Genomic DNA, 288,358 nt, shown 5'->3' with positions numbered 1-288,358 from the left:
CTGGCTAATTATTCTCCAGAGATTCATGTGGTTGGTCCTAGGAAATCACCTGGCTATGCAGAGGTTTAAATCATATTCTTTCTCCCTCCTCAAGAAGCCAGCCTCAACATCTTTTATCTTTGTATATCTCTATTAGTAAATTTTTAGCTTTACTGGTAAAACTTACTTTCCTTAACACCCAAGAACAAACGTGGGCAAGGTTGACAGCATGGTTAGCTCCATAGTCAGCTTACACAATGATGTTCCTCCTGTGGGAAGGCTGAGATGCAGCCAGCCCATGCTGGAGGCAGCATTGGCGCAAGCATCTCTGTACCCTTGGCCAACACAGACGGCTCCCTGGAGCAGCTCAGAAAGGTAGGGTAGGTATAGCCTTCCTAGCCTACCTGAAAGTATGTCCTTCACAAACATAAGAAGGTCTTACGTTTTTCTTTGCCCTTCATAAGAGAACAAATATAGGTTTATAACAAACATAGGTCTATAATGGGTCTTGAAAAACTGCTATTTGACTGTTAAAATAGACTGAAATGAAGTATTGTTTTGTGGTCAATTTCATCTTTTGCAGATTGAATGGCAGGAGTTTGTACTAGGATTTCCCCACTATCTGACATTTTCCCATGTCTGGAGGTTTGATGATGTGATAGACTTACATTAGATTTGAAGTTGCTGACCTGTTCATTACTCAGGTAGTAATTTACATAGCTTGCTAATTTATAGAGGCCAAGCTTTCTACCATTTGAATTTCTGAACAATATGGAAGCAAGCCAAAGCTAACTTTGTGCTCTGATTCCACATCCCACTAGGCTGAGAAAGTGTTATTCGTGAAACTATTATCTAGTTATTTTGGGTGCTAATGTCCCATCTTCCTTTAACAATTTTTCTGTTGAAAAGTCTATTTACACTTCTGGACACTGTGCATTCAAACTTCAGGTTATGGATGAATCTATATTAGATATTGGGTGATAATGTTATTTTCTTCTGCTTTTGAATGGGCTTTTCATGTGCAGGCAAAGCAGACATTTTGACATGCCCCAAAAATGCTATAAATATTTCATAGTAAATATCTTAAGGACCTTATGCACATCACTGCTACTAAGGAGAGTCTTCCACTGATTCTGGCAGAGTTGGATAAGACTTCAAGTAACTCTTTTGGGCTAGCAAGTCAATTCTTTCATATCCAGATATTCTCAAATCTTGTGAAAAATAAAATGTATAATTAAAGATTTCTAATGTGATGATTTAAAAAGTTTCATTCAAGTTAAATCTCACTGGAGTGAACATGCTTACCTCTTGTGTTAGCATCTTCTCACATCTCTTGTCAGAATAATAATTTGGCTAATGAATTTGTGTATGCCCTATACAGTCTCAATAAATTCAATTCATATGTCTCTGTTGTTCCCACAGAAATGATGTAGTGTCGTTAGTCTGTGACATAAACCCATAATTATTTAATTATTTTAATATTTACACATAGAAATAAATCTCTATAAGAAATCTCTCAAAATGCTGAAGCAATAGTGAGAGCAAAACTCTAGTCAGTGGCAAACAAATAGATCAGATCTTGAGAGCTTGAGTAAGTGCCGCTGTTACCTATTTTCAATCTAAAGGGACAGAAATTACTCAGCTGACACACAGGAGGAGTTGAAATGAAAATGAAATAGCTAGTAGTTACCAACTGGAATCTCCAGTGAGTTGCTGTAAAATGAGCTTGAAGTTTTGTTTTGTTTGTTTGTTTGTTTTTTTAATTCTACTACCTATAAATTAGGTATATGAAATGAGGTACATGAAATGAGGAAATGAGGTACATAAGGTACCTGTTCTTCCAGCATATTCAAACATTAATTATCCTTTGACTATACTTCATCCAAAGCAGAAGAGTCAAACGTCTCTTTCATCATATAACCTCAGACTGCAGGTATCAAGAGTCAGAAGAAAAAACAGTAAATGTTATAATCCTGTAACACCCTTAGTTACTAAATCTAGTCAATATTATTACTCCACACAAAGCACAAAATAGTCAATATAAAAAGGAGATTTAAAAGGCATTCCTTAAAATTTTAGAATGTTAAAGCAGCCTTGAAGACTTTCAGGTAAATTTCATTATTAATATGGCACTCCATGAATTATCAGCAGCCCTAGTAGTTGGAGTATTTGTATAATTCTCTGAGAATTAAATATCTCTTTTCTAATTTTCCTTCAAAATTAAAGGAAGAAATAATCAAAGATCATTAGAAAATTCAAACCAAGCAGTGATATCAATTTTAAAATTTCTGACCCCAGTGAAAGATGTCCTGCTTTTATTTCATAAAGCTTAGAAGCAAAATGCAACGGTTATACATTTCTAAATACATATTTTAAAAGTGAAATACTAAAAATATCCCACTTTACATATTTACATGTCCAATTCAACCATAGATAACCACTAAAACATAAATTCCGATTGCAATCCAGTTACAATGCACACCAAGCACAAAAGCCTTCTAATGATCTTTGATTAGTTCTTTATTAAATTCATCAAGGGAGCAAAGAAAATTTAATAGTCTCCACCATTTGTCATGTTTCTGATTACAGTTTTGATTAGAACTTTCAGCTTTTATTTTATCCTTTCCTAGCCATTACTATTACTGTAATACTAACCCTTTCCTCTAGTTTAAGAAGCACAAGACAAGGCAAATGAAACAAATTTGTAATTCCTGATATGTTTTCGACTAGGGATACTCATGTCCTGAAAAAAGTTAGCTAAGATATGAGCTCTTAAAAACACAAAATAGCCCTAAAATGAATGTCCCCAAATTTATATACTAAAAATTTTCAGAGACCAAGGTAAATAATGCCTTGCTCAACTAATAAGCTACCTTGAAAAACCCTAAATACAGACTTCAGCAGAAGAAAATAACCTCAAATATTTGAAGGGGAATATACATTTTTAAAAAATATTAGTAAAATAATTTTATTATTCTAAGTCATATTATTACTATTACTATTAAGTCATTAATAATAGTTATTACTTTATATTATTTGACTATCCAGTGTTATAATTCACTTACTGAAAACAGATATTTAACAAAATGCTTTTCAGAGTATTATTGATGTCCTTATTGAAAAAAAAAAAAGAAACAGAAAGAAACAAAATAATCTAAATAGATCAATTTAGTTTTATTTACAGAGCAACGCATGTGCTGTCACCCTGCCACTTTCTGCATGCTCCGACTCACTGGGAAGAACTGAGCAAGGGGCACATGTCCTACTTGCAAGGATGTCTGCAAAAAAAATGGCTTCAGCGTTCAGACGACACATGAGATAGTCACTGAATATATGAAAAAAATACTGAAATGGCTGAAATCAGAAACCCTGGCTTTGACGAGGGAATAGCCAAGCTCTGAGGCTCAAGAGCTGCCCCTGCTTCCTTTAGCCCTACCTGCCCAGTGAACATCCAGATGGCTGTACAAGACAACGTGTTAGGTTGGGCACATCTGGGCCTTGGTCAGGGAGATTATCCTGCGCATCAGATTCATGTTGGAAATCCCCTTGGCAGTGGACAGGGCTGAATCCAGGCTGTGGATTCAAGTGCATTCCAAGATTTTTCTTTCTCCACTTGTCCTACACACACACTCCACAGGTAGCAGCACTATTCTCACGATAACTGCTCTCCAATGTATTACTGCCGCTTTGGAAGGCAAAGTAAAAACATCTTCTGTGCTTGTGGAAAATGCTTGTGGAAAGACTGAAACAGTACCTAACCCACTAAAGGATAAAAAAGGGGTCAAAAGGAAAAAAGGGAAGCGATTTGCCAATCTAGCTAAGAAGTCTTCACACGTACAGAGCCTTCTACTTCCCACACACACGTTAATCAACAGGCAGACTTTTATTGCACAGGAAATTGAACACAGCAATGATCAGTCACTGTAAAGGGATGCTGAAGCTTCTCCTCCTCCAGTGGCCTTTCCTTTGATGGGTATGATGGCATCTAGAGGGACATGATGGGGCTCCACAACCTGTCAACAGTAAGACACTGGTAAGGGTGAGCAGTGTCACGGTACAAGGATACGAGTCCTTCATGACTTTCTGCTGCTGTCAGGGAAGAGGCTAATAGTCTCCATCAGACATATCGCTGTGATCTGTCTGTCAGTCACAGAGAAACTGTCTGTCCTCCAGACTGGCTGGGCATTCCCTTGTTCACTAACTAATGTTCCTCTTGCTATACCTGCAGACACAGAGCTTGTAAGTGGCAAAAGCTGGGTAATTACAATATCCATGGAGGTTTTAGGGGTTCACAACTGCTGTCAGCTGAAGGAGCTTTCTTCTAGCATTGGCAAAACGAAGTCCATCTGAAAGCTAAGGACTAAAATCCCCACTTCCCAATTCCCAAGGACATATTTGATTTTTATAGTTTTTTTTCAGTTATGTGGAACATAGGAATTTTAACCTTACTGATTGTTATTAATGCACCCTTTTCTCTCCTGGTTGCTCTTTCCTAGTTTTATTTATTTTTATGTTATCTAAGCTACTGAGCTTTGGATTCTCAGTACAAAATAGTCTTGTCCTAAAAAGTAATTTTTATTTAAATGCATGTGAAATCCTTGGCTTGTATTATAAGATTTTTTCCCCTGTTTTTAGAAGAGCTTTTAATGTTATGTCATTACAGGAAATGCTCCACTAAAACAGAATGTTTATTGTGATGTTTATAATATGCTTATTGCAGTTCCACTGAATGCTAAGCTCTGTATTTTTCAAATCTTAGCATTTCCAAGTACATAAACGAGTACTTTGCCTAGCTAATTGGAGCCCTTTTTCTTTCTCACAGGCTGTCTGCAAATGTCTCTTAAATGCTTCAAACAATTATGTTATGTCTCAAAAATAAGACATTATAGTGGAGCCTTCCCTTGGGCATAGTGATGTATTTGTCATGTGGCCCCAGGGACAAACAATCTTTTGTTTATATTATCCTTGGCTTAACAGTAGAAATAACAGAAAAAAAAATGAGGAGAAGTAATTGAATTAATGGAAACGTTTATCTTTGGTGTTTACAGTGAAATCTGTGGATTTCTTTATTGCAAAGGATTCATGATGTGACACTCACTAAGTTATTAAAGGACGCATGTTTAAAATGAAAATTTTCAGCCAGCATGGAAAAAAAAATCATCTTCAGTACAGAGAACTTGCAGAGAAAGAGAAATGGCAAAATCTGTAGTGGAGCCGATAACACCATTGAGAAGAAGTCAAAGTTTTACACCTCCTAACTGCTCTTTATTAGAAAATGATTTATTCAATATAAAATAGGTTTTCAAGCGATGATGGGATTAATCAACTTGTTAGGTGAGAAAGTACTGAAATAACTTCATGGTGGGCATAGCTAGTTGTCAGATCAGCTCTCCCTTTCATAGGCACTTGTTATAACAGGCAGGGGGCTAACCCTCTCAGACATGGAGCTAATCAGTCCTTGAAAGTCACTTCATCCAGTGGAGTGGAATAATGTACTCCATCATCGTTTGTCCACCTCGCCCATTCGAAGCAATGGTATTTAGATTGTCCATTTTTGCCTCATCAGGTTCCATTTTAAAGAATTATATTTTTTTCTCTATGATATCTTTTATCAGAATGTCAGGTTAAATGTATTATGCCATAGCATCGAATTTATAGCTGGTATTGTTAAGACCAGTCCATGAATATATAGTAAAATAAAACAGCTGCAGCTATAACAGCTTTTATTTGAGCTTGATTGAGTCCCCCCATGCTCCCCCTTCCCCCAAAAAGCTGGGCAAGAACTAAGCTCATAATTAATGACAAAGAAGAGTATTTCCAGAAAACAATCAACATAATCAAACTTATAAACTGCAGGTTCCATTTATAATCGTCTTGGAGATGCCAGTAGCTTTCTGCTCACACGTGCCTGCACACACTGAGCAAGCAGATGTTCTTTGTCTCATTTTGTCTCCTCTCACAACCGCAACCAGCTATTTTCCATGTCTGCATGGATTTGCTCCCTTCCCAAGCCTGGGAAGTTTAGGCTAACTGAACTTCAGGAAATTCTCTGGCCCCAGACCGGCTCATTCACTTTGCAGAAGGCTAAAGCTGACAGACAAGTACAACAGAATAAACCTTTCTACCACGTTGTCTTTTTCCCCCTTTCACTTAGCAACAACTTTACAAATAAATTATATGAAATCTCTCCCTATCCATGCTTCACCCTTGAACAAGTTGTGCAAACCCTACTCATCATCATATTATGCATATAGATAAAATAAATATAAGCAAAGTCATTTTATAAAAAATCTACCTCCTCTTTCTTAGACCTGGGATATTCTCCCTTAGGACATTCCCTAAATTTCTATTTCTTGTATAACATATAAAAACAATTTTACTGACACTGGGGTTTTGGTATTAGGTATTACCAAGCCCTTTAATGTTATTCTACAGACTTTCAGAATTTAAGTGCCCCTGAGTCAAAAATAAAAGATTTTTTTTCTCTAATAATCTTTCAGACACTTTACTAATGGATTGAATATAGTGAAATGTAACAAGAACAAGTGGAAATCGTGTCTAGTAAATTGTTCTTATAACTGAACTTTCTTGAATGTTTCATTACTCAATTAACCATGATTTAAATTAATCAGAAAATCTAGGAAATGAATAAAAGTAGGACTAGACTAAACAATGTTGACAATTTGATTATGTAATACACAGAATTCATCTATTCACAGAAATCATCTTAGTGTGATAACTCCTCTCTTATGATTACAATTATTTCATCTATGTAGTGAATGTGTTTTACTCTTGTTCTAGTACTGACTGTTTTTTAAGCAAATTTCTTCTCCTCTCTGGAGGAGGCTGGTATCAACAAGGGATAGCCATCTTATGAAAAGTGTTCACTCAAATGCAAAAGTAGAACAAGCACCCACATCTGTTCTTTTTAATGTGTAAGACCATGCAAGTGATTGCTTTTAAAAATTGTTTCCCAGCAAGGTGCACTTTCTTTGCGTCCATGCAGCTATATTTTTTTCTGCTAGATGACTGAAATTTGCTGTAGGGTTTTCAGTGTCCCTATTTTTCTCCCTGCCTCTTCCAGGAATCCTAGTTATTTACAGCAGATCACAAAAATCAATTTTATTTTACATACATGATTGCCATTTAAATATTGATAACACAAACCCACACACAAAAAACCTCAATCCAATAGTGTATGGGTTTAAGAGAGAACACTTTCCATCATGAACTGTGAAGACTATGAGCCTTGCGTCTGAGGAATATTCACATCATCAGGAAGTATTAAAGCTGGGGGTTACTGTTAGTACTACTCAGGCCTACCCTGGTGAAGAGTAACTTGGTCACTTAGCTCTGCCTTTTGTTAATGTCATTGCTCTTGTTCGTAATCACAGCACATAATAACTTAATTTCATGACCAAACATATGAAGCAAAAGGGACGTTAATCTGAAAGGATCAGCAGGTTATTATGCACATTATTCTCTTTTGACTTAAAAAAAGGGGAGGGGATTATCTTTACCTAGAAAATTTTGGTCTTGAAAAATCAGAATCTTTGTCTTAAGAAAAAAATTCTAAAAAATCAACATTTCCTGTAAAAGCAGAAGCTTTCCGCATACACCTTTGTAACTTAGAACTAATTGTTGCATTGAAAATCATTTCGGATAAACACTTCAGGACAATCCTGTTCATAACACTGATGTTCCTTGCTTCTGCCAAGTGGTCATAGAAATTGCGACATTTGTAACAAATTTCACTTCACATGCAATTTATGGGAGGACAGCGCGAAATTTCCTTTATTCCCCACCCTGTCTTCCATAGGGACCCTTATTTTGCTCATCTCCAACCTACAGTCTGCAAAAAACAAGCATGAAAAGTAAGCTTACTGCCTGCAGACTTTTGCTCTTCAGGGACCTGCACTTCCAGAAGAAAATTTCTAGGGGTCTCCAGCCGAAAAGCTAATTGAAAGAAAAGCTAATTGGGGAACTGAAAAGCTAATTGGGCAAATTGCCTTAGGAATCAGGAGACCAGTTCCCCTCAATTGGAAGGCTTCTCTAGTTCTGCCCCAGAATCTGCTATATTGCAGCAAGATAAGACTGCATTTTTTTTCAGTGTCTCAGAAAAGGCTTTACTGAAATAGTCTAGTAAATCTCAAATATTCAGTTATCTTGCTCCTAACATTTCAAGCTGTTTCCTCATCTTTCATTGAGAACGAAAGGCCCAGTAACTTGATTTCACCCTCCAGCTGTGCTGTACTTACGTGCAGACTGGTAGAACAGAAACAAAACAATATGTGACAAGATTTGCTCAGAGAAAGCTAAGAGATCAAAATCCACTGGCTGAAATAACCTTGGAACTTACTTCAAATCACTCAAAGTAATCAAAAAATGCATGAACAGAAGGTGCAAAGGAATCAGGCACATTGCTTGCTAAGAATTATTTATCCGTTTTTGCTCAGTGTTATTCTAATCTCCCATTCCTGTTTATCTATTTCACTCACACCCACCTTTCTGATACCACATCCTGTGAATGGAGATCATCCCCCACCTTGTCCAATCTTGTCAACTTATTTGACAAGCATTTTAGATAAATTGGATAGTTCCTAGATAAACCTTTTGATAGTTCCTATCTTCCATGAAGCACACTGCAAGCAAGACAAAAGAACACATAAATGAAATATAGTTATGGACTAGACCTGGAGTGAATATTTAGCCTTTTGCACTGCACTGTTAAACCATTTCTCCTTGACATTCTGCAGCCGCACTCCAATCAGATAGGTAGGTCCAAAATATCAGTCACCAATATTTTCATTTTCATGGCACCTTTGACAGGTGGGAGAAGCAGAGGAGAAGGAAGAATTAAGAGAAATTAGGACTGTTGAGCATGAACTGACAATTAGACATTCATAGCACACATAGCATGCAGACAACACCACAGAGATCTGATAGAGCTTCCTGCTATACCCTGTCTTTCACTCTCCCAGGCAGGTCAGTGTAATAAAAAGTCATTAGACTACATCAAAGAAGAAACAAGGGAGATACATGGACAGAAAAAGACGGATAACCATTACCCATGCTACCATGTCACATTTGGTGCTTTCCTCCAGGAATGGTTTATGCTACTGTTAGTTTGAATAGAGAAATGAGTTGCATTTCTCCCTAACCTTTTCCATCTAGTTACAAATCGTCTTACTTGAAAGGCCAACTCAAGTCTTTTGGACTATAATGAGAGTAATAATGAATAATGGTACTTATGTGTAGTAAATTAACCCATCACTGATAAACATCCTTTTTATCCAGATGCTTACTTCCTTGAATTTCATAATAGATTAGAAACAACCTATGTGGAACACGATGTGAAATTAACTTAAGCATAAAGAGTAGCTGCAGTGTTCAATAGAAGTTACTGTATAATAATTGGCTTACTTATACCTTAATAAAGTAGAATTAAGAAAATTAAGAAAACAGAGATTAATTTAGATAGTCACCTCAGTGTTCACTCCTCAGATCACATTGGTGAACAGGACAGATCACTGGAAGTAATAAAACCTGTTGATCTCTCATATGCCAAATGATCACATGCAATGATTTATCTAGGTATAGTTTGTCTTATTTGTTTACATTTATGTTATGATTTTCTAGATTTTCATATTGTATTAGAATTATGGTTTATATTGTTCTTTATAATTGTATGTATTCCTCTCACAATAGTAATCATGCTAAAATCAAGTTAGTACTTCTACATATGAGCTTGTAAACAAGTATATTCCACTGAGTTGCCTATTTTACATCTACATGGAAGAATAAAATAATGTTCAATCACTTTATGAGAATAATTGATTGCAGGGTATCTTTCTGTAGCTACCCTCTAAAACCTATTTAAAATCATTTACATTTCAGCCTCTCAAAACTTTTTGACTATTTCTGTGTCAGGTGAGATAATACTCTACAAAAGCCAGTGGAAGTAGCTGTTAAGTGAAGTAAATCCTGACACTAGCTGAAAATAAAGCTGAATGCATTGTGTATAATACACATTAACTGCCAGAACAAATGTAATTGTTTACAAGAAAGCATAGATATCTTTTTTAAATTTATATGGGCATCATGAAACTTTATTCCTGAAATAGGAACATGTGTCAGGGCCAACCAACCGCACTTTGCTGCAGTGCTCTTCCATAATGCTGTCAGCATCTCAAGTGAACAGATATCATTACCTTGACTTCTTTGCTTACAGCTGTGAAATAAATCTCTACAGTCTTCTTCCCTCTAACTCTTCATGCTAACTTTAAGCATAATGTACTTCAAATGCTACTAGAAATATGGGTGGATACATGTCACACTGTCTACTAAGATAAGCGCTTAGTGCTGAAGTTGGCAAAATCTGGCTATCAATATTGCTCTGCCATATAACATTACACTGCAACGTTTCCGAAAGACCAGTTTGGTACATTAGCTCTCAAATATGAAAAAATACACTTTCATCATTGAAATTATTCACTTAAAGTAGCACTTCAGCAAAACATTGTCCACACTGACCTTGCAATTATTTCACATCTAGTGTGTACTGATTTACATACCACATGCTTTCCACCTGTAATTGAGGCTATTAAACAGAATCCAGAGGCTTTGGTCCACCCTCTGTATCTAACAGATTACACAGAATGTAAACTCAACAGGACACATGTGGGTGAAGCGAGAATATAAGTGCTCAGTCCCATTTGGAGTAACAGTCCTGTACCAAAGGTGCAACTCAGCCTCTTTCTTTCAGTAGAGGCTTTGCAATTCCAAATGTAGCTCATAAGCATTGACTAGCAAAAATAATTCTAGGTTCAACTCATCTGGAAAAAATGGGGTTATTGTGATGAGAGAATTCTGTTTTTTTAAAATCTCTGTCCCACCAATTTTAATACGGATGCCTGAACTAGTCCTTAGGAAAGATGGTATTTCTCCTCTTTGCCTGAATGAGGCATTTATAAAATGCTGAATTGTGAATAATCACTAACAATAACTTCTGCTTTCAGATTTAAATAATCATGTGCCTCCAGATTCAAAAACTTTTCAGGATTAAGGAATTAATACATCAGGTTTCTCTGACTATGCAAAATACTAGGAAATCAAAATCATCACTTTCATGTGTATGAAAATATCTATCAACTATAATCTTATAATACTTTAAGTTTTTGCACTCTTTACATCTGGTTACTAACATCCTATGGGCTTAAATGCTGATGATCTAATTCACTTCTGCAAGTGTGGAAGATATGTGAATTGGAGAGGTTCCTAGAAGACCAGGAGAAACAGTAATAAAAATAGAGCTATCTTGAGAATGTAATCTGGGACAGTATTCTATATTGTTCTTGCAATATAAAGTAATTATGGGATCAACTATTAGAAAATTCTCTATAAGAGCCTGGGTGGCAGCAAAAATCACAGCCGTGAAGGATAAAATAGCACATTTGCATGTGAAAGGATTGTGAACAGTATATATAAAGAATTGTGAAATTACTACCATATTTATTATTATAATTTTGTATCATCAGAGTCTCATCTCACTGTGACCTGTAAGAATAGATTCAATTAATGTCATTTTCTCTTTTTGTTAACATCTTTATCACAAGAGCAAGCTGTCACAATTTTAGGGTCTAAAATAGTCTGTGAATTACAGAGGGCTGGACGACAGGCATTGGACTCCTTCCACGCTCTGTACTTTGGTTGGCTTACCGACTCCAGTTCCCACTTCCTTCCCAGCCACACAGGGTGACAATCAGCATAAAAATCTCTTTATATTCCACTCTCTGGTATCAAAGAAGGCAGAAGACTGGATTTAACCTCGGGGTAAGTTAAAAAGGTGGAAAAACAAGAGTTGGATGAATGAAAGAGAGCAGAGGATTAAAAAAAAAAGTTTGAACAGCAGCAAGGAGTAAAACAAATCATAGAGGGAAATTAAAACAAGTATGTATATGTGTATTATGTGTATATGTATATACTCGTTTTAATATAGATACGGGGATATATATATTTTTCCAAATCATACCTTAACCACAGCTTTCCTATTAGAGCTGGCCATTTTGACAATTCGGATACCACCCTGATGGGTAACGTCCTCCCCTCGGCCTGAACCGGCTGCCCTCTGCTCCCTGGTGCTCCAGGACACTTCTCATGGGCTCAGCAAGAGGGCTATGTGCTCAGCTGAGTCCCAGGCAAGCGAAGACATGTAGCAGCATTTCCAGTAAAAACTGTACTTCCAGCAACAGCTATCATTCCAACATTGACTGAAAAAGGCACAAAAAGTAATATATTCCATGCAAAATATTGTCAAAGGAGAAAAATACCCCTGGAAAAGGCACTTGGCAACATAGAACAGCTATGAATGAACATAATTATGTTCAAAGCTTTAGTCAAGCTGATATCGGGATGCCTCTGTAAAAGAAAAAAGTTGGACATATGCTAAAATGCGTGTGGAACTGGGGGATCCATGACAAATGTGTGTGAGCTATGCCACTCTATTTAAAACCACACAATCTGCAAGGCTTTTGAGAGACCGCACTTCTATTGCCTTGAGTTTTACCCATACCATCTGCTTGATAACTCTCAGTGAGACTAAGCCAATGACTTAAGGAAATGGAAAAAATATTCTAACTGCTAATGAATTGATGTCAGAGGTGAAGCCTTCTTTACCTATGATTTTTGCTGTTCACAATCCAGAGGCTCTGCTGGTTTGACTGTTTGCCCAGTCGCTCTCTAACCTCTGCCAAATTATCTGGACTAAAAGAAAACCACCACAGGGCAATACAAAGGCAGCAGCTGAGCAAGTAAATGGGCAGAACTAAGAGGGCAATGAAGAGCTGCTATGGGGGAAGCTGCTATTCCAGCCCAGCAGCGAATGAAATAGTTTGCGGCTTTGGACGCACAGATGTTTTGTTTTGCATGCACAGTTTACTAGGGTGTTTCTTAAAGAAAAGTAAACCCATACGGCAAACCCATACTACTGTCAAATGATGGCCATTCAGTATGGTATCTGTTATACACTATTAATTCCAATTTCCATTGTATATAAAGGATATTACTTATTTAATGAAGAGACTTCACTGGAACAGTTTTATCACAAGATAATGGTCTCATGCTGTTAACTCAACGGGAAGGCATTTACAGTAAAACATATACACTCTTTAATTTATGAGATTAGCTTGTCCCAAAGGACATGCAAGGGAATATGAGTAGGCACAAGAAAACACACTATTAGAAAAAGACGATTTACTTGTGTTATTACTAAAACTGGAACACAGAATGACGACAGCTTTATTGCATCTTATTCTTGCATCACATACGTCAATAACCGATTACATCAGTGCAAGTTATATGTGTTTGTGGAGAAGAAGAATCTTGCCTAATGGTGACTCCTATAGAACTTCAGGATTCAACCAATCTGTTGTTGGACACTGGATCACTAAAGCAATGAACCATTTTCCAAGATTCATAGCTCTTAGTTCGGGCACCTTCCACGCTTAAGTACGTGTTATTTTGTGCAGTTCAGCATGTGTGCATTTCAGAGTGTGATCCTAGTCTTCTTTAGGTTCTTCTCTTTCTATTACCAACATAAATCAATTTGCATATAGGAGCTTCCTAATGTTACTGAATGTGACGTTAATACACAGCTATAAAACCAAATTGTTAATCAGGACTAGTGAGACAAAAGATTTCCCTAGGGGAAAATTGTCAGTTACATAATCAGAATACATTAAAATCTAGTAGACTGCATGTTTTTAATATAAAAGAGCAAAATGAAGGGTTGAATTTATAGACAGCAGACAAAGCTCCCTTAAAAATAAGCCTATTAATGCCTCCTGCAAGGTCAGATCAAGGTTGATGAAATGAGAATTGACCAAACACGAGAGCAATTCCCAGCTAAATAAAAAGCCAGATATTCTTTTCTTCACTGACAACAGAAAATGAACATAGAGACAAGAAGGGTTGATCACTGATGCCAAAAATGTACTTTCCATTCTCTGAGCTTTCTAAAGTCTCATCTTTTATCCATTTTCTATTTTTCATCATATTGCCATTCTCTCTTTTTTGTCAATGACCTTTCTTCAGTCCAGCTCAGCGTCTGTCTAATGACCTGAAGAGGCCTTCTTCACACGCTGGAAAGCTTTAGATTTAAGATCCCCCTCCTTCATTAGAGTGAAAAGTGAACAGCCTCTATGTGCTGGGTGTTAATGAATGTGAAGAAAGATTTTTTTGTATGTGTTTTACACATTATGTTCTTGACTCCTTGAGGTACTACAATAAATTGCTGCGCTTCATTTACAAGGAGTGATAACAGAAGCAAAATGAGGATCTGGCAGCAAATTACTTCTCAGTTCACCCTGGGTCAGGCTGCTGGGGCTAATGAGAAGAGGTGCTCTAATTTTAAACTCCTCCTCGACCAAGCTATTCTTGCATTAATGTTCACTGCTATAAATTGTAAAGTCAAATGAAGGAGCACTGTTGAAAATTAACCAGTATTTTTATCCTTCGAGTACCCAATAGAACATATTTTGCCTTCTAAGCCTGGTGGTTATCAAAGGCAGCACGACTGTACCAGATGCTCCTGCCTCCCACAAAACACCAGTATTTCTGATTTTTTTTTAATAAGAGAAGGAAATGGTACAAGTTTCCAACAAAATTATAATTCAACTGAAAGAAGAAAGTGTTTAAAGTCAGCCTTTTTTGTGTCCTTTAACAGGACACTGCACACAGAAATTAAAAGTCATCCAGAATTACTCTACCCATTTAATGCTGCTGCATATTTAATGAACTGTAATTGTGTATAGGGAAGGAGACTCTGTAAATCACTGACCCATTTAGGTCTATAAGCACTTTGTTGCTATAAGCCCAAAGCAGGATTTGAGTAGTTAATGAGAAACTAATGCAGCACCTGCTTCTCTCATGAAACATCTTCCTAAGCCTATATTTTGCCAATCTAGCCAAATACAATACAGTACAAATACAAGAGAGAAAAAGAGGAGGAAAAGAAGGGGAAAAAAGAGAGAAAAAAAAAAAGAGAAAAGAATAGAGAAAATAGAAAGAAGAGAGAAAAGAGAGAAAGAAAGAAAGAAAGAAAGAAAGAAAGTCCAGGATTCAAAGTAGGGGAGTTATGCGCCTTTGAAGAGTCCAGTTCCAGATATTCATCAGTGGATTTTTTATTGATAACTTGGCACTTACTGAAATGATATTTATATATTTTAAACATATATCAATGACATGGCATTCATTTGTTGTGTGATATGTTGTCCTGGTACATTCTTGCATGAAATTGCTACATAACATACAAATTAACCACACTACCCTACTCTAATCATTGTAATCAGTTATGTTTTCATGTGTACATTACTAATATATAAGGTTGTTGTAGTTCTTGTGTGTGGTTTAATTGCTTGTTTTTGCATATCTTGTGTGATTGATGATGTTCTAGAAATCTTTTCCCCGAAAGGAGACTTTCTAAATTACTTTGTTTAGATGCTAATGATTGTATTTCATTAGTGGCCCTCTCATCCAGAATCATCTTTAAATGAATGAATATGCCATAATTAAAAATCTGAATTATGAATTACTTTGAAAGGAGACAACATTGTCCCGATTTCCCACTGCGACTCAGTGTTATTTCAATTATGTAAATATGTTTAATCATTCCTCTTTTGTTTTTCTAATTATTTAATATTAATGTTGCTTTACCCCTTTATTGCTACAAGAAGGGATATGGCATCTTAAATGAGAGTACTTAGACAAGTGATACACAGATGACTAGATTCAAGCAGACATTTACCAGAATGCATAACCCATTTCAAAAACAAACATGCTATTAACATTCATACTAATATAGCAACACTAGCAGTAATTGCACTTCATGCATGTTTTGTCTTTACAAACCTAATGTATTCACAATGTACAATCTCCAATCAATTTTCTTATCAAACTTAAAATCCATTTGTACAACTTTAAATTCTCTTAACAGCGCAGATTTTATGTAATGACATTTCTCTACTGATGGACTGCACTTTTTCAATACTTTAAAAAACAAACAAAAACTATAGAGCATCTGAACTTAAGATTTTTTTTTCTGGCCGTTACACATTACAGCCAGTCCCATTTTAGAGAGCCAGCAAACAAAGCCTTTCCCATGAGCCTGAGAAATAGGAAAGAATTGATACTCCTGAAGATTCAAGCAGAGTACAACACTTGTATCGCAAATCACAAAATCAAAGGACTGCGGAACTGATATCTCTAAAGCTATAAACACCATAAATCCAATAAGGAGCTACTCACAATATACAACTGACAATGGGAGTTAAGTAGAAAATGCTTATACTTCATGGAGGTTTTCTTTGAGTTTCTAACTAAATGTAATTCTATGATAAAATTTAATAATTTGTCAATTATTGTTATTATTGGTCAATTTTACTAGAATGTCCTGAAATTGAATTCTTAAAACTACAGTTTTCCATTCTTGATTAACAGTAGCAGCATAAGCTTGAAACATTATTTAAAATATTTTTCTTTGATAATAATGTGAAACCTAACTGCAGAAGAGAAAAAAAGTGAGTTGCAGCACTGTAAAAAGGCAGAATCTGGTATAATGCATCAGTTTTAGTTATCAACAACAACCACAGAACTTCATTTATACTCAAGAATCCTTTTTTTATAATTACATTTTAGCAACCTCTAGGAATTTTATCAGCAAAAAGATCTCAGCAAAAACATCCTGTCACTTTCGGTTTGGGTTTAGTACTCTCTGCTTTGCAGTTTAACAAAGCAGATTCAATACTTTCAATTACCTTTCAGCATTTGAATTGCACTTTTATGTTTAAATATAAATCATCTTTTAAAATACTAACACCAGTGTTGTAGTTTTAACAATTTTTGCAAATAAAGAACACCACAGACAAAAGAGAGGGTGGTCAATTCCAGGAGCTGCAGTACCTGCCTGGCTGTATCGGCAGGGGTGGGCTTCACTGGGCATCCTGCTCTTGCCACAGGACTGGAGGTCCAGCGTGCAAGTTGGAGCCACACACATCCACACCTCTAATCAGTTCAGCAAGTTCTGACATGACACTGCTTTTGGGTAGACTTTTTGTTTTTCTGACAGTAATTTCCTGCATAGGCATCTTCAGTACTAGAATATTCTTCAATCAAAAAATGACAAAGTATCAGCTATAATCGTCATTCTATTACACCTTGCTATTGTTGTTGATATACTTGCTAGTTTAGAAAAAAACAACAAAAATAACCTCTGAGTATTTCTGCACATGGTTAGTTTAGAAAAAAACAACAAAAATAACCTCTGAGTATTTCTGCATATGGTTCCAGTAAACTGGCATTTCTATCAAGACGAGTTTCTTTTGAGAGAAGAAACAAGTTTGAACAAAAGGCAGAGGATGAGGAAAGAGACAAAAACATATCCAAGATTTGTGGGGTAGTATGTTAAAAATGAATAAAGCAAACAGCAAGAAAGATTAGCTTGAAGAATAGCCTCTATTTTACACATGAAAATTCTCAAAAGGCAGTTTGATTTTAAAAATTAGCCATGGTAATTGATACGTATAAATTCAAAGTATCTCTTGGCCTAACACAGGGGAAAAGCCCAACCAAATCCCAAGCTATAATGCCACTCTCTGTTCTCAGGAGTCTTAAATATGCAAATAGTTTTTCCACTTAAGATCTCACAGACACAGACCCGGTCAGAGCAAATTACCCAAACAGTTTGCATTCATCAGAGAGGAAGAGAGGAATGATGAAGTAGATAAAATCCATCAATATAGACATTTTGAACAAGAGTCGGCCATTTTACAGAAGAGATTATTTTGTTCTTGGGCCTTTTAGTTGGAAGATGGGTAGTGGAAACTTACTTTCTTCTTAACAGATAAGGTGAGGTGAAATGTCAGATAAAGCCTGGCTTAACTGAGCTGAACGATTTTTTTTTTGTTGACTTGAGTGGAATCATTTTTGGGGGCGGTGGATTTATGATATATGTCATATATTCAGTGTTTCTTGTTGAAATACTAACTAGTCTTTTAAATAAGGTTATTATTCAACATTCAATGTTTAAACAAGTTTATTTTTTCCATAGTCTGTCTTCAGCTTGGTTGCACAGAATTAATAATTTCAAATAAATCAGTCAGCTAGCATATCAGTTATAAATTCAATTTCCATATATTCATTTATTGCCAAAGTGTTCACTTTCTCACATTTTAATCAAGACTGGCATAGTACACAAAATCACCATGTAAAATAATATGAAATCTTACTCTTGGGTTAAATACTTGCAATTTCACCCATTAGATGTCCCTAAAAGCACCATCTGTGGCTATATTACAGCCTATTTCTCCATCAAAGCTCTCATTACCCAACATTTAGGGGCAGACTTCAGACAGAACACAGACCATAAAACAAAACTCAGGCAGTCTTCAGGCGCCAAACTTCAAGACTGCACTTAAAAATAATCCCAGTCCAGCAGCTGATTCCAGGAGCACCTAATGGAGCCAAGGACTCTCTCTTGCAGAATATCACAGTTCTTCACTACATCTTGAACATCCTTGGTGGCCAGAGCACCAAAGCCTCTAAGGTTAGGAAGTGCAAACACATTGCATCCACCCAAGAAAACTGTAGGCTGAACACATGGGGAGAAAAAGAAAGGCAAGACATTCTCCTCCTGCTGAAGGTACCTCAAGAGGTAATTTAGCCCCCTTTCCCATCAACACAATTTCATGTTATGTTTATCTTGCCAAATCTTTCCTGGCAATCTTGTCTTTGTAGACATGAATTTACCTCCAGAACAGCTCTGACCTTTCCTGGGTGTCAATCTTCTCCCAAAAGAGATTACAGGTATCCTGCCATCTACATTCGCAGCACACTGCCATCATTTTTGGCCCCCTGATAAGTGCTACTTTTAATAGTTTCTTGAGTGCTGAATTGAAAACCATGGTAGAGTGGTCAGTTGCCTAAGGGGGTTAAAACAACCTTTCTGTTATGTCTTGGGCAAGGATTGATATTTTCAATTGTGGATAATAATACAAATAATTATCTCATAAATAATACTGGTTCTTGTAAAATTAAGAAAGGATAAATGGCAGGATCATGGACTCACAACATTAGCGTAATATACAGAAGCTGAAAATACAGATAAATCAATAGAAAGTAGTGCTTTTGTTATGCTTCAGCATACTGGATTTTTGCAGAGAATATCCTTGACTCAGCTGAAGAAAATCTTGTTCTGCCCTCAGTGGACATAAAGAACTGATCATCATTCTCTTCATAGCAATCTCTGACATATGTGTCCTTTTTTCTTTTGTGTTCCATTTTTTTAGTGTGAGTTGATCCTGATACATTTTCCACAACTTAAAAACATGACCTATTTACTATTCCTGTGTCTTTCCTTTCCAGGTACCTGCTTTGTTCTTGAACCACTATGTCCAAAACAGAACACAGTGCAACAGCTGAATACACCAGAAAATTCACCTCTCAAGTCCACAGGCTCTTATTAATGTCTTTCAGAATGAAATATGCTTCTTTCGCTGCAGAGATTCCTCCAAATCATTTCCAGTTCTTGATCAATGTTGTTTTAAGCACTTGCAAAATGATTATACATTTCTTCCAGTAATTTGTTTGTCAGTAATTTGTTTTTAAATACTAAAGTTAGGCTTCTCCCCTTGCATGTTCTGCTTTTCTCTCCATAAATATGGATGTTATGTTTGCCTCTCTATGATCTCTGAAAGCTAGGCATAGATTAATGAATTAACACAAAGATTTCTTCAAAAAGGGGATAAAAATAGTCATTATAGAACAGTCGCTGTCACAGTTCAATCACACCTAAGCTTTATACTTACCTGGACAAACAGCTTTCCTTCCATGTCCCTTCCCATGCCCACCTCCATCAAAGCTGTTATTTTTCTTGCTTTATGTAAAAAAAGAAAAAATAAGAAAAAGAATGGCCAAACGATCTATTAAAAAAGTATCAAGTGAAATATGCCCCATTAAAGACCATTTTAAAGAACACCTAGCTCATTAGACTCCCTTCTGACTTGTTTCCTGAAGATCCCCAGTTTTTCATTGCTCATAGCTTTTTCTTCAGCTGCTAAGAATATTTAAACAACCAAAGTAACAAAATCTTTAACCTGAAAACCACAAAAGATCTAATTTATCTCTATCTGCCTCAGCAAAACATTTGAGAGTGTTTTGAACAGACAGGATTCTGTGGGAATAGGAATTCCTTAAAATTCTTTTGGATCTGAAGAAACCTCAAATGATTTGTAAAGTACCTGACAAATAGTAAATAAATTATAAAGGAGATACTTCATGTAAAATATGAAGTAGCCTTATTTTAATGTTTTGGGCTATTTGATACCTTTTAATGAATTACTAGAATTTATCAATTTCAAAGTCTGAAAGTCATTTCCAAGTGATAAGTGAAATTCTTTTTTGGAAAATACTGGGAGTATTCCAGTTTCACTCATTTTAGTCCCAAGTCTTCACCAGGTTCAAACTGCCTTTTTTTGTGTATGTATGTGTGCGTGTGTGTGTGTATATGTGCAAACTGCTCTTCCTCCTGCTCTATATAATGCCTTTCTCCTCAATTTTAATTATCTGGTAAGTGCTAATACTAAAGAACAACCACAGCCATAGAAGTACTTTACCAACTAGTTTTACTTGGTAGAAATAGAGAGGGATTCCCAGAACTGTGATTTTCCTTATACCTTTGCAGCATTACTTTGGATTCAGTGAACAGCCCCGCTTAACAGACAGTTTGGCTATAAGTCAAAAATCTAGCATGGATGTTTGCATTGCAGTGATTTACACAAAACTGATACCAGTGAGAGCTGGCCAATTCCCTGCCTCCCTCAGCGCTTGCCAGTCAATCTTCGAACCTCTGCTTTCCCTGATGCCATGAATTTTGCATTTATTTCTGCACAAGCTTCCATGGGAAGGAAAAAGAGAGCACCATTTATCTCGGGGGTTAAGTCGCTGCCTTGTGAGATGGGAGCTCACCATTTGCATCCTCAGTCTGAGGAGAAGTTAAGCTTTGTCATCTAAATTAATTCTCTGAACCCTGCACACATTTAAGACAACATAGCTATTAATTCATTCTTAGACGTTTCCATCAGGAGTTGAAACTCTGTTGTTAATAAGTACAGCAGGTAACTTTCCCTGCTGTTGGAAAAGAGTGTCAGTGTCTATGTGTCAAGAAGAAAAGTCTCCAGCTTCTCTAGTATTTAGCAAGGTGATGCAAGAGAGAGCTAGTGAGGACCTGAACATCAATTCCTTAAAGGCAATTCGTATTTTCATAGGTTCATATATTATTGAAACAACTGAAACAGAGCAAACATTCTACCTAAGGTCAAACCAACGTAAGGTCTAGTTAAAATATTTAGTTAAATTAAAAATATTCAACAACAACAAAAGGTTTTCCAATGAAAAAAACTCCATGTTGTAGAAAGAGTGTTTCCAATAGTAGATCATTCCAAAGGAAAACCCACACCCCGATCCATTTATTTTATTGTTTCCCCCCAGTCATATATAATAAGAAAATGTTTGGGATTTGCTGAATTGTTTCCATTAGGTGGAGAAGCCTGTGATTTGAGGCATATTTCTCTCTCTCTTTTTTTTTTTTCTTTTTATATACACAGAATGTACGTAGCATTGCATTCTGCTTCCCTGAGCACAACAGGGACAGACAAGAAGGAGTTCATCCGGGCACAATTCCAAACTCGCCTTTTCAGCCAGCAATCTGCTCTAAAGCAGCTCAGCTTTTCTCAGGGCCACAGCACCGCGCGGCTCTGAAGGCTCCTGCCTTTCCCTCTGCCGCTCGCGGCTTTCGCCCCCAGCGCACGCAGCTGCATTACACCTAGTGCCCTCTCCCTGCCTTCGCGAACAACTCCCCCTGTCTTCTCAAAAACTCCCCCATTCTTCACAGAATTCGGCAGCATATCTAGCTGCTCACTGCTTGTTTCATTGTGCAATTTCATGAAAGAGCTTGACTGCATTTTCCAGTCTGCCAAAATTAAGTGAAGCTGCATGCCAAGTAGTTAATAGCTTGGCTCTGATGGTTCAGTAATCAAAGATAAACTTTCTAGAAAGCATCCCCTTTGGTGCCCCAGGCCTACTCACTGTCCCCGTGGCCTATGAATTAGAGGTTGCTTGTAGAACACACTGCCGAGATAGCCCCAAGGAATTAAGCATGTGCATGTTCCTTAGCCTAAGCATCCTCTTCCCCCCACACTGTTTCTTCAGTTACCTTAGGCATCTAATGATGCCCACAGCATAATGATTAAGCCATGCTACTGAAAGCATCAACGACAATGAGGTTGTAACAGAAGTCCTTGTTGCAGGACTATAAGACACCGCTGATTACCCTGTTGCATTGGCAGCTACCTGCAGACCATGCACTTCAGGGACAGCAGAAAAGGCAGACCAGGTCTTTGCCTTTCGTGCTACCTAGCAGGGTGGGTGTCCCCTCATGCCAAGCTGCTCTTATAGCTGGACACGTAGGCAGCGCCTAAGCTCAGGCTGAAGTTTCAGTCACTGCACCTGCCGCTTTCCTGCCCCAGGACTGACTTCCACTCTATTTCTTCGGGACTGAGCCAGCAGCAAGAGAATCTAGTTTGATATCTAGAGATAATGTAAAATTCGGGCCAAGGCACAGTGAGGTAATGGTATAATGAGTGTTAAATCATATAATCAAGATTGCTTTTGCTCTGGCAGTGTGCCATATCACTGCCATTTGATGGCAATCTATCATTTACAATATTGGAATTATTTATTCCCATCTTGTTAACCTTTTTTCTTTCAAATGCTACAGAGTGATGTCATACAAATGAATAATTTTCAAGTTCGACATCAGCCTGGGATCTGGTACATTTGTGTACTCTTCCCACTACTGTTAGCAATAATATGTGCTGCACTAAACTAAACTTTTGACATAACACATACTCAGCTTGTTATAATTAAGTCCATTTTATACAAAACCAGCTGGCTAAATTATACCAAAAGCAACTAAATTTGTGCATTCGAGCATATGCAAAATATTATTTGGGGGAATTTTTCAGTGTAGAATACTTAAAGGGTTTTCAAAATGATAGTGACTACAGTGAAGGGTAGGCTAGTTAGAGTCTAGTGTACAGCGGCCTTCAAGGACAGATAGCCTTACTATGAGTTTGGGGACATGCTTACTAGCCGCCAAGAGAGAATGTTACATTCTATTAAGAGAGAGAGAGAGACACAGAGAGAGAGAGACACAGAGAGAGAGACGGAGGGAGAGAGATGGAGAGAGATGGAGAGAGAGGGATGGAGAGAGAGACAAAAGGATTCAAAAATATTAGAACTTAAAGATTGTTTCTTCCTTACGAAAATGTAAAGCATCATTATTATAAGAATAAATAAGGAAATTCCCATATAGTATTTGGGTAAAACATGTTCCTGAAATGCTGGCAATGTTATGCAAATACTGATGATGATTAAACACCTAATTATTATTATTTGTGTTACATCCCTATTTGAAAACTTTAATTAAGAACACAGCTCCACTGAGTTCAGTGCTGTACAAACATGTCAGGGGAGAAATTCCCTTCTGCAATCTGCAATTGAAATAGCAAATGAGAAGTAGGAAGGCAAATAAATCAGAAAATAAGGTGACTTACACCAGGAAACACAGTAAGTCTGCAGTGGAACTGGGAAAACAAACAAACCGACACACAGTGTTCCAGCTGCCAAACTCTGCTATCTCTACTCAGATCATGAAATACATAAGCCCAAACAGCTCTGTTCACTCATGAACATTTTGTCAACATCTGGATAGAGAATTCAGCATCTCCTGAAAGATGTTCTCCAAAAACAAGGTTCCTAGTGCCAAGGAGGCACTGATTCTGCCATAAAATTGGGCTAGAGCAGGATCATCTCCGCCAGCCTCAAAAGCTGAGCAGCAGGGAAGAGGCAGGAAGAGGCAGGAGGAGCATCACTCCCTATGGCTCTGCATCACTTCAGGCCGTGTTAGCCCATGGCTCCTGCCACATCCTGAGCACTGGCCTGCGGTCACGTCGCTCCGTGCAACGGCATCGCACACACAGCCCTCCCCGGGCCAGCGTCGCTCAGGAAAACGGCGCACATCCTCATCCCTTCCATCACCAGCACCACCTGGCAGCACCTCCGCCTGCTTCCTTGCTCCTTAACAGCTAAACACAATCAGGAATAAAGCAGGAAGGGCATGCAGACCTCTGTGAGCACAGCGTGATATCCCTGTGCAAGAGAACTTGCAAGAGATACGTAACTCATAGACAGAGCCCATGGGGCCAGCGGGTGCATCTGCTGCAATATTGGGATGAAAATAAGCAACAGGTAATCATATATTCTGTCTTCAACAGAAGAGAAAAAAAAAAAAAAAAAGATAGTGCAGGTGCATGCTTCTGGCCAAACAGGCAAAATTCAGATGTGAAAATGTTGCCACTGTGACTTCATGTCAGCATTCACCTCTGAGGACCAGGCTTCTTGGCCTCTGTAGAAGGTAGTTTCCTGCTGGCTGAAGCATCCATTATTCCAGGCCTTGATAAGGTGCTTCCTACAAAAGGGAGTCCAGCTCGGGGGGAAAAGTAGGCACTAAAACTCAAAATTTCCAGGTGGGAATTCTTTAGCATTTGAGATACACAATTCTGATAGTCAGCTAAGGTCTTACTTCAACCACAACTGCAATTTTTTAATTAATATTGAAGTTTTGTTCAACTTAATCCTCAGGAACTTCAGTCACAGTTGAACCAAAAAGGTATCACTTCAGATCATAGGTTCAGCTTTGACATAAAAATTTGAAGATTTTTGAGGAAAGAACATACTATAGAAGGAAAAAAAGATATTATTGAATATCCTATTTGAGACTGACAAATTTTTTCAAATCATGCAAAGAACAATTATTTCCTCTCACTATGTTACAACAGTTTATGTTTGTACTTGGTTGTAATATTCATAGACAGTTCAACCTCTGCAACTGTGTTTAAAGAAACTTTGAAACTTAAGAATCTCTGAAAAACATCACCGCTTTCTTTCATTCCCTGCCTTCTTGGTGAAATACACCTGGCAGGTCCTCCAATCTAGCATGTTCACCTCAGAAATCTTTTACTGAAAGATCATGTGATAACTTGCAATCAATCCCAACTGCGGTTTTATTGCACAGTTACAGCTAAGCTGTACTCAGGACCAGATCAAGAGATAAGAAAAAGGTAATTTTCCTGTCACCTTTGTTATCCACCCACATCTCTCATGTAAAAAAAAAAAAAAAAAGTTAATTCTGTCCTCAGAACAATTTAGAGAAAATTTTCTGAATTACTGATTTGCAACAAGCTTCAGAAGACTAATACATCAGAGAGACAAAGTGAAGCAGGTGTCTGAGCTCCCCTCTCCTCCCTGCAACAGAAGGAAGGAGCAAATAATGGCAGATCTGTGAAAAGTAAGCATGGTAGGGATGAGAATCTGTTATATATAAGTCTGCAGAAAAGATCAGAGGAGTGCCTAAAACATTGAAGATCAAGCAGTTGTTTCCCTCTGTGATGGGCTCTTTATTCTAACTACTGATCCTCAGATCACTACAATGGATAAACAGCAAGACTTAACTTTCTGCAGAGGATGCAAGTATTTGCAGTTCCAGCTACTATTGAAATTTTGTGTGCAAGAACAGATGTCCTCCAAACCTTTTCATGGCATTACTGTGACTGCTGCATGATCCCCAGGTACAGTGCAGAGATCTTTGAGTTTCCTCCTTGCTGTCCCAGGGTAAAGGCACACTCTCTGCTCATCTGTGACTCCAGCTAAGGCTGGGACTTTCCTAAGAGATCCCAGGAAGCATGAAAGGACAGTCCCAGTAAAAGGAGGCAACCACCAGCACTTGCCCAAGAGCTCCAAGGAACCCAGCAGTGCTGCAGTTTGGAGATTGAGTTGATTGCCTGCATAGTCAGGAGGGTTCAAAGCTGAAGAAAGCCATAATTCAAACAGTTTGAAGAAATTTTAGTGGTCCCCCATACTGGCATACTAATGACACTAGAAGCAGGGAAATGGTCCACTGAAACTATGGAGTCAGTTAGACTTCTGACATAAATACATTAGCTGTGGTCAAAGTGACAAATCCAGGCAGGAGCAGTTGGGCAACTAAGGCAAAGACAGTCTGCCCCTGACAGGCAAGCTTCGCTGGATACAGACACAACTCTGCAAAAATAAATACATTAGCAGCTTTTCTGGCAAAGCTGGCAAGCACCATTTCAGCAGCATCTAATCAGAACCTGAATTAGCAAATCCGACAAGAGCTGTGCTCACCAACACGGCCTGGATAATGCCAGCTGCTAAAAGACAAAAGGGCACATATGCTCTTCAGGAAGGTGTGCATGACCCACTTAGCATTGTTGCCCCTTCCCACCCCCTCAAACACCATCAACCCCCTGGAGAAGTTTTACCTATAATAGATGGCATTGCTTCTAACATACAATTTAAACCATCTAAATTCCAAGAAAATACATCATTTAGTTCATTATCTAAATCTCAGCACTAACCAAGCCTTAATTCATCAAAAATGTTCCACAAGAGAACCAAATAGCAGAGTGAGGCATTTTAGGTATGGTATTAGATAATCAGCCTCCTTTATCACAACCTGAGATTCTGCAAGCATTATTTCATCTTATTGTGCCTGGAGATTTCATTCTCCAAGATGGTTCGATCCCTTTTGCCGAGCCTCTTCAGCTGCAGAAAGCTTTGGTTTGCTTTCCAGTTCAGGTTCCCGTCTGCCACTTCTAATCCTCATTTTCATTCTTGCCAGTTAGTCATCTGATCTCTTTGATCCTTTGTAGGAAGCCTTGAACTCTGTTTTTATTCAGATTAGAATCCAGTGTCAAGAAGTGGTGTTTTCTTTTCCCTGTGGCTTTGCAGCCTTTAGCTTGTTGAAGCTTGTTTTCTCCTTCCCAAGTTTTCAATTGCTTCAACTATATCTTCCGTGGTTTCAGGCCATATTTCTGAGAGCCGTGCAGCATTGGTTACTATAGTTATCGGTCTCTCTGTTGACACGATTGTAATTAACAGCTTTCATTTCTTCTTCCCCTTTTTCAATTCCTGAACGTTGCTTAAGCACTGCAAAGGCAGCTGTGCACAGGTAGGGAGCTCAGAGAACAGCTGTAACCAGATGCGTTGGCTGTACAGCTGCTGTACTGGCTGCATCTGTCACAGACAATATGCATGTGCTCCTTGCACTGCAACCCAATGTCCTGAGCATCTTCAAATGACTGGCAAGCTCAGTTCACCTGGCTCTCAGGAGGGAGGGCAGTGCTTGTTTTGGGGACAGGTCATCTGCCTGACAATGCCAGGGCACAGCTGGATCTGTTCCTTAGGGCGTAGCAGTAATTACTGGTGTCTGCTAGACAAAGCAGTCATCTGCTTCATCATTCCCCCCAGGATTCAGCAGAATATTTCTTAGAGGAAGAGGATTTTCTAATTGAAATCAGTGAAAACAAGTAGTTGAAAACAATGTATGGGTTTATGAAGTTACATGAGTGTCATAAGAATCAGAATTAACTAACTGCTGGATCCCTGGGAGGATGTCAGTGGATAAATGGTCTATCCAGACATAGCTCTGTTCCTTAGTTTTCGGCATAAACAGCGATACTGGACTTAGTACCAAGGTTTGCTTCTCATCCAGTGTGAGCCAGTGCCACATTGCAGTGTGTTCTGTAGCTACATGCAAGGGAGGACATGAGGTGTTTAGTTGTGCAGCAGTATAATATTCTTCGTCCTCCTTTGGAAGGATTTTTTTTCTTCCTTTGGAGCTACATTTATTTTCCATTAGTCTCCCTCATAACACTATGCTTCAATCATGACCGCGAGCATTGGTCTGCTGTTACCACAACAATAGTTATTAGTATCAAACTAAAAAAAAAATAAGATTACTAGTTTTGAAGACCTTAAGCCTAGCATACCTGATTCTTTTTGCAACCTCTGACAGAAAGACCAGCACACTGAACATTTCCATGGTACCTAAATTTCTGTAAGTAGAATAGACCATGCCTATACATGAAATCCAATCTTGTTTGTTCGTTTTTTGCCTTCAGAGGAGGTGTCGTGGGTGGAAAACATCACATCCTATTGTATGGGGCTGCCAGACACAAAATGCAGAAAAAAAAAATCGTTCTTTAAAAAAATAACCATTTCAGATAAGAGAAGAAGAAAAGCTTTATGGCATCTTTCTACAAGAACACTAGTCTTAAGATTCTCCAAAGGGATGTGTTGAACACTCACTGAACTGCATCTTCAAAGAGGAATAGGGAAGAGTAGGAATAGGGACTGCAATAGGGAAGAGTTACTCTCTGTAGCCCCATAGGCAAGGGAATACATTAGTTGTCAAAACACCCTGCTATTCAGAAGTGTGATTTTTCTTGTTATCAGTTATGCACGTGCCAATGGATCCATGCTAACATGGCCTCAAGGAAGACAACACATTCTTCAAAACACAAAAATTCACAATATGATTAACAGCATACAACCTGGAATTTTGTGCCATGAAGCCTTGAATGTTCTGATTTTAAGTCAACAAAGTTAAGGACTGCTGAGCTACAGTGTTCCCTTAAGCACAGCTGACGAATAAGTCTCAGATCAAAGAATCATTGTTGGAGCCCTTCAGAACAGTCATTTTCTCCAGGACAAGGAAGCAGATGTTGTCCATCCAATAAATTCTAGCAAAACTTCTCCAGACTCGTCCTGTTCCATAGATTTGGGAATGTCTGGGACAGTGGTACTGACTTAAAAGTCTTTTTGCTCTGATGCTCTGGGCAACCACATAAGCGTTGTTGATTCTTCATAAAACACATCCAGGACACCTCAGGTAAACGCTGTGGTTGGGGAAGAGTGCAGAACACTCAATAGTTGTAGCTTTGAAGTTTTCTTTGAAAATACCCTAAGAAGAAGGTGGTCTTCTTTTCTCTTGGTCTGATCTTTTAGGCATTAACTGCTTTCCCGGTTCCCTGTTGTTGCAGAGTTTTCCTTTTCCTAAGCCTCTTTCTCTAATGAATATGTTTCATGCATTTCTTACCTGTATAGATCTAACTCAGCCATTTGTTGCCATGGTTTCCTTAAATATTTCCATGTCTGTCCTCTCCTGGGTTCCACAGGCTACAATCATACAAATTGAAAGTTTTGTAAGCCAGAGTTTTATGTGAACTTATGCTAGTAAATAAGTTAACCAGACTTGCTTCTCTGAAACTGAAATACTCATATTTTACATTTTGATTTAAACATTTTATATGGTTTAGCAGAGAAAAATCTGCCTCCTACTGCATTACTTCATTGCAACTTATAAACATTATGCAATAAGACATATACAGAGCAAAGGTTACATACCTAAAAAAAGCTTCACCTAATTCCTGAAAATTATTATTATTATTATTTACAAAATTTAAGAGTAATCTTCTAGATGGCTATGACATTGTCACCTCCACTAAGGAGCTTAACAAGAAGTGGTAAAATGCTACACCCAGGTGACAACTTGGGCCTAAAATATACAGGAGTTGAATTAAATTCTGAAAGGTGAGATTATACAGGAAAAAAGTGAAGCACAGTGTACCTACCAGGTCCATGCTCCTGTTCTTCCATATGCTCATTCAATTTTAATGCTGACAGCTACAGGGTCAGCAGGAATGTTCACGTTTTCTGGAGTTTCTCTATAATTTGATTGACAAAGATACTAATTTGTGCATGCTTACCTTTCTGAAAGCTTATGCTTTCACACTAGTGAACCATCATTAGTTTAACAAAAAAAAAACACACACACACTTTTTTGTAGTAAAAGCAGACGTTACTTATGAAAATTCCAAAAAATAGAGAAAGAATATAAAGCAGCAGCATTTCAAGAGTAAGATTTGGGGCAGGAAATGGCACTAACAGCGTGTTCTTATATAATGCTAATAAGAAATATACGATTTTTTTCACTTAAACCAAGTAAAACAAGCATCTCTGCGTGCCCAGTGTGGAGGTGCTACCTCCACTATCTAATTATTTAGGGGGCCCCGCACGGCTCCGCGCCCCTGCTCCGCTCCGCGCCGCACCGCGCAGCCCGGCGCGCGTGGCCGGTGCAAGGGCGCCACCTGCTGGCGGCGGCGCGGGCGCGGAGCCCTGCGGGCGCGGAGCGCGGCGGCCCCGTCGCCATCCCCGCCGCGCGGCCGCGCTGCCTCGGGCCGGCGCTGCCCCCGCGCATCTTACAGGCAGCCACAGACCTATCTCCTTTTCACCTCCTTTTCCTCTACTCCCTACTTTTCCCTTAAAAAAATAAAAAATAAAAAATAAAATAAAATAAAATAAAATAAAATAAAATAAAATAAAATAAAATAAAATAAAATAAAATAAAATAAATTAAAATAAAATAAAATAAAATAAAATAAAATAAAATAACTCAAACCACACACACAAAAAAAAAAAAAAAAACTGCACATTTCTGGCAGTCAGAGATGGTGGCAACTTGCAGTGCTCTGCTTCCAAACTGGTGCCCTTGAACTTTAAAACTGGTCATCTCAACAGAAATGGGTTTGCAGATAGAAGAATAAATCTCAATAGAACAGAATTTCTAAGAAATAAGAAGGTACAAGAGGAATTTATATTCTGTCAACCTCACGTTGAGGACTTTGTTTTGTGAAGCAGTATCTCATGTGCCAGGTTTTGCATTTTGGATCTTTGTTATTTAAACCAAAGAGCAATAACTACCTTTTCTTTTGAATCTACATCACTAGAAACAAGTTAACAATTTCCTACAACACGAAATGAAGCACAATAAAGAGTAAAAACTCCAAGTGAAAAATACTTCAAAAATCTTGAAAAATCATACCTACTCTTGTTTGTAATGTGTGAAATTATTACAAGTATGTTCACTATGAGAACTATTGATAGATGACTCACAGTTTAGCTAAATTCAATAAACCACATACTGTGCCTATCCCAGTAGGTGACTCATGCATTTTGTATTTCAAGTATCGAATGTTTGCCAAAAACAGTATTTAAAAAAAAGTAGGAAAATTGTTCAAAAGGGCTTGTGAATAGGTTGGGACTACCCACAGGCAGCTCTTACTTGTGTTCTGGCCACTTACGTAGGATTTCATGGCATTTCTGTAGTATTTTGTAAGAAAGAGCGCTTAGCCACAGCAACCCCACCTTATACACTTCATGCGCTTTTCTCACATATATTGTGCCTTCTTTAAATATACACACATAAGCATTTAATGTAACATTTTAAAACAGTTGTGCTTTAAAGAGAAAAGCTTGCAGAGTAAACATTTTCCCCCATAGAGCCACTGCTTAGTAATTTTATACATTTCCTAATTTTCTTAACATCGTGCTTTACACTTCTGAAATCGACTGCAAAAAAAAAAAAATCCCAAAAGGGGTATTCCATTGCTCTCTGGATACTGTATAATAAATAGTATGTTAAGTGGAACAACTCGAACTGAAAGATCAGTGCACAGGAAGGAGGAAGTTTCAGTCCTGTTATTGTCACATACTGACTGCTGTTTCTCCAGCCTGCTGAGCAGCAAGTGAGGCTACTCCTTGACTATTAATAGTTTAGCTCAGACTTCAGGCATTTTTCCAAACTCAGATAGACTGCAGAAGAAGGCCAGATATTATATTTAATTTTTGAGCAGGAGCTGTCTGGTCTCTGCACACCTTGTACTGCATGCTCAACATCCACCCATCACAAACTCTTTTTTGGGCCAGGCATATGGCCACAATTGTTTACTGGAAAGAATAATCTTTCCTCCAAGGCCTGTCAATCTTATACATTTACAGCTAGTGCGACTTAAGGTATCTATTGCCTAGATGACTCAGTCCTCTATATCATAGATATTACGTCTGTATCAGAGATATTTTTAAATGTCCAGTCATTCTTAACAGGTATCAAACAGTGTAGGGTCCTGCCCTTATTTGTCTCAAGCAGGTAATGCAGACCTCAAGAGCAGGGCTAGGAGGGCTGCTAAAGCTCCTGTTATCGTCCAGTGAGAAACACCGTCTTCCCAGAATAATTCCACGTGCACTGAGGATAAATATCACTACCTAAATTTAAGCAGAGCAGTCTTTTTTTTTTGTTTCTCTCCATTATGTTCTGCAAAAAAATCTTAGAAATGCAATCCGTAGTCACTTAGAAAAAAAAAGTCTTTACTGATTTTCTCTGTATCTTTTCTCAATACGCCTTGACATTTTTCTTGCTGAGCTAGTTCTCACTCTGACTTAAGTGAGTGCCTTCTGATCCCTAGAAAGAGTCACTACTACACCATCTGAAAATAAATTAACTCCAAGTTCACGTTGACTAGGGATATGTTAAGTCAATGGAGTCAAACGTACAACTTTCATATATGTAGAAGTGGTAAAACTAAGAATAAATTGAGCTCAGAACACTAATTTTATTCATTAAAAAACCTGGCATGGAGCATATTTTATCCTCTGTTTTGTGAACCACTTCACATTTACACCTTGTTTTTCTTGAAAAAACTACCAAAAGAACTTAAGGCAAAAAATGTCGCAGGAAAATATTTGATCTATTTTGTTGTCATTTAAGGAAATTTAGTATGCAGAAAACAAGTAGGGGAGAGAGTATTGTTGTGTTCAGACAAGTCTCCATAGTCCTTTAAACAACTCATTTGTAAGAGCATCGTTAGTTTGGTGCCTATGAAATTATAAAAATCGGTCCCTTTCTATTGACATGGGTCCAAATTATGCTACCTGAAGGAAATATTAAGTTGTAAACAGAAAAAGAATACACACTTAGCTAGTAATAAAATCTTAGGTTAAGTGCTCCACGTACGGAGGAATACATACACATTTTTGATTTTTTTAAACAGCACACAGAGTATTTTTAAAGGCTAAGGTATATGTGCACATGGGAGATCATATTAGTTGTCAAATGATGACAGCTGAAATATTAGCATTATTAATAAGTGGGCAGAGTATTGTTATACTATCCATGCATCATGCAAGAATGCTATTTAACATCAGAGACTCAATATTTATCAAGAGCATTTGATTTAATAATATCCAGTATAACAGTACAACAGTACTCCACAGTTTCCATTAGTTTGATTGAATGTTCTATCTGTCTAAGCAAACCAAGCATTAGGCGCTTCAGTGAAAGTCACTTGTAATAGAGAAAAATATAATGCATGAATATTTCATTAGTAGATGAATACCCATCAAAACTTTACTTGAAATGCTTGAAAGTACCTACTGAATATTTTCCAGCTATTTCGTAATACAGAGATGGTTGTAATGCTGCTTTTGAAACAGGAAAAGTCTATTAGATCATTTAACATAGTAAAACAATTATGGTATAATTATAAGGAACATAATTATATGTTCTTGATGTCTTTAATTGTGCAAGCCTTACTAATTAACATTAGAAATTCAATCAAAACAAATTATGCTTTAAAATTTAAGGATGAACTTAAAGGGAAAGATCACATTTCCCAAGCCAAACAATTATAACTTTGAATTGATGTTTGACAAACTGTTCACAAGCATGTCTGCTGCTTCTGGCTTTCCATTTCATGTATGCATGTATTTAGTGTACTTGGAGATATATCCCAAATGGCTTGTCCTTAAAGTTACAATATCATTTTTACTTGAGCCAAAATCTAGTATAGACTCTCGTGCTTTTGGACTAAACTTGAAAGGAAAACATTTTTACTGTGCCCACTGTGGTTTTTGCAAGGCACTGCATTAAGCATGAACAGACTGTATGATTCAGGTCTCTAAATCCATTTCTGCATTTTTTTTTTCCCAAACTGAGAAACTCCCTTACTTCTCAGCTGTCGAGCCCATGGAGTATTTATAGGACAAAAAAAATCTGGGGCAGGGGGCAAAAAGTTTTTACTCTTTTGGACAGTTTATACATGTGTCATGTTAGAAAGAGAATCAAACAAGAGACAGACAGACAGCTGTCAATATCTATTATTCTTTTTGACTATTATATCATCAGAATTTCTCAGGGAAAAAAAAAATCCCCATTTCCAGCTAGTCTTAGTCCAGCCCAGTCTGATGAGTTTCTATATTTGCTTCTGCATTCCACTGAGACCATGAAAATAGTCTTAGCAAATCATTCTCCGGAGGATAAAAAGAAAAATAAGTTAATTTAGTTAAAGCATTGCATTAAATAGACCAGTATAAGAAACATTTGGAAAGCAGATTATCACTTAAAATATGTTCCAGTTAAGTACTATTTAAGATTTTCGTGTTATATTTTATTTGTACAAGGACTGGATCCTAAAGTATTTACATGTATTTCTTTCAGTCATTAAAAAAAGAAAGGGAAAAAAAAAAAAAAGAATGTCATCGTCCTTCATAATAGATAGGAAAAATGGCAACCTGTCAGAAATTGGCCCCTCTTTTTTGAAAATGAGCAGCAAAGACTGCAGCAGAACTTCCTACCTCACAGTTTTCTTCATTTCAGTAGAAAAATAAAAACTTGTCAGAATCCAGTATCTACATAGACAGCACCTAACCAGCACAGTTAGCAATTTTAGCTATAAAAATCCTAATTCTGTTACTGCCATGCAACTTGCTGAACACTGCAGGTATGGGTCAGTGGCCTAAGCATAAGTACCTATTGCTATTTGGAAAAGTGTAAATTATTCAGCATTTCCCAGGACTGGCAGATATGACTCAAGATGTGGAGGACACATTTTTTAGATCCAAGTATATGCCTAGAAAGGCTTGGCCTTACCAGAGGAATCACAGCAACGACGAGGGCTAGTGAAAACAAGAATAAATGCATCAGCATATTTGAATTGTCGAAAGAAAATTCAGACAACTCTTAGCATAATTTGATTCATCATCATCATCTTAGTGAATAGTCTCTCATGATATCAGAAGCTGAATGGGTACAAGAGAGGTGCTGGGAAATGACAGAAAATTGATTGACTATCGCAGAAACAAATCTATCCGGTCCCACACATACATGACTGCTTTTCATCTCAGCTGCTGTTCCATTGCTTCATGAAAGCAGGAAATGATGGGATGTATTGATCTTCCATATACGCTCCTAAAGCACAGCTAATGCCTTCAGTGCTATATTGATAGAATATAACTGGTGTGCTAGGGCTGCTTGGTCTCCCTTCAACTCACAATGTTTTCTGGTGTGACTTAAGTATGGAAAACAGTTTGTTTTCCCTAATAATTCTCTCAGTACTCTTCACTCCTTTCTGTAACTGGTTAGGATTTTTTTTTATGTATATATTTATACATATTTCATTTTCATATGGTCATCCACGCAGCAAAATAGGCTTCTGTTACTTCATATTAATTGTGAATGCATTAGTAGAAAAATATCGAAATCAAACCTTTTTTAAAAAAAAAAAATAAGGTAATGCTTTAAGCAAATTTTCTAAAACCTAATGCTGTCTTTCCTCCCTTAAAGTAGAGCCAAAGTATTTCTGTGGCACTGGCATGCAATTTGCTGGAACCTGAAATGGTCACACACACATAGATAAATAAATACAGTAATAAGAATAAAAAAAAAGTAATGCTACATCTATTTCACTTTGAAAAAAAATGATTGCAGAGCAGCTGATTTCAATTTGAGAGAAGACAAAGGCAAAATGCTAGTTGTAGCAATTGGATTGAATTAACTGGAATGCTCAGGCATGCTCTCAAGAAATGGATTGACTCACAGAAGGAGTTTTAGTGGTGTGAAAACTTGCATTGCGTTTCTTCTGCACACAGAAAAGCAATCTCCCTGATTTCCCCCTAAGTAGCAAAGCAATCAGGTATTCTAGCAGTCTATTGTCTGTTAAAAGATATAGGATGTGTAGAAAGCGCAGAAGCAAGAGAAAAAAAATCAAAAGCGTCTTTAAAATGCACCAATACATTATCAAGAAATTTTAGAAGTAGCAATAATTCTTACTTAGTTTGCTTGACAAAGGAAGGGGAAATCAGGCCATTTCGAGTGTGTGCTGCATGTGACAGTCTGAGTTTCTCTTAAAAGTTTATCTAATCTTTAAGCAACTATTTCAGCCATTTAAAAGCCTTTTCTAGACAGAAACTCAGATGCTAATTCAGGAAATCTCAGCACACATGCTAACACTTTTTAAAGTTGTTTTTTTCTCTTTTACTCATGACCTGTTGCTTTATTATTTACAGTTGCTTATATACTTACTGCAACATCTTCAGCCCACATGTCATCAAGATAACGCTGAATTCCTGCAGGCATTTAGCCCAGCAATCTGAAAGAGTCAGGCTTTAATTTTTAGCTTTGAAAATATTCATCTAAATTTTTTTTCGCTATTATTATTAATAAGCTAAATCTCACTTTGGATGCGTGGGGCCTGATCTATGTGGTTTCACTTGGGTTCTTGCATTACCACAAGGCTTGACTGCACATTTCTCCCACTGCATTTGCTCCTCTGGTGGTAGCAGCCTCTGAGGCACAGAGCGAACAAATGTGGGGTGTGAGAAGGCACCGTTATTTCCTCATGCTTTTACAGGTCTTCTATTTCCCTCCACAAGAAGAAAGGGAATCACCTAGGCCTTACTCTTACCCCTTCCCAGTACATTTCATGGAGCATGAACTGCTGAGCTCTGAGTGGCCACTGTCTGAGAAAGACATGGTGGTTTCAGACGGGGCACCGTCAGATGATGTGAAAGGTAGTGACTAGTAAACTCCTGGTCCCATCTTCTCTCCTTTCAATTCTGCGGTCTTTAGCAAGGATGTCAGTGCTTCTGTGGGGCTTTTTATCTTCTGTATGTTCTCCTACTCAGCAGAAACTGAAGGTCTTCCTGGTGGTGCTTTATGTGAGATGTCTCTCTAGGTCGACATCAGCATTCACCTCCAGATACATCTCAGAAAACTTTCTGTTCTTGTGGAAGCTCTCATTTCCTCAGCCTACCTATCCACACAGTTTCAGTCTTAGGAGAAGCTGTATCAACTATTTACACAAGCTTCTTTGCTTTTTTAATGTATAGTGGCCGTCCAGTATTTACATCATTCTTTGAAATGGAAAGGCAAGCAGAGAAAGGCCTAGTCAGCAGAGGTCTGGAGAGAAGCACAGCACCTCTAGATCATCTGTTTTACCCACTTGGCGCCAAACCTAAATAAAACAGATAAGAAGCATGTTTTTTGCTCAACATCAATTTGATCCATGTTTTAAGAATGTATTTAAGTATGCCCACTAAACGAAATCTGAATTTGGAGGGTGAAATACATATAGTGGCCTCAAGACCTACTGTATTAACCATATGTTCTTTCTTCTGCACTTAGTGCTAGCTATACCTTCACATTTAGATGTATTTCAATATTTTGCCAAAGTATTGCACCACAATAGAAAAAAGTAATCTTCCTTAATATATTGTATCCAGTAATCAGACAGAAAAGAAAATTCACTCAAGAAGAAGCTTGTTTGTCCCACAAATTAGGTCTTATTTGTTGAACAGCTTTACATCAATGCTAATGTTCATAAAAATCAACACTATGACAGATAACAAGAACATAATATGGTGTATTGGGACAGTGAGAAGCCAATGTACTAATCCTACAATCCTCATTTAGATCAGATATTTAAAGAGAAGAGACTCTAAATTATTTTAGGAACCGGAGCAGCTTGATCAAGATCACCAACATGGAGAATGAGTTGTTAAATATTCCAAGCAGTTAATTCTCACAGTTTGAGTGTAAGATAGGGACATATTCAAACGCCACTCTCAAAAAATTGAAAGGTAAAAACAGTAGTTATGGTTAAATAAACATGGAGCTGTTTATGTATTTGCTTATCAATGGTAACTGATAATGCACTTTAAATCACTGCAAAACACTAGAATAATTATAGAACCTAAAGCTCTAGGCTCAGCCTGACAGCTGAAAGCATAAACAATACAAACTCTCAGATCTACATTACCTCTCTCAACATCCCTTACATTTGATTACTAAAACCAACAGCAATAGTGGAATTGCAGCATGAAAGCCTTCGCAGCTCATATATATCATCTCAGATACAACTGCACAAAACTGCAGTAGAGGCTCTGTATGATCAGCTCCAGATGCAAGCAAACTGGAGGAAACAGTGGCTGTCTCCAAAGCTTATTTTTCTGAGATACAAGTGGGACAACGGAGGGACTGCTTCCTCGAGAGGGATTTTGCTCTTCAAAAGATGGGGGCAGGAGGGAGAGGGGAGGGAGGGAAAAAAAAAAAAAAAGAGCTATAGATAATACAAGACGTCTCTCTTCTTTCAAAGGATGTTCAGTGAGGCCAGGCCTTAGCAACAGTAGGAAAAGAACAGTCAAAAGTAGAAAAGTAAAAGCTTCCAGGGAGGGTAAGTCCCTCTTCTCAGCATTAATGCTTTTCCTTGGCCATTGCTAAGGCTAGAAGGTGCACTTAGTGCTAGGGCTAGTTCAGAGCAGGAATAGCTTTCCAACATTATTCGTTTATCGTATTTTGTGAAATGCTGTGATTTGGTCCTCTCTTGAAGACCTGGTTCTTACAGGAAAAATAACAGCATGAAACTTGTGGCTGAAATGCTCCTAATGGGAATTCTGTCAGTATTTTTTTCAGTTCTCCCCCAGAAAACCAATATCTCCACTACACTGGATGTTTATGGTTTGTTTTCCAGCAAAAACCAAAGAAACTACAGCACTAGTGCTCTATTTGCTTTACTTATCTTTTTTTTTTTCATCTACTCACTATATCTTCTGCGGTTTTTGTTTTGTTATATGCAACATAAGCGATATGGCTTGTTATCAGAAACATTGGCCTGGAAAGATATCCGTGGGTCTCTTGACTTCACGGACTCTGAGTCAAAGTCTCAAGATTCCCACCAGAAGGGACTGTTGAAGGCTGTTAGATGCTTTTTTTCTGACCCAAGGAGTATGGACCCAAAGCAGTATGTCCTTCCTATACTCCCCTGCCCTTTGTATCTATGCAGAGGTTAATATTTTTTAGTTCTTTCTTTTGATAAAGAGCAAATTCATAAACATTTGCAAGAGACTGGAAGGAAATAATTATTATCAGCTCTGTAGCATCCATCTGGGGACAGATTCCAGGAAATGCTGATGTACTCAGTTCACCAACTCCTGAAAGCTGACGGTACTCAGCCCATCACATGAGTAAGTCATCCCAGTATTTTTATTCTGAGTCTTTTGATATAAATGTAGTACCTACTTACTCCAGGAATGTAAAGCTGCTTCAGCGAGTGCTTTGTCTCTGTTTTCTTTCTACTTGTAAATGAAATCACATATGTTTAGCAAATCCTCTCTTGCATAGAGTTATTATAGGGACCGAACAACACTGAAAAAAATCTATGAGCATTTGCTCACACCTTTAAAATATATTGACTTTGATGTTATATATTAGCATTTTTGAAAATATTTGAGCAAATTAATTAGTTATAAACTACATTCACACTAAAATGAAAAAATAAGGAGGCTACTGATAAGTCTGATGAATAGTACTCTGAGAGATTGTTCTTATTTTTTCTGTATTCCTCATTATTACAAACAAAAGAGACCAAATGTAAAGAGAAATTCTAAATGAAAATGAGCACATAGTACTTCAGGCCTAGTGTTATTAGAGTATTAGTGTTAGAAAATACATGATAATTTTTTTTTTACATAAAAATGTTTTCAATTCCTAGGTCAAAAGGCCTCCACAAAGGTGTGGAGAGCTGCGTAATCCGTATGTATAAAATATAGATATTATCCATAAAACAGTGCATATTCCAACTATTTGCACTTTCTTTTTTCCCTTGTTTTTGTTTTACAAGTTAAGTGAATTTTGGACAAGTTTTAAACTTGAAGAAACTTCTTTAACAGGTAGTATCCACATTAGCATTCAAAACTGATCTGCTCTACTGAGTAGAGCCTCAAAACTTCATTTTCCATAGGGTGACTTTTAAATCCCAAATACTGCCTCATGTCTGAACATGTATACGCATGTTTATCTGTATCTATTATTTCCCTGAGTTTCCTCTTTGCTATTTAAAACCCCGTGCAGCTCTGAAAAGTGCCTCTCTTCACCAACACTCATTCCTGCAGATCAGCTTTGACCCCAGAGAGGAAACCCTCAGACAAAATCCAAATGCCAGAATGATGGACATTGCAAAAGGAGAAGCACTCAGTTTTGTCCTCTGCTTTTCTGCAAACCTAAGTCTTTTCTCCTAGGACAAAATTCTGCTGATAGATATGAGGGTTCATCTTCCATCAAGGTAAAACATAACATTTTACTAGAAGCAGAAGACAGTAATATTGCTGAGGTGCTTAGCATAAGTAATGTTTGCAATAGCATTAGCCTCTTTTATTAAAAGACCACTTAGTGAGCATGCCCTAAACTGAGATCTTCTGAGAGCTGTGCATCAGTCCTCTGCAAATGCCAAGCAAAAGGATCCACTTACACCATTGCTGAAAGTGGTTTAAGCTGATTCATTTTATTGTGCATTGCAGCATCAGTCTAATCAGTTACAATTTCCCGCAAAATAACCAGCAGGCTGACATAATTGAACACACTAACATAATTGTCTGAATGTGCCCGGAGAATGCCAATGCACCAGTTTAATCAGCTGATGTCAGCATACTGATAAGAATTGCATTTATTCATTCATTATGTCTCAAACAGCAAGTAAAGCAATTAAAATTCCATTACGGAATCTACAGAACAAGTAGACTTAAAAAATGTTCATTGTGATGATTAGGAATTTAACTGAGAATATGTATTGTTGATTCCAGAAGTCTTTTTTTTTTTCTCCTCAGAGAACAACATTAAGGTACTGTAGGTCACATTTTAGACCTAAAACACAGAGATAATGAGACTCGTCTCTTTTGTACAGCATTTTAAAATCTCCTGATGAAAAGTGCTATATAAGAACTTGATATTATTATGATTAACGCTCATAATCACCACCTCGTCAGTACTTTTTCCCCTTCTGACCTTGTAGTTTCCATGTAGTAAAAGGCACTTACCTCACTTCTTGATCAAGCTCTTAAAACCACACAGGCAGCAGGTTTATGCCTCTTTTTCAGGAGGTAGATTCTTGAATGCCTAGGTGGCTTGATAAAAGAAATGAGATGGTCTGAGGGGAAAAAAAAGAGAAAAAAAAAAAGAAAAAAAAAAGAACCGGTTGATTCTTGCTCATCCCAGAAGCTTTAAACTTTTTCATCCATCCCTACTATCTCTTTTCTCTTTGGGTCACTGTCCATTCAGGTGGGACACCCACAGAGCTCATCCTAAAATGATTTAAGATCATGGTTCAGCAACAGAGAGGCACTTGTTCTGCTACAGCAATTCCAGGTTTGGAGGGAAAGACCATGGATAAGTCTCCTCAGAATTTTGGCTAGATGGCCTTTGAGTTATTCTATACAAACATGCCAAATGCAGCTATATTAGATATAGAATTTGGAAAGTATTATAGAACAGAGTTCAGAATTTAAGGAGTTACATATATTCTACTTTAATGCTTTTCTTTACACTGAGGTTTCTAACAGGCTGTATAACAGCAGCCTGGCAGGGAGTAAGTGACTTTCACAGGACCTTACACAAGGCCTAAACTCTGTTCCACCAGACTACAGTGAAATAAAAACTCTCCGAATGATAACTTAATCTCATTGAAGCTAATGACCAAAACTTCCATTAGCAATAGATACATTTCACCTGTTCTCTGACTATGCAAACAAATATTGGAAAGCTTCATTAATGGGAAGAATGGGACTCAAATTGCATTGAAAAGTTAAGGTTGCAGAGCAGTTTAAGGGATTTTACTCCATGTCTTTGCAAACTTCAGTCACTGCACAAGCTTTCACCCCTGGATAACATCCCATATACCCTTCTTTAACTTAAGTCCCTTCATAGTGTGCTTCACTAAAATATTTCTCTGTAAAATAGAGACATTTTTCTGTAAAAATGGACATGTTTCCCCATGAGAGAAGAGTGGATAAAAAGCTTCTAGTTATTTACGCATGTACCTATAATTAGCTTTTTCTAAACAAGAAAATTAAAATGTGCTTTTGAGCAAAATCTGATAAAATTCCCTCCTATTCAATACTATTTCAGGATGGGCACTGCATTAGAATATGAAACTCACCAATTTTTAGTAGCTTCTTAAGATTTATTTTATGTCAGAACCCCCCAAACATGCTGAAGATGTTCAAGCAGCCCAGATTTGCAGTTATTTGTACTTGCACAAAAAATATTAGTATAGCTGTAAAGAAGTAGAGACTCCATTCTTACAGTACACTTTAAAAAGGATATCCTGGAAAAAGAGACAAAGTAAGGACTGATCTATAATTGCAGATAACCAAATATTTTTTGATCCACTTGCCTCACCTCTGCTGCAATGTTTGTTTCTATGTTTCTAGGTACCATTTCTCCTTACAAAATAGATCAGAATGGATTAAACAAACACTTAATCACTTTCTAAATAGAAGAGTTGAGCAAGAGCAATTTGATAAAAGTAATTAAGGTAAATTTATTTTAACTTTCTGTTAGCTCATGCCTTACTGCAACAAGTAGAATATATTTGCATTATAGGTAATGTGACTGACTTGTGAGTGCCAGTTTCCTAAGTTTGAGCAGAAAAAAAAATTCTAGAAAAAAATTTCTAGAAGATGTGTGTGGAAACAGAAGGAACAAGTTTAGTAGTAAAAATTTTGTTTCTGAAATAAAAATAGCAAATTATAAAAGAAGAAAAAGTCCTCTATCCAGCATAAGCTGCTAAGAGCTGCTACTTCTCAGCAGAGAGGCAAGGCGTTTATGAAAAATCATAACTGAGGAAATTATTTTTCATTCTTCAAAATGAATCTCTCACAGTAAATATTTAAACATATGTATATGACATTGTAGAGACATTCAGTAATGTTATCTAACTTTGGACTTTGGAAAATTTCAGCTTAAGCCCGAAATTCACATTCTTTCTGGCAGCCACAGGCAGGTAACCAACCCTTTTCCATACAAAAATCAGCCCTTCTCTGCACAAACTCAGATGTCTCTCCAAAATAACCTTGGATTATATTATTTTTAAAGTTCCTTTTACATTTTTTTCCTCATTGCTTTCCTGAATTAGTTGTGTTTATTTTTACTTCACTCTGCCAGCTGCACAGATACCACTAGCTGTGAAACAAAACCCTTCACAGCTGGAAAAAAACTAAAATAGTCGCTGGGATGATGCCACAGATTCACAGTATCAATTAGCCAAGGGAGCAGCTGTTGCCGCAAGCAAAGGCCTTCCTGAGCTTGGTTTGCTCCCTTGTCATTTCACATCAGATGACACCACTCCTCATTAGGAGACAGTCATTACCCAGGCTGCGCGAAACGCCTTCCAGCACAGAGGGCCAAAATGAGTCTTTGGAATCACTTACGGGCTAGGTAAGCTCTATTTTGAGGGCAGTAGGTAGTTCACAGGACTTTTGCTGGCCCTAACGTGCAGCAGCAACTTCCCTCGTGGGGAGTATAACAGAATGACAACTTAGTCACTGAGTAGTTGCCCTATTTTCAGATGGCCCAGATTTATGGAAGTTCATCATTTCAGAAGCAGTGTCCTAAGAATGATGTATGCTAGAAGGGCCCTAAAGGCCACAAAAAGCTACTAGTGTTATTACACAGCTCCGAAGTACATTATCTAAATACATGCATCTTTCAAACTGGTGGCAACTCTGTCTTCTGCTGCTCCATATGCATCACATAGGGGATAAGGATGAAGACACAAAGAGAGAGAGAGAAAGAGAAAAGGTCTCATTAAACTCAGGTTGTAAATTATGGGCTAGATAATAAGGCTTTTTCATTAAATTAGTGTTGTTAAACCAAATGCAATTAGCTTCCCTGTGTTGTGCCTGTAGGCAGGTTCATATGCTAAGTACATGCATTCTATCAAGGATCCAAGATACCGTCACGCCTCAATCCGCAATAATCCTGCTGTGCATTGCGAACAGCATTACTTGAAACATCTTAACTTCTCTGTCAATTCTATCCAAATGAGAAAACATAGAGGAATACTGTGTACAAGGTATTCAGAGGGAACCATGAAATGAAATGCGATGAAATAAGCTTATCTGCGACAAGCTACCTGGAAAAATACAGACATTTCAATACCATAGAGTAAGAATGCTTTAGAGGTGGGATTTTTGGTGGACAGGTGAATGAAGCACATCATGCATATTCAAATTCTTCATTTTCCCAATTATCACTATGTGTAAAACTATGCATAAAAAATAGCACAAGACTCCAACAGTCCTTTAAGGAGTACAAAGTACAGAGAAATCAAGAAAATATTCAGTCATACTTTTGTGAATATATTTAAATAGCAGCATCACAAATACAGCATTGTGGTAGAGTGATTTAGTTACCTTTGAATTGTTGCATTTACTTCTAAACACAGTCACCTGTGTACTAAATTCAGCACTGGATTAATTGATCTGTAGTTTTAAGTGATCCTTTAAGGAAAGTTAGGTATGAAGACATAAACCCACTGGAGATGAATCTCCAAGAAAATACCAAATGAGACATTTAATCAGGTCAGATTATTAGGAGATACTTCTCCAAGAGGACCACTTAATTCTTGATACTGCAACACTCTTCGAGAGATCCTAAATTCCACAGTCTGTTTTTTCATATTAACTTTTTTTTTTTTCCCCTCCTCTCTAAGAAAATTGTTCCTACAAGCTCTTGCAAATGCCCCTGCTGGTCTAGGAAAAGGCTCGTTTTCCACTGCTAGGTGTTTAGCCCTTCACCATAATTCACTGCAGAGCCCAGTTTGCTAGGCTGGCTCAACCAGAGTCACATTAAAAAATGCTACTCCTTCCCTTGCACCTTGTGAAAAGGAAAGTAACGTAAAAGTGACCATGTCGCAAAACCTCTGCACAACCAAAATCGGATTGGTAGTAGTCTCAGATGAAAACAAAATGACTGAGGAGACCAAACCAACCTTTTATCCATCCTGGCAATCACACGTATGCTGTGATGAGCACACATTAATGTGGGAGGGTGGGAGCACCACTGCCAGTCCTGCTTGCACTGCATGTGTTCAGGGGTGAACTTAGGGTCTCCCCTTTCGTGGCTGTCAGCTGTGCTCCTTTCACCAACACCAAATACACATAAAAGTGCTGTAAAATTTTATTAGGGAAAAAACACCCTTTAAACAGTTGGCTTAGTTCTCTGCTGAGGGGAACCTTTCTGCTTGAACAGTCAGAAATACTCTGGCCAAGACAAAAGCACATTGGAAGAGTTTAACAGAAACTGGCAATGAACTAAACACTAATTTGCATATGCCAAATACCACTAGCTCCCAAGTTTTATTCTAACTCCGGTGTGTTCATGTATTTTCAAACCTGAAAAGAATGGCCACTGTTACATCTGAGATGATACTTAACTCTCATACAATCAAAACTTAGCCAAGATAGCAAGATCGCTTTCCAGAACCATTTTTTTTTTCCCCCACAGATAAATAACATTGGATTTTAACCATCACAGTGCAAGGCTAAATGAAAAGGAAGAACATCACTCACTCTGTTCTTTTACCATCAAACAGTTACAATACCAGTGAAATGAAATAAGAAAGATTTCCAGAGGCACATAAGTGCCATAGGAGCCTTGGCCCTGTCTCAAAAGGATACTTAGGGCCGACTTCACAAACACATTCGCTGTCTAGACATATACATAGGTAGACAGATACAAATACACATCTATAAAAGATATATAAGAGCCTAATTGCCCAATTCTAACCTACTTCTAGTGAAAACCTCTTTGTGTTCCAGACAAACCTTATAAGAAATAAAGTGTCCACTCAATTGTCCTTGTACTAATCAAAATATAGCACTTATGTGTACCTCATGCTGTAAACATCTTTTAAAAATTTGACTCCATGGGGTAGATTTAAGAGAAGAATGTAGGAATCTTACTACTACTTTAGGCATCCAAATTAAAAATGCAGATCCTCAGAACTTCCTCTGAAGTGAGATCTTCAGTGACTAAGTTTCTGCACTCTTGACACGAGTCAAGATCCTCAGATCAGGCTTCCTGCCACCTGCCTACAGGAGCTATGTTAGATGTGTCCAGAGCATGCCTACCTCAAACAAAGCAGATCCAGGAGAAGTGATCCCTTCCTAATTCCAGCCCTCCTTATTCTAGTCATTACAGTATTCTCATGGGACGTAGGACCAAATCTCCCTCCCTTAAACTTCAGTTCTCCATACAAGTGCCCTAACCATGAAACTGCAGGATATTAAAACTGTTGTATTTTGTATAAAATATTTAAATATTAATTGGACTAGAGATACATTATGCATTTCATGCACAGTTTTGGATTTATAGCAGTTATGGAGAACAAAACTATCCTCCTTCTGGCTACACTGACTTTTGAAAGGTAAGAGAGAGGTTATTCCATAACTGACAAACCAAGACACTCACTCATGTAGCAGTGTGAGATATGAACACTCCCCAGCATTTCTTCCCGTGGCTAATTTGGATGGCTGTCCACTGTGCTCTCTACCTCTCTGTGCTAAGTTTCTTACAGAGTGTGGGATTGTAGATATGAATTCATCATGTATCAACATGACTACAAGTTGGATGCCGCCTTGCAAGGTCTGTTTTGTCAACTTCAGACCAACTGCCTAAGAAGCTAGTGCTCTACAGGTTTTGAGCACCTAATAGTCATTAATTTAATTTTCAGTTAATGCAGTTAATTAATCAGTTAGAGGTCCCTTTCAACCTCAACCATCTGTGATTCTGTAATTGTGTGTGATTCTGTAATTTGTGTTATCACTGACAATAAATGGGACTTAGGTATCCAAATATTTTTGCAGCATGAGGCCTGCACTACTTTGAAAAACTGCTTTTGGCTAAAATGTGTTTTTTAAATCTGTGGTATATCCTATATCAATAAGATACAATATGACACTTTGTCAAATACGGCATTACTCTATAGCTATTTGCAAAAGACAAAAAATGTGTACAGGTGAAAAAAAATAGTACTCATTAAAATATTATAAGATATCACTCCATTCCTATACCAAACTGACCAAACTGTAAAATAGATTATGTAACATAAGAACAAATTATAATTGGATGAAGTGAGACTAAAAAAACTGCAGGTTTGTATTCCTTCTAATACTAATCCTTTGCCAAATCACTTCATTAAATCTCAGTTACAGGTCAGAGTTGCATCATGAAATAGTAGGATATGTTAAATAATTATGTATTAAGCATGGGCCTATGTTGCCTCACTTCACTTGGTGAAAAAAGTAAATGTGATTTTTGAGGCAAAAATTTCACATCCATTAGGCATTTATAGATCTGGAGAAGGAAATACATTTGGTTGCAGAATCCCCCAGTGTTCTTCCTCTGTAAAGTATTTTCTCAGGTTGCTTATGAAATCAGTGAAGCAATGGCACAGCTGTTACTCAAACATGCAGATAAAGATTATAAAGATTATAACTGCATAAAGATTATAACATGCAGTTAAAAGAATGAAAATACACAATTTTCTTATTCAGAACTTATACTGAAACAATTGTAATTCTTTTATGTTTTCGGTAATTCAATCAGGAAAAAGTCAGCTGAACAATGTAAGGTAATATGGAAACAGTATATTTAAGCCTGTATGGCCAAGTACTATATTTAACTTTTCTCTAATGCAGGGGAATGCAGTCATACCATGCAATATATTCTTTGAAAGTCCAAAATACTGGGCTGGAATCTATGTTTTTAATAAAAGCAACGCTTCGCAGATCAGTGGCATATGGGCTCTGGGACATCATAAATCCTTTCCATTCTGGCCTGTCGGAGTCTGTTTTGCATTCCTCCTACCTTTGCTATGACATGGCATGTTCCTCCACAGCAGTTAGAACAAGAACACATCTTTTTTTTTTTTTTTTCCCAAAGTAAAAGATTTTTTCATTAAACAGTTTTGAAGTTCAAAACACACTATCATATACAATTTTTATATTTTTTCTAGTTTGATTTAGTAAATTAAAATTGGATGCATTACTTAGAGATGGTTTTATTCAGCCACTCTGCTATTGAACACTCAGACTGGATAATTGGCTACCTTATACATGCATAGTCGTAAATGAAGCTTAAAATGTGGTCCTTTACACTAAGCATAATTTGGAGCAAAAAGCATCCTAGACAGATGTCTACTCCATGGTTTATATGAGTATGTGATACCATCCGCACTTTTCACAGCTAAACCCTTGAAAACTGGGAGATTGACAAAGGGACCCAAACGTGAAGAGCATTCATTAAAAGATGTAAATAGCCAAGATCCGTGCTGTTTTGTTTCAATCTTCTTTATCCTGTTGAAAACAGGAAAGCCTCCTGTCATGCAGGCTCAGGGATTTTCAGGGCCCAATAAAGGTTAGCGACATTTTCAATTCATGTTTGTTTTCATTCTTCTAATCATGAACCCTGTGTCAGCCTGAGAAACCAGCTGAGCTTAATCCATAACCTTTTACAAGTGAAACATTAACTCACAGCGTGTTCTGTTGTCTTTTTAAAGCAATACAAAAGCAAAGGGAGAAAAAAAGAGCCACAATATACATGATAAAATATAGCAGCAGCCAAATGTGAAGGTTACTTGAAAGCAGTTACACTTGTGGAAAACAGCATATTTTTAGGCCATTACATTAATCATATTCAGATGTCATAACTGTAGTCCACTTCACAAAACTACTCAGGATTGACAGTGGCAGAGGACTAAAGGCAAAAATGTAGAAATACCCAGAGAATGGTTATCTAAAAGTTTTTATCCTACATTTTCCTATGTTACACCAGTATTTTAAGATGTTTTCTTTAGTAATATTCTATGGAGAAAATAGCCAATTAATTTCTCCTCTTTCCTTCCACAGATTAACTATTCCCACTGGTTTTCCCTCAAAGTTTCATGCAGATATGTAGACAATGCCCGAGGTTTTTACAGAAATACGTTGCAATAATTTGGATCTCGTACAGGAGAGACTACTAGCCACATATGGCAGCCCTCCTGCCCCAGTGAGTGTGTGGAATGACACATACTGAGCAAACCTAGAGGGAAGAACAGCTCTGACTACAAAGCACGCAGAGCCAAGTCAGGATAATTATTTCTCAAGCCTGTAAAAACCATTATGGAGAAATCCTGACCTCCCATATCTCTGTTGGATAACAAATACAATCACACACGTATTAAGAAGGTTCTCAAGTTACAAACTTTTATTACCCAGAACAAGAAACCATACTAATTCTTGTAGGAAAATAAAAAAGTAGCATTTAGAAGCTATCTGGAAACAGAACAGCAAAGATGACATAAATTAAAGGGTACCTGATTTAATGAAAATAAGCTTGTAATACAAGATGGCTAGAAAAAACAAGGAGAGTATTAAGTTTGATTAAATGTACATAACACAAATAGTTCCTGTGAAAAAATAAAAAGTGCAGCCTAAATCTTGACTTTGCAAAGTATTGCTAGATTAGAAAGAGATGTAGAAGTGGAAAAGAATGCAGTTATTCAGCACTCAGTGGAGCTAATGAAGCCAGTGAACTTTTTCTTATGGATGACCCTATTTTCAAACGAACTTTACTATAATATGGCAGTAGCTTACTAGATATCAAAGAGGCCACGTGTGCATGGCCATTAATGGGCCAACCATGGGATACATTTCAGTTGGATGCTTTGCCTTGTTAGACACTGGAGAACCCATATGCAAGTGAAAACTTCACCAAGTAAAGCATTCTCTCCCGCCTAACAAAGACTCAACATTATTGCATTATTTTGCCTCAGAGACATCCGTAGAATTTCTTTTACTTTACTTGACTACCTATTTCCCTAACATCTTCAAGACCTCTATTCCTTTGTAAATGGATTTGGCAAATAAGTCAAAACTTACAAGGGAGAGGGGGGGAGGGAAAGAGAAGTGAAATATTTAAAAAGGCAGACAGACAGAAGTATGTGACCCTGCGTGTGTAGGAGGGTTAGACTAGATGATCCTCAAAGGTCCCTTCCAACCTTAATGATTCTATGATTCTACATACGCATACATCCCTGCAGTTAAAACATAAAAGGGCAATTTCCATAGAAAAGCATCTTATGAAGTATTCAGAGCTAATTAAAAAAAGCTGAATGAAGGGCTAAAAATCAGAAAGCTGATTTCCCAAGCATTATTCCATCACATGATGGACCAAACCGGTGTAAGGTTGTTTCCCTAGCCAGTCTGCCTGTCTGGGATATTTTGACAGCACTTCCATACCTCCTGGCCGAGACAGCATTAAGACCAAGCATAGCTCAAGGCCATAAAACATTTTAAAGATGAAGCTGAAGCGAGCAGAGAGATAAGTAAAACACTAACTTCCATGCATTGCTCTCCTAGTACTGCTTGCCCAACAAAAGCTTTGCCAAGAACTGGACTCACTGTCTGCCAGTAGGTAAGCAGAGAAAGAAGCCACTGTAGCTGCTCAGTGATTTTCTGGCCAGGGTTACTGGTTAGACTGGAAACTGCGTAGTCCTATCTGAGTTGTATGTTGAGGAGCAGAGAGCACAGGCAGAGGGTGACTGTGAGTCTCACTTAATCCTGGCCTGCTCCTGGGGCATCACAGCTGCTTACCGAGGACACAACGAAGCATTACAGTCAAGTCCAGAAAGAATAAAAGAGGTTCAGAAGGATTAAAGGGCTTTCCCGGACAGGGAAGGAAGTGCTAAAAAGAAAGTCCATTAATAGATGAGGGGATGATATTAATGGCAACATACAAAAAATAGTCTTGTTAAATAAAAAGTAATAGGAACAGTAAGAAACTGGAAAGTCCACTAAAGTGACTGCTGGCAAACACATGTAAGAATCTATATTAAATATTTCAATGACCCTCACTTTAAGAGAATTGTGAATGCATTTATTCAGTCACTGATTAATATACCTTCAGTATTTTTGCATCTACGCATGACTTGTGCTAATGTCACAGTAGAGTTTTCAGACTTTCTTAGTCTGAGCAGTAGCTTTGTGACCTCACCAAATCATCCACCATCTACCTGATTTTTCTGTCTAGATCCCCATATGTCTTCCACCACCAAAGCTTCTGGATTTGCTTTCCTGATTTTTCCCCATTTATCTATACACAAATTTGACATCTTCAGCTTAGTTTTGACAGGATCCCTTTTTCACTAAAAATATTAATAACCATTAAAAAGCATTTTATCCTTCTTACTTGTGTCAGTATATGTGCTTACTGTTTTCAGTGTAATCTGGATAGTCCCTCCTCCTTGTTATCTGCCTTCTCCCAACTCCAAAATTCACTGTTTCACAGTTGCTCAGTAAAGGGCATCATGTTGTTCAGGTATCAGAGATCAATTAAGACATTCCCAACAATGAAAGCTTTGGCTCCTTCTATTTGTCAAAATCTTTTCAGAGCTATCTCAATACATTCATTTATCAACGCCCTGAACAAAATAAACTATTCGCTTTTACCTACGGTTCTTCACACCATGATTTAATATTGACAGTAGAGACTGGTGACAAGTTCAGTTGAATCCCTACGTGTGCCAGCATCCCTCAAAGCCTGTAACGTAAAAAGGTATCAAATGCCTTTTAAAAGATCAATAAAATATGCAACTAGTGGGTGATCACGTTTTTTTCAGTGATGTGGTTTCAGCAGTGTCGTGCATTATATATGCCTCACCTTTGATAGCAGTTTTTTGTAGCATGATGATACTTCTAGCATTTGTTTCTTGTGATCTTGGATTACAAGCATATGAATTTCACTTGAAAGGGGTATCAGTGAGATGGGCTCAATTGTTGTAACATTTACGTCTATTTTCTTTGATAAGTATAGAAAAATTCCCTTCATCCTGTTGTACAGCCCATTTCTAAATATTCATCCACAATTGCAAATTTTCTACAAGATCAGTCTGGGAGTCACCAGCCAAGTTCAGCAATTTTGCCAATTCATGTTCTCTGTATAGTGCTTTCTCAAGCTGGTCTTTCAGATTAGCATACATTAGATCCCTGACAGAACCAATGGCCCTGGCTTTTTTTCATTATTTCTGCCAGCCTATGCTACAAGCAGTTCAGAGAGGTATGCAGATTGACAAAGTGAATACTGCATCAGTGCTGGATGTTCAGCTTTTATTATATTTAACCAGAGAAAAGGCTCTGTTGAGTCTGACTGCTTTTTATTATTGTTTGTTCTTTTTTTTTGCTTCATAAATTGCATGCTTTTCTCACTCTCATTTCACCAGCCTTTATCTGCCCAGATGCTTCTATGGCCACAGATCTACGTCTGATTTCTACGCCTAAATAACTTTTCACCATTTCTTGCCAACTCAAATACCGTGCATAATGGCATGGTCCAATGCTCAGTAGCAGAAGGTGAGCTTTACAGAGAGTTTTTCATTGTATCACAAAGTTCATTTGGGTTTTCAGGTTTTCACTCTTCATAGTGCTTACACCCATTCTGGACATCACCTTGTTTAAGTTTTTTCTGAGAAAATCCAAATGCTGGGAATCTTCTTAACAATTTGAAATAATTTAATGCGAGTCAAACCACTGATGGTTTGAGCCATATCTTAAATGCAAAAAAGACATTGCCCATTAAACATTTAGTTTCTAGCTTTAGTTATTCGTTACACCACCAGGTCACTGCTGGGTATATACACATACACATTTATATACATTTTTTGAATGTTGATTGAGGATCGAATAGCAGTGATTAGGTGATTAAGACTGCCTACCGCAGGAGAAGGAGTAAAATCACCTGCTTTCACCATTAGGTGCTGAAGCTGCAGTGGTCTTCAGCAGCACACATGTATTATTTTGCCTCACCCTGTCAGCAGGCCTCCAACAAAGCAAAAAGGACTTTTTGGAACCACAAAGCCTCCAAAATTTCTCTGTACCTGTCTCCTGAGTATAGAAACATACACTTCATGTTATGCTTCAGACAGAACTTCAAGCAGACTGAGCCCAAAGTCAGGAGGATCTCTCACTGGTTAGCACAACATGGGGGTCGAAGCCAATGGGTATCCTTGATCTTTAGCATACCATTTATTTCATTACATCTAATTTGGTTGATATTATCAACATTATTACACTGATAGTTGTTTCAACTCAGACTAATTTAATTGATAGAATTCTGTGTCCTTACTATTATATGAGACAATTAGCTCTCATTAGTTCACATTTCACTCATTTTCCACTGACTGATTGCACTACATACTGATACTTGCTAATATCAATATGTAATGCAATCAGTCAGAGGAAATGTTGGTACAGTACCTCTAAAAAACTATCACACTTATCATTCTGATTGTCTTCAAAGTACCAATATTTTCCTATAACTTAATAGTTTCATAATGTAATGTTTTGTATTAATAACAATCTTTTAAGGTCACACAGCTAATCACAAATAGATTAAACACCATTTAACTAATGAGGATGGCAACTTATTAATAAATTGCAGATGATACATTTCCGTTATTCAGTGTAACCTTTAAAGAGTAGAAATAAGACTGAGGGTTGACTTAAAGACTTTTTGCCTCCTTTTTTTCCCCTACTCCTCCATTTTTTTTCCTGAATTTTAAGCTTTTTTTGTATGCTATTGTCACAGTCCTTCTGTAACCATATGGAGAGCTTTAGCAAAGCAAGAACATGCAGCTGATGCTTTGATAGAAAAAGTGAAGAGGTTACTTGAATTGTACTACTGTTAATTTGTCCTTTAAGCACCTACAGCAGGGAGTCCATAATGGTAAGAACTGAAGCACACAGATTTGTCTATCAGATTATTACGTCAGAAATGCTAAAGATTCAAAGGAAAGAAAAGGGCAAAAGGCTTTTTGTAAGCAATTTAATATAATCCACTGAGCTTTCAACTGAGGCCCATCTGTAAATGCACTAGCAGTTTACTCAGAAAATTGCACACCTAAATTTGTCCTCTTAAACATTTGTATATTGCTACTTGCTGGATTTGTGGCTATGTTTATAAACAATATATTTATAATCCTTACATTTTTATGAAGTATGAAATCCCTTGACATGTCAATACAGTACAGATCATTCTGTAAAAATAATAGTCCAGCATGCTCCAATGTGTCATTCCTTAAATTTCAGTTATTCAATGGCAAACATATTTAGTCACCTTTACAGTCACTCTCAAACAGGCTTGTGATATTTAAAAGAAAACATGCAGTGTAGGAAATATAAAAAGGCATAAAATAAATGGTTTGCAGTCTGGGATTTTAAAAATTCCCAATGATCATATTTTAAAGAGTAGATCCAAATTAGTCTTACTATGCTAAATTTGATGCTGAATAATGACAGAGGACATTTAAATGCCATAGTTACTATAATAATCCCTATTTGAATCATGGCTTCCATGAACTGGGCTAAGCCTTTAGACAGAAACTAATTGCTACAAACACTAATTTTCAAGTCTCTTTTGTTTCCTATTGCAGGCACCTCTGGATGCAGAAGGTACCCAATTAGCAGAATTCATGTTCCTGATTGTGCATTGTGGGGCTAGTATAAACACTGCTGATTACTATTCCACTGTAATGGTTGATTTTTATTTATTTTTTTTTCTGATTGCTTAATAAGGCCATCTATTCTGCATCAGCCACTGGCAAGGCTGCTGGTGAAATCAGTTAGGTCACTTTTTCTGGTCATAGTAGCAGGAGGAGTCTTGTGATGGTAACAGATGACTAAAGGCATAATTATAGGCTATTTAAACACATCTGTTTCCCCACTTAACATTGTTTTCTCAAGTTAGATGTAGTTAAATAAATCAAAAGGAAAATAATGGTGAAGACACTAAAAAATTACTGTTACATGGGTAAAACTCTAGGGTTTGTTATAATTACAGAAAACAGAGTTTACAGTGATTTTTAAAAGGCACTAATTTATATTAGAGAGTTTCTATACACATACACTCTGGCTGGTTGCTGCTGATTTTATAGCCTATGTTATTTAAATACTTATTGGTACAGAAGAATTAGTTAAAATTAAAAAATAAAGCTGATTTATTTGTTGAACATAGATTTATGTACTTATCCAGTATAATAATTATATGTGAATTCCTACGGCTTCATGATTAACACAAATCCCATTAAATTTCACTATATTCAATTTGAATGTGCTCACTGTCTGTCAATGACAATAGGAAGAGCAGAGATCTCTGAGTGTCTCTATATGCTTCTCCAGCAATTCTGGAATACAGTTTACATCCTTTCACTTCCACATGTGTATGCATTATCATTTTGTAATATATTAATACTTTATAATGAAATACAGCATATCAACACATAAGTGCCATCACAGCCCACATTGCATAAAGGCATATAATCCAACTGTCTACATCAGCAGGTACAGACATAACTGCATATTTACTCAGTGTTAGCACATGTTCTAAAATTACTTCACAATATTTTTTTCTGGGCAGGAAAAATGACAAAAATTAATTAAAATGTGCATTAAAATTACAGATTAAGAGAGATAGTACTTTTCTTCTTTTGCTGTCTGTTTTCTTTCAAATTTGAGACCTGAAGAACCAGAACTGCTTTAATATCGATGGCTCCCAACAGGCTTCTGCTTGTTGGAAAAGTCTGTTAGAGATATTCCTGACCAACCTACAATATAGGTCTGTGTGAACCCTCCCCCAGTGCAAAAAAAAAATCAAAAAATCTTTTTTTTTTTTTCTGATATCTTTACAAGCTGATCTTGCAAGTTGCCAGCACGAAATTGAAATTATCAGATGCTTAAAAAGAAAAAATCACGGCTTGACTTAAGCTAGTAGAGATAAACAGTCTGATATCAGATCCATCCCTGGACCTATTTGTTTTTTACAATTCATTTAAATGAACATTTAAATCCAGCACCACACTTGCAACCATATAGAGAAAGAAAATAATATGGGGAGAGGGAAAAAAAAAAGATTTAAGCAAAATAGATTCATAGGAAAGATGGGTAAGTGATACAATCCTGATTTCAGAAGTAAACACAAAAGTATTTCAAAACCAAACATTCCAGGAACAAGTATGACAGAGGGTGGATGAATCAATGAGATTCAGGTGCTCTGCTGACACGTGCTTTGATCATAAGTGTTAGTCTCAGCACAGCTAATGCTACGGACTAAATCAAACGCTTAGGAGCTATTTTGACACAAGAGGTTCCTATTGTGTGAAATGATCAGGCAACATTTTTTGTTGGTAACAAATAGTTTTGACGGTGCTCACCCTTACTGTGCACATGCATTTGTACACATATGCTCACCTATGCATATACATCACTTAAGGTCAGAAGCATGATTACAAAATTGAGAGATTCACCATTCTTTAGGTTGTAAAAGCATCCGTACTTCAAGCACAATGAAACACTATTCATTCCTGGGATTAGACGCCTCATTTTCATGAGAAGTTCCCTCAAGGCAACACATTCAAGACTGTCCTTATTCATACTTCATTTTAACACTCAGTATCAAGGTAAGAAAACCTCTCTTCATATGATCAATACAACCCCATTGCATGATTTTGTTTTCCTCTAAACTAATACATCATCATCTTTTATAACAGATCTCACTCTTGGCTCTCCCTTCTATGTGCTGCCCAACTTCAAAACATCTAAAGCTCCTCTGCCATTTGCTCCCTCCATATGACCCTTCATTAAAATTCCAACTCCTGCTCTCAATTTGACGGCCAGGTAACTGCTTTTCTTCAACTTTTTCTGTACTATTTTGTCATGTCTATTTTAATACAGTTCTTGCAAAAGAGCTGATTCACTCTGTGACTGTTTGTAATTAGGTGTGACTAAATAGTATTCCACAGCACCATTTCCCCCTGATAATTGTGGCCAGTAAAGTCAAGTTCCCAAGGATCACATCTTCCTTTTCCAACAGGAATAAAGTATTTAGAGAAAAAAAAATTAATAAAATCTATAATTAAAATCATCTACAAATAACTAAACAACCTAAACTGAATTTCTTAACAACTTTCATTTAAGTGAGAAGGGGAGTTGGACTAGATGATCTCTAGAGGTCCCTTCCAACCTCAAACATTCTGTGATTCTGTGAAGTCTTAGAGATGACTTGTATGAACATCTGATGCTCCAGCTTCCCCCTTAATATGTCAGCGCTATTAAGAGATGGTCAGATGGTTTGCTCCAGCTCCTATATTTCAGTCACTTGTTATCACTTGCACAAGGCCTCCTCTGGCAGAAAAGCAGGTTCTAGCCTATTCCTCATGTCATTAGTAGTGGATTTAGGAACAGGGCTGCTTGCCCCTCTGGAGTATGGCAGCTCAAAAGCAGCTTTCAAGCTATGGGCTCGGCCCAAGACAGAGTTTTGCAGCATCGTATTTATGCGCTGCTGGTGGCTCAGAGAACTTCCAAAGGTGCATATGTGTTTGCTGGGAAAAGGGAAAAGAGAGATAGAGGCATAAGCATGAACTGGCACAATTTATGTTCGTACAAATTCTGTGAAAGAGACAAAGTCAAATGGTTCTGCAGCTCCTCTCTCCCTCTCCCTCCTGCTTTAGGCCAAATCTACTTTTGCTATACGGGTAACATGCCGTGATTTAATCAGAGATAAACAGAGACTCCTGCTTTCATTCAAAAACGAGCGTGTTTTAATGAGGAGAGGAATCAGTTTTTCTATAAATATATCAGGGAGGTTTGCAATTGCTTATAGGTAAGAATTTTTTCTCTCTTACTAGAGAGAGTAAATGTACATGTTCATACACCAGCTAGAGCAGTTGAGTTTTAAAGCACGATTATTCTCAGTTGCAAGCATAGCAAGATCTGAGAGAGCAGAAAGACAACATGGTAAACTAATGCCAGAGCCATTAATTACGAAGGAGAAAATCTTTTACTTACTTAGGGAATGAAAAACAGGCTATCAGATTTATTGCCAGGGTGATGTGCCAAGGTGGGACTTATACAAAATACTGTCAATCAGACATGCTGGCAACGTCACATAGCCACTTAAATGGCCTTTTTCAATTTGCATAATTGTTCCATTCATTTCCCTTTAACATTACGGATAAGTACACTGTGAAGCAGATATATTTTCTTTGGGAAAATGTTAAGTATAGTGTTCCCAGAAGACACTTCTGTTCCTCAACTACATCTCATCAATTTTGTAGTAGTTAGATGATAGTCACAGTACCTCATCACTCTTGAGTATAGCTTTGTTTTGTGAATGTGTTTGTTAGACAAAGTCATTTGACTAAAATGAGGAATTCTCTTGAGTTCTGATACTTACCTGATTATCTCAGCCTGAAAAATCTCTGATATTCTGAATATAAGGTATATTTCTCTTGGTAATATTTGATCACTCCATTATACAGTTTCAATACAATTGTTTTTGCTTGCTTCTCTTCCAAAGAGCTGATGTCATCATTGCAGTCTCGATATTTATGGATGTGTAACTTATATCTTGGCCTTCACATTTTTGTGTTCTGCACACTGCAAGAATTTGATTTTGTAGTTTTACACAGCACTAATATGTGAGAAATAATTTCTAAGTCCCTACAATGTTTCTCAATACAGTGTTTCCTGCCCCCTCCCACCTCTTTGTAATGCTTTACCTTATCTTGTCATGAAAATACATTTTTCCATAGTATCCAAAAACCTCTTGCATTATTTGGGGTTGGGGGGCAAAGCGAATACCTTCTAAGAAATTGCTTGATTTTCCCTGTATTAGTATGCTTTGTTTATACTACTGTTGATTTGTTTTCTGCTTTTGTGCTATGATTATAATAGCAAGGCACATATCTAAAGGACTCAGTAAAGTTTGCATTTGATCTTGGAGCATTCTCATTACCTGTATCTTTTGTTCTCATTACAGAAGCCCACCTTTTAAAATTTGCTAATCATGAGTCAACTATTTCTGCAAGCTGTCAATATATCCATTTTTTTTTCTCCAAATTATTGATTGAGCATAAATCCCATTACTGAACCCAGCATCCTGCAGCTGTTCCCAAATCACATTGCAGCCTTAACTTGCAACTATTGATAGAATAGTTCTTACAGAAAAACACAAATATTGCCATACAGTATCAGTTCAGAGGTTGATCTAATGCAGGTTTTTGTAGCCAAAAGCAAATGCCTATGAAAAACCATAAGGATGGGAAAAATATACGATAGATTTCCTTAACACTCACCTGGTCTGGCTGCAGTCTCCTTCCTTCCAGCTCTGTGGGAAGTTTGCCATTTCCTATGAAGATTAAAGGACCGTGCATTTGTTAAACAAGTTCCCTTTCACATCCATCTGCTCAGCAGCAGGAACACTGGATGCAGCCATTGCTGCTATTTGATATTTTGTTTAATTCATTTTCTGCTGAGTTCAGATATCTTTAGGAGGTGAGTCACTTTGGCATCATGCTCCGTGTTCAAGCTCCAGGCTCCATTCCTCTCCTATAAGTATTTTCTGGAAGTACTGCTCCTATAAATATAGAATAAAACAGCCTCCTTATTTAGAGGTGCACAAATACCAAGTAAATTCAATCATAATGTACAAGCAATAAAGTTATGTACAAAATTAATAAAATCACAAAACTACCTCATGTGCCTCCTACTGATAATAAAACCTTTTTTTTTAATTGCACATTTTAGATCTGAATACTCATAAACAGTTATTTAAAAAAATAAGCAAATTATACCAAGTAATATATAATATATATATAAAATTCAGACCTTCATACCTTGGTTAAATTAGTTTTAGGAAATATTATTATTAGATACTCTAAAAATTACTAGGTATTAGACAGAGACGGGGTAAATATTATTTTTAAAATCAAAGGATGTAGGATTCATCCAGGCTGTAATATCAAACCTCAGATTTTTGAGAAAGAACAGTCTAGATGCTGTTCTTCTTTATTTAATAACTTATTTTAATCCATTGAAATAGATACCTCACTATGCCAAGTAGTGCTACCAAACAATCAAAATCTGGAAGCACACAAGTGTCACTGAGGACAAAACATATAGATCATGTATTCTGAAAAGTATGTTACCCTTTTGTGTCAAAAATATTATCCAGCAACTTGTTCCAACTGGATGCCTACCAAAAAAACAAGACAAGTTGAAAATCAGTAGAGTTAAACCCCTTGGAGAGATGTAATACTGTGAGTATAATTGAAATGTTAATAATTATGCTCATACTGATAATTACCAAGAATAGTTTGGTACAGTAGTTACAGAGCTCACCTTTCACCTCCGGGTCCTGGATTTGATTTCTACCTGGGACTGTATGAAAAGAGTTCAATTATCTCCATCTCCCTTTTAGTGGATGGATTTTCCACCCCATTCACACTTTAGAAATAAACAAGAATAAAAATGGAGAGAGACAGAAAGACCATTTTACTGTCCCTAATTAACTAATTAATGTGAAGTTGGTTTTTTAAAAAAATTTAACTTGTCAGGAAATGTAATACAGCTTAGCCCATTTGGAAAAGACACAAAATAGCTGAAAAAAAAATCAAGCTGAGAACAAAGCTCTGCTGAAGACCTTGCACTACAGTTTAATTCCATATTTTGAGTATAACATACAAAAATTACGGTGGTCTCATAATGTAAAGATAATACATTTTGTTGCTGTGCAACAGCCTCATAGCTGTGTATCCAACCTTATCAATATGACACACACACACTTTAGCACAACACTTATTTCTATTCAGCCTAATGCATAATAAGAAAAGGAAATAAATTACAGCTTACGGGCACAACATCAGTTCAAACACACACATCAAACCTACTCAGTATTTTGATGTTGGATTCTGACCAGCCCAATTCCACCCATCTATGTGCAGCAGAAAAAAAAAGTAACATCTGCTAGACTGTCTAGGCATCTATACTTGATGCATATGTGGTTCTCTGACCTGAAGACCTTAAAAATGTTATAAAGTTCTGCTTGCTTTGCAGTATTTCGCTCAGACAGAATTGAGAGCCCCATGATAATAAACATACCAACATCTGTAAACCACTGCAGGGCGACAACGCAGTATACTGCCAAAAATGCTGGTTTTATTTGTGGAAAAAAAACCTTTAAAATATATATATATTTCCATTGTGGGCATAAGCTGAATTCCTTTACTGCATTAAAAAGATTGAATAAAATGAGATAACAGTTCATTCCTATGTGCAAGTAGTACCATCCTTATCTATATTCCTAAGTGCTCCAGATACTTAAATAAAATGGGAAATGAAACAAGATCCAAGTATCATGAGGGAAAAAAAAAACATATTTTAGAAAGTTTTCGCTCTTGAGTACTTTATTGCCACAGCAAAGGAAACAGCACAACCAAAGTCTGGAAACGAACATGAATCTTACCATTTATTTCAGCAAGATGCTCCAAGATGCCCCGAGTGACTTGAAGGAGTCAAAAGACTAATTGTAGAAAATAACATTCAAGAGGAATTTAAAATTCCTATTACTCAAGTAGTAGGAAAAATGAAGCAGGGGTGTTTCTCAGCCCCCAAGTGCTTCAACCACAGATAGAGACAGGGTAGGACCACCATGGCTCTATTTCTGCTCTGCTTTCCCTGGCAAAAAAAAACAAATATATTTCTTACAGTTCTAAAGAAAACCCTTTCATTTCATTCAGAGCACATTAAATACTTCATTCCTCATATATGGCAGGACTAATTTAAAGAAGAGATTCTTTATTCCTCTCTGCCCATGTCCCATGACTACATCACCCTGAACTGCTGAGACAGCCACAAGAAGATAATAAGACAAAAGAGGATATTAAGCAATACAAAAGTTTGCTCTCTCAGTGCTAGCAGCACACCTCCTGGATGAACTATACTTCCATTTGGTAAATATATAAATTGCTCCACATCTGCCACATACACACTTTTAGAAGCTAGATGTGCAGCAAGTGAAAACAGAGTGTTTTATTGAAAATGGGAGAGTATTGGATTATCCTACCTTTATTTCTTAAAGTAACACGGGTATTCATTCACTGAGCAACTCATAAAGGACTTTTGTGAAGAGAAAACTGTCAAAAGAGACAATTTTATATCCATCTGCAAGGTAAGCACAGCATTGCTACATAAGCAATTTAATAGTACGGAGGGTAAAAGTGCTGATCTCATGAACACAACTCATTTGGTGTTAAACACATCTAAAAATAAGAAGGGGAGGATAATACCATGGTTGGAGGGTGGGAGGGGAGAACTGTAGGATGCAAGGAGTGAAGGGATCTGAACATCAAACTGAGTGTACTCTGGCTGCAGAATCACAGAAAAAACACACTGTGGATCTTTCAGTAACTCTGCTACTCATGTGAAAATGAGGTTTCTTAGGGAAATTGCAGTTACCTACAGGGCCTTGCAACACAATCTGGGCATCACATGAGTCCCAGTAGGGATTTCAGAGCTGACCCATGCAGCACTGTCCAGCATACACCTCATGTTAGTATGGATGGCTCGACACCCAGGCACATCCTCACTTGTACAGCTTCAAGCCATAAATATGACCTGAACAAAACCACACAGAGCCTGATGTGCTCGGAATCACAGGATGTTTGAGGTTGGAAGGGACCTCTAGAGATCATCTAGTCCAACCCCCCTGCTCCAGCAGGGACACCTAGAGCACGTGGCACAGGGTGGCATCCAGGCGGGTTTTGAAGATCTCCAGAGGAGACTCCACAACCTCTCCGGGCAGCCTGTTCCAGGGCTCTGTCACTCTCACAGTAGAGACAGAAATGGTGCTCATCTTCACAGACTGCCGGAGCAGTGGGCTTAGTCACTTGGTCACAGAGATGCCCAGACTGTCATATCAGCAGGGATGGACGGAGCTCCAGGAGGAATCCCATACCAAGTCCGCTAGGAAAGGACTACACACACAAGCAGAGCAGAGCAATGGATACAATTGCCTGAGACACGCGTCACATTGAGAGCACAAGGTTTCTGCATCACGCAGTACCTGATAATTTGCCTAGGCTATGGTTTACTCTCTGCTTGCATATCTACTGGTGGCATTGCCAGTCACAATAAAAAAATCTGCAGCAACCAGAGTCTTAAGAGGTTAACAAGCAATTAAAACACATTTTGAAATTGAGGTGGCAAAAAGGCATAAATCTACATGAAATGCAGGAGTGACTGGAAGGAATAGGGCAGGGAAGAAGAAAACCTCGCCAGTTGAACATAATCAAAGGCTGTGACATTAAATGTGCAGGTGCTATATTGCACCCACAGCGTTTCAAACGCTGAATATAAGGGTCTCCTTCCCTGGGTTTTAAAATGGGAAAAATACTATGCCCCAAGTGAAATGGGGAAAATAGAGAATCCATTAAAGATATTCTCACAGCAGGTCTTCTCTTTAGCAGCCCACTGCTAAAGGGTTTGCTAACTGTATAGTTATCAAGTAAATGATAGATGAAGGAACTTAAAATAGTAATGGAAAATATATATTTCTTTGAGGAGAAGTTTACCTACCAAATAGTTAGACATCAAAGCATTCTGGCCTTGAATCACCTCTCACACCTGCTTTATATTCATGTATCTTTGTGTGTGTAATTTCCTTCAAAATGTCAATGGTTTCACTTCTTTGTGTATAACTTTACATATCCACGTCCCCAAGCCCTCTGATTTCTAAAGAACACGGATATGGTGCCTTCAGTCATTCCACCTGTACTCAATTTTACTTCCCCACCACACACACACACCATGTTCTTCTTTTCGTCTCCATTAGCATGTCAGTACTTTGCAAATGTGAGGACCTAACATAAACAGTATTTCAAGTGTAGACGCATTAAAGTTGTTCCTTTAGGAAATAGAGTTGCTTTTACTTTGTGCGCTTGCTCACAGTATATTGCACCAAAATCACCCTGGTCATTTCACATTTATTTCTGTTGTCACTAAAACTCTACTACTTTATCAAACTTTCCAATTCCTAAAGAGCCTAGCCTCAAAACGCATCATCCTAATTACTTCTCAGTATCACATCTATGATCTGGTCATAGCTGGTATTAAAAATTATGTCAGATGCAATTTCTCACAATCGCATATCTTCTAAGCCTGTTTTTTTCTTTACATAGTGAATGTGTTAACCTCTTGCTCAGATCTCTATTTGCTTTGCACATAATTCTCCGATTTTAAACTACATACATGCTCACGTGTGCTGCTAGCTGTGCTCAGAAATCTGTTGGCTTTGCACACATGTCCAGGGCTGCAAAGGTCTCAGATAGGTCACTTGCTGTGGGACCTGAGCCACTGGAGTGGCAAACCAGGGCATAGCTATCCTGCATGCCTCCCCTCCACTTCTCCCAGCCTGTTCTGACACTTGCCAGGCTCCACCAGCTCATTTTCTTATTGGTAAAGCAAAAACAAGGTGAAGAGGCAACAACGGGGCAAATACTTTGTCTGGCAGGAGCAAAAAAGCTCTATAGTGCTTCATATATGAATTTCATTTATCAATATTACATGCCTACAAAAATATTTGCACATCTTCCCTCTCTTTTTTCCCTTAAACTGCGAGTTACAGACTGTAATTTCTACAGGCAAGCATTGGTAATTAAATACCAACCAAGCGGCTGCTCATCACTGCAGCTGCCAGGGCCCCTTGGCACCTCCAGGCAGCATCCCAGCGCTGCAGCTGGACGCCCAGAGGATGCCCTCCCTCCAGGATGTGGATTCCCCAGCACTACTTGGGCTTCAGCTCCTCCACACTGCGCCAGTGTATGACAGACGTGAGCTTAGCACAAAACCAGCTACATCAGTACCAGTTACTGATGTAGCAGATGTTGCAGATAGAGTCTTCTTTAAAGCACAGATTCCCTCAGTTTTTATGGCAACTTCACTTTTTTCTTACCACTGTTAGTATTTACACTCTCTACGAAATGACACAAACTTTCTCCAAAAAACACGATCTTCAATCAAATACAGATTTCTTCCACCTTAATCAACATTTTCCTTCTGTATTTTCATATTAAGTACCAGTATCTCACAACATTCACAGCACTATGCCAAAACAGGAAGAGACTTTTACCTTAAGTCTCCCCTTACAATTCTTTGCAGGCACACATGCTAGTCCAGTAGTGTTTTGGATTCTCTGACTGTTTTCCTATGGAAATCATTAACAGAGTTCCAATTTTTTTTTTCACCATTTCCTTGCCTTTTTTTTTTTTTTTTTTAATGAAAACATGCCAAAGAGCTTTTGTTTTTTTTCTTCCCCTCGCCCTGCCCTGTTTTTCCACGAATACAGTTCTGGGGAAAATGGAGTCCTGGTTCTCTGCTTGTCTGTGCAAATTGACTATGCTTTTTGTTGTCGGTGTTGTTGCACGCCTTCCCTCTTCCCTCTGTCTTCTTCATATTTCTATGGCTAGAAGACAAAACTGAGCTGGTTATTGAGACAGTATCATTTATTTGTGTTCTTTAAGCAGGCTGCAGCAGAGCCAGAAGATAATGGGCACCTCATTTATTCAGGCTTTGAATGATCATATTTAATTCCCAGTGACAGCTGTCTTCACCACATTAGCATTGCAAATCAGCTCTGTTTTGTAATGGCCTTCTATTGAACATGATTCAATTATGTGTGGTCCGTAGCGAGGCAGGATACGGTCTTAGTATCTATAGCAATATTTCTGCAAGCTGCTGCTCTTTACACTGCTCACATTTAAGCTGTCTGTTTACCACAATGCTTTCCTTGAACTACACTGAACTCTCTTCATTTTGCAGCTAAATAAGGAAGAATGAATATAATCTGCAAAAGCAGTTATCTGGTCAGACATATTACATACCCCATCTTCTTTACACATGCCTGGAATCAGGAAACACTTGCCAAAGTAATTGCTATTATACTTAAAACATTTATATTACAGAAGTCATTAAAGCGGATTTAAATGATTATACAGTGTTAAATGGTACTAAGTACTAAAGCTCAGTGCTGGTTTGAAGATGGATTGTAATAACATACCAAACAAGTAAATTTTCTTTTAATGTCATAGTTTTCCCAGAAAAGGGCAACAAGAGGCTTAACATTTATAAAGCAAGCTAGAAATCACAAAATTTGGAAAATGCAGTTTCAAAAGGTTTCAGACGTCCTATTTAATTTACTGTGAAATGCCTATATCCTGTGCACAGTATATTCTAGGCTTTCGGAAACTTCGACTGATGTGCAAATTAGATTTCAGGCTCTGCTGGCAAAGGCCTGGGACACATCACTGTAGCTTAATAAGTACATATATATATATATTGTGTTATAAAAACCTTCCCAAATTCTGATTCCACACATAAGGCAAGACCTGTTGCGTCATGTATGCTGCAAAAGTAAAGCTTTCTCCATGGAGTTAGCAAAAATACGGGTTTTGCTCTATGCAAGGCAAAACACAGTTTTTCTCCACACTTTCCATCCATGCAATCTCTTCAACATCCAGCATCACAACTCTCCCATTTTAGCACCTTTAGCCTGATAATGATGTCTAGCAGAAATATGATGTTGTTTCTTCTATAAGCTAGAGCGACCAACCATCGTTCTAAATACTTTATCAATTAGAGGAAAGGCTTTTTAATCATATTCTAAGTTTGAGTTGTTTGAAGACCCTGTTTAGGAAACGATGAACATTTACAGTGTCTCTTCTTCGGATTCCTGTATTCAAGTCTTGTTCTGAGCTGAAGCCAAAAGCTGCCACAAACTAACCCAGGTGGGATGGAAAATCACAGACATCAAGTGGTAACACTAATCACATCATGCCCCTCAAATGCTGCTGCATCAGGTATCGCCTTTACCGCATTAGTGGGAATGTTTATGTTTATGAGCTTTTATTGCATTTTTCATCCACAGCGGTTACATGAAAATAATTATATTGTATCATTAAATAGGCAACTCATTTTATTTTTCAGGTAAGCCCCATTTACTCATTTTCAATAGCTGCTTGTTTTACATGCATCAAGTTATACATTCACCTCTCTGGGAAGCAAACTGAAATTTGAAGCAATTTGATTTGTTCTTAGCATGTCCACTGCATGAAAATGTATAAATTGTGCAGGCTAATGCCTGTACCTGCTGTTTTTGTACCTGGTTCTGAAGCTGTTTCATGAAATTGAATCTCAGCCCAACAGAGAGCTGTAGACTTGGTTGTTTGAGTAGGAGGCTCAGGCCCGAGGAGGCTCAGGCCCGAGGAGGCTCAGGCTTGATTTGGGGAACGTCCTGTAGGTGTAGCATCACCTACAGGGTAGGTAACTATTGTTATACAAGACTAGTCATGTTTGCAGTCAATTACCACAGAAAAGCAGGAAAATTCTTTCACCATTGCATTATGTAATGATACCATCACCTGTCATGTGATTTGGTGTAATTAGAGTCATTTGTTCCAGTAATTGTGAAAAGGTCAAGGCCAGAGTACATGCAATACGAATCACTTCCACATTCCATTTCAATATTTATCACGCCATGTTATTCCTAGATACCATTAATATTCAAGTCTATTAATTGAGAAACAATTAAGGTTTCTACAAGTAAAATAAACCTGCATAAATAAAATGAACATGTCACAAAAGTAAGGAAATGGTAGGTAAATCTCATAACACCTTTTCATTCTTCCAACCAGAGGCATACGTTCTGTACCACTCACACATCATATGCCACCACTAAATAAAGCAAAGAGTATTGCTCAGCATCATCTCAGATGACTGCGCTGATGTTTGCCTCACATGTTACTCATATTTAAGAACATCAGTAAGAATTTTGGAGGCTAATGAAATACTTTGGAACTGCTGGTAAGGACATTCTGCTTTCCTAGTTTAAGGGAAAATTACAGGAATACTACAGGAAAAATAAAAAGTGTCTGCCTTGAACTCTAAAAGGAGGAAGGCTGGGCTTATGGTCTAACTGGAGATAGAGGTTAGCCTTCAGTTTTGAAAATAAGGTGATACGCAGCATTCAATATGTTGCAGAAGACCTTGAGAGTGAATCAACAGCTTATATTTGGTGAGGTAGGAAAAAAAGGAGTGGATTTTGCAAAGCAAGAGAACATGGAGAGAAAAGGATCTTTACAGCAATATTATGAATTGTTAGAGGAACCAAATCACAACATTGCAAATTACACTAGAAGGCAAGAAGTATATCATAGTAATTAAGGCACAAGATAATGCCAACTTTTGCTACACGGTGAGAAAGGCAGATGAGCGCAGATATGCAAGAAGAGGAAGTGAAAATGCTACATTACCTTTTGTCAGCTCTGCACACATGAAATAGCTGAAATCCTTTCCAAACCAGATGGGGAAGTAGCAGGTGGGAAGAATTGGTGGTGTCAGTCCACTGTGCTGAAATAGTTGGCTAAACAACCAGTCAATCCACAGTTGCTGATATAAGAACAAGCAAATCTGTTATTTTATTGTTTCTGAAGTTCTCCATTTAACTAAATTATTGAAATGCCAATATATGAAGTGTTGGCTAATAAACCTGAAGCTTACTCCAGTAGTCTATCAATAACTGTATTATGTTAAATTATCACAGTTTTTAATATGTCCTCTAAAAATCAGTATAATCTATGAATATGTATTTAATTGGAATTTGATTTTTTCTTCATCTAAACTTTAAATATTCATTCCTTGAATAATAATTGAGGACAAAAGCATGTGAAAGACCTAAAAATTCTGTTTTAGAAAATGAAAAATATTTTTTTTGGTGGGGAGAGAAGGTTCTATTTCAATATTTTTTTATGGAATGCAGTTTTATTTTCTCTTACATTCCTTTCCTCCATATAGATTATCTGTACTTGATATATGGTAATTCACAATCACCAGTTTTAAAGGGTCTTTAAGAGTACTATAGATAGAACAAAGAGAAGCTATTCTAAGAGCCAATTCCCTGAGTTCTCTGTGGACAAAGAAGTCAGATTAGCAAAGCTTCCATTACAAAAGCAGCTCTCCAGCATTTTCAAATGTTTTCTCAGTTTGGTTCAAATTAGCAGTTACCAACTAAAGCAAGAAGATAGAACCTGAGGAGTAAAACAATATAAAACACATGAGAAATCCTTTGTGAAAATCAAAAGCCAATCAAATAGACATTTTAGCAAATTCCAATACAGTTAAATAAACAGAGTATGGTACTTTTAATATATTGAAACAATCCTCTAGCTTTCTAAAACATCCTGGGTTGTCAGTCTAATGAATACCACAGCCGTTCAGAGCCTAGCAGCCATGCTGGAGATACAGCTCTGGAGGTTAATGCTCCAGCAGCAAAGCCTGTACTCGTCAGGGAAGGGAAAAATCTATTAATTCTGAGTCCTATAGAACATATGACACAAAAAGAGTCAATTATTTTGTACCTCCTCTTTAGATTTCAAAATGTCAAGCAATATAGATCCCCACACAATATTCGCTGTTAAAAACGGTAACTTTAATTTTGCTAGCATTGATTCAAAGCCTTTCTCTACAAAATTCAGTAACCCTCTATCAGGTATCACAACTTCAAGCGAACACTATAATGTAATCTCTTTATTCGCTGTTTACAGTGGGGACAAAAAACTTTGCCAAAAGGTTGCCCACAACCTGCGCACAGCTGCATTTGCAATTGGCAACTGCATAGGTCACACACCCGTACACGCACACAAGTAGATGTACCTTAACTATCAGAGTTTGTTTTAAATTTTTAATTGAAAAAGAAAGATATTTTGATAATGACATACACCAAACTGCTCCGAAGTAATCAAGTTATCTTTTTATTTTTAAAGTCTGCAATTGTAATTGGGTGGAGTACAATAAAGTTATTTTTAAGTTAATGACAATTTGCAAGTGTAACGTCTGGCGCCCTTCTGTGCACCATAACTGTGCATTGCCACCTGAAATCAACAGGTGACTCTCATGATTTTAATTTCAGGAAAAATGCCTCCTTCTTATATAACTGTACCTTAATATTGGGCATGGATGGAAAGGATCGCAAAAATTTGGGAAATATATTGCTATTACTGCATCCAGGAAATTCATACCTCATACAAGGTTTGGTTAATAAACAGCACCATAACTGATACAACATATGCCACGGTACCTTGGAATTATTAGAATCATCATCACCATCATCCTTAAGCTTCCATCCACATACCTACCCTATTGATTCTGTTTATGAACAACAACATTATCTTTGAGCTTAAAGCACAAAGAAATTAAAAATGAGCGATGCCTTCATCGTGAATATTTGTCCTTATCAGAATGGAGGCTCCTGGAACAATAACTATGTATCCAGGCAGCGGCACTAAAAGTGAATGTGAATTAGCATCACTACAGATTATTCTAATAGTTCCTATTCATCAAAAACACAACAACAGCTTCAGGAAAAGATAAAACTACCGCATGTGACCAGACAGGAGATATATCTGAAAACACATTTTCAAATCAAGAGTCCACTGTAAAACTAAAATCTCAAATACTAATGTAGATGGAAACCCACCAGACCCGACTTCCAAATTAGAATGTTTAACTGAATTCTTAAATAATTTCTGAGAACCATATCAGAAAAACTTTTATTTGTGCAGCATAAATGATTATAAGCAGACGATCCATTCGGATACTGACCTTGTCAGTACTAGGAGGGATAACAGCGATAAATAAATAAATAAAACATTCTCCAACATTCCCATAGAAGAGTCATGCAATAATAGAGGAAAAACTGTGCTAAAATGATGTTCATACATGAAAAAGTTTGGAAGAAGGAAATGAGGATTAACTTGAAGAACATTTTGCACCTTATCAATCACCACATATTTATTAAAGTAAAAGAGAGGAAATATGCTTACTTTCCCCATCCTCCCTCCAGTTACTAGTTATCTCCAGTATAATTGCATACAAGTAGTGCTACAGAATTACATCCTCTATTTATACTAAGTAATCCAAATAAGTTTTATGAGTAAACACATGTAAAACCTGTGCTGCTCAAAATAGATTTATATGAACACTAAAATAAATGAAGTTAATTTTTTGAAAACCTTAATTCTTACAGCAGAATCTATATACGTAAAAGAAAGGAAACAAATATTTTCAGATTACAATTTGTATCCTGGTAGAATTTTTAACAACCATCAGTATAATATATCTGGGTGAGAGGAGGAAGCATTTCAAACCTGACTTAATATCAGACTCTCCTCACTAGGTCAACATTTGTGAGACTATGTACAATCCAACAGATCAGATTCGTTTCTGGAGTCCAAAATAAATTTAGAGAGATAGGAGTCACCACAAAAATTGGTGAAAAAATTTCTAATTTCTGTTCTGACTTTAAAATCATTCCAAAGGTTCAAGAAATTAGTTCAGAATATTTCCACAAATAATCATTTCGTTCAACCAGGTACATATGTATATTAAAGATAAGCAGAAAGCATTTGGCAGCCCATGATGCATCAAAGGGATCAAAGTGATTGAAAATGCCCAAATGCTTAATTAAATGCCTCAGTTTGAGAAGGCAACTGAAGAACACATTCTGCAGCAATGCTTGCAGCATCCACTTTGCATCTCAGTTTTAGACACACATTACTCAAAGCACCTGGACATGGACACCAAAGCATTTGCACCAACACCTGAAGCCTACTGGGAAGGCAAAGTGCAAAGTTTCTTAGCATCTGTTTGTGTCCCAGGACGAGAGTGTTGATATGGTGCTCAAAACAGTGCTCTCAATCCATGGGTTTACTATTTGGAAGGACCATTCAAGCCAGTTGTCACTGGGCAATATATCCAACACGGGGTACATTCTCAGGCAGTCTGACCAGAGGAACCAGATATGCTACTCAGACCATGGGAGCCCCCGGGACCCTTCCCAGGACACATGTGTGTCATGCAGGGCCAGCGCTGCGTTTAGCACAGACCAACCTACTGTGCCAGACCACAGAGCTCAACACCAGCCCCAGCTCTGGCAGGAAACAGCACCAGTAACAGGGCGGCGATTTAAACAGGCACTTGTGTTCTTCAGCTTTCAGGTGTGAATAGTCCATGCAATGCAATACCTGTCTACAGATTTAAAATATATAGTGGAAAACTTGATTTTTGACCATCCATCTAAACATTTCAGTTGCGAATGACAGTATTAAATTAATTTTCTAGCATTACTGCTATCTCACAAGGGTTTTCTAAGTGTTTGATTGTGCCTCACCTATTTCAGGGATCTCTTTGCACAATATTCTTAACTATCAGAAAAAAATACTGATATAGCTCATCTGGCTTTACAGTCAGAAGAATCTAATTTTCTGTCTTCAGAAAAGGGAGAGAGAAACCCCTCAAACATTTTGTAGACCTTCCACATGCTAATTCCAAAGTTAGGTTTCTGTTCATTTGGGGCCTTGACAGAACAATGATTATTGTCACATTAGCTTTACAGACCCAGAAAGATGACACCCGGGTCCTCTAACCATGCTGTTTTCTGTTCAAAAGAAAACAGAAACCACATATTTAGTGGGGGCAACCCTTGAAGTGAATGGAAGTCTTAGCATTCATACAGTAATAAAAGGCTACAACCACCTGGACTACTGTTCCTCCAATAGTATTTTACAAACACAAAGATGCCAAAAATACTGAAGCATTCCTTCCGTTCCCTTCTTTCGCTTTACTGAAGCAAGAGTGTGAGAAATTGAATTGACATCCTTTGCCAGATGTGGAAATATCTCTTTCATTTATCCTTAACCCACACTAAACTTATTATTTTGAGTCTCAAGCTGTATGTTCTACTTTATTCCTTATTCTTAGCAACACTGAAAATACTTCTATACTATCAGATATATAATAAAGATTAAGCAGAAAGATTTGATATAAGGTTTTGATAAACAAGCTTTTGGGATTATTATAGAAAGATTCATAATTATTCTTAAGCACTCAATTACACCAAATACAATCATGCAACACCAATAAAAACTTACTTAGCTTTTACAGTAAGAATAGGAAAGCAGGAAGGATAGATAGCAGAATCAGAGCTTTCATATTTAGTGTTGAATAATCCCTATTTTCATAATCCGTAAAAACAGACATGCTAGATCAAACCAAAAGATTTGTCTCATCCAGTAGCCAGTAGTCGATGCTTAGAAAAAAAAAAAGGAGAAAAAAAGAAGAAAGTGAAAGTATAGTGGTACTTGCTAGCTATTCCCATTTAAAATAGTTAATTTCATATTTAATAGCTCATCATGATCTTTCCTTTACAATATTTAATCACTTTGAACTTCTTTTTTTTATGTTTTTGGCATCCCATAGGAATGAATTTCAAATGTAATATTGTTATGCAGGAAAGGCCTTTCCTTTGTTTGTTTTAAACCTGCTGCCTAATAGTTTCCTTGGGTACCCTGTGGTGAGTAATCATTCCCTATTCAGCTCCTTCATGTCATTCATAATCTTATATTCCTGTAATCATACCCACCTTGTGTTGTCTCTTTGCCAAGCCAAGAGTACGAGGAGAGTTGTATCCCTTACACAGAGGCTGCTGCTTACCTTGACCTTCCCCACTGCTATTCCCTCTGCCCTTCCCAGTTCCGCATCATTCCGAGGTTCCATAAGTTTTTTATCATGTGGTCGTCTCATCAGTACGCGCAGTGACATTAGTGGCATGTTCCATATTTTCCATTCTTCCCCTAATGCTTCCTGATGTTCTGTTTGCCTTTTCATGGCTGCTGATAAATGAATTGATGATTTTACGGAATTAAACACACTAGCTCCGAGCTCATCTCTGCTGATTTAGAGTCCACGCTGTCAGCTTCGTAAAAACAATCGCTTTTTCCTCATGAGTATTTTTTGCCTTAACTTGCACTTTTATCAGCCATTCACTCAGCATAGGAATATCCTTCCATGATTATCTGACTACTTAATTTTATACTAGTTTAGAAGAAAAACTCTCCTTATTTAGTCTTTCCAAATTTATTAAAAACACTGAATGGTTAATCTTCATGCAAATACTAAACATTATGAAAAATACTATATTTTTCCTAAAAAAAAAATATTAATCCATGAAAGAAACTTATTTCTTAGCCTCCAGCAGTTAACTTTGTCTTTGAGATGTCTTTTAAATATTAGATCTTAAGATCCAAGGATATCTTCCTTGAATGTTTCTTGAACATTTTGTCTGTTGGAACTACAGAATCAGGATGTCTGCATTTGTATTTTAAATGCTGTTATTAGTTGGTTTAATGTTTCTAGCAAGTCATTGCTAAAAATCTCTTTGGCCTGCTTCTTAATATTTTTACATTGAACTTAACATGTTCACCAGAAGTTACTTACGAGAAGTTCCACTATGGAAGATGTCTCTGGTACTTTTAATCAGCCTCTTGCAAGCATTTTGCCCTTTCAACTGCCTCTTTTAACATCTTTTTTAAATAAACTTCTGATTTTCCAGGTTGTAATGATATTATGGGAGAGGCAGGGTCAGGCATGGGAAGAGCTTTTTTGGACTTTCAGTGACACTAAAATTGAGAAGAGTAGCCAGTGTTACAGGGTAGGTCGTTGTCATTACGATTTCATAAATGAATTTCAATAATAAAATGAATTTTCTTTACATTACAATTTTCTAATGATTTCCATTGGTGGATTAAAACAGCTGCTTTAGGGGTTTATCTGTTCATGGACATCACAGTACAGCACGTACGTAACATCAAAATCAATTCTACACTACTGCCATTAATTAAGTAGAATAAGGTAAACGGTCTCTTGGACTATTTGTGAAATAGAGTATTATTATGAACAGTTTAATCAACTACTGCAGGGATTTCAATTTTTTTTCTTAAGGTAATGCAGTTCACGTGCCTAGTTAAGCATGCATCTACAGTTAAATGAAACTGTAGAAAGTTTCACTTGGGATAAACATTAGACAATATATTTTGTATTTCAGTATGAATACACAAAATGAATCTACACTATAAGGAAAACATATCTTTGTCCTCTGTCATACTCTGCCAATTCTTTCCGCAAGAGATTCTTGCAAAATTTACCCTCAGTTTGTGAGAAATCATATATCCCAAAAGTAGCTAAGCTTTGAGATACTCTGAATTATTTATATTTATTAAAAAATAAACAAAAATACTTCCCTTTACCAAGAAGGGTAAAGAAATCCTTGGACAAAGAAATTCATTAATACATACCATAATTTTTTATTAATATGAATATAATACAGTTGGGGGCTTATATAATGTAAAAAAAAAATAAAAGAATGAAATTCCTTTAAGCAAGAGATTTCCTCCTCAGAAATATTTTATTGAATAATAACAACCAATTCTGCTAGGAATCACTTCATTACGAACTTTTCATTTATCATTAAATCAATTCATTCAAATACACCTAGGAAAAACAGACTAAATGGTTCATTCATTTGCTAATAGAATTGCAACCTTCATAAATTTCGAAGTCCTAACTGGCCTTAGACAGTAAATGCCATAACAACGTGGGCTGTTAGATACTTGGGAGGTAAGCATGGCTATCCTTCTTGAACAGATTTCCTCCTCTTTTAGGCCTTTTTTCTTGATTAAAATATGAGATTGTCACCAACTCCGTTCTCTAGGGCTCATGGGTTTTTGTGACTGTGCAAGTTCTAGCCTCGTCATTCCTCTCTGCACATTTGTGCAGTCTGTTTAGATGGCAAAAACCATCAGTAGGATTTACAGCACTGCAAAACCCAAGACACTTCTAGGATTCAAACAGAACATTTTACTAATTGGTATATAAGCAAAGTATGTTTCATTTTGCTTACTCTTGTTATATTGTTGAAACAAATTTTACTTTTAACATGTTGATATAATAGCTTATTGGCAGTAATACTGCAGTGGTTTTGCTAAAGAACCATTTTCCTGACACAGCAGAAAATAACTCAGTCACATTTACCTTCATTGTATATATTCATACAGTTGTGCCACGTTGTGCCTCACTGTTCAGTGTAGTTATGCTAAATATGGACTATTTGCAAGTTTGGGTTGCGGTGTTTTTGGCTACTCTGCTGCTTGTTACAGTTTTCGGTGAAGGAAGGCAAGTGAAGTTATGTACAGTAACAATGAAGCATGTTGGGGTTAGATGCAAACCAGTACAAAGAGAAGCTACATTATGCTTCCTAAGAAACCTTAGGTGTGGATCTTTGTGCTTTGCAAGTATAAATCTAAAGTTATTATGATTAGAAATCACAGCTCTGTTTGGAAGATAGTAACACCATTTCCCATACACTGATAAAATGTTTACAAAAAACAAGAGGGACGCATTGCTTCTGGAGAGAGTCTAGCGAAAAGCCATAAAGATGATTAAGGGACTGGAGCATATATCTTATGAGGAAAGACTAAGCGAGCTGGGCCTGTTTAGCCTAGAGAAGACTGAGAGGAGATCTGATCAATAGGTATAAGTATCTGAGGGGAGAATGTAGGGAGGAATGGGGCCAAACTCTTCTCAGTGGTGCCCAGTGACAGGACAAGGGGTAATGGGTACAAGTTGAGACACAGGAAGTTCCATCTCCACATCTCCATCCATCTCTTGCCTGTGAGGGTGACAGAGCCCTGGAACAGGCTGCCCAGAGAGGCTGTGGAGTCTCCTTCTCTGCAGATCTTTGAAACCTTGAATACCTGGATACCACCCTGTGCCATGTGCTCTAGGTGCCCCTGCTTGAGCAGGGGGGTTGGACTAGATAGATATCTCTAGAGGTCCCTTCCAATCTTAACCATTTGGTAATTCTGTGAAAATGTATCCTTAGTTTCTTTAATGCATTACCTATATGCAGGTTTTCATGGCTAAGTACTTAATGTACCAAACTGAACAACAAAGCTGTGGCATGCCTGGGAAGCCCGTCTGCTCAGAGGTGGGAGAAAAATTGCCTTGGTCATGAGCGCTATGGCACAGATCCTATTAAGTAGCAGGTTGCACATGCTGCATGAGGAGCAGATTCAGGACCAGAACTGCTCAATAAGCGAATATGAGGAAGAAAGCAGAGATGAACTCTTGAACATCCTACAAGGTCCTTCAAAAAACAGGACAGCAATCCACAGACTAAAAAGCATGACTGGAATGTGTTAAAATGTTCACACAGCAGCAGCGAGGAATGATCTGTGGAACTTTACCAATTCCTCCCACAGAGTTGCAAAGCAAAATTACTAACGCAACAGCAAATAAGTTAAACCACTTCAATGCTTACCAGCAGTTTCTTTCATCTTTTTCTAGTGTTTAGGCGCACGCAGAGCTGAAGAGGTGATCAGGGAGCATTCCCTGGGGGGTGAAGAGGACTGGGACTGACAGCCTAGAGAAAAAAAATATATATATATATATCGAAACTCCATAAACTCCATAAACTCCATAGCAAATCAACGTAGGTGGCAGTTACAGCCAATAGAAGACCAACAAAAATCATTCTCATTATCTCTAAAGAAAAAAAGCAGAAAATGAATGGACCATTTTCATTTTTAATGTGTATTAGGCAGATATATGCCTGAAACAGAATTCCATCTCAAAGACAAAGTAAAAAGATTTTCACATAGATAGCAGGGAAATATCACTGGGGAGGAACAGGGTGGAAAGGGAGGCTTTAAGGGGCTCTCAGTAAATGGCAGTTGGCTCAAAGTGGCAAAGAGAACCCAAAATGGCCGTCATTGGTCTGAGCCAACTAGTCACCTGAGAGAGTTAAGGAAAGGAATCCAGAAGTTGTATCAGGACAGGTATGTAATGTTCCTAACTATTCATGGCAGGCATATGGTACATTTTTTTTTTTAAATCATAATAACATTATGAGAACAACAACAGATTTTAATTCCTCACCCACCCTCTGTCAGTGACATTTGCCTTTCTCCTCACCCCAGCCTTGCAGGGTAATATTGTCATTATTGTCAATATTGCTGAATTAAGCACTAACCGAGAGGCACCTCTGATCTTTCAGAAAATTATCAGAGCACAGGCAAAGAGTGTCTACCACAGAAATGTGCTACTGTGGAAAAATACATCGTCCCATCAAAACAGGAAACACTCTGAGATCTCCAAACTGGAACAAATTTATGTTTTGGATTCTTCCATTCTGATTAAATAAGGATATACCCTTCTCTATTCCCATTTGCCTCACAGCAGACCTCTTGCACCAAGCCAGAATCCTGTCAGAAAACAGTGTGGAGAAGTGAATTTTGCATTGGAAAATGAAGCACATGAATCTAATCAGTGATCAGAGTCCCTAAATGTCAAAGCTTTAGGACACAGAAGTCTACCAAATTTCAGAAAAGATGCCTCTGCAAGAAAAGAGAGCTATTTAAAGAGTGCTGAGTAATGCATTTACCACTCATCACTCCAATGACAGTATCGCTATTAACTGTTTGAGTCAGTAAGCAGAATGCTGCTTTTCAAAACCTCATCCAAATGCTTCAAGAAGTTTCTTATTGCCATGAAGCTATGTGTTTTAAACAGCAGGTTGAGTGCTCCACTGTCCAGGTAAGAGGCTGTCTTTCCCAGAGAAAGTGTTTTTGTTTTGACGTGCTATTGCAAAACTAATACACAGCATAAAGAACACAGAGATCTTCAAGCATTGACATCAATCAGCAGTTACTCAACGGATCAGCTGGAAAACTGGGCTTATCCGGCCAAAGTAATGAGTGCTACAAAACAGACTTTATTTTGACAAGTCCAAGGACAATTCACAATGTATTTAAAGGCTAAAGCAGGAAAACTATTAATTAAACTGATCAAAGTTAAACTGATCTCTAAGACAAACAAAATTTATAAACTGAAGTAAAGTTTTCTTTTCTGAATGCTGAAATTATAGGATTGATGGATAAACTTCTTATTTCACCATTGTTGAAGTACATTGTTTCCTGCCTGACATTTGCTGTCAGAGGGACAATTTGTCCACACACACACACCAAAAGGAGGAGAAAGGGAAAGCAAGAGATATATGTGGTTTATGATTTGAAATAAAATAAATCTACATGGAGATACAAAGCCTAAATTATTCCAAAGAGCAAGTGAAAGAAGATTGTAATATGTTTCTCTGTTTTTCATATATAGTGCTTTAAGGGGAATACACATTCTGTAAAGCAACAGGATTTTTTTAAAATACCTATTTAAGTAAACAGGACCACAGATGGTCTTGTAGCTTTCTTTGCCTTTTAATCCGAATTCAAATGCAATAGCAAAAACACATTTACTTTTAAAAGCAACTTTTCAAACTATACTGCTATTCTGATGCCTCACAGTTAATTCATTAATTAAAATACTTTTAATAGAAGTACCAAGGGCCAGAAAGGGCAGCAGGGTGCAGGAAGAGTAATTGATTTAGTTTCATTACAAACTCTATAAAGCTCAGTACACATTTATTGAAAGCGAGAATCTTTCTTTGATGGAAAATTTAAATATAAACCAGAAAATAGGTGCTGTTTTTTTATATCATATTTTCATTATGTAAATGCAGATAGTATTCCACCCCTAGTTTTCAAACCAGACATATTTAAGCTGATCATTTCTTTCTTATAAATATACACACATTTTAAGAAACTGCACGCTATCTACTTTTGCTATTGATTTCTATTCCCCTTTTCTAAGCTGATAAATGCAAAAAGTGTATATTTGCTTAGCGACATTCCCGGTATATAAATGCATACTTTCTGTAAAGGCATGCCCTTTCCCAACATTTTTTTTTAGTTTGCATTTAACAAAATAACAGCAAATGTCAGGTATTAGAAGGGTTGAAACAACCTTTTCTATTTTGTTGTCTTTAGAACTCCATCTTTTATTCATGACTTCTCTCTTGGAGCTGGAAGGGAGGCTGTGTTGCTATAGCAATGCCCTGCATATCCTTGTGGATAGCTTACAGTTTCACTTTTTTTAAGCAACAAAGAGCCATTGATACTACATGTTGCCAAAGGTTACAAAAGTTGAATTCTAAAATGGAAATATTTCTTCTATAAGGCTGCATAGTACATATGCCCATGCAAATTCAAATATTCAAGTAAACATATAGCCGCTTTGTGAATACTGATGAACTTAATATAATACTGCTTGGCTTCAAGACATTATTCAGAAGAAAAGTATTTAAAATATACTAATTATCTACTACTTTCAAGATATAAACGTTCAAATATATACAACATACTCTTACACCTCTCTGACCTCCAGTAGAAATGAAACCTTTTCTACATTTTAACAGTTCTGGATAATAAAATGCAATCTTGTATTCCAATTATGATTTAATGGTAAATACACTTCCAGTGTCAGGGAGCAGTCACCTTATAGAAGCTTCCCTGCCCACAAAGGGTATTAAATATAGTTGAGTGTCCTTCAAGACTTCAAGTATGGTTTTTGTTCCCACCCTAATTGATTTCTCTTCTGTCAGATTTGAGTCCCACAGATGGATGTTTACATAGTACAGACTCAATAATGGTTCAATGAGTTAAATCAAATAGAGTTAGATGTAAAAAATCAGGGTTACAGTTATTAAAAAAAAATAAAGAAATTTGTACTAGTGATTCAGCAGGCAGCACCAAGTGACTTGGAATGGATCAAAAAGGTAACACGGCAAAACATCTCCTGTCACCCTTATACATCAGTAAATTAGAGAGGAGAGCCAGACCTTTACACCCTTAAAGTGCAGGCTGGTGGAAGAAATACCTCCCTTAGTGGGTCTGCTGAAGATGCTCCCTCTCTCCTTTTCTGCTTTACTCACAGGAGAACCAAAACCATTCCAGAAGCTGTTTCAAATTATTTGGCTCCTCTGTAATCCTTTGGTCACTGCCAACTGGCTGCAACAAGGTTTAACACCTAACCCACCATGACACTTGGGCAAGCCCATCTCACACCCCTGCATCTGGCCAAGAGGGGCTATTTGCTGGACAGGCAGCACCAGCGCCATGTCGAGCTCCACAGCTCCCGCTAAAGGCATCTTCCCTCTGAAAAAGAAGTCTTCTTTAGTCCAGCTAAGTTTTACATTTATTTTTTACAAACACCCAAACAGTGTTTGCACCCCATGGCCATGCCATCTCTCGCAGCAGTCATTCCTGGCAAGAGGCAGTGACGTGCTGAACCCACCCAGGGTCCCCGTCCCTGGGGGAAGGCCTCAGGAATAGACCCTTGGCCTGGCAAAAAAGCTCTTGGTAGCTCTGACACCTATTTTTATTTTTAAAGTCTTGGTTAACAGTCTTGGTTAATAACCATACACCAGATTTGTAAAAACTACTCCTGGATCAAGAGTTTTATATCCAACAAGATCTGTGCAGAACAGCTGATAGATATCACATTCTAAATTTGTAAATTTCTACTGCATTAGTGCCACTTGTTTGTTACATTTAAATGTGGGCCTCAGCATTGCAAATTCTCCTACAAGTAAATCTACGAACATTATATCTTCCACCAAAAACAATAAAGTCCAGCACTTATCGCCAGATAAATACAATGTGAAGATAGAGCTGAAGGTAACAGTATGCAGCAGTGACTTGTGGTAAGAACATTACAGCGCTGAGGCAGTCATTTAAAACATAAAACAGACTTTTTAAATCCCTAGATAGAGAATATAAGTCACATGTCAAATAAATCCAAATATATGAAGATATCTGAGATATCTTTAAAGGATTTCGGTCCTCCCCTCTCATGCCCTCCCACATTCAAGGGCCTTGCACACTGGCCTGGAGGCAAACCAGCCCATAAGAATCATGTAGACAAATATGGCTGCCAAGGCCAAATCAAGAGACCTGCCGCTGTTCCACGGAGCTGTATGGAAACTTGTATTTTTAGTGTAGCTTTCAAAGAGTTTAATCTTAAAGGTCTGATAGTAGATATTAGAGCAGATTATGAGAACCTGCGAACTGACACAACTAAAAAGTTTTAACAGATCTTAGGTTCTAAATGCTAGTGCTTATGCCCCTGTATAAAAATACAGTTTTAAAAGCACATTTCATTTTTCTGTGCTTTCTTGCCCTCATAACATGAGGGCTATTCCTACAGTCATTCAAAGCAAAGAAATGCTGAAAAACTTTTTAGATGACCTGGTTTTTATTTTTAGAAAATAATACTTTTCTGAATCCATCCAATTTTATGAAGAAAAGCTCTGTAGGTTCCATACATAAAAGAGGGACTTTCTTCTTGTATAAAAAGAAAGTCAGCGTTCAGTGAAGGGCACAGTATTAAATGGTTGTGCTGCAGACATTATTTTAGACAATTTATTTCATATTTCATGCACAAGTGGCAGGATATGCATAATTCTTGTCACTAATATTCAACCATGCAGCTGTATTTTCATATAAATTATTTCATTAGTGCATCGGGCACTTTACAGGGTCCAAAATATGATAAACCCTTCAAAGAATTTAGGGGGCACAGTGACATATTAAACTGATGTGAAAGATGACTTAAGAGAACTTTGTATAGACTATAGGGACACAGTTATGTACTCGGGAAGCCAGGGAGAAAGATGTTGCAACTGCTTAAAGAGAAGGAGGTCTCTGTTGAAAATTACAGATTTGAAAATCCTCAAGGATAATTATCAGGATTTGGACATCTGTGAGACATCTACTAATTTAGTACTAAGGCTGAGTACTATACAGACAAATATATTTTATCAAGTGGCTAAGAGTCATCTTAGCTATTAGACAGGAAGATCCATTGTCTATTTTTCTGGATCATGTATTATAAATCAACCCTTTTACTGGGTCTGAAACACAAATCTCCCAGAACTTGATTTAACGGCCAATATTTCCTTTATGCCCAATCAGAATTTTAAATACTACGTAACATGAACACACACACAAACAAAACAAAAACCCGCAAACTTAAGCAAGATAGGGATTTCCACTCTAAAAAGGACCTTTTGTGTTGCTTGTGTTTTACTGTGAGGTAGAAGATCAACCTCCTTCTGAATCAAACAGCAAGGAGGTGCAGGTTCATACATTCTTGGCAGCAGTCTTGGTTATCAATTATAAATAGATTAGGATGTTCCTCCTTGCTGTTTTTGTAAACAGTACCTATCATCTAGAAGTTTGTATTCAACTAAAACCAATTGCATGGGAATTTTTAAACTGTGCAACTAGGTATACAAACTACTGATCAATTTAAAGAAAACACATACATACTAATTCGCTGTTTTGAAATCCAAAATTAACAACCCAGAAATGCACAAACACTTGCTAGGAAGAGAGTTCTGTTGACTATTTTAAGCAGGATTTTTACCTTAAAACTCACTGAAGCTTAAAAACAAATTCCGTTCTTTATTCTCCTTTTCCCATTTTCAGCTATAAAATATCATTTTAAAGCAGGTTGACAATATAAGAATATTATGACTTAATTTAACCCCTGGATTATCTCTTATTCATTGCTCAATAGTTGATTATTGATAACACTGTTGAATCAAAAATGCTAGGAACTCCATAAATCCATTTGATCCTAATAGATTTTATAGGTGATTATCACCTTGGGATGTCAAGCAGATAAGCTGCCTCTCAGATTCCCATAACATTCCCATAAAATTCCCTTAACATTCAGAACAGAAACCATGAAGAGGAAAAAAAAATCCTTTCTAAAGGACTCTGTTTTTCCACATGCTAGGACCCTTTATATTAATGGAAAATATCTGGAAGGAAGCAGAGGAAAAATGACCAGAACCATTTTTGATCAAGGTAATTTGATGAAATTTTATACTAGAGAGTAACCACAGGAGGCGAGAGTATTTGAACGAGCATAAAAGAAAAATTAGGCTGATATTGTTGAACATGCATAAAACTAGTAATGGTTGCAGAGTCACATCATTTTAAGTAACACAGTCACATATCAGTGTATAAAAATAAATGCCAGGTATTTATTGAAGGAAAAGGGTGAAATCAAAAGCAAGTTATCTAGGACTTAGTAGCAGAAGCAATTGCTCTTGTAAGGGGGTGTGCAAAGCTGAAGTGGCTGCTGCATTGGGACGCAGGAGGTGGTAGCATGCTGCCCTCCAGAGCCTGCACCGATTGCTTCAGAGAAGGCAAAACTGCACAACTTGGCTTTGCCCAAGCCCACATAGCCCCAGTCTGGTTAGTGCTGATCTGTCTGAGACTTCAGTAGCCAGGTTGGGCTATTGCTCCAGCTAAAATTTAATTCTGTACATCTGAAGTTTCCAATATATCCACAGCCACAAAAACAAATTTGCATGTACTATATGCCCATATAGAGCTAATTTTAAAGTAAATAGCAAAAGAGATTTGATTGCATCTGGTAGGTTCATGCCTATCAAAAACATACTCAAAACATAAAGTCAACAACATAAGGTAAATAATTCTTTCAAACCCTTCTAATCCTCTTAGAATAAGCAAACTGATCTCAAGCATTCCCTCCTTTCTGGAGCACTGTCTTTCCCATTTCTTTACTTGGGTCCCCTTTTCTCCTTCTCAACTTTTTAATGCAACTGTCCACTCCCCTGGACTTTTTTCTGCTCTTTTCATCATGTCCTTTCTTTGTGCAATTCATTCCACATAAATCCTTCAACTGGATACCTACAGTTCCAAAGCCTCAGTCTGCATTTAATTTAATAAAAGTGGTGAGTTAAAATGCAAACATTTTTCAAGTAATTGACACTGCTTTGTTTAGTCTCTCCCCTTCTACATCCATATGTTACCTGGTCCATTCCAAGAAACAGGATGGGTAGAGGCTGGATCTACTTTGTTTTGATTTGGTAAAAAACATAAGCAAACAAAAAGTGATACAGAGTATTTCTTGTGCATTATCATAATATCAAGGAAAAAATAATTAATTTCTATTTGATTCTTCATTTCAGTCCCAGTAGAAATTTGTTATTTTCAACAAGCTCAAAATTTGTGAGATTTCAGCAACAGAAAAAAATACAACATGCAGTTTAAAGAAGGGAAAAGGGAATTAGAAGAAACAGAGTTAGAGCTGTGGGAGATTGATTGCAGAGCAAGCGTAGATCTGTTAGGTACCAGATAATTCAGTCCTCAGGAGTCTTCCTGAAGCAAGTGAAGAATGCAATGTAGGGAATATAAGGTGACTTGCACAGACTCGCTTTCTCCTAACTCCAGGGACATTTAGTACCACTACAATTTTTGGAATTATATTTTCACAAGTTTGAAACAAGGATCCATAGATAAAAAGCAAAGGCATAACTCTATCAGTTCATCAAAAGAACAAATTTGATAACTGATCTCACAACAGGTACTTGGTGTTAAGAATGTTTCTCACAGCTCTCCTGTTAATCTTCATGGAAAAATCTAATCTCTTGGCTAAAGTACTCCAAGGAGAACACACAAAGATGCAAGGATGGGCATAGTCTTGCATAGTATCCTATTCAAAGTCAACCAAGAGCTTTCAAGCCACTGATCCAAACCAGCCTGCCTTTAGCAAAGAGCTCGTGGAAAGCCAGCAGACTTTCTTCTCCCCATCCTGTCTCCCTTTCTCCTTAACTTGGGGAACAAATGTTCTTGCTATCTGGTGGCTGCCTCTGACTTAACAGAGTAGTTTTAATGATTACAAACAAGAATTGATAGTTCCAGCAGGTACAAATTTAAAGCAAAAATAAACAGGAGACATATTTTGCAGACATGGGTAAAATCAATCAAAATCTTCTTTCAACCAAATGCAGTTTTACACTACTGAATATGTTTTTTTCTCCAGAGTGGTGCGAGATTATCTGCTCCTTTCACCTCATATTCACCATTATTTCTTCAATTCTTGAAAAAGATTGTTACTCTTATCAAAAAATGGACATAACAGTGCAATGACAGATTAATTCTGCACTTAATTCAAAATTGTCACTTATTTTTCATGTACATACCTATACACATACCTATATCCATTCACATATATATACACACTATTGAACAATATGTAACAGGGTTATACAGACGTTTTCAAGTAGATTTGCAGTGATTGTTTTATCAGTTGGAGACTTAAACAGGCATGATGAGAATACAAGTTTGGCTTACTCCTCAGTGCTATAAGGCAGGCACTTCTGAGCACACAGGTAAAGGCCACGGGGCACAAACTGCAGTACAGAGCTGGGCAGTGACAGCGCTGCCGTTGTAATAGGTATCCCCTTTTCGGCTTCATAATCAAATAGGTTTGACTGGTCAATGTCTGCCTTTGTCCGGGCCTGACCTACATGTTCCGAGGAGGGACATCTTTGTCTCACTTTTCTTTGGTCACTGAGTTCATGGACCTCAATAGGCTGCGACTTGCAGTCCATTAACAAGAGTTCTCAGCTCAGCCCTAGGCCACCCAGGAGCCCCGGTGCATGTTCTCACTGAATGGCTTCACTGGTGGCCCATTCAAATGCGCTAATGTCAGAAAAAAGAGTTGAATGGAAGAGCCAATGTACACCATTGCTCAGGCAAAGTGACTGCAGCCTCCAACAAAGCCTCCCCTGTGGTGATGTTAAGCAGAGTTATCAATAGTGCTAAGGCAGAGCAAGAACTAATGCTCCAATCATGTCATCAACAGGTGGCACAGATGCAGCCACTTCAATACAGAAATCACAGGGCAACATTTCCTGGTAATTCTATCCTCTTCCCAGTGCTAACGTACAGAAAAATGTGCAGATGTCATGCAGCTCTCATAGAGCGTGTCAGACCCCCTTGAACCGAGCTCCGAAGGACTTTTTTGTTTTCTGTTTCTTTTACTATTCACACCGACTGTAGGCAATGTTAAAGTTATAAGGTTTTTTTGTTGTTGTTTGTTTGTTTATTTGTTTGGTTTTTTTTTTAAGCAGAAATCGTAGTTTTTAAGATACTCATAAATGCTTTTCCTTACTTTCTTCCCTTAACTGCGTGAAGGGACATTTCAACCAAGAAAGGGAACAATTTCGGTATTAAGAACAATGTTGGACAAATTATCATACCCTTTCTTTAATTCTTAGAGTATACATAAAGTTATCTTGATTTAAAATAAATAAAAATATACTTGATCTCACTATGCAACATCTTTTCTTCTCATTTGACTACAATATTCACCAATACTTTGGAAGAAAATAGGGCATTGTAAACCGGAGCTAATTTAAAAAAAAATAAATGAAAAAGGCTTATAATTTCAAATGCAATGCCTGTCAAATTAAATTTACTCAAAAAGCACATCCAGAAAAGAACTGTCACAGTTTCTTGCTCTGATAATTTTTGCAATGGATTTTCATTGCTGTTCTCACAGTTGGTGGCAAATGTGGGGCACCAGGGAAGTCACCTCCACAAAACATTACTTCTAAGTAATAAGATGGAGACCTTTCTGTTCAGCCTGTTCGGAATACTTGAATTTCTTTTCACATGAACTATGTGAGACAGGACAGTGCTTTCCTTCACTCTCTAACCAACCTGAAACCGAAAACCACAGCTATAGCCACAGAAAGAGGCAAGGACACCAACATTCTCGGCCTTTATGCTGCTAGGAATTAGCTAAATACAACTGCTAGCTGGTTTTAGGATGGTAATTGAACTATAGGCTATAAAGGCAAGAGGAAAACATCACAATAATTCCTGACAGTCCAACCAGATTAAAAAAAAAATAAAATAAAATAAAAAATAAAAACCCTTATACTGACTTAGTCAATTGGCCGAATCCCTTGCTTACACCTTTACTTTGAATTTGTATGGGAGCAAAATCATTGGTCAGAAACATGAACTAGCTAACTGTCAGTCCTGCGCAAACAACAGACTTAACATTCCCCCTCTTCAGTGAAAAGAAAACCCACTGCAATGACAAATATAATTGACGCAGAGAGCTAAGACTTAGGAGATACATTTTTTCCACTTGTACCATGGGACCTGACATGTAGATTTACTGTCAGAGGATTCCTTCCCTTCAAGCTGCTCTAGATTCTTTCTTAACCATTACCATACATACACAATGACAAAGCATTGACTTAACCATATGGATATGATTTGCATTAGTTACTGTTTCTGTAATCTACTCCTGCATAATTCAGATACTATCAGGCTGAGCTTGTAGTATTCAAAAGGCAAAAAAAACCCAAACAAAACTCCATACTTTTAACATACAGTGATAATATATCTTTAAGTCAACAGGATCTGGGTAGCAGATTATGGAGTAGCAATTTTTTTATACATATTCACTTGCTCTTTTTGAGCTTTAGAAAAAGAAAGAATAAAAAGATAGTCTGGTAAAATAAATGTATTCACAGCTATCTAACTGTGTACTAATTGTTATTAACTCTGTCTCACTAACTATACGTCATCAAGTCCAGCATACAAAATTTTGTCTAAGCAAAGGTCTAATGTACAGACCTCAGGAAGCTTTGAAAGTCTGTTTATCTCCACTATGGATTTGATAAAAAGAAAAAATTTATTACACTTTGAATGGCTTAGAGATTTGCATTTCAAGAGACATCTTTTTTCCCCATGTTTTCATTGTAAACATTGCTACACAATTTCAAAAGGATATCCTAAACATTCTACTGGAATAATGCAGGAAGAAAATTAATTTCATCATTAAAATTGCTTCTTCAAACTAATTTGCTTCAAGCGAAAGCTGTTCTTATTTTGCAGAGAATGATCTGCTTTTCATTATTTTCCTCTTCTTTTATTCAGTATGCATATGACCTTAAAAGCTCAGCAGATCTCTGTGGAACTTTGGCAAACCTTCCACCTAATTCTCAGGCAAAGACAGCGAACCTTTCACCTCTGCTATAATCCGCCAGGTGGTCACAGGGAGCGGACAACGCTACAGGGCTCATCATTCAGAAGAGCATCTGACAACAGAGATCCTTGCTGAAAGCTGTAGAGAAGGCCAGCCCACCTAATTCTCCCACCTCCATGTAGGTGACTATAAAAACACTGTTCACCAGGCAGGTTGAGAGAGAACCAGTAAAGGAAGAAAACACAGCAGCTACCAAATGCTGCTCACCGTTCCTTTTTCACTATTCCCTACTCCACCTACCTCATAATAACACCCAAACCTACTCCCAACTTTTTCCCTCTTTAAGAGGTGCAGTAGTAGCCTGAGCTTTTCAGAACAAGGAACCTGAATCAAACCATTCTCTCAGCCTAGCTACTTAAGAAAACAAGGTAGAGAAAGAAGGGAGAACAGGACCTTGAATATTAGCCAAAATACTAACTACTGCCATGAAATCATAGAAATGCAGAGCCTGAAACACATTTCAAGAGATCATCTGGTTCAGCAGGGTGCATTAAGTACGAAATCTCTCTGCTCACAGTACTAATGGCTATAAATACTACTCAGCAACTTCCCAGAATATTTGGCAGAAAAATCATTCAGATATCAATTCACATGCCAGTATGTGGCACTAACTTTATATAACATTTTTTGTAATGTAGTCTGAGATATTTCTGCTCAAGGAACTCAGGAATTTCTTCTTGTAAACCATTTTCAGAAAAGAAGGGTTAAATAAAAAGCAGTTACTCTTAAACCCATTGAAATTGTATTTGTGACAACAAAATGGTTTTTTGAGAGTAGTGCACTGAATTGACAGGAAAGCAGCTGTTCTGCAACAAATAAGAGTGAAAATTAATAAGAGACCAAGGCAAAAGAAATACTGTTGGTTTTACTCACTGACATCAAATTGCCTGGATTTAGGAGAACACACTTTGATCTTTCCCAGACTAATTACTGCTCAATGTTTGACTATTTTGTACATTACTTCCTTCAAAGAAAATCGTAACTATTGTAACACACAGCTGTAACAAAAATGTAGATGAAAATACTTCATCCAAAAAATGAATCTTGGCAAAAGTCATAGAACAGAATCCCTGTATAACACATTTTTTATTTGTTTATTTTTAAGTGTTTTGCAGCTGAGCAACAACACAACAGCACTGGATGTTAACATGAAACAGATAAAAAGAGCAGGCATATGCTAAAGAAAGATCAACATGTACAGTGCTTTATGAAGTATATTTCTTAAAAAAAAATCTTTCTAGAGTCCTAGCAGTAGACAACTTAAGTATTATAAATTTTACCATCCTACATTAACAATAGTATATTACAAGAGCTCCTTTTGTGTAAGAATTGTATTATTTTTAATTTCACCAGTTCATAAGAGATTAAGTTGAAATAAATGTTAATTGTGAGCAGGGGGGTCGTATAACTATCAAAGATCATTTTCTGTAGATAATCCTCCTCAATGCTTTGAAGCAGATAAAGAGAAAAACAAAATATCTTTTCATAAAGGGAAGCAAACCGAAAACTTTCCCCAAAAGCAACTAGCCACACCATACTTCCATGAAAAACATCTCATTTCCAGCCCTGGCAGTTTTTATGATTTCCTACGTTTCCTCTGAGAGCCCAAGTAGGCACTCAGTCTCCAAAACCACCTTGTTCGCCCACCCTGAGCACACAGGCTGAAACCAGAGTTCATGCCTTGATACTGGAAAACAAGCAGATTTTCCAGACACTGTCACCTTCGGAGTCAATCTTTCTGTAAATGCAACAGACAGTTTCCAAGTAGGATGCTACAGAGGATCACACAGAGAGAACATTTTATTGCTAAGTCAATACATTTTTAAAGGAGAAATACATATGTACATCTACAACATTTGACTCCTTTTAGTTTTTTGCTATAATTCTGATTTAACAAAAGTGAAACATTGCTGCCACTTATTAGCTCATTACATCTGTCATTATTCCAACTGTTTACAGGTCTCATGCTGAAAGCATATGCTTTTTTCTAAAAGAATACAACAATATCTGGTAATATTAGCACAGAGTCTACAAATCTAACGGGTTTCTAAGAATGTGTACTGCAAGTACTATAACATAAGGATAATGTGGTATTCTCTTTCCAATGAATATTTAAAATTGCCACCGACTGCTATTCTAAGCCATAAACAAAGAAGATAAGTCTTACTTATGTGGATTTATTCCATTGTAAGTTCATCCATCCTACCGTGCCCAGGATTCAGATAGAAAGTTCACAGAACACATGGCAAATCTGTGATGAACAAATTTTAGATATAGCATAATCAGTTAAAACAGCACAGAGAAAGAAATGGGATGAGAATAGGAGCAATAAGGGATAAAGCTATGAATTCAGGTAATTAAATTAACCCAGAAGGATGATCTAGTGCTGAAAGACTGTATGAGCTCCATTTCTAATTCACTGAGACTCTCTTTTTAGACTCAGCAATTAAAACACTTGCACGGAACTCTGCAGCTGCTTCTATGTACAGCTGGGGATCTGAGTGAAGAGGGACACAAGACTTTCTTCCCCTGGAATCTTAGGGAGACCTGCTCTAGAATTGCGCCCTTGGTACTTCTGTGCTTCATTTCCCCCCATGATATAGGGATAATAATACATTTTCACTATCCTTCCTTCCTTCCTTTTGTCTGAGGAAGGATTTGCAGCTTCCAGAAGAAGTAATGTACATGCATTGCACAGTGCTTACACATGCAATTCTTACTGCTTCACACTCTGGCACTCCACAGAATAGCAGCATTGGTTTAGAAAAGGTGGCCTGCAATCCAGGCTCTCCTGGAACGGTCTGATATTCCTCCTGGAATGTGACAGAGGGCTGAAGACAGGCAATAGGGTGAAATAAAATATTGACCAGCTCTTCTTACCATTCCACTCTCTCATTTCTTTCTGAAGTCAAACAGTACCACTCAGCACAGACAAACAGATTGCTGCATCAAAGAATGTAACAGACTGCTAATAGACTATGTCAAGTTGTACTCTTTACCATCAAGACAGTAAGAGCCTCAGGATGGATGAGAAGAAAATTGTTAAGAAACCTTTCCTGTACCTTTTGCTTGGGTACACAGTGAAACATTGTTTGTGCAATAGCCTGGAACAGTAAAGGACTGCATTATAAATAAGGCTGCAATGGCAAAAGGGCATCTGGGTATCCTCAGCCTCCGTGCAAAACTCACTGTATTTGTAACGCTGTATGAGAGCATACATGTGTGCCCTCACACGCAGAAGGGCTGCCTTTAGCACAGAGCCACCGTTGCTGCCAGCCAGTAGCTGAGCAGTTTGGTAGTTATAAATCAGCTCTTGGGCTGTTAGAATAGACCCCTGCTCTTATTGAGAAATTCCTGTCTTGCTTGTGCCACAGGGCTGACAATGTGCAGCAAATCATTCATTTCTAATGTTTGGCCCTTCAGCTGTACAAGAGTCAACATCTGCCTATTCTCTGCTCCACTTTTCAGACTCCGGAGTGCACTGGTATAACAACAAATTCAAGTTACTGTTCTAAACAATAAAAGTACACAAAGACAAATCAAAATAACAATTAAAAGACTCATTGTTCAATCTTAAATACTGCATTTCCCAAAGGGATTTCTCTTATCTCTTTCTCCATTCAGTTGATGCACAAAAAACCCCCTCTAGATTATTATTTGCAGAAGAAAATTGGTTTTCTTCAGTACAAGCTCTCAACTTCTTTTTTGCCATTAAGCTAGATTCATGTTATTTTGCAGGGAAAGGCCTATGAGAAAGTAAGTGAAGCAAACAGGGTAGAATATTTTACAGATGACATTCTTGCATTTTTATAGCCCTGTAAAAAAAAAATTTTACAGCACAGCCAATACCGTGAACTTGTACAGACAAGGCAAAAGAACACTAAGGGCTATGTGAGGACAGTCCTGTGATAGAAAACAAGGAAGATCAACATGACATCTGCTCATTAAGTTGAATTGCAAGGTATTGTTTGATATGCATTGAAAATATCACCTGAGCTTTTTCCTGTAATTCCACAGCTAGTTCAGGACCACTATAACTCTATTTGGCCTAGCATTACTTCATTCACCCAGACCAGTGGCTTGCAATCAGTGTATCTACTATATCACAAGCAACCTGGTACAACAGTGGGACATTTAGCAGAAATCTGAGGACTGTATCTGAGAAAGGATCCTTTGCTTTGCTGCCGCTCACACTTACCGGGGCAAAACTCTACTGTAGTCTCATAGAAATTGGGTATCATCTTATTCCACATCTGCCATGACAAGGATACCTGTGCCAAACTCAGGTGATAAAACAAAGCCTACTTTTCCATAGGGGTAGTATTTCAATGCAGAGTCATGATCTATGGCAAAGGCCTGTCCAGAAAATGACAGAGCAGCATATATGTGAGAAGGACCTGCAGTGGGGAACAGAAACAGCCAGCTGCCAGGATGAGATATGCTCAGGGGACACCCAGATACGCAGCCATGGATCAAGGCAGCGTGAGATACCAGCAAGCAGAAGCGTCAGCTTTTGCTGTGCGGTCCCTAAGAAGCATCTAGGATTCCTGTGCTGCAGATGAACACATCCTATGCCAAGGACCTTTGTTTTAAAGCTGTTTGGATAATAATATATTAAAGTAGCAGGCCACTGGTGACAAAATACTTATTTTCTTGATATCGGGCACTATACGTGAACAGACACCAGATCCGTGATGAATCTCAGCAGTTAGCAAATAGTTAAGGGGACTGCCCATCCATTATACGCCTATCCAGGCATAGGACTGATCACAGTAGGTTTTCAGTCTCCCTTTGGAGAGACTTGTATATTTATCTATACATATACCTTTACATATATGCTTTATACATATGTGTATACAAATATGTGTGTGTATGTTCTAATCTTAAGGTAAATTACGCTAGAATGCTAGACTGATGTTTCCCTTATAATAGCAAAGCTATCCAATTTTTGGCAAGTATTCGACAAGGAAACGAGGACCCGAGTTTATGAAGTATTTTGAAGCAGAAAAGGCTTTTATTTCTGTAGCAGCCATATGAACCTACCCACAGACCATACATGGTCAACATTAGGTTGACAGATTTCCTAACAAACACAAAGCATTCCTCTGTCCTGCAAAGATCAGTATTTCAGTATTTTTTCTTTTCATCGGCAGGGATCAAAACTCAAGTTTTCTGCACTGAAGTCTTAGAATGGGGGTGTGCATGTAAGTTGTTAGAAACAAAGACTGGATTTTCATTTAGTGATTGAAACTGTTTCCCACAAAGCTTCCTTAACCCCATAAAATAATGAAAAAATCTTTCATGTGGTATAGAATCAGTGAAGTAGGCTAGAAGATTTTGGCACAGCCTAAATATTTAATATCTGTGTTTTGTTAGTCTTTACTGTATCAGTGAGACCTTTTTTAATGTTATATATCTAGAGAGAAATTATTTGTAGTAAATAATGTCTATAAACCAGAATGAGATAAAAAGAATGCTCAGCATTTGTGCACATTTATTCCTATATGACATCTGAAACTCTCTTCTCTCAAAATGACATAAATTCTTCCATTTAATAGTTAACTTGTGTAATTAGCATATAATCATTTTCTGTGCAAAGTAGATGAGAAAACCAGAAGTCAACATGGCCCTGAAAACTAATGGACTTAAGCAGTAATGATATTTTATTTTATTTTACCTGTAAGCAGCTTTACTACTAATTAAAAATTATCCAAGTTTGTTTTTCACTTTCTGGCTAGACACTACATGAGAAAAAGAAGGAAATCTGTTGTAGGGTGAAGTTTCATGCCTTTCAGAAAAAATCTCAGAAATGAACAACATGTAATACAGTCATAATGCTTTAAAATAATACATTTTTACCCTGTGAAGGCTCGACTTTGAAGTCTTTTCGTTGGTTCAATATTACAGGTCTATTGCACAGCTATTAAAGGTAAACACACAAAAAAAATCATTGTATGAGATATTTGCACACATAGGTAATTAATCCCACGCAGAATCTATCACCACAAACCTGTAGATAACCCCATTGCTTCCATAAGAGATGTCATATATTAAATGTACAAAGTTTCACAGATAAAAATAATAGAATCAGATGTGTTTTAAATGGAAGCACAGGATTCTCCCCAAGAAGTTAATGAATTACAGAACAAGCACTTTAGCATTAATAAGCACTAGTCTTTTAATAAAAACAAACAAATCTCTTTCCTGCTGTCCTGGGAGGTAAACAGTGCATTAAGCGATTTAGTTATTTACTGGCCAATCTTTACTGTTTGGCTTACAAGGAAAGATGCAGAAAGTACAGCAGTAATTAGAAAACCAAACCAGGCCAAATCCCACTATCGCACTGCAAACAGTCCAGTCATTCTCCCGTTAGGATATCTGCCTCCACCATGCTGAAAAAGGCAGAGCTGTTAACTGTTAGTGGCAACCACAGGAGACTCAAGTTCTGATCTCCTGATGAAGAGCTACAGGAATAACTGAATTCAGCATGCACAATTTTGAAAAATATGCAATATATTGGATAGAAAACACTTTCAGATTACAGACAAGGTATTTTGTATTTCTATCGAAGTACAATTAAAACAGACTTAAATTTATATTCCAGAGACACATTCACTTTTGTATGCAAAGTAAGAATTTTGTTGCATTGAACTGTATGTTCGATTCAGTTAATAAAGGTTTCATCTCCCAATATCTCTGTGTTTACATTTGTATTCTTTGAATGTTTAAGACCTACTCTCATGAATGGTGCAAACTCATAGACTCTTATCACTTTCTTTTCTTCAAATGTGTCTGTGCTTTGCTTATGACTACTAAAATGCTCAGACTATTCTTCTAAGAAACTGCAGCATTTTCTGCACTGAACTGCAACAAAAAGGTAATCTGTCACTTACAAAGAAATGAAAAAATCTATATTCTATTTCTTCATGCATGTCATTAAAAACTTAAAATATCAACCATTTTTTGGACAGTTTAACATAAGTAATTTTCATTTTTAATATCTATTTTCTAGTAATATAAGATTTTACTAGATAGCAAATTTAGTTGGAAAAGTTTGAACTTTTTTAGAACAAGACTGAGTAGTCATTTGCAATATTATCTGCAGGTACTTTGAGGAACAATAGCTAGGAACAACTGTCTCTTCAGCTTTAATATGCATAATATTTGGATTTTTGGGGCAGCAGAAGGAAAATTGCAAAGGCAATAATGTTACTGTATTTTTTTAAAAAATGTGTTCTTTTATATTAATATTTCTTTAAAATATTCTTTAGGCTAATTATTACCAATCTACCTGGGAATGCCATTTCTGTTTTTCAATTCTGAACCTGCATCCTTGAATACTCATCTAAAATAATATATTTATTTACAATATTAAATGTGCGTGTGTGTATATATATATATATAAATAAAAATAAATCATTTATACACAATACGCACATAAACATATTTACATAGACATACTACTATTAGTTTTATTAATAATTGATAAAATATATGACCCAACTGGTCAAGAGAAAAAACAGAGATAAACAATTATATATAGGATAATGCAAGCTGGTATACAGCTACAAATATTTTTAGTTTCTTGATTTTTTTTTTCTCATAAGCCTCCACTAAGTATGATTTCCAATAAGAACTTGGTGCCTGTCCTGCCTGTGCTTTTCCAAACCCAAAGCAATTAGGGCTAAACCCTAAGGAAAAAAAAAAATTGAAATTTCAGCTACAAGAAATGAAGCAGCATCCCATGCAATAAGTGCAAAGAAGGCAACCAAATGAAAAGGCTCTCAGAGATCAGCTTTGCAGAGGAGCTAAAATGCAACAAAAAAAGACCAAAATAAAACAAAGAAACAGCAACATGCCAAATTCGTTGCACATAACCAGCTATATTTATCCCTGGTAGTTCAGATGCCTTTCAGCACCTCCAGCTGTGGACCCACTCTGGATTGAGTCACCCAGCTACGTCACTGGCTTGAGTAGCCTAGTGCTGGTTTCCCACCTGAAAAGAAAGGGGCTCCAGAGGATTTTATTCCAGCTGGCAAGGTGGAAACTGGCTCATTCAGCCTGAAACTGGCAACTGGCTGTTGTAGGGGTCAAGGTCAAAGAAAGAAGCTTGAATATCATTGCCAAAAAGGGTGGCTCTTTATTTCTTACTCGTAAATACTTGTGGAGAATAGACAAGTTCATTTATCTGCTGTTAGAAAAAAAAAAAATGCTATAACAAAAAAATCTGCATAGACAAGAACTGTTATAAAGCAAAAGTATCTCTCTTCAGGAATTACTAAACCAAAGATGATTTTTTTTTCTTTATCCTGGAAATACACTGTGCTTTTTATAGTGGAGAGAAAAGTACAGAGAATTAACTTGCATTTTCCTTCAACAAGACCTCAAGAAAACCTGATAGTACTATAGCAAAGTGAATCTTCTTGTATAGTGATGAATTTATTAGGGTTTTCTCTCACATACAAATGCACTGTACCTGAAATTGATTTAAAAAAAAAAAAAAAAAAAAAAAAAAAAAACAGAGCAAGTCTTCAGATGCTCAATATAACAGCCTAACAAATACTAGTAAACATTTACCATTTATGTGTAGCAACATAACAGAAAAGACATTCCACACTCTTTGATCAAAGATTTCACACATGTTTTGCAGATGCAGAGAAATTGCAGAATACTACATTTCCTTACATTAATGAAAGGACCTGCACACACTCAACATATCGAGTCCACGTACATATTTATTCCAATAATCATAAATTCATGCTCTTGTATAAAATGAACATTAATGTCATCCTTAAGGGCAGATAAAAGCTGCTATTGGTGAGTACCCAATGCACAAAAAAAAATAAAATAAAATAAATTCATTTAAAAAAAAATGTAGATGCCAGTATAATAATGCATTAGTATTTTCATTTTCAAATTAACAAAGTTACTGAATTAAGATGTTGTGAAATTTTCAAAATTCCACAAAAACAAGAACCTTGCAGTGAAATCAACTCAATTTTCTAGGTGATTGAGAAGTGCACACTCATTACTACCTCTTAAATCTTTTTCTAACATCTGCAAAACTCAGATTTTGTGGTTTAAATAGCCTTTGAGATCCATTTAAGCACTGAAGAATACTTCCCCATTCCTCCCAGCACTACCGTATCAGCTCAAGTGTTCACAGGACCCAGTGGCAAAATGCAGACAAGATTTGATTTAACTGAAAGAATCATAAAGGAGATATGGTACTTCAGCCACTGCATTGTCAGAAAGACTCCACTTTCCTCTAGGTCTTCAATACGTAACTATGAATTCATATCATAAATAAGCTAAGCCTAAACACACTTAACCACTAGTCACTTGATTCCACATTTTCTGTGTACAGGTTACCATACGAAGAAGTGGTAAATGTTTTTGCTTTAAACCATAGGCCACAGAAAGAAAAAAAAAAAATGTATCTTCTTTAATAGCCTTCTAGATATTCCAAAACTTTTTAAAAAAATAATAGTGACCTCATGCAATTTTTTAAACGACAAAATATACATATTATGCAGTGTCAACAGCAATTTGAATGGATGCTATTGTTCATGCCTGTACCTACCAGCTTGGAGGGAATAATATAAATGGCAGAAATAGTCAGAGTAGCTTTAACACTAAAGCACTACACAAGTTTCCAGTGTGAAGTCAGACGGATAGTGATTCCTTAATCTCTTCTCTAAAAGACAAAGCCTGATCTTCTCATCTATCACAATTTCAGTAAGACCTTCCACAAAGGCAAAAATTCACCTCCAGGTTTCTCAGCTATAGTACTGGGCTTCCCCTTTTGAGAGCATCTGAAATGTATAGAGCTAAGACCTTCTATGAAAACCTTCCAGAGCAATTCCAACAACACAGATCAGCATCATCTGGTTTTGCCTTTTCCCTTGAAACTAGTGTGCCACAGAGAATGCCTACTAGCATTCCTGATGCATTTGACAATTCACTGTTCATTGGCCAAGTTGCAAATCCCTAAATCCTGTTTAGTATTCTGCCTTCAGGAAGAAATGACAGTGTCTCAAAAGTATTAAAAAAAAAAAAAAAAAAAGACTCCAGAAGAAAATGAACAGCTACTAAAAATATTTAAATTTCTTGTACTAACTGTAAAAAGTTCCTAAGCTACTGCTACACAGACATGATTCTGAAATATATCCATAACACTCTGTACAATTACATTAAATTACTTCCATACAACTTAGAAAATAAATCATTTGTTCTCTTATAACTTTCAGGCAACAGAATATCAAGAAAATGAATAAGGATTCCAAGTAGCAGTTCTAGTATTTGGGATTAAGTTTACCATAAACATATGAATCATTATATCATAGGATATGAATGTAATATTAGATTAATAGATATGAACATAGATTCATATCTATGCATAATAGATATGAACAAAGATTCAAAAGAAACAAAACAATAAAATTAACATTTTGGCAAGTTTTCTAAAGACAACTATGAAAGTGAAACCTATATATAGCCAGTTAATGACTTAAGTTTGCTCACTCACTATTTTCCATATTGAATATACATACCAAGCTTACTTTCCTTTGGGAAGTACAAGCTTACTTTCCTTTGGGAAGTACATTATGTGTCCCTTTGTCTGTCTGTCCATTTTTTTCAGTATAACAGCTCTGAACTTGGATCATTACAAATGCAGTTGAAAAAGCAGAAATAGGTAAGCAACTCTTTTCAGAGAAAGCACATTGCTGCACAGCATGGGAAATCTTGTGGTTAGAAGAGAATGACTTAAATTACTGTTTTCTTGCTTCCTCTTTTAGCTCACTTCTAGGACACATTCAGGTCCTAGGTCGTAACTTCTGCCCCTTGTCTTTAAATCCCTGAGAGTTCCTTGGAGGGGAATGAGAATAATTTGAAAAAAAAAAAAAAAAACAGACAGAAAACGGCTGCCCTGGTGACTAGGTTTCTGCTGCTTCCGCTAGCAATGATAGCAGGCTTAGACCTGCTTCTGGGGATATGTTTTAATTTTAAGATTCATAATAATTCATGCAACTGTGGACAAAATTCAGCAGAGAAACATAGAACAGTATTTTTTTGCACAACTACCCAGCAACCCGGCCAAGTGAGAAGCATGACACATACACTGAAATGAAAACAAAACCAGTTGCTGGTAACTATGGCTATCACCTATCACACAGACTGATCACCAATGATAAAAATTCCTTTTTCCCCTTTCATTTCAAAATATGACATTTAATGAGAAGTTCTGAGACATTATACTTGCAGAGCAGTCTTCATATCTTAGGCACTAGAGCCAAGTTAGAGCTAAAGTGTCTGTCAACATGATTTAATGTCTTCAGGTTCCTGTAGGCCATTCATATGAGGTTTACATACAGCTCTACAAATACACATCAGGTACTCATGTAAATTTATACAAAAACTATTCATTCCCATAAAAGGAGGCCAAATTCACAAACGTTGGCAATGCTGAAAAGTTGTCCAAATGATTAGCATTAGTCTGCCTAGCAACTGTGCTTCCCAAGTTAAAATTGGAGATAATGAAATTAACCTGATACCCGATATCAAGCATCACCCCTGCTGTGATGCTGTTCTTCACAGAATAAAATACAAGTGAAATCCGGTTAGTTTTTTTCAAGAAAAATCTTTCTTGCATTATAAAACACAATAACAAAGCAACCTTATCCATAATCCAACATGATTAGGGAAACATTTTTATTCTATGCTATTCCAAACAATGCTTGGTTATTTATATCCTGTAGAGGCAAAAACACAAACAAATACAAGGAGAATTACTTGAAATGAGAAACAGCTTTCTGAGTTGCATGCAGAATTTTTATGATACAGCCCAATTCTGATGAAGCTTGATTAAAAAGGGTTCATTAGTAGGCATGTTGGATTTGGCTGACTACTGCCTAATCATTAGGAATATTTATATGTGTCTTAAATTATTTAAAAGAAACATGCTAAACATGCTATTTCGGTTCAGGAAGCTTTTCCTTACTTTCTATTTAGAGCTTTGATAAACAAAAATGTTCCTTGCTAATCATACAAGCAGCATGACCATGCAATAAGAGAATGAAAGAATCCAGGTAAGTATGAAAATTCAGTAGATGTTTTGCAGTTAATATCTTTTTATCGCAGCATCTCACGACTCTCTTTCATAATTTAACAGACTATATTTATCCCAACTACTTATAGGTTTCCCACATCTAAATCATCCAAGCAAATCACACATTAAACATATAAAACCGCAGCTTCCTACTGAGTAAGTTATAAACGGGGATAAGAATGAGGAAAAAAAGAAGTTATAAAAAGCCAGAGACTAAGAGCCAAATTCCCAGTAATCTTTAGGAACAGACAGAAAATTTTCTAGCTAGAGCAAGTATACATGTTCAAACACAAATCCGCCTCCTATCAGATACTGACAAAATAAAATTACATATTCCAAATCTCGAGGACTGTTTAAGTAGCAAATTTCAAGTAACGTGGACTGGGGCATTCACAACTTGCTGGAATTGCTGCATAATAAACAGAGCAATCTTGTGGATATGTGTTAGGATACACGTTAGTATGCAATTATTACTGCCAAAGAGGTCTTTTACATGCTAACCAATTGCTCTCACTAGACAGCACCCCATGTTTTCAGCAGGCTGTCTCCAGTTTACAAACCTGAACCCTGCTAGCAGTGTAGCTAAAATAGCAAGGAGAGACTGGGGGCAGGGAGGAAGAGTGGGGAAACTGTTTCAGAACTGGGATTCTTAACTAAATTTGCAATTTCTCTGGCAGTATTAACATCCCAGCAATTCTGAGAGGCAACGGTTGAGCTGCTGCTCTAAAATTATGGGGAGTTTTTGAGATTTGGCCTGCCTGCTTTGCTGGATCTTGCCCACAATACGCTCACAGTAATCAAAGATGGAACAGAACACTGAACTCAGAGCCCCAGAAGTTGTGGGCATAAGTCATAGACATTCTGCTGTTTTATCTACCATAAACTCACTTCAACTTCAATATATATAATATTTCATGATATAAAGCTCTTTGTCTCATGATTGAGTCAGTGTGAGCTTCCCATTTCATTTCAGTTACAGAAATATATTCTATAATAATGGTATTTAATATTACATATTTAATTTTAATAATGGTATTTAATAAGGGTATTTCATATTCTTAAATATCAAGGAAAAGTGTATTTCCTTTTAAAAGATTAAAATGATTTGATACTCCCTTAATTTTGACCACATCTACTCTTTGACAAAATCCAAGCTACATACTGTTGGAAGTCCCTGTACCTCCTAACAAAAAGACCTGTCTTTTACTCTTTCCCCAAACGGTGCTTATGAAAAGATTTTATTCTTGTTTTTAAGATGGTAGCTTGAAAGTTAAATAAACTTTAGGGATTATTTATAATGTAGAGCATGTTTATATCTTTAAGCTGTATCTACAGGTTGCTCTGTTTTCTTGTTAGACAGAGCTGTGCAATTAAAAAAAAAGAGTTCGTGTTCTATTTTCATGAACAAAAGTGATTTAAAGTATGAGATTTACTTTAAAATAAAAACAACAAAAGTCTTCTAAAGAAATACTGCTTGCTTTATAATGTCTTTTCTATCTTGGAAGCTTTTAAAACAAGCCCATTCATAGACATGAAAAATGCAACAAAGCACTCACGCTTTAGGATGAAACAGCTGGTTGCTGGAGGGATACCTTGTAGACTGACAAGTCTGAAACTTTACTTCCTATCCCAGAGTGTTCCAAGAATTCAAGATTTCCCTTTCCTTTTTTCCTTTATTTCTCTTTGGACCTTGAATGGGCAGGAGGGAACAGGTAACACTTGGCCTCTGCCGCGGAGTTTGCTCTCTGTGTCCCTCTGAAGCTTCCTCCTGTTTGTTTTGAACTGGAGGCGCAGAGCACTGGGAATACTCGCTCTACTAGATGATAAATTGAGATAAAAAACACATTCATTTCACACAGAAACCTGGGAAATAAGTGAAGTTACTTGCCTTTTCATTCCAAGGAGAACACTTGGTGGGGTAGATTTCAGCCACTTTCTGAAATCAAAATCACGTGAACATGAAACCAACTTGTCGTTTGATGTTCATATGATCATGAAAACATACTTTTTCTTTCCTTTCCCCTCACTCTGACCAATGAAGAAGGAGGATCACATGCCATCATTTTATTTTCCCCTGGAAAATAGAAAGCCAACCCATTTCTGCCTGCCCCCCACAGCCACATGTTGAGATACAGGGTCAATAAAAGATCCTTCTGTTGAAAGGTTCCCCCCCGGATTTATAGATTGCAGATGTGTTCACCTTCAGAATTAAGCCAATAAAGTACCACCAATCATTATTATTCTCCTAAATTGTTACAATAGACATCTATGATATAAGAAAGAAAAATTCTGAGAACACAAACACCAAAAATAAGCATCATTAGAAACATTAAAGTGCCCTCTTCTGGCAGCTGATACTAACTGCTAGAGTTCATTTAAAATGCAGCCTGTACCTACAATATTTTATGATTTTATCCAGAAATTTAGATATTCTTCTGACATTTTCTGTTATGAAAATCTCATACTAGTTTGATTGCAGATGCAATCAGAAAGAAAAAAATTTACAGCTCAAAAGTGTTACTATGAGCTTGTAACACATCTCCATTTTATTACTTCTAAGAATCACCTTTTGAATGAGACATAAAGAAAGTGCTTTAAATAACAAGTGCAGGCCCTATAGCAATGATATGAATCTGTAAATATGCTTTTAAAGAATAAGTAACATTGACATATCTAAAGCACAATTAAACAGTTCATGCTCAGAGTGACATGTTCATGTTTTCCCTCCAAAACTTTTGCTTGAGATTTCTATTCATCTCATGACAAGGGTGCCATATTAGCTATGTCACTAGTTTGCAACGGTATTGACTTGAGTCCCCACTGCATTACGTATTCCTTACTACTATTGATGCTCTTTTTTTTTTTTTTAATAGATCCACATTAGGAAACAAATCAATTAAGTTTCAGTCAACTAAGCACAAGAAACTTCTGTAGGTAGACACTGCATTAGAAAAAAATAATAATTCTGTTTCTTGGTTTAAATATAAAACATTCATAATGTTCATTCATTACTCATCCTTTTTTAAGTACTTTCGTCAGTCTAACACTAATATTTCCTTTTAATTATGTATTTTGTTTCTATAGCAACTAGAAAGCACATAATCCATCGCTGTACCTTCCTAAGCCTTCACATAGAATTTTTCTTTCAGTAGCTGTAAAAGATAATCCTCTTTAGAACACTAAGCACTCTTGATTCTTTCCAAATATCCATTAATTAGAATGAAATAGGTTTAAAACTAGTTGCTACACTACTACAATTACAAGAAACTGAGTAATAAAACTAATCATATCTTGAAATAGAAAAATCTAAAACTATTGCTGAGTAACTTTGGTATAAATTTACTGCCACCTGCAGGCCTCCATCAAAATACCTCTCTAGAGTAAAGGAAGAGCAAGGGTTCAGTTGGGAGCCCTGCCATCTATTTGGGAAGGCAGTTTTAATATTCCTATTTCTTTCAACTGCTTTAGCTTCAGTTTGTTCATGAAAATCAAGAGATCCACTGATTTTCTCCTAGTCAAGGAAATAAAGCAGCTTATTTTTGTTTACAGAGCAGGGAGGGGAAAAAAAAAAATCCTTTTTCAGCTTGCCACTGGACACAGAGGCAATGGTGATGTCTGATGATGTTCTTCTTGTTTGAACATGCCAAAGAAGGTTACAAGTTCTAGCGAAGCTATCCAGCTGTTAAATAAGGGATGTTGCCTCTAGCTTCTACTGCTCAAAGAAAGTACTACTTTCAAAAATACAGCCCAGGAAGTCAGAACGGACATGAAAAATATGAAAATGTTAAGTCACAGTTTCATCAGTACATGATTTTCTATACAGAGAAAAAAAGAGCATACATAATGAAGTGCGAGTACAGTTATGTTGGCATTCCCAGGAAATATCTGGCTTACTGAATACATGCTGTGCTTTTGATGAAATCATAAGCACCAAATGCCATGCTGATTTACTGCAGACATATCATGCAGCTGACCTGCAGACTTGCTGCAGAAACACCACAGTATTTCCAGACATCAGACCATCGCTCTGAAAGGACTAGGTCAATGTGCATGTGCCCTTGAGCATCCTTCCGGACAGTATGGCCCCTAAGGCACCTTAGGGGCATGAAGTACAATATGGCTACCTGGTCTTAATTCCAGTGGTAACTGTGCCCCTAACCTAGAAGGGTCTTGTAAAAAGCTTCCTTTGCAACTAACCAAGTGCTTTTAAAAAAGCAGAGCTTACTTGGCCATTGAGTGTTTGCATTCAGCTTTCATATGCAACATGCTTTCTGCACAGCCTACTGTGCCTAGTTAACACAAGGAACAGTGAATGGCTGAGGCAAGCTTGATGAGGAAAAAAGCACTGATGAATTTAGCCTTAAGCACAAAGCCTACTGAGCATGCATCTTCTCCCCACTACTTCCTGTCCTCAGGATAGCTCTTCTTCAAAAATTCCTCCAGAAGATCGGGAGCAGTATTCATACATCTCTCTGTTGTTTACCAAAACAAAAATCTATTTTTATTGCCTTTTTATAAAAAGAGAAACATCATCCTCGCTCCCATCTTGCAAACTGAACACTGACACAAAGTTGATGTACTGGTTTTGACTTACATAAAACAGCAACCCAAACCATGTGACTGTTGTGAAAACCGACAGTCCAAATAATGTTTCCCATAGTAAAGAAAAATGGGAAAGGGAACTATGAATGGTGCTAACATTCAAAACAAACATTTTTCTATTATATACCTTGTCACTTAGAAAAACAGTTGAATACAGATTTAGGAAATCAGATAAGGATATTGCCAATCAAAACCAGACTTCTTCAATAAATGAATGACAAGATACAAACAGCAAGAGGAGGTTCTGTTGGACACATTTCACAGGACAACACTGTCATCACCTATCATATCTCATGCTTTTTATGTTGATATGATTGAAAACAGGATTTTTTTTCAATTTAACTTTTTAATTTAAGTTTAATTTTATGGCAAGTTGTAACACTATCAACAGTGGAATTCACAACTTACCAACTACAATCCTTTCGCTTCCCAAAGACAAAAAAAATCCTAACACACATTCCTGTTTAGATTTGAACATACCTCCATGCAGACTCATCCTCAGTTTGCCCTGTGACACCCAAGCCTCCATGAAAATTTCTTAAGTCTTGTCAAAATGGTCTTCAGTATTAAATGCTACTTTTTAATAGCAATAAAAAGTTAAATGTGAGATAATTTGTCCTATTATCATGAAAACTATAGTTATTTCTGAATCAGTGTTTGGTGTTTTTTGAAGTATATACTATACTTAAATAATTCAATGGAAACATTCTATAAAATTACTTTTCTTCAAAGCATAATGATTCCTTTCTTTGCAAAATTGATACCCCGAACTGAATCAAAGACTAAAATATTGAGATGAAAAATGTCAGAATAGAAATACATTTTTAAAAAGTAAGACTATTTAAAAATAGTTTCTGAACAGATCTGTTCTGTGACTAACATCAACTTCTGTGCAAAGTTTTCACATTTCAGCTGTTCTTCAAAATACCTTTTACCTACACAGAGAGAAGTCAACCAGCTGGCAGAATACAGCATTCATTTTCAAACTGAATGAACATTTTAGTTTTTAATCATCACCTGCCACTTGATGGGAGCAACACCCTAGTTAGCCTTAGTTCACACATTCACAACCCATAGACTACAAAAGAGATGATTTCTGTAGTTTTAAAACCAAATCAATGAGACAAAGTTCCAGCATCCAAATGTTTTAAAAGTTTAAGGGCTTTGTTTTTACAAACCACTTAATGAGTAAGCATCATGTGAAAATTAGCTGAACTGTTTTCAGGTTAAATTAATTGTAGTTCAACTACACACACTGTGTATTTCCATCATGCAAAAAGACGAATAGAGCCATTTGCTCTGTGCTGCTGGTAAGAACAAATTGCAACTCCGCTGGAACATAAACATATAAGCCTTTTCCATTTCAGTCTAGAAAGTACTTTTTCCCCTCTTCTTACTCAAGGCACGTTATTCTTTACTTCTTTCATACATCTAAATCTCAAGGTATAAACAGTATATGTCTGACATTTTCATTGCTTTATATATCTTAACCCTATCATCTTAAAAATTTGTCTGTGATCAGGTCGTTCAGAATCTGACAATTTCTACTACTGATGTATTCGTCCTCCTGTCAACAAAATCAAAGCTATGTCACCAAAAAAAGAGAGGGGGGGGAAAAAAAAAAAAAACACACACACACACACACAAAAAAGAGTACTAGCTTTTGGGATAAAACAAGACTAGTTTTACATAAGAAGAATTGAAGACAAATGATCAACTGAACCAAATACAAATAGTTTTTTGGGATACTAAGTTCAATGTTTGCCTACACTAACCCTTCAGCATCATGTAACTGCACACTGAGTGTGGGAAGCGATATGCTCTCATTATACCAGCAGAGAGAGAAGAAAAGAAACACTCAGGCCTTGTATACCAAGAGTAATGAAGAGACTACGCATTATTTTCTTTAACATAAACTTTTTTTTTGCACCTTCTAGAGCACAGGCATTCTTGACAGCATTAAGCTTGTTTTATCAACATCAGTGCAGATTAGTGCTTCCATAAAGTTTCTGAAAGAAAAAAAAATGAAAGGTAAAAAATATACAAAAATAGTCAAAAGAAAGAAAAATAGGTATCCAAGTCATTTAAAAGATTTAAGGTTCCTGAAAACCTAAATATTCTCCTCCTTAGGGCAAGGTACTACAACTCCAAGAAGACTAGGAAATCAAAGAGCAAAGCAATATACAAGAGGTCCACTACCACAGATCATTTATTTATATACTAAGTTAAAAAATACAAATTTTTTTTACAAAAAAGTTTATCAAACAACTGTATACATACAGTTAATATTTTTAAAAGCCAACATGTCAATTGATACTATATGTACATTTGATTACTAACATCATACAGTTGTAGAAAAGCATCACTCGGCAGAAACCGAAGTCTTATTTCGGACATTTGGCATTTGGAAAGTAGTTACCACCCTGCACTAGAAGAGACAAATAATATAGGAATAAAACATTTATACACATTACAATAAAAATACTTATTTGCTGCGATCATTTAAAGTAAATGGATGCTTTCGTTCTCCAAGAAGAGCCATCATAAGTGGAGATTAAAGTGCATATAACCAACAGGTAATTAATTCTTCAGCAATCCCACCTATCCTTCTAGACGCTCCAAGCACATTATTGTAACGTTAAGAATTTAGGACTTTTCTCTGTGGTATAAACTGGAAGCTCAGCTTTCTAAGATTCATTAAACAATTCTGGTGTACAGTAAGATGAAGCTACAGAAATTTGGAAAATAATGTTTGGTGAACAAGTCAGCATAAACTTGTCCAGACACACAATTTCTGGGGATATATTTTAATTCTGAGAACATTCATAATATTTCATAGAACTGGGGACAAAACAAGGAGAGCATGCAACAATATTTATTTACATAACCATCCCGGGAATCAACCTTTGTGGGCCACATAGGATACAGGTTGGAGCAACACCATCTACGTTACGCATGAGGTTTGCTGACAATCTGGTTAAAGGGGAAAAAAATAAAATCACCAATGCTTTGCTTACCATAGGCTACGGTCCTGAACTATAAAAGTGCTCCTCAAAAACATAGATTAAAATATTGGCTTTGCCTCATTACAAGCAAAATAGTAAAACTTACAAAATATGATAGTCAGTACTAGCAGAACTGTCCAGGACAATCATTTTAATAAATCAGTCCACTTGGATGAAATAATGCCTATGCATTTTACAAACTACCCAAAAGCAACAGCTGAACAGGCTAAATTTACATCCACGGGAAAAGCATGACACATTCACTGAAATGAAAACAAAACCAGTTGCTGGTAACTGTGGTTACTTCCATCACACAAACTGATCACCAGTGATAAAAATTCCTTTTCCCGCTACCATTTCAACAAGAAGTTCTAAGCCATTATACTTGCAGAGCAGACTTCATATCTTAGGCACTGGACCCAATTTAGAGGTAAAGTGTCTGTCAACATGATTTAATGTGTTCAGGTTTCTGTAGGCCTTCCATATGAAGTTTACATACAGCACTACAAATACACATCAGATACTGCTGTAAATTTATGGGGAATACAAAACACTATTAGGTATAACTTTCACCCCATGGCACATCAAGCATGGCAAGACCATTTATTTCATAACTGGTTAGAAAGGGTCAGTTGTGATTATGCTTTATTGAATATTTTCCTTTCTGTAGCTGAGAAATATATAGCTTGGACTTGCTTCCATCCGGTCTTTTAAACCAAACTTCATCATGGTTAATTGTTGTTATTATGGCACTAAAGGAAGTGAATGAGAAAGAGGAAGGGAAGAGAAGGAAAAAAGAAAGAAAGAGCAATTTAGAAACAAAATTATGGACTTTATAAACTCAAACGACTTCAAAATTGCAGCTGCATTTCTCAACAGTAAATGAAAACATGCATTAGTTGGAGACGTCATGCTCAAGATATTAAAACTATACTTAGAGCTTATAACAGAGATCTTTCATATTCAAGTATCTTCATTTATCTTTAATGAAAGTAGTTAACGGTAACTGTTAACAGGAGTTAACAGTTGACAAATTCATTCAAACATTTTCTCTCCTCCTTCTCCAAGAGGGCATCTGCATCACAACTTCTACAAATATTTTTAACTGGTTAAAACAAAAACAGCCATTCTTATCATTCTTATCAATATTATTGATGTGGTAGTATTTTCAAAGTCTTATTCTTCAGGCTCTATCAGGTTATTTTCTGCCTAATAGTACTGTACAGAGAGGCATGAACTGAATAATCTTTACCTTGTAGGACATTCATCTTTCTTATCAATGCATATCGTCTGTCCACGTCCATACCACTCCCCATCATAATAAAGTCTTCCTTCTTCAGATCTAGCACTGTGTAGATGCTTTTCTAACTTGACAGGTGCTAAAACAGTCAACAAAAGCTACTTAATATTGATTTAGTCAATTATGTTTATAAATACACTTTCAATAACTTATCTACATAGAGCACAAACAGCCTTTCATTGTCAAAAGTAGCCTTAATTAACTCGACAGATCGGAAAATTAAAAGCAAGATAAATCTAACTGGGGAGTAAGAATGTAAGTTATATTTCTACTCTCAGATAGTAAATATCTTTCGTACTACCTTCTAATATCTGCATTGTGAATTTTCACAAGCAGCAATATAGACAAACCTTCCAATAGTAGATCCTGAAAACTTTTTACCATTGCACCAAGTCATTTATCATAGCATGCCAGTAGCCATACATCACTAAAAGAAATGCACGATCTCTTTACCTTCTCTCCCTTTTCCTTGCCATTCATGGCCTCCTGGTAATTACCTCACTGCCAAATATCACTTACTCTTTCTCATAACTCTGCTTTTTTAGGGTTGCAGCTTGCCCTGAATGTAGATAGTTTTTAAAAAGTTCCTCTAGGATCCAGATGTTCTCCGTTTTCTGCTCACATTGTGTAAAATTATTTTCATATGTAATAAAAACAGCTTACTAAATTGATAAGTGTAACTCATTTAAAGTCTGTATTTTCGTTAATAATTTTCCACAATTCAGGTGGAATACCTAACCTGCCATCTACTGCCAAATAAACAAAATCATAAGCAACCCAGCTACAAGTTTGAGCACCTGACAAAGAGGGAAGAAGAAAGGTAGATCATCTGGTTACCTCGCCCCATCCTCCTAATGTACCTCAGACTAAAATTAATGTTATCTGCCTAGGTGCGGTTCACACTGTTGCACAGGCAGGTTCTGTGCAAGCTTTGTGAAATCAATGCTCACTTACGTTCTGGCTTTACTCTGTGTGGCCCCAGCGTAGCCATTGCCTTGAAACACAAAAGAAGAAAAAGTTAAGTCTTTTAACTGACAACTTCATTTATGAGATGCTCTTTCAGTTTTTGTTGCAGTGTAGCTCAATATACCTGCTTTTGCATTCCAAAACATCAACTAAAGTTTGGCTTAGTTCTCATTCTGAAACACAAGATGAGCTATCAACAATCTACTCTCCGGAATCAGAAGTTCAGAATTCACATTTTTTTTTTTTTTTTTTTAATCTCCTCATGAGGACAGTGGATCACACTTATCAGTAAGTAGAAAAAAGTTTAAGATTGGATATCTTTACTTATTTAAAATAAGTTCACAAGACCACCATTTCACAACAGATTTTGCATTTCTTACCATTGTTTTAAATTATGTGGCACAATAGCTAAGAAATCTAAGGAAAAGATACTTTGCGTCTGCTCCTCTTGACACCATCAGCAGAGAACAGTCAGACAAGATTTCATATACACATCACATTTACTTTCTGCTTAGGAAATATTTGCAAACATAAAGCTCAACACAGGACACTCAAAGCATTCCCCAGCAAGTTTCATAATTCACATGACGAGGTCTGCTGTTCCATAGGTTGAGAGGAGTACAAGAGGAAACTTTCCAGTCAAGCAAGGAAAGAAAAGCATTTGCTGACAACTAATAATTTACGTTATTAGTAATCTTCATCAAGATTTGACAAAGAGATTCTGCGCTCAAAAGCTAGTTTATTTTTTCAAATATATCATCTGGTCAAGCAAAGTGCTCCTTCTGAAAACCCCGATTCTCTTATAACCTGGGAAAGTCAAGGCTACAACTTTAGCATAGCACAGAATGAAAATGGTGTTAGAGGTCAAAGCATATAAAGCTTACTAAAATAAACAATTTCCTATGAGAACACACCATATTATATTCAAATATTTTAATTTAAAAGAAAAATGCTATGAAACTGCTTAAGAGTTTTTATCCAATTACTTCAGACTATACAAAATCATGACAGTCTTAAAGCAGGTTTTTGTTCCACAATCAGCTTATCGCAGAAAATTGTGTTCTACCCATTCGAGGCATCATCTCTCCCACTTCCTAATTCATTTCTTCTGTACGATTTAGGTTGAATCAGAAAAGGCAACAATAAAATAGCTTGTGCTTGAATCATTAGATGACCAGTGCTGAAATAAGAACCTATTTATTGCATTGATAAGAGAGAAAACGATTAGACAAAACCCAAAACCACCAGAACAAATAATAGCAAAGGTTTGCATTCATCCTTTCACCTTACCTTCCTTATTGTTGTCCAGTCTTCAAGTATATCAAGATCTTGTAACATATAAACTATATAGGGGCGTGAAAAGTTAAGGCACTCTTTTAAACAGAAACTGTAAGTAAACAGAGATGATAAAGCACCCCAAAGACTGTAGAGCAGCTATTCTGCCAATAGTTCACACGAGGAATACCTACAGGAAGCAAAAGCTCAGGAGGAAAGAAAGATTTCCAGCTATTTGCTTTACACAGACCTGCATAAACCAACTAGTTCAAAAATATTTTTAACTCATAAAAGTTAGTTTTTCTTGACTAGTAGTTAAAAAGCAGAATCTAAACTTCAAGTTTCAGAAAGAGGATGTGTCATCTAGGTTTCCTTCATCATTCATTATCACCTCGTATTGTTTTTAATGATAGAAAGAAACTAGAAAGAACAATGACTGTAGCAAAAGGATATCTGACACAACAACAGGTTTCTTTTTATCTGGACTAAAAGGATCCTTTCTTTTCTTCCTGGATTGCAGTTCATCATTCCACAATTCTAAAAACAAAAACAACAATGTGCTATGAATCAGGAATATTTGTACACTGAGTTCCTTTTTATGGCAAATACTTTATCCAAAAACTGAAAATACCAGATTTTCTGGTGAGAGGGTGTTAGTTCACAGGAGAATATATTGCATGATTCCGCAGTCATAGATTAATGTTCTCAAGATGCACAAGGGATGCTGCCAATTACTGGACCAAAGTTTAAGCTTAAATTCAGGCCCATGAAGTCTATGGGTTAGTTCTGAAGAGCATTCAACTACATAATCTGAAACTCCCTTGACATACTAACTGCACATTCAAGTAAACTGTAGCTACCAGAAGATTAAACAAAATATCAGTTTCCATCCACCTGAGGTAATGTCAATGCTATGCCGGTCTTCTTCAAGTCGCCTAATCTTCTCCTCCAGTTCACTTTGTACAGTATCATACAAGAGAAGCTTTTCACTCTTAAGAAAAAAAAGGCAAGAAGTTTTGCATTTATTTGTGATCGAGCTCCATCATTCCAGTATATATAGCATGACACAGCAGAAGGAAGAGGACATTTTGGTGGAAGTTTTCATAAGCAATAAAATCTATAGCACATCCTTCTACCCAATTGCTTAGTACTAAACTCTAGATCCTTAAAGACAGCACATTCACTTGGCTTAAACATATTTACACTTATCAGCTATCAATAGCAATAATAAGTAACTTTACAAGGAATGGAGTTAGATCTCCGGAATAACTGCCCGTATTATAACACAAAGTATTTTCCTGATGGGTAGCAAACATTTATTCACAAAGAACTGTAAGGAAGTATGTTTCACTCTATGTTCTCATTTAATTACTACAGTATTTATCAACATATTTCTGTAGACCTCAAAAATACCTTACTTAGAAATAATTTGCGTGCATAAAATAACCTAGGCAGCTGTGAAAGCAAAAATGTCTACCTTAAAGCTACAATAAATACCCTTACTACAGTGCTTTAGAAAAGTTAGTTAGTTAACAAAAGAGTTAACTAACTAACATAATGCCTTTGATGTCAGGAGTATCATTAGCATCTTTTCTCTACAAAGACAAATGAAAATGCACTCACATACGAACTTTCTACATCATTTAACATATTCTCTCTTCCATGCCTAGCTGTTTTAAAATGATAAAACAAGCTTTGTGTCACAACTGCTCGCACTTATGGTCCTCCACATAGAATGGATAACAGTTGCACACCACCTGCACAGACCAAGTTATATAAAACCTCCAAACTCCATAAGCAAATAATTTGGAGTTGAACCCAGTTGTGAGTCTCAAGGAAATAGAATTACTCTTTCATAAGCTTGCACATCTACTAAAACATAAATAGGAAATGCATCTGACATTACGATGTAAAATTCCAAAGACTTCTTTTTGCATATTTCTCAACCTTTTTATATAAGAAGGAAGTTACAGGTGGCCCTTCATTAGACCTCATATTTTCCCAAAGAATCAAGATTTATTTATTTTTAAAGAAGGTGTGTATGTTCTTGCTTCATTAGGGTGTTAGGAGCCCTGGACTTCAGTCATAGAATCAACCACTCAGAAGAAAACAAATTTAAGCAACTGTAAAGGGCGGCTGAGGAAGACTATGGTTCAAATTTCAGGATCACAGTAGCTATGTAAGAGATGCAGCTATTTGTACTAAGCATCCCACATCCAGATACCACTCTATATGAAAGGATTTTAATTCCAGTAACTGTTTTTGAAATGACAAGCATATCACCAGGTAAAAACATATAAAGAGACTTAGTAAGTCTTCTGTGTTTTCCCTCCAAAAATGCCAGGTGCATTTTACTAAAATTATGGTAGGCATTTTAGTTATTGTTCTACATAATTATTGCAAAACAATAAATTGCCAGATGGTATTTTTAACCTTTAATAAGATGCTGTTAATCAAATGCAATATCAAACCAATATAAAGCTAATTTTGACATGTTTTGAAGAGTTTCTTTAATGGAGTGAAATATCAGAAGACAATTGCATTAAATAGCAAATAACTACAATACTAAAAGGCATATTACTGAACTTCGAAAGTTTGACACAGTAAAAGATAGACAAGATCAGCTCTCAATTTAAAGCAGCTGGCACTACCTCACAGTGCTGTCGAGAGGCTTGAATTTCACATTCGTACTTGTTCTTCACAGATTCCAGACAAAGCTCTCTATAGATACCTGTAATCAGACATATTACAGCAATATTATTCCCTATAGTTAATAGCTGACTTCAGAATTCTCTTAAGATTGCCTACAAGTCTCACAATATAGATACACTTGAAAATGCAAATATAGGCATTTACAATAGGCATATTAAGCATTTATAGTGGCAGGCTACTCAAAATACACCCAAAGACTATCTCTTAAGTCTGAAGATCTGAAAAGTAAATGCTATTTATATTCCCCTTCACTCATCAGTCTACATATTGTAGACTGTCATGTTAACACCAGCTGTCATGTTAACCTTGCAAAATAGGTCTATTTCAAGTTTCTGCCCTTGTGAAACAAAGGCTATTTATTCTGAATATTAGGACTATTTCTTACGCATTTCTGAAAATGCATCTACAAAGCTGACAGCTGAGAAAAGCCTGAAAGATACCTAGGAAAGTAATGTGGCAAGTGAAAATATAATGGGATACAGTACTTTTAAGTTATTAAACACAAAACATGTAAATCGTCATGGAATAACAACTTCAGGAGCAAATTTGCACACAGTGGTGCAGCCTAGGAACAGAAAAACACACAGCAAAAATTCTTGCCTTACAGTTCATTTGATTATAAAGAACACAGGAGTAGAGGGACAATATTTTTATAGGCAGTTCATCTGGAAAAAAAAAAAGCCACAAAGTACCAAGTCAAGCATCTCTGTTGTATGAAGTCACTTTTGATGGAGAAGTGCTGTTTTCTATTATCAGTGCATTACGTTTGCCCACCACCGCTCCTTTAGCGCCCTAGGCTGACTGGCATTTTTCAGTCTATCAATTTAAAACCCCTGCTTAATTCCCTGAAATCAAATAGAGTGGGCATGAACACTTCCAGAAGTCCCTAACTTCCTGAAACAGCCATGATTAACATTTTGTGCTTCGAGCTTGCTGGCCTGAAGGATAAAAAGCAAGCCAGGCATTCTTCTGTCACAGAAGCAATTACACTCATAATTCAGCTAAGTTTACTTTTCCCCTCTCTAAAGCAGAAGAGGGTCCTCAGTGATTACTTGCTGGAGGTCAAGCCCTGCCACTACCAACATCTGTCAAGCCACTGGCTCACATGGTAAGAGCAAACAAGCCTGTGCTGCATTTTCTTGATTTTATGACTTGAGTCTCTCCAGAAGATTGTTCTGAATCTCATTAAGTGGATGAGGAAAAAATATATATACATATATCAATGACTTCTAACTACAGTGAGAAGAAAACTTGTAGCAGTTTACCCTGTGCACTTCATACATTGTAACACAGACCTTCTGTGCACTCTAAGTTTTGAATGAGGAGAGTCAAACACTCTTCCTCTCTGTACCCACCTACATGAAGTACTGACAGACAGTCAAATTTAAAACTGGATTAGGATACCCTTCATAGCAAACCTTCTGGGAATCCTCTGTTAAGACAGACAAGACTAGTGAGGTTTGAAGAAGTGTTGGGTGCATTTGGGGTAAAAATCTTAAAAACTCAGCCAAAGTAGGGAAAGCTCTACGGGGATGCGATAGACCAAAAAACTTCTAATTCCCTTCACAGTCTGAAGGCAACAGCACTAAGGAAGACATATGGAGTAGCACTGAAGTAGCATCAGTATTATGAAAGCATAAACAGGTTTGTTATTTTCTAGTGTGGTGACACTGTGCTTCTGACAGATGTCTTGGGAAAGACATTGGCAGACCTTCTCTGGCTGCCTGACAGGAAACTGCCACTCCATGGCTGCCTGTGTTAGGTAACCCTGAGACAGATGAATTGCTGCAAAAACAAACAAACAAAATCTATGGCATGTAAAGACTATACAACCAAAAAGTACAAAACTTGATGTACCTAGAACACGGACTCCAAAGGACTCTATGGTGTGCTGAAGAGCAAATAAATTCTTGTCTGTTTCTTCTGTCAGCATAAAAGCTTAAATACTAAAAAACACAGCTAAGAAAACCTGCTACCAACAAGAGCTTTCCTCCTTCCCCAGACTGGGACAGGGAGATGGGAATAGAGGAGTAGAAAAGAAACAGACCAGAAGAGCAGGAAAAACACGAGCATCTAAGATGACAAGAATGTACTAGCCAGTACTTCAAGAGATGACATCCAGATATTGTTTCACTTGATCTGTGATGGAGAGATGCAGACCTAATCCCAAATTTTCTAATTACAATGATGACTGCTTTTAATTCAGCAACTTTCTGCTAACTAGACAAAGACAGACAGACATTAAATGAAAAACAAGTATGTCATGTTTTTGGTGTGATGTTATGAGGTAATTCACGCAACAACATAAGCAACCAAGCATTTTGACTTGGAAAAGATTTATGTTAAAAAAAAAATAAAGCAAAATCAAAAAACTTACAAATGCATATCAAGCTCAGATCATGAAAACAGAAACACTCATTCTATATGCCCACCTGCCACCTTTGTTCGGATTTGCATATTTTCTTGTAAAGCTGCCAATGGTTCTAAATACTCAGGAGCTTTTCCAGCTATGACCTCTTGTAGTTTTGCATCCACTTGGCTTAATCTTTCTTTGTAGAGTCTTAAAACAACAACAAAAAACAACTTTATTTGAAAGGAAGCACGAACTAAAAGCAGCACTGCCATGGAATAACTTGTAACTGACATCAGCTATTCTTACCAAACAGAAATGGTTTTAATATTACTAAAATTTATTAATGTTTTAATATTAAGTACTTACATTCTACCCAATAATTATTCTTTCTTTGAAAGCTAATACTTACTGCTAGACAATGTGAAGAAATTTCCTTGAATTTTGAAGTTGATTCAATATCTACTACAAACATTTCAATCACAGTAAAGTGCCACTCTTTACAACTGATAATTCAAACAAAATATTATTGGCAGAATCCTCTATATAATCAGGTCTTCTTATATTCGCTTTTACCATGCCCTCTGCTATCAAAAGGTGCAGCATTAAGGCAACACATAAAACATAGCTGGTACATGCTCAAGAACTCATCAGACCTTACCCATCCACATGGTTCACACTTGTCTGGGACAGGGACACAGCTTTTTTTAAATTAAGATGCCTAAGCTAAGTTTTCCTATATAGGAAAAGGTTCACGTATTATAACGACACACGCAAACCCACTTGAAAAACAGTGCCTGCTCATCTGTCTCCAGCCTGCTCATTGTTTTATTTTGAGCACAACTCCACAGTTGAAGCACAAGACAGCAACAGTCACACAGCAACCTGCAGGCTGTTCAAGTGGGATACACTCTTTGCAGGGCTTGCATCCAACTGACATAACTTGCAATTTAAAACACAATTTGCTGGCTTCACAGTCCTCACGTCCTCACGCAAGCCGTTCATAGCAGTCCATCAGAAGGATTCTTACAGCAAAACAACAGGAGTTATATTAATTCCTGCCACAGCTTCACAGCAAAAAGAAGCATTCTGGAGCAACAACCAGTAAATCACTTCAGGTCTCCGGTGCTTATTCTTCAGCAATATTAGCATCAACAAATATGAAGAAACTCTTAGCCCTTGCACACGCTATTCTGACAAAAAGGGATCCCCAAAGGGGGCACTCCGATTTTTAAAAATACTCACTGGTCTTTAAGATCCGTAAATTGCTTTTCAAGATTGGACATTTCATCTAAACACTCCATTCTTCTTCTTTCACAGTCCTCATCATCCATTTCTAAGAAAAAATAAATAAATAAAAGAGTTAAATTTTAGTCACTTGCTACACAGATATTTGATGTTACTAAACAAAACTATTTTTCCCACAACTTTTTCTCAGGTTAGGAAACAGAAAAATCTCAGCTGTAGTAAAAAGTAGCAGTACCCATTTGCTGTCAGGCAAATGCTTCAGAAAGTTGAATTGGAACTTTTAGCTTTAGTTTTCTTTTTTTCTTTTTTTTTTTTTTTTTGACAAAGAAAGTATTATTTGCTTTTTATCTTCCTTCAGCAATGAATTAGGTAATTTAAAAGTTAGCAAGGAGTTCCCCAAAACAAAGAATTTCTCACTTCATTAGTCCTCATGGTGAATCTCATTGCTGCTCTTTCCTAGATTTACGGAAGTACTTCTTGAAAGGATAAAAGGAAAAATATCTTAAGAGATGACTATAACAAACACAAGGGAAAACTGCTGAATGTAAGAGCAAAGGCAGCAGTGAAACACTCCATTTCTACAACACTAGCTCCTTCCTCAGTCTCTCCACAGCCCGAAGGCCATTCTAATGGCTGCACTGGTGCTGACAGCAACAGGCCACATGCTCAAGCCAGAGCTCCTTACTAGGCAGCCTCCCCAGGAAGCGTCAAGTATTTCCAGCAAACATTAATGAGCTCGTGGTGAGTTATACTGCAAGGCCCCTCGGCAGGAAGAAACTGGGGTTGACCTGGGGCCAAGAGGCCATTTGGGAGAGGAGGAGGTGTCCGCAGGTGGCTGAGTCCGACTAAGAGGTTACTCCGCCAAGAAAAACTGCTGATCCCGACAGAAAGGGAAAGAGGGTTCTGGAATCTAGTAGAGATGGTCTGGATTCACTCTTTCAGACCATAAATAATTCTGAGCTCCTTCAGAGTTCCTCTGCTGCTCCCTGCATCTAACAGCTTTACACTCATTCAAGTCTTCATCCAGCCTTAATTGTTTTGCAAAAGAGTACAGCAATTTGCAAAGGTGATTTGCTTCAGGGGCTGCATATCAACTCCCTGCCTGTGAGGAGCTGATTAACTCAGATCTTCCACTCTCCTCAATGCCTGATATTTTCTACAAATACCTTTTTTATTGAAATTATCACAAACTTTCAGGAGGAGAAAAAACATATCAGACCTCTCTGCATGGATATTAAACCTAACTGACAGCAGAGTAGTATTCAGATGTATTACTGTAGCATCTAGGAGGCCAAGTCAAAGACCTCTTGCAGCTCATCACAGCAGAAGGAACAAAAGATAAAACAGCTTTCACAGAGCTTTAAAACATGGTATAGCCCAAAACACTGGGCAGGAAAGAAAGTAAATTTAAAGGCATTCAAAACAATAAGTTTAATGCTTAGTGCACTGGGAGGGATAAGGGAAGAAAAATATCAGGCTCTTAAGATAGTATTTTATATATAGCTTTCAAAAATACAGCAGATTGAAACCCCAAAGTAAGACTGAACATCCTGTTAAATGGCAAAATTTTATTTGGCTGTCCAAAGTAATACTGAAGCCAAAATTGACTGGGCAGCTTTCAACTTGGCCAAATATAAGCAATGTGGCAGTCATACAACTTTGTAAGTTGTATAAAGCATTTACTTGCTATAAAAATAAAGCTTCTCTAAAATTTGAAGGAATCTTCTCAATGAGCACTGGGATCTACATAGTTCTCCCACTTTATTCTCAAGCTTTAATTCATTCCATATGTTTGCAGCTACACTTAAGGCTCTAAATATGTTTCAGAAATGACTCATTCAGAAGTTTCATCTGAAATGAATGTGGATTTTATTGTTTGGGCATGTCTAGGGACTAAAAATAAAAGAAAGCAAACTAGAACTTTAACCCTTTCTGACGATCAATGCAACACCCCTGCAGGGGTATGAGACAGCACTGCAGCTTTTCTTTTTCTGTAGTGAGAAAATGATAATGTAATTGTATATGAGAGTTCAGCCTGCCAGCATCTTGCAGACACTAAAATAAAACAGGAGCTCTCGCCTCCTCTCAGCCCTGAACACACTCAAAAAACTTTCAACTTTCTACCTGGAAGGCTACGCTCCAGCTGTCATGGATGCTGAATAGCGATTCACAAGCTAAAAATCAAGTTTTAACTGTCTCACCTTTATTCTGCCCTCTCCCACCTCCAAAAGGATTCATAAAATTATATTTAAAAAAAAAAAAAAAAAAAAAAAAAGATTTAACAGACAATGCCCCATTGCATCTTCCCTAAAGCATTAAACACACAACTTGGAAAATACTCAGTCCTGAAAAGTGAGAGGTTTTAAGATCAAATCTCTGAGTTTTTTTGTTGAATATTTGTATCGCTAGAGATGAAGTATTCCTCGTTTTATATTAAAAAAAATAGCTAATAGACCCAGATTGTCTCAAGATTTCACTATTCCCATAAAGTTTCACACTGCACAAAGTATTTGGGACATTTTTTATTTAAAAAAAAAAAAAAAGTAATTATTTTCCTACTACATCCAAGTAGTCCAGCTCAGAGTAACTACAGCAGCCTGGTTTAGAGGCAAAAACTAAGGAAATGGTACTTAAAAGGTAACAGCACCTAAAATAACTTTTCTATATCTGTGGCCTACATAGAAATGTTCCACAAAGTGTCCAAATCCTCATCCAGTGCATTTTATTCATACTTACATGTTATTCCATACCCTCATCTATAAAATCCATATATTAAATGCATATTATCAAAAGGAAGAGGATAGAAATAGCACAAGCTCTCAAGGGCAAGCGATAGTAATTTTCTAGCTACATCTTTTATTCTCAGGCATCCAAGGGAAAAAAAAAAAAGTTGAAAGTAAATAAAGTGACAGATTTAACAACAACAAAAGGACTCTTTTTCTTCCATAAGGAAAGGAAGGAAAGATTTGGATTTTAGTTTTAGTTATTTAAGCTAAATAACTTAGTTTAAAGTTAATTAAAAGACATTTCTTACTGTGGCTTATCTTCTTATATCGTAGAAGCAATATGCTTCCATGAGGTATGTCCACATTTGTCAAAACATTGAGATAAGCAATGTAATTTCTTGTAGTCATTGCTATTTAAGTTTTTCCTTGAAAGCATTTTTTTCTGTGTAATACAGAATATATTATATGGAATTTAAGTTTTTGAAAAGGAACCAACCTCAGATCAGTGGCTGGAATCATCGGAAACTAATTCTCCTTTCATTAGATCCAGGCAATTGGAAAAGAGAGAGAGTTAAGTTCACTTCTCTCACACCAAGCTTCCTTTCTCACATACAAAAGACACTATTCCTATCTTATTCTGAACAAACTGAAAATGAGCACTCCCAGACAACCTAACTGCAACACAAACTGAACACTAAAGAGAGGCTGACTAGTGAGCTTTGTAGCTAGAATATGGTACTGCCTATTTATCTACATAAATTAAATCTGCCCATCTGAAATTAAACCATACAAACTTTGGAGACGTAGGGGACTCTTCACAACCTCCTTGGAACTATTTATCCATTGTTAGTTTGTCAAATTATTTGTTTATATAGACACCAATAAAGTTGTGTTTATAATAGTATTGCCTATTTTGCAAGCCCATATGTGTATGTGGTCAACAGTTCCCTGCTGAACAAAAGATGCAAGATATTCCCTGAAAAAAAGGAACAGCCCAGAATTTAAGGTAACCTCTTGCCTAAACTCATGCAAGTCATTACTTCCAAATTCACAAAAGGACATAGGTCAACTAATTTATTTAAGTCAGAGGCACTTACATATCCTTACAGCAGAATCCAACCTAATTTATACAGTCCCTGGTGCCTCCCTGAGTAACAGACTGGCTCACCAAGCTTTTTTCACATAATAAGTCGGAAGAAAACTACTCCTTGTCTTACGGGTTACAGTGGCACCCATACAACTGGTCAGTGGGCAGGTACAGGTGGGGGCTAGGGTCATAGAAAACTAAACTCCAAAAACACACCTTAGGTCCAGAGTTTCTCAGTGCTTTCCAAGCATTTCTAGCAGTCCCACATAGACCAGTCATTTTCTAAGTAACCCTCAGAATTTGAGGCTAGCAATACGTGTGTTTGATAATCAGCATTTCCTCAGGCCATCTTACAATTTGATCTTTAGAATTATAAGGTGCACCAGAAAAGATAACAATTTTCTTACAACACAGAGGAAAGTGGAAAAGATGTAGCCCTTTTAAAGCCTGGATTTCACATACTAGCCTGTGCCCAAAGTCCAGAAGAAGTTACACAAAGGAGAAAAAGGGAGTTTCAACAGAGCAGAGGCACAAACACTGCAGCAGCAGCAGACGGTACTGGCATCACCTCCAACCTCCTCTCCTCCAAAAGCAGCACTCAAGCAATGAACAGAAGAAAAATTAAGCCCCACTGAAGCTCACAATGTTGTGCAAAGACGAGACATGCAAGTATTTTATATAAAAACAGAGAATCAAACTGCGTGAGTGCATGCTATACTTAAAGCGAGGGGCCAGGGCAAGCAGCTCCCACCGTAGGCCCTGCACTCAAGCCCGGCAGAGCCCTGCCTGGTTCATCCTGGCCCAGTCCGGTTCGGTTCGGTTCAGCCCAGCCCGCCAGGCTCGGCGCGAGAGGCCAGAGGGCGCGACGCCGTGGCAGGGGCAGGCCTGGTGCCACCAGAGCGCGGGGCAGGGAACGGCCGCTCTCCCCTCCGGGCAAGCGGCGGTGGGAACGGCCGCCGGGCCCGGGGGAGCCGCCGCGGGGGCCGCGGTACCTGAGCTGTCTCCCTCCTCGGACACGGACGAGCTCTCGGTCTCCTCCTCCTCCGAGCTGCTGCCCTCGTTCTCGCCGTAGTCCACCTCCATCTCATCGTGGTTGTTCTCCTTCTTCTCCCGGGAATGCACCGGCATCGTCCTCTCCGCCGCCGGGCCTGGGACCCCCTTCCCGCCGCCGCAGGCGCGCAGCCGCCGCCAGGCCCTCCCCCCACAGCCACCGGGCCCAACCTACCCCGCGCGGCCCCTTTCTCTGCCTCCCATTGGGCGAGCCGCGGCCGGGGGGCGGGCCCTGCCGCGGCGCAGTTAGGCTGGGTTAGCCCTTGCGCGAGGCACCCTGGGAGTTGTAGTCGCTCCGGCGGCGCGGGAGGAGCGGAAAGGGGCCGCGGGGCGAGCGAGGGGCCGATGGAGCCGCGGCTTTTCCGTTCATTCCTTCCCGTTCCCGTGTTCTCTCGGCTCTGCCTTTTCATTGAAGGGCTCCCCAGGCGGTTGGTGGAGGAGGGTCACCTCACACCTGCGCACATCTCCACTGGCAGCTTGGGCCTGCAGGCCAGGAAGAGGTTGCTGCCTCCCCCAAGCTTTCACATTGGGTGATGTTTCTTCCATCAAATTAGAATTAATTTAGTCCCTTCAAGCAGGCAGCACTGGCAAGAGGGAATGTGAGAAGGGGCTCTAAGGATATGCAGCATTTCTGGCAGGGTTGGGATGGTTTCATGCATTTGAGCATCTCTATTTTCCTGTCTCTGTGCTCATGGCCACTAGTGGTGTCACGCATGGTGCAACAAGCAAGACAGTGGCCTCGCTCCCTGAGCTGCCACCTTGCTACAAGCAGCTGCTTCGCCACAGTACCTAACACCTGTGTCTTAAAAGTGCCCAGCGTACACAGAAATCAGTATTTTCTTCAGTCTGTGACACAAGGCACCTTAACTGCTGAGGATTCGCCTTCCCATTCCACAAGCAGCCCCAAGGAGGAATCCCCGCCCTCACACCTCCCCTCGCGCTCCTGACATGGCGGCGGCCCGGGGCGTTGCGCCACTGCGCATGCGCCGCCCGGCCAGGCCCTGCGCACCGCGCATGCGCCCCCCGCGCAGGCTCCGCGCCGCCGCCAGGGGGCGCCTCGGACCGTAGCGAACCGAGCTGGCTGGCCGGGCTGTTGGACCCGGGATAGCGCGGGGGTTGGCGAGGCCAGTTTAAGGAGTTGCTAGTTTGTTTTTATTATTTTTGTTCCCTACAGTTACCAAGGAGTTGTACGGAAAGCTGCTGCTGTTGCTGCTTGAAGTACCCTGGGAAAGGTGTTAGCTGCAATGTCAGAAATAAGAACAGCCAAAATCCATGGAAAGCAGGCCTGCAGAGCGCCCTGGAGGAAATGGGGGTGGTTCGCAAGCCGGGTGGGAAGTTTCGCTTCAGCGATCTATGGGGAATTGACGGCAGACAAATAAAAGATGTCTGAAAGGCCCAAATCCAAAAGTCACACAGTTAAATTTCCAATTCTGGACTTGGCAAGGTAAAAATCCAACCAAAGACTGGACCAGAAGAAATGCCTGAAACTGCATCAGGGAAAGGAATGGTGGAGATCAGGAAACCTTTGGTCTTTCTGTAACTTCCTGACTGGGGAGCTGGAACTAGGTCTGAGGGAGCTAAAAATAAGCCCCTGAAGGAAACTGAAGTTCTCATGCCTCAGTGGAAATCAGCAAGCAGAATGGGGAAAGGAGCCAGAAAAAAAAAAAAAAAGTCTTTTAATAAGAAAAGATTTTTATGTGTGTGTTTTATTCTGTTCTGGTCTGTTGCAGCAGGAAAGAAATTGCCAAGCTATAACAATACAAATAGTTACTGTCTTGAGGGGAGAAGGGGATGAAAGGAAAAACTCTACTGATTGATGTTAACTCGCTGTCTAACTGGATTACTGGGGAAAAAAAAAAAAAAAAAAGATGTCTCCAGCAGCTACATACAGTGGCCCAGTGCTGATAACACACAACAACTTGTTCTCATAAATAAAGCGAGTTAACCTGATTACCTCCAAGCTTAATATACAGAGTGGCAGCAGCTATCTGACGAAGCAGTGAAGGGCCCAGCTCTGTGCCAGAAGGAAAGGGGAAAAGAAGCTTGTTAAAAGACTTGCGAGACTTGTATTCCTGCTGTGAGAAGTTACGAGCAAGGATATCACAGTCAAGTGCTGGAGGACCAATTTATAGATTTAAAAGTGTGCCCAGATCAGTGAAAGGAAGCATTGAAGGTCTGCAAAGCAATGACATTTCTATGAACCCTGACTTTTCCCCTTCACCAGAGTAATATAGCCATTAAGAAGAAAATGTTTGCGATCCTTGCCAGCTCTGTGTTTAAAGGGTGTGATTAAATGGGATAAGCATGTGGTATTTTTGAAAAACTAGAAAGAGATAGAGTCCATCAGCAGGGACAGTCTTGGCAAGAAGGCAAAATTTGAGAGTAGCAATTTTGTTAGAAGCTGGTATTGGAAAGAATTTGGACACAGAAAGAATGGTTATAAATAACCTGTTGGCCAGCACAGACCAAGACAGATGGTGAAATTGCCTATCGCAGTTCGGGGGAAATGGGGATGATTGAACATGGGAGCTCACCCACATGAAGAAGAAGAGCTTGGAAACGCATCATCTTCACAACACTTAATCTGGGCATTTAAACCAATAATAATAGGAATCTGGCTATGGAACAGCATCTGGGAAACACACAGAAAAGTGGAACGTGGCACAACATGGTAGCTATTAGACCAAATATGTTTAATAATAATTAAAAAAAATAAGGAAGCAGAGCCTCTGTAGTTTTACACCTAATTTGTTGAATGGAGATGGTGACTGGAAATACATATCACTCTGGAATCTGGAAAGCCATTATTACCTTTGTGATTATCAGACTGATTAACAACTTTCATTATAGCGAGTAACTGCATAATGAGTAATGGTGTACATTTCGAAGTGCTCATTAGAGAAATGGCCTGGTGAAGAAAAGAGAAATAAAACGTATACCTGCCAGTTTTGAAAATTTTCTGCCCCTCAGGGATCAAAACCATGATAGCTGTACTTAGAAAGCTGAGAATGGTTGAAGCCTCTTTTTAGACCAGGTTTCAGGAAGGACCTAGCTTTTCTGCAAGGAGGACCTGAGACACAAGAATCTCTGTTGGATTTGGTCCAATATAGTGCAATACATTTTAATGGATTTGAAATACTTTCTGGGTAGGAGTTGTTCTACCGGTTCAAACTTTTATTTTGCACTGGGCATCTCAAGGAGAGGAGAGACAACGCAAAGGGGGCAGGACACAGTAGATCTCATTAATTATTAAAGGCAAAAAAAAAAAAAAGCTTTGTAAGTTATTCATGAAGTTTTAGGCAGTTCTTGGGCCTCACCTATAGTTTGGGTTAAGAAAGAAGTGGTAGAACAGGCCTGTTTGTGAACTCTTGAAAACTGCATTGGGCCACTTTGAATAATTTTTATCGATTTTTATACATTATCCATTTTTATCCTGTATCAAGAAAAAAAAAAGTTACGCTGGATGTTCTAACAAGTAAAAACTTAAAGTGCAGTGTCAGGAAAGAGGTTGCAGGAAAAATGAAAAGACTATTTTTCCCAGGGCAAGATCAGCACACTGTGCAAGCAGCAAACTGTGCTGTTCTTCCCTCATCTCATGTATTAGCTAGGCAAGATACTCTGGTATATGTTGCAAATGGTCTAAAATAAGCCTAGAACTACCAAATAAACCTCAAATAAACCCCCAAATATACTAGTTGTTTCTAAAAGTTCCCTTTTACTTCTGCCAGTGAGTTAGTGGGAGAGAGGGAGGCAAAATACTCCGACTGATGGAATGGAAATAATATGTACATAACTGGTCCTCTCCCGGGGCTGGCAGACATGCGGAGTTTCTGCAGGGCTTTTCTAGAGCCCCAGTTGCAAGTTGGTCAGTATTGCAAAACTATTTCATAGGTTGGGAAACGAAAATAATACATCACAGTATGTGGTTGAGAGAGCACGATGGAGCATTTTCAGTCGGAAAAAAACAAAGTGCTTGTAACTGCCACTGTATCAGTGTATTTATGTTTCAGAATCTCATTCATATCAGATATGGGTGCTAGCGTTCAGATAAGAGAACAAACATAATTAGGTGAAGGTGACTTAGTGTAGTCAAAGTCTATACATTGTCTGGCCTGGCTTGGAGTTAGCAGTGGTTATATTTGTTCATAGCCTTCACATGTGTGACAGTTTCTGGTCAAAACACACTAAAATCCCCTGTGTCATTGACATAGTGTTAGCAACTAAGAAAGCAAATCTTAGGTAATAACTTTTCTTTCAGTCGGTCTCTCCCCCTGCTACTCGTGAAGCTATTAGCTCAGGCCAGAGCTACGTGGGAGCAGAAGTTTCTTGGGGGCACCAAGTTTCTGAATGTTCTTTGAAACAGTATTTGGGTGAGAGCCCCTATTAGTGTCCTACAGAGGGAAATGGAGATAGAACTTGGCTTTCACCTTTCCAGGAGGCAGCCCTCAGCCTGTTGCTGACTCTTAGCCCTTACCTGTAGCTAAGACTCAGCTGCAGTTTTGCCCATCTCAAATAGCTACAGGAACGCTTTGCAAAATAACGCTTGTGGATGTGGAAAGTAGCAACTCGTAACATTCAGCGACTGGAACACAAACTCAGAGGAAATCTGGCTTCATTAACACTGCAGCTCTGGGAAAAAATTCATTCAAGCTTGGAATTTTTGGTGGCTGAATGACTGCGACTTCATAGCATAAAAAGAAATGAGGAAGTGATGGAATGCTCTGCTTTTTCTTCAAGTTTATTGATTTTTTCTTTCTCTTGAATACAAAAGTGTTTGTGAAGTCCTTTCTTTAAAATGGAAATGCTAAGATTTGAATATAGTATTACACCTGGAACGCAGCAGAACTAACCCTTCCCTAACTAAGGCTGGTGTTTTCTAACCTTGTCCTCCATGCCTAATCAAAGTCAAAGAAGTCACATGCCTCAAAGTGAAGCCTTGGCAAGATTATGGTCTTTTAACTGTGTGCAGAACTTGCCGTTCCTGCCAGGTGTGCTTTGAACCGGGAGACTCTCACTGGAAGTCGCTACTAGGCTGGTTAACACTACGGCCTCCTTTCATTTAATATTTTTGTGACATCTTACTCTATTTATCATTTTAAAGCTCTACAATGAGTTAAAAACCTAAAAATCATTTAAAAAGCAACCTAAGTCCCCAAAGACATTTTAAAAACATTGTCAGAATACAAAAAAAAGCTCTAACAAATAATGAAATTTAGAAAATAAAGCACTTAAAAATCAATGCAAGACGGTTAAAATTGTCAAATCTTACAAAATGTGTTGTGCTACGGCAGAATGAATTATTGCAATGCTTGCTATAACATAAGGTGCTTGTCTATAGATTCTGCAATGCTAGAACTGTGGAGCGGTTTGTGGCAGACCAGGTCGCAGCCGGGTGGCCTTGGCTCCTTGCTGATGCTCGGTGACTAAACCCACTTGCCCTCGTGCTTTTGATAATTGCCCACTGCATGTGATAGCTGTAAGTGCTCGGGTTTTTCTGTTTACATAGCTGATACGTCATTCAAGATGTTAACAAGTGTTACGATTTTATAACCAGTCCCAAATAGCTAAATATGTATTAAAAGGTAAATTAATAATATCCTGTGGAATCAGACAGAAGGAACTTGATTGCTTTGATAAAAGAAAAAAGAAAAAAAGAAAAATAAAAAAGGAAGAAATGTAGTATAGCCTGACTATGTATATATCTATATATATATATAACTTAAATGAAACAGGAGATTTCAAAGATTTAAAACCCCGCGGGGCGGGTCCGGGGCCCACCCTGCTCGCTCCGCTCCGCCCCTCCCTCTCCGCTCGCGCCTGCGAGTTGCGCCGGCCGCGCGGGCCGTGACGTCGCCGCGCGGTTGCCATAGGGACGCGCGGGGTCGCACCTGACGGCTGTCGTGAAGCGGCGGGGAAGGAGGAAGGGGCAGCGAGGCCCGGCCCCGCGGCGCTCCCGCCGCGCCCGCCTCGGAGGCAGGAGGAGGCGGCGCCGCTGCCGCGGGCGATGTAGGGGCCCCGGTGCGGGCCGATCTTGGAGGCCGCTGCTCGCTCCTGGAACGCGGCGGCGGGGCCGGGCCCGGCGCGATGTTCTCCAAGAAGCCGCACGGGGACGTGCGGAAATCCACGCAGAAGGTGCTGGACACGCGCAAGGACCCGCTCACGCGCCTCAAGCACCTGCGCGTCCTCATCGGTGAGGAGGGGACTGCGCCGGGGGCCGCGGGCCCGGCCGCGGCCGGGGGGAGGCGGGCGGGGGAAAGGGGGCGCTCCCGCCCGGGAGGCGCCTTCGCTGGAAGGGGCGCTCGGGGGGCGGCGACGGCCCCGGGCCCGGTTTCTGTGAGTCCTTGCGGTAGCAGCTCCAGTCGTTTGTGTCCTCAGGGGGAGAGCTGCTCGGGTGAACGCTGCTCTGGTGAACGCCCACCGGTGAAGGTGGCTGGAAAGCACTTTCGTGTGGGGAATGGGTCAAAGACGGCCCCTTGGAGCACAGACATACTGTTTTGAGGGCATCTGTTCAGCCCGACCTAAGAATTACAAGTGACTATGTGCAAGACCTGTGTAATGAGAAAACAGAGTTAACTAATTGCAATTACTTGTTACCTGGGTGTCTCTATGAAAATCAACATCCTTGTCCAGTTGCCCTTGAGGAAAGGGGTTTGCTCCAGGCTGTGCTTGGGCCCTTGTGTCCTGCGAGTGCCTGTGTTGCTGCTGACACTTTGTCAGCGTGAGTGGAGCTGGGCCAAGAGCAGCATGTTCTGCATTTAGAGCGGGGAGTTGACTCCTGCCCAAAATCTGGGGTGTTTAAGTAGCGGGTCCATAGGTTAATGCAAGATCTTTCGCTTTTAAAGAAGATGGCTCTTGCTCCTTTCTTTCCTCCTACACTAGTATTTGAAGGAACAGCGGTTCACATGTGGCAGCATCTACTGCTGCATGATGTTCTTTCATAATTTTCGTAGGCATAAATAATTGCTATGTTGCAGAAAATAAAAGTACTGTTTTATAGTTAAAATTCCAAACACTGCAATGATCAAATGAATCTTCTTGCCTCCCTCAGAATTACTCTTCCTAATTACATGTACTTTCCTGTTTGTTCTTGTGTTGATTTTTAGTTAGTTTTAGCTACTTCATCAGTTGAAGATACTTAGTTTCTTTTATATAACTCTTTCTTATTCTAATTGCAATTCTGAATGTAGGTTTCCTGGCTAAAGTAGATTGTATATTTCTAGTTTTATTTGAGTTTACAAAACACTGTGTGTCTGGTTCTGGTTTGGCATTTTGATTTGGCATTACGGTCTTTTATTAGCAGGATTTTTACTTCAGCTTTCCTCTTACTTAGATGCAAGGGATCGCAGCTTTATTGAGCCTCGAGCTCTGTATCAGCCAAGGTTCTTATCTAATCTAAGGTTGTTGCTTACTGACTGTAGGACAAACTAACTCTGCCGGGGCAAGTTCTCATGTGCCATCCATTCCTTTCCCCCGCACGTGTTTGTGTCTCAGCTGCAGGAGCACAGCTCCCACACCTCCTTTCTGCAGGTTAGGGAGAATGCCAGTTCTCCCAAGGTGTGTCATGTGTATATAGTGTGTTTTTGTTGGTTTTTTTTTTGTTTGTTTGTTTTATTTTTGATACCTCTGCAGTTAAGTCCTGTTTTAATTCAAGATAAATATGTTGTGGATTTGAAGCCCATCTTCTGCTATGCTCACCTCTCTGCCTTACCCCTTGAATCTTTCTGTTTCATAAGCCGAATTTCAGAGCATCAGCCGTACACCCTTGCTTCTCCAGCTCTTTATTTGACCAGTCTGCAGGACCAAACTAAAAAAATAATGTGCCTGTATTGCCTAGACTACTTGAGGTGACTCCTCATGCAGATGCTGTCCTGTAGCTTGAGCAATGAAGTACACTTTCCTGCTTTTCTTTTTTCTTTCCTCCCCGCTCCGGTAACTCCCCCACAGCACAATAATTGGTGGCTTTCCATTTGCTCTGGGGGAGCCTGGCTAGCTGTTGCCAACAGCTTATCCAGGGGGAAAAGCACTTTCGGCTCTGTTCAGCCGAGCTCTGCATCTCTGAATGAAGCCTGGCTTGTCTTGCTGTGCTGTGCATCTGCACATGGAAGACCAGAAGACCACCAAGGAAAAAATTCTCTGCTTCATATTCAAGAAGTAAAAAGAAGTTTCTTCTATTCATAAGCTTAAGAACCTTTCAGTAAGCCTACAGGGTATATTGAGCATGAGTCAATATTTTTTTTTTCCAGCTTTTCTTAGTCTTTGGTATAATGATGATAAACCAAGGCATACCTACAGATTCATGGTTATTACTTTTAACTAAAAGATTTGAGGAATGGAGAGGCAGTACTGGTTCATCTTCCCGTTGCTGAGACGTTCAAGACACACTTTCTTCAGGAAGACATTGCTAAAATAATGAAATAGTCTTGAAAAGAGGTAGAGTGCTCGTGAATTATAAGACTACGTGTTGCCAAATAGCCAGAGGAGTATGGGTTGTTTGTTTTAATTGCTGTCATGAAAGATTGACATTTTTGAATCTTACAAGGCATTTTAAAGACAAACATAATTTAAAAGTATGAAGAATGAGAGCATAATATTGTTGCTAAAAAGTCACTGAACAAATTTGAAGAACTTGGTGAAGCGCAGTGAATGGATGATGAAGAGACAAATGGCTTTTATGTCTGATAAATGAAAAGTAGCGCACATTAGATAGATTTACTCAAATCTCTCTTACAAGATCATATAGAATGCAGTAAGCTGTATCATTTTAAGGGAAAAATATTTGTTATTGGTGACAGCTCAATTTACATTTATACTTAATAAGCAGCATCAGTCAAAATGCAAATTTTTCTGGATGCAAAAGGAGTATAGAAAATACTGTGTCCCCATAAATCAATGGGGCACCATTATCAGAAAATGTCATCGCAGCTTAAGTTGTTCTGCAGTCAGCACTGGATTTGGAGACACTTTTGCAGCCTCCTTCTTCCCCTCGCCCCCCTTAGGTATGGCAGCTGCTTCAAGCTTCCTACAGTTTCCTAATGCTCTCTGATTTCTGTCAAATTGTTCCTCCTTCTGGCTTAAATATGCTACTGGAAGCTGTAACAGTTTTGTTTGCTCTCAGTTCCCTTGGCTGTTAAGAGCATGTCCTCCCTGAGCAGGAATGTGGGACAGGCTTCTGCGCTCTGCGTGGAAGTGGATCCCTGCTCCTGAGGGAGGCTCACAGCTGCAGTTAATGCAGGTGTGAGCCCCACTAGCTCCTAGGGAACAGAAGAGGAGGAGCTCAGTGCACCTTATGGAATTGGGTGTTCCTTTCAGAATGAAGTCTACAGTTTTCCAGAAAACCTACTTGCTGGAAATCGCTAGGGTATTAATAGTGACCTGGGATTTTTAGGATTGTTCAGGAGAAAGAGTGTGGAAAAACACTGTGTTTTTGTAATCAGTGTTGTACTGTTTCATCAGGCTTCTGGATCAAAAAGGTACTTTGGTTATTTACATTTTTGCTTTTTCATGTGCATATACACATAAAGTTAGGATTCTAAAATTATATTGTTTTTAAAGTTCCTTCTAGTAGTCCTCAATGTTTGATTTGTCCTTTTATTAAAATACTAATTTCTGAACCTTTTAGATAAGTTAAGGCAGCTGGATGTAGGAACATTCTCTTAAGGTCATACCTTAACAATACTGACTTGTTGTTTTAGGTCTGACACTAGGTATGTCATAGCTGCCAGTTCAGTTTGTATTTTCGGTCAGAATTCATAAGTGTATGTATCAAGCAGATTTAAAAAAAAGGGTAAAAATCCTAAATCTTTAAGAGCTTGCGCATAGTCTCATTATGCACAAGCAAAGTTGGATATATTTAGTTCTAGGGCTGAACTTTTAATAGAATGTTCTTGTTTGTTTGTGGGTGGTGTGTGTGTTTTTTTTGGTTTTTTTTTTTGTTTTGTGTTTTAGGATTCATAGGCCTCTCTTAACCCACAGTAAAGAGAAAATATATTTTGTTTCTAAGCATTTATTTTCCTTTGTACCTGATAGCTCAAAGCCATTCTACTTGTATTCCTGAAATCGTGGCAAATGCTTGTAAGATGTAGTGCTGGGAGAACAATGTCTGAAGTACACTCTCGCTTGTTCTTTTGTTGTTGTTGTTTCTCTGTTTTGTTTTCTTCTCTTCTCAGCAGTTCGTTGCTACTTGGGATCACATGCGAGTAATTTCTGGAAAGGAAACATCAGGCTATTTCCTACAGGATGAAACATCCTGCTTTGGAGACCCACTCTGATATGTTGTTTAATATTAATCAAATGCTTCAACACAGACTGCATTTGTCTAAAAAAGGATTTTAATTTAAGAAATCTGTTTGACAGGCGTTCAGCCCTAATGCTTCAGCTGGATGACATTCACTGTGTTGCCCTTGAACACAGTTCATAGTAACACCACTGGCACTGGAATAAATTAAAATAGTATTGTAGTAGTGGAGGTGAGAGGGGATGACAGCTGCCTGGAGTTCTCCCTAAAGATACTTCTCCCAGAAGTTTCTGTAGATGTGCAAAGCTGTATTTTTTTGGCAAGAGTCATATGGTTGTTTTTGTTTTGTGTCTTTCCTCCACCTTTCCTGGTAATGCTGACTGCTCTGGGCCTATTGCTGGTGTGATTCTTGTGTTTGGCCACAGGTTGAGCCCAGTTTAAGAAACTGAGCTTGGTGTAACAGGCTTGGCTTAACTCTTTGACTAAGTTAGGTTTTTATGACACATGAGGGTTTCATGAAAGTCTTTTAAAATTGTTTATGAGCGTTGTAACTCTTGTGGTGTCTGTGGAACGATTAGCTGGGAGAGCTGTCAGCTGCTTTTGCTTGTTTATGAGGAGCTTTGGTAACTATTTGTATGGAGATGATAATAACTGCTGTTAAAACACTCATGCAGGTTGTTTCTCAGAGGTTTGTCTCTACAAGGTGCTGGTCATCAGGAGTTCAGACTTGTCTGATGCAGGATTTAAGTCTAGTAAAATATTTCTTGAAGTATGTTTGGTACCCAAAATCTCGAGATACATTATTTTATCAAAAATATATTTTTTTTTCTCTCTTTCTCTTTCCCTTCCCTCTCTTTTCACCGTGTCTCTTCCCACCTCATTTTGAATTCTCTGAGTTAAATAGCTGTTAGTGATGTGGAACAAAAGGAAAAGCAAGGCTTGCTTAATAGGTTTGCATATGCAGCACTGTGTTTTTAAGCAGTGTGACTTGTTACCAGACCCCTTCCACTGGGACAGTCAAAACGTGCCAGAGCCTCCAGTAGATTATGAACATATTTTACCTAGCTTTTCCAAATATTTTATGTATAATATTTGAGAGACTGTTCATATTTTCTGAACTGCTCTTTCTAGACTGTTTTACTGAAAGGCTACAGTTACATTTTCATACCTTCCAGAGCTAAGACTAAGTTGCCACTTTTGCTTGTGTGTTAACTGAAACTTACATGACTTAGGTGCTATTAGTAATCAAGAAGCTTGTATTACTGTGAGAATTGATGCTGAAAAATTCAGTCTCTGGTGCCTTTTCTGTAAAGCAGAGTCCCCCTAGAAATACAACCTTCTTCCAGGTCAGTATTAGCTGCAGTAGTCAATAGCTTTTTACTTTTGGGTGAGGATGAGGCCTACATACTCACTAAATATCTTGGATTCAGACATGCTTTTATTGTACTGTTTCTGTTCTGGGTATAAACAGATTCTTAGACCTTGAAACAGTAAAATGAACTGTCAAGTTAAGCACAGTTTGTTCTGTAATGGTGCAGTGTCCTAGACTCTGCTGCCAAATGCTCTAGTGCATTTCCGTGATGCTGTGTGTGAACAGGGCTTAGGTGTGTATTAATTTTCTCCCTGAAATGTTTATAACTTTCTAAGATCCATGGGATTTTTAACTAGTATTTTCTAGGGTAGTCTTAAAAACAGTCCTAGAACTAATGTTTTAGGACAGTCCTAAATCAAAATATTATGAACTAATCTAACTTATAAAATTTTGACTTTATACAGCAGATAATCATCTAAATAATATAGATATATTTTCCTACTAAATGAGCCTCTTAATATATATGAATTGATACTGTGGAAATAGCCTATCATTTATAGTATAATGGGTGGAAAGTGGAGTAAATGGGGAAGGAAGATAATGTATGTTGCAAGTCAGAGCTCAGTGAGCTCTTCCTCCTACAGAGGATCAGGGTGTTGTAAGCGTGAGCTTGTAAGTGTTGCAGAGTCTTGCACAGATGATCACTTGCAAGCTTTAATATAAAGTAATAGTCTATGTTGCCTTTATTCCGTGTTTTACTTGCACCTTAAGGTTACTATTTCAAGCTCTCTGAGGTGGTACTCTTGTAATGTATAGTATTAAAGGATATTCATATTAAAATAGTGAATGATGCAAGTCATTCGCTATGACCATGTTCTTTGGAAAGAGACTTAGACCTGGAATCCCCTTTTGCTAAAATGATCAGGGCTTGTGGGCACTCAAATTTTGAGCAACTAACCTATAAAATAATTGGAAACTTAAAAATATTAGAGGGTAAGTTCTTAAAGATATTACCACCTGAAACTTAGCACTTAGGAAATATTGCTTTTTGAATCCTTCAGTGCTGTATCTCAGTCTGTAAGATGGGGAATAACAAAACTTCAAGTCTCAGTGGAATCAGAAGAAAACGATCTCCGGTTTATCTGTTACTTGAATCCTGTTGTCATGGATTTATACAGTAAAATTTTGAAGTATTCAAAACATACAAGTAATTTCCTGCAAAATTCCATTTCGAGGCTATGTGAAAAAGGACATATATGTGTAATTCTAGGAGGGGAAATCCTTAGGTTTTTTTTTGACTTTGTAAAGAGCCTTTATGATTCTTAAGGGGTCTGAATTTTAAGAAAGGATTTTGAAAACTCGGAGAGCGTAAGAAGAGACAAAGAAATTACTTAGGTTTGAAGAAAATGCTTTAAGACAACTTGAGAGCTATATGCTTTTAGTTATTCAAAATAAAATGAGGTGAGCTGACATGTACTAGAAATCCTTTCACAGGGAAAAGTAAGATCCCTAGTTAATGAAGAAAGACATAACAGCATTTTGCTGGAAGCTGTGAAAATTCAAATGGTGGGTAGGTGATACACATTAACAGTCAAGTGCTTTGATCAAGGAGAACAACAGTCCCTTCACCGATGCCTTCCACCATACATCTGGAATGAGAGTAGCTGTGAGACTGGATGGGGAAGTGCATTTGCTAGGAAAGTTTAAAAACTTACATTACTGCCTTTTTTTTTTTCTCTCTTGTAGCCTATTCTCATAAAGTATAGCTGTATTCTAAGTCATGCTTCTAATATTGATCCAAAGTTAATGGTAGTCTGAAGCATATTGCCTTTTCTGAGCTGGTTGTCACTACCTTGTACTTAAAAAAGAGGCAAGCTATAGACCTCGGGAATGATTTGCTTCTTGAAAGTCCTCTGAAATTCCTTCCAGAACAGGATTCCAGAAGGGCAGAGGGCCATGAGGCTGCATAATCTAGTGCCAGTCACACGTGTGCACGTGGCAAATGGCACTGCAAACTGCTCGGGCATTTAGATTGTTTCCTGGAGAATCCAGGAACAGTATCTGCAAAAATTAAAAAGTGTTCTGTTAAGATTATGAGCCTTTTAAAGGAAAAGGATTTTTTTGCTTTTTTGTTTGTTTGTTTTCTCTCCTCTTCTTGCCTCAGGGTTTACTTTCTCCATCTCTGATGAAAGAAGAAATGCTTATTTTGGGATTGAAAGGAAGCATTTAGCAGGCACACAAAACATAGTGTTCCTGTAAGTTGTTTGTTTAGCTGCTTCTGATTCCCTTGGTGTTTGGAAGTAGACTTTTTCTACTTATTTACTTTAAGAAATATTCAACAATTCTACTGCCTTTTTCTCTCTTCTTTTATGCAATTCCCATATAGCAGTTACATATATGGAGTAAAAGACTGCCTTCTGCCACCTTCCTTTGTTCCTGAAGCTGTCAGTCATTGTTTGTTCCTTTAATCTTCCTATCCCGAAATCTTGTCTGTTTGCTTCCTGCTGTATTCTCTTGTCCCCAGTGTAGGACTCCTGTAGAGCTCTGGCACACGAGTGGACATGGCTGCAGAGGCTGGGCCTACAGTGCAGTGGCCATTCTTTAGCAACACAAGAAAGCGTGTCCTTTCCACATCCGTAGCGCTGTCTTTACCTCGGGCTATCCCTGAGCTCCCAGCCTCTGATCTCCTGAGATGGCCCTGTGAAAGAAGTACAGGGAACTGGTCTGGGATGGCAAGGAAAGTGCATGTTTGGAGCTGGAAAGGAAGAGGGATGAATCCTTGTTTCCCCGCAACCTTTTCCCCTAAGTTAGAGGTCCTTTCTTTCCATCCTTCTCTCTGCCTTTGGTGTAAGTTAAACTGTGGCTAGGAATTACAGCTTACAGGGCAAAGAGATAATCCCTTGTCATAGGATTTGGGGGTGGTTTAGTGCTGGTTTTATTTCTATTGAATTGTCAACTAAAATAACTTTGATTTGTATGCTGGCAGTCCTGGTCAACTCCGCTTTGTGACCAAGGTTTGTAGACATTGCTATCATGCAATGAACGTGCAAGAAAAAAGATGCTCTGTCCTATCTTAAATGCTCACTTGGCCTACTATATTCGATTTAATTAGCTTTAGATTAAAAAATAATCGTGAATTTCTTTACCAATAAAAGCTACCTTTTTATTCTAGTGGTCTCTATTTTTACTGTTCGATAATGTTATACAAACTGAATGTGGCTAAATACTTGTAAGAAGAATAATATTCTCTTCTGTTTTTTCAGAGAATGCTGAGTCAATCGATCTCAAACAGTTTTTTGACCTACACTTCTCCCATATATACTACGTGTTCTTTGAAAATTTTGTGACTATCGAAGTAGGCCTTAAACAAAAAGGTAAGTGTTTTAAATATAACACTTTTTTCCCTTCCAGTGGTCCTTGTACTTATGTGTTAATGTAAGGCCCCTGTGATCAGCAATGACATCGTTAGCTGTGCAGGGATATGTGTAAGTGCCAGCAGTGCAAATAAAGACAAAGAAATTAGAAATATGCGTTGAGGGGATGGTTATTTTTGCCCTTTTGCAAAATGGGATTCATAAGTTATTAGGCTCTTGTTCAGTATTTTGCAGAATTATTGCAAGGTTTGCCTTGAGAGATACTGTGTAACTTAATCTTTGTCCGCTATTGAATTCTATGGTAAAAACAGTTAGTTTGCAACTTTTCCAGTTTTTATAACTAGAGAGTATATCCTTTTCTTTGCAAAATGAATATAAATCACATTTATGATTGCAGAGTATAGGTATTACATATCCAAGGATCTTCGTCAGTGGTCTTTAAATTGTTTTAATAATGAAAGTGTATCTTCAATTTATTTTTACTTTACATCTAGGTCACAAGTCTCAGAGGGAAGAGTTAGATTCTATTCTTTTCATTTTTGAGGTAAGATGATTTGAATATTCCAGTATGAGTTTTTAACTTTGAATTTAAGCCTTATTTATTAATAGTTGCCTAGAAATATGCTTTACATATAAATGCATTAATTTCTTTTGCTTAGAATTGAATATATGTAGTTTATATGAGAAGAAGAAAAGGAACTTAGTCTTTTGCCAGGAGGTGCATTAATTGGAAAAATACATGATCTATCTGCAGGGACAGAAAATTTTGGATTTTGTTCTTGTTATTTTTCCCCCTGAATTGTGCACCCTGAAATTCCTATAAAAGTGTTCTCCAATTATTCTCTTTGATATTATGTTATCCTTGGTTTTCTCACAATAGTCATTATCCTGTTGCAGAATTATTTTTTTTCTTTAAATAATAACAAGATACAGAAAATATTATTTGAAAATAAAACTGCTCTTGTACCTTGACTCAACCAAGGTGATCTGGAAACTAACTGGATTAGATCAGGTCATTTCTGAGCAGAGGCAACAGTTTAGTAATAGCTTAGAATGGCAAATGGTGCCTTCCCAAGGTGATGGAGGTTCCTAGTAGAACCAGGATTGTGTTTCAGGAGCTCTCCCAGCCCTGACTGCAATGGCTTCAGAGTTCTGTATCTGTGCAAGAGTTCTTTTTAAACCTGTACAGTTGTTGAATTTGACTATTAAAACATCCAGATTCCTACCTTTGCACTTAAAGAATACTTAAAATTGGAAGCTGGTGAATGTTTATCCCATGGTTGGATACGAGTTGGGAGCCTTTTGAGTAAGGTATATTTGGTGCAGTGAACTTTAGTGCTGGCTGTTACGAGGGGAGTGAATCTGAAGAGAGTTACTTGATTTGTTCACTGTTATTTATATAATGTGTTACTAGGTGCCCTGTGCTTTGGCAGCAATTGCACAGGCTTCTAGAACGACAGGGTAATTCATTTGGCAAATTAGGCTGTTTACAATTATTTAATGACTCTAGCGTGTAAAATGACTGGAATATCTAAAAATCCATTATGCAGCGCTTCAACATTCAGGTATATAACTGCTCTCGCCATTAACTGTGCTCTGTTCCTTAAGATCCAAAAGATTTTTGACAAATCTGACTAGAGGCCGTTATTGCCTTAGCTCTTTTCTTTATTGCTTTGCTGTAGCTCATTACTCCTCCTTTCAGAAGGCTGAAGTAAAGGTTTGCCTGTTGTGCTGCAGAGGCAAACACTTGTTGTGAACCAGAGCAACTGAGAGATGGATGTTCGTCTGTTCATCATGCAGTAATAACCAGCAGAGAGCCAATGGAGCTGATAAAATGCAGTGCTGCAGTGACATCTTAACTCTCTCTGATGCAGGACTCTCCAGACACTCTGTAGAGCCTTTAGGCATCTTAGCTTTGAGTGGGATTATCTTGAAAAGACTATAATGTTTCCAAGGAAACCAGTGCAGAAGTTATCCTTGAATTAACTCTTCAATTTCCAGTCTGTGGGTTTTGTGAGAGTGTCCTTGACTTTTCTGAATGTGATATCTACAGCACAGTTTCCTGGGTTCTGTGTTTTTTTTTTTTTTTTTTTTTTTTTTTTTTTTTTTTTGTAGAAAATTTTGCAACTTCTTCCAGAACGGATTCATCAGAGATGGCAATTTCATAGTATTGGTAAGTTGATTTTATTTTTTTTTTTCTTAGGAGCACTAGGTTTGAGCAGCTTATTTCCTTAAACTTTAAGCAGTTGCTTTCATTAAACTTTATTCCTTCAACAGGAATAAAGGACTTTCAAGTTAATAAAATAACTGGTTGTATAGTATGGGATGTTTTTTCCTAGGTCGTTTTAAAGCTGGGAATCCAGGCATGGAAGACTGGGAGGTCTCTTTTTACAAAAGAGTAATTAAAGGCATGTTACCTTATACATACCCACATGCACACCCATGCACCTCCTCTAAAACATCCCTGGGAAAAGATATTACAGGTTACAAGGAAGCTGTAAAAGGTGACTTTTATTTCTTTTTCTTCTGGCATTGAGAGTTGCCTGAGGATATCAAGTTCACCAAGAGTAAACTGGAGATTGCCAAGGACTTGTTTAAAAGTTATTATCAAGTCTGACCGAGAACTCTGACATTTTACCCTAATAAAGGAAAAACAAAAATCAGTTACTTTTGTTTTCTTTTCAGGATTGATTTTAAAGAAGCTTCTTCACACTGGAAATTCATTAAAGGTATAGGGAAAAGTTGCATGCTACTTATTTTTTTTTCTAAAACATGTGAAAGTATTTACAAAGAAAGGAAAAGGACCATCAAGATGTATTTTTATAAGAGTACAGGGGTTAGAACCTGATCATGACTTTCAGTTTTAACTCAGTAAAACTTCTCATAGTAGTAATATGATTATTCAGAGTACTGAAGTTGAGTGTACACAAGGATGAAGGATCTTGTTTTAAAGCAGAAATAAGCCTTAAATGCTCCCTGTTGGAGCAAGGAAACTGTGTGTTTTGGGAGGTTGGACGACTTGAAAGCAGAAAACTAGGGCAGAGAGACCACTGTATGAGAAGGGTTGACCTAGGGGCAGAAGGCACTAAACAAGGGTTGTGCTGTAACTAGGTATTCCCCTCCTTCATGCAACACCTGCAGGCTTTGCTAGTGCTGAAGCAGTCCAGTGTGAAAGTCTGGAGAGGACTGCACAAGAGCTCTTCCCCTTTCCTCAGGAGGGAGGTGAAGAAAGAAAAGTGAAGGAGGAGTCCTGCTGCAGAAATCTGTTTGTTTTTATAATTGGCAGGGTCATTTAGTAATTTTTTCTTTATTTTGGATTTTATGAAAGATGCAAGTTGCATCTTGCACCACTATAGCTTAAGTTACTAGGCACACACTTTTTCTTTTTTTCTATTACGGAAGGACCTGTTTAGAACAAAAAGCTCTGTGAGGCTAACATCATAGTGCTAAGATATCAGGGTTGTCCTTGCATTTCAGCAGAAGTAGCAGATGTAGTAGCTTGGCTATTCTGAATCATATTGTCCATCTCTTCTCATCTTTTTACCTCTTACCTGTTTCCCCTTCTCCTTCTATGGCGAAAGTAAATATCTTTGTATATTCTGGGTCAAGTTAATTTGTTCTTATTTCTCTTTTTCTCTCTTTTAAGATACGTCGAGAAGGTGTGCGTCTCTTTCTCTTGTGGCTGCAAGCACTTCAAAATAACTGCAGTAAAGAACAACTATGGATGTTTTCTTGCTTGATTCCTGGGTTTTCATCACCACAGTCTGAATATGGTCCCCGAACGCTAGATAATCTCATTAACCCACCACTTAATGTTCAAGAAAGTAAGCAATTTGATACTACTGTGCCTCTATATATGGCAGTTCTCAGGATAGGCAAGACACACTGAAATAAAGATGATATAAGTTTCAGAGTCCATAATCTAATCTGTGAAGCTCTCTTTAAATTTCTTGGCGTTTCAGCTAGTTCTTTCTGTAAAATGTGACAATAAGTATAAGTACTGTTTGGAGCTCCTATAAATCTTTACAGCAGGAAAGGAGTAACAAATCTAGACTGCATTTAGGCAGCACAGAATTACAAAGTGCATAGTGTGAAATGTACATTTTCAACTGCAAAAATGAAGGGGAGTGGGAGTAAAAAACATTAATTACCTTCAGTGTGCATGAGAAGAATAGAGCTAACAAGTGTAAGTGGTCAGCTCCTAAATGAAGAAAATGGTGATAGATGTAAACAAGTTTCTGTGGCTTTTTTTAAAACATAACTGTGACACTGTATAAATTTCAGATGAAATGGATAACACCCTTTGGGAATCTTAAGTTTCATAGAAAGATAGAAAGACCTTACTACTCTTTGTATTCTTTCTTATGCACAAAAAAGTTCTGTTTTATCTCATTAGCTAAATTTCATTGCTATGATTAGCTAATCTTCATTAATCTGTGGGTGGCTTATTTTGCCTGTAGTCATCTCTGCTTGCCCAAGTAAATATCTAGTGTTATAACTTGGTAGATATTTATTTACTGTATAAGTATAATTGCTATTTTGTTTTTATTGTTTTGTTTTTTAATAGCCCAAGTGACTATAGAGGAAATCACTCCACTGGTTCCTCCACAATCAGGAGACAAAGGACAAGAAGATTTAACTAGCTACTTTTTAGAAGCACTTTTGAAATACATAGTAATTCAGGTATGTTCTATTGGTTACAAACAAATGTAAAACAACTCTAATTTGTTTGTCAAATGTCTAGAACAGGCAATATTGGGAAGTGTGCCATGGGGAAAACGTGGCTAAACTATTACATTTTATATAATTCTTTTGCTGTCCAGTGAGCTCATAGAATCATTATGATTGGAAGAGATCTGAGTCCAACTGTAAACCCTTCACCACCAGGCTGGTTAAACCATTTCCCTGAGCGTCTCATCGACATGTTTCTTGAACACTGCCAAGGACAGCGGCTCCATCACTTCCCTGGACAACCTGTTCCAATGCTTCACCACTCTTTCTCTGTAGAAATTCTTCCTAATATTCAACCTGAACCTCCCCCGGTACAACTTGAGGCCGCTTCCTCTTGTTTTGCCTGTAGTTATTCGGGAGAAGAGAATGATCTTATGTTAGAGACATGATATCTGTAGAAGAGGATGCCCTTACATGCTTCCTGTAAGCCTGCTCTGCTGTCATGTGCCCAGCAAAATGCTTAGCTGTGTGACGTGCTGTAGGTGTTCCCTGGCACTGCCTTCTGGGTCAAGCTTGCCCAGCAGAACTCAGTTGGACCTCCGTTCATAAGATTTTCTGCACGCTTTTGCAAGTGGCCTGAAACTATGTATGTAGATAAAAAATGAATCCTCTGAGGTTAAGGTTGACACTACTTTTTGTTTTAAGGGCCCATTGCTCTGAAAATGTTATGATAAAACTATGGACTTGGTGATAAAGAGCAGAAAAAATTTGTTCTTTTGAAAATTCCTGTTGAGTGATAGACTTCACAGCCTGGCCAACTCTGCAGACGGAATGAATTCTGCTGACAAGAGTGGAACCTGGATATTTGGTTTATTATTAAGGAGCACTTACCATCCTTTTCAGTAGGAAAACATCTATAATAAAGAAGGATTAGCAGCACTTGTGACCTATAGAGGTAGATTTGTGTAACGCAACTTTAAAGTTTCATCTTCTGCTGCTTGTGGTGGATGATGGATTATGTGTTGCCTACCATGCAAATGAATTGCCTGGTGTACGTTACCTGAAACAAACTTTCAGAGATGCAAGGGTAATTGTTTTTATAAAGCATTTTGGAAACAATTTTATTAAATGCAATCAACCATTTCAGGTTTACTTCTGACTTGGCAAGATGACCCTCAATGCATACTTAGTTCTGTTGGTTTCAGTATTTCGCATGGTCCAAGCTAACTTTAAAGGAAGGCTTTGAGTGTAGAAAAGTCTTTACATTTCATTGAATGTTTCCCAACCGGTTCATCTGTTTTAACTAGTTTATTTATGGCAAAAGTGTTTTATAAGTGGTATATGAACTAATTCCAAAGTAGTTCTATAGTGAAGCAAATTTATCAATTGTCTTTCTCTTCCACTTCTAGTTGTCACAGAAAAACTACTTTACACAAGTTGTTTGTTTGTTTTTTTCAGGTTAAGAGTTTAGAATGGAAGAACAAGGAAAACCAGGAAAAGGGATTTTCATTTTTGTTCTCAAACTTCAAGAAATATTATTTGCCTTCTATTTTCCCAAACATCTGTAAGGAGACCAGCTTGTACAACCCTGTACTCGGTAAGTGTTAACCTAGCTGATTACCTTTACTGTAATACTGGATATAGCAAAGTAGTAATTTTAGTCTCATGAGTGATACTGCCCATGAAGAAGCTTCTTCAAAGTAGTAGTTCTGGTTCCTATTCATGATTTTCAGTTCTATATTCATGGAGGTACCTGACCTCCTCATTAGTTGGAGTTGAGCTGCTGTATTTACCTGATTCAATTACATTAAGTTTTCTTGTAAAACATTTTTCAGTGTAACTTAATGCTGTTGAAAATTGTGCTCAGAAATAAACAAATTTAAGGATAAAATAGGTTTGTATGCCATTCTTTGGGGGTTTTATGCAGCATTATCTGCATAAAAATAATATTTTTGGTCTCATATGATACGCACATTAGATTTTAGGCAGGACCAAGCTGATTATTTTTCTCTTTGCTGTATTTCCTCTTGAGATGCAAAGAGGAACTAGATTTTAGCACAGTCGACCATAGAGACTGTGTTAAAACCTCATCTTTCCAGTATAGAGCATAGAATTTTAGGTGTTGATGAGCAAACATAAGTAAAACTTTATCTAGAGATTTTTAGCCCATTCTAAACAAAGAAGCTGTTTGTCTTGATTTCTGCTAACTAAGATTAGCATAAATGCATAACAGGGCTATGTATCACAGAAACTTTTCTCTGCAAATTACCCTCTATCCAGACTTTAAGCTGCTATTTTGTTATTTGCATAACGTGGATGCTTCGTGGTTCCTCCCGCCTGTTGATACAGCACACCGCAAGGATTAGCAGTAATTTCTTCAGTCTCAGTTTCTAAAATCAAGCTGACAGGGAAGTATGTTGAAAAGATCTTGTTTTCTGCCAGTTCAGTGTTTGTGGTTAGTTTGCTTATGCCTTCCTTCAGAGGAGGGTCTTTCAAAACCATGTTCTTCTGGGAAAGACAGTGGACATTATCATGTGGGGAAGAAGAAGAAACAATATAAGCCCATCATCCATAAGCAACAGTACAGTGAGAGTTGCACGAAGAGATTTAGTGGGGAAAAAAAAATAGCTGCAAATGAGATGGTAGCAGCTTTGCTTTTCCCAACATCGTTTTGCATTTGAGGTTCTGCAACAAGAAGTATGGAAGTGGAGCGAGTTCCCTTTCTATGAAGATCTTGATTCAGTCTTTCTTAGAAGTGGTTCCACAGTCCTTTCTGGGACTTCTTTTGTGAACCATAAGCAGTTAACTTTCAAAGCCTCCATAAGGAAGAGAATAAGGGGGAAGAAGAAATGGCCGCAGATCTCCAAGGCTTCTGTGATCAGCCTGTCAGTGTCTTAAACTTGGCAAAGTTAAAACCAATCCTGAGCAATTTGGGAAAAGCACAGTAATGAAGCAACAGAAATACTGGTAAGTAGAACACTTTTCTCCTCAAAAGTCCTTCTGGCATGCTTTTCCCCACCCTATTTTAAAACAACCCTATTCCTGCCTGTTGTGAACAAAAGAATTGACTGGGACAGTTTAGGTAGAAAACATTGGAATAGTGAAAACTGGTTTGCTGAGTGTGGTTGCTTAAAGATGCCGCTGGTTTAATGTATAATTTTGGAAGTGTTGTGAGGTACAAAGTAGTTTACTTAAACATTCATGGGTGTCTGGGTTTTGCTGGAGGTCAATATATTGAATTGAGATTTTTTTTTTTTCTGCCAAGGCAACCTGTAAACCAGTTATGGTAGTTAGCATTCCAGTTACAAGTAGGTATTGTTGTGGACTTCTCCAAATTCTGTCATGAGCCAAACAAGCTGAGAAGGGCACTACAGTCAGTCCATGTGTGTGGGGGTGAGGATTTTTTTAGGTAGCCCTTTTCATTTGCAGGCAAATCAAAACAAGATGAGCTGTCCTTCAATTCTCTGTAGCTCCTCATTCCTTCTGAGTCTTATTGCTCTCAAAAGTAAGAGCTGTCAATACTTCCACAATGATACCTGCTTGGATTACCTAGCCTTTTGATTTTATCTTCTGTGTGTCTTCCGTCACCTTCCTTGCCATTTTTGGATTTATCACATCTTAGAAAAACAGACACCTTTTTGGTTTTCACTGGTATGCTATAGAACAACCTAAGTATGTATGAATTTAAACAACAATAATAATTTAAAAAAAAATCTAACAAGCTTCTGTTTTGCTTTGGTTTTAGGTCAGTATCCTTGTGTGGAGCCTTGACACCTACTTCTAAGACTGACAGAAGTGTGGAAACGCAAGTGAAGTTAGAGGGGAAATATACTTGAGTGGCTGCAGGATTTTGTGCTGTTGAGAGGGGATAGACAGGATGTTCCGGGAGGGAATTGTGAAACTACAGGAAGAGGCAGCTAAAGCAGGTTTTCTGCATACCTCCTGGATGTTTCATCCTTCTGAAAATACTGTATGAGTCCTGTTGGTGTAGTATCAATATTACAGCTGATAGATACCACAGAGAACTATGATTTTTGAGTCTAAATACTGTGCTACGGGGTACTTTTTTTTAATGCTTTCCAATGTTAGTTTGAAAGAAACGGCTCTTTTTAGATGTATTAATATTCTTCCTAAGCTGCTGATTTACACTGAATGAAAGCAATGCACAGTTTTTTGTTGTTTATAACAAATAAAATCTTCATAAGCTTTAAAAGAGTATTCTGTTCCTTCATAACTAAGCCTGTAGTAGAGGCGTAGTTATGGTGTAAACCTCTACTTATGTGTAAGTTATGTGTGTGTGTGTGAGTTGCGTTGTTTTCAGTTTGTTCGTTTGTTTTTCCCCTTTAAAAATAATGGTTTCATTTAAGAAGTCCACAGTGCATAAAAGTCCACGATGTTTTCTGGTAATGTTCCTCAGATGAACAGTATCATGAGGAGTTTGTTACTGCTTTTATGTCTGGCTGCTGAGAGGGCACCGGGATGTACTGCACGGGATATCCTCAGTGCTAGTGCTGCATGTTCTGCTATGTATCTGTAGTGTTATGGGAAAGTCATAGCAGCAGGTTGTGTGTTGACTTCAAATGCCAGAAAAAATGTGACTGTCAAGTAAATTCTCTAGATAGCTGATTAATTCTTCGATGCTGTCCAGATTTGTTCCTCTAGATTATGGCACCATAGTCTGGCAGAAATTTTGCTGGATCCTTTAAAATACCTGTCAATCTAACATCAGGGGATTATAGTTGGGGAAGTAATTTGTTATTTCAAAAAGCTATGACTTTTTGGAACAGCTTTATATTATTCAATAAGACTATTTTCCATCCTTTTTGACAACCAGAATTAACATATTTGGATTGAATTCGGACCTACCAAAGCCTGTAAAACTATGGAAAATACCTCTTTGCTAATCTGTTGCAAAACAGAAAAGTTGGGACGGTGCTGAAATACTGTCACCCCCTATCGCTCTCCATCATTTTCTATGCCTTGAGGGATTTTTCTTCTTCTGCAGGCTGTTATGAGATCAAGGCATAGTACTAAAACTCCAAGGGTGTGGTATACTCTTGATCAGCAAGACATCATCAGCCTTCAGGTAAACTTTCATCCACGTCTGTCAGGTTACCCTTCTGCGCTGAAGGACAGGGAATGAAGTTGACAGTGCTCCTAGGGAAATACTGTTTGCAGTGATGTTGTGTACCAACTTCAGAGTTTTGATAATTTGTATCACAGCACTAGTCTACAACCAGCTTTGGGTTGTGAAACTCAGATTTTTTTTTTTTCCTCCATTACTGAGGTACCACATGTGGAGTTCAACTGGCTGATATATGTGCTTGCAGAATTGTGCATTAATCTCCACGTGTTTTATTTCTGCATGTTTTAACAGTTTCATTGCACACATGGTTACCGTTCTAAAGTTGCATTACTAAAACAGGCCAAGTCTTGCTGAAGCAGATTCAGGATTATCTATGCATCCCTGTCACTGGCAGTCTGGAGAATCAGAAGAGCTGTGACATTCTGAACAACTGAATAGAGAAAACATTCATTGTAAACTATGAACTGCTAAAACAATCATGGTTCTTTCTTAACAAGATTGGTTTCCTTGTGAGCATCATTGATCACCTTCCCCTGGATGCTGGTGAGGGAGCTGGGGCCGTGGAACCATCTTTCAGCTGAGTCATACAAAGATGCAAGTGCACTTGCTCTGACAGTACATTACTGTGAAGATTGTTATGTCAGAATTTTCTAGTGCAGATGGCATGGGCTGAAGTTGTGAGATCGGAGAGCTTTGGATCACTCCTCTTTACCTATCTTAGAGCCAGAAAAGGCTGTATTAATTGCAACTGCTTTTAGTACAAAGTTTGAATTAAAAAAACATGTTTAGGTGAATGGAAAGATATTTTCACTTGCACAGGAACAAAAATGAAATCAAGGCCGTAAGTTCATGCAAACTGCTCTCAGATAAAAAGAGCTTTTCATAGCAAAAAGAACCAGCCCCTGGTTTTTGAGCAGGTAAGACTAAGTATGAACTAAAGTTTGTTTTTCTATTTTTGTCATAATTGTATCATCAGTAGTATGTGCTCTTCTAGTAATTATAACTATTGAAGAAGAAAAAGGTTTTCTAAATAAACTTTCTGCTTATCAATTCAGTTTGTTTTGCTCCTTTTTTCAGTTTTGGGATTGCTTATATCTATTTCATTGCACTTGGCAATGAATTGTGCAACAGGGAACCTTAAAAAATAAAAATAAAAAAAAAACCTCTGAAGATTCACTTGTACTGGTTATAGTTTTAAGCTTTCTTATATATTTGGAGCTTATTCTTTACATATATGCTTAAATGCTGTGTTTCCCTACAGAGATACCCCAGATGAGACCAAAGCCTCACTATGTAATGGTTAAAAAAGATGCTGAAACCAATGAAGCAATATATTGCACAAAGGAACCTTTCATTAAGGCTCGTGTCATTGTCATTCGATGGCTGGTGTCTTTCTGGCTTGAGCCAAAGCCTCATACAGGACCTCATATTCCTGGGATAGAAGGTGAAAATGTGCCAAAGAATATTCAGGTAAGACTAAGTACAAACCAAAGTCTGTTTATTTTTCTATTTTTATCATAATTATATCGTCTGTAGTATACACTATTCTGGTACTTACAACTAATGAAGAAGAAAAAAGTTTTCTATATAAGCTTTCTGCTTATTAATTCAATTTAGAAGGGCTTACTAGACTTTTTTTTTTTTTTGAAAATATTTTGTTTTTCATAAGTAGATATGAAATGCAGAGTTTTGAAATGCAATAAGTCCCTTTGTTTTTTCCCTGAATTCTTTGTATATTTTAAGGAGTGTTCAATTTATACAATTTATATTACCAAAAATGAACTATGAAATACTCTCTAATTCTTATTTCAGAGAGCAGCTGCTAGTATGGCTTCAAGGGAAGACAGCAAAAATGACAATACAGATAAACAGGATAGAAATGCAGAGCCAGAACAATCTCATTCTAATACAAGCACTCTAACAGAGAGAGAACCAAGTTCTTCCAGCCTCTGCAGCATTGATGAAGAGCACTTAACTGACATTGAAATAGTTCGCAAAGTTTTTTCTTCCAAAAGAAGTAATGTTAACTTTCTAACTGAAATTTTTCGACAGGTAAAGAACATTCTATAAAATGCAGAAATATTGATTGTTATACCATACGCTCTCATTATGTTGTAGTCTTGTTTCAAGTATGTTTGTTAAATGGAACTTTTATGTCAACAAGCATTTTTTTCAGTCTTCTTGCCTTAAATATTTAAGAATCGAAAAAGAAGAAAAAAAACAGTAGTGTCTCCCATGTAGAATGCTATAGGCGTGGCTGCCTGATTTTTATTTTTAAAGAATTATTCTTTAATAACCAATTTTACAGCGTTTACCTTGAACTTAACAGTTTCCCATAGACAGAAGTGTCTGAGTCTTATACATCAGCCCCTGGACTGTTACTTTATAGACAAACATAATTAAATAAGTTGGAGCATTTGGATGAATACATACCAGAATGTAAAAAATGTATTTATGACATGAAGAACTGTAGCATTCAGTTTCAAAGCAGGAGAATGGAGCAAGATAGACCTCCTCTGAGCACCTCAAAAGCTGAAAAGATTTTTCTGAAAGTTTTTAAAGAGGAAATGAGCTAATGTTCTGTTGAAATGCAAAATACTAAAATTAGTTTAAACAACAGAAATCTGATTGTTTAAAAGCCCCAGTATTTCTGGATGAATTAGATAGTATTGGATGAAGCCGATGTCAAAACTTTACCATATATAGAGAAAGTCTGTGAGCTGGGACACGCTGGTGAGGGAGGTAATGGAGTTATCCACATTTGAACTGGTGCCCAAGGACTGGAGCAGCCTGATGCCTTGAATCTGAACTCTAATTTTAAAGTATTGATACATCTGTTTAGAAACTTTTATTAAAAAGATGGGGAAAGGGAAAAAAACTGTGAAGGCACATCACAGGTAATATTGTTTATTTTTTGTTGTTGTTTTTTTCAATCTCTTTTTACAAAGCTGTTCCATCTTGATTTGTGTAGATTATTTTCGTTTTGTGTGTGATTGAGATCTTGTTTAAGCGCTGGTTTATCAAGAAGTTGTCAATGAAAAATTTGTTTCTAGTATGCCACATGTTTTTAATGTTTCTAAAACATGCAAACTAACTTATTCCAGTCGGGATGAAATTTCAGTTGTGCTAAGTAGTGAGATTTCCTTTAGAGACAGTGCTTTATGAGTTTTGGGGACAAAAAAATTATTGGGGTTTTTATAAAACTGTTAGACTGATTATTAATGTGTAATTTATGAACTTGTCAGTTGAATTCTGTAAACCGCAGCATTCTTCTCAGAGGATTCATGGGCATTGAGCTTTCAGTATTAACACCCTGGATTCCATCAAGTTGCGTGCTAGTGTTATTACTCATTTATTTAAAACAATTGGACGTTGTGGTCTGTAGGTGTGTTAATATCTGAGTGAAGTTAAAAGCAACTGATCTCTACTTTTTGCTAACAAATCAGATGCATAAAGCACCCTGAAGAGGGCAGCAATTAGCCATCTGGCTTCTCAAATGTGTGTGTTTTTTGAAACAGATGGTCTATGTGGGTTTTTTGTTTGTTTTTTTTGTTTTTTTTTTTTTTCAGTCATTGGTTTATGCTGCTGTTTTGAAAAACTCTCATTATGTAAAAGTAAGATATGGCTACTAGTAATCTGTGTCACTTGTATTTGTGTTACACGCTTTCTTTTATTACTTTATGTGAGTACTAAGGCCTTAATTCCAGGAGCCTAAGTATCATTACAGAATCTGACTATTATAGAGTCTTTCTTAAGGAAGTTTGAGGTTTAGGCTGATGCTTCTCAACTTTATACATATCTGAGGCAAAATAGTTTACTTCCAACTTGATTTCAAGTATTTTAACTGGGGTTATGTTCTGGCCTTGTTTTTGTTTGCTGGTTTTGTTCTCCCAGGCATTTTTGTTGCCGATTTGTGAAGCAGCTGCCATGCGGAAGGTGGTGAAAGTGTATCAGGAATGGATTCAGCAAGAAGATAAGCCTCTCTTCATGAAAGAACCTGAAGAAATAATGCAGTGCACAACTATAGATTGTGATGAAAATGCTGTAGATCATAACTCTTCAGAGAAAGCAAAAGAAAGAGAAGAGGTAAAAGTGAGGAAAAAATCATAACATCTTACTGTTAAAAATAGCATTGTAATAAAGTTGTTTTAATTCTGGAGTCCTGTAACATATGACCTGAAATTCTTTTTAGCGTTTTGATGTTAGTATAAAGCTTGAAGGAGAGATTTGATGTAAACATTCAGATAAAAATGCAGACTAAGTAGGAGAATAGGATAATGAAAGTACCTTCTAGCCAGTGCCAGCTTCTTGTTGTAGCACAAACTAGCATAGACTCCTCTCTTTTGTTTGTTTTTTTCTGGAGAGAATATAATGAAGGTTGAGATACACATCTCGTTGGCTGTCACTGGCATTTGGACCCCCAGCTGTTCTTTTTGTTCTTTGAAAATCTCTCTATGCACCTCCACTTCTAATGCTAATATCTGTCGTGTTAATTGACTTTTGTTGCTCATCTGTGTTCATATTAGCAATGAAGTCTCTTATCTGTGGCTAAACACAAAGCTCCTAAGTTTTCCAGATAATCATGCACAACAAGGAAGGGTACTGACATTCAAAGTATATTTTAAAATTTCATTCCATATGACTACACTGTGTAGTTTCATTTTTATTGTAAATATTGGTACATCTTTTGGAATTGCTAGTAGATGCTGACTTATCCTAAGTGGCCTTTTTAAAAGATTATATGTAGTTTAGTTTGTTGTCAAGTCATCTGTTGGGGAAAAATCAAACAATATTGACTAAATGGATCCCAAATGGGCTATCAGTTCTGATAAAACTCCATCATGTACAGAGTTTTTTATATGCTTGGTTCAACTTAAAAATTCATGTCGTTTTATGAACTAGTATCAAATCATGGTTTATTCAGTATGCCAGATTCCAACTCTGTAAAAATTATGTACAGAAATGGTAAGAAAGATCATAACTATTTTGTCCGCATATTGTAAGCTTTCTGCTCTTGCTTTTTCATTTATGTGCAACATAAAACCAAAATAGCTGTCCAAATCTATGTCCAACCTATGGAATTTTAAGAAAAAAAATATCTTTCAGGAAAAAGGGGTGAACTCCAGTCATGTTCGAAATTCCACCTGGGCAAGAAATGGCTGTTACCAAGATATTTCACATAAAATGTTTGAAATTGATACGGAAGAGCAAAATGTACGAGCTGGAGTGCAGTCAGTATTGCAGGTATGAGATGGATTTCATATCTAATTTTTGTTCTCACAGCATAGCTTTTGGTATCAATACATCATCAGTGGAATAAAATATAGTACTGTTGAAAGGGAATTCCATGCTCCTGCTCCAAAGCATCACTAGATATTACGCATTTTTTTAGATTTGGTAAGTATGATGATAGATAACATTAGAATAACGGCAGTGGTTTCCTATATATTTATGAATATAGCATATATAGTATGTAGAAATGCTGAACTGCCATAAGCATGATAAGATTTGTTTTTCCTTTTTTATAATTGAAGTAATAGCACTCCTTTTACATTTTGTTAAGATTGTGTCAGAGAGTTTTGACTGGATTCAGAACACAACGGTTCAGTCAACATTAGTCTATTGTGGAGGTTACAATGGTGTAATAAAGGTTAAGCAGAATTCTGACCTTTTAGTTATCGTTTAATTCGGTGACAATTCTATTACTGGTAGATACAGATCCAGCTTATTTTAACATTTTCTGGAGGAAAAACTTTTTAAAATAATACATATTATATTCTCCAGTAAAATTGTTTGAGAGCATATTCACTGTGGTTGCCAACTGTCCTTGAGCCTACCTGAAATGATATGCTCCAGAGTGAATATCTTGTACATTAAAATAAGAGTGTGGTCATAGTAGTTCTTACTGAGTTTTCTAAAGCAGTATGAATAAGTGACATTGATTGGAAGATTTACTGCAGCTTACAGTAACTCTAAGTAACCATAAGAAAATTCACTTGCTTGTCTTCTCTGTAGAAGAACCACTTGTATGCATTACATAAAAGTACCTGTGGGAGAGTGAATTGAGTCCACTGTATTGATAGCTTACAAGAACTCAGGTTCAGCTTCTGTGTTGGGAGTGTGTCTTGTATTCTAAATCTCTGGCTTTGAAAGGAATCCAAAAGGCAAGAGTTTCTGGGGCCAATACTGTTATGTTTCACATCATGCTTTTTTTTTTTTTTTTTTTTTTTTTTTTTTTTTTTTGGGTCCCTCCCTTTGTATCATACTGGGTTGCCTCAGCAGCTTGCTGAGGTATTTCAGATATATTTCAGTTATATGAAGATTTTGGTATATGGTTCATACCACCAGGAAGACAGGAAGATGGGCCGTGCCTGGTTTCAAGCATTCCATGCAACTATCAAAAATACATGCTTGTTTGAAGCACAGGTAAAAGGGCATTACCTAGCATTACTGCTAGGTAAAGGCAACTGCTTTGGAAAAAATACCCACTATTCCCTACTTCTAATAAACCTTGCCGTTCGTGATGGCATGAGTGCTTTAGACTCCCAAGCTCAATACAGTCACTGTCATGACCAGACATACTGTGTACCACGATTCTTTTAAGCAGCACAACCACACGCTCTTCTGGATTAGTTACTGGCTTCCCAGCAGAATTTTCACGCGGTGGTCGTCATCTTTGGAACCTCGTCAACCTTCATATTTGATAACTATCTTGAGTAATTTGCTGTACCATCTGTTTTAAAATGTATACAAATTTGCAGACTTGAAGAAACTAATCAGTTTATTGTTGTCTTATCATCAAAGCAAGCTAACGTACAATACATATTAAGGACTATATATGCAACCTTACTATTAATAATAAATTTTCTCTTTCCTGTTGCTATCAACCAAATTGCTGAAAAGATTGAAGAGCTTCAAGCTCACAACATTCATTCTTTTTTTGCCTACAGGTTTTTATAATAAACTCTTCAAATATATTCTTCCTTGAGCCTGCAAATGAAATTAAAACTCTTCTGGATGAGCACACTGATATGTGTAAACGCATTCTTAATATCTACCGTCACATGGTAGTGCAAGTGACTATGGACAAGAAGACGTGGTAAGAATGCTAATACTTTTATCTTAGATTATTAGTTCATGGAGACAAATTAGAAAATGTATTTTGTTGTAAACCCAATAGGATGTCATTAACAATGCAAGTTACTTTCTCCAAGAAAGAAATTGTTAAATGTCTGGATTTTAACATCACAAACAATGCAGTGAAAGAGACTCTCTGCTCACTCTCTTAAAATTAGTAGCAAAAACTAGCTAGTTTGAGGTAGATGAGCCCATAGTGGAAAAAGAAGCTAGAGTATACAGACTACAGAAGCTGGGGCATGTAGACTAGTATCAAGGAGTAATTGATAACTTTCCAGGCCATTCTGGTCATGCATCAAAGCATGAAGTATATGAAACATATACAAAAATGAAGCTTCTTGATTTTACTAAAAAAAAAAAAACAAAAACAACAACAAAAAAAAACAAAAAAAACAGATTTTTTTTTTTAAAAAAAAAAAAAAAGGAGGGAGAGACAAAAAATCATTTATATAAGCCTGGATAGCTATTATAGTAAGATGTGGGTTTTTCTTGATCTGAATAACTCTGGCTTTGGGTGTCTGTCTGGTTGGGTTTTTTGTTTGGTTGGTTGGTTGTTGTGGGTTTTTTTTGTTTCGTTTTGTTTTTTACAAGAGTCAGTGTGCTATTTAACTGCTTCATTCCTTTACAGTACTTAAGATGTATTGCCAGACCAAGCCACCCTCATTAAAAGATATCTGTATATTTTTTCACTCTCATTTAAATAGTTGCATCTCTAGTGAGTGAGATGGCACCAAATAGAATTGTGAGTAAAGGTTTGCCTGAAATTTCAGGCCACTGAGTGACCTGGTGTGGGAGTAACAGGGACTCTTATTTCAAGTGTGAAAAAGAGTGAAAGTAATTCTTTTTACAACCACTGAGTTAGGCTGTTGGTAATCACTGTGTCTTGTTTGAAATGTGCTTGGGTGAATCAAACGTTTTTATTATTTTTAAAAGTATCTTGGAATAGACAGATGTATAAAAAATGTGTAACTCAAAATCTAATGTTATTTTGCAGGGAACAGATGCTGCTCGTGTTGCTCAGAGTTACAGAATCTGTGCTGAAAATACCACCCCAAACTTTCTTGCAGTATCAAGGAAGGAAAAACTCTACTTTAGCAGGAAGACTTGCAGGACCTCTTTTCCAGGCAATTAAACATAAATTCACTTTAATTCATTTAAATTTTGACCAGGAGACTAGATGCAGCAAAAGCTGTTGACTGGTTTGTCATCTCAAATTATTTGTCATGTAACCCAGATAATGTTAATACTGTAGGTTAAAGATGTGGTTACATCTAGTAACTTCTGAACATTTTTTAATGACATGCAGGCAACTGTTTTCAGGTACTATGACATTTTAAAACTGCTGCCTATTAACTGAGCTGGGATAACGGGCAGTGTGCAGTTTTAGCTGCCATTTCTTGCAGAATAAAATGTTAGCTTTAGTTAGTACCAAATCTTGTGTGTCATCCAGTATTAACGGCCTTATGCATTCATTATTCCTTGCAGTGAGCAAGAGCAGACTCCTACAAAGTTCATAGCTGCAGAGCTGTGTTGTGATAAATTCTCTATAAATGGGACTCCACGTTCTCCACGTTCTTTAGTGGGGTAAAAAAGATAGGAAATGTATGAATGCAGCGAGTAATAATTTTTGTTACAAAACCGTTCGGCAATACTTTTAAGATATGGCAAGATTTCTTAGGAATCAAACCTATCTGTTCTTTTAGCTAAGTCAGGTACCCATGTGGCATTAAACTTGATAATTCTTGAAAGGTCAGCGTGTACCAGTGAGAAAAGGATTACTAGGATTATACCAAAATTTCCATGATGGTTAGAAACTTCTTGTCAAGCAGTAACATTTGAATGTTGTCATCTTAAGACGGGAAACTAAGTTCTGTCACTTTGTTCTTTTAGACTCTTATCGTAGCATGGATCAAGGCGAATCTGAATGTGTACATCTCTCGAGAGCTTTGGGATGACCTTCTGTCTGTAATGTCATCACTGACTTGCTGGGAAGAACTGGCTACTGAGTGGTCACTGACCATGGAGACGCTAACTAAGGTGTTAGCTAGAAACTTGTACAGCTTGGACTTGAGTGACCTGCCGTTGGATAAATTAAGTGAGCAAAAGCAGAAAAAGCACAAAGGCAAAGGTAAGACAAGACTGTGTGTGCATCACGTGAATCTGAGATGGGGAAATGAGATGCTGGACACAGCAGAAGCAGATCCAGCCTTTTTAGTGCACCTAATTAGGCATCTCTGTCACCTGAAATTACCCAGCTTCTTTAGGGTGAGGCTGCCTTTTAGAACCTCCAAAAACTCCTAGCTTAGAGATTTAGTCCTGCAGATAGTTAGGCATATGTGAAATGTAATCCTTAGGGTTAGGTCTGCAAATCTTTATATTCTTTGTTATCATGTTATCTCCTTTAAGGCAATTAAATAATTGAGTCCCAATCTTACTTTCAGGAAGTTAACAAAGATTACATACCTGGTAAAAATTAACTAGATAGTAAGTGGGTATTGTAAACATAATTGAAATATTGATTCTGAAATCTTATGAATGTTGATAAAAGGGCAAACATGCATAGTCTTTTTTGAGGAGTAATTCATTTTTAAGACTTGCTGAAGAATGATTTTGTCTAAGTGAATTGTCTAAGATATGATAGTTTTAATAATGCATATGAATAGCACCAATTTTTAAACAGGCTCCTGTACATTATTAAATATGAGTTAATAGTTAAGTAGTATGGGTTTTGGAAGTAATAAATCACATACAGACTGTGCCAAACTTCCTTAGCCCCCTTCATTTGCTAATAATAATGAACATTGTTTTAGGGCTCACTTTCCAAGAGGATGCACTTTTAATCACTGTGATTCTATATCATTATCTTTCATTATCTCTTTATCATATTATTTATCAGTATTAATTTGGATTATATAAGTCAGTACAAAAGTAGGTAAGGAAATATATTGTAAATATCCTTTAGGTCACTGGGATTTTTATTTTATGAATTTCCGAAAAGACTTGTTCTCTGAGGCCATCATCCCTTCTTTTTTCATTTTACATTTCATGTTAAAATGTTTCAGCACCTTCTTTAACAACATTTAAAAAAAAAAAAAAAACCTGCCAGTATTGATGGTTTTTACCATGTGATTGTGTGCCTTGTCTAATAAGGACTCAAAAGATTGAGATAGAAGAAAATTTTAAATAGTAATCTATTTTTTATCAGTCTACACCAATTGTTCTTTTGTACTTTCACAGAAAAAAAATCACAATTGGTTAAGCACTAATGTTCAGAAACACTAGTGCTTCTGAACAAGTTGGAGTATTGATTTAAAATCACAATTGTTTTGATAACCTAATAAATTTAGAACTGGATAGAACATATTTGAAAGAGTGTAAGTATAAGTATTTGGTAATGTGTATTCACTTAATCATTTGAAATAACTTTCAATTCTATTTTTGCAGGGGTTGGGCATGAATTCCAAAAATCCTCTGTTGATAAGTCCTTTTCTAGAGGTTGGAGTCGTGATCAGCCTGGACAGGCACCAATGAGACAACGCAGTGCTACGACCACCGGTTCTCCAGGAACAGAAAAGGCAAGAAGCATAGTACGGCAGAAGACAGTTGGTATGTATCCATAAAAGATTATACGAGTGATCTTTGAAAAAGGGAAGGAATTAACAAGGGTTTTGGAGCTGCATGGATAACTGTTTTCCACAAATGTTTGCTTTCTATGATAATTACTTAGGTTGGCATATGTTGTAGAGTCTTACATGTTTTGAGGATAGCTGAGTATGGTTACTAAATTGCAAATTAGTGTGAGTAAAAACCAATAGATAGCCAATAGAAGCCTTTTAAAATGCATATTTTCATACTTTGCAAAAAAGAAATTATAGCATATTTTTCAATTATGCAAAAAAGGGAGAAATATTTATACATACAGTCTTTGATTATGTCCTGAAACTTGCTTAAATGAAAGATGGACACTGATGTGTGTAGTTCTCCATTTCTGAAGTGACGTATTTCTCAACTTCATTATTTTTAGATACTCTTTATACTGTTAGAAATGAGTGATGCAAGACTGTTCTAGGTGGATTGCTCAAAAGAAGGTTCATTAACAGTCATGTAATTTGCTCAGAATATCTAAACATGAACTGGACCACAATTTCCCATACCCTGTTGTCTCTTCAGATGATCTCAGTGCTATCCAATAAGCAAAGGAAAATTGCATTGATTTTTGCTTTCCTATGTTAAAAAAGGAAAAAATATATATATATCTGGGTTGTTCACTAGCACTGTAATAGTATTGGCTTCAGTCATTGTGTGTTGCTACTTCACTGATACTTCCTGGAAACAAGGACATTCTGACACAACTTTAACCAGGAAGGCATATTTGCTCTTCTGTTTGTTGTTAGCTTTTCAGATATCAATATTTTCTTTCCCTTTCCAAAAATCTTTGCAATTAATTTTATTTTTTTTTAGTAACAGAAGTTATTTACCCAATATATATCCTTGATTATACCTTCAAATGCTGCTGTTCCATTTTTAAATTTGTTTACTAGTAACATCTAAAAGCTTTTTGGGCTAAAGCAATACAGACACAAGAGCAAAGGAAGCCATTACTCCAGAAATGTCTGACATTTTCACAAGCTCAAATGCTGCACTGCTTTTCCTGTATCTCATGCTGACGGCCTCTAGTTTGAACAGATTTTCTTACAGGTCACAAGGTATCTTAAATGTAGTTTCTGCTTCTCTGTAGATAGTATGGCTAACTTGCAGTGTTTTTGTTTTGAATCTTCATTGTGTTAAGCAGGTTAAAATTTCTTCTTCTCAAAGTGTATTCAGATATTCTGTGAGAAGGTACTACTGTTTAGTCAATTTATGAATGGATTTGTTTTGCTGCTATTGCTATTTGTATGACTTTAGCCCTAAATCACTGGAATTTCTCCTCATCAAGCTGTATGTTGACCTGGTTAGCAGCAAACCAATCTGATTTTAGTTTCATTGTGTTTTTGCTTATTTTTGTTTCATTCGATCATATTACATATTTGATATTTGTAAAGTTTGTACTACTGTAACCAGTAAAAATTTTGATTGTATTCGTGATGTAGAACACCATCTGTGGACAAGCATCTCAGCATTTTTAGAGTGATTTTAAAGGGGGAAAGGCCCTGAAGAAGTTGCCAGAGGCAGCAAACCCTTCAGTTTTTAAGATGTTAATGAAGCATAGGTACACAGGTGTGTTAAATGTCTACAAACAGTTGCTTGCTGTCTGTCAGGTCTGCTAAGAGTTGTTCAGGTGCTTCCTATTCTGTGCCAGTTAAAACATGGTCATATAACAAAAAATAAAATAAAATAAAATAAAAAGTGATTGCAAATCTTTAAATAAAGAAGTTCTATATAATGTTTTCCTGGTCAGATTCTCCCCTCCAGTTCAACACTAATGCCACAAGCTAAGTTTGGGTTGAGTCAGACCTCAGATGCATTGCATGGCATTTGATATGCAGTATGTTTCCTTTAATTGTTAGTGGTATACTCCTTAAGTCTGGCTTTGGAGTCTACGCATGTTGAGAATATTATTGTAAGACAAAAATGGGGTTTCTTTTTCATCTGGTTTTTTGTACACATTTTGCGTACATCTGTGCACCTCTACTTCTGAGCCATCCTCATGCCAGCACACGTGTATGATGCACCAAGTTTGTGTGTATGTTTTACTCAACTAAAAATCACAGCTTTTCTGATATGCAATGTGTACATTTTTAGCCTGAACTTATGTAAAGTAATTTTTGGAAAAGGGCGTTTAAATATGGTGTGCATATGGGTTGAAAAATCTTATATTGGGCTAGAAACGGAATGTGCAGCATAGGCAGTAGATTCTCCCCCATAAAGATATTGCATCAGGCAGAATTTACTAATCCATAGCTCTCCCTTTGTCTGTACACAAGGACAGTGAAAGGTAATTTTCGGCCCCAAAAGTTCATCAGGGTTAAACAGGCCAAACTGAAAAACAGCATCAGTATGGCAGTATGTTTTCTTGCTTTGTTCCCTCTACTTCTTTCCAGCTTCCCAGATTCAATATGGAAGGCAAATAATGGTTTTTATTTTAACTTTTCTATATGGAATGTGCTGGCAGAGCAGAGGGAAGCCACACAGCTTTTGAACTGTCAAAATATCTATTCCACATTCTGGCAGTTAGTCTGCCTCTGCTTGACTTCTTAATTCAATGTGACATCACACTTTCATAGCATTCAAAATTAATTTTCCTTTTGATAGTAATAATCTACAATTCTTCCTTTAAAAATTGCTTTAAAATTTCTACTTCATAATTGCAAATGGGTTGTTCTACCTCCCTTGCTAGGATTAAAGTAATAGGGTAGGAAGAATTCCAAATTATAAGGGACCCTTCATTTTAAGACTTGCTATCAACCTAGTATCCAGTCTCAAAACCTTGGCTTATTTAGTATGTAGTTTGTTTTTTTTTTTCTTTTCTTTTCTTTTCTTTTCTTTTTTCCTCCCTCTTGCATTATTAAGATGCACAATGATGTCTGTAATGCGTCTATCTATCACTGTGTCCTATTTTTCAATATTGTCCTTATTGAATAGAAATTAAAACCTTCCACATACTCGCATCTTTGGCAGCAAAATTAAGTTGATTTCTTTTTTATGAACTAAGTCTAGTAACAGATGACTTCAATCTTAGATTTTTTTTTTTCTTTTTCTTGACTGTTTTTTCTTTCTGACCATAAGGCACTGCTTAAATTGTGCTGCATTTGTCAAATGTGTTTTCTGCTCTGCATACATTGGCTCCCCCAATTCTCTGCATGTTGCTGTGTTAGTGGCAATTCTTGGACTGAATTTACAGGTGTGACTTGCTCAGCTTTTACTTTTTCATTCATATACTTCTGATTCCTATCAGATCAGGTACACTAAGATTCTAAGTATATATTCCATGGTTTTTCTGAAAATATCTATACAGCAGAATTCAAAAGATGATTAAATGTAGTGCTGACAATGTTATGTGATGTGCTGAAATTTCCAGAGAAGAAATTGATCAATGACCATTTTAAAATAATTATCAAATTCACAGCGAATTGCAAAGGAAACTGCTTGAAAACTTTTTTGTTTGTTTGTTTTTTACTTTTTGAAGAGCTTAGCTGTTCTTTGAAATTGAGTGTTATGTCTATTTTTGTTGCAACTCTGACAAAGGAAAACTAATGATAGGCAGGAATTCATTTTAGACCTTTTGGAAAAGTTGCAAACATAACCTTGATGCATAAGAATTTTGGTAAGGTTTTCCTCCTGCAGGAAGGAACTATTGGCAAGAGGTATGAAAGGGTGAACCTGCTTAGAAAGGTATCTATTAAAATCCAGAACCTAACGCTAGTACAGGTTTGTTGACAAACCATTTCACCATTTCCCTTCAGTCACTTCATTTTTATGTAAAACTATACCATATTGTATTGCAAATTATTGGAAAATTTTGTATTAAAGGTAATGGGCACATGTAAAATCAGAAATACTTGTTCAGGAGTATCCAAAAAAGCTAGAAAAATACAAACAGTGTAAGTTTATTTTCAGCTGCAAAATTTCAAGTTCTGAGTGCTTGTGCAGTGTTTCTTAACTTCGATTTTTCAACCCCTGATGCAATGGAAAAAAGAATGTTAATTATTTTCTTGATTTTTTTTTTTAATGCAAAATCTTTATAATAGTCATAATAAGGGCATTGTTGCTGCTTTACATAAAAGTTAAAAACTCAATATGTCTTATGTGTACACTGATTTTTTTTCTTACAGCTCTGCCAAAATCTGCCGTGCTGAAATGTTTTAATTTTAAAATTTTCTTCTTTTTTATCTTTTTCTCTGTTGCTGCTTTTTTCTGTGACACAAGCCTTTCATTATAGTCACTCTTCTTTTTTCCTTCCCCACTTCTTTCTTTTCCTTTTTAAAGCCATGAGAAGCCGATCCATTGGTGAATGTGCTCTGCCATCGGCCTATATACGCAGTGCTAAAAGTGCTCCTGTTCTGATCCATACTTCCAAACCCTTCTTGCCTGATATTGTTCTCACTCCCCTTTCTGATGAGCTTTCAGGTAGTGCCACCTCTGCTAATTTCTGCACCCCCTTTATCACTTTTTTAAATCTTCTGCTTTCAAATTCTGCTAAATCAGTAATTTCCTCAAAGTAAAAATATTTGGGGGAGGGAGGGAAAGGGGAAGAGATTAAGAATGAATATTTTGAATTACATAAAATACCATGCTGTATTTGCAATTCATTCTGGAACTGTTAGAAGTTAGCGCTGTGCCAATGTTTGCTGTCATAAAAGCAAAAGTCAGAGACATCTCTTCCTTTTTCAATTTATTAGCAAATATTCATGTAGCATCTGTCTACCATATAATACAACTAATCTAAAGCTTTTATTTGTGATGAGCAAGCGAAAAGGGAAAAGATGAAGTCATTTTCATTTGACTTACAATAAAAATACCTTTCTGCATAAAGTTTTGAAGTCATTGTCGTAGATGTTATGTGGAGTCATGATAATGATACAATTAAAAAAGAATGTTCAAAGGAGCAATGTATTATTGTATGGTATGTTTTACGGTATGCTTGTTTTGCATTAATATGAAAATATATAAATGTAAAAAATTACTTATAGGTTTGAATTTTGAACCACTATAGTTTGGTTTGGTTTCCCAAATAATACATTTTGCACAGGGTTGTAGTTTATCCTTAAGTGGCGTTTGGCCTGCAGGATGGTTGGCTAGAAGTTTGGCAGTAGCTTTCTTTGGACACACACAGAGTCCATTAGCAAATAAATGTTACTTTGGCTTGCCATTACTTCAAAAACTCAATTCTTAAAGAAGGTCTTGGAGCACCTGCACAAGGGAATAAGCTTTCACAGTCATCTGTTTTCATTCCATATAGTTGCAAATAGTTGATTTATCCTGTCTTAGATAAGGCTGGGTGTGGTTATACACAAGTTGTGTTTTTGCAGTCAAATTTATTATCCATGTTTCTGAAAAGTCCAGGCTTACTTCCTTCTTCTGATATGTCCCAGATCCCATGGGGTTTTGTTTGTTTTGCTATTATCCTTTTCATAGATATAAATCTGATATAAAAATAGTACCACGAATGATATTTGAAAAGTGAAGGAAGTTTACAAATATTTGCAATTCTAGCATAGAAAGAGTCCTAGACCTCTGCCTGTTCTGGGTAGGCTCAAACAGGCACTTTTCGAAACAGCTCCATCATCTGTCCGAGAATCTTGAACATTAGCAGAAAACTAAATAGCTTAGTGAAGAAGAGCAAGGTATAATGTTTACCAGAGACAGTTGGGTGACAGTTGGAAGGAAATAACTACCCCTGGATCAGAGGGTGCTTTGCCCTTTTGTTTATCTGCATATTTGCGCTCTCACACGCTCTTTTGTTTGTTTTTTTTGTTTTGTTTTGGGTTTTTTTTTTTGGTCTTTAAACATGGAGCTTTGTCATTTTCCTTCCCTTTTGTCCATACAGTGATTATGTTCCTTTTTGAAAGCCCTCTGAGCCCAGATGTACAGCCTTATAATTTGAGAATTAATTAAACTGTCATCAGCATGCTTTAGGTAATGGATGATAATTAACAACCTGTGATAGTTCTTCCTCTTATATCATGATTATATGAATGCTACTTATGCAAGATGAGTTTCAGGACCAACACAACTGGAAGAATAGGATATTTCAAATGATCCTAAGGAAACAGGCTGCCCAAATCTTGTTTCAATTCTTTGAAGTAATAGTGAGCTCCTTTTTAGCTTTTTACAAATTTAGGTGTTGGAACAGTGACTCACTGAATGTCAGCTAGGCTTGCCAGGTTGCCCAAAGGGAAGCATTTGTACCAAGACTTCCTATCACATTTACAGTACAGTATATTAGCTTTCATAAGGAAGGCAGAAAACCCGACAAAGTTATTTATGGACTAAAATCTTCTGTTTGAAGGTCGGTCAGTAGATCAACCTGGAGATTTTGCACATTAGTTAAAATTTGTTTGGGTTTCAGAAAGTGAAAATGGAAATTTGTGATTTAAGAATTTTCTTTTTAAGCTATTAGAATCCTGTAAATGTATGTAAAATACGCTTAATTTCTGGTAGTGTTGGGGGCAAGGTTGGCAGGAGCAATGCACACCACACTTGCAGGTGGAGGAGAATGAAGAGAAAGGGTGGACAGAGACAGAGCACATTGCAGACTAATGAATTGCAAGTGAGAGATGTTTCCTTTGCATTGGGACTAAAAGAATTGGAGGAAGAACTAATGAACTAATGTGCGGGGGAGATAAATATTATGCCTTAACAACTTTACTCCCTAATTAAGTGTTAAATTTCAGTGAACTTATTGAGCTGAAATACAGTTAAATCAGAACTGTAGTATCAGTGTGGCTAATAATTATTTGCCAATCCTGGAAACTTTCAGAATAAGTATTTTCATATAAATGAAGTGAAAAGAAAATTGAGATTTTTTTTCCACTTGCTGAACTAGTTTTCCCTGTATCTTCTACTTGCCCTCCTGTTTCTTGTAAGAATGTGCCTTTGTATGAGTTGCTACTTTAGCATATCTGTCTCCCACCTCACACCAAGAAACACACCAAGTCTTTCCTAGCAGAAGGGAGGTAAAATTGGGTTAAGGTGAGTTGCCATCAGGTGAGATTGGCTACAAATTACTAATTTTAATCTCTTTTTCTCCATAATATCACCTTGATTCCTAACATACTAGGAACTAGATCAGTGTTTCTTTTGAGGCGATGTACCATGCCATATCTGTATGTGCTTTCTGGAGCACAATTGCAGTGTAGATGGTGAAAACTCTTTAGAAATTGGTGGCATCCCAATCTGATCTATGCCACTATTCAAGTGTGAGCCATGATTGCCAAGGGTATTGTTCCTTTGGATTTTTAAACATTGTATTTTTAGTGGTGCTATTTTAGTAACTTAGTATGTTTTTCATTTCCTTAATTTCTTCCTCTGTTTTACCAAAAAAAAAAAAAAAAAAAAAGAAATTTCTCATGGAGCAAGTCCAGTATGTATGTTTGAAAATGTTTGCATAGTTGTATGTGCTAGTCTCTGAACACTTAAAAGTAATACTGGATCAACATTGAAATAAATCTAACTGAATTTGTTTCAATGTTTGGAGCTGCTTGGTATGCATATATTTGCACTTCTCCATGCAGTGTTTTGGGTTTTTTTTTGTTTGTTTGTTTGTTTTTTGTTTTTTTGTCTTAGGAAATCATAAAATCATAATCACTGCATGTATGCACAGTGTGCAAGCTTCAGGCTGGTGCTTTAGTTGTCTATGAGGCTGAATATATAAAACATGTCAAAGATGCATATTGAGGGCTCAGGTTGAGATCAGTGTATCATATCTGTGTATATTTATCTCATATATAACATATATTTTCAGCTGGATCCTATGGTCTGCAGTCACTGCTTTCGTACAGAGACCATTGTCTTACAACTGCAAAGAAAGCCTTGAGAGTATGATGTGAGCAAAACTGTTTTGTTAATATCTGCCTAAATCAGTAGAATTGAAGACAGCGGTTCTAACTGGACAGAGACACCATTCATATCAGTGCATGTTAATTCATATACTTAATATATTGAGCAGGAATATTGTTAAGAAATCTGCTGCTGTTCAAAACAGAATAGAAAGGAGAGGGATGATAAATTATGCAATACATGGCAATTGTCAATTCATGTTCACTTTCTGAAAGAGCTTGGGTGTGTACTTTCTCTTCCAGTGCACACCTCTGTTTCTTTACTAGCTTCTTTAAAGTTCAATAAATTTTAAATCAGCTCTCAAACTTTTTTCTTAATTACAACTCCCCTGAAAAATTGAGCATGGAAATGCTATTATTGATCTTCCTCTGACCTACCTATTTGGTTACAAACAAACATATTAGTTTTATCCAGAATTCAAGTCTTGCTCAAAAAGAAAATATGAAAATTCAGCTCCAGCTCTAACTCTCTCAGAAAAATAGGAATACTTCAATGTAGGTTTTTAAGACAACTTCAGATTGTCATAACAATATGTTATTGTGGTAGGTATAGATATGGATGAAGTAATTAATTTTAAATAATTGAATGCAACATAGCTTCTTTATCTTGACAGCAGCAAATCAGATTTGGGAGAAAGGAAGGGGCTAAAATAAATTTTGGAGTGTTCTGGTTAAAAGTAAGATCACTGTTGCAGTCCTGAAGATAAATCCCTGTAGGCAGACCAATAAGGTAAGTTTGTCTACTGTGGCAAGTGAATCGTGGTGGTGTTCCTTTAGGCTCTTTATTGTTTTTCCTGACATAACAGCATATCTACAACTTTTAAAGTTGTAGGTGGTAAGAAGCAAATCTGGGCAATAATGGATCTTATCAAAACAAATCAACATATAATTGAGGGAGGTGTTTTAATCTTAATGTTCAAGTGCCTAACCTATTAAAAGACTGCTCGGGGTAGCTCGAATTCCTGTGATTAGTTGAATTGTCTGTAAGAGACACTTAGGGTATGTAGTGTTCCCTTTGGCATGTCAGGAAATCTGGAGAGGAATGTAATGGATCCTCATTTTGATGGATGATGTGGAATGGGCTGATAGTTTTGTACATTTCCTAGGTGATCCATATTGGAACTACAGCTTTCATTACAGTTAACTCTGACTTGTGCTGATGCTAACATATCAGCAGTCTCAACAGAGACAAGGAATCACTAATTTAAATGATCATAGCAAAAGTTCTTGGGCATTCATGAATAAAAGTGGTTTATTCTAATGTTAACTGTTGTGCAGCTGCAGGATTTTTTCGGTAGTGGGTCCTTAATTTGGTAATCCTTGCATCTCTTTAGTGTTCAGTTTTCATTTTGCAGGCTATAGACATATCACAAATCCATCTTTATTTATTTTTTTTTAGAGAAGGTATGTCCATAGATTATCCTTCATAATAGCTGATATAAAATCTATGTATCCTGACTATTTGTCCTAACAGTTATCCTTTCACTATAGACCCAACTCTTCTGTGTCATTTTTTAAAATCAAGTCTTCAGGTATATGCTATATTACATATGCCATAATATACCTAATTATATGATGTTATGTTTCCTGATATTTCAGTAATTTTTACACAGTCATGCAAGTTATGAAAAAGTGATTTTCCACTTCTATAGACAACTAGTTTTCTGGAAAAGCTACATGTTCTCTTTTGAGTTCTGTATTTCTGAAGATTTAAATTGCCTGCAGGGTACTACTACTGATTTGTATTCTAATTTGTATGCTGATTTATATTCCAGGTAACTATTTCTTGAACAAGAAATTGAATTTTTGAATTTATTGGCACAGCCCTAGCTTTAACTGTATTTCCAAATGTTCCATGATCTCACTGTCTGTTTTCATGCATGTTAACATTTAAACTGTGTTCTGGTGGCCTAACTCATTTATATTACATTCTGTACTGGATATTATGTGTGTATGTTTTTAACACTCTAGTACTGGGAAAAGTATTTTTTGTTGTACTTAAATCAAGGCTCTGGACTTTTCTGGCTTTTTAAATCACGTGATTAGGATGTAGAGGTAAAGCAGTGTTATCTCTGTATGTGTTTTTACTGCATGTTACATATACTTTTTTCCTACAGACATTGATGATGCTCAAATTCTTCCACGCCCATCTCGAGTCAGACATTTTTCACAGAGTGAGGATACTCCAAGTGAAGTTTTTGGTGCATTGAATGAGGAACAGCCACTGCCACGAAGTAGCAGCACCTCTGACATCCTGGAACCATTTGCAGTTGAACGAGCCAAAGGTGCAGTTCCTGTCATTGACAGTTCATCCCATCATGCTCCAAGCTTACAGAGTTCCACTGAGACCTCTTCAATGCATAGATCCACTGAAAGCCATATTACTGACACAAATAGCAGAGAGTCCTCCTTGGAAGTTGGGGATAGTATTTATGATCATCTCTGTCATTTAATAGGGCCGGTAGGATTTGCAAATACAGCCTTTGAACAAAGCCAATATGTTGACCTTGAAGGTGAAGATGATCTTCTTTCCTCTCTGAGAGAATATCTTAAAGAAAAAGAAGAATTTTGCGGTAACTTTGAGATAGATAAATATGAGGCTTCTGCTCACGAAGTTGATACATCAGTAAATAGGAATGATAGATTACCGATGGATGGATTAGAAAATAGAGATCAGACTGGTCAAAGCGTGAATAGCATCACTGTTGCAGAAAGAGCTGATAACACAGAGCTGCATCTAGAGGAAAACCAAAGTGGCTTTATAAGTAATATTGCACCTACTCAAGTAGACAATTTTACAAGAAATCAAGCACTTGATAAAGCCCAACAATTAAATATTGATAAACAATCTGAAAGCCTCTTTGATCACGGGTCAAGTAGTCCTAATAGCAAAGAAGGGAAGAGATATCTGTACAGGCAAGCTGCCACTGAAGTTGAAGTAGATTTAGCTGTGGAAGCAGCATTAGCCGAAAAGAATAAAAGTGCTCAGTTTAATGAAAAAGTAACCAACTCGCGTGTTGTGCATGCAAAGAAAGTTCTTCCTAAAGCACAAGTTAACCCTCAAATGGCTCACACTACAGGCACAAGCAAACTCTCACCAACTAAAAGGAGTATATCTGAAACAGTAACTCACAGGGCCAAAATCATGAAAATAACAAGTAAGAAAAGAAATAGTGTTCACGTTACTTTTAGGCCGTCTACAGAATCAGTTCAATTTTACAATCCTCTTGAGAACAAAGAGGCCCCTTGGAAAGCAAGACTTCGTAAACTCGGTGGCTTCAGCAGTAGTGGTAGTGGTAGCAACAGCACCAGCACAAGCACCAGCTCCTCAGCTGTCACGGAGCTGGTTAGGCCTGGAATTTATAGACCTCTAGATGTGATCCATGCTGCTTCAGTTGGTAGCAAGCAAATTAAGGAATCTACAGAAACCCAAGCAGCCCTGTTGCAAAAAGAAGGTATCGCAGTTAATCAGTTCCATAGCCGTAGTGCGTTTAGGTCGGCAGGTCAGGAGACAGCACAACAGCAGGGCTCCCTGGGTGGTGTTTATAAAACTGTTGTACATGCTCTTTCGAAGCCGAAGGCCAATGTTTCCCCACAGAGGCAGAACAGAATGCCAGCAGAGGCTCCACTGAGGGATCTGTACAGTCATGTAATGGGCTATTTTGGAAGGAAAGCCGCAGGTGAGCACTAACAGTGTGCAGAGCGCAAAAGGAGAAAGGCAGCACCAGTTTGGCTTAATGCAACTGAAGCAAGCTCTGATAAGCAATCAAGGCTTTGGGATGATCACTGCTTTCCCTGTTCGGTTATGCATGCGCCTACAGCCAGCTGATTTTTTTTCTCCCAGCATAAGTTCCTTTTACATACTTTAAATTACTAATTTCCCTTTTAAAGACATTTAGTTCAACCTCTTTGCTGCTGAAGACCATCAAGTTAGGGAAGAGGAAGAGACAGTAAATGACCTAACAAGGAATTAAAGTCCTGAGAGTTCACCATTTTCATAGGCTATGCAGAGCCTTTAAATACAGCCTACTGAATGATTGGCATATGCATATTTTGCCAGACTGTTGTTGTTTGTTTGGCAGAAAGACCTGGCTATCAACCAGCTAGGTTGAACTAATTATATTTCTGGTTCATTTAGTGTGTTTTCTTCCTCCTCCTCCTCGTCCTTCTCCTTTTCCTCCTCCAAAACAAAAAAAGTCCCTCAAATTTAAATTTGAAAGTCAGTCTACATAATTGAAGGAGAAAGAAAAAAAATTAAACAAGAATCTCCTCCTACATGGATGATTTCCTTATAACAGTTCTGAAATCTAATCATTTTTTTTTGTTGTTTGAATCTTTTTCAAAACATGCTTTAGGCCTTTCTCTATGCATTTGTCCAAATGGATGCAGTTACATCTTGGCAACATCTTCCATTGCTTTCTGTTTTTCTTTGATTCATGGATGTTCATGAAGGTCTCTTCATAGTCCCTTTTCTGCCAACTCAGAGATCTCTGTGAACTGATCAAAAAGACTAAGGCTGTTGCTCTAACATCCATTGTCTCAGTTCACATCCGACATGACCTTAAATGAACAATAAATTAACTTTCAGCAGTAATGTAGGTTTTCTTTTTCCACACTGTTACGCCAGCATGATTAACCGAGGATCTGTAACGCATCCTGCACTGAGATGTTAATGCCGCCGGAGGGCAGTCTCTGTAAGCACAGCGCCCTGGCAGCTGGGCGCAAGCCTGGTCCTGCCTCTGAAAACCATGGGTTCAGAGCACTTTGTTTCTCTGCAGGGTATTGACGTCTGAAAGAGATTCGAGAAAAGAAATATTTAAAAATGTATTTTAGAATAAAATGTAGAATTTTATTTAGAATCTGTAACATGACACTGAAGGGAAAAAAATTCTTAACGTGAATTGGAGTAAATTGAAAATTTACAGGCTAAGACATTCAAGTCAGGAGTAACAGTCACAGCTAATTCTGAATATATAAATCATATTATATATGGTATAATCATACCAAAACTGACAAATGAGATAACTTAATTAATTGTTCATAATCATTGACCATCTAGAGTTTGAATTTTCATTCCATGTAGTAGCATGTTATTTTGTTACATGAGATTTTATTTGCACTATTTATCCTAACCTTATACAGTGCCACATTGACACTTGTCATTATTATATTTTGCAATCTAGTGTACTTTTTCCACTATATTGTTTTTCATTAGGAATGCAATGGAGAAGGAGTGTCTGTAGGAATCACTTTTTTTTTTTTTTTTTTAGGATTTGCTACTTATTTTTTGTGATATGGAGGAAGAATATATGCTCTATCATGAAAGCAAGCATTAACAACTTTAAGTAGTGCTTATCTATAAGCTTTCTTGCTCTGTGAGGTTATACTGGAGATTGACTAACACTTGCTTAGTGGGAAAAAGTTTTACTAATTTCTTGAAGTACAATCTGTATAAAAAGAAGGAAATTCTTAAAATGCATGTTTGCCATTTTTTAATTTTTAATTCCTATTAATTAGCTTTTTAATTTGTTATCTTTTTTTTTTAATGTGTTGATGCATTCTTTACTATATACAGTCATTCATTTGCTTTTAGCTAATAGAGAGGACATGAGTCCAAAGCTGCACACTATTGATAGTGATATTGGCAGTAGCAATACAAATGTTCCTGACCTCATGGATGAATTTATAGCTGAGAGACTCCGCAGTGGGAGTGCGCTGGTAAGCTTTTAGACTTCTGTTTTACTATATAAGTTTGCATGTGTGTTTGTACTTACCAGTGGTATTACAGATCAGTCACTTCAGGAAAACATCTCATTCTGCATTTTATGAATCAGAAAGGATTAAGAATATTATTTAATTACTTCTTTAATTTAAGTCATTTTGGCATAAACTCACAAGTCTCATATGCCCTTTCATGCTATTAATATTTTTAGGTCTTTTTAGTCTGCATTGTGTAAGCAATATGTAAGTAACCATTGGATGAATAGTCTCATTGAATTATATGATTTTAATTTTACATGTAAAGATTTTTCCACACAACTATTTCATAATCATAATTTGTATATAAAATTGTCATCCTTGGTGTGGTATTATATTCCATTCTCTACGAGTTTAATTAGTGCAACAGACTGCAAAGCTAGCCTATCACCTCATTTTCCTTCCTTTTTTTTTTTTATTTCACTTACAGAAGTTGAATAATTTAGTGTTTAGTGTTTCTGCTTACAGAAATACTTTTTCTTACCCTCTTTTCCTGCACTTTTCCAGGAAGGTCTTGTTATTTGGGGTATCTTTCATGAAAAATATTACTCATTTTTTTTAAGCCAAGAATTTCAAGGTACTGTTCAATCATTACAGAACAAGACAACTGCTTAGAAAAGATTTTTTTTAATTAACTAGCATTGAAAGAGGAAATATTAGGGGGAAAAAAAAAAGTCTCTGAATGAAGAAGTTGTCCAGTGTTCACAGTTGTCCAGTTCCCTTTTTTGCATTTTTTTGTAAGTGAAAATGTCACTTTTTTAAGTGAAAATTTCAACATAGAAAGTTGAAACAAGTAGTTTAGTTGTTAACAGGGAGCAAAGAAAAGATTTGTCAGAGTCTTGAAAAATGTGTTTATTTAACATCATCCCTAGTAAGTGGCCAGAGAGTCTATCCAAGTGTGTGTTTTTCTCTCCTTTGTATGGAAACTACATTTATTAAGTTTTGGTTGTTGGTGCATAACATACTTGTTCATAAGTCCTGAATTATAAGATGGAAAAACTAGCTGGAAATATATAAAAACGTATCAACTTAGATTTCAGATTTATAAAACAGAAATTAACATGGTTGGTTGTTGGGGCGGAGGGGAGAGAAAAAAAGAGAGAAAGAGAAAAGGAGTACCATTAAAGGGATGAGAATATTGACTGATTTTTACTAGTTCAGACTAGAGAATTGATTATTTTCCTAGCTATCAAAACCCAGCCAAAGTAAGCCTGAATAAAGAATGTCAGTGTCAACACTTTGCCTGTCACCACCATGGAAATCTACCATTCAAATACTGATGTGCTATTTTATAGCAAAGGCCCAAGTTATGAAGATGCTTTACAGAGCTAAGTCTAAGCAATACTAAAACCCTGTGATGTGAGTGTCAGGCTGAGTAAATTTCTAATTAGGAAAAAATAGTGTAGGAAAAGTGCAGAAAAGTGACTGGGCCGAATACAAAAAGAAGTTGCTCTCAATCTCTTAATTTTTAATGCAGAGAGATTGAAGCTGTTTTATAAAATTGCTTTTCTACATTTCTCTCTGCTCTGCCTCAAGATAAGTCATGTCTATGGTTAGAGTGACTTAGAGAGACTCTGAGTAAACAAAAGCTTTTAGAAGAGCAAATCCATATTCTCCTTTCTGCTATATGCGCTCTCTTGTCCAAGTCAATAGTGAGGCTTTGGCTTAATCATTAGGACCACGGCTTAATCTCATTAGGACCACGAGAAAATTAGAACCTTGTTTTACATAGAATTTTTGCTTATAGCATAGCAGACTACAAGCCCAAAATTACCAGATTCCTTGATTTTTTTTTTCCTGTTTATGTCTAGAACCAAGGGTAGTAAGTTTTGCTTAGTAAATTGGACATAGCTTGAAGACAATATGCTTTATTTTTTTTCTCTCTATCATAAGCCTTAGTGAATACCCGTGTGAAGCCCGTGTTAATCTAAATCCGAGTCTTTTATGGTATATGCCCCAAAATTTGTTGTGCAAGTAAAAAATTTGTGATTGCGTGTGTTCTTCATTTGCTGCTGCCTGTTGGGGGTTTTGGAAAGTCTCAGCTATGTGTGCAGTTGATTACTTTTTCCCTTTTATGTACATATACATATATGTATGTATATGCATGTATAAAGATACCATCAGAGATTTTGAAATACTTCACATCAATTTGCAGAACGTGACAAGGAGAGGAAGTAGCCCCGGCAGCCTGGAAGTTCCCAAAGACCTTCCTGACATTCTGAACAAGCAGAACCAAATGCGCCCCATAGACGACCCGGGCGTTCCCTCCGAGTGGACGTCTCCTGCCAGCGCAGGCAGCAGCGACCTCATCAGCTCGGACAGCCACTCCGACTCCTTCAGCGCCTTCCAGTACGACGGCCGCAAGTTCGAAAGCAAGTACATTTTCCCAAAGTAACTCTTGAGGCTGTCACGTACAGTAGCTTTGTAAATATACTATGCTTTTTCTAAAGACTTGGTGCTTTTCGTTAATGTTTCATTTTGTGTATATATGAAGTGGATATTGTAAGACCAGATATCAGGGTTGGTAAGAGTGATGATTTCATGTGTTACGTAAGAGAGAAACAGTTTTATATAGTAGAAATGAAGGAATTACAAGTTTTAGGTCTTAGAAGTTACATATCTTGGATGTTATATAACTAAGTGATGCTATTTAAACTGTGTTTCAGCATGACATTTTGTCCTTAATGTTAAAATAGCCTTTAGTCAGAAACAGTTATTTTTAGTTAGAAGTTATTTTCGTTAGAAGTGTTTTTAAAAAGTTAGATGTTTCCTTCAGCTTATAAATTTTGCCAAAAAATTATTTACCATATGTTACCATTATTTTACTTTGTTCTCATCACTTAGGTGTGTCTTTAGCGGCTAGCAGAATATAGGATGTGCAATAGGAATTTCCTCTGGAAAAGTTTTGTGGGACAAATAATGTTCATAATAGTAAATTAATTTCTATTTTTACATTTTATTTAGTTTTTGCAGTTGTGTACTGGTAACACAAAAGATGTATGCACGGGTTTTATATGGACTCGCTGGGTTTCCATACTTCGTACCAGTGATATTTTTAACTTGTCATTTAATACAACACTTTCATCCTACAGATTTCGGCTTTGGCACTGAGGCTGGGACACCAGCTTCCACCGAAGTTGATGCAATTTCGGGACAGCAACAGAGTGCCGAGGAGCAGGAAGTGGCCAGTTTAACTACACTCCATATAGATTCTGAAACAAGTAGTCTCAATCAGCAACCATTGTCTGCTGAAGCTGCAACTATTACTGGTAAAGTAGTTCAAAAAAGAAAAAAAAATGTTGCAGAATATTGCAGAAATTTTCCACCCATCCTGAAGAGTACAGGTTTCTGCTTTTGCATTGAATCTGTATTCAGTATGAGATGATTCTTGTCTTTCAGGTATTTTTGATTACAAGTGAAAACTAATGTGCGAAATAACTGAAATGTAAAACTTTTGTCTGATTCTGGTCACTCAGTGCTTGGATTGGTGCTAAATATATTTTAAACTTGCCATGGGAAAATCCATACAATTATCAAGGAGAGAGCTATCACTACATTTTATATGCTAGATCTTTAGCAGTGTTAAAATCTTTTGTTACTGTTAGCAAAACAGCTGATCAGCTGATTTTCAGTTGGTGGGATTTTTTGTTTGTTTATTTATTTATTACTGGAAAGGCTGTGATATATTATGCTCCTTTAAACCACCCATGCCTCATGGGATTCTTTTATATATGCTCATCTTAAGCTCTGGGTTGTCTGTTGTGAAACTGGGAGCTTTCAATACGCAAAATATTAATTACTGTTCAGTGTAAGATCAGTTCCTATTTGTGTAACTCAGAATATCATTTTCCTGTAGTATTTTCCCTGGTTTTGGCCTGGAAAAAGAAAACTTGCTAAGAAATAAACCATTGTTTCATAGCCTGAGTTCATGAGCTTGAGGGTCCATGATTTTCCTTTGCAATGGCCTCTTAAGAAAGAGATATAATAACAGTTAGTTTAGCAACCATCAAAATTAATCCAAACTTAATGGGCTATTTCCTGGAAAAGAGGATGTTCCTCTCTGAGGATTATTAGGAAAAAGGATCTGTGAACTAGAAGCAGAGGCATCCATAGTCATTTTCATGTTTTTTGTGCCATAATTGTTATATAGTACCATGCTTTTTACAACCATGGGAAGAAATACTTATTCTTCTGTGAAAGCTTACATCTACATACAATGTCCTGTTGTCTGTGACAAATCAAACTTTTTGCATTTTCAGAGATGTCAAAAGACATCTCTCCCTGCAATTCTTTCTCCTTTCTAAAATTTCCTTTCTACTCAAAGAAGCATAGTATTTGCTTTCTTTGGAATTGTTGTTCAGCTTGTGCAACAATGTTCGGCTTGACTTTGTTCTCTTCATTTTTCTATTTGCTGTGTGCTTTTTTTAAAGTCTCAGCAAAAAAAAAAGGCTCTTTTTGTTTGTTTGTACCTACATGTTAATAATTTTATTACTGTATTACTGTCCAAATTTGCACTTTAATTGGTAAGATTGTAATTAATGACTGAGTCGTCCACTGAGAGAGTTCTGTGGCTGTCTCTTCTTGTTGTTTGGACCACTGTCATAGAGAGAGATCTTTTGTATGTCATATGCATTTAACTTTAGCCAGTTTTCCTGAGGAAACTAAGCTTGTGCAATTACACTGTCTGTCTCTGTCTGGCTATGCCCCTTCTTCAACAACATTTAACACATTGTTCCAATTCCTGCTAAAATAAGATAAAGGAAGAAGTCAGCAAGATACTAATTTCTTGGAAATTTTATGAAAGGTAGGCAGCTGCATAGCTTGTGTGAAGAGTTCTCTGATGGGAGGCTGCAATGCTAATTCACTGTATTAAGTGTTAAAAAAATCCATGAAGAAGCTTAACCTCTCACTCATAAGAAATTGGGTTTCAGGTGTGCTGCTTCACAGAAAGCTACTTGTTTCTCTATGTTTGGTTTTGGTCTGAAGGTTTCTTTTCCTGGCTTATTCCTGACACTATTTCATATTCTTAGAATGAAACAGTTTGCTCTCAAATGCTGTTTACTACAACTGGAAAGAAGGTGGCCCCCTAGTAGTCCCTGTAAAATGTGTTTCCGCACACGCTCATCTCAGAGGAATCCAGTAGTTCAGCACATTTTGCGTAATTATTTCTGTGCTTTCTCTTCCACACCATGTCTTGATTGTTCTCTCTTGTTGTCACTCATGCTCTTCCTTGCACTCTCTTGCACTTCTCACTCTTTCTCCCTTTTTCTCTATTCTCTGCCTCCCTGCCTCGCTCCCTCCAACCCCCCTCCCCAGCCCTTGTTCTTTCCCTCCAACAAAACGGGAACAAAAAGGAGGAAGAGAAGGAGGAACTGTGACAAGCTTTAGAGTTTGCGTTAGCCTTGTGAGAAGGTAGAATCCAAGTTATTGGTAGCTGGTGAGGAGTATTTTATCATGTAGCTATTAGAATGAAACACTGGTTTTGGTTTTGAGGCAATATTGGAATAGGAAAAGTAGCTTGTCACTTTTCAGATTTTAGTGACATCTGTGTCTATTTCCCTCTCTCCATTGTAGAGATGATGATTGAAATTAGTAGTGAAAGCTGTGTTGACTTCATTTAAATCTGATAAAAACCTCTGCATGCAATTAAGTTTTTATTTTATTAATCAATTTTCCTCAAAGTTCTTTCAACCATTGAATTCTTTTTCTTGAAAAGAACATTTGACTGCCAATAATTTGGGAAAATAGTTTTGAAAGAGCCTCACTTTTTTTTTGCTGTTACTACAGTTATGTTTATCTCTAAAACCAAAGTTCACACATCATCATAATATTTTTGAATGCCAGTTTATCTAATAGTTAAAAATCAGGAGGTTCAGTTCTTCCCTTTTAACACGCATTAATGTGTGTGGTATGTAAAATATGTAGGATATATATGCTCTTTTTGCTGACATGCCTGTCTGCTTAGCAGAAAAGACTTGTTTAGCAGAAGATAGTGCAGAGGGAAAGTACGTAACTGAATATCTGCTCTCCCTCCACAAACTTCTCAATAGAAGAGACTAAATAGTTGCCTGGAAAAGTTGTAATGGCAATTGTTGTGTTGGCTGCTCCGCCATCAACAAAAACTAGTGTTTTCTGGTCTTGGAGGAAATACCTCCTAACTATATAGAATTTCCCCCATGTACATTTTCTCTGTCTGATTAGCAGAAAAATATTGAAGAATTTGTTACTAATTTATAAACAAAAGCTTCAATTAACTTGCACACTTCTCTAAGTTTAGTAAAGCAGCTGCTTTCATAAAATTTCTGCTTAAAAACCTGGTTGGAGTGAAATTTAGGTGAGGGAAGGTGAAAAAAAACTCAATTTTCAGGGTTCAGAACACAGAAAGTGATTTGGAAGAAAAGAAGCACCTTAAAAATGATTTTCACCATAACGTACATGTAACTATGTTGGCTTTGCTGTTCATCTTTCAGCTTCCTTGTATGTAATTTGTTTTCTTTCACCATCCACAGGGAGATCTGCTTGCAGTTTTTATATCTCTTTTTGGCCATATTTCATATATAAAAAGCAGCTCAGTTTTCTTTAATGTGATGTTTAGACAACACTTCAGTAGCTCAAGAAAATAGAAAAGGCTTTTAAGGTAACTGTTAAAAATTGCATTTGCAGGCTCTGAAAGTGCTTCTCCAATCCAATCTGCTCTTGGATCCCGATCACAGACACCTTCTCCTGCCACTCTGCATGCAGATCATATTGAGCAGAAGGATCTGCAGCTGGATGAGAAGCTCCACCACTCTGTTTTACAGACGCCAGATGACCTAGGCAATATCTGGAATAGAAAATATATACATGTTCTTTCTTTCTTTCCAATGCACTGAAGTAGCTAGTATTCCATCAGTTATACACAATCCTGTAGAAGGCTGCATCTTTAAAAAAAAAAAAAATAATAGTTTCCTTTATTTTAAAAAAAAAAAAAAAGTGTTTTGCATTGTATCTTTCAATTCATGCATCCACTATTAGCAGTGGATTAATAATCCACAAATTTGTAATTACTCTTTTGAAGATTTAAAATTATGGCATTTTAGTGTTAGATACTGAGTTTCTGCCATGGACTTTTGTGTCATTAACATACAATTAATAAGACATAATTTTAAAATAATGTTATAATTTCCTCTTGGAATATCAGTTGCTTTTTCATTTCAGATATATACAAATTAGTAATTCTTCTAACTATCTTAGATATTTGGTTTTAGGGTACACTCGTTCAGTAAATATAAAATTCTAATTTCTCCCATATTTGGTCTCTTGGTAACAGAAGTGTGTTGGATGTAAATTTTAGCACCTTTCCTTTAAGAAGTCTTTTGATGAGGAGAAATGTCATCATTCTGATCTGCAATTTGAAATATCTAGCCAAGGAACAAACAGTGTCTCTACCACAGTGGTCCAGATCTTCAAAAGAAGAGGCTATGCAATTGGGTTGAACTCAGATTTCATTTTCCTTTTTTATCCTTATGAAAGTGGGAGATTCCACTATGTTCTAGTGCTTAGGTATTTTGAAAATCCATCTAAGACGGTGAGAAGGGAGATTCAGGATGCCTGCAGCTCTTAAAACTGGCTTCTGCTTAGCTAGTTGAGTGTGAGCTGAGTAAACTTTGGCCATCATAATGTATAGTGTTTTCCCTCTATGGGCAAAACCAGATTAAACAGACGTAGCATCCAGAGAGACAGCAACATGAGGCCTGTATTCTGAAGCTGAATTACCAAATGTTGCCTCTCCATTCTTGCTAACCTTTTGCTTAAAGAACAACACCAGAGGTAGTAAACTATTGTTTGCTACCATCTTTCTCTTCAGTTTGCTAGTAAAATACATTCATAGTAGATTCTAAGGAAAATTACCTTTCTGCTTTGCTGAAAAAATGCAAAGTTGAAGTGTAATTTTACATGGAAGCAAGCAAGTGGAGTTACCAAGATTCATCAAATGAGAAGAATATAATAAACTCCTTACTAAAGCATGCCCATCAGACCAGTATTGGGGTCACAGTAGAGGTTTGGATTGATAATTAGGGAACAGATACAAGAAACCAGACAATTCTTATTTTACAAGGCTTAAAAGTTGACAGGTAGTTCAAGACAGATTTTTTCTGTTCTGAGGTGGCTAAGCGGATAAGAAATATCTTGGTCTGAAAGCCTTTTCCCCCTTTGTTTTTAAAGAAATTATGTGTGTCATAGTTAAATCAGGCCTCCTCTTTCTTTAGAGAGGTAGATCTTACTCTGTTTTGTTTTTTCTGCCCTTACAGAAACAAGTGAGTTCCCCTCAGAGTGCTGCAGTGTGATGGCTGGGGGAACACTTACGGGGTGGCATGCAGATGTTGCTACTGTCATGTGGAGGCGGATGTTGGGAATCTTGGGAGATGTCAACAGCATTATGGATCCAGAGATTCATGCCCAGGTTTTTGATTATCTGTGTGAACTGTGGCAGAATCTGGCCAAGGTAAAAGAACTGAATCTTTTCTCCAGCCATGACTGGTTAAAGTAGCATTTTTGAAAGAAAAAAACACGTATTTTCCCTAAGTAATTTTTTTTTTGGTTTTGTATTTAATAATTGCAGATAAGAGACAATCTTGGTATTTCAACAGATAACCTAACCTCACCATCACCACCAGTTTTAATTCCACCTCTGAGAATTCTAACACCATGGCTGTTCAAGGTAAGTGTTAGCAGGAAGCAATAAAGCAGCAATGAAAGTGTAGATGCAGAAGTTTTTTTTCATTTATGAATAATAAATATTTTTCTGAAACTGTAGGCAACAATGCTGACTGATAAATACAAACAAGGAAAGTTACATGCTTATAAACTCATTTGTAAGACAATGAAGCGAAGACAAGATGTTTCTCCAAATAGGGATTTTTTAACTCATTTCTACAATATAATGCACTGTGGTCTTCTTCATGTGGATCAGGTAAGTTTAAGTATAAAATTCAAAAGTACCGAATAGATTTTTTTCAACCAGATACTACTTTTTTTTTTAATCAAAAATGCCCTTTTTTGTAGTCTATTTCAAGCAAATAAGAGGGCAGAAAATGTGCTTGGGCATCCTTACCGATTTTATGTTATGGATTGAAGTGCAGAAGCACAGAAGCAGAAGACAGAAACAGATCTCTCTAATGTCTACTATTCTCCCTGCTTGCTCCCTCATGCAGCAGTTGAGCTGGTGGGAAAGTTATCATGCTTACTGTGTTACCTAATGTAGGTTATTTTTACAGTAATGTTCAAACCAGCAAACTGAGATTTCTAGGTAGAGGGAATTGGGGATATCCAGCAACATGTTCTTGTTGTGTCCCATCCCACTGGGATGAAATCTGGGTGTTCAGAATGCCGTGCCGTGGTCAAGTATTTCCTTGGATTTTCCTTGGAAAGAACAGCCAGACAGATGGACAGAGAGGGAGCATATTGTCAGAATTCCTGTTGATCTAGGAATCAGGATGATAATATGCACTGCAAAGCACCTGTGCCTAGGAGTTTATACAACCACTTTGCTTCTGATCAGATATCCAGGCTCATTACATGCTTCTGCAGTGACTTTTTATTTAACCAAAATCTAGCTGTGATTTCAAAGTAATATAAATCTTTGTAGGAATCACCTCCATAATATCCCTTCTTGACAACTATTACTACCAGCGGGGAAAAAAAAAAAAGAAAAAACAAGTAGGAAAGATTAAGTAACCTTGAAATGCTGTAGATCAATTTGTTCAGCCTCAGATGTCTCCTGTGTAGACCAATCTCTGATCCTAAGCACAGAAATGTTGTCTGATAAAAAGTTTTATCATGAGAGCGAAGTGAAAGATAACTTTTCAGAAAAGGAGTGTGTAAGCAGGACTAATTTATTATCTGAATTTCTGAGATGCATACAGAAAAACCTTGTCTCTGCACTAAAATCGGTGAGAACTGATTTTTAGAGAGAACTGAACTGAGTGTTTCTCAACATGCATTTTGAAACAAACGGAAGAGAAATGTTTAACTGCCTAATATTTTAATCCTTCTGCTTGTTTGTCTAAACCAGTTGTACCCATTTCAAAGATATTTCTGCAAATGATCTCCAAGTGTTGTTGACCATAGTACGGTTATTGTAGTATTATATATATAAAGCAAAAGTGAAAGACTTAGCTTTAGTTAGAACTTAGTTTGCAGCTCTGAAGAGAAACAGATTTCTTTGTAATCAAGATCTCCCAGAGTGGTTTGTCTTGAATCTCTGACCTAGGCATTAAAAATAATGCCTGTCTCTGATTTTTGGCAACAAAAGTCTCTGAGGTAATAATACAGAAAACCAGATTTTTCACACAGGGTAAGAAGGAAAAGAGGAATCCATCTGAAAATAATTCCATCATATATGAATTCTTTAAACCAAAAAACCGAATAGTCAAAGAATACTTTTGAAAGTCATCCTTATCTTTTGCAGCTTCTTTGTTGAGCATTTTCAGGAATTTCTGCACCTATATTACATAAGTATATAGAAGGATCAATGAAAAATAACAGCAAGGAATGTTATGATTCTAGTTGTTTAGGGTTTTTATACAAATTTTCCTTTCCTCACAGAACAATCTTATTGGCAATTTATGAGCATTTGCTAGGAGTGTCTTAGGAACATAGTATCAAAATCCCGTTGTACTGCTTAAATCACCTAAGATTTTGTGCCAGAAATACTGTGTTTAAGTACAATAGTAAAGATGATGCTAGTTCTAAACTTAGCAGTTTGTCCTGGAGCACATTTTTAATGGGATAAACCATTCTTACACGCTGTGCTACAGTTGACTGCCTTTATTTTCCTTTAATTCTGTTTAGCTTCTCTGCTATATTTTGATTAGCTTTGAAATCCTTTTTAGCATGGTGCAAAATTAAGTTAGCCTTTTCCCTCATATTTTATTGCTTGCATTTGGTAAAAGTAAAATAATTTTTACATAGGTTGTAATATGAAGAAGTATGAAAATATTGTAGGGTTTAAACATTCTTTTTAAAGGCTCCCACAAAAAGTAATATGACCTGTATAGCCTGGAACTATAATATCCAAGGATAAGGTGATCTGTAAAGTTTACCACAGGTGACTTACATTAGGTAACTGTCCTAGGATATGTATCTTTTTTATGCTAGTTCTTGCTCAGTAACAATTTAATACCTTAGTTGCCACAGTGAAGTTGCTTTCTTACTATTTTATTTTTGAGGCTTTAGTAAATATCTACCTGTTTTTTTCATTGTGTTGATCTTTCTCTTTTCCTGTCTTTTGCAAGGATATTGTCAATACAATCATCAAGCACTGCTCTCCTCAGTTTTTTTCACTTGGCTTGCCTGGAGCAACCATGCTTATTATGGATTTCATTGTAGCAGCAGGAAGGGTGGCTGCTTCCTCATTTCTCAATGTGAGTATTCATCAGTTCATTTTTATCTGTGTATAAGTTTGAAAGAAAACCAAGCAACATTTTTCTTCAGCTAGAGTGTTAATTTTCCCCCAGAAATCAATGTAATGGTTACAAGTGCAGATATTGTTGGTGGTTTATTCTAGAATACTAAACTTGCAAGTTCTCAGATGTAAGTTCTCTACAGAGAAAAAAGACGATGTTAAAAATACTGCTGGGACAGAGTATCTTGTGCCCTTTTTTTTTTTTTTTCTCTCTCTCCCCTTCATTTGAGACTATGAGAGATTGAGTGCTACTAACCTGAAATGTTGTAAAATACCTGTCCTTTTGAACTCATTCATTTTAAAAGTATATTTATTTCTCTGTACCTCTGCCATGCAATAACTTTTTATGATCAGGCTTGAGACCTCTTGAAACTACTCATGTTTGATCTATTTGTATGTATTTCTGAGATTACTACCTAGGCAACTTCAGCTTTATATGGTGTTACTTGGTACCGTTGGCATTGCATGACTCCTAAAGGTCCCCCATACTCCCCTCCCAATTCCCTATGAGTTATGGCTGCTTCTCACTTCATTCCTCCATAATCATCTGTGAAATCCAGCTATTCCTCACAATACTGTCTCTGTAACTTTTCTCAACTTCAGTAGTTTTCTACATCCTGTTCAATTAGCTGAAGCTAAAGTCTTATTCTGGTCAGTGATTTAGTTTTCTTAAGTCCTAAAAATTCCTTCACTTTCTTCTTGGCAGTCTGGAAAATGGGAACATAGACCAGGCATGAGTAGCAGTCCACAGGGCTGTGATCTCTGATGAGCAGTACAGAATTTGGAGATGGAAAAGGGATATTAATATCTACAATTAGGGATATTAACATCTAAAACTACAGCCATTCTTCTTTAAGGTGTCTAAAAATGTCACCATCCTGATTGCAGTAAGAACATATCTTTCCCTCCAACCTTTGTTTCCTCTAGGCACCAAGAGTTGAAGCACAAGTTCTTTTAGGATCTCTTGTCTGTTTTCCCAATTTATATCATGAACTTCCAGCTCTTCACCCAAACATTCCTGACATTGCTGTGTCTCAGTTTACAGATGTTAAGGTAGGAATTTTAAGAATATTTGAATGGTATTGCAACTCCAAATGACATGTTTAATATGATATTTTTTCCAGGAAATATTAATTAATATTTAAGATTCTAAAATTTGTCATAGATCATAAGGATGATCAGGGGCCTGGAACATCTGCCCTATGAGGAGAGGCTGAGGGAGCTGGGCCTGTTCAGCCTGGAGAAGAGAAGGCTGAGAGGGGATCTAATCAGTGTATATAAATACCTCAAGGGAGGGAGTGCAGAGGACGGGGATGGTCTCTTTTCAGTGGTGGCCACTGATAGGACTAGAGGAAATGGCCAGAAACTGAAACATCAAAAATTCCATAGGAACTTAAGGAAAAATTTCTTAACAGTGAGGGTGACAGAGCACTGGAACAGGCTGCCCAGAGAGGTTGTAGAGTCTCCTTCTCTGGAGATCTTCAAAACCCGCTTGGAGGCAGTCCTGTGCCACGTGCTCTAGGTGTCCCTGCGTATGCAGGGGGGTTGGACTAGATGATCTCTAGAGGTCCCTTCCAACCCTAAGCATTCTATGATTCTATGATCATCTAAAACAGATGATCTCAGCTTCCATAAAATCTTGTCATAATTTATACTGCTAAACATACTTTGTAATTACTTTTAGCTAGTAAGAATAATTACTTTTAGCGAATAAGAATAATAAAGTCTTTATGTGCACTTATAAAAGGAAAACATATGTTGCTTTACTGTTTCAAGGTCATTCTTACTGTGGCTATTGGAAGTCTCACAGATTTCATCTGAGAAGACAGTAAGATTCCAGATGCATTATTTAATTTACAGCTGCTAAAATCTGCCTATTTTACTAGAGGCTTTAGTAAACTTTTATATGTTAAAAACATATATCTCTGTATTAATGGAGATCTTACCACCAAGAGTTGTGTAGTGTGCTGTTATACTGGAACTGACCATAGCTAAGCTCACATGTTTTGCTGCTGTCATGTCTGATTGCCATGTCTAGGTAAGGTTCCTCATAGGTTTCCAACATATTTCAGTTTTAAGAGGCATAGGGGATTGGAAGTTGCTGTTGTTTTGGAACTGAATTTAAATTCCTGCTTTCTCATTTTTATTACATAAATTACATTTATTGCAGCTAAATGTACTATTGACTTGAGCTTTTTCTAACTATGGTAATTTGTGAAAATGTATTGAAAAGAATCAGACAAACAGTTAGAGCTTGGGATATTCTTGGGTAGCACAACAATTAGCATGTTGGACAGGCTGGAAACCAGAAGCACTGGTAAGCAAACAGACCAAAAAAAAAAAAAAAAAAAAAAGAGAAAGAGAGACTTAACTAAGGAATTTGTCTGTGTCTATTATCGTAAAAGTCAAATTTTCTGATGCATCATGTGATGGAGTTGAGGCAAATTACTGAGCATTTTCCTCTTTGTTTTAGGAGCTCATAATTAAAACTGTGTTAAGTTCTGCAAGAGAGGAGCCATCTGGTCCTGCACGGTAGGTCATACAAAAAGGGCTTCTAAATTATAAAGATCTCTTCTCTGTTAATACTGTTTTCGAGTGAGTGGATTAGCGATCTTAAAGTTAATATATATTTCATTGAACCAATATCGAAACTGTGATTCAGCGTGTGAATAAAAGGGAAGAGAGATTTTTTGTGGGACCAAAGGTTGGTCTAGCCCAGTATCATGTCTCTGACAGTGGCTGATAGAAAAGGATTTAAATAAGGGTAAGAGTGCAATGATATTTCTTCTATGTACTCTCTCAGCCCCACTCGTATTTAATTCAGGGATTTTCTGTACAGGAGAGGGGTTTTTTTTCTTTTTCTTTTTTTTGAATTAGATTAAGGGTAAAATTATTTGTATGATGTGTATGATTACTTTTTATTAGACCAACTGACTTAATTGCATAACAGAAAAAAATCCAAGGTACATGAGCGGTGAATATAGAGCTAAATATAAATGGGGAATGATTGCTCTAATTATTTAAACCTAGGTATGTTCATCAAATAGACAACTTAGAAGAAAATAATTACTGGTTCTTTTTTCTGTTCCTTGCTTTGCTTAGGATTTGTTTCTCCCTCCCCAGAGGCTTTCTGTTATAGAGCATCGTGGCATGCCTATAATGCCCACCACAGGCATGACTCTAGTAATAAAGAAGATCAGAGGAAGATTAAAAAGGAGTCAATACCTAGTGTTTCCATGGCTTTTCTATGCCTCTTTCTCTCTCTCTTTCCTAGGAGAGCGAGAGAGATGTTCTCCTTGTGATGATAGTGATGGTTTGTGCTCCTCAGGGGCACTTGATCTACCATCTCTTCTGAGAATAACTTTCCTGATACCAGCTGCTTCACAGTGGTACAGAATTCACATGTGGTACGATCAAAGGTGTGCCACATCGACTCAGCCACTAGTAGGGGGATACAGAGTCACAGAATGGCTGAGGTTGGAAGGGACCTTTGGAGATCATCTGGTCTAACCCACCTGGACAAATAGGGTCTCCTAGAGCATCTTTTGCACAGTCACATTCAGGCAGGTTTGGAATATCTCCAGAGAAGGAAACTCCACAACCTCTGTGGGTAACATGTTCCAGTGTCGCGTCACCTCACAGTCAAATTCAGTGGGAACTTCCACTGCTTCAGTTTGTGGCTGTTGCCTCTTGTCCTGTAACAGGCACCACCGAAGAGAGTCTGGCCCCATCTTTTTGACACCCTCCCTTAAGGGTGTCCTCGTTTGCATAATTCTCCTTGCAGTTTCCTAGAAGAGAGCTTCGGTTTCTTGGAACTTAATGTGCATAGCTTCATGTTCCTCCAATAAGTTTGAGTGCTGTTATTGTTACCCTGGTTTTATGTATTTATATTCCTTGTCTCTTCCACAGAGCTTTGTTTTCTGTGTTTCACTGCATACTTGACCCAACTGAATTTCAGAAAAGTCAGATATCTGAAAAATGTTCTAATCTTAGATCTCTATCTGTAAAGATTAACAACTCTTAGTCAAATTCCTCTCTTACTGCTGACTGTGTGAAAAAATTCTAAAAAAGAAGCAACAGGTTGAACTCAGTATTCATCTCTTCTTGTGCTGTTAAGGCTCTGATTCTTCAGTAAAACATTGTAGCCCCACAACTACAGTGTTTTCAGGAGCTGCTCAGGATGATAGCTATGCTGATGTTCCTTGTAGAGCCTCGCAGGCTTCTGGATATCTTGCAAGTCAGTACATGACTGGATATAAGGTAGTTGTCAGTAATAAGAGGAAAAGTCTTAAAACAAGTAAGAAGGAGTTAGAACTCTCTACCTACTGTATACTAAAGGTTTATTTTTTGAGACAACTTACACAAGGCATCTGTGTTAATGTTTTATATCAATGCAGTGCTCTTATTTTCTTTGGTCAAGATGTGTTGAAAGACACAATGTGGAAATGGCAAAAGTGTAAATTAGGTAGGTGCTGTAAGCAGTTTTATAAGCTCTTCTCTTTTGACACAAGTGTATCTAAACTATTCCTGATAGTTTACCTAGATTGTTCTGAAAGTTTTCTAAAAAAGAAAAATTATAGACACTTTAGGTAGATTGTTATAATAGTTAGCTAACTTTTGCAATTAGGCAGCCTTTATAGCTAGTATTTAGCAGAAATCTTTTCTAGGCAAACTAAGCTCCTTGATGACTTAAAATTTGTTAGAATTTGAAGATTTGTTATCATTTCCCTCCTTAATTGTAAGTTAGAGTCAATAAGCTCTTCAATTTTCCTTTTATATGTTATATTTCCCGAAGTTCTTCATTATTTTTGTCACTTTTTTCTGGACTCCGTGAAATTTATCTTTATTATTCTTAAATTTTATTATCTAAAATGTAATGGAGGCAGTGCTGCAATTAAGATTTCAGCAGTACTGTGCAGAACTAGATGGTTCAGCATGTTATCCTCACTGTAACTGTTAAGCAGAACTCATCTGAAGATGTATTTTTGCTACATATTAGTGATTTCTTGCAATTTGTGATTCTATGTAATCTTCTAATCCTTTTTCTGACACTAATTCACAGGCACTTCTGCTTCTCTTTCTATTCTATCATATAATTTTTCCTTCACTTTTTTGTTTGCTTATATTTTTTTTCCTGATCCCTTTCTTGATATCAAAATTGGGTAGATTATAATTGCCGTAATTAAACATTAATTCTTGCTATAGGTAAAATATTTGTCCTAAAGAAACAACAGCATAAGCAGTCGTTTTAAGTGTCAGGTCACAATGTGCACTGTATTTAGCCTTCATTTACTCCTCTTCATTCATCCTCGTTTATTGTAACCTTTTTTTAAAAAAAAAAAAAAAAAAGTACCTGTGGATTATTAACATCCCATCTCCTGCCTCTGTGTCTGTAAGTCTAAATAAATATGAATAAACTCTCTGTTTGGGGAGGGGCAGGGGTCACCTCCATCTGGTTTTAAATTTTTCTTAAAATGTGTATGGCTTGTTAATGTATTGATTTCAGGTAGAATTTTTAATTTGAGAGAAATATGAAGGGCTGGAGTAGTTCTTAATTTCTTTTAATTGCTCTGAAAAGTGTTCCCCCTGTTCCTTCCTGATTCTTGATCTGGGCAGTTGAATTTCTGCCTCATTTTTTAAAAAAAAAATACAGCATTATAAAGGATTTTTAATAGTTCCTTTAGAATTTTTTAAAAAATATTTGTTAGGTTTCAGCAAAGCATATTATGAATCACAGAAATTAACACATTCTTGTAGCAGGATACCATAGCTTGTTTCTCAACTATTTTCTTTCCAACATTGTTTTGTAGATGTGTTGCTCTTTGCAGCCTTGGCATTTGGATCTGTGAAGAGTTAGTTCATGAATCACATCATCCTCAGATCAAGGAAGCACTGAATGTGATTTGTGTTTCTTTAAAGGTGAGGAATTGACACTTCTGCAGTATGTATTATCTTTAAAAAATACTTTAAGAATATTTTGTCTTCAGAATCACGATCACATTTTAGCATTCTTACTTCACATTTTGAGTCCTCACAAAGGAATGAATTCAGTTTAATTTTTGCATCTCTGAACTCTTTTATCAAATAAATCTGTCTTATGATTTACACTTTTTAAAATTTTAAAGAAACAGTGTTCTGGGACATGAGGCATTGAATCTCTGGAATTTAACTAGAGTTCTAATCGAATGTGCTCCCCCCACTTAGATCAGCTGTTACCTTTGTTGTTTTTGTTGTTGTTGTTTTTCTCCTGTTTTTCTCCTTTTTCTTTTTCTTTTTTTTTCTTTTTTTTTTTTTTTCCCTACTTTAGTGTGTGTTATTACCCACCTCTAATCTCTGGCCTTTGGAATGTACAATTTATGTCCATCCCCATTTCTCATAAATAATCCGAGCAGCTCAAGTTTCCAAAAAAAAACCCACAGTGCTCTACTGACTTTGTCTGGCTTGGTCCAGCTGAACCCCTTCCCATCATCTTTATCACATCCTACACTCCAGATTTGAGTGAGACTCTCTGCACCTCCCTGTAACTAGCTGGCTCTTTGGGGAACCCCTAAGAGGTACTAAATACATAGTACATAGTACACAAATCTACTAAGGTCTTTCTTTAGACAATATTTGGGTCTTCTGACTTGACTAGACATGATTGTCCAAGGAAATCACATTCCCAACAATTGGCAACCTGGGTTCCCTAGCTCTGAATTCGCTGCAGCCTCCATGGTACCTCCTCCTGACACATTGCAAAAGGAAAGGCCAAGTGAGAGAGCGAATTGGAAGGGACCCAGGCTTGTAAGCCATCTGCCATCATATGCAAAGCCCTGTCCCAAGCCAAGTTGTTGCCTTTATGTCACTGCCAGACTGTAAGAGGGGAGCAGAGAAGAGAGTGGGAAGGTCATAAGTACAAAGGCCAAGCAAAGTTTTCCTGAATCTTCCTGTGCTTCTTTCTCACCTGACCTCTCCTTGCCCACACCCAACATTCCTGTCACCGTATCCTGACTGGAATCTCTGCCTCTTCGGTTCTAAGTGTGAGGACGTTACATTATACAGCATCACTTCTCTGGAATTTAGTTACTTAAAAGGCTGCTATGGTGCTTCTACTAGATGCACGGAAGTACTGGAAGATGTCACGTTTTCTTTGATAAAGAGTTTCTTTGCACTTGTACCAGGACAGTGTCAATCAGACTAGGCCAGCACCTGCTAGAAATAAACTGAATCCAAAGATATATCAAGAGTTTGAATCAAATAATTAACTGCCTGTTGAAAGGGTAAAATGAAAATTCTGATTTCCATGAAAAATAAAGAGGACCTATTTTTAAGTCTATCATTAAAATTTATTTCCAAGTTTTTATGAAACATGCTATAGCACCTAGTAATAGCTTTTCAGAAAGTTTTTTAGTTTTTCTTTTTTTAAAATGGTATGAAAAAAAAAATTGAAACATAAAACTTTAGTGTCTGATAGTTATCATGTCTTTCTACCAGAAACACTGTCACAAATTCTTGAAAATTAGGATGACTTACTGTTCTGGCATTTGATTTTTGTTTGAATCTGTCATACCTAGCTAATATGCACAGTGATTCTCATTTAGAAGAGCAACTTAATCAGATATGGCTGTTTTATTGTTGAACAACACATGAAAAAATTATCTGAATAGATTTTTTTGACAGTTGTCTTGCCTTTCCTTTTGGGAATAATAGAATTTTCAGTAGTACGCGCTATTTTGAAACAAGTCTTGAGGAATTTCAGGTCCAGCTTTCAGATTTCATAGTGATGGCATATCAACAACTTCCTTTTATCATCCCTGTATTAAAAACTTTTTTTTTTTCAATCTATCAGTCTGTTCTTCTTGTATATTTATCTCTTTACAAATCTATTCCTTATTGCCCTATATTTTAGGGAATAATCGGATTTTTTTTAAAAAAATATTTTTCTAGCATTTTTCAGACTTGACATATTTAGTTTCGGCAAATTATGTTTCCCCATTTATTTTCAGAAGTTTTCTCTATGTTCTCTGTTTACATCTAAAGTCAATGCATAGTCTTTCTTGTATCTACATGATGATAAAAACAGGAGTATACACCTGTTATACATGGCAGATATAGATGTTGTTGACTATTTTTTTTTTCTGCAAAGTGAAGCTGAAAGATATCTTAGCAAATCATCTGATTCCATCATGTGGATCAGGATTTGAGTCTGCTTCTAAACTGGATAGCTTCAGGGCTCTCTGTTAGACTGTATGTTGCAATTTCCTGTTTTGCAAAATGACATTTGTTCTATGCAGCTTCAGTGACATTCTCTTCCAAGGTCTTTCCTGTGCTTTTTCAGTATCCCTTAACTAGTGCATTTTACCAAGATCCTGCGCAAATTTGATATTAGGCAAATGATACTGTTTTTATCCTATTTCTCTAATTTATATATAAAAAAGAACTATTATTAGTCTTGACATTCACTGTGACTTCCTTGGTTTCTCTTTGATGTATTTCTTAAACCACTTATTTGTAGCTCATTTTATTAAACACAAATTACTTGAATGAGAAAGCAAAGATGTTTATAGTTCTACTTTTCTTTGCTTTATGTTGGCAAAAATGTCCAGTGCACGCTGTTTTTTCGCCTCTTCTGAGTATTGGCATAAACTTACAAGAGAACATAATGTTGAAATGAAGAATTCATAAGTACATCATGGGAAAACATATTAGCTCCAATTTGCTACTTAAGCAATATCTTGTTTTCCAAGTAGTCAGAGATCTGAACTCTGAGAATGGCTTATATTCTTGTTTTGGGGAGAAATAAATGGAGAGGGATCTATAGTCCTAGTCCAACTTCTTGATGAGTACAAGTGAGCAAGTAATATTGAATAGAAATGTTAGAGAAAAATATGTGCTTAATATTGACATACAGAAGCACCGTCAGACCTTCAGTCTGATAGCTTTCTCTGAATATATTTGACACTTCTCTCAAGTGTGGTCCTAACTCAGTATGTTTTACCTGTTCAGAAAGTCTGAGCAAAGAGAACCACAGCCAGACCACTGCAGCTCAGGACTATATAACACCCCGCTCAAAAATGCTGCAGCTACATCATGAAATTGTGTTATACGGTCTCAGTGGAATGAGCGCTAAACAGTGCGTTTGCAAGTATGGGCAATTAGGTAAACTATTGATGTAAGATCCAGAAAACAACAGGTCCTTACAAGCACGGGAGCAGGGGGAGGGGAAGCTGCACAAATCAGCCTTCAAAGGGCAGTTTTTTTGCTATCCAGCATAAAATACGTATTGCTACTCGTTTAGGAAAATGTACTTGCAAAACACATAGCTCTGTGTCTGTTTTAAAGTTTCTGTTTGGAAGTGTGATATTGACCTTGCTGGGGCAGATCTGCAAAGCAGATGAAATGTTGGGTTTGGCCAATATGTATATTATTAATCAGGCTTTATACCCAATGCTCCTTCCATGAATAAGACTTGAAAATCTAAGTGTACAAGATTTGAAGTCTACTTATATTCATTACATATACTCTTCAGCCTTTCTGTGAAATATATGGCTTCACCGGTTCGTTACCTTTCTTAAATGAAAACAAAAACAAGTTCCTAGCCAGAACACAGAAAGAAACTAAATGATTTGCATAAGCCAATGCTAGAAATATCTCATTCATCTTCATTTTATAGACTGCTGTTCCCATTGGTGTGTTCCTTTTCTATTATTGTCATTTTTATCAAAAGAAAGAAAGAAAATGCTCTGTGTTTGTAAATACTGAATAGCTGAAAAGTTTCCAGGTCTTTTTCTCAAATAATTTCTTCTTCAAGTCAGTAATCTAGATATTCCATATTAAGGTGCTCTGGTTTGTCCGCACCTTTTGTCCTCTCTAGTGTCGGTGACTTTGGAGTTTTTCATGCAGGCTTGTAAGGATCTCTCCAGCAATCTGGATTTGATCTCAAGTTTGTAATCGAATTGTTAAAGTTTCATTTATATATATATATATATATTTTGGTTGCCACTGAGGCTTAGATGTTAAAATCAGTACGTTGGTTACATAAGCTGTGTCATCAGGAAAATAAAATAATGTTCTTGTCTAAAACTCTGGGAGGATTTGCAGATGTAAGAAGCCTGCCTTGTTTTTGCTAAAAACCAACAATAGCATGAAGCTAGGTACAGTAAGAAAAAGGGAAAGGCAGAGCAAGAAATTTTGTATCTCCATCTGGCTTACAAGAGCCATTCATAGTCTGTCTGTATGCTCATATGAACATTGCAAATTAAAAAAAAAAAAAAAAAAAAAGTTAATTAAAGCCTTTTACTCTATGCTTTTGCTTATGCTCCTGCTTGTTACTGTCTTTTAAAGAGCATAAAAATAAAAAATGATGTAGTAAGAACTGGGTCAGGGCAGAATTTTCTTCCAGTGCATTTTTCACTCTTAAAATTTTACCATCCCCAAATTTTATTCTGAAATGCTTAACTTTGTCTTCAAGCCGATTGCCCATTTCAACCTTTTTTTTTTTTTTTTTTTTTTTTTTTTTTGATATGCCTTTTTGTAAAAGGTTAATGGAACGGAGTGATCAAGGACACAGTTCAAGAAAACAACAACAAAAAAGTCTAAATATAAAAGTCTAAATATAAAAGTCTAAATAGCGAGAATGCTCTTTTAAGTGTGGTGTGTTTGTTGTGTTGTTGTGTGTGTGGCTTTTTTTTTTTTTTTTTTTTTTTAAGATCAAAGGATGAATTACCAGTTTCTGCGTGATTTGAGATTCCCCAGTAAGTTTGACAAACTTGCTTTCGGTGAAGATGAAATATTTTCTTGAATTTGAAATCCTTTTCTTGGGGTTATGTAACTTTTCTGTCTCCCAAAGTCTGTCGTTTTAAAAAATTAATTCCATAGTTCCCTTTGTAACTATTTACATGTATAATATGGATGAAGCTGTCAGTGAAATTCCTGACCACCTTACCTGTCATACATATGTGAAATCACATATTCATTGTTTCTGTGCTGCTTTGTGTTTTCTAGTTTCCAAATAAAACAGTAGCCCAAGTTGCCTGCAGTATGTTGAACATGCTAATTCACTATGTACATAGACTTCAAATATACCAAGCTGATTCGCCTTTAAGGATTATTCAAGTAAGTATTTTTAAATGAAAATGTTAGTTATTTTAAATTTAGCTGTAAAATTTATTTCACTGAAATTAAAATTCCGGACAGAACCTTGAGAAGTATATTTCACACTTGTTTAACTATCTAAACATATTCTGATTCAACTCTGGGAGCCCAGGTTTGCATCAACCTTACTCATCAACTCCAGTATTAACATGCAAAGTTAAAACTTTGTATTAAATATACATTATTAAATATACATTCAAAAATATATAACATGCATATTTTTTTCTAACATGATTTTTTTTTGTTAGTTACATGGCAATATTATCAATCAAGTCCAAACAAAAGAATTTATCGAATATCTGCAAGCAGTTCTTTTAGTGGGAAAGTGCTTCCTTAAAAGATGAATCTGCAGTTGCATTTTGCTTATCCATTTAAATATTAAAAAAAAAAAAAAAGTTAATACACCTTTCTGTAATAGGAAGTATATGGTATCCTTTGTGAATCCTTTGTGAGTAACAGAGGAGAGGTAAAGGTTTTAGTGTCTCCTGGGTGACTGGACAGGGAATTGATTGGAAACTTCAGAGGAGTAGCAAGCATTTCTCTGCTCCTGTGCAATCATGTTGTTGATTAGGAGGCAGCATGATGTTGACGGATTCTAGCAGTTTTGAGAAACAGAAGGGTTCAAACAGCCCCTGTGCACAATCCTATTCAGGCTCTTTTCCGCACCCTACATTGTCTTGAACAGTTTGCCTCATGCCTGAATATTTGGAGTAGCTGCATATTTTTGTTGACCTTAATGCACCTACATCAGTCAAGCATAATGTGTCCTTTCAATGCCTTCTGTGAAATTCAGGAAAAAAAAGGTTTTTTTTTTTTTAAGAGGCCGTAAGGAATACTATAATTTGGCTCAAAATAATTTAATAGAATTTAACCATAAATTTAGTATTGTGTCATATTTACCTTCTTAAAAATATATAAATATTCAACTTAAATATTCAAATATGGCATTGCATATTCAAATTATATTTTTGTTGCTGTATTTTTCACAGATTCTAATAGCAACTATTACACATCTGCTACCCAGTACAGAAGCTTCCTCTTACGAACAGGACAAGAGGGTAAATATTTTCATTACATTTTATTGTGTTAATCTAATTATGAAGGGTTTATTACATAACTTTATTATGAAGTTTGTTACAATTTGCCTTAAAGCAAGGATTCAGATCGTCATCTATAATATAGTATAGTCTTCCAAAAATTATGAGCGATACACTTTCATGCAAATGAATTCCAGATGGATTTATCAGAAAATATGCATTTAAAAAATGATTGAAATTGACTGTTTTTGATAATTAGCAGGTTTTTCTGTCTTTTTTCCTTATCCTAAATGAACTTAAAAGTAATGTGGATTTTTCAAACATCTCTTATAGTGCAAATATATTATGACTTATAGAGAGGGCATTTGTAGGCTTTTTATAAGCTTATGATTTTTTTTGTGCTTCCCAAGAGGAGGCTGTGATAGCCATCCTCCTTCAAAATGATTGCTCTCTTTTATATTCTCAGTGGGCCTGAGACCCTTGGCTAAGATGGGCATTGTCTTCATCCATCTGATACTCACAGTAGTACTTTCTGCCTCCTGAAAACTATACCCGAATCGTTTGGTTTTGCAGAGGGCAAGACCTGTGGGAAGCAGTGATTTTTTTTTTTAAACTTGGGCACTTCAGTGCACCTTGTCACTGAGAGTTTTGTCATTCTGTGCCCCCCAATCCGATGGAAGCTAAAATTCTCTGTTGCTCATTTTGGCCATCAGAGGTAAGTTGGTGGCTAGTGTAAAATACAGTCAAGCTCACCATTTTTCCCCTTGTGAATGGTTCCCATAAGTGAAGAAGCTTCCTCAAGAGCTAACTCTGATCATTTCATATCACATGCCATAAAAAAATAAGCTTAACTAATATGAAAAACTTAGGCAATCTTAAAACAGATATCTTAAAAATTCACAGGATTTAAAAATACTCAGAGCCCTTCACATCTGGTTTATTAGACCATGCCTCTGTGAGAAAAAGTTGTAATGATTTATATGAAGTTGTATATGATGTTGTATATCTTCTGATAATAAATATTTTAAGTGGGTTTTCTTTGAAAGTCTTTCATTTAACTTGTGAAATATTCTAAAGAATCTTACAGCTGTTTATCTTAGGATTTTTTTCTTCCACATATAAGTTTTAAAAATTATAAATAATCATTTGGAGCCAGTCAGTTATTAATTATTTGGTGTTCGTAAATCTTAGTATGATTCCGTTCTAGAGTCTTTAAAATATACCCTAAAGGGAGTTGGTTCTTTTATTGGGTAGCCCGTGAGACAGAAAGCAGTTAGGTTTCTTCCATATGACACTTGATGCTGCAGAGTCACATCAACAGATTGTGAAGGAAGAGCACTAAATGTAGTTGAAATAGTTCAGTCTTGCATAATCCTTGGTTCACTTCGCAATAAGGTTTATGTGCAAGATTATGTCAACTTTATTTTGTATATGCATAGTCTGTCATTTTTAAAAACAATGCCCTGAAAAAGAGTTTTACAAAATTATAGCTATCTACTTAACCACAGTATATACTCACAGACCCTTTGTAATGAGAAGCCGTTGTATGGATGATCTTTGTTAAACATCTCAAAATATTCAGGTTTTGCTCATAATATGGGATTTGAATATTCAGTGACTTTTAAGCATTGCTGCATAAGATTAAGAAATGAAAGTAAAGCAGAAAAGTAAAATAAAGTAAAGTAGCAGGTACTCTTCTAAATGATTTTTAATTAAAGTGTTTCTTACAGTTGGTGGTCTCCTTACTCCTGTGTTTATTGGATTGGATAATGGCCTTACCATTAAAGACCTTGCTGCAGCCTCTTCACGCTACAGGAGCAGAAAATGATAAGACGGAAAGATCTGTTCTTAACTGTATATATAAGGTACATCTTTCCTTAATTGCTGAATGAGAATTTCTAGGTATGCAGGTAGTGTCAGTTTTCATGGAAATGAAGATAGAGCTTTTCTGTAAGCTGACCTCGATTTTCTGTAGCCGCTTGAATTTTGACTTCCTTAGTTTTTGAACGTTTTGCAGTTAACTGCTTAATCTTTCGTGTAGTCTGAATAGTTATTTTTGCTGCACATTATGTTATTTTTTGTATGTCATGCTAATAGCAGACTGCTCTAGAAGACCAACTATAAATTTAGAACAGATGAGAATATATATCTGCCAAGAAATTTTATTTAGCAATAATTACTGTCTTCAGGGAACTTCTTTACTTATATGTTTTATTGCAAGGGATAGGCCTAGCCCATGTACTAAGGAAGAGAGATCTAAAAATAAAGGTAATTTGGTTGTTTTCTCATAAGTTTGTGTGTGTGTGTGTGTGTGTGTGTGTGCGTGCGTTAACTTTACCACTACATTCCACTCTAGTGTACCAAGTTTTGTTTTCAGGCCTGATTATTTTTTTTTTCCTGTAAACATTAAGCATCTAAAATTATCCAGTAATTTTCCTGCCCACCTGCTTTTAACTTAACTAGAAAACATTTCATTCATAAAAGGTTGTTATTGCCATGAAATCTTGTTTTTGCTATAGGTTTTGCATGGATGTGTCTATGGATCTCAATGTTTCAGCAACCCCAAATATTTTCCTGTAAGTCTTTCTGATTTGGCATCTGTGGATTATGATCCTTTTATGCATTTGGAAAGCTTGAAAGAACCGGAACCACTACATTCCCCAGATTCAGAGCGGTCTTCTAAACTTCAGCCAGTCACTGAAGGTTTGCAAATTACTTGAATACTATTTTTAATAGGTTTTATCTTGGTTTCCACTATTGAAGTGTCTAAAGCCTGAGTTTTAAATTATACTTAGACATTAGGTAAGGACCATTAGTATAGAATGAGCTAACATAATTTTCTGCAATTAGTGTTTGATTAACTGAAATAAGTATCTTCTGAACAACATGAAAATCAATTTGATATGGATTCTTCTGTTCTCTGTATCAGTGAAAGTGTTAAATACAGCAGCATGGATAAATGTTTTCAGCTTGCTTTGGGCAACTTAATTTACCTGTGTCTTAATTTTGTTTCTTTCTAAAGATTTTTTTTTCATATCTGAGCTTGCAATATTGAAACCTTCCTGTGAGATTTTTTTTAACTTGTCGTAATTAATTGTGGCTCTGTTTATACTACTTAAAACCCTGGAATTATCTAAATAGAGAGACATTTTCTCTCATCCACCTGGAATCTTAACAGACTTGGGAGCTAACGTTTTCTTCAGAACGCTAAAATAAAAATAGAAAATTCAAGAAAGTAACATACACTGTATAATACATGCCACTTCTCTGTATCTAGTAAATATTAAATGGCTTATTTGGGAAGAAAATTGAAAAAGATGAGCTTAATACTGATAAGTTTCTGTTATCAGTGTGTAGTGCAATTCTCCCTCCATATTAAGTTGTTCCATTTAGGCTTCCTTAGAGGTATTAAGAAGCACATAAATGCAGAAGCTCTTTGTAGCAGCTGTGTGCTAACAGCAGGTGATTTTGTGGTCTGTAGTGACTACGTGCTGTTTTTTATGTAGAGAAAATGGCTAATCATTGTGCCCTTGTCTAAGGCATGCTTCATCATCCTCAAGTACTTTTTTGGCCAAAGAATTCTAAACATAGAGCTGTCCCCTAATAAGCTCAGTATTGGATTGAACAAGTCTGATTTGAGAACTATTGGCAGGAGGAGCTGTAATTATTAAATTTACTGAAGAATGAGGCAAGGTACTGTAGTTGGCTTTTTGTCAAATGGCTGTGGTCTTATTAGTAAAAAGTAATCATCTGCTGGGTCAGAATGAAAGAGGCTTCGAAGGATTCATTCTGTCCTAATTACAGTCTCACCTATACATATTATGTAAAGCTAATATTTAAAGCATTTGCCAAAATTAACTTCCACTGCATGTTCTATTACAGTGTAGTGAATTGTAGTAGCTTTTTTATGCCTGGCATCTTTTGTATTCTGTAATAATCTGTAATTATGGGTTTGCAGCAAATGCTGTGTGGCTTGTTTAATCTGACAATCTGAAAAGACAACCCTGAATAGATTTCTTTTTAAATGAATGCTAGTTACACAAAGGCTTAGCATCGATATCTTCATTTTGCATTTCCGTACATGATTGGTTCATTTATGATTTCTTGTTAAATTTCTAAGTAAACGTAATTTCAGATGTTCCTTTTATCTCCCAGATAAGTTAAGGAAGCCCCCATATGGTTTTTAAAGTTTCCGGGCTCTGGAATTATAAGTCAGATTGTGAAATTTAATTGGCAAAGTACATTATAATGCAACCCTGGCCTTGCGGTCTAGGCACTTCTAGCCCATGTTGCCAGGCAGAGAATGAAGTTGGCAGTTCTAACCCGTCAGACAGCATCTGTTCCTCTGGCACTGCTGGAAGAATGATAAGAGTAAAGTTGGTGAGTAGCAACCTGTTGGGGGCTCAATCAAGAGAGGGGTCAGTTAGCACAAGGTAGCAGCACAGCAGCATGCCATGGGTCAACCTCTTATTTAGCAGAGTAAAGGTGCTGTCATGAAATCTTCTTGAAGGAATGGCAACGGGTAGGATGCCAGCTGTAGGGAAATAGGGGAAATTGTACAAAAGACAGGATGGAGGTTGCTAAGCTCATTCCTTGGTTCATAAAGAAACCTGGAAGCACTGAAATAGCATTACCCTAAAGGCTCAATTCCACCTTAGTGCTCCAAAGACAGCTGTGTATCAGCCCGATAGGCATGACTGACACACGGTGTTATGCTTCCCTTTGCACAAGGTCAGATCCATCACCACAGGTTTTATGGAGGTTTACCCTCATGATTTGATATGGGACAATGAGGGTAAAGGACTTGCAGTGACCCTGTGTGGTGGAGACCGAATCTGGGAAGATCTGTTGAATTCTCTCAGGATGGTCACTGAGAGGAGAGGGCTGTTCTCATCTCTGCTGTAGGAAGTTTCCAAGTGCTAGCAGTCTGTAATACCTAGGGTTATCTGTGAAACTGTGTCTTTGTCCTCTGGGAAAGTGAGAGATTACATTCTAAAATACATAAAGAATAATTTTGAAATGAAGTGTTAAATATACTGGTTTTGCGTTGAAACCTGAAGGACATTTTAGCAGTTAACAATCAAGGCTGCAATAGGAAGTTTTTCCTTTATCACCAGAGCTGGCAGACAGCAAGAAGTATGAGGTGCTTCTGTACAACTAAAAGGCTCATGAACACGTCCTCTTGGTAGTATCAGCAGCTGCTTCATCTAGCTACAGTACAGGAATATCAGTGTTGTTTGTGCTATTTGATTGGACTTAATTAGCCTGGATTCAGGGTCACACTGATAGAGTTACAGTTTCTCCCAAACTGAAAGGAGCCTAGATGTATGCTGGGTATTTTGGCCTTTCTTGTGCCATGGCAATGGGCCTACAGTAGCACAGTTGTTAAAGATGGGAAATCTCCTGGGTTACCTGCTTCTCATCTTGTACCTGTAACTGCAGGATTGTGAACGACTGTGAGCCAGACAGAGAGTGAGACTTCTCTTTAAGCACTAACTTAAGTTATTGATATTTAATGATGCCAAAGTTTAGGAAAAATATGGCTGAAGTTTTCATCATCTGTGTATAAACAAAGAAGGTAGTTTCATAAAAATAAAGTGAAACAAAAAGTGTTATATGCCTTCTAATGTCGATATCTATCAAAAAAAGACTATTGAATAAAGCCTACTTGGATAGAAGTAATATTTTTACGGGATTTTTTTTTTCAGTAGTAGACAAACATTTAGTTTTCTGAAATTATTTCTGTGGAAACCTTGGTCTTCATAGATCAGAAATCTGATAAAGGGAATCATGACTGGAAGGGAAGCAGTTGCACTGCTAGGGTACAGCTATGCAACAATTATTCATTTCAATACTTTTCCTCTTTTTCATACTCATTAAAGAAACATGTTTTTAAATATATTTTGTAGGGGTTGATTTTTTTTTTTCCAATACCTTTCAATATCTGATGTAAAGTCTTCCCCCATCTGATGTTCGGTCTTTTACTATTTTTCTTTTTAAAGAAAAGGAGACAAAAAATGCAGCTTCTTAATGCAGCTTCCAGACTAGAACAATTTGTGTTTGGTGAGGACATTTTAGAGAGGGTTTGTTTTGGATCTCCCTGTCCCCGAAGCTTAAAATTAGTAAGGAGTGAGACTTCCATAAGCTATGGAAGTGTGTGTGTGTGTGTGTGTGTGTGTGTGTGTGTGTGTGTATAAGGTAAGATCAGCTCTAAGAGAAAAATTTCCAGAGAATGATTCATCCTATCTCTCTAGCTTGTTTGTTGAACGGAGATGAATCGCTTTGTGAAGGTTTGGTATTCTTTTAGATAGATAAAGTTAGGAGAGTTGCATCTCACCCTCAGTCTTTGCTTTTTCTTTCTCCTGCATACCTGTGGTAATTTAGATACACTGCACAAGTGAAAGGGTCTGTACTACTGTAAGTAGAGCAGAGATGTGTTCACTGATAGTATGTTGGTGGAGCAGCATTCCAGACTGCTTCAGTGTGTGCTGGGCCAGCCTACCCAGCAGAATTTGTGATATAGCAGTAATGGCTGGAGTTATTGCATATTTTGATATGCTGCCCCACAGCATGATTTAGATGCTTTTTTCCAGAGTCCTAATATGTTAAGTGCCCAGTTGCTCCTGGATGAGTGCTCTGTGGTAGATGTGAGTAGACCGCTCATTCACAACATAAAAACATCCTAATATGGAGATGTGCATATAGGAGCAACTTCTGAATATATACCCTTTACCCTGTGAGATCTTTAGGGCCTTGCCACCAAACAACCATAGTAATGACTCATATGCTACCAGTTCCTTTTTTCTTCTTCTTTTTTTTTTTTTTTTTTTTTTTTCTCCAGTGGAACTTCAGGGGAGGCACTTAAGCCTTCTCAGTGTGAGTTCAGGAGGTTGGGAAGGTCAGTCTTTCCTCCTAATGACCTGACAAAAGCGTTACCTGTTCTGTCCAAAGTGCCAAGTGTTTGGCACAAACATCCTGGCAAAGCTGAGCCAGTAGCTGCATTGTCCAGGCATTGATTAGTGCTGCACTGGTAAATTATACTCCAGGTATCCTTGTTTTTTTTCTTTCTGTGTTGTATAAACTTGCTTACATTCCTTCTTGCGTTTCAGCAGATGGCACTGTAACTTAATTTCCTTGTGGGCTATCAATATCTGGACATTTAATTCAACTTTACTGTATGTTTTTAAGTGTTTCTTCATTTTTAAACCTCAAGGTTATAGATAGTCAAAATAGATTTTCAGTATTTGTTAACTTGACCCTACTGTTTAATTTGTTTATAATTTTTTTAATGAATTTGCCACTGAAATATTTAAGTTTACTTGGATTTTGGGGCAGAATAGAAATTAATTTTGCCAGTTAATAAGCGAATATTTGCAGACCAGATCTAGTACTGTCTAAAGTTGTGAAAAGGACAGACCTTTCTAAGTGTTTATTGCATGCTTTACTTAAACCATGCAAAAAATACACAACTTATTATTGATTTTGGACCCTATTGCAGAACTGCATGCATTCAGTATTTCATAAGCTAAAGACCTGTCATGACAAACAGCATACAGTACAAATTTTTCTGTATTTTGATAAGTAAAGCCAATTAAAGCACATATGTACCTTAAACAGGAAAAAGAAAATAAGTATTAGGTTTTTTTCTATATGCACTATAAAGGGGGATGATTTATTATACCACAGTTAAGTCTCCAAGAAGTTAGATTCAGTAAATACTGAATAAAAAACCAAGTTTATTTCAGAATATGTTTGTTTGATAGCTTTTTTGATGAGGAAAAAAACAGTAAAAAGTGTTTCTGCTGTTTTGCAGTCTTTAAAATAGTTTAAAATACACTATGTAATTTTGAAGAATGCAGTGTTAGTTTATTTTCCCCCTGTAATTCCCAAATTTGAGGCTTCCAGGTCCTGTTGCAAGAGGGAGATGCGCAGTATCTGCTTTGCCACATTGATCCTGTTTTCTCTTCTACCTGTCATCTTCTACACTGTAGTACTTGCAAGTATGGCTGTTAGCAGCGAGCACCAGGAGCAGTTGGGAATTGTCTGCCTTATGGCTTGAGTTACTTTCAGGCCCTCTGTGCTTCATGAGTAACATAAATGGGTTTGATAGAAGATTGCAATAACAATATCATACTAGGCTATCAGGGTTTGGTACGGACATGATGAAATTCTGTTTGCAAATTTAGATAGATGGTAGATGTATACAAATGGGAAATATGCAACAAAGAAGAGGTGGCAACATCATATTTACATACGAGTACATTTTACAAGATTATTTTTACATGAAATAGGTATGGTTAATTTCGGTTTCACTCTCCAAGATTTTCCAGGCTGATTTTTTTTCTAGTGCTATGACAGCATAAGATTTTTGTTTTGTCTTTATTTTGCTATTGGATTGTGTTCAATGTGCATATATGATACTTCAGAGTGATCCGGTGTCATTGCCTCCTTAAACCGCAGCTATATGATTCCTTGAGAAGTTAAAATGGATTAGATATTTTGTTCATATTTGTTTCTTGTTTTTCACAGAATAATGGTGTGTGTGAGTATCAAATCCATTGTTGTTTCGGAAAATGGACTTCTTATAGTCTCTACTTCATCAATAATTTAAGATTTATTTCACTAGATTAAGCAATGCTGTTGAGTATTTTAAAGGAACCATGCTGATCACAAAAGTATGATAAGGAAGTTTGTTAGGTTGTAAAACTGTTAGGATTCTTCTTTATTTATATCGTTATTTGTCTTGCTGTTCATGAATAAGACTACTATTCTTCGGAATATATATTTTTGCGTTATTGAGTTCACTTCATCCAAATCCTGCTGTGCTTATCCTTAGCTTCAAACTCCCAAGGAAAAAGAACCAAAAGAAAATATGTAAAACCGTGTTGTTTTCCCAGCTGTCTTTTAAACCCTGTATTCTTTTCTCTTGCAGTGAAAACTCACATCCAACAAGGACTAATTTCTGTTGCTGCTCGTACTGTGATAACACATCTAGTCAACCACTTAGGCCACTATCCGATGAGCGGAGGTCCTGCTATGCTAACTAGTCAAGTGTGTGAGAACAATGACAATCCGTACAGTGAAAGCCCTGAGCTTTCTCCTGAACTTTTTGAAAACCCAAACCTGCAGTTCTTTGTGCTAAACAATACTTCCCTCGTGTCTTGTATACAAATCCAAGCGGAAGAAGACATGCCTGGAGGAGGACTGTCTGCTGGACTTGCATCCGCTAATTCAAATGTCAGAATTATAGTGCGTGATCTGTCTGGCAAGTACTCGTGGGATTCTGCCATTTTGTATGGACCATCATCCTTATGTGCATCTTCCCAACAAACATCTTTTGCACTTTCTTTATCTCACCAAGAAAAAACAGAAGATACTCTTTCATCTTACGAGCATGTGGAGGATGTGTCTGCGAGGGATGGAACTACGCTCCAAGTAAACAGGAAATTTAGAGACACAGTACCGACATGGGATACAATTACGGATGAAGAAGATGCCCTTGATGAGCTCTTACAGTATTTAGGTGTTACAAGCCCTGAATGCCTACAGAGAACTGGTGTTTCACTCAACATCCCTGCTCCTCAGCCAGCCTGCATCTCAGAAAAGCAGGAGAACGATGTCATTAATGCAATTCTGAAGCAGCATACCGAAGAGAAGGAGTTTGTGGAGAAACACTTCAATGATTTAAATATGAAGGCTATGGAGCAGGAGGAGCCAACCTCACAAAAGCCCCAGTCAGCGTTTTACTACTGCAGATTGCTTCTCAGTATACTGGGAATGAATTCTTGGGATAAAAGGTAAAAAGAAAAGATAAGACCCGGTGTTAAAGAACTCTCTATTTTTTTCAGTTGTGCAAATTCTTGTTGTGTAATAGTAGTAGTTGGTCATAGAGTTAGTTAACCAGTCCTACCACAAGCTAGCCATCAAAATTAAGACAGGAGGAATTTTGCAGCCAAGGGGAAGTTGGCGGATTCTTCTGCATTTCAATCTGTCAGTTAGATAGAAGGGAGGTTACTATAGCCTTTATTGTCATTTCTTTTTATAACAACAGCTTGAGGAGGAGTGCTATGCTTTCTAATAATCCCTTCACCAACTCTACTAAGGGATGTTACATGGATAGAGAAGACATCTTTCTTCTTATTTGCTTGTTCCTGCAAAGATCATTCATTTTCTGTACCTGACCGAGGCTCTGCAACAGTCTCATTCTCAGCTGTTGCGCTTCTGTGCAGGATCCTGTTGCTCTGCCTGCTAAGAGCTTGTTTGCATGAAGCCCAAAAGCATTGCATCCATGTTATCCCACTAGAAGGATATTTGTCCCCAAGCATTTATTTCTACATTGGTAGTGTTCGAGCATTGCCTAGAAGAGTAGGAGACAAACCATGTTCAGCAACAGGAGCATTTTCTGTGTTTATGATATCTTCATTATTTGTATGTGGGTGTACTGAGGTGTATGTGTGCACATGCAGGTGAGTGCATACACACACTTAGCATCCTAGGATTTAAGGGTCTTTACTTGCCATAGCTATCAAATTCCCTATGGCAGTCACTGAACTATTTTCTTAGTTTCAAGTGCAATGGATGTTCTGTAGAAAAATAGACCTATGTCCCCGAGATTGCTGGAATCCGATGAAATCATCCGACTCAAGAATTTTGATGTTTTAACGCTTTATTGTTTGTGCCTTTAATTCCTCAAAGCAGTCTGTTTGCATAGTACTGCTCTTAAACTGGTTTGTTTGTTTTGTAGGAAACATCTCAAGCCAAATTAAAAAAGCAACAACAAGCAGTATGAAAAGTGCCCTTCTCGCTGTAACATTATGTTTTTTGTTTAAACTGTTACGGCTTTTGGGTGACCAGAGAACAGTGCTATGCTCTGTTCTCTTCTGCAGTTCAGAAAAGCAAAAGCTCAGCATTTAATGCTGTCATTCCCTAGGATGGTCGATTATGTCTTGAGTGTCTTTTGTCACTAAGCACACATATTTTGGCCTAGTAAAGTGCAGATTATATGTGCCTCAAAGGGAGTTCTGTCCATTCTTCTGTACAGAGGAGATTGATCGCAGCTGGATCCAATAGTTTGCTAGGAGAAAGTGGAAAGTAGTAAAGGTTTTTCTCAGGGCTCTAATGGATATAGAAGATTTCCTAGAGTAAAAAATTGCTTGTACATTTTTGAAAGATATCTTAATCATTTTATAGAAAAGGGCTGTTGAAAAGGCAAACACATTCATTGACTGTTTCTCAAATGGGCCTGAAAATGTTCTTGTACCTTTCTTGTACTGCTCTATATTCATTGCTGAACAGGTCATAAAAGTGTTACAAATTTCTCTATTTAGAAGGAGCTTTCATCTCTTGAAGAAAAATGAAAAGTTACTTCGAGAACTCAGAAATTTGGACTCAAGACAGTGGTAAATTCTTTTTATGACTACTTATTTTACGGGCACTTGTAGTTAAATGGTTCTGGTTTATATGTATGCGAGACTTTAAAAAAAAAGTGAATGATCCTTGTGTTTTGCGCTTTCTTTGGAGGTATTATTTGTAGAATAAAATTCTTCAGAGTATCATGAAATAGAATAAACTTCAAGTAAGCTATAAAAATTATGAACCTTTTGGTTCATAACACAGAATAGTTTGGGCGGGGAAAATATTATTTGGGGAACAGGGTGGTCTGTTTTGCTTGGAGACTGAATGCCTTCAAAGTAGCCTGAGAAATTGATTGTTTCTAGGAGCTGATTTTTCATGCTCACAGTCATATCACTTATGAGTAACGAGTCAGACAAGTGTGAGAAATCACTTTCAGTTGCTCCAGTGCCTATATAACCATTAGGATGGCACTTAGAGTACTTAATTCATCTGCATAAGAAGCGTTTGCTATGTGGCACATGGTTAATACGTAGTGTAATGTAAATAAGCTTCTGTTGTAGGAGTTTTTCTGAACCCCAGCTATTCCTTTAGCAGTTGGTTCTACTTAGCAGCACTCTCTATGATGAAAGGGCATTTGCAGGGGTTAATGCTTTGGTGCACAGCAAAACTTCAAGCTTCAGAAAAGACCAACTAGAACAGGCAAAATGGGAATATGGAAAGTATGTGGAGAAGCCACGTAGGTTGCACTGTACTTGCACTGTTCTTTTCTCAGTTTTAAAAGCCATGCTGTGTGTGTCTCTTGGTCTGCATGTTGGCGAAGGCTCTGGCGTGCAGTGACCATCCTGTGTTTTACAGCCGAGAGACGCACAAGATCGCAGTGTTCTATGTTGCTGAGGGACAAGAAGATAAGCACTCCATTCTTACTAATACTGGGGGAAGTCAAGCCTATGAGGATTTTGTAGCTGGCCTTGGCTGGGAGGTATTTATTGAAAACAAATTTATTCTCAGTTTGTTGTTTACAGATAAAATTATATGTCACTCTAGATCTTCTCGTTCTTTGGATTGTTGTTATTAATCACAAGTCCTGAAATATACTGTTTTTGCAAGTAGGATATACAAAGAATTCTGGTTTTAGTTTCATTACCAATACTAGTTATTTATAGATGATTTTTTTTTTTTAACTTAGAGAAGTCTGTGCAGTCATAGATGATTCAATAATATGCACTCCTGTACCTGGCTTTCAGGACACTGACTAGGGTGCATTTTGATTGCCCTGTGGGCCTGCAAAGTGTTAAGTCCATGAAACTTTGAGTTTTGCTCAAATTTGGAAATCTAAAAAGTTAAGAGCATCTCTTACTTTTCTTGTAGGTACTTAGTCGCTCTTACATTCCCTTCCCCCTGCATTCCATTGCAGCATATATCTGTTCACATGCTTAGCAGGCAGAAACACGGTGATATACTTTATCATCTCTATAGAACTGCCACAGTTTAATCACTAGTTTGATAGTGTTAAAAGGGTTCCCTTTTCTTGATCCCCTCTTTCTGACTATACAGGATTAGCTGTCATTGTAGTGACAAAGTTTAGCTCAGATGTATCCTACAGAAGTATGGGAATCACTCTGCTCTGTTGCCTGTATCAGTAATTCGACACTTTTTCTGTTCCTGATTCAACTTGTCTGAGTGTCCGTCATCTTTGTTCCTGTTATTACTCTTCAGGAGGGGAAGAAAGCTACTAGATTAACAGTGGGGTTTTGAATCTGTCTTTTCCATAGGAATAGAGGAAAACTGTTAAAGCTCTGCTGGCTCTATCACATGATATTTTCCCTAAAACATCACATTAGTTTTTTCAGGTATCCTCTGTCAGTGGGTTAATTTTAGTAGCTGGATTAAACATTTGCTAATTTAAGTTAATATTTCATGAGGACATATCAAATTTTAGCTTCTTGACATTAAATTCTGTTCCTGTTATTAACAAAAAGCAAACACATCCCCTGTGGGCTGAGATTAAATGTATTCACATTTGTGATATAACTTTCTTTTTTAGACAGTGCTGCAAAAGTGAAATAGCACATTAAACATGGTCAGTTATTTCGGCATTGATTTCCTGTAGAGCTAGCACTTACAAACTTATTTATTAATTTTCAATTAGCTTCCTTTCTGTTTTGTTTAGTTTTTTCATTTCCAAGGAAAGAATATTTCTCTTGAAAAAGATACAGAAGGCAAGTTGAAATTGCCTAACTGTCATACAGGAGTTCTTCCAGAGCTAGTTCAAGGCTGATGTAATATCATGGCATTTTAAAAAATTTGGAAAGCACACAAAAGTGACAAAATCAGGACATAAACACTTCCCCTTTCTTCTCTATGACCTTGTCTTTCTGTCAACATCTGTGATGGTCATGGGACATAGAGTGACACTGCTCTGCAGTTGATTTCCAATCTAATTAAGGACTCTGAGTTCTTTCAAAGAAACATAATTGTATGTTTGAATATATTGTGAAAAGGGCTTTTAATAAAAAATAAAAACTTCATCTAAGGAATGTTTTTATCACCTGATTTTTTTTCTGCTTGTGTTTCCTGGGCTTTGCCCCTAGGTAAATCTCACAAATCATTGTGGTTTTATGGGAGGACTGCAGAAAAACAAAAGCACTGGATTGACCACTCCATATTTTGCTACCTCTACAGTAGAAGTAATGTTTCATGTATCAACAAGAATGCCTTCTGATTCGGATGACTCTTTAACAAAAAAGGTAGGTATCTGAACAGGAAGCTTTTCTTTAGTAATAAACCAGGGGAAGAAAGAGAGAAGTCATTCTAAAAGGAAAATTCAGGGACTTTTTCTAAAAAATCAAAATATCTTAATGCCTTAATTTTCTGATAGTTCTGATAGTATCTGATAGATAATTTTCCAATCTAGTACTTTGAGACTTCAAATGCAGATTAATGAATTCTTAGGATATTTGAATATTCTAATATTCCATTATTAGAATACTCTTGGACTATACTTTCTAGGATGACTTGTTCACATAAGAGTTATGTGATGTTTATTAATATTTTTAACTTTTAAAAATAAAACTTAAAAATTAAGAATTTAGTTGTATACAGCATATATTGCTTTGGACCAGGCACAAATGCTCAACAGTGATGTGGTCTCTCACATTAAGAAAAAGATGATTTTCTGTATTGGTATTTTTTTTCTTTAGAATTTAATAAATTCCACATTAGTGATAATAAGTTAAGGCCTCAAACATGTGTCCTAATATAAATGAACAATTGGCTATCATTAGACTGTCCCCTGTTCTCTGTACATACATCTTCAGATGTGTTAATCCATTCAGTAGACAAGTTAATGAGCGCTGGTTGAAGTGTAATATTGGAGGCACTGAAGCTGGTTGACCTCAGCATGGAGCTTAATACTTGTAATTAAATTAGGTAGTAGACAGTTAGTATAGAGAGAAATAGCCATGCCTCTGGCAAACTTCAATTATTAATGACTTTTTTGTTCTTTGTGTTCAACTTGAAGGAAAAAAAATGTTATTGTTATTATAAACTGGCTATGAATTCCAACTTCTCATGGTGGCATTTTAGCCTTTTTTTTTTTTTTTAATTAAAAATATTTTTTCTCATGTGCCCAGTGCTGCGTCTTTTCTGTTTTTTATTTCATAAAGTGTAGTCAGGGTAAGACCTTAGGTTGTTAAATGATTTATAAATATGTTTTAAAAGAAAAAATAGCTAACTTTAAAACAAGATTGTTGCTCTTACTGTAGTCCTGTAAGTTGACTGACTTTTCTATTTTTTTAATAGAAACTTGGTTTTCTAAAACATAACTTAGCATTATCCTTGCAACGGTACTTTATAACCCGCTTGAATGAGAGCGTTAGAAAGTGCTGACAAGGGAAAAGATGGATCGTAGTGACGACTGACTCATTTTTCTTAAATAATTTTGCAAGAGCTGTAGGCTTCAGCAGAACACGCGGGGAAAGTCTGAGCCTGCTTGCAGGAGCAGTCCGCATCTGCGTGCAGCTCTTCCAGCCAGCTGCAGTTCAGGGCTGGTCCAGGTCTCACCTGATTTTGCTTGGGAAAATAGTGTCAGCTGGACTCTTTGAGCAGTTTGCCTTGGGCATGTTTTTCTTCTCTTCTGCCCACAAATTTAGGATACTTGAGCTCTGGGTAGATATGACAGTAGAGTTTCTAGACATCAGAATTTCGGGACTATATTCCTAGTTTAGCTGTTGATGAGTGTTTATTCCAGTTACTTTCTTACTGGGTGATGTTTCTTCCTCTTCCTGTGCGTGTTTCTTGCCCAGTTTTCCAGTGAATGAGGTGGACTCTGTGTCTGTCCTCCCTTCCCTAGTAACCTTGGCCCATATCAGCCCAATTAATAGAGATGTATTTCAGAGGTGTTAACTTCATATGTGTTTAATGAAGGCCAGGGAAAGGAGAGGGAGAAAGGGAGACTTTTAGTGTTCCTACTCAGCAGGAAAGGACTGCATGGAAGGAAGTGAACCAACCTCAGACAGAAATGCGATGAATGTTGTAACAAACTTGAGAAAAGCATCACAAGAAGTTGCATTTTGGGAGAAACAAGAAAAATCAAAGCAGGAGACGCGAGCAGAGGAACAGGCCTAATCCTTTCTGCAGAATCTGCAGCCCCTTATGGTGCCTGTATTCGCATCAGGAGGAGGAATATCTTTTATCAGGTGCTGTCCAGCACAAACTCCTCATATAGCAGATCTCTGGTGCCACTGGAGAGCCCCATGTGCGCAAGCGGTTGTAGTTATTCCGAGTGCATGTACCGTTCGTGACCTCCGGACTAACGGAGCTTTGAGTTTCTCTGCGCATCTCTTATTTCATTCAAAAAAAAAAAAAAAAAAGCAAACTTGCAGTAGTTGACTTAGAAATGCTGCTGGGGTTTTTGTATTGTAAATGTGCCTAGAGGTACATGATAGGTTCATCTTATAAATGGAAACTAAATTAAATTAAAACAAAAGTTCTTCCTGCCAGTCCAGCCACTGCAAAATCAAGATTCTGCTGCTTCAGAGGCCAAGCCAGTTTTAAGCTCATTTTCCGTCAATCTTATTGAGTGGTAAATAAAACTTCTGTGTCCTGGATACCTCTGAAGACATGAACAAAGCAAAAAAAAAAAAAAAATTCAGGAAGAACTAGTTAAAAACCTGCTGAATGTGTAAGGAGTTTCACACGCACACACATATGTATTTAATTGGCAAATTATAAATGAAAGATTTAAAGGTCTATAATTCATTTTTTTTCTTGTAAGAAAGAGTAGAAGTTGTAAGTTAGAGTAGAAATCATTTACACTACACAAACAGAGTAAGCTTGCAAAGAGCATCAGAATTAGATGAAACCGTGAAGATTGTCGGTTCACAAAGAGCTCACATATGTGCCCCTACAGTTTAACTGGCCTTCCTTAGCCTTATAAAGAAGTATTTGTGGATTTTATATACAAGATGTTTAAATAAAAAGTAGTAATGTGATTTACTCGTAGAATATGATTCATCTTGAGCTTTGTGCTACATAATTCTAGATTACATGTAGTACCACCACATAAGAGAATTATAACTCCCAGGATACAAACTTTTTAATTCTGATATTAATATGTACTGGGGAATTTCAGGTTTATAAATGCAAATCATTAGTCCACTCATTTTTTTTAAGTTACAGTTCCATGCACTTGTTGCTTAAAATATACATTTACTTAAAATATATATATAAGATATAAAAGTATAATTGAAATGATATTTCATTAAAAAATTCAACCGGAGAGTAAATCTGCGGCTGTCTACATGAAATATGAAAAACTAGCTGCAGTAAGCCACTGTTTAACAAATGTTTCTGCTTTTGCTTCTATTTTTTTATAAACACTTTTATTTTTGAAGAAGAAACAGAGTTGAGGGCTAGCTGTTGCATCATAAGAAAATATAATAGCCTTTTTTCTCCCTGCTTTAGGTAAGTGGGTATTAGAAATTACAGTAATTTTGGCAAGAGTTCAAGGGTTAATGCAGCAGATAAATAAAAGGAATTTTCTGTAAATTGAGCCCTGCATTATTTCACTTGTCTTGCCTTTCCAAACGTAACTCATTTAATTTTAAAAAGTAAATACTTAAATTCTTCCTGACAGTGTGCTTTGCTTTTACTATCGTTTATTACTTCAATTATACTTGGTATCACTTAGAACAATCTGCCATTTGGAAATTTCAGTATAGCCTCCAGCTTAGTATTAAGTCTGGCTGCTATTGTAACATGTACAACATATGACACTAATGTATCAAAATTAGATTTGATCGTCCCTCCTGGTTATATTTATTTCACGTTTCTTTTGTATTCAGTTAACATAAACGTATTAGGAAAGCTGACACATGATGATGGCTATAGAGTAAGAATATTTTAAAGTATTTTGAGTTAAGTTTGAAATTTCAGGTAAGCTGAATGTTGGTCATTTTTATATATTTATTTTAATGGAGTAGAGTTTCAAAGCAAGCTTAAAAAATCATTTTGTCTGACATCTCCTCCGGGCTGTCTTCCCGTCAGTTCAGCTTTAAAATGGCTAAAACAGAACTCTTAATCTCTTTCTCATTGCCACCTCTCTGGATCACCATGGATAACATGACCATTGTGCCTGTCACTTGTGCCCATAGCCAAAAATCATCTTAAATTCAGTCTCTTTTCTGGATTCTTGTGTTCAGTTTACGCTTAAGACTCAGTCCTCTTTATGTAACGTTTCTTGCAATGTAGTCTTTTCTTCTCCATATGCACGGATGAAATTTATCTATATCCTAAACTGTAGATAAATCCTTGATAAATCTTCCTTTCTCTGGCCTTGACGAGTACTTTCTTATTCCACTTATGTCTTCTAGACTGCTGCTGGGAAAGTCATTTTCCTAATCTTTCATGACTTTTTTAATAGTTATTTCTCATTTGTCTATCTCCATTTTGTCTCTTGCCTAATATTTACATTATAAAATCTCTAAATCTGCTTGGTCTGCGTTTATACAGTATATACAGTAGCAAATCAGAATGTTGGTATTTAGCTGCAATTCTGAGCGTTTCAGCTCTGGTATATTACCTGCTACTTGAACTGTTGGCATTATTTTAGTGATTTTTATTATTCTAAATCCTTAACAAAATTTTACACTCTATATTGCTTTTTGTTATTTATGGACATAGAAAGCTATAAGTGTTAGAGTTTATTATTTTAGCAAGATGAAATCAGGAACTGAGTTTGAGGATTTAATAGTTTACACAACTAGTGGTTAGTTTTCTGTAACTGTTCATAAAGATTTCAGTCTTGGTATCTGTATATCCTGTGTGCACCAAATCTGATTCTATCAAACCACACTGAGGTGCCACCTTCTGGGAAACCAGGTTGCTCACTGTCCTTAGGATTCAATGGACAAAGGTGGCTAGAGCTCAGTATCTTTGCACCCTTTATGTCCAAGAGATTGAATTCTGGACTACCTCAAATCCAATACAGATAAAGAATCCATATTAAGGCTGATGGAGGTCAGGCCCTTCTCTGCTGCAATAATTCCAATGAATAATGGATTCTTCTAATGTTTGGTCTGCTTGCAGGAGAGTTTTGTTGAAGAACACTGCTCAATTCAAATTCCTTCTGTAGCAACTGAAAGATGAAGATAAACTGAAATTTTTCTTTCTAAAAAGTTCGTGTAGAAATTAGCAGTCCTTTGAAAACTTTTCAAGATGATTTCCAGATTTTGGATCTTTTCCATGAATCAAGGGTATTGATGGGTGATATTGCTGCCATTCAAGCTTTCTCATCAACTTTGCTTGATGACCATGGCGAGGACTTTTAAAAGAGGTTCTAATATTATGTTCGGATTAGAGCTCATTCTGGGCTACTCTTTAGAAAAGAACAGAATGGCTTACTCAGCTTTTAATTTTTCTCCAAACACAAGGATAAAATCAGCAATACCCAACCTTGTATACCAGCCTATTATCTTGTCTTTTTTTTCCTGCCTCCTTAAGTACCCTACATCTGTTTATAAAACAGGTATGCAGTGTGTACTATCATCTGTCTACTTGCAGCATCTGATTTTACCTCTCAGTTCATTGTTTGTCACAAAGGTTCCTTTCTACACTTTCATCAACTTGAGCCTTTGTCAAATCCTTTCTGGAAGGATTCTTGGAAGTGATAATGAGAGAAAACACATCTGGAAGAACTTGGAACTCAGTGGAATAATCTGATTAATTTTCCTTTTGCTCTGGCGAAGTTAGTACGTGCTTGGACCCTGGAATGCATCTTCACACCTCTATGGGGGCAGAAAGTAAACTTTCAGAAAGGAGGGAAAAATCTCAAATGACTTTAATTCACTTGGCATCTAGAAGTATATGCCTCTTGTCAGAAGTCCTCCCTGTGAAAGGGAAGACTACAGTCCAAAATCAATTTCAGTCTGATTTGGCGGCACACATCAGTAATGATGCTCAATCTTGGTGTCCATCCCAAAAGTGCATCAGGAATTGATGTCCAGTTAAGTGGGTAGAAGTGTTCAATACTCCTGTGCGATTGCTTGTTCCACATCTGTAGCGTTTGGTAACTAGGGTTTGGACTTATATGTATAGCAGCCACCTTTGACAAATGAAATTCAGAGGTGATGTTGCCCTGAAGAAGCTGTACTATCTGAACTCCCTAAAGGTTTTGGCCTTTAAATCCATTTGTCTGGCATGTAGACTGTCACTGCCTCACATTGCAAATCTACCAGTAAATAAGTTTGTTATCTGTGAGTCCAAAGATGATAAGTAAAGGAGAGGTAATTCTTCTAGTAAATAGTCTGATGTTAATGATGAATTAGGAATGGTGTAATGCTATGATGGATGTATCAGTCCTGGGTCTGCTTTGTGGCGATCAGTTCAATAAAGGTGTGCCATATACCATTCCATCAGCCTTGGATCGTGCAGGTTTTTCATGCTTCACAAGATTTCATTCTTAAACAGACCTGCCTCTTGCCTTCTTCTTTGTTAGGTGGTCTCATCCTTCCTTAGCCTTTAGGATGCTTCTCAGTGTGGGCCTGTCAGTCCCTCATATCATTTTATCATTATTGTATTTCAACAGAGGAAACTCTTCCTCTTGTAGGATCTTGCTTTTATTCAAAGTGCAGTTATACTTTAAAAATGAATAGCTGAAATTGTTGCCTCTCTTTAGAAAAAGATTTTCTTCTATAATGCTCAGATTAGTATCTGTTACCTGTTAACAGCATTTCCCAGTGCTGTCCTTTGAATAAGTGCAAGAGGATTGTTGACAAACTCCCAGTAGCTAAAGCTGTGCAAACAGTGAAAACTATAGGTGAAAGAAATTGTCAGATAGAACTGATGATGCACAATGAGGAGAAAAACAGAAGAGAGAATCTAGCATGAATTTTCAGAAATGAATGTTATTGGAAGGGAACTTTTTTAATAATACAGACATATTTGATCAGTAATATGCTAAAGCCTCTTTCCCCGATGACAGTTGTTTTTTCGGATGGTAATGTTTATCAGAAAGAATATTTTGGACCCTTAGTGCAGAAATTTCATAATACTCCTTAGTTTGGTTTTAGGATTAGAACTGAAGCTACCTCCCTGATCTTGATGAACCAATTTGAGTGGGTTTGGAAAATTTTTGAAAAATCCTTTGTTGAAGAGGTTCGATGTGGGTTATGTTTGTTTTTTTGTTTGTTTGTTTTCTTGTTTTGCTTTTTACTTCTATAAAGGTTTACAGATTTCATCAGAAAATTGACATTTGGTTATTCTGACAACCATGGAAAATATACTTGCTCTTCTTTTATAAGCTTCACACAATCAAAAGATTGTGGTAGACGGTCTGGAATTTGGCTAGAAGCAAGTGGTTAAAGATTATTCAAATATATATCTTTTAAACAGATGTTCATCCATATACTTTTAAAAATGTTACAGAAAAGTATGAATTTAGTAACTTGCTGCCTATCAAAATGATAGCAGACTTGAAAGCATTCTCGTTAGTCAGATTGAATCACCAAGTATTCTCAAACAATTTCAGCAATATATTAGGTTTCACTATTCTGTTTTGTCATGTTTATTCATTTAAATAGTAACTGACATAAATATATGTCAATTTCTATTACATTAGAAACTAAAACTGAAAACTAATGCTGGGACTGAAAAGTTAAGAGAACTACAGTGTAATTTATTCATTTTCTTATATTTCTTTTTTGTAAATATGTCATTTTGGAGCACGACTCAAGCATCACTCTAGGACTGTGGATATATTTAAAACTGTTTAAACTGATCGGGTTTTATCTCTGCTTGTCCAGCTAAGACATCTAGGAAATGATGAAGTACACATTGTCTGGTCTGAGCATACTCGTGATTATAGAAGAGGAATAATTCCAACAGAATTTGGGGATGTGCTTATAGTTATCTATCCTATGAAAAACCACATGTTCAGCATCCAGATCATGAAAAAGCCTGAGGTAAGGAGTGTGTGGATGCGTTTCCTGTATGTGTTTGGAATTAACTAAGTTTCATTTGGATTGTGGGTTTTTTGGGGATGATGGATTGACCCAATGAGATAACTTGTCTTTTACCTTGACAATTGCAGTGGTTGGGAGGAAGAGGAGCAACTCTGAGTGCAATGCATACGTAAAAAAAACTTGAAATTGTCAAGGCCCAATCCTACCAAACATATATGCTAACATCATAAACTGTAAACAAAACTGGAATACTTTGTACACTCATTTAAATACTAAGCTAAACTTCGCTTTTTTTTTTTTAATTTGATACGTGACTCTGGGAGCGGAATCACTTCCTGTTCTAGCTTCTTTCCATCTGTATCATATTCCCCTTTCTTCTTCCTCTCAAGACCAGTTTTCATCTTGTCTTTGATTTCACACAGACATTTCAATACTAATTCAGCAAAGCTCAGATGTCTATGCTGACTCTGCTCTTTAAACACTGGTTTAGGGTACCAACCGTTGACCAAATAAAAGTGGTAGTATCTATACTGAATATTTCCTCTGTATGGTGTCAATTCCAATGAATTTCTGTATTTTAAATGCTTCATTGTTATCATTAGAAGCATTAAGATAAATAATGATTGATCAGGAAAAAATGTAAGGCCAAATCATAAGAACCAACTATTCTTACGAGGCTGTTCCTAAGATGCAGAATTTCACCACGGATTTGTTCTGTTACAATCTTACAATCCATTTGCATAGATAACACAGCAAGTAAGAACAGATTGAAGGGGAAAAAAAGAGGGAAGGGTGAGCGCCTACCAGTAGTTGTGTAAATGTTACACATTGATTTTGTCCTTATGGACATGTTATATATAAAGCCACAGAAGCATTATTTTTAAATTGGAGTAATTATTCCTTTGCTTACTACCACCTACAGTATTGTCATCTAACCTTTGAATCTTATAAGCATCATGTGCGTGACTCATCTTAGGATTGTGGCCAAAAATGTTAAAAATAAGCTTTGATGAGACACAGCATTCAAATGGTTGCTTAATTTACTTCAAATGGTGTGTTATCTGTTACCAAGGATATCAGGCAGTTATATGGCTGCATAGTTCACAAGAGAAAAGGTCTGTCATGGAGTACAATAACTGTTCTGATTATCTAGTGATGGGGAGGAAAAATGATGTATTTGAGTGGTCTATTGTTAATGTTGATTGCTAATTGTTATGGCTAAGATCTTGCTTTATGTGGAATTTCTTAACTTTTTATTCAGGTTCCATTTTTTGGTCCACTCTTCGATGGTGCTATTGTGAATGGAAAAATTCTTCCTATTATGGTTCGTGCAACAGCTATAAATGCAAGCCGTGCTTTGAAATCATTAATCCCATTATACCAAAACTTGTATCCTTTCACTTGTTTCCAAAGTAGATACATTCCCTTGCAGGTCTGTGTAGGATATGATCTTCGTGTTGTCTGCCACCCTGTATTTTGATCAAATCTTTTTAGGGAAAGTATTTTTGACTTCTTATGGTGGTGTTTTTCTTTAAGAAACCTTAACAGATAGGAAGGATTCAGAGGAAGACTATAACTTTTTATTAAGTGGAGAATAGATATAGCTAAAAAATGGTCTATACCTAGTATTTTAGAACATACAATTTCTTATCGCTATTCCTTAAAACAAAATTATTTTAATTACCATTGTGTGGGTAGACTATTTTCTTGTTATTCTGTTCAGAGTATGATATCATGGTCAAAGTGATTTCAGTGTCTTTTTGTAAGATGTCAGAAGAGGCTGTCTCTTTTTTTTTTCTGTTGGAACTGATCATAATATTTTGAAAGGGATGCTCTCAGAAAAATAGATTCACAAACCAAAAAATAAAGGTAAGTTACTCTACTCATACCCCCCCGTTCTGAAGATTGAGTTCTGTTATAATCCTTCTAGCTAAATCAATAAGAAATGCTATTTTTTTTATTCAGTGATTGAGAGGTAAGTTTAAATTCTTATCCAAAAGAAATGTTTATGCTTAATTTTCCTGACAGACTGTGTAGATATTTGTATATGTATTGTGACTGTTCTACTATTCTTAAACTAAATTATTCTTAAAATACTGTAGTTTTTCTCAGATTAACTGTTAATGCTTGTATAATTTTATTTTTGTTTTCATGTTAAATTTGATGAAGTGGAGTTGAATGATGGATGGTGTTTGGTGTGATCACATTAGATGACGTTTGTACCATTTCTGTAGATGACAGATGTTGATTCATTGTATTTGCGTGTTTGGAAAGGTCCAATCTTTTTGTCATTACTCAAGCAGCTTAATCAAGGAATTTAAAACGTGTTGTCATCGTTATACCGTGAAAAGTGATAGCTTATAGCATGATATTGATCTACAGTGGTGAGCAATAGAAAAACAATTTACTTGGAAGAAAGAAACTTTAAGTCCTTAGAAGAGGGGAAAAAAAAAGTATGTTTCAGCTTCTTTGAAGAATAGGGACGTTGTAATAAATTCCTCAGACATCACTTGCCAGTTCAGCATCTAAGGAAATGGCAAGTTCCTTAGAGCTGTACGTTGCATGCTCTCTGCACCTCTGTTTAAAATGTTAGTATCTGTCGCTTAATATGATTAGCATGATAACAGTGAAAAGTGTTACTGGTATTTCATTTAATTAAGTACCATTGGTTGGTGATTCCTGAATAATCAAGTCATGATTAATATGACTTGTTAAACTCATAAAGTACCAGTTGACTGAACAATGGTTTTAAAGGGTGAAATTTAGTCAGTGAAATTTCTTTCTCACCTATTTTGAAATATCTTGTATGTAATCCTTTGTATAATTAAAATGTTATGTACTATAAATGCAAGCATTTGTATTAGCTAATCCCACACCTTTGAGGGGCATGAGCAGTTCTTTAAAATCTGTTTGCTTGGATTGAGATTAGAAGAAAACCCACAACCTGTTCCTAGCCTGAATTAGGCTATGGAGGTGTCAGCTGTGTCACAAGAGAACAACAAAAATATCAAATGCTACCCTTCAAAGTTTGGCCCAGTTTTCAGTGTTTTTAAAAACACTCTGATATAAACATATTGTGCATGCTCTTAGTGTACAACCCATGGCCAGACCTGAGGGCAAAAAGAAATTTAATCCCCCAGATAAGAGTGACAATGGCTGGTGACAGTTTCCCATAACATAGACCACAGCCTGTTTACTAGGGATATTTGAAAGTCTAATATAAATAGGGTTCCTTCAAGAGCAAGAGTTGAAGACACCAGAGATTAACCATAGGGCCTGTAGGCCTCTTCCTCTGGCCCAGTTTAGCTATGGCTGTTTGCCTTCGACTGCAAGCTTTTAACTTTGTTCTGGTGTGATGCAGAAAGAAGTGGGAAACATTTTATGGCCTGTGGTAAAATAGCTTTTCTGGAGACCCCTCTAGATTTAATATCTCTTATGGAACAGAGGACTCGGTGATAAAGTCTCTCCTAGGCTATGTACTTGGAATAGTGAAAAAGAGAACTCAGAATTGTGAAAACAATAAAAATTAAAAATAGAACGGCTATTTTTTCAGAAGATAGACCAAAGGCAGAAACACAGCCGGAAGATGGGAACTGATAATAAGGGCCTCCCCTTTGTCCATAAACATAATGGTGTCAGTGAGAAGTCTTCTGACTAAAACTGACTAAAATTAATTTTATTTACTTATTTTTATGAGTATCTAATGTATTAGAACAGTGCTGTTTTTTTACAAATTTGAAGATGGTACAGGAGAAATGCAGTTTAATGTGGACCTTGAGCAGGCAAGAACAGTTGAGACTTCTGTCAAATAGGTTAAATCAAATTCAAACTTTATGCTCTTTTGCTTATGTGTAAGACCAACAGAAGGAGCTGATTTCAAAGCTGATATCAGCATATGGAACTGGCTCTGCCTGCAGGTTTGTGGTTTATTTCACTGGACTACATAATATTTGGTGGGCATTCTTTGACTTGGGATCAAGCTGGTATATAGGTCTGAGCTTATCTATCTATGAGGAATGTACACATTGTCTTACTGCAGATCATCAGGGTGAGCATGTATTATGATAAATTCTAGATTAAACTGAAACTTTGTTAATATGTTTGCATATGGAATATGAAATAAGTGGCACTGACATTGGTCCTCCCTACTTCCAAGGAGGGTTTATCTGTCGTCTGAGTTAGTGTACTGCCAAGTGCAGGCCTGACTGAAAAAATCAGCTGTCATTTGCAATCAGCAGGGATATTCAGGTCTCTTCATGTAACCTGATTACAACTCTTTCCTTATTGCACTAGTGCGTTGATCATGATGTGACAGTGGGTAGTACATGTGAATAGTATAATAATGGTTGCATGGATACAGGAAGTTCTACTCATCTCCTTTTTAGAGTCTGCTCCCACTTTGAGAATATATTGTAAGGTCTGAAGTGTCTTTCTGAGATTCAAATATTCAGTCATTCATCGTCCTCTTTCTAACATTGTTTTGACACTTGGGTTAAACTCTGATAGCAAAACACTTGGAAATGTTCACTGTATGAGGAATTTTAAAAGGTTTCTTCTGTGTTTTTATCATTCTTTGTTCAGAGTGTTTGAGGAATATGATTCGGTATTGTAATATTTTAAGATTAAAAAATTATTTTTAAAAACTTTTTAAAATATTTATCAGCAAACATTAGTTAGCCGTGACCTTTATTCTGCTTTAACTTAAATCTTGATGTTTTCAGAGAGAAAATGGCCGTTTTAGATGGAGTTTCTGCACTGCTCTGTGGAATTTGCTTTAGTTTCTCCTTCCAGGAATCTGCAGACCCTCGTTGTCTTTTGGTGGCCTTGCTTTCTTGTAACAGTACCCCTCACCAGAAGGGCTAAATGGGAGAACTTCTTGAAACCTTATGGGAGTGTAATTTGAAATGTGAGACAACTGTTGTGCTAATTTTGGGCACGGCATGCAAAATTTGGAATATTAATAGTTATTCCAGTCAAAATATCTGCACTTCAGTTAATGCCCTTCAGAAACTGCAGTGCTTTTTCTTTTACATTATTCCCCTCTCCTAAAGATGCAACCCCATATACAGCTGCACCTACAGTAAGAAATCACAGTTAGCTTTTAAATCTGAAATTTTAAAATTTAGAACATGTTGAATATAGATGACTCCTATCCATAACTGCCATAGCATGGTTTTCACTTTTTTATAATCTACATGGTCTTAGGCCAAATAACAAAGATTCTTTGATCGGTTGGATTTGAATTTTTCTCTTGTCATATAAAACAGATGAATTTAAATAGCAAAAATGTAGTTCTGTTTTAATTATTCAACCTGCAAATTATTACAGGATAAATCTTAGTCAATCTGATAGATTTAATAAAGCAGTCTTCATTGTTAAAACTAGAAAATTTTGCATAATTTGGTGCAATTTTGAAGTACCAAAAGTATTATACCAGAAGCATACCATAAAATATCTCATTAATCTGCATATTACTAGTAGTATTGAATAACAGTAATAAAAGTGGGCACTCCACCATAAAAAGTAGAGGATAAAATCCACAAAAAACAGTATTTGAAGATATTAAATGCTGTATTTCATTATTGATGAGTATTTGTTTTGAACTACGTGTTCTTGCAGTAATTTGCTAGCACAGAATAACAACTAAGAAAAACATGAATTGCTTAAAATTTAAAATAAAATGGAAAAGAGGATCAGCAGGTCAAACTTCCAAGGCTATTTTGTAAACGATTAGGGAAACTCCATCTTTCCTTCCACCTTTTTATTAGAAATCAACTCCCTCCATCTTTTTTTGATATGATATTCCTTTAGTTGATTCAGGCAGTTGTCTTCCAGAGAAAAGGAAAACACTGACCCCATATGGCTTCTCCACAGAGAGTCACATCTATGAATAAAGTAATGTCTGAGGGGGTTGTTAAAGTTCCTTCTATATTAAAAACTCGTAGCACAGAAGAAGGTTTCTTGCTCGATGTAACATGGTTCATACCAACAAAACCCTCCGCAGTTGCGTATTTGTTTTGCCCACTTGACCAACATCTGCCTCAAGATAACTTCAGTGCTTGAAATTTTTCTTTCAAATGATACCAAAAGAATGGTTCATTAATAATAGTTCATCATTATAGTGAGCAAAGGGTATACTTCAGGTTCTCTGACTACATTTATCTCATTTTATTACTCATATTTGCTTGATGAACATGTATGAACATATATGTATGCACATTTCTATCTATGTATGTCTATATATAAATGTATGAAGACACTAATAGTGTTTCAGATAATCTTTATAGAATTCTTTCCCTGAAGTAGCATATCTAACTAATGTACTTTTCACTGATGTTGCAAGTATATTTGGACAAGAAGGAACTGATGTAAGAGAAATACCAGGAAGATACGTTTTCTTGCAAACCATGATTAGCTAAAGTACTCAGAATGGCAAACCACTAATGAAGAAAAGGAAAACTTTTTAAATAATTGCTGCACTTAAGAATCTTCTTGTTGAAGATCAGTATTTTGCAGTGTTATGCTAAAAAATGGTGTGGTTTAAACACACAGATTGTAAACGTTTGTGTAAGTAGTGGCAATGCCATATAATAAAACCATGTAAAATTAACTTTTGTGTGGATAAGAGCATCACTGTTTGCCCAAAAGGTGTGTAATGAAATCAGCTAAGATTCCAAAGCATAAATTGTGCTATATATGCTGGTTAGGTATAGTTTGAATCCTATCTTGAGGACATCTTACCTAACTATATATCTAATGTTGCTCAGTAAATGAGGAGAGTATTGATTGGCATATGTTACTTAAATCGATCATCTTGGCACCCAGAGTTACAGTAATCTGTCAGTATTAATGACCGTCTTTCAAGCTTTGATACCTCTCCTTTGCTTGTCTTGTCTTGCCTCACTTCTGTTTGAAGTGCACTTTTTTGCAACCTCTGGTTTTGTCAGGGTAGATACTTTTGTAGTGTTTTTTTGTCCCTTGAGTCCAATTTATTGGCTTGATCATGTAATTAGAGTTAAAATGCAACACCAGGGAGCAAGAGTAGACAGTGTTCGGAGTAGCAATTGGACCTCAGGGGTAGTGCAAGCCTGTTCTCAGCCATCGTTTATTAGTTACCTGTTGAAAGAATAGGATTGTTTTGCAATGAATAATTCCAAAGCATCACTTTAAATGCCTTTGATTTTAGCCACTAGAGACAACTGATTGAACCAACAACCTATCAGGCTTTTAAACTCTTATCTTAGTATTTGTCACACGGACACTTCAGATAACTGCTTCAGAAGTACTTGCAGATGTGTTGTAGCAAGCTGCTGTATTTACTGCATTTTCGTGTTAGGGCCATACACATTATTTCAGTCAGTGTTCTTTGTTGCTGCTTTTTTTTTTTCTTCTGAAGAATACATTTTTAATGCTAAGATAAAATGAAATGCAAAAGTTGGAAGTACTGCTTCTATAGTTGTAATGTATTAGATTGTCATGTATATAGTCTGTGAGGGATTTTGTTTTTGATTTTTTTTCAGAACACACACAAATATTTCATTTTTGTTTAAAAACAGTTTTAGGAAGTATATTTTCTTCCATAAACTCCTTGCTTCTAATCCCACAGAGCCTGCCTTCTCTACCTCAGTAGTCCTCTCCCTGCCTTGAGTTTTTATGTGCTGTCTGCAGATCTGCACTACCTGAAGATGCTAGGAGTAACGATTAAGAGGTATAGTGAAAGCACATGGGTTTGAGGGTAATAATATTGCTGTCTCTAATTCAGTTCTGAATCAGTAATACAGCTTTATTAATTATTCTTTTCTAATGAAATGCATAAGACTTTCTTGAAAGTGGTGAGAGTGAAGTATCAACTGAGACAAATTTGTTTGACTGTAATAATACAATTTCCTATAATAATTACACTTACAAAAACATTGAGTACTCTGTTGACATTGTATCCAAGTTGGGGGAGGAGCAGGGGCAGAAATCTTTTCCTGTACCTCAGAAAAATATACTTGAGTTTCTTTCAACTACATTCTTTAATGAATTGAATCTACTCATCTAAGAATGGGGAAATCGGTTCAGCTCATTTTTGTTTAAAATACAGCTAGGCTTTTTGGTTTATTGGTTTATGTTATGGGAGTTCTGATTTAATATAAAAGGATGTCAGTGGACTCCCCAAAAAATAGTCAAGTGCTTTACGAACTTTTGAATTTGGGTCACTTGAGAGGTGGAGGTTCTTTCTCAGATAGGAAATTTATGGATGTTGGAAGGTAATAGAGCAGTCTCTCATAAAATGTTTTCAAATGTCTATATATCTCTCCTTAAAACAAAAATGTACAGGGTAAAAAAAGGCTGAGAGTCATTAAACTAGAAGGACAAAGATAACCTGATTCTATCTTATGCAGAGTGATCCCATTGTACCTAACACAAGATGACAGGTTTTTTTTGTTAATACCTACTTAACCTTGTTAATTAATTAAACATTTTCAGTAACAAAAGCCTCTTGTTCATGTGTTAAGACTCTTGCCCCCTTAAGGTGTTAAAATTCTTACAGATTTCTCTAGCAGATCCTAGAACTCTGGGAATAAAACCTGAGAAGATCAAACATTTTTTTTCCTGTATTATTCTAAGGTTTAATTTTTTTAAACTATTTAAGCCATGTTTTTATGCCTCAAAAAAAGAGCGTTATTTGTTAATTTAATTCTGTTCTGGTCATGAATTCAATTGAATTGAACTGGTCATTTGAATAACAAATAAGGAACTTAAAAACAACTAAGATTTTTTTTTTTTTATGTTAAAACACTACAAGCTATACATATGAAAAGAATAAGTATATACCTTTTTGTGTGGCTTATTCTGTTATTTAAACAGGGAGGAAACATTGATGATTATTTGTAACAAGTGAAATTGGCAAACTGTTTCTGCATCTTTCTATATGTGGTAATCAGGATGGTTAGGGCATACTTTATTCTGCAGGGTTTACAAGGTGATATATGCATCAAATAAAATGTGAATGAAATAGAGACAAGCCCTCTTTGTTCTCCTGCAAGGCTGCATTTCAGCTGCTGGAAAAAAAAAAGAAAAAAAAAAAGTTTATATAGAATACCTGTGAATATGTTAAAATATCTATGTGGAAATAGAATTTTCTTCATATAATAGTATTCACTAATTAAACAGGTCAAAATGATAACAAATAAAGATGTATGAGTATAGTTTATTCTCTGTGTGCTGCAAATCTAATAGAAAAAATAAATGAAGAAACTAACGTAAAGCAAGGATTAAAAGTTAGTATTGCCATAATTGGAATTACCATATGGTAGTCCAAAGCACATGAGTCCTAATCATAGCCTGGCCAATCAAATTAATCACAATGTACTACTTAGCCACTGGAGAACATGGTTTAATTGCTGATTAACTGCGCCTGAATAGATCTGTGGGTCACAGATCTATTATCTATAAATATATCTATATATATATATCTATTTCCTTCTAATGCTTCTGCTCCCATACATACAAGAATGCAGGCTATTAGAAAGTCTTTTAATTTCTGCTTGCCAAACCATAGTTACCATCCATCTGTTCTTGCCAATTGTGGAAAAAGGTCACTTTTCAGCAAAGCCATGCATTTCACAGAAGGTATGTGAAGTGAAATTTCACAGGGGACATGATGGATCCTGATTCTCAGTGATAAACCTTTGGGGCCAGCAGGGTTGGCATATGGTCCAGCATGATAGGAAGGCTTGGCTTCCCTGGCTTCACTGCTTTGCCGTGGAGCTGATGAAACCTGGCTCTTAAGTATTGTTTCGCTGGACACCAATCATGGGCAGCAGGAACTGCCCATTTAACTCTCTGTGGGAAGGAAGCCCAGGCCGGGTTCACAATAGCACCATTGTGCTGCGGCAAGCGGCTCCCAACAGCTTGACAGCGCTGGGCAGGAGGGTGAAAGGGCTGCTCTGCTAATTGCTGCTCAGAATAAAGAAAGAGGGAAATAACGGAGGATGAATATGTGTCTTCCTTTAAATAAAAGATGCCTGTCATCTGATTTTAGAAATTGAGGAAGACTTTGCTGCCGTCTGAAGAGACACAGAAGTAGATTATCTCATAGATGTACTGCAGCAACCCAGACTAATGAGAAAATGCTCAGGTTTAAAAGAAAGAAAGGTAGCTATAAAATTTCTAAATATATATATTGGGATTAATGACCAAATTTCCTTGCGAGAAGTATTTTACTGTGTCATATGAAATTGCAGATGAATTAATTTCCATACAGGTAGTCTTTGTACTGGACAATGTTTTGAGTTATTATAATAGTAAACTTGTGTTATAGTTTGCAGTGATGCCTTCAACAAAGACGTTTTCATAGCTGTTTCTCTCATCAATGACTATCTCTATTTATGTAGCAAAAGGATTTAAGACAGAAATTTACGCTTTTGAGATTATGAAAACGGTGGGCTTCTGCACTCATACTAATATCAGAGAGCAAAGAGCTTTGCTTCCTTGTTTTTGCATACATCAATTTTAATTATTTGAGTTTAAAGCAATGTAATGCCCAAGTGTCAGAGCAGAGATAAATCCCTCTCCCTAACTGTGGCATTAGTAGTTCCCTTCCACCTATGGTATCTTCATTATTTGTGGAATGGAGTGATGATTGCATTGGTTTAGCATCTCTGATAGGTACATTTTTTGCAACATCCTTAACGAACTTCATCCTCTAGCCTGTTGCCTCCTTGCCTCTCCTACAGCCTGCCATCTTCTGCAGACACACTACGTTGGGGACTGGTGTAGGCTGTTCTGAAGGCCTAACGCAAGGCTAGTTGGCTAGTTGGCTTCAAAATAAATAACACACAAATCTTAGAGTCCATTGATGCCTATCTTGGAAACATTAAAAAGACAAATCCTCCCCAGAAGTTAGAGTAGTAATTCCGCCTGCATGCAGACGTCAGTGTTGTTTCCTTCACTGTTTTGTTTTCACTTCTGCAGCCTGTTACTATAAACAAGTGGGTTATTTGTAAATGCTACCATTAGTCTCTTAACCACACAACCACTAAATTGAATCTTTTATAGACTTGAGGTATTGGTCTTTCCGATAACATTAGCCATTTGATCTTACTATCTTTTTTATTTCATGCTAAAATACAATTCAGGGTTTGTAAAATGAGAAATACACAATGAACAGTAGCAAAACTGAGATTTCATACTACATGTTTCTGTTAATACGTTCCTGCTATATTTCAAGCAGATAATTCATTGAATGCCTATTCTTCCTCTTACTGCAGAGTAGATTATATTTAAGTCAAGATTAATGGATAGATTCTGATGTTAAAACCCAGTCTCTGAGCCTGTCATTCCCTAGAGGCATATAGTGCATTAGTTTAAGCCAATATGCTGCTTATCGTAGATACTATGACACTGTCTTAAATGACAGTTTACTGTACTTTGTTACTGCTTACTCTGGTAATAAAATCACTATTTTGTGTTCTTGATAATTACAATATTAAATAGAAACTTAATTTGATTACTGCACATTTAGATACAGATAGTTCTTAAGTAATTGCCCACTGTAAAATTTCTGATACTCATTTTTTCTCGTGAGGTGTGTTCTGTCAGTGTCTAAGCTTAATACTTAGTTTAATTTCTCAGTGATGAGAGATCTACAATGGGATTTTCAGTTCTTTTTTTTCTTTTGTTCTTCAATTTTTCACTTGAACCTTGTTGTGCTAAAATCCATCCAGATGCTTGAATTTGCCCCAGCCCTTAAAATAACTTCTGAGTTCTCCACAGTGGAAGTATTGCATAAATTATATTAATTCAGTAATTGTTCCCTTAACTTTGAAATTACTCTGAACATCAGTTTGGGTTTGTTTTGTTTTGGTTTTGCATAAGCAGATGATCAGAATTAGCATTTGTTTGATTTAGTGAGCATAAACTCATCGTAATGTTTTATACGGTTATTTTAAAGGAGTTGGGTGTTTTCATATAGCTTCATTCTGGCGAGCGTTCATACTACAGTCAGGATTTATGTTAAGTCCAGTAGGCTTGCAGTTTAATTCAGCATGTCTTTGAAAGTGCCTTTGTGTGAACTTTAGAAAAGGAGCATCGTGCAGAGCAGTTACACTTTTCATTTCATAATTGAGTGTGGTAAGTGGTTAAGCACAGTCCAAATTTTATCCAATTCTAGCCTGTGCTAATGGTGCTACACTCACACTGCCTTAGCACCTGTTATGGATTTTGAGTCATCTGGCAGCCTGTGGGACTTAGATAAAGAAGTACCAGGTGTCCTGCCTGTCTCTTAATTGAGACGCAATGTAAACAATATAGACTTGGCAATATGGTTATTGGGATGGATTAAAGCCCAGCTTTGTCTGCTCTGACAAATCACAGCTTTTTCTTCGTGAAGAATAGCTAGCTATAAGAATGGATGGAACAACATAAAAATAATATATCAAGGATATTCATGGAAGGATTGTATTGCAATATTTTTAATGTACTGGGATTTTCAGGGAGAATTTAAGTACCAGTTAGAAATTATTGCAATAATTTAGCATTTTTGAAAGTGCTTACTCTCTAAAAGCTCACACATGTATGTAGATGAAGTCAGTGCCCTCCCATACATATTGTATTAGTAAACTAGGCAGAAGACAATGGCTTTGACTTGGAAGCATTCAGTGGCTGTAACTTCATCTATCTTGTGTTTACTTTGAAGAAATTTAACTCTCTACCATAATGTAGATGTACTGGAATTATTCTCCTTTATCTATAAGATAAGTGTTCTTAAAGGAAGTAGTGTCCTAAATGGCAAAGGTGTTTATTGCCATATTGTAATTTGCCCAGTAACTTGTAATTTATTAAAAAACATATTGTACTTTTTTTTTCTTTTCTTTTTTACTAGAAGTAAGAAGACATTTTCATTGTGTTCCTCTTTTAGTAAGATGCAAGTAACTGAATTGGAAACAATTTTAGAATGCTAGGTACACCTGTAGCAGTATACCTTATACACATATATTCCATTTTTTTTTTTTCCCCCATGAACAAATATGTATCTCGGACGTTGCCTCAGAAAGCCCTTTTGGAGTTACATCTTGTGATAAAATATTTTTATTAAGGATATTTTTTATTACATATTAATTTTGTTTGACCTACATATTCTTGGCCAGCATTATTTTTCATAATTTTTTGATTTTTAATAAAATATCAGTAAGTAAGTTGTCATATGTATGCATGTCTTTTTAAAACTAGTGGTTTTGGATAATAGAGTCTTTTAGATAATTTTGAAAAAAAAATCATGTTAAAATACTGTTAAAATATAGCTGCTGAGTCCTCTTGAGTTTTATGGTCAGTTTTTTAGAATGAGAAAATAGACTGTTACATTCTACTGCAAAATTGCTTTCACTGATATTGAATATATGATTTATATAGAAAAAAAAAACAAGCTTAGGAAAAGATATTTTTAAATTCTTTGATCTGCACCCGTTCAATGATGTTAAGGATAGTAATTTTTTTCTTCTGCTTGATCTAAAGAACTGGCATCAAGCACGAGATGACTAAACAAGATTGTTTTATGAATCACCAGTGTTGCAGATAAATTCCAATTGCAGATGCAGAATCAGCTTTCATTTACAGCATATCTGTATAAGCAGATGCACAGAGCAACATATTTATACCCAATTCTCAATGTTGATAGTATTTAAGAAACGGAAAAGAACCAAGGCAGACTTTCAGATACTAAGTTGGCCTGAATTAGTAGAAGTTGCAGCTGGAAGGAAAAAAGTCGTTATTTATATACTGTGCAAACTAGATGTGGAAATCACTGAGATGCAATAAATAGGGAACACCATGATGCCACTTCTACAGAGTCACTTTGCAGAATAAAACAGGACTTTAACTACTCCTCTCAGTGTGGCCAGTTGATACTGATCACCCACCTACATACAAAACGCTGCTTGTTGCAGGGTTTTCAACACTGGATCAATAGCAACCCAACTTACATCCTTAATTCCAAGAGCCAACAAAGGGTACAAATTGCAGTGACTCAGTATGTGTTCAGCGGGTTTGACAACCACTGCACAATCTCTTTCAGAGTGAGATTTCTCAGAAAAAAATTTCCATTACTCTGTTTGACTTTTGTCCCGTCTGCCATGACAAAGTTTTTCTTTCATCTTCTGTAAAGCCATGGTCCTAACCTTTTCTACTTATCTCTTTACTGTAGGCAATCCTCCTTTCACATCTTTATATCAAAAATTATTACTAGGAAGAACCTGTCCGATAAAGTTGATACTTTCTTCATTTGTAAATACCTCAGTTGTAGCGATTGGTTCTGTGGGCTTTTTTTCATACAGGCTTTTTTCAGGCCAGGGAACAAGACGCTTAAAATCTCTTTCCAGTGTAGGCTGCGCAGTGTGCCTTGCTGGGGTTTTGTTTGTTTTATTTTTTATGTCAAAGAGTATCATGGAAAAAACTTTTAAATGTTGACAAGAATCTTTGCTTCAGACGTTTTTTCCTAGCAGTGTAGAAATGTGCTTCTACATTTGATCAGCAGGCAAACATAAGCAGAAGGGTGCCATTTTATGTGGCTTTTCATAAATTACTTGTGTACATATTGTGGACATCCAATTAAAAATACTCATACTCTTCTATGTGTGTATAGCTGCAACAATCAAATATCTCTGGGTATAGGATTTTCATTTTCCATTTAAGGATGGACCAATGCTTTGGTTTCTGCTCTTCTGAATTATTTTCCAAAAACCTGGCTGATTCTTCACAATCATGTCAGTGTACGTTGTCCTCTTAAAATGATTTTACTAACTACCAGGGATGTAACTGTACATATATTCCTGACAGTAGTTCATATTTAACCTGAGAAAGTCCATCTCACTATTTAGAAATGCACTTTCTGGCTTTTTCAAAGGGCCATTTCCAGGTCTATCAGCAGAACATGCTCTTTATCCTAACACTGGACTCAGAGAATCTCAGGTACTACCTACTTCCAGTACTGTGATACCACCTTCCAATCTACAGCAATACAGTGATATGCTACATTTACATTTGCACACATGCACAACATAAATACATATTTGTATGTTGTGTGTTTGTGTAAATAAACATCATGACTAGTGAATAAAACTTTCACAGAGGTTTCTCATATTTCAGTTTTTGCTAGGCTTTTCTAAAGAGACACAGTAGTAGAGAAAAATGAGTGAAGAGCCCCTATATTTCCTCCCTTTCATAGATCTTCATAATTTGTCCTTTTTATAATTTTGATTTTTTTAAATAGAAGTTTGTATTGTCAGTCTATTGGACTTGACCAGCCCAGCAGTACGTTTGTAGAAATGTCTGCAGTATTATTTGGCTTACAACTCATAACATCATACAACTCAACAACATAATTTACGGTATTTCCTGAAACTGTACTGATGTTGTTACACATCTTGAAATCACCTGCCACAATGGAAGCTGAGGCATAACATTTTACTGTTGTGCCTGAAAGTATCTGTTCTTTCTTTTGACTGGAAGACTTGGGGAAAGTATTAATAGATTTTCTGCCATTGATGACTTGAGGTACTTTATAAATTAAATTCCTGTGGATAAGAGTAGTAGTGATGTTTCAGTTTTTCCAAAGGTTACATATCTTCCCATCACCATTTTGGTGTATTTATGAACCTTATATCTCTTTAGCCCTTTTTGTTTTTAAGTTTCTATTGAGGAATAGGCACTCTAGCATGATCTTTTCCTCACAGAAGTTGCTTATGAAATCCATCTTGGTACAACCTTTTGTATATTTCTTACAAAATCTTTAGGCAACCTTCTCCTTTGTTCATCTGACCCAAGTCATCCTTACTGGCCTTTATGGGTGCCTGTGTATATTAAATATTAGTAATAAGAATCTGCACCCAGCAGCTGCTTAATCTTGGATGCCTCTGAAGTTCACAAGCACCTAAAACTTTCATTGCTGTCTCTTTCTGCAAGTCTGTCACCTTCAGCACGTGCTAGAACTGCCTGCGTTTTTGCAAAAACCCAAAGAGCCAGGTACCGAGTTCATCCAGTGAGCAGGTATTTGCTCACCTTACCTGCTAGACAGCCAAGCGCAGCGTTTTGAGAGCAGGCCCGCTGAACTGGAGTCCATGCCAGCATGGCAGGAGGTAACTCGCTAGTGAGAACAAGTCTTACAGGAAATGAGAGAGTAGCTACCAATTTTGAGCCCATGTCTAATGCCTCTTACAAGACTGTCATAACCATCAGGGTTGAGGACATTCTGTAATATAGCGCTCACAGTTGTCCTCTGAAATTGATTTTCTTCTCATAAAATAAGTTATCCTCTGCATCACAGGGAAAGGATATGCTTGTCTGAACAGACCAGTGGTTATGGTACTTGTCTGAGAGAGGAGAGTCCCTTAATTCTAGTCCCTGCTCAGGAAGCATATGGTATCAAATGGTCTTTGGAGAAGGCACTAGAATTTCTTCTCCAACCCTTTTACAAGGCTAGCACTTAGTAATATAAGGGATGGAAGATGGATTACTGAGTTGTGAAGTGCCAGTTTCTTAATTCATCTCTTGGGAATTTTGATTTATTTTGAGAGGTGAATTGCAATACTTATTATTCAGTGACACAATTTACAGACAGACTTTGGGCTAAAACTAGAGAGATCTGAATAAGAAGATAGAAAGCCTATTTGAATAGGACTGTACATCTGTGGAAATGATTATGAGGAGATATATTCAGCGTAAATACTTGAAGTGTGGAGACCAGTAGGAGAGGCTGGACAAAGGAAAGTACATGAGTTTTTGGAGTCTGTGTGAAGGAAGGTGTAAGGCTTAGCCCCTGAGATATGTGAGAAATGATAGTGAACAGGTTTTACCCATGAAATTTTAGGATGTCAAGGCAACAGCTAAAAAAAAAAAAAAAAAAAAAAAAAAGGCAGTGTGAAAGAATTGCTTTGCGTGTGAAGGGAAATGATGAAAATGGTGGATGAAGATGCATAGAATTGACAAAGAAAGAGAGATACTTTCACTATAGCAGTCCATATGTATCCATACCATAGTCCACAATTTCATTATACTGAGATGATATACAGCACAAAACAGGTTTTCTGTCCCTTAGAAGTTCAAATCTAACCATTAAACAAAAGATGATAAATGAAGACAGATGCAAGATACAGTCAGATGGAAGTGAGAAGTGTGAATAGTGGCTAGTATGAACATACATATGTCCTACACAGCATATTTTTCATAACAAAACTTCTTAAAAAAAAAAAAAGGTATAATAGAGTCATTTCAGCAAATCTTTATTTTTTTGTTATGCATTTGGTGGATTAAATATATGTAAGTATTTAGATGATAAATTAGGGGAAGTACCTGTCTAGTTAATGTAGGTATATTACATTTTTTTTTAATCTTTGTTTTCCTTTTGTTCCATTTAGCACTTCCTTCAGCGGTAGGAAGCTCCCAGCATTGTTAGTTTATGGTTTTAGTCACTGTGTGCCAGATGCTCCACTGGTTAGTCCGTGCATCCTTCCCATTCCATCTTAATTGCTGATGCCAGTGGCAACGTCCACTCGCAGTAAGAGTATAGCTTGCATTGCCCTGTTATTACTAGCCTCTGAGTTTGTATGTGCCACTCAGTTTATAGGTGCTAATAACTCTTCCCTAGAGAGCAGCATTTTAAAGGAATAAATGTCTAGCCTATTAGAAGCAATGTAGAAATTAACTACTATGGGATTATGGCCACTCTTGCAGATAGTTGTGTTCAAACATAGTGTAAAACTAGATTATCTCAGCCTCAAGAGCATACAAATATGGAGTTTTTCAATATTAGAATGTTTTCAAAGTATAAATGAATAGAAGATATAAGCATTCAAATCTCAGCTATTCAATTTCTAATACAGAAAAGGGGTTCTTCTAAGAGTATGTCACTCCTTAGTGCAGAATACTGCAAACTTTGGACTCGACTTTCACAGCAAATTTTTGTTTTTAAGTGAGGTTCTGTTTTAAAAAGCTGCAGACAGTTTTGTCAATTGTTAAGAAAGAGAGGCAACTTGGCTAGCTGAATTAGTTTTTCTCTGACTGTACTAAGTGCACATTTGAGTTACCCTCTAGAATTGATGTAAGCCTGTCTCCTCTGTTATTTCTTATTTCTCTGTGTGCATTATTCTCCTCAGTCAGCATCTGTGTTAAGACTTCTTTGGTTAGGAGATAGGTGCCCAGCCTGGAGAATAGGAATGTCCTTGTCGCTTTCAAAGTAGTAACTTTCCTTCATTTCTGCCTTATTTGTGTATAAGCTTTGGATATAATAAGATAAACTAAAAGGTTTCCTTTAGAGACCTCTGAAAGTAGACCATTTTAAAAGCAGGTAGGTGTCTCCACCCTACTTTTTCATGAAACATTTTACCCATTCAAGCAGACTTTTAAAAACAGCTTGTTTTGATAGCAGCCTGTTCTCCTGTGGGCCTTCAGCCTTTGCTTCCTGGCAGCACCTTTGGTGCGAAAAGAGAGTGATCAATTGGGAGACTATCAGTGCCAGCATGCATAGAGTGATAAGTTAACACACCACTGGGAATTTCTAGGGCCCACCAAGATACTTCACTTCTAATGTGCTAACAAGCTCATTTTTCTACCTCTTGCCTCTTCAGTTATTTTTTTTTCTCAGAAGAGCTTAGAAGTTGAGTGCATCAGGCATAATGAAAAGCTCTGTAGGAGGGAGAAGCAATAACCCCATTTTTCCCTTTTCAGCCAAATAGAAAATTAGTTTCTGGTAATACACAAAGGCCAGTATTTTTTGTGCAAGGGGCACTGCTGTGAATCAAAGGACTCTATTAACTGCAGAAAATTCAGCAGCTGTGAATCTCCCCCAATGAAAAAAGTGCTTTTCAACAAGTTGTGAGATATGTAGTATTATTTAGACTTCAACCATTGGTTTCATCCTCTAACACTTATACATAGCCTCTTAAAATCTGCGCTATATTACTCTCCCGTGTTAAGGCTCAATACTGTGTTTATCCCCCAATGGAAGAATCTTTACAATGGAAGATTTTTGTATTTTCTCTTGTCCCATTGCTAGATTCTCCAGATTCAGAATTCTTCTGAGGTTCAGCTGTCTGAGGATGCAGAAAGAATTTGGGACTCAAGTTTTGGAGGAAAAGGTGTTTCATAGTTTCAATATGTCTAGCTGTAATCTGAGGGAATACTATGATCATAGAATCATAGAATCCTTAAGGTTGGAAGGAACCTCTAGAGATCATCTAGTCCAACCCTCCTGCACATGCAGGGTCACCTATGATGATGCTTTTATTCAGAATGAAATTGTTTCAGATACTTTATACATCTTTTTCATATTTAGAATGCAGAATCTGCTGTAAATATTGTATATAAAACAATTTAAAAGTGGTCTTATAGGAACAGTGCTCTAAGTTTTGAAAAAAGGTTTCAATAGCTAAGATGAAGGATACTTTTTTCAACTGAAATTTAGGGATGAGGATTGCTAATCATAACTTAAAATAGTATCATCATTTATTTAAAATGTTAGCCCTTGTTATTAGTAAGTGTTTATCATTTGCAATGCACTTCTCATGTTTGGATTGCTAGAAATATGTATACATAGAATAATATTATCTCTACTTCACAGATGGTGAAATGGAGGCAGTAGAGTCTCTTCCTCTGTGTTCCCACCCTCCAAAATAACAGCCCTAAAATCAGAACCTCTAAATTTCTAAGAATTGTTTTGAGTACATTCCTCTACAGCATGGTATTCTTTTTTGGTTGTTTGGCTGCTTAGAAAAAGAAAGTTGGTATCTAAAGAGAAAAGTATCTCACTGTCTGCAAGTAAAACATAGAAAACAAAAACATACACAAGAGTAAATGCCATGGAATCATTTCTGATCATTTTGTGGTTACGTAAGGTAGCTTAGGAAGGCCTCTCTTGTTCAACATATTGAGTCCAGCTGGAGAACTTTAAAAGTTGTGAGAGAAAAGGTTAACTGATTTCTCAGTTCAGGAACTATATGGCATGAAGTCAGCATGGTAGTTTTTCTTGATAATTGTATGTTGCTGCCTGCTGCTCTACATTTTGACAGCCATTTCCATAGTTGCTTTCATGAACAGCAGAAATATTCTCTCTTTTTCTCGCTCTCTCTGTGCTAACAGCGCAATCAGGCCTGCTGGAACAAGAAGCCTGGAGTGGGTTCTTCAAAAGCAACAACACTTCAAGATACCAGTCTCTTGTCAATAATATCAGAGAGGGAGAATGCAGTGAAAAGGAAGAAGTACAGTATTTTGCTGTCAGTGCCCTGCCGACACCCTGTTAGCCAGTACTTAAGAGTCCTGCAGATTCTTTACAAATATTCTTGCTTGTTTTAATGGCATAATTCACAAGGTGTTTTTTCCCAATACTCAGATTTAGCTATGTATTTATCTTAACTGCATGTGTGTGTTTAAGGATTATGGAAGCTTTTTTTTTTATTATTGAAAAGCGTAAAATTATTTATTTTCTTAATGCTAACATTATTGTTTATGCCATACCTCTTAAAAATTGTTCAGTGTTTATACTTAATTGTAGCTAGTGTACAGCCAAATCAGTTAATTAACGGAGTAATTTAAGTTGCTGTTGTTTGAGGAAAAAAAAATAAAAAAGACTTGAAAATGAGATAGCTGAGCCATAAGGTTCACATTCATCACATTTATCTTCCAGTTGACATTAATTCAGTGCATCAGGTAATAAGGTAGTTACATAAAGGTTTAAAATAAATTATAAGTAATCACAGAAATTATGCATTTAACGAAAGAATTCTAAATTACTATGCATTGACATTTAGCAGTTATAGAATATGACTTCAAATTGCTCCTTAATTCTTGGCAAAATCAGTTATGAGGAAAGAGCACGATACCTGCAAACAATTGTCCAGCATCACCTAGAACCTACAACTTTTGAGGATTTTGCTGCTCAGGTTTTCTGTCCAGCACCTTACCACCATTTGCCCTCCGAGACAGGTAAGAAATACAGTGAAGAACTGTTTTTACACCATCTCACTTAAAATGCAGTATCCCTACTTATAAAGGGTAAAAATTCAAACCTTCACATGTTATTAGGAGTTGCTATTAATCTAAAAGACTGTATTTACATATAGAAGAATCCTGGGGGAAGATGCCTTTAAGTCCTCGTTGTGTTATCTGGCATTGTGAACTGATGCCTAGCATTAAGATTTGGGAAAATGTTTCAGAATAGTATCCAGAGCCTGATTTTCTACCGTGAATTTTATCATGTTCCCTATATAAAATCTCCTTGAAAGTGATGTTACTTCATCTAGGCTAGTTCAAGCAGATATATTCATTAACATATGCATACCTTCTTGATAATAAGGTTTTAAAATTACTAAATTGTTAGAATATAAAGTTTTAAATTAGAATGCTGAGAGCCTTGCAGTCATCAATTTTGTTTCAGGTTATGATCCACAAAATTGTATTTAAGGTTATTGTTATTTTCTAGTAAAATATCTGGTTTATAAGTGGATACTGCATTTCAGTTACTAATATGAAAATCAGAAAATGAGTAACTGAAGGCCTTCCTGTTCTGAAATTTCTTGAACTCCTTATGATTATTTCATTTATTTTATTTCCCCTCTTTTAGATCATTAAATATCAGTTCTGTTTATCTGAAGGTAAGACAAAGTGTCCAAAAAAAAACCTTTGTTCCTATTACTTTCACTAGACCACTAAGCTTGTAACCAAGTTGTATGCAAACTTTCCTTGTTACCCTTGTTCACACTAAAAAGAATTACACACTGACTGAGAAATGACCACTACATCTTTTTAAAGTTTTAGTCTCTTACTAACCTTAGGTCTGCATGAAGCACTAACACTGGTTCTGGGATGAAGGTAACTAATGGTAGAGACAGTCGTTGAATGAGTAACACTTTATCGTGTTGACCTTTGTTTCTCAGCATGAACAAGTAGTACTGGATGGCAGTGGTGTGTTTTGTACCCTGTACTGTCTTTCATTGATGTTGTAAAACATTCTGCAGTGATAATATAGGAGAGAAGGAGAAGAAGAATGTGTAACACTTGAAATTCTTTGTTGATAAACTGTGATTTAATGGCAAGTAAATCCAAATACTACTGTGGAAAAGTTATAATTCTCAGCAAAAAAATTGGAAGTATAAATTAGATATGGTAAGTTACCTAAAAATTTTGTTCCCTGTTTGCAAAATATGTGGGAATGAGTTCTACAGTTATTAAAAGAATCCATATTACTGCTACAGAAGGAAAGACTGGCAGATGTTAAAAATGTTGAGATCCCTTTGTTCGAAAGTATAAACTGTTAGCAGAAATAAGCAGTGGTTTCAAGAGTACAATAAATGGTAGAATTAAGCCAGAGCAAATAATCAATAACCAAGAAAAAATAAATGTAATAGCCAGCAATGTAAAACAAATTAGACCAATACAAAAAATAGTAAGATGATTTAATTGATCTCTCTGTTAACCACTACACTTAATTGGTAGAGAATACCAAACGGCATGAGAAAAAAATAGTATAAAAACATTTGAATAGGAAAGATATCTAACTAGAAATACTAAAAGCAATGAGCAGGTATACCAGTCCTTGCCCCTTTTTTCCCTAATGCACTCCATAAGTATTCAGCATCAGCAACGTTGGTATTGCTAGTATAAGTTGTATTTGCATTTGTTATTGTTTGCATTTACTACAGTTCTACCTGTTCACTTAAGAAAATCTCTTTCCAAATTAAATCTTGCTATGCAGTTCATCTAATTCATTCTTTTGGGGGTGAACCAAAGCTGCTTTTCTCTGATGCACCAGGCTCTTACAGAACGCTGCTCGACAGCAGCAATTCCTATATTACTTTAAATGTCATCCTAATTATACTTGATTTTCTCTAACTCAATCTGGAAAAACAAAATGATTGAAAAACTTGTTTCTTGACTTAGTCTTTCTGTCACCTGTACTAATTTTCTACAGCGATCTCATTAAAAGGAGCTTGTGATTTATTTCACAGCTAACCTATGCACATGCACGTGTTTATGCGCCACCAAACACGATGCCCCATCCTAAGGGGCGCCCTCTTCTCGACGTCGCGCTCTTTAGTGCAGCTGCCAGCACATCAGTGTCAGGAAGCAGCTTCCTGGCACGGACACGCAGCACAGCGTGACCCAGCACCAGGGGCCTCCCGGGCTCTGCGTGTTAACTGCAGCACAGGGAAGAGGGGGATGCTCTGGGAGTCCTCATTCCAGCCTGGATTCCCAGCCTGCCTCAACTTCAGAGCTGACCCAGCTTTGATCCAGGACTCCTGGTTCTGTCATCGTCACCTCCAGGACACAGCACCTGGAGTAGCAGCACACCGTCTGCCTTGGAGCTGCCTCCTGAGTGACCGAATTTGAGAGCATGAGTCAGATTTAAATAAATTCTGTAGTCATCTGCCCAAGAGGCAGATGGAAACCACTGATTTCCCATTCTCATGCAGACCTGTCAGGGGGATAGCTCCAAAAGACCCAGAGCTTTGAGGGTGCATGATCCCAAGGATGAATCCAGCATGTGCACTATTAAAAAACCTAGATACTCTAAAGTTTCCAGAGTCCCTACAACAGGCAAATTTCTTGAAAGACAGGAACAGAGTCCTGATTCTTGCCAGGATTACATACAAGAGTGGCACTGCAATCCTATTTTGGAATTCACACATTCATCAACTCCAGATGACCCAAAATCTCTTAGGCTGACACTGACACTCATCTGAAAATTTCCAAATAGCTTCTAAAAATGAATGTCATAAATGAGTTTTTTTTTTGATAATAGTTATGTCCATTATTTATGAAGACTAATTGGGTGGGAGAAACTAGAAAATATTCCCAGGCTGTACATCTTAATCACCAAGTCTACAGTTGCTGAACTTGTTATTATTTTTAAAAAATATTATATACATTTTCTCCCTCCAAGAACAAAAGGTGTGTAGAAAATTACCAGTGTAATTTTTTGTTGTTGCTGCGATCCCATCAGCCAATTTTGGTGTGCTACTGTTTTCGTTTGAACAGTGAAAATCAGAGCAACTAGAGCACATGCCATAAACAGTGACAGGTTTTATCTGATTGACATAATTTATCAAAGTTTCTTTTCACAGAAAGAGATGTATCCTTCATTAGAGTGACTGCTGCTGTTTTATGAAGATATTTACATTGTCTTGTCAAAATAGCATATGGAAGTTCCACCTTCCATGTTTAGGAATCTGATTAGTAAAGTAAATGTATACATTTTCAAAAAGAGAGAGATTTACTTGCACTTTGATCACAGAATATAGTGCAGTTGCCCTGTATTTTTTTCTCCATGATGACTGATAGAGTAACAGCAAAAACAGTATTTCCTGTTATATAGTTATTGTGTAAAACTGATACCTGTATTGCAGAACAGTTTGAGAAATTGAAGGGCTAATTGACCCCCTTATGCTGAGATTCTGCTTTTTTTTTAATATCTTTTTTTCTCCGAGGCTACTAGAAATAGTACCTCAGTATAACAGACCCTATAAATAAAAGGGCCTCTCTAAACTAGTCAATAGTATTTTACATGAGATGCAAGCAGCAGACTTCTAGGTCCCAGCCATGATTCATATCTTTAGGAGGGATGGTCTTTTTCTTGCTGTAGGAAGGTCCAACCAGGAATGGTGGTGGTTGAAGTTTGTGTTCTGAAGCACGAGTTCAGTACTGGAGTGAATTATGGAGATAGCTCTGTGTCTGGCAGGGCTGGGAGGAGCTTCCCGTTATCCCTTCTCCCATCCGAACTTATGAAGAACTTCTTCCCTTTCCAGTCAGAACAAAATCACAGAAAGCACTGAATTTTTCCAAAAAATAACACATCGGAAGAACTGAAGCTCAATTTTAACAGTTATGAACAATTTTCCTTGAGTAAACTACCTAGGGCATAGGAAGCCGGAGGCTCTTTGGTGACAATAGTGTGGATTGCCAGAGACCCAAACAGATCAACTTTGTATATTTAGTGAATTTGGTCCAGAGAAAGAATAAGTGTAATAACACAATTTAAATTAAAAAAAAAAAGTGCCATGCATATGCACAAAGGGATGAAATTAAGGTTCTATATGCAGGTTTCATTCTGGAATCCTCTAGCTTGCTGATGTTTGACTTAACACATGAAAAATGTTGTTACATTAAATTTATTAATTCACTCTATTTTTGTTTAAAGCATAGGGCAAAAGGACAAATTCTGTAATACTCAGTAATGGCCACATGATTCATGAGCAAAATTGTCACTCGTAGACCCAGCACCACCTCTGTCAATTGAAGCAGCACACCAGTTGGTAGCGATAGTGAGCAGCTTACCCCTGCCTGAGCCTCTGCTGCTGGAAGGATGGGAAGCTTTTCCAGTGGGCTTCACAGGTCCTTGCTGGCACCGTAGATCTGGTTGACCCACAAATCCTGTTTCCAAGCAGTTTCTGAGCGTTTACTGGGCATAGGCTTCTCATGGCCATGGTGACTCCTCATAAGCTTGATCCTTCTTGTTCAGTTCTTCATGTTCTTGGTTCTCTCTGTGCTATCACTTCCAGGCTTCCAGCTCTTCAGGCCACTTGCCCTCCCCTCCCACCTTTCTCTGCTTTGCAGCTGCTTTTGCAGTCTTTCTGCATCCTCTTCTTGCTTCCTAAACTCAAATATCTGCGAGATTTAATACCTTGACTCTAGCAAGGCTTGGCTGAGCATGTGTTTATTGGGACCGGCAACTGCCTAGATTTCGACTGGTGCTTGAGAGGGGCAAAAGAGACACGCTGTACAAAACACTGCTCTCCTCCCTGGAGCCCACGCTAAGTAGGCTAAAGTATCCTTAAAGGTCACTGGGATTTTCTAACATGCACAAATGGCATTTTCCTCTTTTGTCCTTCTCAGAAATGGCACTCTCGAAAATCTTGATCCAGACGATTGGTATGGTAAAGCTAGAAGTACTGAGAGTAGTCAGAATATGCACCCCCTTTCAGACTTCTGTGATTTTTTTATTATTTTCATTTTTACTTTTTGGAAAGTCAGAATTGACTCTAAATCTATCAGAATTCATTATATTATATATATATATATATATAAAATATATGTTATATTTATATAATATTATATATATATAAATATATAAAATGATATGTCTGGATTCCTCCACTTTTAACTCAAAAGTGCAGGTGTTAATAGTATTGCATTTTGCATTTAAAAATAGTTAATTTCTGAGTCAAATAACCAACATAGCTTTTAGAAGATCCTAAACATTTCAAAAGACTAAAATATCTTATTCCAACTTTGCTGCTTAACTTCTTTGTTTATAAACAAAGAATTGAAACTTTATGGCCCCAAAATATCATAGCTCATTAAATTTCTTTATACCAGTTTGATCAATTGACAAGGCTAGGAGATGGGGGAAAAAAAAGGAAAAAGGATTGCTTTCTAACGTTTTTCAAACTCTTTAAAAAGGTAATATACATTTCTTTTTTTTTTTCTTAATATTTCCTGTTCTAAATCAGTTACCTACAAAACCTCTTATTAGTCCCGTTTTTATGTTTTGGATAATTAAACATTTCTTTGTATATAATATAAAGATATAACATTTTACACTAAAGATTTTTAAACTGTAAGGTGGAAAAAAAAACACAAAATGTATATATACCACATTTAATATCCACGTGTGTGTATGTGCGTGCTTGTGTGTATATATATATTATTCATAACTAAAACCAAAGAAATTGAGTTATTAAACAGTCTGTTGATTGCTATCAGACTAAAATATATTTTAAGTGCCATTATTCTTCACTCTTCTGGTGTGATATACTCAGATGTGAAAATCACTTTATATGTCTTCTGTTCTTCAATAAATCTGAGCCATTTTTTAAAAAAAATGGATTTCATGAAAATCCATTCTTTCTGATATTTGGCTACAGGAATTACAAATTAATTTTTAAGGTGATGAGAATAAGATCTTAATCTTGCTAATCTTGATTGAAATAGCAACTTTTTTAAAAATGTTCTTTATCTAATCATCTGACTCATGATAAAATTTCACATTACAATTTTACCCTTTGACTCAGATTAATTAGCTTAAATACTGTGGGGTTTTTTTTATCCTTTGCATGATTTCAGTTGTCTCAAGTTGAGACTGGCTGTAATTCCAGCATACTTAAAAATGTGAAGCAGATGGGGAGCAGAAGTCATATATCAAGTTGTCATTTGTTTTTCCTTCTAGATTGTATGTGTACATATGTGAGTATTTGACTGTTTTCCCAGCTTTTAAGAAAGCATTTGAGACAATGTATAGGATCTATCTCTGTTGCTATAAAAAATTGCTGGATTTAGATAATGTTATAGAATTCTTTTCTTTCTCTCTCTCTTCCTTTTTTTTTTTTTCTTGTAATGCTTAGTTGGTAAGTATGCTGCCTGATTTCAGAGCTGTTGCTTCATTGCACATAACTAACTCATCACTCTCTTTAACCTGTAGCATGAACAGCAGTTACATAATGAAATTCTGAATCCTGTTTCCTGTGCTCATCTGTTAATACCCTTCAATCTTTGCGGTTCGTGTCTCATGTCTCACGCCTGTTATCTTTTATCTTTTCTCCTCCCCCTTCCTCACCTCTTTCCACTTCTCCTTCCTCATCACTTCTTCATTCTCAACAAAGAAAGAAATGCTGTGATATTTCTTCTCCTTCCAAAACCTCCACTAGAAAGCATTGGCCACATCAAGGTAAAGGGCAAAGGCTTGAAACGGAAGGTCTTTCACGCTAGCTGTGAATGGTATGCTGTGCAAAACAACAACGGTTATTTTCTATTCTCTAACTTCCACCATTTGAAATGCTTTAATTCCTTGTAAAATTAGAACAAGATAGAATTTCAGAAAATGAGAGTGCATGTTTCCCTGCTTGCCTCTTTTTTTTATAAGGCACAGTGAGTCAGGCATTATCGTGCTTTTCCAGATTGTTTGGCAATGAAGTACCTAGTTCATGAACAGAATTACTGTCACCAGCTGGGGAACAAATAACAGCCCTTTTTCCTCCCTGCCACTTCGATGGGTCATGTCAGTTTGAGCAGGATAGAAAATATTGTCTCGTCTCTTCAGAGCAGGCAGATGATGGACCAGACAGGGAAGACCTCCAGGTTGCTAAATTATTTAGGTTTATGACAATATATTTTAAATGTACTGTTAGGCTTCTTAGTTGATGACCTGTGATTTTATTTTAGAGGAATCTTTCAAAATAAATTTCATTCAGTTTTGAATGTTCTTTTGTACCCATTATGTATGGAATGTATGCTGAGGGAGAGAGATCTTTAGTTCCGAGTATTGAATTATTATCTTAAGGAATTACCACTAGTAATATGGTGTAAAAGAAAAAACAACTGACATTCTGGCTTACTAAAGTCAGCAGGGTTTTTTTTTCTATTGAATTCTACAGGACTAGGCTTCCATCCATGATTTGTACAGGTCAAAAGTGATCAGTAGGGATTGAGGTAATTGAGTTCAGTCTCTGTAAATAGCTAATTAAAATATAGTTTATAGTTTTGTGTTTGTGAGCCCACAGTGTTAATATTTATAATTATGTTAATGTTCGTAACACAGGAAGGAGAATATAATTCTGATTTCGTAGTTTCTCCTTTTCCTTTGGTATCTCCTTGTGGGAAAGGGTTTTGAGGCGGCGGACGCTGTTGCTCTGCCTGTAAGGAGAAGGGCCCTTGAGGAAGGCCCGCTGTAGAGCAGCGCTGGTGCTGGGGTGACAACCTGCCCACCGGAATCTCAAATTCATCTTGTTCTTTTTACAAAGGAGAAGTGATGTGTAGCACATCTGGTTGGTATGATCTGTTCAAGCTTCTGCCTTGCGGGCCCTGCAGGGAGGTGCCTTCCGAAGCGGGCGCCGTGACGCGAGGGGAGCAGGTTGTTTGCTCGCCCCCGCTCACGCCAGCCCTCCGGCCACATCCCCAGGCTCCCTCCACGCGCAGTGAGCTGTCAACCCTGGTGTCCTCCCTAAGGACCGGGCTCCCTGGGGCCTGCTCGGGGGCGGGAGCTGCCTGCTCCCCTCCCGGCGGGACGATGCTGCCGGTTGCGGTGCTGCCTCCCTGCAGAGCGGGGCTTTTCGGCAGCCGCTCCGGCACCGCCGGCTCCCTGGGCTGAGCGCGGGGCGGCTGCGCCGGGCGCAGAGCGAAGGGCCGGCGGGCGCCGCGGCGGCGACACGGAGGGTCCCGCCGCGTGCGCAGCCGGCCTGGCGCGCGCGGCCGCGCTGACGGCCCCGGTTCTTTCCGTCCTCCACAGGCTTCTGCCCAGAGACCCCGCTGGGAGAAACTCTGGCAGCAGCAGCAGCAGCAGCAGCGGCGGCAGCATCGCAGGCGGATGGAACAGACTTAGCCTCTCCAATGTCTCCTCGGACTAGCAAGAGCCGCATGTCCATGAAGCTCCGCCGCTCCTCCGGCTCCGCCAACAAGTCCTAGTGCCGGGGGAGCCGCGGCCTCCTGGCAGGCGCGGGCGGCAGCGCCTCGTGCGCAGCGCTCGGCTCGGGAATAACATCCCTAGTGCCCCCTTCCCCAGCCGCCCCTCCCGTACCTGCCTTTTAAACAGTGACACTGGAATTTTACTTCAATGTTTTAGCTTTCGGTTTTTATCAAACTCCAGGCTGCTTTGTTTTATTTTTCTCCGTGCTGTTTGTTCTCCGCACCGTGTACCTCCCCGGATGGGTACGATACCCAACAGTAGTAATTTTTAGCTCTGGTTGATCTCGAGTCAAACACGGAATTGGAGACTGCGGTTTGATTACACTATATTTATTATGCCCCATTGCAATTGTCTCTGTAACAAAGAAATAAATATGTACAATTTGAAAATGAATGTACAAATTTAAATTGAAGTTGCATTTGTAAAGTCCTTGTCAGATGTCACGTTGTTAATGCACAGGATGTGTACAGACTATTTATGTTGAGAGTAAAATAAACAGCCTTTCAAGCATTTCAGAGTCCAAATGAAATAACTTGCTAGTAGCACCAACTTTTTCCTCACAAAGCAATGTATCATTTCATAACTTCAGGTGATGCCATAACCTATGCTGGAAAACCAGAAAAAAAAAATCACTGTGCTGAAATTCTATTTATGCTTGGCTTCCAAATATTTTTATAACGTTTGCTTTTCAAAGTGGTATCAGTAGTAAATGCCGTTAAGTTTCATGTTTTGTAGCCTTCATCACCAGGCTGCCGGGTCTCTAGATGTATATTATGGTTTCTTATATTTGGAAAAAAAAAAAAAAAAAAGAAAAGAAAAAAAGAAAAAGGAAAAAAAAGGCATTTTCCTGATGTAAATTCATTGCTCTGATGCTGTGTATGTACTGCGGAAGAAAAGGGAACGCGCTCCGGGAGCCTGGCCTGGAATGCTGATGATTCCAACCTTGCAGTGCGGGTCGGCACCCGCCTTCCGCCCAGCCAGAGGAATTTCCCCACGGAAGATGAGATGCTCACATTTTGGGTCTGGCAGACAACAAATGCTGTAACAAAATGTAGCATGGCATCGGTACTAACTGCATGTGTAAATATATCATGTGGGCAACGGTAGAAATATAAATTCTGTATGGTCATTCATGTAGTATCTACAAATTTGTAATGGTTAAAGGAAAGACATGCTATTTAATAATACAATAAAAATATTCTTACCACCTTTTGTATATTATTCATTCACCCCAGTGATTGGATTCTTCATTTTATATCAGGACTTAGTACAGAGTGAGCAGTAAGTATGATATATGGCTCAATTTTCCTTCATGTTGGAAAGTTAGGGTATGCACTAGTTATTTAGGAGCTCTTTCCCTATCTGCTGTGTGGAAGTTGGGTTGGGAACTTGTTCCCAGCTTCAGCAAATGCAGCTGCTCGGGTAAGGCCAAGCACAGGGCTGGTTGCCCAAGGGCTGGCTGCAGGAGCAGGTAAAGATCACAGCTCTGGGTGATCTGCAGCCCTTCCTGGCAGCGCAAGTAGAGATAGGAGAGTGTTAGTTTAAAAATAATAAAAATATTATTTTTTAAAAAAGAAGTGGCCTTCTCCCCAGGAGAACTCATTTAAGGAGATAAATGTATTCATTTATCTAAGCCTCAGTTGTCAATAAATGATTGGAAAATGCACAACTTCAAGTAACATGTTTTATTTCTGGTATATAAGATTGGTGAGCTGTCAGCCACCTTCCTTGGGCATAACACCTTGGCTGCTTTAGGTTATATAGGATTAATTCATTTTTTTCCAAGTCCTGTAATCAAAACAAGGAAGAAAGTTTGCAAAGCACAGCCTTTGGGCATGAGATACATGACTCGTGTCTATAACAAAATACCAAACTAGGCAAATAATCGCTTTAGAGGATGCTAATCAAAAGGCTGGAGTATTTTGCATGCTCATTTCGTGGACACCGTTATAACAAAGGCTGTGGCTGTGACCAGTTGGTCTCTCCCGGAATGGTGAAGTGCCCCGCTTTTCCCTGCTGACTTCAAGAAAAGCACGAGGTTGGTTCTAAGCCTGAATTCGCTTGTTCTTTTTTTTTTTTTTTTTTTTTGGCCTCATCTGCTATCACATTTGGAAACGAGCACTAGCATGTGAAAATAAACAAGCAACAACGCAAGCGGCAATGTCAGCGGTGGCAAATTCTGCAGGAGCGTGGAGCGTTTGGCCGGAGCGCTGCTGGAGCCGCGCAGGGCAGCGGGAGCAGGAGCGGGAGCGGGAGGGCAGCCCGGCTCTGGGCAGCCTGTTCCACGCGCGCAGTTTAGGGCTCCGTGGAGCAGGGGCTGGGGGGCAGCAGGGGCTGCGTACTTAGCTACGGGAGATCGACACCTCTCAGTTAAATAAGCAGACAGCACGATTAATTTTCCAGACGTTTCGCTAGCTATTATATGACTTGACATTGACTTAATATGAACGTTTACCTCCTTGACTATTTTAATACAGGATACAGCAAACAAAACACGTCACAATAAATTAAACATGGAAGCTTAGGAGGGGCTAAGGGTATGAAAACAAAGTAACTAGATCAGGCTCCTTTATCTCACCAAAAAAAAATAATAATTTCTCTCTTTAAATATTCTATGTACAGCTGTACTTGGATCCGCGGGAGGAGGGAGCTGCGGAAGGTGGACCCGGAGGGGGCAGAAGACCCGCGCGCCCCGGCGGCCGCCTCGTGCAGCCCCGCGCTCCCGGCTCGCGGCTCGCGGCTCCCGGCTCCGCTCCGTCCCCGCCGCAGCGGCGGCCCGGGCGCCCCTAGCAGCCCGGGCGCACGGGCACCTGGAGCAGCAGGACCTGCCTGCCCTCGGGCGGGTGGCACTTGGTGGCGTGTCGCGCCAGGCCGGGCGCGCTGAAGAAGGTGGCGGGGCAGAGCTTGCAGGGGAAGGCGCGCGGCTCCGCGCGGGGCTGCGCCGCGGGCAGCAGCAGCTCGTCGCGCACCGCGTGCCACAGCCCGTGCTTGTCCCGCGTGGCCGCCGAGGGGAAGCGCGCCCCGCAGAGCGCGCACGCGAAGGCGAGCGCGGCGCCGCCGCCCGCGCCGTGCGTGCCCAGGTGCTTGCGCAGGTAGGCCTGCCGCCGGAACCGCTTCTGGCAGCAGGGGCACGCGAACGCCGCCGCCGCGGGGCCGCCCGCCGCGGGGCCGCCGCTGTCCGCGGGCGCGCGGTGCTGACGGGGCGGCGCGGCGGGGCCGCGGGGCCGCCGCTCGGGGCTGTTCTCCTTGCCCGGCGGGGCGGCGGCGGCGGCGTCGGCGCTGGGGCCGGGCCGCGGCTTGTGCCAGCGGCGGTGCGAGGCCAGGTTGGCCGGGCAGCTGAACATCTTGTGGCACTCGGGGCAGCGGTACTCGACGCGCACGATGCGCGAGCAGCGGTGCTGCGCCAGCGCCAGCGGGTCCGCGTACTGCTCCTTGCACAGCTGGCAGATGAACTCGCCGAGCGGCGTGCGCCCCGACGGCGGCCCCGGCCCCGGCGCCGCGCGGCCCTCGGGCGCCTCCTCCTTGATGCGCAGCCCCAGCACGGGCGAGGTGGTCACCTCGTCGGCGAAGCTCAACTTGCGCGTGGCCTTCGCCTTCTTGGCCGGCGCTTTGGCCCGCGGCGGCCGCTTGAGCGCGGGCCCCGGCGGCGGCGGCGGCGGGGCGGGCAGCGGGGTGCGCGGCGGCAGCAGCAGCTTCTCGGCGGGCGGGAAGGCGGCGGCCAGCGGGAAGGACTCGGCCGAGACGGGCGAGCTGAGGCAGCGCTCGAAGAGGGCGGCGCGCGGCCCCGCGGCGCTGCAGGGTCCCGCCGCCCCCCAGCCCGACGGCCCCTCCGGCGGGGCGCGCGCGGGGCTCCCGCCGCCCACGGGCGGCCACGTCGCCGCGGCGGGCGCGGGCGCGGGACAAGCGGCGGCGGCGGCGGCGCCTTCCTCCTCCTCGGCCTCCTCCTCCTCGTCCGCCCCCCGGTGGGCGGCGGGGCTGCCCCCGGGCGGCGGCGGCGGCGGCGCGGGCGGCGGGTCGCGCTCCCGCGGGCGCGCCCGGTAGGAGCCGCCGGGCCGCGGGCTCCGCTTCACGAGGAAGCCGCGCGGCATCGCGGGGCCGGGGGCGGCGGAGCGCGGCGCGCAGAGCCCGCGCCCCTTTATAGCGCCCGCGCGCCCCCGCCCGCCGGCGCGGGCGCCCAATGACGGCCGGGGCCGGGGCTGGCGCGGGCGGGGAGGGGGGCCCGGGGGCGGACGGGCCGCCCCGCGCAGCCCCGCGCAGCCCCGCGCAGCCCCGCGCAGCCCCGCGCCCGGCGGCAGCGGAGCCGCCCCGGCCCGGCCCAGGGAAGGGAGGGAAGCGAAGGGAAGCGAAGGGAAGGCAGGTGGAGTGGGCCGGGGCGCTGCCCGCCGGGGTGCGCGGCCGGAGCGCTGGTGCCGGCGGGTCCTCGGCCCCGGGGGTGCGCGGGGTTGCGGGCGCCGCTCTGCGCTTCAGCACCCCCGGCTCGGGAGGTTCCTTTTCCCTGGGCAGCAAGAAGGAGGTTGCGCCAGGCCGAGCCCACGCTGTAAGAGGGTTTTCCTTTCCTGCCTGAAATGCTGCATCCCAAATCCGTGTCTGCACTGCGGACGGTCACTGGGGCTGGAGCGGCATGAGCTGCAGTGCAACAAGTTGCAAAGGAGCCCAAACCTCCCTCCTTCCCACCCTCTGCCCCCGCTGCGGTGCAGGACACCCTGTGAGTGGTGGCACATCCACGAAGCAGAGATGGTGAGAAAAAATTGAGTCCCTCTAGCAAGAACAGGGTTGCCCCCACCTGCCCACAATGCCAAAGCATTTGCCTGTGTAGTTGCCTGGGCTATAGCGCCTCAGCAAATTCCTAGTCATGTTTCACAAACTGTCCTGTTTTCCATCATTTTCATGGTTGTTCTGCTGAGTTTCAGGTCAGGCTGTGGAACCTGCGGGCCAGGAGCAGCCAGTGACCACGCACGCTTTGTTAACGGGAGCAGAAGAGGCACTGCAGCAACTCACTTAAATCACTGAAATCACCATTTAACTGCACATTTTTCCCCGCTGCTTGATTTGATCTTTGTGACCTGGTCTTTCTCACTGGGTCTCTGGTCACACAGCCCCCGTCTGACCCTCTTCTCCAAGCAGTTCATAAATGGTGCTTTCAGTTTTCCCTATCCATGAGGTAATATTTCCTGTAATCACTCACACATTGCAAAAAAAGTCTGCCGTAGGGATTCCAGCTTTGCTTCTGTCCTGAGGAGTGAGGAGTCAAATCCAACATGTTCTTATTTGCCCAGCTGGGCATTTTCCTAGTTGCAGAGGAGTAGCTGCAGGTAACGTGAGCACCAGCTGGGCAGCGGGTGCCTTGAGGAGCCCTTCTCCTCGTCACAGCTCTTACCACAGCCATTGCTGCTTCCGGCAGGTCTTTGGGAACATACTGGGCACTAATGCTGTGAATCACTTGGTGATTCTGCGTGTGAATTTCTGGCAGTGAACGTGCTGCTCTCCCTGCCTGTGTGACCCCTTCCCTGGGAACGCACCGGGAGCCGGCGCGTTCGGAAGCAGCGCGGGATGCGCTCCCCGAACCAAGCAGAACCAGGCAAGAAGGCGGCTGCGCCTGGTGATTCTGGGGCAAGAACAGAGAGGAATGTGGGAGCAGCCCCGGCTGGCAGCCGGAGGGTCCCGCGTGAGGTCCGGCTCCCAGGGAAAGGCTGAAAACACTTTCAGGGGCCAAGGGGCGGGAAGACAGAGAGAAGCGCCTCTGGCCACTTAATAAAAGGGAAAATGTAACCACAGCTTTTAAAAATAAGAGTTAAAAATAAAATAGAAAAGAATTATAAGCAGAGGATTAAAGTGCCCTTCTCTCCTTCATGTTTCCCCTCCCCACCACAAGAAAAAAAAATGTTGTGGTAATTTTTTAGCCTGTCGAGTTTTTGTATTTGGGCATTTCAAATAAAGTTGACTTTCAAATCTTCCCTCAACATCTGGATCGCAATTAAAGAAACAGCAAGTAGGAGGGCGGAGGCAGGCTCGGATGGCTGTCCTTGGTGCGGGCAGCGGCGTCGCCGGGTGAGCGCTGCCACCCTGAGGCTCCAGCACTTGCACAGGCGGAACACGGGCTGGGTTTGGTGGCGGCACAAGGCTGGGAACGTCCCGCGGGAGCTGCCTGGGACGTGACGCCGGGCACAGGGAGCCGCGCCGGGCCCAGCCCCGTCACCTGGGCACAACCTGCCCCCGGGAGGCCTCGCACCAACCGCTGCCGCGTTCGCCGCCGCGCTCAAACACTGGCAAAAAAACCCCAGGTTTAAGTGAGGGGAGGCACGAAGCAGCTGGTTCTGTGAGGGTCTTCGGGTGAGAGGGATTTTAAGGGATTTAAGGCGCTCTGAAATCATTCACCTTCCCCCTTCAAGGCCAGCAGGGCTCAGGTGCGGATGCCTCATGCCCACAGCGCGGTGCCCCACGGCTCTCACCCCCTTTGGGAGACTCTCCCAAACTAGTAGGGGTCATCCAAGGGCCTGGACGGGACCGCTCCGGCTTTCGTTGCCTCACGGCTGATTTCAGCTCGTGTCCCACAGGCTGAAGCCATTTGCCATTACAGTCTTGCTGGTAATGGAGTTATTTATTGATTGTGCTGTGTCATAAAACTGGGAGCTTTGGCTTCCTCCAGCGCGTGATGCTCCGCTCTCTGCTCTCTGTGGGCATCGTTACACATTGCAGTTGAACACTCCCCACTTTTGCAGAAAAGTTACGATCATCGGGCAAACAGCAGCCATGGGATCCCATGATGGGATAAACCTGGAACTAATGGGCTTTGCTCCTGCACGTATCCCTGTTGTTTCCACAGGATGTTTCCCAGCCTCCCAGGATTAGCAAATTGGGGCACATTTTTGCTGCCTTTCCCCTCCAATGGCGCTGCCGTCACCGGCCTCCTCACCTGCTCTGTGTCCCAGTGCCCTCTGATGGGGAAAAGGCGCCTGTGGAAACTCTACAATAAACTTGAACCAACTTTCTCTGGAAAATCTTGTGCCATAGAGTCAGGAGAGGCAATGCCCTGTGGCTGCTGCTCCGTGATCTCTGTCTACTTTCCCCTCCTTTTGTTTCAGGTCCCATCAAATTGACAATTGCCCTGTCTCCTGTCTGGGCTCGAGTCACTCCTTTCAGCTGCACTTTCCTGCACAGAGGAATTGCAGGGATCACTGAGGAACAAGTGGCAGGGACCTGCTGGCCACTGCAAAGCACATGGCAACACAGGAGCTGTAATCAGGAGCTGCAAAAGGGGCAGATGGAGCATGAAGGAGCGACAGGCCAAACCTTGGGACGGACAGGGACAAGGAGAAGGAGAAACAAAAAGGAGAAGGAAAGAAAACAATAGAGGAAGCCGACTGGAAGCAGCTGGACAGAAGACCCCCAGAAACCAGTGGGAAAGCTGCATTTGCAGGACACAGAGCACATCTGGGTTGGATGTCTGCATCTCACAAGAGCATCGAAGAGGACAACAGCTCCGGTAAGGAAGTAACTAACTCGTGTCACCCATCTCAGGGCATGAAATGTAAAAGACAGGGGAAGAGAATACTGGGTGCTGATCCGGAGACCTGGCTGCTCTTCTTGAAACGCCCCCGTCCCGGCTCTGCCACGAGGCCCCGCGCTGATGCAGGATGCGGGGCCGGGGTCTCCCTGCGTCCGGAGGCTCTGCCATCCTCATCCTCACGGCGACACCGAAGTCACCTCCCTGCCCAGGGGACTGGAGAAGGGAAAAGATGTGACGGTGCCTCAGGAGGGGCCACAGCTAAAGCCTGAGCTCCAAACCCGCTGTCTTCCCTGGGAACGGCAGCAAGGGCAGCAGCCCCAGCCGAACACAGCAGGAGCTTCAGCCCAAATCAGAAATCATTCTCTTTCTCAACTCAAATAACGGAGCACCAATCATTGTTTTGAAAATATTTTTCCAGATAGGAATTATCTGTGTTTATTCCAAAATCAGACAAAGCACACGGGCTTCAAGAAAAGCATGGAAGTGCCACAGACACAAATGATCGCTGGCAGCTGCCAGGCAGGATGCTCCAAATACCTCTGTTTTGCTTCTTTTGTGACATTTGATTAAAGTCTTGCCATGCTGACTATTAATTAAAGCGTTTGGAGGTGAGGCCCAGATTTCACTTATCCCTCACAAGTTCACCAGCTCGATACTCCTCCTCCTCCAAATATGTTTTGCTATAAATTACTGGCACTGTTTCTGTTGATAGTCAACATAATCAAACATTTGTAAGCATGCTGTCTCTTCAATCTGCTCAGTTGATGCACTTTACCTGATCTTTCATTAAAGTAATCAAAACACTTGCTGTGCCGCATCTAATGAATGTTGCATGTATGATTAAGTACTTTCATTCATATTGCAAGTTTGATTTAATGTAATCTGCCTTTCAGACAGCCATTAGCCTAGCTCCTGCGTGAATTCGATTAATTGGCTGAATTCTTCCAGATGTCCATTAAGTATTACAGGAATTTCTATGTAAAAAACAGCAGGGACTGTCTAGCAGAGAACCAAACAATGATATGTTATATTGCTGCCATGACTTACAAAAAGCTGGATTCATTTTCATTAATAAAACATCTGTACTCCTGCACAGCTATGCATCAAGATGCATTTATTTTATATGTTTATTTCTCTTATGACTATAAATAGATAGTTAAACAGAAGCACAGTATGTTCAGTTGGAAGATACACAAACAGAGATGTATTAGAAATGGAAATAGAAATGAAGAATAGCTGAGTTAATACTTAAAGTAAGTATTAGGCATTGGTAGCAAGCAAGGCGGTGGCTGTTCTAGCTGCATGATAGGCATTTTTTTCAGTTATGAATCTGCAAAATAGTTGGCTCCTGAGTTGAAATGCCCTACGCCTGTTGTTTGTTTGCCAGCCACATCATACCTTTAAATGTGAGCAAAAAAGAGCAGTCCAGCATTTTTATATGGTAGCAGGTGACAAGAAAAAAATGGCATAAATAATTAAGTAAAACCTTTTGTCTTAAATCTCAAAATGGGGATTTGCGTGTTTTTTTTTTTTTTTTGGTCTCTCCTAAAACTATGGTATAGAAAGGAATTGCTTTTTCTCCTATGAAGCAAAGACCCCGGGAACTAGCTGTGCCTTGGGTTGGCCTGGGCGTGCAGGGGGTGATGGCGAAGGGCCCGGAGGCGCCGCGTGGGACGCTCTGCTGAGGCAGAGGCCGTGCGCAGCGAGCCCGGCGCTCACACGCCTTGCAGTTGGTCCCTGTGGCGCTCACACGCGTGGTAGCTCGTCCCTGTGGCGCTCACACGCGTGGTAGCGCGTCCCTGCGGTGCTCACATGTCTTGTAGCTCGTCCCTGCGCTGCTCACACGTGTGGTAGCTCATCCCTGTAATGCGCGGGGAGGCAGCAGTCGGTCCCTGCAGGCTCCAAGAAACGCTCCTGCCAAGGACCACACCGAATCAGTCTATCCCCTCTCCTCTCTGGCTGTGTCTTTGCCTGCTGCTACTCATCCTTAAAGAGGTCAGACTGTGCAACAAAAGGAATTTGGACTTGCTAAACCTAATTCCTGTTTTCTTCTGAGAGGTCACATGGTCAGAGCCCTCGCTAACAGTTTCCTGTTAATTTGCATGTTTTCCCTTGGTTTCTCTACTTTCCCCCTTTCTTGCTTTTGTTACCGGGCTCTCTGCTCTCCTCCTCTGGTATATGTACACACGACAGCCCTGAACACTATGTACGTATTTGGCTATACTCAAATACAAACCTTCAGCAATAGTTGTGTTCTGGCACCCGTGTAACCTAACCAGAGTACATTTGAGCGATGATACCAAAATCCCACAGTAACGCACTGAGCCAGTCCCATGCAAATGACAGGGGAAAGCAAACCACGCTGCCCTCACACACTTGCTCCCTCATGAGAACACGGTCTGTCACAGGCCGTGCTGGCAGCTTCAGCACAGGTCGCAGTTTATGGACCGGGGAAGGGGCCCCGAAGAGCCCCGGGCCGCCCCGCTGCCTCCGCCACCCGCTGGTCACCAGCAGCGGCGGGAGCCGTTCAGCGGCTCGAAACGCACATGAAACCTGGCACAGCGCGAGGCAGAAGAGATTTTTGCAAAGAAGAAAATTGTGTAAAAATCATATATAGGTGGCTAATACCAAAAAAAAAGGAAGAAAAAAAAAAAGAGATGGAGCAAAGCAAAAAAGCCATTGCTAATTTACAGGAGTGTATATTTTTGAAGGACAAATCACTACATCTTTTGAAGCCTGAGAGACTGAAAAATTAAATCAGTGGGCTGTGTTATTGATGTTTTTCTAATACAAATGTTTTGAAATCCCTGCCTTTCATGTGTATCTTACAAATAAGCAGAAATGTGTGATGAATCATCTTAGCTTTTAATTCCTTTAATAGATTCTTATCTCACCCACTAACATCTAAACAATTTTTGTTTCTGTAACAATCCTTTCCTCAGTGGTAAATATTGCTCTCAAGCAGCATCTTCCTTTTTGGACGTTCATTATGTTCACTCTGTGGCTGAGACTCATTATACTCAGTTATTTATTTAAAAGAACAAAATGACAGCAAATGCCTGCATTTATCATGTTTCCCTTTACACGCTTGTAAAATCTGCTTCAGCAGGAAGGCCCAGACTCTCTCATGGTTTGAAAGACCAGCTGCCTTCCTTCATAACCATCACACCCAGCAAAGACATAGTTAGAGGTTATGCTACGCTCTGACTTTGCACGCTAAATGAGGCTCCATTGATGGCAATGGGAGATTGGGCAGAGGGGAAAAAAATACACAAACTGTTCTTTTTTTTTTCATTTGCAAAATTAAAATCCTTTGGAATCATTTTAAAGCAAATGAAGATGCCACTACAGAGCCTGGCAAAATGATACATGTGAAATCAGTCCAAGAAACAGGTTGGAATCCTAAGGATAGGCAGAAATTATCCTGAACCAATGCCTCTCTAATACTAAGGGACTTGCATCTTGTCACATCAGAAAAAGCTCACTTTTTTTTTTCTTTCTTTTTGTTGTGCAGAAAAATTATCAGCCTCAAGAGCAACACTTCACCAGCCCAGCACTGTCAGAGTTATTCTTATACGCTCATGTTATTCTTTTATACAGTCTCAGACACAATCTCCTAAACCAAAAAACATGTCCTGTGGTGGCACCCGTTTCTGTCCACATCAAAACACAACTAGCCCTCAAAAGAGAGGCACTAGCTGGCTCACAGTCCTAGCAAAAGCTTAGTGAGTTAACTATATAAATTGTAATCAATGTAACTAATTACAAAATGAGAGAACACCTTGGCCTCACTGAGCTCTAAAATACTTTTTTTGAATAGGCCATTGATACAATAGATGCAAGATAAAAAACAAGAGGGAGAAGGGCAAAGGTTTAGCTGTGTGGCTGTTCTAGGAACGGACTGAAAAACAGGAATATGGCTGTTCAGGCAGAACTGTTGAAGAAAAAATAATCTAAACCGAGGCTAAAAGATGTGAAATAGAAATATGACAAGGTAGCTGACAAAGGAGAGGTCAAAAAGACACCAGTAATTAATGATCAAAGGATAAAGAGCCAAGCACTTAAATAAAAAGAAATAGCAGGAGAGGGAGTAATGGTTCTGCAACCAGGAAAAAAGATTTTTGCAGAAATAAATGAAAATGAGTAAGATCTCAATAGGAGAAAAATGGATAATAGAGAAAGTAGAAGAACTGTAAATTACTGTAGAAATTCACGTGGAACAAAAATCAGTTATTTAGGACAGAAGGTGAAATGCATTTTATTGACTGGATCAATTTTTTCAAAGGAGTCTGTACACTCACACCAGCAATTTTGCACTAATACTGTTTCACATCCTGTTTCCGTGCATAGAAAATACAGGTGAAAATGTCCACTGTGTTTTGCGGGTTAAAGACTGACAGAGCAATGTGTTTTACTTCTGTTTAATCCTAAAAAGAAAAATCCTAATGGAAAGGATAGGGCGGGAAATACAGGCTCGGAAAAATGGAAAGTATCAGATGTTTAAAAGATGTTTATAAACAACAGACAGCAACAAGGTACAGCACCATTAGCATCTTCCCACATTTTCTATAGAGCTATGGCTTCAGGTAAGGGAAAGTAGATGCTGCAGCATGCACAACAGCAGGGGACAGCCTGCAGCAGCGTAGCCGCGATCGCTGTCCCGAGCTGTGCAGTAGTGGTAAATGTCCAGGAATGGAACAAAAGTGGAGGCCTGGCCTCCCTGCAGGCTCTGTGCAGGACACTCACACACCCTCCGCCAAAAAGAGACACGAAGAGCACATGGATTGTATTACTCTTGTTTCTTGAAATGTTGTAGTTTATTTCCCAGTTGGGCCCCTTTTACTTTTCTCCAAGAACTACATGAGATGTCTTTACAAGAAAACATGGCTATGTCAAGTGGCCTCTTAAATGGATCAAAGTTATCAGGTAATCTAAAGCCGCCTCACTGTGGCAGTGTGCCCTGGTGCTGGCTCGGCATCCCCGCCGTCACCGGAAGCCCCGGGACACCCGTCCCTGCCCCGAGGCACACGAGAGGCAGGGAACAATTTATCTGCTCTGCAGCAGGAGCGGCCGCGCCGGCGCTTTGATGTATGATGCAGCAAGACGCAGCCCTTGGAGCAGACGGCGACGCTCCGGGCTTAGCAGGAGGATTAATAACCGCATGATCCCGGCATCGCCGTGCTAGCTCAGACACTGTATTCCCAGGGGCTGCGCTGAACTTCTTCGTGGAAATGAAAGCCGAGGTGCCACTGGCTGCCAAGCAGCACAGCAAGGTGGCGGCCTGCGCCCGAGGGGACACGCGACGGCCTCACCTGCCCGAGGAGGCCGCTCTCTGCAATGTGCCCTGTTCTTGGCAGAAACGACGCGGGGTTTTTTTTTGTACGTGCTGCTTTTCAGTAATAGATCCATGTGTAGAGCCTGGAAGGGAACCAGAGACCATGAAATTCTGCATGTCGATGGGTCTTTACAAAATTAAGAATAAATTCCCTTGCCATCTTTGAAAAGGAAGAAGAAAGCTGGCCAGCTAAAAGAGCCGAGGGGAGGCACAAAGCCCTTAAACGCCATAAATCACACCAGGGTGCATCCCCACAGGCCCTCATCCGTAATCTCCCAGTGCCCGAGCCCTTGGGGCCTTAATCTCTCTCAACAAGGGGATGATCTGGGAGTTGCATCCTTTCAGGATTTACTTAACACCCGGGTGCACAGGTCCTCCAGGAGGATAAGAGCTACTTAGCATGTCCTGAATTTACATTTTTTACAGCCCTTCACTTCCCAGCCTTGCCTCCCTTGCCAGGGAGGCAAACCCGGCCTAGGGGACTTCCTCTCTGCGGGCCAGGGCAGCCGGTGGCGAGCGCTTCACACCTCCTCTCAGCCACCTCTCCCCTATGTTTCTATTCCCCATATTTCAGTTTATGTCTGTGTGGGCACTGTGTACAGTGGAATTATATTTTCTTTGAAAGAAAGCTGTTTTCTGGTTAAGTTCTTAGCTCCTTTGAAAGGGAGAAGTGAGCCTGTCATCAGCTCTCCTCACTTTAATTGCGATGTTTTCTTCATGCCCAGCAATCTCCCATGGATGTAACGATCAATTCTTGGGACGAGGATAGATGAAGAGCTAGCACATCTGAACCGAAAGCAGGAAACAGATATGAAACTGAGAGGAAAAAAAATACAATGAAAATGAGCACAACCTTTGCTTTTCAGCTGGTAACGCATCTTCCTTTCCCCACCAACACTGTTTTCTCATTCTTCTCCTACGCGCCCAAGAAGCTGCTTCATCTACAAACCAGCACATTCACAGAACTCCCTTGACTCTTCTTCAGCAGCACACAGCAGCTGTCATTAGCTAGAAAGGCTTTTTTTGGGGGGGGTTATCAACTGCAGGCTTTCAGCCTAAACTGGAACTTAACAAGTCTTTTCCGAAGCTACAGTAACAACACAGGGCAGTCCACCCATGTGAGGGTCATTCCCTGGCCCTGGATTTGGAAAGCAGGACAAGGGCAAAGAAAAGTGAGGAAAAAAATAGGAAACATAACAACAACAATGACATTAATAAATAAAATTGATCATTTTAAAAAACTGTGTTTTTTATTTAATTTAAATTAAGTTTAATTATTTTTTCCTCATCTGTTTGTTTTTATGGTGTACATTGTAATCTTTCTGAAACCAAAGCATGTTAAAACTTACAAGAATATAATGCATACTGTGAGGCTTTTGCACAGATAGTAAAAAAAATGGCTTGTTCTTTTCTGTGATTGCTTTAGCTACTGTTTAAACAATTAGCTCTATTTCTGCGAAGGTTTGTGAAAAACAAACTTGGCATTTGCGTGCTAAATACCTGCTGCAGCAATGGTCAGGGTTCCCTAAGTCTGTCTCCGGAGTCATTGCATGAAAGCCATTAAAGTAGCAAAGAAAGGATGTGAGCACATCCCTAACAGCTAGAAATGGGCACTTACTAACTTCGGCATACCTGGTAAGTGGGGTAGAGTCAAAATCCATCCTTATTGTAACCTGACAGGAAAGCATAAAATCTCCTAATCTAACTTATAAGTTGCTTCTCCAGAAATCCTGCCTATTCCTGAGGATACCCCTCTCCTACAAGAAGTGTTTCCCTTTTCCCATGGTGCGCCCAGCTGCACGTTTCACGAGGCAGCCTGCAGGTGCAGGCAGCCTGTGCGCGGGGCTGCAAGGATGGCAAGGATGGAAGGAGGGTCCCTATTTCAGCTTCAGAGGGCTGCATGTGCTTCCACTCTCCACTTGAAACACCAACAAAAAATATTGTGTCTAGCTAAGTGGCTTAAAATATACTGAGAAATGCGCTAGGGCACAGCCAGCCAGATATAAAGAAGTTAGGATAGAAACACATCCAATGAAATATATACACATATACATATATATTTATATAGGGGTTTTCTTTTTCATTTCAAAATATCGTCATGGAAAAAGAAACAAAAAAAATAGAAATTATTCCAATTAAAAAGGGGTGAAAAGTTGTCTCTTAATCAGTATCTTTCAGATTTGGATTTTGTTGTTGTTTTCTTTTCCAGCACATCAAAACAAAACACGAATTTCTATTTAGTTGGCAATCCAGTTTTTGTGTCCCATAAAACTTTCCATCAACCTTAAAGTCAAAAAATTGCCAATAAAATAAGAGCTACTAGGGTTGCTAGGAAGAATTTTGTGGCAGGCATCTTCCTGCTAATAGCCCTTATCCACAGTGTCGTGCAAGAGAAAGAGGTGAAAAAACACCGCTATAAGCAATACGGTCGTTTAATCCGTAACATGGGAATGTATTTCTGCTCTTTTTCCCTCCCTAGATTCATTTTACGTTCCCATCAGAAGGTTAATTGTGTTAGCAGGAGTTACGGCCACAGGGGAGGGATGTGATTGAATGCTGAGTGCAGTTGTAGCTGATAACCTCCGAGTGAGTGAAAGGGCACAAAAAGGGGTTGATCTCCTCTAAAGGGGATGTCAGTCATTCAGGAAAAATGCAGCTGTGGGAGAAACAGCCTTATCTCCCAGGACATGCAGAAGAGAAGCTATCAAAATAATCTGGAGCTTCCACTCATCCCAGGTTACATGTCTGCGCCTGTGGAGCTGACAGCTGATTTAGATGCGAATGACTGGCTTTTTTGTGTGCAAGATTAAGCAGACCTTGACTTTATGCACATTCTTGAAGACTGATCAGATTGGAAGACAAATGTACAATTAGCAACAATAGACCCAAATAATTACGCCTCTGAACAGCTGGTATGAAATCCTGAGCTCTTTCAACTTGGCAGCACACCTCAGGCAGGTTGAACTGGGGACATCGTTGCCTTCCAAGGTTTTAATTATGACTAGCGGTAAGGTCTTTCCTATAAATTTAATCTTAATTAAAAATACAAAGAAGTCTACATAAAAAATTAGAACTTCCTTCCCCATGCATCATGTTTGTCTGCTTATATCCACAATATTTAAATTCTTCCCTGAAAGAGAAGTAGACAAATCCCAAGCATTTAGGCTTCTACTTCAAAATGCCCGAATATAAACCTAACTGTGTCTTTTTTTCCCTAAAACCTCCAAGTGCAAAAAAGTTCTGCAATGTTAATATCAACGGTAAACTTGAACAAAACAACCAAAATGCTTATTGACTCAGTAGCAAGGAAAGACAGTTTGAAATATTTGATCCTAACACCAGCTAAGCAAGTATGTGCGAAGTGTAAAGCCTGCACTTGTTGATTTCTGAGATAAAAATCAATAAAGCTGTCCATAACCTATAACTCCTTGGCTTACCTCTCCATAGAGATCAAAAGAGAGTAATTAGATTTCTGCCTGACTAGCAGGGGTAGAAAACTGTTTCATTTTGGATCAAAACCTTCCCAGTGGATTACACCTTCTTCTACTGCCTATCAACACTTAACAATTGCTTCTGTATTTGACTTTGACAGAACTACTAGAATGTTACTATCTAATTTTCAGTGCAGTTGATGCAAGCTTTTGAAGCTTTATTCTAGTGACAGATTTTAAAATTAATTCTTCCCACTCCATATTTTACATTTTTACTCTGCTTGGTGTTTTGTAACATCCAGTCTTGCTAATGCTATAAATAATTAAAAAACAAAGCGACAGTAGCCATCCAACCCCTAATTTACAACAAGCAAAAACACCTTAATCTATTATTGATGATCCAGCCTTTGGATTCAGATACAATTCTAAACAAGCAGTTGTCTGCCTTGGATCTTCTTTGCATTTCATATTCAAATGAGGTTGACACTGTTGCATACATTTCATCTGATGACATTTTAATATCACCAGGTGCTATTACCTGCATATATGATGACTGCTTCAAATACGACCTTCTTCCTCCTTTAAGTACAGTGAAGTTAAGGGATGGACAGAAAGAAGGACATGTTTTAAAATAACAGTTTTATAACACTTGCTACTATCACTGTATTCTCACATTTCAACAGTCCTGAAGCCTTTCTATAATAATGGCTCTTAAAAGCCAAATGTCACTCTGCATTTTGACCTTCCTTAACTCAGCAGGTTTTTGAACAGTCTGAGAGCATGAAATATTAAATAACAAATAGTGCTCGCAACAACTTCACGTTCTAGATAGAAATTAATCTATTGGAAAATGTGTGACAGCTTAAGTTCAAGTTCCATGTAATGAGTTGTTTTGATGGACAGAAGCAATAAATTCATGTCCTGATACAGAGAACTTTGTCAGATGAAGTCCATATCGCAAACAGACATCCCCAGCCTCCCAGCAGCTTCTGTTTTACTCAGAGTGAGCATTTGAGGGCATTTGCTTTTTTTTTTTTTGCTTACCTCCTTATAGGATTAGCAAAACTTTTCATTCTCACAAGTCTGAACATTTTAAATATTAAAATTAACCTCTTAAAAAATAAGTTCAGCATTTCAATCTGATCACACTATATTTGTGCAACTGCCAGTATTACCTAAGGATTACTCTAAGGGTATGTATTTAGACTCAAAGTCCCCGTGAGTTGGGGTATCTTTTACTGTATCTTAAGCAAATAAACCACCCTAACCTCTTTCTAAAAGTAATGTATATTACTAGTAGTTATTGCTTTGGCTCCCTGTGGTTCACTTGCTCTCACACAATGCACGAACACAAACAGGTATGCGCTGTGTTGTGGGGCTAATCTCTGTGTCATCATGTCTGGACGTGAAAAAAATCCTCCAACAGAGGCAGAAAGGAGATCCTCGGAGGTTGGAGCTAGGGAGTTTGTGTTCTTCTCTGCTTACCCCAGCACTCTCTCCAGGGAAATCCATGAAGACCTTGTGATGGGAGCCCGTGCTCCTCCACGAGTGGAACTGAAGGAGGTGGAGGCAACACGCTAGCCCAGGGTCTCCTGTGGTTTTCCAAGGCTGCTGGGCCCTGGACCTGGGCATGCCCAGTTGTGGATGATCGGATCCTCCCGTGCCTGGTCACAGGGGTAGGGAGAATCCTGTCCCCAAAAGGTCATCAAACCATCATGAGGCAGGGCCTCAGACTTGAGACAGTAAATCTGCGTTGTATGACAGCCTTGCGATGCACAAGCTTGTGTTGAGAAGATGCCTGTCTGCCTCTCTCTAAAGAATTTCTAGCTACGGTACAAGAGACGTACAAACATGGATTGCTGGAAACTGCTTCAGCACTTCGGTTCACTTGTGTGGACCCAGCTCAGGCAGGGACTTTGTCACTGTGTCTCACACTCCCTTGTATGGGATTCATACTTCTAGGACAGCTCTCTGCCTAGGAGACTGTTTTGACAGGGACTGGGTGCTGCAGAAACCTCCCTGCTATGGCTGAACTGTGGACAAGCATCAGTGCTCCCCTCCAAAGGCAAAAAGAACAACATTTGCTGTTGGGTGATAGCTGTGTTCAGCATGCCAAGCAGCAGCAAAATGCTCTGTTTTTATGGAATCACGTACGAGATGGTACAACTTGCCCCTGCTTCCCTTTGTCCTTGCCCAGACTTACATGTGCTCTCTGAATCCAGACTACATCTGAATCCAGACACCAAACAGTCATTTCTGGTGACTTCGTGCAAGAATATGATTGCTTGTGAAATATGCCAGTAAATACTATACACTTAAATATCCACAATTAGAAAACATTTTTTTAACTTCAGAATCATCAGCTCAATATAGGTTTCCCTACACTTCATTCTGCTTTAAGCTAGATTCAGTTCTCTCTGTGGTTTCACTCTTCCTCTAGTGAAACATCTCTTTATCCAATCTTTATACTTTATCAGTTTCCATTAAATGCTGCCCACATGCATTAGCTTTAGAACAGAGACAGTAAAGATTTTCCATGTTGCATCCACAGAAGAGCTACACGGGCAGAAACAACTTTACGTGTAGTTGCACAGCAACTTCCAAGTGGCAAAGCTAGCTGAAGATCACCCCACCTTTCTTTGATGAAATTTGCTAGTCCCACACACTGACTTGATACAACAACTTGGAGAACATACCCTAAATTGCACCACTGAAAATGCCATACATTCTTTAAAAATGATATTTTTGGAGGGTTACTATATCAACTCAGAAATAGCTCTATCATCGGGGCTGTTCAGGTGATAAAACTGAAGAAGAGACTCTTCAAATACATTCACCACTCAAGAAATCATAACAGGGAACAAACCTGCATTTTGCAGAGGGGTAGAAGTGTCAAAGGGACTGAACTGCACCCAAAAGAAAAATGGTGTTCCTGACTTTTTGCAGACCATCAGATTGCAGAAAATGGAAGAAAGACACCAGAGAGAAACAGCTCAGCAAAGAACATATCCCCATGTCTAATTTTAAGAGGCAGGTTACACAGTTTGCTGAATTGGGACCACTGACCTAATTGCAAAATTATTTGCATTTTGTCCTATGGTAAGGGACAACAATTTTATTAGACGATCTCACATCTAAGGGGGCCTGTTAGATAATGTGACACCACCTTAATGCAAAGTTATAGTTCATCTCCTGTCATCTCCAGCAAGGCTTTGGGATGCTTCTTGGCCCCTCAGCAGATTCGGATTTTCCCAAGGAGAAGGTTGCTCCGGTCTCCATCGCCCCCTGCCCTTGCCACAGCTTCGTGCTCCCTGCTCTGCGGGGAGGCAGTTTTCTGTCTTTGCTCAAGTCCCACCAGTCAGGGAACGCTCCCTGGACACGCAACAGGCTGAAAACAAGCAGAGTGAAGCGTTAGCACTTGCACACTGTTCTGAGGTGCCCTCTCTCTCCATCCTGGTTTTGGACAGAGTGTGATTATCACCGACAGGTTGAGGTTGGAAGGGACCTCTAGAAATCAGCTAGTCCAACCTCCCTGCTCAAGCAGGGACACCTAGAGCATGTAAGAAATGCACAGAGCCTGGCTCACGTGCACGCGCGTGTGCATGGCTGTCCGCGTGCCGCGGGCTCACGGGCATAGGAATTGCACACGAGCTATTTCCAGGCAGCCACTGTTCTTAGACCTTTCTCTGTAGATGCCAATTAGAAGATTAGCGTCTTTTCTCTCCCCTTCTTTGCTATTAAATAGTCACACAAAAGCTGAGCTGACAAATTGCTCTCTCTATGGTGTTGGACAAAGACAGACAATAGATCAACATCATTTACTATACTCAAACCCTATTAATCACAGATTAATGAGAACATGTCTAGGGGGGGAGAAATTACCAGAATGTGGGCATATTGGCTTGTTACTCATGTAACATCTGCTGTAGCTTTACCTTTAGTGTCATGTCATCTTTTATCACATTGAAATAATGTTTGCTCCAGAAACATAATTAAGATAATGGGTCCTTCCTTTAACAATTACTGAGGTACGGCAGGATTATATTTCTCAACCATTGGTTTAAAGAAAAAAACCTCACATAACTAATTTCTGAATGTTTCGATCATTATGTGATTAATGAAAACATATTTATAGACATTAAATAAAAATTATCTTTATCATTATTAATTGTAACTTTAAGCATTACCTTTTTCCTCTGACAAATTTCATGCATAGAAGCAAGACTAGAGTATCCCTTTTGTTTTTTAAGATTAAATATCTCTTACTCTTTTGAGAGTAACTACTAATAATTTCTCATCAATTCATATTACAATATTCAAGCATGATGCTTGTTTTGATAAATAAGCACTTTTATAATCTTATTTGTAGAATAATTCTATAGATGAATAACTTATTGGTTTGGTCTTCAATTTTTTTTCTATTATTACTATTGGTAAGGAATACTGTTCGTACTGAGATCAACAGCTTGATTTACATAGTAGCTCAGTGCATTTACCCACCTACCCTCACTCCAATCCTCTTTCTGAATTAATTCCTCCTTTTGCCTTTAAGACCTAAAATGTGAAGTTCTGGTTTTAAGTAATTAGTATTCTTCATGAGACCTCCTAAGCTGTTATCCTCAATATGGGGGAAGCTACCATAAGGATAAATAGCAAAGCAATTACATCCATAATCAGCCGATAAATAAGGAGGGACTGCAGTGCGATCACATATTTTTTTTTAGAAAACGTAATAAATTAATTGGCCCTTGCTCCTCTCGTCCCAGGCATTTACGGTGTCTGCTGGAGGGCAGCGGGGATTAGGGCCGGGGCGGTGCGGAATTAGCGCTGCGACCCCCGCGCTTCAGCACCGCGGGGCGGGACAGCTCCCTAATTAAATCGCAATCAGTGCTAATGAGTCCTGCTCCACCCCCTGGCTGCGGCCGGGCCGCCTTCCCCTGCACCCCAGCCCGCTCTCACCTGCGGTGCCTAAATGTCCTCCAAGGCCACCCATCAATGTCACCCGTTTAGGCCCCACTTCTACAGAGGTTCCAGCATGGAGCTACAAAGATAATTAAGGGACTGGAGCATCTCTCTCATGAGGAAAGACTAAATGAGCTGAGCCTGGAGAAGAGACAATTGAGAGGGGATCTTATCAACATGTACAAATACCTGAAGGGAGAATGTAAAGAGGATGACCAACCTCTTCTCAGTAGTGGCCAGCAACAAAACAAGGGGTAATGGGTACAAATTGAAACATAAGAAGTTTAATCTCCATAACAGGAAGAACTTCTTTATTGTGAGGCTGACAGAGCACTGGAACAGGCTGCCCAGAGAGGTTGTGGAGTCTCCTTCTTCGGAGATATTCAGAACCCGTCTGGATTTGCATCCCCACACCATGTGCTCTAGGTTTCCATGCTTGTGCAGGGGGGTTGGACTAGATGATTTCTAGATGTCCCATCCAACCTCAACCATTCTGTGATTCTGCAATCCTGTGAAAGGCCGTAGCCACCGCCATGCACCACGCATAGCTGCCCGTTTCCCCAAGCACATAGCACAGCTGTCCCCTGAGTGCCTAGGGTCGGTCTCCCATGGTCACCTCGGAGCCAGGCGTGCAGCTGCAGCCACGGGCAGTGGTCAAACTGCTACATCTCCGCTTCCCTGGGCTCCTTGCGCTCTGGTGCATCACTGCAGTGAGCGCCGCTGGGGCTGAGCACTGAGGGGCTCACAGGCCTCTGCTCCAGGGAGGCGTGTTAGTTTAGCCTTTGGAAAAACTAGGAGGGGGCTGTGTCTGTCTGTGAAGTGAAATCCTCTGTCATGCCCTTACAACTGTTCAAAGCACTCGCCCAAGCCATGGGGAAAAAAACAAACTCAGTGCTTTTATCTACCCCAAATTCCAATTTTCAATTCCACCCTTCCCCCCCGCCTAAGCGTGTCCCCTCACCACCTGGTGACAGTTAGCTGAACTGGGACACTCACTGTTCCTGCAGAAATGAGGTCACCGTGCTTGAAATATTTAAACATTCGTGGAGGAGGGGGGAAGAGGGAGGTCAGCTTGCTTGGTGGCTAATATGAGAACCAGAGGAAAATGGAACCATCTGTTCCAGTCTCCGCTCCAAGAATGGGTCAACATTCCTTATCCAACAGTTGTTGTACAAAGCATCTTAGAGCAGGGCTACTCCAAAAGCAGCAATGTCCAGATTCGGCCTTTAGGAAAAATTGTCCATGCAACAATTATTTTAGCACAAAACGTCATATTTATTACACCTCTTTCAGGGACCAAGTTCAGTTTAGTTCCCCATCAGGAAGATGGCATGCCAAGACAGAACTGGTGCCCCGTGTGTTGCTCAACAGGCCCAGTGAATGAGAGCAAATTGCAAGGCCCTGTGCTCTAGCCCTGTTTTCAGTTGCTCACTGGGCCATTTACCCGTGGGATATGAGAGTAGTTCTGAGGCCTTTCGAATTCTTTGTATCTGGGAAATGAAAACAAAACAAGTGGTTGCAGCAGTGTGTAGTGTGAAGTCTGCCCTGAGGATTTCAGCACACTCGGAGCAGCTGGTGGCTGACTGACTTCCTAGGAAATGGAGAGAGACCTGCCTAGTGCACAGGCTCTGGCAGGAGGCAGGAGGAAGCTTTGGCGTGTGCCTGCTGAGCTCCAGCAAGGCTGAAGTATTTCAAGGTGCAACCCTAAAGAAGTATTCATGTATTTGGGACCTTAATGCCCCAAATAGAGATACTTTCAAAGTTGGAAGACTTTGGGTAGCATCTGTACAGAGGAGCCTTGAGGATTAGATTTGAATTTAGGTGCCTAACTTCTACCTAAATTCTACATTCTTTTGTGGCCTGTAAAATGGGGATCTGCAGGCTTTCCAAGTGGCTGTGAGGATAAAAGTATTCATGGTTTTGAGGTAATGGTGCTAAAATTCTGGTAATGGAGAGCCAGAGACAGATCAGGGCTGCTTACTCACACTGTGCTTTCTTTCTCAATAACTAATAGCATGTCTAGGCTTTGATGTTGATGGGTAGGCAGAAGAGTGGTCTTGATTAAAAGCATTAATTTACCTCTCTGAGATAACAGATTCATATACACTGGTCTAAATCAGAAGTAACTCCATCAAAATAAACAGCCCTTGGGTAAAACAGGTGTAAAAGAGAAGAGAACCAGGCCCTGCATCTAGCAGATATATGACAAGGTAAATGGGTGAACACAGGAAAGTGAATTATTGTTATTATATGTGCACATTACATTTGGTACCATTAAAATCTAATACTACAAAGAAAATACCTTTCAAGCTTGCAAACTGTACACAGTAGTGACTGCCAAGAATTCTTCAAAATCTGTGAATGATTCATTTGTAAATGTTGTCTTGATTGCTGCATCAATGTAAATCAGGAGTACCTTCATTGGCATAAAACTGACAGGAGAAAAAAAAATCAGTCTGTTAGTGAAATTAACGGAGACCCATTGACTCAAAAAAACATTTACAAATTTTGAATTACATTTTAAATGAACATTTAATTTCATAATTTGTCACCTTAGATAATAATATTAAGAGATCTATGCTGATACAAACCATTGTGTTAATTATAGTAAAAGCCATCAAATTAAATTAAATTTCTGAAATCAATAAGCATTTCTCCAACTACCATCCCTAATGACAGCCATACATTTCATTCGGAGTTTTATTAATTCATGTGTTATATCTGTCACCTCCTTGGCTGTGAGCAAACCTACCATATGTTAATTCATATCTGATAACAATCATTTTTCTTGTATTTATCTTCTAAACCTGACGATGTATCAATACCTAGAGAAGGCTTTTGTTTTGTTTGGGGATTTTGATTAAGGTTTTGTTGTTTTTGTTTTAAATTTTCCGCTAAATGATTCTGCTTCTGGTGATTTTAATTATAATAACTCACAATATAAACAAAGAGTAAAAAAACTTTCCTGTCTGCTGCAGTCTCCACTATAACCTCTAGACATATTAGAAAGTAATAAAATCTGAGCAAATTGTCTTCAGAAGTTTCACTTCTCAGTGCAATGGGAACTTTCCCTCATGCTTTCACCCGAATAAGCTATGTCGTGAGCCATGTGCTTATCTACACCCCCAAAAATTAATGTGCTTACGCTGAATTTAGACCTGAACTTCCAGAATGTTCACTCTCACATGAAGATTTCTGTTTATCGCATGTTTTCATGCTGTGCTTCACAGCTGAAGCACCATCTCCTTCCACAGTTGCTCTCATGACAAGCTCCCAAGACGCTATAGAGATTGCTGTGAGCGCATTAACACCTTATGCTAATTTTCAGCACATTGAATCCCTGCAGCCCTGCCTCCTTCCACCCACCACATTGTCAATGAACTTTTCCAAAGCAACAAAACCTAATTACTTTTTAGCTTTATTACAGGGAGAAGTGATATATTCTTTACTTATGGGAACCAATTTTCAGGTTGAGTTGCAGGTGTCATTTCATAGTGACTTCTTCTGCAGATAAGGCACAACTACAGCAACATATTACAAGAACATTTTTTTCCTTAGTTCTCAGTCTTCGTTGAATTGATTATGAAACTCTATTTTTTTTCTTTTAAAACATTTTGTGTCATACAAACTGACTTGAAGAACATGAGGTCAAAATGTCCCTGCTCATCTCACCAAATTTTAGCCACTTTAAAAAAAGAGCTATCTAATCTAAATGGGTCTGTTAGCCTCCTCACATGCTGCGTGGATAGAGGTGGATGTGTTCAGAGGACGTTGCCTGAAACGGAGGTTCACAGGAGTCCCTTCATGCCCCTCACCACACAACAGGGAGGGAGCATGGACAGCTCAACCAAGGTAGGATGAATATACCTGTAAACCCTATGTTTTATTTCGCAAGATGGGCACAAAGAAAACTCTCCTTAGCTTTACTGCCAGCTGAGAAGCCTGTTCTGGCACAATTTGTGTTTAGTCCACAGAACTCAGAAGTGAGTCCAAACTCCATCCAAAGACAAAACCACCATTGTGTGAGATGGAAATCTCAACCTGAACAGAGGGACCTGAGGAAAGATGACAAAACGGACCCTGAAGGGTTACAAAAAAAGTGTTGTAGTTCAGGCAGGAAAGAGCAACTATTAAAGGGGAAACAGAGGAGTTACCAGGCTCCAAAAGGAACTGAAAACTTCATGGAGGTAGCAACCCAGGATATCTGCCCAAGAGGCTGCGGAGATGTCAGGCATAGGAACTACCTATCCCTGCATGATTTTGCAGCATCACACAAGGCAAATAAAGCCTGTCTGCCAGACAGACTGTTTCTGTATCAACTGCTGCCTGTTCAGATCCAGCTCAGTGATCAGCCGGGCAATATAACGAGTTATCTGTACAAGCACAAGTGATCACACTTGAAGAACAGCTATAGTGAAAAGCGCCAGCGTGCAGGGAGTCCCAGGGAGTCCCTTTCCATGGACCTACATAGGGATTGGACAACACTCTGGCTGTCAGTACTGCCCCCATCAAAACACTTGCTCTCATGCCATTTTTATACTGAAGTACATCACTATATAAAAGACTACACAAATACTGTTAGAAAGAAGATATATCTTTCAAAATACTTACCTAGTAAGTATCACCTTTAAAAAAAATAGAATAAACACCCAACACACTCAAGTCAGCTTATGGGATTTTGTGGGTTTTCACTTAGCTTTTAGTAGTAATAATATTTATTTTAGGTAACCCACAAGTGAATTCAACTTGTCAGAAAAAGGAAAGAATTAATGGAATTTGCCCGTCAGAAATTTCCTATCAAAAGAAATAGCAGGTTTTATTTTCTATCTAGAAAAAGTAACGTAAAAAGGTTCTTTCCACTACAGAAATACTGTAGATATGAGATTTTACATAATAGTAAAATGAAAGAAAGGGGCATTCACATCTTCATTTAGATTCTGCTCCACATCAGCAAAGAACATGCTCCCCTGACAGCATTTTGCCTTTTGGTTTTGATCTGAAAAGTCCCAGCTTCAGTTCCGTCTCCAGCTCTTGAGTGAGTCAATCCAATTTTCTCTAGTGAAAGAGTTTAGAACACAGGCCTGACGTAGAAATTTCACTGGACAGTAAGTAGAGCTACAAACAAGGCCCAAGGGGCCCTCAGTTATCACCCCAGAATGGGCAGCAGGCTGTGTCCTCTTCTGAACCAGCGGCTTTCCAGGGGCAGGTCCAGTGTTACTGCTAGCGTAGGGTTGCTACAGAGTGTTCTGTCTCCTTGTGCACACGGGAGGGTAGCCATTAAGTTGGCTTATGGTTAAAGATTCTTGAAGATTGCCATAAAACACTGCATTTTGACATTTTCCTCCCTCCGAGTGCTTGACACTGCAACCTGAGCACAGTAGTTCACATTTTTGTTATTACCAGGCTGATTTTTAGTTTTCTGATAAAATTAAAATCAGACTCATTTATGGAAAGACATTGGATTTGTTGACACACTAACAGTAGAGCAACAGAAGAAAACCTGCTCACTTTTATCTGTTTTAAAAACATTCACTTCACTCACTACAGGTCCATCCAGTCCAGTATTTTGCCTCCTACAGAGGGCAAAAGCAGTTGCTCGGGGATCAGGAAAGCATGAAGTGATACATCCCTTCCAACACCTGGTGATCTTCAGCTTGGAGTGACAGTTATCATCATCATCATCATCATCATCATCATCATCATCACAGGTTTGAATGGAAGTGCCTAAGTTCAGCCCAAATCCTGCAATTACCTCCCATCTAGAGCTGGAGACACATGTGAGAGGCATTATTTGGGCATCCCTTTCACTGGGGATTTGCCAAAGCAAATACTAATTAAGACTACTAAAGCTGGTCCTAAAGACTTAATATAATAATATTTAACAGATATAACATTACTGAATGTTCATTAAGCCATATTACTTAGTTTAATTTTAATGCTATTACTTAAGCATACTAAACAATTTAAAGCATCCATAACAGCTTTTTCTTTTTAAGAGAAGTAATCAGAAAAAAAAAAACCTTCTTCCCCTACTAGACGTTGAGGAACAAAGTAGTGATTCCCTCTCTCCCCGACGGAGGTTTTCCTTGTATTGTCATACATGGCCAGACTGAGCAAGGGGTTTATTCTGAAACACGGCGACACAGGGCAGTGTCTCACGCAGCTGAATCTGTCTGCAGGTGCAGCATCACGCTCTGCCAAGCCGTTGATCTGGCTAACATTAAACATGACTACAAGCAGCTGCACTGGACTTTCTAGCACTCCCATTTGAAATGCAGTGAATCGCAGGTACCGTCAGGACACACAGATGAAGCAACTTTGCCTTCCTTGGAAAGCTGTTCTACAATTATGAAAGTGGTTTATTAATGTGCGAATGCAGCTCTGTACTGCACTGATCACTAAGGACCATTGGCTCCAAGATCAGAAGGCATTAAGGATCTCTGCAATACACTTATTGATGGCGTTTACATCCTATTTAACAGCAGCTGGAAGTTTTAGCTACTCACTTCTCTCTGGCTTGAAATATGGGACATTTCCCAAAGAGCATGCAAAGTCCCTTATCTAAAATACCTCCAAAAAGCTCAAAAGCCCTGTGAGACAAGCAAGCCTGTGAGGTAAGTAACTTATAAGAAGGCTTATATAGAAGCTAGTGAACTATTTTGATTGTTATTTGTGAAGACATTCTTGTGCGTAAGAAGTATTTTACCTCTGTTTTGGTATGTTTAATGCTTTCTTCTTCTAAAAATATATTTATTTTTACCATTTCTCCTCAGTTTCTGCCTATTGCTTGTAATACTTAGCTAACAGCAAAACAGTGAGAGGTGAACACAGCCCAATGCAAAAATCCACCTAAGATGTCTGGGGCTCAGGAACAACCTTGGTGCTTCAGCATCTTATCTCAGCAAAGTACAGACTTTGCTGAGAAATAGGATTCTCAGCTGTGCCAAAAACGCTGCACCAAATGCCAATAGACTTTAGCTGTACCAATCAATGCCAATACACATATCTGGAACGCACAGTGAATGATTGTTTGACACGTACAAGGACATAGCAAGATTGCTTCACCAAGACGTACCTCAGGAGTCTGGCGAGGGAAGCTCGCTTGCTGCGGCCAGCGCACGGCTGTTCGCCCGCAGACTCACGGCCCTCTCTTTGGCTGGTCACCAAAGCCAGGATCAGCTCTGTGGCTCCGAACCTCCTCGCCTGAGCCGCTCCTACGAGGCAGAGTGAGTCAGCCAGGCAAGGGTTCGTTCTTCTGCAGGGCTCAGGCGCCGCTAGAGGGAAGCCCATGACCGCCCTGGGCCGCTCTCAGCCGCCCAGGCTGCAGATCGGGCCTGCTGGCCAGAGCAGTAGCCCTCCCTCTCCAGAGGTGTGCGAGCTATCACTGCCCGGCACAGGAGCAAGGGCCTTGGCAACTTTCCGAAAAGCCTCGTGCTCCAAACGTCCCTTTGGCTTAACACAGAGGGAGATGGATTTATTCAGCTCCTAAAAAGACAATGCTGTTCCAGACAGCTACCAAATGGGTTTGCTACTAACAAAATAGCTATGAAAGGACAGATCAATGACACAGAAGTTTGAGAATGAGCATTATCATAATCATTATTACTACATAACACATTTAACTTTTATAATAGACATTTCCACCCCCAGGTCTTGCCTTCAGAAAAACAACACTCAGTTCTTGCAGAGCTCCTTAATGTATTCATAAATGATCTAGAAAAGGGAATGAACAATAAAGTAGCAAAGATTGCAGCTGAGACAGAATTATTCAGAAGAGGCAAAACTACAACTGAGAAGAGATGCAGAAATGTTTCATAATTCTATGTAGCAGAGCAGTAAGAGGTCAAATATCACATTAAATTCCATGTCAACAGATGCACTCTGCAGTACCTGAGGGGGGGAAAAATCTGTTTATACATAAGCATTCATGGGCTTTAAATGAACTTTTTCTAATATAAAATAGATCTTGGAGACATGGTAGATACTTGAGGCCAGGGCTCAATGGTGGGCAAAATAGCAGAAAGAATTATCATAATTGATAGGAAGAAAGAGGGGGAAAACAAAACAAAACAAAAGGCAGCAATCATGATTATGCTTCTGTATAAATCCTTCTTAAATGTAGAGTGCACCTTGCATCAAAGAGATAGCCAGGAAAAAAAAAAAAAAAGGCAAAACCAGTAAGGGCTCCATAGCAGGTGACCAAGGAAGGGACTGCTCTCATAAGAAAAGGAAGTAAACGGATCAGGTGTAGGACTAGCTGAAGCCTGGAAAGGAGACAGCAAATGTGGTTTTATAAAGATCAGTTACATCAGTGGTCTAAGAACACAAGCAAGGAGTCCCATTCCCTGTTTCACATAGAAGAAGTAGGCCTATTTCTCAATTATATTACCACCTTGTAGTTTTAAAACAAATACCAGGGAGTTTTGGTGGAGTTTTCTTTTCAGAGCATGTATAATTATGCCACAGGATACTGTAGGGACCAAAGACACAGAGAAGCCCTTCAGTGAATTAGATAAATTGACTGAGACTAAATTCACAAGTGGCTATTCAACACGGGTGCAGCTCTGCCCAGGAACCCTGCAAAGCACTGAAAGCTGCATGTGCATTATAGGAGTGGGCTTGTCGCATATTCTTCTTAAAATTTCTTCTTTCACAGACATCTCCAGTTGTGCAGGGTCAGAGAGAGGGCACCCCACAGGACCCCACAGACTAGCACGGCATATTTGTTTCAGTGTTCCTGTATTCAATTTAGGAAGTGGACAATGGGATGCAATATCTGTTCTCAGATAGCACCTAGTTTTTCTCATTGTCAATTGATAGCTAGGAACTAAAGTGCAGCTTGTCTGCACCCATGGACCTGCTGTGCAGTGCAAATACTATGTGTTTGAGGATGGTCCTGTTGGAAAGTGCTGCAGTGACAATCCTCCGAGCACAGCAAAGTGCCTGGCAAGACTCTCTTTTGGAAATTACAGTGCTGCTCCCCATGACTGATATGTATAGGCAGTTCTGAGAAAATATCCTTGTGACAAGTTGTGTGATAGCAGAATGTCATTATACTAGATTCCCTCAGCAGAAAGCTGGAACCTATAAAGGCTGTGACTTTTCTGGAGTTCATGTGAGGCTTAGGATGGAGCCAAGAACTGAGCTCACACCTACAAAGCATCACCCTGGTGATACGGGGGTGTATAACCGCAGCGGCAGTTTCCCCGCACAACTCTAAGCCAAAGTTTCACTTGATGCTCTGGGAATGAGGCAGGCAGTAAAAGCGATTAGCAGGGGAAAGACACTAGACAGCTGTAATTATCCAAATGCCTTCCTATTAACCATGCGAGAAACTAAATCCTCACAACCACATTCGTTAGTGAATGCTAATGACAAACTAACTACATGAAGCTTCATTTGATTAGGTATAAGAATTCTACTCCAATATGATTATATTACACAAAATGACCTAAAAAAGAAATAAAAACTGCCTGCCTCAGAGAAAAAATGAATGTTAATGTGCACAGTGAAGCCGAAGAGCCCTGTGTGTAGGAACAAGAGCTGCTCCTGCTGCCTGCAAGAGCAGCCAGGAGCTGCTCAGTGCTCGGGCGCTGCTGACCCCTCGCGGAGAGCAGCACGGAGAGGCCAGGCGCCCGCTGCCAGCGAGCACAGCGGCCGCAGGTCACTGGGGCCAGCGCTTGCCCCTGCTGCGGGACCAGCTGCTACAGCCCTTGGGGCACAGCCGGACTGGCTGCTACAGCCCTGGCACACAGCCGGATCGACTGCTACAGCCCCGGGACACAACTGGGCCGACTGCTACAGCCCTTGGGGCACAGCCGGACTGGCTGCTACAGCCCCGGCACACAGCCAGACCAGCTGCTACAGCCCTAGGACACAACAGGGCCGACTGCTACAGCCCTGAGGCACAGCCGGTCTGGCTGCTACAGCCCTGGGATACAGCCGGACTGGCTGCTACAGCCCCAAGCACAGCCGGACCGACTGCTACAGCCCCAGCACACAGCCAGACCAGCTGCTACAGCCCCGGGACACAGCCGGACCAACTGCTAGAGCCCTGGGATACAACCGGACTGGCTGCTACAACCCCGGGTACAGCCAGACTGGCTGATATAGCCCGGTGCACAGCCGGACCGGCTGCTACAGCCCTGGGATACAGCCGGAGTGGCTGCTACAGACCCGGGACACAGCTGAACCACCTGCTCCAGCCCTGGGACACAGCTGGACGAGCTGCTACATCCCCAGCACACACCTGGACCGCCTGCTACAGCCCCAGGGCACAGCCAGACCTGTTGCTATGGCCCTAGGACACAGCTAGGACACAGTTTCCTTCTATTCGCCTCTTGAGAGCACCCACAAATACTAAGCAATAGTCCCTCTCACAGACCTGCTGCAGCCCAGTAAGCATTAAGATTTTCTAGAAACAATGTATTCCTGACTATTTTCAAAGAAGAGGTGTGTAAAATGATACAGATTCATCTCCTCCACATTAGGGAACAAGATTTGACCTGCACACTGATCGCACAGACCTTGAACAGTCTGTAATCGGCCAGGAGGACTTCATCGTGCTTTTGAGGGAGGACTGAGGGGAGTTTCTCACACCACTTTGTATCTTATTGAATCTATAATTCCCATCATTTCTAGAGACTCACATAGTGCAGTGACAAGCGATGCCAGTGTCCAGGCACAACAAAGTACATAAGGGCATTACAGTTCACTCATGCCATGAAGTACCTGAGAAAAACTCTGTGTGCACCCAGAGCCCACAGCGCAGAGAGGAGGGAATGGGCAGAGGGTAAAAGCTTGGGGCAGAGAGTCTGTTTCCAACACGCATACAGACTGTGCCACGCTCTCAGCTGAAACTGTAGCTCATTTTTAAGCGTGAGTCCTCCCGTGCCCCTTATTCTCAAGCTGATTACATGGATTTCTGGTGTTGTCTGTGTGCTTTTGCCTGTTTGATGTCCCGTTTAGGGGATTATTCAGCACCACATGAAACCATTCAGGCAAGGAGGCAGACAGGAAGGCGCAGGGCCTGCTGAGAGGCCACCCCTCACTTCTGCATGGGCACAAGTCTCTCCCAAGCCCATGGAAGTTGCTACCTAGACAGCTGAAGGATGCCCTAGATGTCATGTCACCAAGTCCTTTTCTGCTCCAGCTGGGCTGGAGGATGCTGCATGCACCACCCCACATCCTGGGATGTGCAGAGGCACATGGCAGTCCCTGGGCTGCCGCGGGAGCACCGGGCTAGCTCTGCACGCTAAGCGTGCGCCAGTGCTGCAGGTGGGTGCTGTACATGCAATCAAATAAACCAAAAGGTTATTAGACTTGAGCTAACATTCACTAACAGAATCGATTCTGTGGATTTAGTCATCTAAGTGGTCAATGTCAGGACATTTGGATAATTATTATTGTTTAGTGATATTTCTTCAACTAATTGTTTTTATTGACATACTGAATGATGCAGCTGAAACCAGCATGCAGCTGGGCTCCTAAGGACAAGCTTTTATGAGCCAAATCCACTTCCCAGAGGTGTCATCCCTCCTGTAAGAGAACACATTTTGGTCCCTCGGGATGGTCCTTAGGAAGAGGAACTGTTTTGGGAATTGCTGTGGCTGACAATGAATGCCTTACCGTGTTTGGGGCAATTTTTCAGGATCTCTCACCCCCCAGGGTTGAACAAAAATAAGCTTAACTAATAAGCTACTTAACTAATAAATGAAGGTAACGTGAGGTTTTTCCAGACTTTGCCTGGGCAAGTGCCCCCTGCAAGGCTGGCAGTGCAGCAGCCCACGTGAGCTGGGACGTTTCCTCTCCTCCTCCTCCTGCTCAGGCACCTTCATGCCCTCAAAGCAGGATCTCAGCTGTGCCGCCGTGTCCTGAAAACCCCACTCGGCAGCACGGGAGGCTGCTGCGGGGCCGAGCCCTGGGCATCTCCCACACGAAGGCAGGTAGCATGTGGGAGGGGGCTGCCCACCAGAGCCCCTGGCCCAGGCCTCCTCGCTGCCTCACACAGCACCCACGGAAACACCACGGAGTTCAGAGCTAAGGTTAACGTTTGCCCACATGTACGTGGGAAAAGCCCAAGCGAGCAGAACGCTGCACTGGTAGAAAGCCACCCTGCTGGCTTCCTCACGCTCAGCAGCTTCCTCCAGCTGTCACCTCTCTCCAGGCTGCTTTTTGGTTTCCCGCCTCAGTAGCACCCAGGCAGTGTTTATCAGACACCTATAAACAAGGCAGATGAGGAAAGTTATTGAGATATATGAGAGTGTGACTGGGTATTACAGCCAGTTATACCTAAAACTAGGTTTCTGGATGATCCGGCCTGTTTTTAACTCTGTTATATGTTGTTATTCAAGATCAGCTAAGCCAAACATACAGAAGGAGTCACAGAGACTTGCAGGTAATTTCCAACCCAAAGACTTTGTCTTTTAAATAGGAAAGTAGCCAAGGATGTCGGGTGTGGGTTTGTCATGAAAAATCCCAGGGTGACACAAATGGGGCTGTACAGGCCGAGTCCATCCCTTGCTGTTCCTGGGGAGGACGTGGGGAGCAGCCCGGCACCGCTGCCCACACTACCTGTGACCTAGCACGGCTCCCGCAGAGCTGCGGCGCAGAGGAAGGGCTGGCAGCACAGCCTGTCCTGGACACAGAGCAGGGAGCTGCTGCCGAGCTCTGCAAGGCTGTCTGCGTGGGACTGCCTTGGGAAGCAAAGGAATCAATGTAACACGATCCAGTGACCACTTAAGAGCATGTAAGGGCATCCTGGTGTTAAATACACAGAGGGTGAGACACTGGGCAATGATGGTACAGCTGGCTGCGTCCCAATAGGGGTCACAGACTTCCAGCAGCCAGGAATATTTTGGCTGTGATGTTTGCTCCTTCCTTGGACTGCCGGGATGAAGAACAACCAGCTGGTGAGGCACTGGAGGTAACTGCCAAGGCCAGTGGGATGCAGGGCTTTGAGAGGCAGGAGATGCAGCCAGAAGAAGGGTTTGTACGTGTGGACATGGACAGAATCAGAATTAAATAATGTGACTACCCAACACAAGAGCATCTCATGTCAAATGGGCACTGATGGAGCTTCTCCTCATTGCTTTGGAGAAAAATCTGCCCCTACCATCTAACTTTCCACACTGGTTTTCCCACAAACACGTTTTAGAGCCTCCATCAATCTCCTTCTCTGGAAAAGGGTCTCTTAGATCAGAGCCCTGAGTGGGGACTGTGACAGGTCACGGTTTCCCCAAACTTCTCTTTTTCTGTACCCAGAAACTGGATCTGAGAAGAATTCAGGAATTACTCTTCCCGTTTGTCCGGGCTGCCAGACTCCTGCAGAAGGCAGGTGCCACATGAGGCGGGGTTATCTTGTGCGCAGGAATGCTGGATGTCACCACAACGCGCTTCCTAGAAGAACTGAATTTAATGTATACACACGGACCATCCGGCCAGGAAAGGCAGAAGCTTATCCCTGGGAGAGATTTTCCCATGGGAAACAGCACAGCCAGAAAACAACACTCATTAAATCTTAAGTAATCGGGACTCAGAAGGGTGCACATGATATGGGAAATCATCCCATTGCAAACGGAGAAACTCCACACAGGCTGAACAACCTGGATGTCCTCTCCAGCTGTTCTGTCCTCTTCTCGGACTCAGCTTTGGGAATGAATCACAAGCCCTGGCCACCTCAGAAATACTGGCACTGCTGACTGTGGTTCCCCTTTACCCTATTTCCCAACGCGGCTCCACGGGGAGGGGGCAGCTCCAAAGCTCCCACATCACGCAGGATGCGGCCGCTTCCCACACAGCGGCCAGGGGCAGTTTGGTGGCCCAACCTGCCAGCCGAGGGGGGCTGGATTTCAAAAGCAGACAAATTTTCAGAGAACACAGCTGACAGGGCCGTCTCGGCAAGGCAGAGCTCCTCCGCACACCACAGGGCGGCACTGCGCCGTGCTGTTTCCTGCAGGCCTCGAAGGCCCGGAGCTGGCTGGCGGCCATCACCCTCCCTTCTGGAGCCTATGCGCAGAGGAAAGGGTTGGCTGCATAAAAACAAAGCAGGATACAGAGGAGTGAGGACTGTGTGGGAAAACGTGGCTTTTTGCAAAATGTGGCCTGGAAACCTAGTGTGTGTCACTCCTCAGAGCATGCAGCTCACCAGACTCTGCCGCTAGTCCGTGCCAAGCTCTCTCCAGCCCCATCCAGGCTGTCAGACACAGCTCACTAACACAAGTAGCAATAATGTGGCCTTCCTCTTCGCGATCCTTGGGAGCTCTTCTCCTCAAAGGGAGTAACTGGGCGCAGCACTGTGTGCTCATCAACATCCCCGGGCACCCCTGAGAGGCGCTGCGAGGGGACGCTGCATTGGAAAGGCACCCTTCCCGCGCCAGGCTGCGCACGCTCCCCCTGCCAGGCCAAGATTAAGACAGCCCAGAGCTATCCCAGAAACTGCGGCTGAAACCCGTGATGGCTTCCCCAGCACGGGCACAGCGCACCCTTGCACAGGGACGCTGGCAGCGAAGCCCCGCTCAGTGCTAGCGCAGCAGCAGCTGCTGCAGGCGCATGCTGCCAGCCACCGGCCATGTGTAGGTCACAGATCCGTGTCGCCCGCCCGGACCCACACGGCAGAAGGGCTCCAAGAGCGGGAGAAGCAGCAGAGGGCAAAGCCTGGCGCTGCCAGAAGCTGCAAAGAGCCTGTGCGCGTGCGGGAGGGACCCACCTCGAGACGGCCCCTCTGCTCACAGTCCCAAGGCTTGCTCAGGAAGCACCCAGCCCCGAGTTCATTTTCTCTGTTTTTTTCCCCTCAGGGTTATGCTGCTACTATTCTGTCTAGTATTTCCTGTTTCCTTCCTTCTCAGCTCCTCTGCTATCTCACAGGCACACAGTTGCAGCAGGCAGTACATGAAGCCCCTGCGCTTGCCACATCCGTCCCCAGGGAAATCCCTGGGCCCACACAGTTCAGCTTCTAATTAAGGCTTGCCATGTGCCTGTCTTCTGGGGACGGTTCCAACCGCTGCAGCGAGCAACGTATCAGAAGCACTAGGGCTTTTTATGTTTATCCAGAAGGAAAAGCAGCCATTGCCCCCACCAGCTTCAGGGAAAGAGGCTGCACAAAAGCATGAGAAGGCCCAGAGCAGCCATGTCCTGCTGGGGCTTGAAGCGTCCCGGCACACACTATGCAGCCGGGGCGCTCCTGGCTGCAAGCCCACAGCCTGTGGCGAGCCGCTCCGTATATTGCCTACTACCACAGGAAAACCTGGATCCAGACCCAACTCCAACCTTCTGGATCCATAATCCAGACCTAAAGGAGATTACATCCTTTCTCCACACGTCCACGTTTGCTGGCCTATACTCCCCTGTGCAGTGCTCGTACAAGGCTGGTCTTCCATGTGGTCCCATCGGGATTCTCCCCATCTTTGCAAGATTCCTACTTGCTGGGAAAAAGCAGAGAACACAATATTGCCACATGGCCCAGCTGCCAGCGGGGGGAAAGTCCCTGCGTAATTTTAATTGCTAGGGTGCTCCCAGTTCATTTTTTCTCTGTCAGGTGCTTCCACTCTGCTTGCAACCACAGAAGGGGCTGTACTGACGGCTAAAAGCACTGTTCACATTGCTAAAGGGAAAGTTGTACAACAAGCTCAACGGACTTGCCTCTGCTTCTCTTCCTCCACCCTCGGCCTCTTCTCTTCTATGTGAAACACCCACAACATTGTGAATAACATGCTTTAACAAAACTTCCATGCAAGATAGGCATGACACCAGAGAAAACTTGTCTTCCAAGCAGCAGCAGGTTTCAAATAAACTAACGCATGTTTACCCTTAAGGCATAGCAATAAAAGCAGTTTAAATGTATATGATATATCTCATCCCTAAGGATCTCCAGAAATTCAACAAACTGGTATATAAACAGTCTATGGTTCACTTAGAGAAATGCAGATCTTCCCTGGGATGCAACATCAATTTAAGACATGTCAAAAATAAGCTTCGGTCTATAAATAAGAAGAAAAGCGGAGACCACAGTAGTCAGCTGGAAATCTGCTTAGAAGTAATAAAACAAACTCCATTCGGTTCTGGTCAGGATACCTGTATTACCTCTACTTCTGCATCTATGGAACATGCATAGGAAATTTAATTGCCCTTAATTTTATGTGCCAAAAACTACCTCCGGCGCTGTTTTCTTGGATATTATGAATAAGTCAGAGAGACATTGCGCCCACTGCATCGTTTGAAGCACCTAACGCCATGCGGTGCCTCTGGTTGAAATGTGTGACGAGGTAGGGGAACAGGCCCCACGGTGTGTCCAAAACCTGGGAGCTCGCGTCTAGGCAGACAAAAATTAACTTTAGCTAATGTTTCCATGACCTCATTTGGTCACTTTTTTTAAACTGTTCAAATTAGTAACAGCCAAATTATTATTAGAAAGCAGGAGGAAAATAAGTCCTCGCTGTTTAACAGTGGAGTCCAGCAAATTGTTTGGATCTGACAGCTGTCCAGTTCTCATCTCTGTAGCAGCTCTAGACGGGAAGCCGAAACACGGCAATTTTAATTGCAAAATGCTATCCAAATGACAATGTAAAGTGTTCTCTGGCACCCATTGCCTCAGCAAGGTCCATAATTTTTTTGAGCAGTGAAGAAAGTATTGCAAAGAGCACACGGGTCAGAAAAGAGGTATCTACACTAGATGCATACATCTAGACTGCTATGCTGAGAGCAGAAGAAATGTATTTGTACACTGCTTTGCTTCACTTTTGGTTTCAACAGCCTGGGCAAAGATCCTGCTGAATGTTGTAAACTTCCTTTCCTGTTATGTTTGCTGCTAACCTTGCATCGTCCTTGAGATTAAATGGGAGGAAACAATTAATTGGTACCTGCAGCAGCTGTCACAGAAGGACGAAGCTGAGGGACCAACTCCAGTAAATCAACAGCACTGCAGCAACAGCACTAGACAGCTCTTGTGATTAGTGTGGCAATCAGGAAATTGCAGTTTAATGCATTTGCTTGAGGAAGCAGCACGAGAATCTTTCATGTACTTTAAAAACTGATTAAAATCCTACTGCCCCTTTTCAGCATTCAGGCATGCGAGGCCGCTTTTCGGGAGCAGCTGCCTGCTGCAAGTTGGAATAAAAACAAGTACATAAAGTTCCTGTAGCCCAACAGCACTGCAAGTGCAGCGGTCAGGACACCCGGTGCAGAGGTAGCTTTGGCAAAATCCATTCTTTAGGCATCAGGTGCAAAATCACCTTGTACTGGTACTTTTATGTTGCCAAAGAGCTCTTCAGACCTCGTCTTGAGATGCCCCCCTGTCTGGTGGCACCCATGCAATGAAGAATCAAACCAGGCTGGAGGAACAAACAGGAGGAAAAAGCTCCATCGGGCATTCCTGTGTGGAGACTAACACAGTCCCACCCAGAAGATGCAGGGACCCGCAATCTCCTGCCAAGCTGATGAGCATAAAGTAATACACTCACAGCAAGGCATTATGTCAGGGCATGCAAAAGGATGAACAGGCCTCCAGCTCGACAGAAGTGACTGTAGCAGCGTTCATAAGGTTTTGCTCCTGTTTCCACAGGGCTAGATTTGATGCTCTGGTTTCACGTGCTCCCCCTATCCCTGGCTCTGGGCCGCGTCCCGGGAGCACCAAGTCCCACGGCTCAATACTAGTCAGTGGTTGCAGATGCATCAGACTCATGACAGCCTCCACAACACCAAAAGGGAAAAAGGGAACAAAATGCACATCCAAAAGCTGAGCTTGCTTCTTTATGTTATTTTTATTCACCCATGTTGGCTATGTAGAAAACTGCAAAGAATAACTTAGAATGTATTAATTTTCAAAAAAAAAAAGGTAAATATTTCAGTAGCATAAAAGCAGTGCCAATGATACTCATCATGGTTTCAAATCCTTTGTTTTATGTTATCTTCTAGCATATTATTCTATCCCTTTTGGCAAAGAGTGCAAAATGACACTGGCAGCTGTGAGGAGCTACAGAAAAGAAAACCTTTTTTTTTTTGTTAATCTTAACACACGTTCCCTCTGTCCCTGCATCCACAGGCTGCCTGTCACTTTCTCCAGGGGTTGGCAGTGGTTTAGGGCAGAGCTGGCACTTATACAACATCTAACAACATCGGGCTGCTGACCCACCTGCGGGTGCAGCCAGAGTGGCTGCGTTGGAGGAAGTCATTTTTCTGAGTATGAACCAAGCCAGGGGGCAGCCGCAGCGGGGCCCCTGCTCGGCTGCGTGTTCTGGGGCAGGAGACGGGAGATCTCGGCGCGACTTTCCACTGAGAAGTCATTTTTTCCCATGGCCTTTCCGCCCCCTCCAGCCGAGCGAGGTAGCGCCGCGTACAGAGGGCTGCAGAAAGAAAAGCATCTACATGCACGTGCCGCCAAAAAGAGGTCTCTGCTGGCAAATGCTCTCCAAAAATAGCCCCGAGTCCGCCTGTGGCGGCGGCTGGATGTCAGCGATGGAAGGAGGCGAGCGAGGGGCCAGTCTGGCGGCTCTCCAGCTGCAGCCACCTTGGTGAGGAGGAGGAAGAGGAGGAGTTTTCAAGTTCAATTTCTACACAGATCCAGCAAAACTCTGCCTGGAGCTGGCTTCGTTCACTCCGCACCTCATTCCTCTGATAGTCGCAGAGGGCACTTGCTTTCAAACAGCAATCCTCGCCTTTTTTTTTTCTTTTTTTTTTTTTTTTTTTTTTGCATGGAAGTAGGCAGGAGAGTCATTTGCTAATTAAATTTCCCCTGCCAATTTACATTAAAAGGGGGAAAATGCTTCCAGAAGGTCATGGCCCTTTCACAACCCTTAACCTATAAAAGAAAGAGTTGTGCAGCTTTTCTAAACCTGCCCCAAAACCACCGTTGGACTGTCCCAGGCCTCATAGTGAACAAGGAAAGAAAGTCCAGGAGTGGTACGGAAGACTGGGAACATCTGCTCGCACAAAGTCAGCCCTTCTGCCCCGGCCTTCCCCTCTCTGCTCTGGATTTTCTCACCACTTCCTTTCAAAGGGATGACCATCCCATGGGAATGCGGCTGCAGAAGGGATCTCAGACACTATTAGTCAGTGAGGCCATCAAAAAATTGCAAGGGAAGAAAAACTCTTAATGGGAATCCCCCACATCTGAGAAACAGCAGCAAAATTCACCATGGAAAAACGCGCTGTTGGCAGCCCCGCAGACAGCGGCTCTCATCCATGCGGGAGCCCGCACGGCTTTCATTAGCCAGGGATGCTGCAGCAGCGGCCAAGAGGATCAAAACAGAATCATTAGAAACGGGCGCAGGGAGCACGGTGGCCAAAGCGCCGTTTTTGTCGCGGCGGTGGCACCGGCGGGGCAGGGAAACCCCCTCCGGGGCGCCTCGGGCAGCGGGAAGCACCGCCGGGAAGGGGGGAAGGGGCTCAGACGGCCACCTTCGTCACCGGGACGGCGAGTACTTCCCCGGCCGGCCCCGGAGCGCCGGCTCCCCGCGGCGGGAGGGCGGGCAGGGAATTCCTGGCACCGCCTCGGCCCGGCCCCTCCGCTCGGGCCGGCCCTCCCGGCCGGTCCCGCCCGCCCGCGGCGCCCGGCACGACCGGGCTCGCCCTGCGCCGCTGCGAGTGGCTGGAAATTCCCGTGCGGGGCAGCTCCTCCCCCGCAGAAATCCCCGCGCCGCCGGGGTATATGCGCCGCGCCGCGCCGCCGCCGCTCACTCGCATGCCCGCCCGCCGCTAGCGCCGCTGCCGCCCAGAGCCCCGAGCCGCGGCGCCGCCATGATGAGCGCCCGCCGCGTCGCCGAGCCGCCCGCCATGGAGCCGCGCAGGGAGCCGCGCAAGGAGCTGCCCGAGGAGCGCCACGACAGCGGGCTGGACTCCATGAAGGACGAGGAGTACCGGCAGCTCGTGCAGGAGCTGCAGGACATCCGCCTGCAGCCCCGCGAGGCCGCCGCCTGCCCGCACGGCGCCGCCGCGCCGCCGCCGCCCGCCTGGGCGCAGCAGCTCACGGAGGACGGAGACACGTAAGTGCGGGGGGCGCCGCGGCGGGGAGCGGCGAGGGCGGCCGGGCGGGCCGGGAGGCGCCGGGCGGGCCGGGAGGCGCCGCGGCGCCGGGCAGGGCCGCGGCCGCGGAAAGTCCCTGGAGCGGCGCCAGCGGGAGGCGGCGCCCGCGGAAAGCACCGGCCGCCGAAAAGCCCCGGTTTCGAAACGCGGGCGGGCGGGGGCGCCCGCTCAGCCCGGCGCTGCCGCCGCCGCCGGGGATTTTCGGGGTTTCATCCTTCCTATTTTTTTTTTTTCCTTCTTTCCGCAGTTTCCTGCACCTGGCGATTATTCACGAGGAGAAGGGCCTGAGCCTGAAGGCGATCCGGCAGATGGCCG

At 38.6% G+C, this 288,358-nt stretch overlaps 4 protein-coding genes and 1 long non-coding RNA gene across 7 annotated transcripts in view; 2 read left to right on the top strand and 3 right to left on the bottom strand.

Moving 5' to 3' along the window:
• Positions 1–59,230: 59,230 nt before the first annotated feature.
• Positions 59,231–61,286, bottom strand: LOC148593847 (uncharacterized). Its single transcript, XR_015913632.1, has 3 exons — positions 61,238–61,286; positions 59,922–59,968; positions 59,231–59,350 (listed from the first exon to the last, which is right to left on the bottom strand). It is a non-coding gene; the product is annotated as an uncharacterized LOC148593847 (long non-coding RNA).
• A 45,756-nt stretch (positions 61,287–107,042) lies between these two features.
• Positions 107,043–122,977, bottom strand: BRMS1L (BRMS1 like transcriptional repressor). 2 transcript variants are annotated; one of them, XM_088529270.1, is made up of 10 exons: positions 122,807–122,977; positions 117,999–118,089; positions 116,836–116,963; positions 114,343–114,422; positions 112,586–112,682; positions 112,145–112,228; positions 111,707–111,771; positions 110,405–110,444; positions 109,403–109,529; positions 107,043–107,154 (listed from the first exon to the last, which is right to left on the bottom strand). In XM_088529270.1, the coding sequence occupies exons 1-10, from the start codon at positions 122,940–122,942 to the stop codon at positions 107,079–107,081; spliced, it is 924 nt and encodes a 307-aa protein (XP_088385396.1). In that variant the 5' UTR covers positions 122,943–122,977; the 3' UTR covers positions 107,043–107,078. The 2 variants fall into 2 exon arrangements, with proteins under 2 accessions (XP_088385396.1, XP_088385395.1); XM_088529269.1 differs by lacking the exon at positions 107,043–107,154 and adding an exon at positions 107,337–108,902.
• A 5,890-nt stretch (positions 122,978–128,867) lies between these two features.
• RALGAPA1 (Ral GTPase activating protein catalytic subunit alpha 1) lies at positions 128,868–246,791 on the top strand. Of its 2 annotated transcripts, XM_088529282.1 has the most exons (41): positions 128,868–129,054; positions 137,674–137,784; positions 138,279–138,328; positions 139,900–139,957; positions 140,470–140,513; positions 141,431–141,608; positions 142,352–142,467; positions 143,914–144,052; positions 148,803–149,011; positions 149,354–149,593; positions 151,436–151,627; positions 152,648–152,785; positions 154,492–154,640; positions 155,673–155,802; positions 156,569–156,806; positions 158,123–158,284; positions 168,294–169,856; positions 171,770–171,894; positions 174,089–174,305; positions 175,026–175,202; positions 178,597–178,749; positions 180,225–180,418; positions 180,536–180,634; positions 180,731–180,886; positions 183,210–183,338; positions 184,307–184,432; positions 185,853–185,911; positions 189,190–189,298; positions 194,363–194,473; positions 195,502–195,570; positions 197,280–197,414; positions 198,069–198,252; positions 204,482–205,346; positions 206,877–206,948; positions 207,760–207,883; positions 209,496–209,651; positions 217,206–217,364; positions 218,626–218,753; positions 238,198–238,322; positions 244,994–245,108; positions 246,616–246,790. In XM_088529282.1, the coding sequence occupies exons 1-41, from the start codon at positions 128,949–128,951 to the stop codon at positions 246,731–246,733; spliced, it is 7,728 nt and encodes a 2,575-aa protein (XP_088385408.1). In that variant the 5' UTR covers positions 128,868–128,948; the 3' UTR covers positions 246,734–246,790. The 2 variants fall into 2 exon arrangements, with proteins under 2 accessions (XP_088385408.1, XP_088385409.1); XM_088529283.1 differs by lacking the exon at positions 244,994–245,108 and having other exon boundaries at positions 128,873–129,054; positions 168,294–168,461; positions 246,616–246,791.
• Positions 246,792–249,578: 2,787 nt separating this feature from the next.
• Positions 249,579–250,880, bottom strand: INSM2 (INSM transcriptional repressor 2). The gene has a single exon (XM_088529356.1). It carries the CDS (start codon positions 250,878–250,880, stop codon positions 249,579–249,581), a length of 1,302 nt encoding a protein of 433 aa, XP_088385482.1.
• A 36,878-nt stretch (positions 250,881–287,758) lies between these two features.
• NFKBIA (NFKB inhibitor alpha) overlaps positions 287,759–288,358 on the top strand; it is a 3,326-nt gene continuing 2,726 nt past the window's right edge. Inside the window, exons 1-2 of the mRNA XM_088529210.1 lie at positions 287,759–288,003; positions 288,291–288,358. The exon at positions 288,291–288,358 is cut by the window's right edge and continues 41 nt beyond it. Coding sequence (XP_088385336.1) covers positions 287,759–288,003; positions 288,291–288,358 — 313 coding nt within the window. The remainder of the gene's footprint in view (positions 288,004–288,290) is intronic.

The sequence above is a fragment of the Tinamus guttatus genome, unplaced genomic scaffold (genome assembly GCF_059628265.1).
Source record: "Tinamus guttatus ecotype Peru unplaced genomic scaffold, ASM5962826v1 Tinamus_guttatus_pri_ptg000327l, whole genome shotgun sequence".
NCBI classification, from domain to species: Eukaryota; Metazoa; Chordata; class Aves; order Tinamiformes; family Tinamidae; genus Tinamus; species Tinamus guttatus.
This window is presented reverse-complemented; position numbering and strand designations above follow the sequence as displayed.

Bases quoted from the DNA above. Each gene is read 5' to 3' on its own strand.
- BRMS1L (XM_088529269.1), bottom strand. From the start codon at position 122,942: ATGCCGGTGCATTCCCGGGAGAAGAAGGAGAACAACCACGATGAGATG. The intron at 112,683-114,342 runs GTAGTGCCAGCT...TTTTTTCTTAAG, and splicing joins CCTCTCGACAGCACTGTGAG to AGTGAAAAGCTTCTCTTGTA. The intron at 109,530-110,404 runs GTAAGTGAGCAT...TGACTGTTTTAG, and splicing joins ACACAGAGTAAAGCCAGAAC to CACCTGTCAAGTTAGAAAAG.
- RALGAPA1 (XM_088529282.1), top strand. From the start codon at position 128,949: ATGTTCTCCAAGAAGCCGCACGGGGACGTGCGGAAATCCACGCAGAAG. The intron at 137,785-138,278 runs GTAAGTGTTTTA...CTTTACATCTAG, and splicing joins AGTAGGCCTTAAACAAAAAG to GTCACAAGTCTCAGAGGGAA. The intron at 185,912-189,189 runs GTAGGTCATACA...ATTGTTTTGTAG, and splicing joins GAGCCATCTGGTCCTGCACG to ATGTGTTGCTCTTTGCAGCC.
- INSM2 (XM_088529356.1), bottom strand. From the start codon at position 250,880: ATGCCGCGCGGCTTCCTCGTGAAGCGGAGCCCGCGGCCCGGCGGCTCC.